Source organism: Canis lupus, chromosome 22, assembly GCF_048164855.1.
Source record: "Canis lupus baileyi chromosome 22, mCanLup2.hap1, whole genome shotgun sequence".
Lineage (NCBI taxonomy): Eukaryota > Metazoa > Chordata > Mammalia > Carnivora > Canidae > Canis > Canis lupus.
In genome coordinates, this window is record NC_132859.1 from 44328801 (window position 1) to 44565264 (window position 236464).

The 236464-nt window shown below is 45.7% G+C and overlaps 6 protein-coding genes, 5 long non-coding RNA genes and 1 pseudogene across 29 annotated transcripts; 5 read left to right on the forward strand and 7 right to left on the reverse strand.

The window, feature by feature from the left end:
• Positions 1-3644: 3644 nt before the first annotated feature.
• Positions 3645-11744, reverse strand: LOC140614249 (uncharacterized). The gene is made up of 2 exons (XR_012015155.1): positions 11511-11744; positions 3645-4216 (listed from the first exon to the last, which is right to left on the reverse strand). It is a non-coding gene; the product is annotated as an uncharacterized lncRNA (long non-coding RNA).
• LOC140613734 (small ribosomal subunit protein uS5 pseudogene) lies at positions 8952-9828 on the forward strand (annotated as a pseudogene).
• LOC140614248 (uncharacterized) lies at positions 11352-13740 on the forward strand. The gene is made up of 2 exons (XR_012015154.1): positions 11352-11575; positions 12138-13740. It is a non-coding gene; the product is annotated as an uncharacterized lncRNA (long non-coding RNA).
• A 3336-nt stretch (positions 13741-17076) lies between these two features.
• Positions 17077-45679, reverse strand: EXOG (exo/endonuclease G). 2 transcript variants are annotated; one of them, XM_072793314.1, is made up of 6 exons: positions 45412-45679; positions 43243-43392; positions 39797-39936; positions 37833-37909; positions 35054-35168; positions 17077-18967 (listed from the first exon to the last, which is right to left on the reverse strand). In XM_072793314.1, exons 1-6 carry the CDS (start codon positions 45662-45664, stop codon positions 18506-18508), a joined length of 1197 nt encoding a protein of 398 aa, XP_072649415.1. In that variant the 5' UTR covers positions 45665-45679; the 3' UTR covers positions 17077-18505. The 2 variants fall into 2 exon arrangements, with proteins under 2 accessions (XP_072649415.1, XP_072649416.1); XM_072793315.1 differs by lacking the exon at positions 43243-43392.
• LOC140614246 (uncharacterized) lies at positions 21701-28073 on the reverse strand. 2 transcript variants are annotated; one of them, XR_012015151.1, is made up of 4 exons: positions 27937-28073; positions 22665-22780; positions 21956-21993; positions 21701-21838 (listed from the first exon to the last, which is right to left on the reverse strand). It is a non-coding gene; the product is annotated as an uncharacterized lncRNA (long non-coding RNA). The 2 variants fall into 2 exon arrangements; XR_012015152.1 differs by having other exon boundaries at positions 27941-28068.
• LOC140614247 (uncharacterized) lies at positions 44934-56879 on the forward strand. Its single transcript, XR_012015153.1, has 2 exons — positions 44934-45916; positions 54545-56879. It is a non-coding gene; the product is annotated as an uncharacterized lncRNA (long non-coding RNA).
• Positions 56880-58202: 1323 nt separating this feature from the next.
• Positions 58203-89740, reverse strand: ACVR2B (activin A receptor type 2B). Of its 3 annotated transcripts, none has more exons than XM_072793312.1 (11): positions 89591-89740; positions 64977-65184; positions 64462-64571; positions 64151-64278; positions 63928-64071; positions 63271-63414; positions 62836-62984; positions 60954-61068; positions 60119-60257; positions 59896-60026; positions 58203-58500 (listed from the first exon to the last, which is right to left on the reverse strand). In XM_072793312.1, exons 1-11 carry the CDS (start codon positions 89640-89642, stop codon positions 58306-58308), a joined length of 1515 nt encoding a protein of 504 aa, XP_072649413.1. In that variant the 5' UTR covers positions 89643-89740; the 3' UTR covers positions 58203-58305. The 3 variants fall into 3 exon arrangements, with proteins under 3 accessions (XP_072649413.1, XP_072649412.1, XP_072649414.1); XM_072793311.1 differs by having other exon boundaries at positions 64151-64302; XM_072793313.1 differs by having other exon boundaries at positions 62828-62984; positions 64151-64302.
• Positions 89741-100672: 10932 nt separating this feature from the next.
• Positions 100673-153923, reverse strand: XYLB (xylulokinase). Of its 4 annotated transcripts, XM_072793316.1 has the most exons (19): positions 153819-153923; positions 152775-152857; positions 142601-142670; positions 140803-140883; positions 138247-138333; positions 137512-137640; positions 136680-136745; positions 135029-135101; positions 133445-133563; positions 129900-129981; positions 127059-127099; positions 126383-126498; positions 125503-125618; positions 124541-124614; positions 123083-123179; positions 115231-115289; positions 114032-114119; positions 111536-111630; positions 105255-106703 (listed from the first exon to the last, which is right to left on the reverse strand). In XM_072793316.1, exons 1-19 carry the CDS (start codon positions 153873-153875, stop codon positions 106626-106628), a joined length of 1611 nt encoding a protein of 536 aa, XP_072649417.1. In that variant the 5' UTR covers positions 153876-153923; the 3' UTR covers positions 105255-106625. The 4 variants fall into 4 exon arrangements, 3 of the variants coding, with proteins under 3 accessions (XP_072649417.1, XP_072649418.1, XP_072649419.1); XR_012015156.1 differs by lacking the exon at positions 114032-114119 and having other exon boundaries at positions 100673-106703; XM_072793317.1 differs by lacking the exon at positions 152775-152857 and having other exon boundaries at positions 153819-153887.
• A 15412-nt stretch (positions 153924-169335) lies between these two features.
• Positions 169336-171093, forward strand: LOC140614392 (uncharacterized). The gene is made up of 2 exons (XM_072793641.1): positions 169336-169564; positions 170500-171093. Exons 1-2 carry the CDS (start codon positions 169466-169468, stop codon positions 171091-171093), a joined length of 693 nt encoding a protein of 230 aa, XP_072649742.1. The 5' UTR covers positions 169336-169465.
• Positions 171094-171452: 359 nt separating this feature from the next.
• On the reverse strand, positions 171453-201516 carry SLC22A14 (solute carrier family 22 member 14). 10 transcript variants are annotated; one of them, XR_012015158.1, is made up of 13 exons: positions 201453-201513; positions 201248-201335; positions 185685-186200; positions 184877-184980; positions 184513-184667; positions 183371-183539; positions 178435-178555; positions 178059-178156; positions 177607-177821; positions 176576-176765; positions 175785-175875; positions 172477-172620; positions 171456-171888 (listed from the first exon to the last, which is right to left on the reverse strand). XR_012015158.1 is itself a non-coding variant. In XM_072793324.1 (12 exons), the coding sequence occupies exons 1-12, from the start codon at positions 201461-201463 to the stop codon at positions 172608-172610; spliced, it is 1884 nt and encodes a 627-aa protein (XP_072649425.1). In that variant the 5' UTR covers positions 201464-201513; the 3' UTR covers positions 171453-172607. The 10 variants fall into 10 exon arrangements, 8 of the variants coding, with proteins under 8 accessions (XP_072649425.1, XP_072649422.1, XP_072649423.1 ...); XR_012015157.1 differs by having other exon boundaries at positions 171458-171888; positions 175785-175988; XM_072793324.1 differs by having other exon boundaries at positions 171453-172620; positions 175785-175988.
• On the forward strand, positions 201425-216344 carry LOC140614254 (uncharacterized). Of its 2 annotated transcripts, none has more exons than XR_012015159.1 (3): positions 201425-201495; positions 205972-206263; positions 215404-216344. It is a non-coding gene; the product is annotated as an uncharacterized lncRNA (long non-coding RNA). The 2 variants fall into 2 exon arrangements; XR_012015160.1 differs by lacking the exon at positions 201425-201495 and adding an exon at positions 201542-202823.
• Positions 216171-227715, reverse strand: SLC22A13 (solute carrier family 22 member 13). 2 transcript variants are annotated; one of them, XM_072793328.1, is made up of 10 exons: positions 226892-227715; positions 220109-220212; positions 219706-219860; positions 219320-219488; positions 219010-219130; positions 218823-218917; positions 218428-218642; positions 218120-218228; positions 217347-217562; positions 216171-217145 (listed from the first exon to the last, which is right to left on the reverse strand). In XM_072793328.1, exons 1-10 carry the CDS (start codon positions 227267-227269, stop codon positions 217052-217054), a joined length of 1656 nt encoding a protein of 551 aa, XP_072649429.1. In that variant the 5' UTR covers positions 227270-227715; the 3' UTR covers positions 216171-217051. The 2 variants fall into 2 exon arrangements, with proteins under 2 accessions (XP_072649429.1, XP_072649430.1); XM_072793329.1 differs by lacking the exon at positions 216171-217145 and having other exon boundaries at positions 217406-217558.
• Between the last annotated feature and the right edge of the window lie 8749 nt (positions 227716-236464).

The window sequence follows — 236464 nt, forward strand, 5'->3', positions numbered from 1 at the left end:
TGGCCTATAACCCCTCCACGTCCCAGGCAATCAAGCCCCATCTTTCATCTGCCCACCTAAGCTTTCTCGGACCCCAGGAGGCCCATCCTCCATGTTTCCAATACGTCAGAGCCCACCAAGAAGGCCCTCTGGGGACCTGAGGAAGAAGTTGGTGCAGCCCACATAGCCCACTGCCTGCAGAAGGCCACAGGATCCTGGAAACAGCATGTGACAGTTCTTCCCAAAGAAACCCTCCCACAAAAAAAAAAAAAAAGAAACCCTCCCACAGCTCCCCTCAGTCCTCCACTCTCTGGACCCCTTTTTATATCCTTGATGTGACTGTGGGGTCCCAGTGTCCAGCACCATTTCCCTTGTAAGCCATCTGCTTATGAGAGACCTGGAGTTTGGTACCCCGAAACCTGGTGAGACCTGGTGTCGGTCCCTTGGTCCAAAATGGGCAGAAGCCACACCACCCTTCTATGACATCTGTTGAATTGTCTTTCCCCAACCAGACGGAGGTTTGCCAGAGGACAGGCCACATTCCAGTAGTGGGCCACTGCCAGCTGTTTTAAAAATAATGTCAGAATTGGGAACAGCTGCATACCCTGTGTGGCAGGATGCGTGTTTTCATGTGAAACCACTGTTTCAGATAGTTATATAGCTCGGATGGGTAGTGATAGAAACGTGTTTCCTACAAGAAATCCCAGTGAAAAGCATGACAGCAACCTGAGGACAGGGCTCGTGGCCAGTGTACCTCACCACGTGGCTGGGACCCAGCTCGGTAGCTGGCACAGTGGGAGCCCCGTAAGTGTTGGTGGAGGGAGAAAGGCTGGGGCCCCCGCCCTGAGCTGGGAAGGGTCAGCCTCCCGCCTGGCAAGCTGGGTCTGGGCCCACACAGTGGCTTCCCATCGTTCTCAAAGCCCAGGCTTGGCATGTGGGGTTCCTGGGCCCCTTGTGTGGGTGGAGTCTTCCCCAGCGGCCGAGGTGGGCCTTCGCCTGGCATGCCATAGGGCGGGCTCCCCTGGAGGGAGGCACGGGTCGGGCCCCAGCTGTCACCAGGCAGTTCTGGGGTGAGACTGGGGTCCAGGCAGCGGGTGGCTCCGAGGGACGGATGCCAGTTCCTGTGTCAGAGGGAAGGCACGCGGCCCAGAAAGCTCAGCCCTTGGCAGGGAGAGAGATGCTCCTGGATAGACGTCAGCGCTCACCCCGGGGCCACGGCTTTGGCAGCCACCCTGCCCCGTGCCAGCGGCTACCCCGCCCTCAGCCCTGCGGCCACGAGACTCGAGCCCGGAGGTTGGGAGAGCAGGAGGGACAGAGAAGGAGCCGGGACAGAACGGGCGCAGCCACCACGGTGTCCCTGCAGCGCCGGGCGGCGGGCCGGGCACCTCCACACCCCTGCAGCGCCCCTCACATGGGTGCCCGGAGCACGGCAGCTGGGAGGTCTGCTGAACTCGCTGGGCTCCTCCCCTCCACGGAGTCCTTTCTGTCTTCTGCGTCCCCTGCCCCTTGCTCACAGGCAGTCCCAGCTGCCGCTCTGCATTCCCCTGGCAGACGAGGCACAGGGCCATCTGACATCCTCACCTACACGGGCCGATCCACGCACAGGTGCACACTCAGAGCGCCGTGAGCTGGGCCTCCACTCTGGAGGCAGTGGTGTGATATCAAGAAGTGCCTGAGATACCAGGAGTGAAGCTCAGGTTTCCTGTCCCAAACCCTACCCCCACGCCCGTCCCCAGACAAGGGGCCTCAGGACATTCCCAGGACAGAGGCAGGCAGACAGGCCAGAGGGGGCGGCACAGGGACTCCGTTTAGATATTATGCTCAAAGGCTGGCACTGCTAGGTTCTGTCTGGGGGACCCCAGGGAGACCCTGAGGGCCCTGCTGGAGGCACCGCTCTCTCGCAGGTGTCCCAAGTCAGCCTGAACGTCAGGCGTGGGGGTTGGGCCAGTTGGAGCCCAGCACGTATAATGACCACCCTGACAAGCACTTCCTCCCATGCCAGCTCACGGGGCTGGCATCCCCGGGCAGCTGCCAGGCACCTGCTGCCGGAGAGAGAAGCCCCATCATCCCAGCCTTTGTGGAGAGACAGACTGGCTCGGATTCCAGAAAGGCGTGCAAGTGAAACCGAGCCCCCCTCCCCGGATGCGGGCTGACCAGCAGGCAGTATGTCCTGTCCTCCTACCCTGCTCCGTGCCCAGCCTCTGTGGGCAGAGCTTCGGGGAGCGGGCACTAGGATTTTAGGTGCCACCAGCCAGGGGGCTGAGCTTGCCTCCAGCATCTGTTCTTGGAGGAGCCATACCTCCTGGGTGACCATCTATCTGCTACCCTCTCAGGCTGCACCCCCTCTTCCTGGAAGGCCAGGCACCAGGCTGGCTCTGCATGCAAGGCTGTGGGAAGAGCTGCAGGACTGCTGAGGGCTGGGAGGCTTGACCAAGAAGAGTGGCTGGCTTCACAGAGATAATTGGGCCTCCTGTATCCTGTCTCAATCCATCACATTTACGGTCTTCTCTCCAGACAGAAGGCAATGAGGAAATGACAGAAGCCAATAAGGCTAATAAATAAAGAGTAATAGAATAACCAGCAAGTGCAACCCATCCTCTGAATCCCCAGGGCCAGGAGCAGGGCTGAGCCCCTCCCCTCTGTCTCAGTCTTGACTTCAGCCACAGGACCCAGGCGACAGTTAGAACAGTCCCCAGGGGGCAGAGGGTGGAGTGGGGGGACAGCTGGATTTCCAGCCGCTCAGGCCAAAGTCTTGGCGTCATCCCTACCTCCTGTCTCTCTTACACACACCCCACATCCAATCCAGTAGGAAATCCTGTTGGCTCTACCTTCAAAATATATCCCAATCCAACCACTTCTCAACACCTCTACTGCCACCATGCTGGTCTGAGCACCATTAGCTCTTGCCCGGATTCTTGCAAGGACATCCCAGCAGCTCCTTGCACAGACTGCTCCCAACACAGCAGCTGGTTGAGCCCCGTGAATGCTCAGCACAGAGGCCCCCAGGGCCCCCCACCCCAGGCACTCAGCAACAGCCTGAGCCCCATGCAGCCCTCCATAATGCGCCCCTGCTCCCCAGTGCCCATCTGAGCCATCCACAGCCAGGTCTCTTACTGGGCTTCAGCCACACTGCTCCCTCCGGTTCCTCCCAGGCCCAGCACACCTCACTGTCGTGGGACTTCAGCACTGGCTGTCCCCTGCCTGTCACCCTCTCCTCCCAGAGAGCAGCACAGCTTCCCGTTCCTTCAAGTTTCTTCTGTCACTTTTGCAACAAAGCAACCAAGATCATTCTATTCTCTACCCTCTGCAGTCCACTGCAGCTGTACTTAAATCAGGTTCACCGAGGTCTAATTTCCATGCAATAAAATTCACGCATCTAAATGCACAGTTTGATGAGTTTGACAAATGTATAAGCAGTGGAGGCAGCACCGAAATCAATATATCAAACATTTCCATCACGCCAGGGAGGTCCCCCACCCCAGCCTCTGGCAACCGCTGAGCTGTTTTCTGTGCCTATAGAACTACTTTTTCCGAAGAGTTCATATAAAAGGAATAATGCTGTAGCCTGTCCCGTCTGGGTGCAGTTGCTCAGCATAAGGCACCTGAGCCTCATCCCTATGAGTGTTAGCTGGATTTGTTAGTTCCTTTCCATTGAATGCATTTCATTACATGGATGTACCGCAGTTTATTTTCCATGCAATAGCTGATGGACGTTTGGGATGTCCTCAGCATTTTGTCATCATGAATGAGGCTGCTAAGAACATTTGCATACAGGTGTTCATGTGGACACGTTGTCTTTTATCTTTTGGGTAAATACCTAGAAATTGAATATCAGGGTCCTATGATTACCGTATGTTTAACTCTACAAGTTAGCCGATGTTTTCCAAAGTGACTGTTCATTTTTCATCCCCAGCAGCAGTGGGAGTTCCAGTGGCTCCGTCTCTATCCCATGCCAACATTTGGTACTGTCAATCTTTTTATTTTTTCTTTAATTTTGACCACTTGGGTGGGTGTATCCCATAATTTTAATTTGCATTTCCCTGATGACTGATGATGTTGCACATCTTCCCGTGTGCTTATCGGCCCCTGTATCTTCTTCAGTAGAATGTCTGCCACGTAGAGAAGGAGCTCTCAGCAAATGCTATGTTGATTGCCATCGTCATTCAAAGGAGCAAAGCACCCATGCAGCGTGACCACATTCCCATTGCTCTGCGTGGGCTTGCTGTTAGTCGGGAGTCTGTGAATGGGCGTAACGGGAATGTGAAGGATGGGGTAAATTAAGAGTTTACAGCAATCCCCAGTACATGGCAAGCACTTAATAAATGCCCAGTGTGGTGATGACGAGTATTATTACGAAGCCCTGGGTGACTTGCTCCTGTCAATCCCATTCTCCGCCTCAGCACCCTGGGTTTTCTCTGTGAGTGGTTGGCACCATTCCCAAGGCCCTTCTGTACTAACACCCCCTGATTCTCATGAGCTGTTCTCTGTTTCCTGACACACGTCTCTCAGGTCCCTTCCTCCACCCAGAGGAGCCCCTGACAGCCATGCAGCCCCAGGACCCTCATCACACATGCAACACCACATGATGGCCTAGGGCCAGGTCGTTGGTCACCAGTAAGAGGGACCATAAGAAACAGGAAGGAGTATGATGAATAGGTGGATGGTAGATGACACCAGACAGGACCAACAGACCCTGGGAGTCTGGGGAAAGTGGTGTGGCCTTCCAGGGACACTGCTCATGCCCCACAGTAGCTCAGCATGCTCTCCCCCCACTACCCCCTCCCTGTCCCAGCCCTCTCCCTAGCTCAGTACCATAGGTGGACTGCCAGGCCTCCATGAGCCCCACTCTCACCCCAAATGACCTCTGGAGGAGAACCACTCCTCCTGGGGAAGGGAGTGGGGACGGAATTGGAGTAGTGGGAAGGCACAGGTCTGGGGCTGGAACCAGGATGCCATGGGGAGTGAGGATGAGGTGGTGAGAGGACAGCCCAGCAGGCCCAGGGCCCGCATACCAGGGCCATGGCTGGGGAAGCTTCTAGGGCTTAGGGGCTGCAGCCTGGGGGTTCTGGAGGCCAGAGCAGGGAGGACAGGAGGCACTGAGGGGCAGGGGGTGTGGGAGGGGAAGCTCTACCACCCCCACACTCCCCCCCACCGCATCACCCTAGTCCTTCACTTCCACTAGGCAAGCTCTTCATGCTCACTGTCACCTCAGATGTGGGCAGCCCCACTCAGCCTCCCCAGCCACCCGCCTCCCCCAAGACTATGCTGGCACCCTGGCCGGCTCGTGCCCTCCTCTCCCCAGGGTGAGTCACCACCTCAGAGCTCTCTCACCACGTGCCTGCTATCAGACCCCAGCCACATGACCCTCCGAGCTAATTTCTCTGCTCCAAGTCCCAGCTGAAGACCACTCAACCCCAAGGATAGCCTCACCATGAAGCCCTGTGCCAGCTTTACCTGGGATGCAGCCAAGCCACCCTCTCCTTCTCCTGCGGAGACCACCCTGTTTGCAGGATAAATCAAAGCTGAGCAGTGGCCCAGGCCCAGCCAGCAGGGCCGATGCCAGTGATACATGCCAGGAGTGAGTGGCAGTAGGCCTCAGAGCCAAAGGGGTCCCCTTCCTCACTCGCTCCCACAGAATGATGTCAGCCTACACAGAGGACCAGCTGGGGAAACAGTGGCATCTGTCCATTCTTCCTTTAGCAAACATGTACTGTGTGCATCTGGCAGCTTTTGGAGTTCTAAAAATGAGCAAAAGTAGATAAGACCCCTGCCCTGGTGTAACTCAAAATCAAGCTGGCAAGACAGATGTTAACCTCAAAATCCACCAACAGGGACTGTTCATAGTCACAAAGCTGGGTGTTGGGGGTTGGCGGAGTACCAAATGCAATGAGCAGGAATGTCCAGGCGGTGGAGTCAGGGGAGACCCCATTTTTGTCTTCCTGAGATGGGTGCTTCCAGGCAGAGGAAAGAGCAAATCTAAAGGTCTTGACCTTGATGTAGACAGAGTGGGGCCCATTCCAGAAGGGAAGACGGCCCCCCTGGCTGGACCCAGAGAGTGAGAGGGAGTCCCTCCTAGGAAAGGATCAGATGTGAGCCAAGGGCACCACAGGGCTGTTGACGAGGTTTACCGCCTGTACTTTGTGTTTTGGGGGGAAGAGCATGATTGCTAAATAGGTTGTACTTTAGTAAGACTCTGCCTCCTGCTCTGAGGACAAAGTTTGTGGAGGGGCAAAAATGAATGGGGCAAATAGGTCAGGGGGCCTTTGTCAGGAGAGATGATGGGGACTTGACCCAGGAAGGGGACTGTGGAAAGTGAGAAACTTGATAGCTATTTAGGATGCAAAATTGGAAGACAAAGCACCCAAGAGTGGGTGAGGAGGCCTCTGGGTAGGACAGTAGGGAAGGTGCCACAAGGGACTTCCTCGGGTCCCCTCCTGGGCTGGCCCTCAGGCCTCCCCCATCTGCCACAATGAGCACTTGGCAAGTAGGATGGATGATTCTTTGGGGGCTTCTTGTATTTAAGAATTAAGTATAGGCCCTATCTTCCCTCCTCCTGTCCTATGTCTATCATAAGTAGCATGAGCTCAAAAAGACCTGCTGGAGGCAGGCACACATCGCCAGTGACGGGAACACTTCTGCATCTCTGGTCACTGTGAATGCACCTGTACGAACTGCGCCACCCCACCCCCACCCCGGTGCATGAACTGCCCCAGAGCACAGAGCACAAAGGTGGCCTCAGGCTGCTTCCAATTTTTTCTATTAACCAATTAAGAACTTACATGACATACTCCCTCTTGAGGGAACTTTGCCTTCAGCTTGAATTATTTGAAAAACAAGATAGGATTTGGGGTCCACTGCCACATCGCTGTTGAGGACACTCGGACATGAGGTCCACTGCCACATCACTGTTGAGGACACTCGGACACCTCACAGGGTCCAGGACAGGCTACCAAAGACAGTACCAATCCTCTAAGTCAAGGGGAGCCTGGTGGGAGCCCCTACTTGACTCCTCTTTAGGTGATGGTCCTGTGGATAAGTAACCACAGGCCTCAACCAAGAGCACAAAATCCCAGCAAGGCCGAGCGTCTAGAACTCCCGACAGCAGCTCCACGGCAGGCTGAAGTCAGCCCCCCCCCAGTAAACACAGGCAGGACCTTCCTGGAAACCTCAGCCACCGCCCCCGCCCCCAGACTCCTGTTTTCCTTGGGGTAATTTCATTTTCGAAGGCTGTGGTCCAAGGCCTTCATCGTGGGTCTCCCACTCCACCCCAACAGATCTCCTTCCCTTCCCATCTCAAGAAGGAGCAGCTGGATGTGGTCTTCTCTTCCTGAAGCCTGGGCCTCTCTGTAAATTGCTGCATTTCCTCCGGGGGCCAGCTTTGCATACTGGGGATCTCAGGAAGGGGAAGACCTGGATCTAGTCTGAAAACAGTTAACTAACTCTGTAAGTGTCGGAAGAGCCCCACTCACCCTACATTTGAATAGTGAGAAATCCAGTCAAGTGGCCTTCACTGGACTCTAGGCATTTTCCTTTAAACTCTACCTGTCCCTGCCACCTGTGGACACAGTAAGGGGGCCATCCTGGGCAGTTAATCTTCCCTGCAGGCCCCAGAACCTTGAGGAGGCTTATTTACAGAGCAGACCTCCAACACTGCCCCATCCCAACCTCAGCACATGCTGTGGTCTAAGTGCTTTTCATGCAGGGAAAAGAAAAGTTTCCAGGTGGAAATCTTCCAAATGTGTCTTCCCCAATCACCTTGTCACCAGACTGTTCTAAGCAAAAACTTTCTCATAAATTATCTTTGCCTTTGGCCGTTCACACACAAAGGTCACATAGCTGTCTGCCTCTGATATCACACACGTAGCTGGGGAAATGGTTTCAGAGGTTCCCACAGCTGGAATCTCCAGAGGAATTCTGACCAAGAAAGGGGAGATGAGGTCATGATGAAAAGGGAAAGAAGGAAAGAGAAAGCAGGCAAGACCCAGGGAGCTAGACAAGGAGAGGGAACTCTTTCTCTAGATCATCTAGAAACCTTCCCCCTTCCGTCTCTACCCTGCAGCTTCCTCAGCCCTGCCCCCCACCATCCCATCCACACAAACGAACAATAAAAACCGTTAACGATAATACACCAGTGTGAATGAGCACACGCGGCACCCAAATCTTGGTTTCTAAATACCATTCTCTGTTAAAAGAAAACAGGACTCCTTGGTGAAGTGGCTGATTCATTGCCAGAGCACAGAAAATACAAGGTGAGCCCGGAGCATGTAGTGCCAGAAGGTAAGAAAGTGCTCGAAGATGGGCAAGATGCCAAGAGACATGGAAGTTTGGAAGGAATGATGGAGTCTAGTGGATGGAAACTAGTGGGTACAAGTATCTCTCATGGTTCCTTTTTTAATTGCAAAGAGAAAACAGCAGTTGTACCCAGGGGGAGTTTGGTGCACATCACCTAAACCAAGTGACCAGAGACAGCATGTCTAACAAATGGGAAAAGGAACATTGGGAACCTCCCCATGTGATACTCTGAGGATGACACAGTGTCACCCTTTGTGGCGATCTTGCCAAAAATGCATAACCTGAAACTAATAATGAGGAAACAGCAGAACAGAATTTGAGCAATATCATTCCACAAAATAACTGGCCTGAACTCTTCAAATATGTCAAATTCAAAAAACACAAAGAAAGGCTGAGGAATTTACCCACATTAGCATGACAACTAAATGCAGTGGGTGACCCTGGAACAGGAGAAAAAAAAAACGACATAAAGGAGATGTGATTGAGGCAACTGATAAAATTTGAATATAGGCTATGGACTATATGTTGGCAAATAGAATTTAAATTTTAAAAATAAATAATTCCTTTAAAAGACTATGGACTAGTAACAGTATTATATCAATATTAAATTCTCCACTTTTGATAACTGTATTGTGGTTTTATAAAATAATATTCTTGCTTCTTCTCCGAGAGAACACCAAATGGTGGATGATGCCGGTGCTGCGGTGGGCCCCAGAATGGGAGGCCGCGGCGGCATCTGGGGCCGGAGCAGTGGCCGTGGTCGGGGCCCGGGCCGGGGCCAAGGCCGCGGAGCTCGCGGAGGCAAGGCGGAGGACAAGGAGTGGATCCCCGTCACCAAGCTGGGCCGCCTAGCCAAGGACATGAAGATCAAGTCCCTGGAGATCTATCTCTTTTCTCTGCCCATCAAGGAATCTGAGATCACTGACTTCTTGGGGGCATCCCTCAAGGATGAGGTTTTAAAAATCATGCCTGTGGAAAAGCACACCCGTGCTGGCCCGCAGACCAGGTTCAGGGCATTTGTTGCCATGGGAGATTACAACAGACACGTGGGTCTGGGCATCAAGGGCTCCAAGGAGGTAGCCACTGCCATCCGTGGGCCATCATCCTGGCCAAGCTTTCCGTGCAGCAAGGCTACTGGGGGAACAAGATCCTCAAGCCTCACACTGTCCTATGCAAGGTGACTGGCCCCACACTGTCCCATGCAAGGTGACTGGCCACTGTGGTTCTGTACTGGTGCATCTCATCCCTGCCCCCAAAGGCACTGGCATTGTCTCAGCCCCTGTGCCCAAGAAGCTACTGATGATGGCTGGTATTGACGACTGCTACACTTCGGCCAGGGGCTGCACTGGCACCCTGGGGAACTTTGCCAAGGCTACTTGTGGTGCGATCTCTAAGACCTACAGCTATCTCACCCCTGATCTCTGGAAAGAGACTGTGTTCACCAAGTCTCCCTATTAGGAATTCACTGACCATCTTGTAAAGACCCACACTAGAGTCTCCATGCAGAGGACCCAGGTCCAGCTGTGGCTACCACATAGTTTTATACAAGAAAAATAAAAGTGAATTAAAGCTTAAAAAAAAAAGAATATTCTTGTCTTTATCAATACACATTGAACTATTTAGGGATAAAAAGACATTGTGTCCTCAACTTACTCTTAATTGATTCGGGAAAAAATGTGCATGTGTATGTGTGTATATATGATGTATAGTATATATACATTATTGAATGTAGAATATATTATATGCACACAGATGCACAGAGAGAATTATAAAGTAGATGAGCAAAATGTAAATAATTGGTGAGTCTCCATAAAGGATGTATTGGAATTGCTTGCAACTTTTCTGTAAATTTGAAATTATACTACAATGAGATTTACCTAAATCACAATGGGCAGCAATCATGCCGCTTACGGTGTGCTGGGCACTGTTTAAATACTTTACATGTGTCAACTCGATACTTAAAATAGTCCTACAAGATATATGGTCATCTTCATCTTACAGATGAGGAAACAAGGCACAGAGCTGTTTTGCGACCTGCCTGAGCCCCCTACCTAGTAAGACGGCAGAGCGGGGACCCAGTGTTGGGCCCTTCCACTGGGCTCCATAGTCCATGCTTGGCCAGTGTGCTCTGTGGCCCATGGACAGGCATGCACATGGAGGACAAGCACGCTTTACACACACACACACACACACACACACACACACACAGATGGGCTGCCTGGTGCCAAAACGTCACAGCCTGAGGACCAAAATAATCTTCAGGTGTGAACTGGAAAGAACGCCTTTGAGAAAGTAGAAGGGAGTTTAGTGCCTTGGGTTTGGGGGCCTGCATGAAGACCCTCCTCCCCAGAAGCCCTATTGGCCTTCTCTTACCCTCTCCAAGCCCCAAGCCCTGCATCTCTTCTTCCCCCAGCCCCAATGCCCACAAATGTAGAAACTAGGTGTTTCTGGCCTTGGCCTTCTGGACACTGGCTGGGGCCTTGATGGAGAGACGGGGGCCCAGCTACAGCAGCAGACCCGAAGCCAAGGTTGAGGGAAGACAAGTGAAAGCTGATGGCCACAGGGACCGGGGGAGACGGGACGAGAAGAGGACCGGCCTTGAGGCACACCCTGCGAGAAGCAGGGGTTGCCGGGCCCCAGCACCACAGTCACGACAGGCGTGGGCTTGTCTGGGGGTGGCCGTCCTCCTTGGCACTTGGCCAGAAAGGACTGAGGGTGGTCTGTCCCCTGCCTCCTCCCAAGGAAGCAGGCCTCGTGGGCAGGGACAGAGTCGTAGGGCCCAAGCTGGGCCGAGTGTCAGGAGGAGGCCAGTCTGGCAGGGAAGTAGTGGTGGGGGAGGAAGATGCTGACGTCTGACTTCAGAAGTGGAGTGGACCCCCGCCCTGCCCTCCCTGCTGAAGGGCCTGTCACAAGGCGGCCATGGCTCACACCTGCTTATCGGGGCTGGGGTGTGGAGAGGGTGTCAGGGACGGGAGATAGGGCTGGGCCCAGGCTGTCCACACCAGCCCGCCCTGCCCCCCCCTTCACACCTCCTCAGAGGCCCCTCAGCCCACTTCTCCCCCGCAGCTTCCAGCCTCCCCGAGCCCGTCTCCAGCGAGCCAGCCCTGCAGGCCGCCTTTCTCGAAGGAGTCCGCGGCCCTGGGCAGTGAAAGGACAGCAGCCCGGGAGGGACCCGGGAGCCTGCGCAGCCCCTCCGTCACTCTGCCTAGGGAAGCCAGGGCCGAGGAGATGGCGCTCACCTAAGATCATGTTGCACGCACGTGCTGGAGTCAGAGCCGGGCTCTGGGCCGAGACCCAAGCACAGGTGTGAGCCTCATCCCGGGGACCAGGGAGGCAGGGGCCCAGAGCACAGTGACAGGGACTGAGAGGCACATCCGTCATGAGGAGCAAGCGCCATGCTCTTCCAGCTTTGGCCTCCTGTAGGGAGAGGGAGCGGGCACACGTGGCGCTGCCCCGGGCCCCACTGGCTGTCTGAACGGCAAGGGATGGGAGGGATGACAGGCTGCCTCTGAGGCGGTGGGCAGAGAGGGGCAGAGCACAGATGGGGCACCGAGCCCGTGAGGCGGGAGGCCAGCGGGGGAGGCAGGGGCCCCACATGGGTGGCAGTAGGAGAGGAAAATATCTGTTCTGCATAGTGCCTCAGACCAGCCAGGGAAGCTCAGGGACGCCAAAGCCACTGCCTGCCACCGTCCCCTCACTTGTCACCTTGGAGATCATCTGGGCCTGGTGTGACCAGAGGAATGGGAGCTAAGAGAGGGAAGGAGGGATTGGTGGTGATTCCAAGATCCTGGTTTGGGGGAGGGGAAAGGGCGGGATTCCACACCTGTACACAGCTGGAAGACCTAATTTTAGCTCTGCTTCCCCAGGACCAAGTACACAAAAGCCACTGCTGCAACTCTGACGGCCACCTCCTTGCTCCCGTCTTCCCAGCAGGCCCCGCTGCCTCAGACCGGACACCAGGCCCCGCAGAGCCTGCTAAGGATGCTGTGGGGAAGGCGCCCCGGGAACCCCAGTTCCGCCGGAAGCAGTGCTCAGCATGTGGGTGCTATCCTGACACAGGACCCTGCTCTGCTCTACTCACATCAGCCGGTCCACAAGCACAGAACCAGGCCCTGGTAGGAAACCAGTGCTCGCGCCTTCCTGCCTCTTCCGAGCCACCTTCCCACCTTCCCCATAGCTGTCTTAGGGTCCTCATCTGGTCTAACTGGTCCTGCTGGGGGGCTGACTGACCCGCAGCCACGTCCTAGTGTCCACCTTTCCCAGGTCCCTGACAGAGACAATGAGCAGTGGGACTTGAGCAGGATCAGCTCAATTTTTCTGACTTGTTGGTAACTCCAAAGCATTTTTTGAGCATGGGCTATCTCCAGAACCCCTCTGGAGGCCCCAGAAAGGAACCAACTCCATTATTTGTCTGTTTCTAGGAAGTTAGTGCAGACTCACAGGACTGAGTGAATGCATGAATGACTGAATTACAGAGCAAATTAAAATAGCTCCAACAGCCTTGGGGGCCTGAGGGGAAATGTTAGATGGAGAGCCAGAAAACTTTCCTAAGTCATACGTTCCTGGAGCTTGTTTCCTCGCTTGTGAAATGGGGTGAAGAGTAGCTATTTGAATGGTGGATTGCAAAGCAGTGACACATCCAAAGGTTGGCAGCAGCACATTTCGAAGTCTTAGAACTGGGGAGAGACAGAATCGCTTCCACCTGGTCCAGAGCCTAACACCGTAGTAGGATCAGGCCCCGTCCTTCACCTGCTCAGGATACGAGGGCCTTCATCAGGTACTGTCTTGGTCAGTTCAAGCTGCTATAACAAATACCACAGACTGGGTGGTATATAAACAACAGAAATGTATTTCTCACAGTTCTGGAGGCTGAGGAGTCCAAGATCAGGGTGCTGGCAGATGCAGTGCCCGATAAGAGCTCGCTCTCTGGCTGGGCCAACCATGCTGCAGTGTCCTCAGCTGACAGAGTGGCAAAGGAGCTCTCCAGGGTCTCTTTCAAGGGGCACAAATCCCATTCATGAGGGTGGAGCCATTTCCCTGCCAAAGGCTCCAACTCTTCACACCTTTGAGGGAAGGGATTAGATTTCAAGGTATGGGTTTTGGGGGGACATAAATGTTGTCTTTGCCAGTAACCGGAATCCATAGTAACTGGCTACCATCTATTGAGGGTTTGCCCAGGGACATGTGAGCTTACTTAATTCTCAAACGATCCTGCCAGTCCTCCTCAAACTGTTCCCAGATGAGGAGCCTGATTTTAGGAAGTTGAATAAGGTCAGTTGCAGGAGGCTGCCCGGTTGGTAGGTGAGAAGATGGGGATGGGGACCCAAGTGCACCTCCCTACATACAGCCGTGCTGTGTGCACCCAGAGGTACAGTAGGCACTCTTACTGTCCCGGAGTGACTCACAAGCAAATTGTGACAGAGACTTATTTTTGCATTGTGCAATCAATTCAGTGTTGTTTCCCTTTTTAAAAAGAACTAGAAAAGAATTGAACTTAGAAAGTATCAGAGCACATTATTATCACATGAATCTTGCTGGGTGAGTATATGGAGCAGGTTGCCATATAAAATGAATTTTTAACCAAAGGGATCTTCTGTGACTCTGTCTCATTCAATGTTTCCAACAGACAGGTTGAAGGCTTGTTTATCCAATCTTGCAATCTCAAAACTGGGAGGCAGAGCTAACAATGTCAGATAGCCAAATCAGGATCATTAAGAACGTGAACTCACTTAAGATGGATAGAAACTATAATAAAATGAAATCTTAACAGTAGGGTATACACAGAACTCCACATTTGTGTTCCAAAAATTGACTGTGTGAGTGCATGATGGGAAAGTGACTTGACAGTAGACCATGTGAAAACGACCTGGAGCAGTCAGCTGGACCAAGTTCCACATGGACCAGCAGCACAGTGAGAAAAGTGAAGTGTCCCTATTAAGGGAGCACTCAATTCAGCACCGCTATCACTGCATCTGATGTTTCCCCAGATGCGCTGCCACACCATAAGGCCACGTAACATCATGATGGCAGCAGGTCTGAAATCCATAAATGCCTGAGTGTTGAGATGCCCTGATGTCCTTACAAGCGTCCTATTTCTAAAGGACTATCAGGTGAAAGCAGATGCCAGCCAGCTGTGTAGCCTGGGATGGCCATTAGAGCCTGTCACTGATGAGTGAGTTAGAAGGAAAGTTTCAGCTTAATGTTACAAAGCCTAATAAGGGAAATCAGGTACCTGGTGGCCCAAAGTGATGGAAGAAGTTCTCTTTTGATATTCATGAGCTCAAAGCCCACCTTTCCAGGAGACTCCTGTCTAGGGAACGTGTGTATTGGCATAGAGTGGCAGCAAAGTGGGGCATGGTCCAGCTCACAACCCTGGAGGCTCATTAAACATGTTGCTTGTTTAAAAAATATAGATTCCAGTTGCATATCTGACCTACTGAGTCAAAATCTTCAAGGGTAGGGTTGAAGAATCTGTATTTTTTAGCCTACCAGGCAGTCTGTTCTAGATTAACAGACTAGACATAACAAGATACAAGCCACAAACCTTAGCTGAGACCTAGATATTAAAAAAAGGTGTAAGTTTTGGGGCGGGGGGGGGGATCCTAGGCAAATGTTAAGACTGAATTCTTGATAATTTTCTTAGATGTGATAACAGTATTCTGGAAATATAGGGGAATGTCTTTTATTTTTAGGTGATGATACAGGCCTAAGTATTAAAGAATGAAGTGTCATATCTACAGCTTTTTTAAAAAAAAACCAATGAATTACTTTTAAATGGTTCAAGAAAAGAGAAAGCAAATGGGACAAAATATTGAGGGGAGAGGGCATTTTTTACTCTTTCAACTTGTCAAAAGGATATTTTTCAAAATAAAATTAGAGGGGGAAATTAAGGTACCTAGGCCCCTGTGGTGAGCTGAACACGAGGCCCACTGGACAAGACAGCTTCTGCTGTTCCATCTGGCCTCAGAGCCGGAGCCTGACAGCACCCGTTGTGGCTTACACAGCAAGAGGTTTTGTGTTGGACAGTGTCAAAGCAGACTCTTGAGTCTTGTGGTGTGGCATTAGGCCACAGTGACCCCTAGAGGTGCTCTACACTCAGGGGCAGATAAGCCCCTAGACCGGAATGGCACGTTCAGAAACACTAAAAGACAAGTCCATCCACCACATCCCCACTGCACACCCCCAAAGGGTCCACATCAAGGTTTGGCTCATGCACATGGCCCTAGTGACCTGCAGGTGGGTCCTGGAAATGAGGCTGGACTGGAAAAGGCAGCACAGGGTCCCCTGATGGATAATCTCCATGAATGACATCCAGGAGGGCAGGCCAGATTGAGAGGCAGGGCGTGGAGGCAGGCAGGAGTAGGAGTTCCACACCAGATGTGAGAACCCCCTGACCAGTTCTGGCAGAATGAACTGAAGGATCAAGGAGGAAGATGGAGTGTGCTCAGAAGACCTAAGGGCACACAGGGTGCAGCTGTGAAGGGACTTGGCAGGGACAGTTTCAGGGACGGGCTACCGATGTGACAATAATGTCTTCACAGAGATGAGGCAGGGCCATTCCAAGAATGGGGCTGCTCCAGGCTGAGCCCAGCCCTGCAGGCTAGGGTGCTCCTTCAAGATCACACTATGTCTCCCCTCTGGGTGCTTCAGAGGCACAACGGAGCGGCAGAGGTTTTTAGTTATTTAAAGGTCAAGGTGCAAAGCAGCAATGCTAGCCTATAGTAAGGGGCTGGCACACAAGTCCTACTTTGCCGCATGTAACATTGGTCAAATATTCTCAATCCAGAGACCAAAGAGAGCCTGGATTCTCAAAGATGTCACTGGGGGTGAGATCAGGGAATGCCCCTCACCTACAGATAGAGCTTCTGGCAGCAGAGCCCATAAAGATGGCTGCAGACTTCTCAGTCAAGATCCTCCCTGAGCATCACCAGACAGGAGGGGGAGTCCTAGGCCTGGCCTGAGAATTTGGCTGACCCCAAGGAGGGACCATCTGGAGGCTGACTGGTTCAGGTGGGTAATGAGGAGCTTATTCAATCAGGGGACAGACCTGGTGCTGGGGAGTGGCCCGGGGTTCTCCTGCATCCGAGAGCAAATATCAGCAGCCCTACCGGGGTAGGCTGAAGTGATTTGATCCTGGGGAAAATTCTAAGCTCTGCTGAGTATTTACATTTCAGTTTGTTCTGGAGGGACTCTTAACGGAATCTTAACAGAAGTGTTCAGACAAGTCAAGCATCACTCCTTGTACACCAATACAACTCCTCCATGTGAAAATGAAGATTGGGAGACTGCGTTTTTTTGTTGTTGTTATTGCTGTTGTGTTTTTGTTTTATTACAAGCATGGATTTCTATTTTTCACAATGACCAAGTAGCACTTTTCATACTAAAAACCTAAAGCACTTCAATTTATTGACCTAAAAATCAAGATCCTCCACCATCTAGGCGGAGGGACAGGAGTGAGAGGAGCGTGGCAAGGCCAAGGCTGAAGGAAATTCAGGCCAGAACTGGGCACAGAGCTAGAAGTGGGGGAAGGAGTTGGGGGCTCACCTCTGGAGATACAGGACTTCTCCCACAGAGCTGCCCCCTCAGGCTCTGGGACAACACTACACCAGAAGGTCCCATCATCACCCCTCCCACAAGGAGAGAGCCCAACATATTTTTTGGTCACAGTGACATTTTGGCTCTTTATCCCTGAGAAGGACTGGCATAAGCTAATGGCGATCGGTGTGATAAAACAGACTGGTATTAATCAGGCTGTGTTCTCACCCCCCAACTTTTCTTTTTTTATCCAAATAAAGGAGAACAAGGTCAAACATTATCATCTTACCTTTATATTAAAGCCTTGGCATTTGTTACAAACACATGAAACACCATAAAAACTGTTCTTGTAATACCACTCGAAAAGACAGCAGAGCTAGGGTACATTTAGACAAGCTCCTGGGCCCTATTTTAAGGTATTTCACTGCCTATACTTATGGTAGGCCGGGGAAAGGATTCCATGTAAACCCAAATGCAGAGACATGGCTCAGAAAAAAAGTCGCTGCTTCCCCTAAAAATAGTGAGAATTGTCTTTGAGTATTTGGCTCAAAGCACTGCCTGCCCCATACTACCCAGGGAAGCAAATCATGAGCTCCTGGATCTGTGGGCACAGACTTTTAGGTCCCTTAATCTTTGGACAAATTGCTCACCTTAAAAAGCAAAGAATATATCAACTTGGCACCATCTGGTCACTAAAAGAGCTGCATTCCTGGAGGCAAGTAGGGGCTCTGATAAACCCCACAAAGCAAGGCCCTCTAACTTTCAAACACCTGTGATTGTTTCTTCCCAAAGAGCTGAGGGCTCAAGTCAGAGGACATTCAGGACCTTTTAGCTCGATGGCAGACAAGAAACCAGACCCCTCTTAGCAAACGGGTCCAGGATCACCGATTCCCACGTGAATACAGTTCTGAGTCAAAAGCCTCTGTGTCAGGATTATTTCAATCTATTTCATGTTGTCTTTCTTCTCAGCCCCACATGCCTCTTACTTCTGGGATTACTTCTTTGGAAAGGTGAACCCTGGACAAAATACATAAGGTCCCCAAGGCTTAATTTCTTTACACGTAAAATGAGGGCAGTGGTATTTATGTCGGAGAATCGCTGTAAAGCAATGAGCTTGGTATAGTGAACACACTACGTGTGCAGAAAGTGTAGCTGAAGGCTTCTATAGGACAGAAATGGAGGACCAGCAGCTCTATGAGAGAAGGAGCAAGAAACAAATATGTAACACTATCATAAATGTTGACAGGACAGTACACAGAGGGTATCCAAATGCCACCTCAAAGACCAACTCAGGTCCTAGAGAAAGAAAACATTCAACACTGGCCTCCAGGAAAGATGAGCAAATACATCAAAGACCGTGCATGATTCGGAGGCATGAAAATAAAATGCTTTCCCGCGCTAACATCCAGACAGACACAAAGACCAGGTCATCTTGTGTCCAGAGTCCTGTGTGAACCCGACACAAGATCAGCACCCAATCCGCAGGTCCTACGGTTCCCTTAATAATCCATTCTTGCATCAAATAAAAAACTGACAAAACTTTTAGATCTTTCATCTTTTTGGGGCGAAATTTAGTCTTAAATTTAGGATTTCATCATTTCTTTTAAGCAAGCAAAGCTACTAAAATGCACTAGCCTGAAGAGGACACACCTGCTTCATTACAGATGCTGTCACATATCTTCTGAGAAAAAAAAAAAAACTAAGATGAGTTTCTCTCCAGGATTCCTGCCTGCTCCTTAGCTTGGAGTTCTTCTAGCTTCTTCTTATAGCGGCTCATGAAGGAATCATCCGGTTCAATCCCTGCATTCTTCAAATGTTCCATGATCTTTTCCAGCCTGAGTACTGATCGGGCTCCCTCAATCTTCCTTGTGCTCAGGTACAGAGTGAACTCCTGGAAATCCAGGAGCTTACAGGTGTCCACAGAGCAGATATTCCTGATACCACTAGTTCTATCCAAATGAGGAAAAAACACCAGTCCTGACAACTTTTCCAGATCCTGAAGGCTCACTTGGAATTCATTTAACTGGGGTTGGAAGCCAATGGCTTCATTGGGCACCACGAAGGCCCCTAGTGCCAGCGGTTCAGCAGACGTCGGGCTTCTGCGAGCCAGGATCACTTTATAAAGGTGCGAGGGGACTGCCACATTGTCCTCACCAATCACCTAAAAACAAAGCAACCATGTTAGCAAAGCTAACTCATGCTAGCAGTGTCCAAATTTTTCCTGAAAATATTTTCAAAACATTTCTGAAAAGGCATTTATAAGCTACCCCACCAATGAATTTAAATTCAAATGCCAAAGGTAATGATAAACCAAAATACAGATTCACAGAAAAGATGAGCATCCAACAGGTAGATTCTGATCATATTTTTAAAAATAATGCCACATCCTCTGCTGTTTGTAGGACAAAGGGCAAAGGAATGTCCTGGGTTTTTAATAGGCAAGAAATGCTGTCATTTTCTCTTCATCACATAGTCAGAACTTCTGGTGCTCTAAACATTCAAAGGTCAAAACTGCCAGCTTGGTAACTCCCAGCTCTAGAAATAAAAATATGGCCTTAGTTTATCAAATTCACTAGGGAGCTAAACAAATAGCTCTCAGAAAAGCAGCCAGACATACTACATTGGTATTACTAGCTCTGGTTTCGCCTAGACTGTAGCTCATTTTTTAAATTAAATTAAGCAAATGTAAATGCTGCTTGCTCAGACTTTTGCACACTCTTGGGCCTATTATCAAACACAAGGTTTCTGAATGTGTCCTCAAACCAAACATTTTGCAAAGGTATCCATACAACAAAGAAGCCAGGGTCAGTCCTGCAAACAACTTGATTGCCTGTGTAGGTCAGCTCTAATAATAAAATAACATTATCAAGGAACCTTTTCAAATTTTCTTCCAATTGGCTTAAAAGCCATATCTGTTTTCTGAAAAAGGAAAACTGAACATCCATTTCCTTAATGGTCTCCAATAAAATGATACTATTCAACTACAATATGTATGTGACTACCCCTCCCGGACCCTTCCTTGGTCCAAGTAGGCATTTGCTCTGGTCAAACCTGCCTGCCACAGGAGGCCCTGCTGGGAGCCCAGATAAGGCAGACGGATGAGAGCTACAAGGATTCTTTCCTGCTTTTCTCAAGTTCCTACCTACATGGCACATAGCCTAAGAATGCCATGGCTATCTGCTGTCTGGCATGCATGGAGGTTCCATTGCCAAGACAAACTGCAGACGGGGAAGCCCCATCTACAGGGTTGATTTCTGTAACTAGTCTCTAAAGTCAGTGAAAGTGGCTGGTAAGTGTTCACTTTAAAGTTCACAAAAATACACAATCTACAAGCACAAAACCCAACACCCCTACAACAAGTCATTTATGCAGCTGGGAAAATGAATGCACTCTTCAAGGCAAAAAACACTGAAGGTGAACTCTATGGAGGTTCACAATAGCCCACAGATCACCAACAGATGTTAATTCAACAATGCAACTCATAGGGGCGATGGCTGGCACTGCTGGAAACACACAAAGGAGCACACTTTACAGTGAATGTCCTGGTGTCTGTTCTCAAGAAGCTTCTTACTGAGAGGAGTCAATCCCCACTGCTTTCATGGGAGGTAGAATATAGAGTACAGACAGCACTAAGGAAGTGAGGGACCGGAACTGAGGGCACAGCTGCAGCTGAGCCATAGTTCACCAAGAGGCAGAAGTGTAACTGGGGATCAAGGGTTAGCTGGGGAGCCAACAGTAAAGCAAATCCCTGATGCCACCTGGTGGACACCTCCACCACTGCAGTACAGTCTCGGACTCCCAGTATGAGGAGCCTTCTAGACCATTCACTTGATTGTTTTCTCTCCTCCTGAACTCTGTCTACAAATAACGAATTTCAAGAATAATTAATTTGTCATGCCCACCTGCTGCCAACCAGGGCTTCTAGTAGGAGTCATTAAACTCCAGCCAAAAGTAAAGGAATTTGACATTTTAAAAAATGACTTCTAACAAAAAATCTTAGGTCTTCAAAAACTCACACAAGAGCTAGAGGACATCCATTACTGCTTTTAAGAACCCTCACGGGACACAACAATGCCTACTAAGAACCACAGGGTATGATTATCTCACCCACAACCTTCACATAATATTCCAACAAGGAGGAGCAAAATACTATCCCTAAAAATAAATAGAAAAATGAAAACTTAGCCACTATCTTCTCTGATTCAGTCTCCTTTGTTCTTAGGAAGTAAACATCTGTAACCTGTTTAAAATAGGAACCAGCGGGGATTCCTGGGTGGCTCAGCAGTTTAGCGCCTGCCTTCAGCCCAGGGCATAACCCTGGAGTCCCAGGATCGAGTCCCACATTGGGCTTCCTGCATGGAGCCTGCTTCACCCTCTGCTGGTGTGTCTGCCTCTCTCTCTCTCTCTCTCTCTCTCTCTCTCCCTCTGTGTCTCTCATGAATAAATAAATAAAATCTTTTAATAAATAAATAAATAGGAACCAGCAACATTTGGAAATTAAGAAAATCCACTGTTTTTTCCTTGAATTTAAGATTTAAAAAAGAAAACCTAATTCTAAAGCTATCTTTTTTGTAAACAACTCAACCTACATAATAAAATTCTCCTAGTTCTGGGAAAACTAGAAGTCTTTCATAAAACATTTCTAAAAACTGATAGGAACTGGAACCTCAGAGACCTGATCAAGTCCTGGCCTTGACACTACAGAGGAAATCCTCGCTGCTGTTAAATTACCAAAAAGCATGGAACTCTTGCCAAGACTGTAACAAAAACTGGAAATCAACTGGGTATAACTGGAAAACACATATAGAACACCTATAAAGCTGGCACTCATTCACAACCTCAAGTCAGTTTTCGTACCTGCTGGCCTGAAGTTTCCTTCCGTCCAAGAGACAGAAATGACAATTTGCTCTTTTCCGCCCCAGCTCCACACACACAAAACTGGGCCTTCATGCTGACTCAGTGCCAGAAAAGCCTGGCAACAAACAATACTCAGGATAGGTCTGCCATTTGTCAGGTCATATACATACTGCAACTGTGCCATAAATAAAATTAAAAAATAAAATAAATAATAAATAAATAAATAAATAAATAAATAAATAAATAAATAAATAAAATAAGTAAAGCAGCAGCACAAGGAAAATATATGTACCTGCTAGAATCACATAGATATATTTGGTTTACATTCCCCTGGGAAGATAAAAAAGAAAATCCAAAAATAAAACTGCTGGACACATTGAGGCCAAACTCTTAAAAAGTCAATCCAATCAAGTGACAGAAAGAAACCATGACAGTGTAATAAATAGGGGCTCCATACCTGAGAGGAAAGAGGAATAAGGAAAGAAGGGAGTCAGGATGTGTGGCAAAGTCAAAAGGCAGGTGGCCAACCCTCATGCTGCATGCCAAGCCTCTAGAGGAACTTGTGCGACAGCAGAGACCTGGGGAGACTGTGCTGCTCACACTGGGCACCTGCTCTGGATAAGGAGGCTGGGGACTGCCAAGTCACAATACCAGAAGCACCACCTTCCCAGACTATCAATCCTACTTGGGAGACTTAGGGTGGGAGTAAGGAGATACTTAACCAGTAAAAATCATTTATTTTTCAATTAAAACAGATACAGAAATGAACAAAAGCTCTGCCTAAAGAGACAACAGGAGATTTCGGAAAAAAAAAAAAAAAATACTTCTGGATCACTTCAGGTGATGCCTCAAGATTCCTGGAGGCATGTTTTTAATTTCCTCCTCCTCTAGGAACTGGTTTGGAATTAGTTTGGAAAGTAATGCTATAGATGAAAATACAGACTGTTAAGTACTTCTAACATTACCACCACCACCACCAAGTTGAAAAATTTGAAGCTCACTTTCTTGTCAGGTCACTTAAAATGTTCGGGCCAGAATCTTCAGGTATGTTTCACTTGTCTGGAATCAATCTCTTCTTGCAACAGGCACATCAGAGAAAGCACATGGATGACCTCAGCTATAATAAAGGGGGTGATTCTGATTAGAGCTGTCAGATGACTCACTTCTGATAAAATCACTGCTACTAATCTTCCCCTGGGCTCACATTCACTCAAGTCCTATGACACTGTGATCCTTTCCTGTATATTCTAACAGACATTTCTGCCTGGCTATAAGGGATCCTCCTTTTGGCCCATTTTCTGTTCTTATTTTTTGCATGCTAGCAAAAATCACTTGCAACTGCTCTCCATCCTGACCATCTTTTACCTCCTAGCTTTAAGCTGCTATATGGGAAAAGTACAGCAACTCCTTTACTGCTTTTGAAGGCTTCGAAGAACAATGCTATAGAATAACTGGCAGCTCTCATACAAGTAGACAGATCCATATTTGGATCTCCCCTTTGACAACGACTAGCTATGTGACTTGGACTTGACTCCTTTAAGCCTCAATTTCTTTGCATATAAAAGAAGATGACCAATACTGCTTTGTAAGAACTGCTTGTGAGGACTGAATGAGACAACATGTCTAAGACTGCTTATATACCGGATGGTAGATTAACACCAGTTCATTTGCTTTACTCCCTCCACAGTATACGCATACATGTGTCATTGTCTAGAAAGAAAACGAAATAAACACTCTTGTTTTATTAGCTATATTCTCCTAAAATCAGATTCAGAATATAGTTGTAAACAAGCAATAAATATTAAATGGCTGGATCTGAGAAAAGAAAACACTTCCCAGGCATTCTAACAGACATACATAATTGCAAGACATTCCCCTGAAAACAGGAATTCACAATTCAAATATTTATTCATTGAGAGGAACAGACTGCTCTCTAGGGCTGGGCAATGCTATGTCCCCTATTTCAGCATCACTAAAGGATGTGGTCTGATTCACAACTGTTTTATTATGAATTGCTAGAGAGCAGCCTGAATGTTTTTGAGCTGGGCGTTTAGGTTTTGGTCACTGGGCCCCAACTTTTCCTTTTATTTCTGTCTCCTTCCCTGTATGAAGCTCTAACCCAACTGTCTGAGGAACTTACTGTTTTTCAGCACATATCCTACTTTCTCCTATCTCTTCCCCGCGGCTAGCTTTGCCTCCCATGTCTGTTTTCCTTAACCAAACTGTCCTAAGTTTACGTGTATGTATATATGTGTATGCATATGTAAAAAACTTTTGGCCGAACTGAATTCTTAAAATGGCAAGCTGAAACAATTTTTCCAATTTAATTTACCAAAGGATCATATTTTGCTTTCATGCTAATAGGTACACCACAGATTTTTAACTTTAAAATTCCACTTGAAATCATTTAATCTAAAAAAATAATGCCACATCTAACAAAAGCTCCATTACTACAAAAGAGTTAGTGAAAAAATATAAAAAAGTAAATCACTTTGATACGATTCTAAAAGAAAAAAGAAAAACAATATTCTTCTCCAGGGAGATACATTCCTATCAACATTCACCAATGCATATGCACACACAACACACACACACACACACACACACACACACACACACACACACAGGTAAGTGCTTTCTTTATGACCAGGGTCTATAAATCTCAAAAAAAACACCAAGGAACAATGAAGATGGGAAAAAAGGCCTTCCCGACAGTGAACCACTAGAGGCAATAGAATTTGTATACTATGTTCTTTGGGGCTCTCTCTCTACCCACTATAAAAGGCTAAAAATAAATGTGGTGAACACACATGACAAGCCAACAGCAGCCCAAGCACTCAAGAATCAACTTGTCATCCAGATCCTGGTTTCTAAATTACTAAACCCCATTAAAAGGAACCAGAGCTCCTTACAGAGATGGCTGATCCCAGAGTCTGGTCAAGATGAGCCTGGAATATCACATTATGCCAGAAAGTAGAAGTGCTAAGAACATGATGAAGATGTGTCAGAGCACACGGGAGACAGCCTGAAAGGGGTCCCACTGGCCAAATTGGAGACAATTTGAGCATCAAAATGTACACAGAAGACTGATTAAAATTCATTGAATAAAATAAGAATCCATCAGTTCATACTGATAATAAATAAGAAGGAAAAGCTCTTCCTACAGTAGAATGTCAATTACTAAAAACAAAAGAAATACTAATTAAAAAATCATTACTTGCCAACAATTATAGTAATAACTGATTCAGGCCAGAATATTCAGTGGCTGCTAAAACTAGCAGGTGACAGTTTGAAGAGGAAAAGAATACTTACACAGTCTCAAAGGACTTTTACAGACAGCTGATTAATTTCAAAGGGGAAATGATAACTTAGCAGTGAAGAAATCTAGAAGACACCACCTTTATCAAGTGATCCAAGTTAGTATCACCATAACAGGACAACCAGATAGTATATGCATGCTGTTGTGATGCACCAAGAGGCACACAAGCTCACCTCTGGGATGTTCTACCAGAAACATAACTGAATTTAATCAGAGGAAACAAGAGACAAACCCAATTTAAAGAACATACTACCAAACAACTGGCCTACATCCGTTAACAATGTCAACATTATTAAGGACAAAAATGCTGAGGAACTACCACTTGAGATTAAAGAAGACTAAAGATTAAAGAGACATGACAGCTAAATGCACGCAATCCATGATCCTGGACTTCATTCCAAATCTGGGGGGGAAAACTGTATGAAGAATATTATTGGAGCAAGTGGCAAAATGCGAATACAGACCATTCTCCAGATAATATTCTTATATGTCGAATTTCACAAATTTGATAATTATATGGTGGTTATGGGAGAGAATATTTAGGGGGAAAGGGACAAGATATCTGCAATGAACTCTTGAATGATTGAGATATTAATCAGTATAAGGTGTATGCATAGAGAAGAGGGTGCAAACACTGCAGAATGCTAACAACTAATGAATCTAGGTGAAACATGTAGGAGAGTTCTTTATTCTTACAACTTTTCTACAAATTTGAAATTATTTCAAAGTGAAATGTTTAAAAATATCAACTTGCTTTGCCAAGGATGTGCAAAAAACTAATGAATAAATATTAAAGGAGGTTTCTAGTTCAAGATGGCAACCTGGGCCCAGGCTTCTGCTCCTCTTCTTCCCTCAATCTAAAAAATATACATACACACCCAAAATGGCAGCAAGCAGGCCTGTCACAGAACCAATTCATGCAAGTACAGAGAATGACAGAGTAATGTGTTAGTGGACTAAGAAGTGCCATGAATTTCTGGAAGACAGAGATGCTGACATGTTAGATAAAACAAAGAGGAAGGAGTCAAAGCTTGGATATTCACAGCCCCTTATGTTGTGCTCCAGTAAGTAAAGGGTGTCAAAATCAAGGTGTGAGACAGACGAATCCACCTACAGAATTCTTGAGTGACCAAAAGCAGCAGGCCCTTGTCCTGCCTCCAGGATGAAGCTGGAAAAATATTTCCTAAAAGGATGATTCTCAAACTTTACAGTGTACATAAAACTGTCTGGAGAGCCTGTCACATAGCAAGAAAATTTACCATCCAACGACTCTTCCAGAAAGAATCTGAGGATGTACGCCAACAAAACAAAACAAGGAATCCAAGGAGGAGGAAGAGGGAGCACAAGATAAAAGGGACCTAAGCTAACAGCTATCTGTAAAGAAACAGAGAGATGTGCAGCTGACTTAAAACTACAACAGCTTACAGAGATTGTCCAATGATCAGTTCATCATTCCTTCAACATTTCACTCATCATTCCCTCCATGAAATGCTTTCTTCACTTGGCTTTGGGGACACCACTCTTCCCTGATTTTTCTTCTGCCTCAAAAATTGTTTCCTCTTGACTTCTGAATGTCTGAGCCCGCCAGGGTTAAGAACTCAGATCTGTTCTCTCCCATCTATATTCACTTACATGATTTCATCACAGCTTTAAATACCATCTGCTGTGCTGACCACTCCCAAGCAGATCACTTCAACCTCTCCTAAGAACCAAACTCATAGCCTGCTCTGGACATCAAATAATCTCCCATTCACACAGCCAAAACCACCCCTGATTTCCAGCCTCCAGACCTGCTTCTCTCTGATCTTCATGATCTCAGACTGAAAGCTAGTGTTACTACTCTTTACCTCTTTGTCTACAACTTAACCCATTAGGAAGTACCATCCGTTCTACTACAAGGCACATCCTAAATGAGACCATTTCTCACCATTTCTACCACCACTCCCCTAGTCAAGCCATTGTTACTTCTCATTTAGACTATTCCATCAGCCTTTTAGGTGGTCCAGCTATTCTTCTATTCCTCACATACAGCAGCCAGAGTGGGCTTTAAATTTCTAAACAAAGGTAATAAGTAAATAAAATAAAATAAAATAAAATAAAATAAAATAAAATAAAATAAAATAAAATAAAATAAATAAAATAAAATAAAATATAAAATAAAATAAAATAAAATAAAATAAAGTAAAATAAAATAAATAAAATAAAATTCTAACCAGATTATGCCACTATCCTGATCAAACAGCATCGCGCTCTGTGAATACAATCTGGATTTCTTCCCACTGCCTCCCTCTACCTTGCCCTCCTCCTCTTCGGTGCTCTCTGCTCTAGTCAGACTGGCATTCTGCAGCTCCTTAAATATGCCAAGCTAACCTCACCCTGGTGTCTTTTCACTTGCTGGAAAACTCCTCATATACGTTACTCCTCCTTCACTTCACTTAGGTTTCTGCTCAGCCTCACTTCCTCTTAGCAGCCTATTCTGTCTTTCTTTTCCAACCTTGTGTTTTCTTTTTCTAATATGGTATTTTGTTTATTGTGCATCTCCTCCACTATAACCTAAGCTCCATATAACATACAGCTTTGTTTGCTGCTATTATCAGAAATGCCTAGAATGGTGCCAGGTACACAGTAGGAGCTTAATATATATTTGCTGAATGAAAGGAAGAAAAGAAGGGAGGGTGGGAGAAAAGGGATGGAAGGGAGGAAACCAACGGTTCATATTAGAACAGAAGTCAGAGGATTCCAAGAATATCTTTAAGAAGAAACTGATTTGCCTTTTTAAAAAATAGGATGATAGAAAGGTTAAATGGTCTGCAATAGAAAGTAAAAGCATATTATTATATTTTTTAAAATAGCAATTATAATACCCTGTCTCCTTTACTTTCCACCTCCCAAATTTTTGTTGTTTGTGGTAATACTTATCTCTCCAGTGGCACAGACTTAATACAGGATCATACCTACTTCTTTACAAATGGAAACGTTCTACTTAAAGATTCACAGTACTGGGATCCCTGGGTGGCGCAGCGGTTTAGCGCCTGCCTTTGACCCAGGGCGCGATCCTGGAGACCCGGGATCGAATCCCACGTCGGGCTCCCGGTGCATGGAGCCTGCTTCTCTCTCTGCCTGTGTCTCTGCCTCTCTCTCTCTGTGTCTATCATGAATAAATGAATAAAAATTAAAAAAAAAAAAAAAAAAAAAGATTCACAGTACTATACATGCTGTTTTTACAGTTTTAATAGAGCCAGGATTATAAAACTCAAAGACCAACAAGGGCTGGGCAGGAAATATAATGGATGAAATGGGCCAGGTGAAGACTATGATGAATGGAGGAACATGGGCTCCATTGAAGGAGAAAGCTATTATTCTCATCTAGTGAGTGCACCTAAGGGAATATGTGCCAAGTGTCGGAGTCATCTGTTTTTAAGAGAACCTAATACCTGGATTTTTGTGTGAAATCTCTTCCCAATTATGAAAAATTACCAACTGATGAAAAAACAACATACTATCTGAACCAAATCAAATAAACTATGGGCTGGATATGACCCAGGAACACTCTGTCTTACATCTCTGCTATAGGCAGAGCTCAGACCAAATTAGAACTAGTAAATACAAGTGTAAATGCTATAAACCTCAACAATACATAAATAACAGATCAAGAAGTAAAGGTATATGTATACTATATAAAGGTTATGATGTAAAATTTACCAATAGAAGAACTAAAAATAACATGAATGACACATAATGTAACAGCTTGTGAAGTGAACTAAAGAAATTTCATATATTTCATAGTAAAAGCAGCAACAGAGACTGTTTAAAATGGGTAAATCGAAATTAAGAAATACAGTTTAGCACCCGTTATTCTCAGATAGAGAGATAACCAGAAGAACTAGGAAAATGGACAGTGGAACTGGGACCAGGAGCTGACTATTCCTCTCACTCATATCTTATACTATTTGAATTTCATTATGATATCATATACTTTAATGTTTAAGGTTTAACATTTTCATTACTATTCACATATAGTTCCATAACAACAAATTTTTATCTATGTATTTATTTTTTAACAACAAATTTTTAAAGTTTAAATTCAAGGCTCATTAAAAGATGGGCAATTACAGGGGCACCTGGATGGCTCAGCTTAGCATAGTCTGCTTATCCCTCTACTTCTGCTCCTTCCCCAGCTCATGCGCATGCTCTCTTTCTCAAATAAATAAATAAAATAAAATCTTAAAAAAAAAAGAGAGATTGGCAATTATGGTTTCAATGCCATAGCGGGGGGAGGGGGGCATCAAGATTAAACTATGTTTAATATAAGTATCTAGTTTCACAACTTTTTTAAAGATTTTATTTTTATTTATTCATGTCAGATGCAGAGAGAGAGAGGTAGACATAGGCAGAGGGTGAAGCAGGCTCCCCATGTGGGACTGTATCCCAGGACCCCGAGATCACAACCTGAGCCAAAGGCAGATGCTCAACTGCTGAGCCACCCAGGTGCCTCTAGCTTCACAACTTCTAACATAATACATAATTAATGAAAAATAGATTCAAAGGCTTTAAAATTAATAGAAAGGTATCTGCTAAGGTTCTATAGAAGAGAAAGGAAAAAAAAGAATCTAAGAAATTCTTCCTTACTAAAAACTTCCTTACTAATTCCAGTACTCTGCCCCACACTTTGATAAAAAAAAAAAAACACATACCAAATTAATAACCTTTTATAATTGGGACACCTGGTGGCTCAGTGGTTGAGCATCTGCCTTCGGCTCAGAGTGTGATCCTGGAGTCCCGGGATCGAGTCCCACATCGGCTCCCTGTCTCACATCGGCTCCCTCTGCCTATGTCTCTGCCTTTCTCTCTCTGTGTCTCTCATGAATAAATAAAATCTGTAAAAAAAATTTTTTTAATGACTTTTTATAACTTAGTCCAAATGTATTTTATCTTTCAGATATTATTTGACATTCTTGATATGACTATGGACATTTCCTGATTTCAGTACAAATGAAGTTTCCTTTTCTGTTCTTTTGGTACTACTCATTTCTGATGGTTTTGAGGATGAGAAAAACAAAAATATGTACTTTATCTGTCATGATTTCTGGACTCCAGACAGACTGGCCCCAACAGAAAGGGAGGCAGAGAAAGTCACCATAGGCCTCTATTACTATTACACTGCAGGTGTTCAGAGCTTCAGCAAAATCTGAGTAAAAGTTATTAAGAAAGAGAATTGATAACAGTTGCTGACTCAAAGAAATTGAGAGAGATAATTTGTGGACGTGAAATCCAGGAAAGAAAGGAGAAAGTAGTCAAGAGTATAGGTTAAGGCATGTCATTTATAATTCTGTATACATTCCTCCTCCCACATGACAGGTACTTGGAAGATTTGGTGGATTAAAGATTTACTAATGAGCATGAATAGGTCCTGTGAGTTAATATGGACATGGGAAACTAACAGTACAGGTTCAGAGCACAGAACTTGAAAATAAAGACCAAAGACCAGTAAGGCTTTCATGTAAAAACCAAAAACAAGATTATTACTCAAAGTCTACTCTTCAGGAAGCTGATCTTAACTGCTCTCACACATTTTATCACCATGGCACTAATTCAGGTGAGGAGAACTGACAAGTCTCTTTTAAAACTCTCTTTAAGACTTGAATAGCAGTTACTGATGAACTATTTAGGAGAAGCAAGGTTAGTCTTTAGTGGGTGGTTTTATATACTCTAGTGTAGTGCAGGATTGTTGTATAGAAAAGATACATCAAAATATATATACATATATGTATGTTTCATTCTCAATTAATTTCAAATATAGAATTTATAAGATTAGTACAAAGAACACCTGTGTGCCCTTCACAGCTTCACCAACTGTTACCACTTGGCCCAATACGCTTTATTACTCTCTTTTCCTCTATTTTTCTTTTCCATAAACCCTTCGAAAATAAGTCATAGACACATCCTCTAGGATGTATTTCCTAAGAGTAAAGACATTCACTTATATAATCACAGTATGATTATCAAAATCAATAAACTTAACAGACTGAAAACATACAGTGATCTAATCTACGTATCTCAAATGTTGCCAACTGTCCAATAATGTCCTCTTTCATCACGTTTCTATTCTGATCTAGGATCTGACCTCAGATCACACAATGAATTTTGTTTTCAGGACTCTTTAGTCTCCATTTATCCAAGGTAGTTTCTCAGCCTTTGTCTTTTATGATGCTAACATTTTGGAAGAGTACAAGGCAGCTGTTTCACAGAATGACCCTCAGTGGGGTTTGCCTGGTATTTCTGCATGGTGAGATTCAATGTTATGCTTTTTGGCAGAAATATCACAGAAGTGATCCTGTATTCTTCTCAGGGCATCCCACCAGGAAGTACAGCTTATCAGTAATGCCATTACTAACAGTATTAATCTTGATCACTTGGTTAACGACAGTTTCTCCACGTACAGTTACCATTTCTTGCTTTGTTATTAATAAGTAATCTGTGGGGGATCCCTGGGTGGCTCAGCGGTTTAGCGCCTGCCTTTGGCCCAGGGCACGATCCTGGTGTCTTGGGATCGAGTCCCGCATCAGGCTCCCAGCATGGAGCCTGCTTCTCCCTCCTCCTGTGTCTCTGCCTCTCTCTCTCTATGTCTATCATAAATAATAAATAAATAAATCTTTAAAAAAAATAAGTAATCTGTGGAGAGACTTTTAACTATATAAACTTCCTCTTTCCCATAAAACTTGCATCACTAGTTTTAGCATCCACTGATGATTCTTGCCTGAATCCCTTATTGCCATGATGATCGCAAAATGATTTTTTTAAGGTTTTATTTATTTATTCATGAGAGACACAGAGAGAGGCAGAGACAGGCAGAAAAGGAGAAGCAGGCTCCCCACAAGGAGCCTGATGTGGGACTTGATCCCAGGCCCTGGGATCATGCCCTGAGCCAAAGGCAGACGCTCAACCACTTAGCCACCCAGGTGTCCCAAAATGATTTTTTCTAACTCTTTCATTCTTATAAATTTATTAGTTGGCATTCTACACAGTAAGCCGAAGTTTTTCCTTACACTCATGTATTTATTTATGAATTAGAAGTAAGGATTCGCGGCAGCCCGGGTGGCTCAGCGGTTTGGCGCCGCCTTCAACCCAGGGCCTGATCCTGGAGACCTGGGATCGAGTCTCACATCAGGCTCCCTGCTGGGAGGGAGCCTGCTTCTCTCTCTGTCTCTCATGAATAAATAAATAAAATCTTAAAAAAAAAAAAAAAAAAGAAGAAGGATTCGTATTCAACTCAATAGGTCTATAGTCAATTATATTATACCAAATAGCTCCAGACACAGTAAGGTGGAACTCCTGCAAGTTGATGTCTATGTCCTTTTGACAAGTCCCCACCATTTGAGCACTTCTTGCTTTCTGGCACAAGATGTTCCATTTTGTACTTTCCCTGTACCACCCCTGGAATCAGGCACTTCCTCACATGCCCAGTTCTTCTAGTAGGAGTTGCTTTTTTTAGAAACAAGATCTGGTCTTAAGGTATTGCTCACTGCTAAACTGCATATCACTGCTTCTAGGCCCACTGAGCAGAAAGAACTGGCAGATACATAATATTTTGTGTAAGTTCTATTTTTAAAAATTATATCCAATTTAAGAAAAACAATATACTTTCTACTACACAGTAAGCTTTCAATTTTATGAAAGCAAAGCACACATAAAACAAACTTGATCAGGCAGCCCGGGTGGCTCAGCAGTTTAGTGTCTGCCTTCAGCCCAGGGCGTGATCCTGGAGTCCTGGGATCAAGTCCCATGTCGGGCTCCCCGCATGGAGCCTGATTCTCCCTCTGCCTGTGTTTCTGCCTCTCTTTTTCTCTGTTTCTCTCATGAATAAATAAATAAAATCTTTAAAAAAAAAAAAAACTTGATCACTTAATGTTTAAAGGTCAAAGTCAGGGGGGCACCCAGGTAGCTGGGTTTAGCATCTGCCTTTGGCTCAGGTGATGGTCCCAGAGTCCTGGGATTGAGTCCCGCATCGGGCTCCCTGCTTAGTGGGGAGTCTGCTTCTCCTTCTCCCTCTGCCCCTCTCCAGGCCTGCCCACATACATGCGCTCTCTCTCTCTCTCAAATAAATAAATAAAATCTTTAAAAAAAAAGAGTCAAAGTCAGAAGAATCTCTTTTCCAATGGTAAGAGTAAAGAGGATTTAACAAAGATCAAGAATAACTCATTTTTTAAAAATAAGAAACTATAGGAAGCTTTAAGCAATTTTTTTCTTCTAATGTAACAGAAAATACTAAAATTAAATTAGCAAATTGATCAGAGGAGAGAAATTAATCTGCTTCAAATTCTGACTCCTTTGCCATTCTTGCCCTCCCATAAGAACTTCTGGAATATTCTGAGGTTGTGAGAACCAATGTGAACACCCTGGATACTTACTCATCAAGTGGGACAGAACATACCCTAAAGTTTTGGGTTTTTTTTTTCCTAAATCTGTTTCTCAGGTCATTCAGTTTTATCACAGACTCTTAAGTAATCATATAACCTAATCAATATTTATTAAATATAGAGCTGAGCTAGGTGTTCCCTCCAAATACATCTCTTTGACCTACAGGAAGTCCTTCAATCCCTCTTTACTAACTGTATCACCTCTTCCTCCTCACTCCACTTGGTTCCCCACCCTGTACAGAACTCACAGCATCACTGTATCAATTCAGCTACCCTCTAGATGCAATTCTCAATTTTCCCAGGATCCTGAGATGATGACCTGAGCTAAAGGCAGATGCTTAACCAACTGAACCACCACCCAGGCACCCCAAAACCTTTGTTTAAAAAAAAACAAAAACTCAAGCGTGTAAAAGAAAAGCCATTCCTCCCACTTTTTCACTCACTGCCATCTAAATGTCCTCACCCAAAGAGTTAATTTGTGGTTATGCTTTCCTGTATTCCTTTATCATCCTCACTCCAGTTGCTTGAGTTTGGCCCTGTATCTGTTCTCATATGGACCACTGCAGTAATGTCCCATTCATTTCCTCATCTCTCACTTCTCTCTCACACCCCTTCCTTACCTACCTCTACCTCTCTACACGGTGCTGTCAGAATACTCTTTATAAAACCCAAAACAAATGTCTCCCATGCTTAAAAAAAAATGTATGACTTCTTACTATCTAAAAATTAAAATCCAAACCTTCATGGACTACAAAGCCCTTTACTATCTGGCCCCTGTCCTACCTATCATAGAAATCCTCATCTACTTTGAGGCATCCATACTTTTTTGTACTCTCAGCTCCAATCTTTATCAATGATACCTGAATTCCATTATGCTGTTAATCACAAACATCCTGTGCTTACACTGCTACATCTTTTGGAATTCCCATGCTCCCCTCCTGACTCAGTTTACTCTTTTTGCTCCTCATTTTCAAAAATTTTAATTCCAGTATAGTTGACAGTATTACATTAGATTCAAGTGTACGCTATGGTTGTTCTTTGATTCAGTTTAGTCTTGACTCATCTGTCAAGATCTAGCTCAAAAATAACTTCCTTGTTAAGTCTTCCCAACCCACACCAATAGAGTTGGTCAGTCCTCTTATGATACCCCTTCATCTATGTATTTATCTCTAGTACAGCATATCACACTTAAGAGTGATTAACTGATAATAAGTCTGTCTCCCTTTTTTATATTTTTTTTATTTTTTTAAGATTTTATTTATTTATTCATGAGAGACAGAGAGAGAGAGAAAGAGAGAGAGAAAGAGAGGCAGAGACACAGGCAGAGGGAGAAAAAGGCTTCATGCAGGGAGCCCAACATGGGACTCGATCCTGGGTGTCCAGGATCAGGCCCTGGGCCAAAGGCGGTGCTAAACCGCTGAGCCACCAGGGCTGCCCCCCGCCCTTTTTTTGTTTTTGTTTTGTTTTTTTTTTCTCCCTTTCTCAACTGTGAGCTCCTTTAAGTCAGTGTTTGCTTTTTAATGCATCAGTATATCCCCTCTGCCTATTATTCCAACAACAGGTGTTCAATAAATAAAATTAAAAAGTAGAATACAGAATGAAATTATAATCTCATACAAACAACATAAGCCTGAATGTTAAAACATGTCCCTACCTGGTAACTAACTGTTTTCTTTCCATCACTTCCAGTCTGAGGTAAGGTCAACGGTCCAGATACTATCCAGACATCTTCAAACCTCTCTGTCAGTTCTCGACAGTACATTTCTATTCTGAAAAACAAAGTAAAAAATGGTGTGATATTCTCACAAACATAAATGCAGAAAAGAAGCAAACCATATCAAATCCCTATGAAAGATACAGGGAATGCTGAATTTGACAAATGAATGTGAACAAGATAATATTGCACAAAACATTATAACCATATAAACAATTATTTTCCCAGTTCTTTGCTGCACAAGAAAACTTAAAAATTATACATACAACCAGCTACATTATCCCATGTGTGCATTCAATATACATTTTAGAACTGAAATTCTGTTTCATCTTCTCCCTTATCTTTCTATTCTGTAGTTCTCAAACTTTTCTCAAGAGTTACATACCACTTCAACAAGTTGATACATCTTATTTAACCATTTCTATTGTAAGGCAATTAGGTTTATACTAACATTTCCTATATGATGCAACACTCCTTAGGATAAATTTCAAGGGCCAGAATTACTTACTGATTATACTTTAATAACATTTGATTATACGCAAAAGCAATATTTTAAGGGTATTGCACCAATTTACTCTATAAACTCCAAAATACGACACCAGTTTCACAGCAATCTTTACAGTACCGGAATTTATCATTTAAAAATGGTTTTGCTGGGGGATCCCTGGGTGGCGCAGCGGTTTGGCGCCTGCCTTTGGCCCAGGGCGCGATCCTGGAGACCCGGGATCGAATCCCACATCGGGCCCCCAGTGCATGGAGCCTGCTTCTCCCTCTGCCTGTGTCTCTGCCTCTCTCTCTCTCTCTCTGTGACTATCATGAATAAATAAATAAAAATCTTTAAAAAAAAAATAAAATAAAAATGGTTTTGCTGGGACGCATGGGTGGCTCAGCGGCTGAGCATCTGCCTTTGGCTCAGGGCGTGATCCTGGGATCCAGGATCAAGTCCCGCATCGGGCTCCCTGCATGGAGCCTGCTTCTTCCTCTGCCTGTGTCTCTGCCTCTCTCTCTGTGTGTCTCTCATGAACGAATAAATAAAATCTTTAAAAAAAAATGGTTTTGCTAATTTACTAGATAAAAATGGCAAGTAGGTTTAACATGTACTTTCTTATACTGCAGATGGGAGAGATTTATGAGAGATAACAATGAATGTTATCATCCCTCAACTTCCTTATCTGAAAAGTAAAATCAACAGTACTGTAACTCACAGCATATATGCCTAATTATAAGGTAAATTACCCTCCCAAAAATATATTCCTTGGGAAAGGAAAATTTTGGTGTTTTTTTTTTTTTTTGAAGATTTATTTATTTATTCATGAGAGACAGACTTAAAAAGAGAGACAGAGACACAGGCAGAGAGAGAAGCAGGCTCCTCACAGGGAGCCCAATGCGGGACTCGATCCCAGATCCCGGGATCATGACCTGAGCCGAAGGCAGGCGCCCAACAGCTGAGCTACCCAGGTGTCCCAAGAAAGGAAAATGTTAAATGTTTCCACAGGTATGCGACCAGACAAAATAAAGAGGAAACTACATAAGACAAAAATCCCAGATCCTCAACAAATAATCTGCAAGGTTAAAAAAAAAACAGAAACAAAAACAAAAACTAAAACAAAACAGGAAGAGAAACTACCTACAGATTTTTTTTAAAGATTTTTTTATTTATTTATTCACTCATGAGAGACACAGAGAGAGAGGCAGAGACATAGGCAGAGGGAGAAGCAGGTTCCATGCAGGGGGGCTGACACAGGACTCGATCCCGGGACTCCAGGATCACACCCTGAGCCAAAGGCAGATGCTCAACCACTGAGCCACCCAGGCATCCTCACCTATAGATTTTTAAAAGTACTAAAAAAAACATATCTATGTGTGGTCCTTGTTCAAATTCTGATTCAAACCAATCAACCAGAAAAAAAAAAAAATTAAGGGCGATCAGAGAAATTGGAACACTAAGTTGTAAAATTGGCAATAAGGCATTACTGTTTAATTTTTTAGAGGCAATAATCATGCTTTGTTTCTATTTTTAAAAACTCTTCATCTTCTAAAAATATGTTAAAACATTTATAGATAAAATAACTTAGCTATCACCTGCTTAAAATAATGAGTGGGGGAAGAGAGGGTATGTAGACAAAACAAATGTGTAGCCATGACTGACAACTGTTCATCTTGAGTGTGGGTGCTTTCTTAATTATTTTAAACCACAAAGTAGTTTGAGGAAAATGTAATAGCCTAAAACAATCTCAATCAGTGCTAGTTTTAGATGCTTAAAGAGATCCCTGACAGAACTCGTTAGAAGTGTCAAGAAACTTGCAAAAAAGCCCACATGATTTTATAGTTATAGATTTTATCAAAAACTGGTTAACAGTTATGTTTAACTGTACCAAAACTTTTTTTTTTTTTTTTTTAAAGGCTCAGCAACTCTTGAAATACAAGTAGAAAAAAAGATGGTGTCCTCTGGACATACACAAAAATCTCTTCCTCAGTACAATATTTTGAGCAGTTTGACTTGACTTCTGGCCGGTGGCAAATAGGATCAATATGCCTGGCTGTTTTGAAGTCTGTACTCCCACAGACAACTGAACTCCCAACACACAGCAAAGTACTTACCTTCAGTAGTGCTAGCTTTTGATAAAAAAAGAGAAACAGTTAATGAGTACACTAGTACATTCTCCTGGCACATCATTCATCGCCCACAGAATCACATTTTAAAACTCTCACCACTCACCTGTTCCAATATCCAGCATTATTATCAAAATTCTGAGGTACAATATTAGAAAGATAAAAAGTTTCAGCCATGGCTTTCTGTGAAAAGAAATAAAAATAGTAACCTGCAAAGTAATGCCTTCCCCTTTGAGATTTTAGAGACATAGAAGGCCAGTTCCTTATATGTGAGCTCTAGGCAATTACAATGACTACTTGTTTAAATAAATGGAAGTCACAGCTATTCCAGGTCAGAAAGCTCAATAACGATTATTCAAAAAAGGGATATAAAAAAGTAGTTTGGTGTGCCAGCTTTCTTTGCACTTCTTAAAATTCAAACCTGTAATGCAGACTCTACGAAAAAGTTTCTATTATAAGGCTAAAGGATAAATTCTGGCTTTCAGCCTCTGGCAAAGAGTTTCTCCACAAAGGTCAACTTATAGAAAATTTATTTAAGGAATACAATACAAACATATTAGTTCAAAAGTGGCAGAGAAGAATCCTTTGTTCTTCTCAATCTCTGGCCACTGTGTTCATTCATTTCACACTCCTGACCCATAAATACCAGGCTGTCACTATCACTTCCTTCTACTGAACTGTATTAACTACCAATGCCATCAATTATCTTCTCTTCAAGCAGTGGTTCTCAACCTTGAATGCACACTGGAATAACCCAGGAAACTTTAAAATATTGGTGTCTAGGTTCCACTCCTTAGAGTTTCTGATTTAATTGCTCTAGGTCTGGGCATCAGGATTTTTTGAAACATCCCTGGGTGATTATAATGAGTATCTGAGGTTAAAAACCACTACCTTAATGACAATAATCACCAACGATTGATGCAATAAATATCCATGTCATAAAAGATATTTCTCTCCTTTTTATTGGCAGATAACTTACCCTAAGGTAAAGGAGATTAGAGAGACAGGACAACTTAGTATATAATTCATGACTGAATACTGAATCAAAAAAAAAGCTGTAAAGAACACAATTGTGACAATTTGGCAAACCTGAGTATGAACTGTATATCAAAGATTACTGTACAAATATTCAAAAATACATATACACACACTTCTTGGTATGATAGTCTTGTCATATATACCAATATTGTCATTCTTAGACGACACAATATTCTGAGTAATCTATTTAGGAATAAAGTGTTATGATGTTTACAACTTACTGTTGATGGTTAAAAAAGATTTTTCATATACATACATACATATGTACGTATATACAAAGAAAACATATCAAAATGGGTTTGCTGGGGCGTCTCGGTGGCTCAGTAGGTTAAGCATCCAATTCTTGACTCTGGCTCAGGTTGTGATCTCAGGGTCATGGGATTGAGGCCTGCATCAGGCTTCACACTAAGTGTAGAGTCTGCTTAGGATTCTCTCTCTCAGGACACCTGGGTGGCTCAGCGGTTAAGCATCTGCCTTTGGCTCAGGGTGTGATCCTGGAGTCCCGGGATTGAGTCCTATATCAGACTCCCTGCATGGAGCCTGCTTCTCCCTCTGCCTATGTCTCTGCCTCTCTCTGTGTCTCTCATGAATAAATAAACAAATAAATCTTTAAAAAAAAAAAAAAGATTCTCTCTTTCCCTGCTCCTTCCCCCTTCCTAAAAAAAAGTGTTTGCTGTACTATCTTTTCAATTTTTCTATAGACAAAAATGTTTTTTCTGTACTCTCAACCCTTCTACAGGGTTGAAATTTTTGAAATTTTTGAAATTTTTCAAAATAAAAATGAATATATAATTAGCTCCTCAGAGCTCTCCAGTTCTCTTTTACATATAGCATTTAGCTTTACTTTTTCAACTTGTTTAAGAATATCTCATTATCTGAGCAAAAAAAGGAATTACGTCAGAAAGGAAAATACAAAATAAGAGTAGTAATTCTCAAATTTTAAGGTTTGACTCCTATGCTTTTAATGCCCAAGTCCTATGGTATACAGACTATCAGCCCCACATTCCCATCCTTCCCAAAATATATACCTACAGATGAAAATTTGTTATTTCCTGCTGGAGCCATGTGTCCTCGTGACCACCCGCTCCCAATATAGTCTTCATTGAAGGCACTGAAGGTTGGTGGGATGTTGGGATCAGGCTTGAACTTACAATGTTTTCTGTTGGCATCACCTGAAGAAAAACACACAAAATGGTAAGTTATCAGTGGACAAATATCCCTCAAGATTTTCTAAGCAAGGCAAGCTGTTTGCTGCTGGCTAGTATCTCTCTGAGCAGCTAGTACTTAGTGATTGAATGCATGTCTCAAGTTCCTGGGATAGTTCAGATACCTCATCTGAATTTAGCAAGGACTAGTCTAGGAAAGAATGCTTTTCATACAGTGTAGCTATCTCATATACTTCTGTTTCTAGTCTTTCCAATTAAAGGCAAAAAAATCCTCTGGATAGTATTTAAGTAAAAACAATGACCAATTAAATAGCTGAACTATATAAAAAGCTTACCTACATAATAAATTCTTGCTTTTTAAAAAGACCCTCATGTATCATATTTTGTGCAAATACATTTGACAAGTTTTTATGTACTAAAATAATGGATATATATATAGTCATGAAACAATTTGTTCTGGGCAAGCAGAGCCTATGGAAGGGGGAGAGTGTCTGTGATATCTTGCTTGCTGCCTCCTAAGCCATGACAAAACATTTAGGTTATGAATTCAATTCAGAAATTCCTAAAACAAAATATCTGAGTAACATATGGGAAGGAAAAAAAATCTCAATTTTATTTATATTCTGACACCTCCAGAATAGTTTGCCACAGTGGACTTGAGAAAATCCCAATACTACATTTTCCACTGTCATTAGGCCACATCTTGTAAAATTACAGAAATGATAGGAATAAACAGAACACAGGCTGCTTCTCAAAAAGTTTTAAATGGAGACCAATGAAGTTACTGATTCCAATGTCATCTCATTCAGCCAGAAAAATTTCAAATGATCAGATCCCAAGACAGAATAAATGATCTGATACCTAGCTTTTTAGAACCACTTTGTAAAGAAAAAAAAATAAAAGAACTATTAGTGAACTTCTCTTACATATTATTATCACTGGAATCACTTCCTTATATGCCTGGTTATCTCTGCCTGGTGCTCACTGCCTTTGAAAATTCATCTGTGGGATAAAGATCTCTTCATTGAGGTAAATGTAAATTTGTTTCTATTAGGTTATCTGGAGGCACAGCCAGTGGAGGACCATGTTATACCAATTTCACGGCTTAAGGACTTGATCTATACAGGCTCCATGGCTTTGGGCTATAAGTCTACATGATAGCCAGTCTGTGGCCTCCACTTCTCTGGAACAAACTTTTTATTTTCCTTTCGACCCTTTCAGCTCAGTGCCAAGAAAACCTTCCACATGGTCTCCTATGGTAAGCAGGCAGGTTAGTTCTAGCCTCCCCTTCCTCCCCACAGGGTACAGCCCTTTGGAGTTCTAGGCTAATGTGGGGAGGGTCTCCTATAAGATAATCTACCGTAGAGGAGTCTTATGACTCATGTTCGGTCTCCCTCACCCTGCAAAGGTGCAGAATCAAAAGCAATGTGGTTTTGGTTTACCAAGACCACTCTTACCTCTCTGGATTCTGGCTTTCCCTTAGACATTGGCTTGGCAATTCACCACAATCATGCTGACTCTTTTTTTAAGTGATTTTTTTTCCTACATACTTCTTACATACTACTACTAACATTTCTTCTTGTTTTTAGCAGTTAGTCTGAGTAATCTAGTCTGTCATTACTGAAAACAAAGACTTTTTATACTAAAATAAAGTACGGACATCTAGGTGGTTCAGCAGTTGAGCATCTGCCTTTGGCTCAGGTCTGCCTTTGCCTGGGATCAGGTCCCGCACTGGGCCCCTACAGGGAGCCTGCTCCTCCCTCTGCCCATGTCTCTGCATCTGTGTGTCTCTCATGAATAAATAAGTAAAATCTTAAAAAAAAAAAAAAAAAAACTAAAATCAAGTAAATCTCAAATATACTGCTTCCTGTTTTCAAGGTACACAGCCCACAGGATTTACAATGTGAAATACAGTGTTTTCTTATATGCCTCTGAAAATGGTAATTTAATAGCAGAATAAAATTAGTAAAGCTGAAATTCCTTACATCTTGGAAAAAGTTTTGTATTTAAAGGCCTAATGAATTTCATTAGGCTTGAGACTAAATCGAGTTTCTCTTGATATAAGTTTATAATCAACTCTCAACTGCTATGATGAAGTTTCCAACTACATCAGTTTCCTTCTAGCAGCAAGCAAAATCCAGGCCTTACAGCAAACTGAAAGGCAAATAAAATATGAATAAAACACTATGAAAAAGGTAACACTTTATCTCATAAAATACCCCCACAAATCAATTCAAAAAACAATATCCCAATTGAAAATGGTAAAAATAACTCACAAAGAATAATTCACAAAATATTAACTTTCATTGGTAACCAATAAATGAAAATAAAATCGGCTATTAAATTGGTAATCCTTATTATGAGTGAAAGGCAAGACAAGTAGTTAACAGTTTAAGGAAAGTAGAATAACATACATAAAAATCAACTTAACATTAAACGTCAAAGTCTGATCACCTTAATTACAGGAATCCACCAAGACATAAAAACATATAAAAAATACAACCAGGAACAGATTTACATGCCTGCCGACCTCTCCAGTCTTATTTCACAGGTTCTCCCTTGCTCTGGCCACTCTGGCCTTCTTTTAGTTCCCTAAAGGAACCAAAACTCTTCACACTGGGGCCTTCAGAGATGCAGCTGTGCTTTTCTTTCTGTGTGGAATGCTCTTGTCCACAATCCAAGGACCACTCAACTCCTGTGCCCAGGTAACAGCCATCCACCCTCCAAGCCACTTTCTTGGAGAAGCCTTGCTAATCAAAATCAGGTTCTCCTACATCATCGCTCATCACATTCTTTACTGTTCCCTATTTATACTAACCCAACTTGCAATCACTTGTCCTTTAGAACAGTTATTACCAATAATAATTATACATTCATGATTATTTGTTTGATAGGTCAACCCACACCCCACATACCTCAAAGTGCCAAGACCATAGAGACTATCTGCTCTGGTCCCAACGCTCAACACAGTGCCAGACATGTGGCAGGCATTTTTAAATTATTTGTGGAGATTAATGAACAAATAGTGCTAGTTGTAGTAATATTTAGGACAGAGCCTCCAACTCATATGTCGAGATATTGATTGATCCTCTCAGCCCCTTAGAAAGCTGGGAAGTCTGGAGCTCCTTGGCTACCAAGTAGGTCCATTTATCTAAGTGAGCTAACATACATCATCATTTTCTTTTTCTTTTTTTTTTTTTTACATCATCATTTTCTAAAGGTGCTGTAATGTGAAAAAGGTTGAATCAATAATCCTTCTTGTTCTAAATTTGGAAATACCTTTCATCAATGCCTTTACTTCTAACCACCTACCCATTATCTTGCTTTTGGATATATGTTCAAGAACCCATCTGGGCACCCGCTTTGACTGATCATAAGACAAGGCATGATTAGTGTAATGCCTAGTCTCTGTTCCAGTTAAAGGGACTCCAAATTGTTCCAAGAGAGACTTTTCTGCAGAACCTAAAAATGAAAATGGGGAGAGGGAGACAAAAATAACAAATAATTAGTAACTCTTACTAGAAACAAAAAACTCAGTAAAGGGAGAGGGGTCAGACTTACAAAGGACTGGCTCAAAAGTCTAATCCATCAGATCTCATTTTGCAATTATTTCCAAGGCAGAGAAAAGAGATAGCAGGCTTTGCTTACAATCAGTCATGTAGTTTTAACAAAATAAACTGCAGCTATCCCATTAACTTTCTTTTTTTAAGATTTTATTTATTTATTTATTCATGAAAGCCACAGAGAAAGAGAGGCAGAGACACAGGCAGAGGGAGAAGCAGGCTCCATGCAGGGAGCCCGATGTGGGACTCGATCCCGGGACTTCAGGATCACGCCCTGGGCCAAAGGCAGGTGCTAAACCACTGAGCCACCCAGGGATTCCCCCCATTAACTTTTAAATAAGGACCTGATCTTACTGGTCTTTCACATCAAATGTCCAAATCTCTGCCCCACAAAGTACCATGTATTCAACAAAAGCAGCAAAAGAAAAACCCATCATTACTAGTCACTGATATGATTTAATGGGAGAAAGCCTACCTCCTCATTACATTTTAAGACAGTGTGGGGACAAAACACAGCCTTTTATAAACATTTTATTTTTTAAAGGTTTTATTTATTTATTCATGATAGACAGAGAGAGAGAGAGAGAGGGGCAGAGACACAGGCAGAGGGAGAAGCAGGCTCCATGCCAGGAGCACGACATGGGACTTGATCCCGGGATTCCAGGATCACACCCTGGGCCGAAGGCAGGCGCCAAACCGCTGAGCCACCCAGGGATCCCCTATAAATATTTTAAAAGACTATCATCCATCGTTCTGGAACTGAAGAAGAGATGTGCACTGCAGCAAAATAGTAAAACTGGTCTTACTTTTCCTAGTGGGAGAAACCAAGCACACATTTAACAAGGAATCGGCTTCAAAATAATCCTCTCTTGATCCCTTCTCCAGGTCTTCAACCTACCCCAGTAGTTCTCTTGCTAGATGCGAAGTATCAGAAGGAGCAAGAAAAATCTGCATGTCAGGGAAAGTTAAAAAATGAGCATGAGCTTATTTTCATTGTTAAATATAAGGTACCCCTGGTAGCGTGAGGATTTATATACTTTGGAGAAGGGCTAGTAGGTGTGAAAATGAATAGAGAAACCTCAGGAAAGTGGGCTCTGGAAGCTAGAAGGGGAGGCTAGGAGGGGGAAGCCACCCTACTCCAAGTCAATTACAGAAACACTGTGAATTACAGACCCGGACAGAAGAACTGTCAGGAGGAAAGAATCACAGACTAGAGGCCCCCAAGGATAGTACAAATCCTACAAGTTGACACCCCTGCCACTCAGCCAACGAGAAACTCATCACCCTGAACTGCTACTTTTCTCCCGCAGACTTTTCAAAACAACCTGCCCCAACTGCCTCCGCTTCTGCATAAAGCTCCTCTCCTTGGGTCGCTCGACCTGCCTCCGGTTTTGCCATAGCTCGCTTGTCCTCTGCTCTTCCCGAATAAGCCCCCCCTCCCTTTTTTTTTTTTTTTTTTTTTTGCTGATAAAATAACCTGATGGATTCATTTTTAGGGTTACCGCGGGTACTCTTCACTTGGGCGGAGACAAAATGAGGCCAATTAATCTGCTCACCCCAGGCGTTAACGTAGCCATTGACCCACGCGTACTGTCAGTTCGTGCCAGGTACCGGACTGTGTATACGGCGGAGGACAAACGCTCCGAGCCCTTGTGAACTAACGACCCCACGGACGTCACAGGCTTGGAAACACACAGGGGACAACCTCGGGGGCAGAAGACGAGAAAACGACGGCGGAGAGGGACGCGCAGGAGGCTGGCGAGGCCCCAAGCGGGGCGGGGAGGCCCGGCGGGAAGACCAGAGGGCCCCGGGCCCGCGGCCGCAGGTCGAGGCGGCGACTGGCGCCGGGGGTAGGACTCCAGCCCGAGACCGGGCCGGAGGAGGAGGAGGAGGAGGAGGCGCAGGCCCTCGGACTTACCGTCGGGCTCCCTCACTGCCGGCGCCGCCTCGGCGCTCTGCCTCTCGAGCCACTGCACGGCCGCGAACCCGCCTCCCGCGGCGCCCACCGCAGCTCCGGCCACGAAGACGCCCAGAGAGCGCCCGGAGCCTCCGAGGCGGGAAGCAAAACTTTTGGCAGCCATGCCCGGAGCACCTGCCTTCTGCGGCCGCGCGTGCGCACAGCAGCTCTGGCGCCTGCTAGCCAATCGCGACCGCGGGACCGAGGCACGCATGCGCACCCCGGCGTTGCCGGGTCTGGACCGGCCTGGAGACCCGGGATGCGCAGAGCGCAGGCGCACAGCCTCCCCGCTGAGGGCCTCGGGAGCCCCCTGCTGTCAAGGCTGGAGGCGCGAGTGAAGCCGCCCCCCACCCGCTCCACCCCTGGTTCGCTGGATCCGGCGACGAGTGGGAGGCGCGGCACTTGCGGGCGCAGTGGTGTGCACATGCAGTCCTGAGAAGAAAATACCTTTAGCCCCCCGTGACAGGTGAGTAAACACTGCACGTGGTTACAGGAGGGCCTCAGAGCCGCCAATCCAACTCAGGTCTGATTCCAAATCCTGTGCCACGCTGGATGTCCTCAGGACACCTGGCTTTGAGGTCACAGCCTACAAGTCCTGTTTTCCTATATGAAAATAGCTTTGCACCTCCCTAAGGAGTGTCTTGACAAGACACTACTCCAATCAGAGTGCAGGGGTTTGGACACCCACTCCACTACTTTCCTCTTTGGGTGTGTTACTTCACCTTTCAGGGGTTCTGTTTCCTCTTTTAGATAGGAATGCTAATAATATCATATATGAAAAATATACACTAAATATTATTTATACTTAAATAAGCAAAAGTAATTATGATGAAGATGATTAGACCTTAGGGCTCTTGTGAGGATTAAAGGTTACCATGTAATTTTTTTTTTTTAAGACTTTATTTATTTGAGAAAGAGCAAGCACATTCAAGCAGCCGGAGTGGCAGGCAGAGAGACACAGGCTCCCTGCTTACCAGGGAGCCAGATGCATGACTCAATCCCAGGACCCCGGAAACATGACCTGAGCTGAAGGCAGACACAACCATCTGAGCCACCCAGGCATCCACCACGTAAAGCATTTAGGGAAGAATCATGTCATTAAGTGCTCTGTAAACGTTGGCGATTTTTTATTAGTCCTATTTTATCTTGCTAGAATATAAAATCCAGACTGCTGAAGGCCTGCTGGTGGAGTAAGGGTATGTTTGGGGCACTTGTGCTCAAAATAAATGGGTTTTGTTCATTTTGCAGCACAATCTGCAGCACCCCACATGGACTTAAGCAGGAGGCCCTTTCTAACAACCAGCTAAAGAACTGTCTTGTTTTGACAGTTTCATGGGCCTACGTCCCTACCCAGGAAAACCTATTATAAAGTCATTCTGTGTAATCTCCTGCACCTCTGACCCTAATTGGTCAAGCTAGGTCAAGTAGAATCTTTCCAGGGATTGTGGATCCGGAGTCTCTTCAGGTGGCAGAGCTGTGACATATGAAACTCTGGTACCATCTGTAGCTTTGTTTCATGCTAAGTGGACAAAGGAGCAGATGCATCTGGTCTTGCACAGAGCAAGAGTGGAAGAAATGCTGAGGTGTAAGTGAAAGGCTGCAATGTGGTGACCCTGGCTGCCAAGACTCCTGAAGCCCGTAAGTGGCTTACCTTTACCCAACACTTGGCTGGCCCTTTGCCCCAGGATCCTTCCAGTGAAACCCCCTTTTTGTTTACGGTTTCTGTCATTTGCAACCAAGAGTCCCACCAAATACAATCAGACAACATGGGCATATCTGTAGGTTTCAAAGCCACCTCAGCAGCTTCTACTTGAATTTACTAAATAGATACATTCATTTAAGGGGTATTTCTCAAGGCCCTCCTAAGCGTCGTGGTTGGTTAAACACCAGAACGAGAGAGAAATGGTAGGTGACTTTTCCTCATCCAGACCCAGTGATTAAGGGAAGGAGTGGGAGGACAAGTTTAATGGTCCCTGAACCCTCTCCTACTTGCTCACTTGAGCAAGCCTGTTTTTAGAAATCAGCTTCTGTGTCCAGGTTCTTCTGGTGAAGGAATTCCCTTGCTGAAGAAGTGTGACCAGATGAACCCTCTGGTCCAACCAACCTTCCAGCATTTCTAGCTGTAAGGTCCTCTTTCAACAATGCTAGCCTTCCTCTCCTTCTCTGCACTTATTACGGCCACTCACTAATAAAAGGTGAACTATCTAAATCTGAGAGAGCAGAAATAGTCCAAAGCTGGACACCTGGTCCCTAAATAAAGGGTGCCTTCATAAAATTTCATTCTCTGAGAGTTCCAAACAGGTTAATTCTCATATTAAAGCATGAATAAAAAGCCATTGACCCTACCAGAAGGAGGATTCAAAGCTGGCGTAGCAAATATTAGTCAAAGGCAAAAAAAATCCTGTGTTACTATAGAAAGCAGCGAGGTAATTTCTGGGGTTTTCCAGTTTTCTTAGGCTGTAGAGATTCGTTATTTTGTTAACAGGGAACCATGTTTTCATCTTGTGAGGTAAGTCAGGAATTCTAAAACAGGAGACCTGGCTAGTTGATTCAGATCTCGGGTAGTGCCCCATGACTATATTTTTTATAAGTGACCTGGATACTCAGCCATGTTTAGAAATGACAGAGCCTCTATTCTGCAGTAGCCTTGAATAAGTGATTTTCTAGGCTTCTCTGCTCCACTTACAAAAATATTGCTCAGGGTTGTCCACAATGTATAGGACAGGGTAGGTGGGGAGGTACCAGAATCTTGGGAGATTTGGAAAAGATACCCCTCCCATACAGGAACTTACCCCGGGTCCCAGGACAGTCCATTTAGGAGAAACCCACAGTGTCTCCAACTAGGTCCTGAGCTTCTGAAGGGCAGAAATGAAGACCTATGCTGAGCTCCAGGACCATAGGACCATGACAGATTAGGCACTCAGCCATTAACAATTGCATGTGTACCCAACAGGAACTCACGGCCCTGTAGGTGGAGAACACCACTGTATATATTTCTAATTCCCATGAAAAGAAACTTCAATCCCCTGACATGTGATTAAGAAAGACAACAGGGTAGTTTTATTATTATTATTTTATTTTCATATACAAAAAGATAAAACTTGAAATAGCTCTAGATTTTTCCTCCTATTCTGTTGGGGTGTGGCTGCTTCTTCACACAGGGGGAAAAACTACATTCACATCGGTTTATTTGAGGACCCAGTGCAGAGTTCAAGCAGCAAAACCCCAACTTAGCAGATCTAATTTCAAACTTGACACTCATTTCTAAAATTACCACAGTAAAAAGGAACAAAGATCCACTGCAAATGAATGAACTATGATACAATGTTCTTTCCAAAATGTCTTCATTTTGCAACTGTAATTACATGGATGTCTGCTTTAGGCCATTTTAGATGTGTGCGTGTATATAATATATATGTATGTGTGTGATATATATATTTATATATATATCAGCACACTCTTCAAATCCAGACAGGGTAACAGCAACAAGATTAACTCTGTGTGTGTGTGTATGTGTGTGTATATATATATATTTTTTAACATGATACTTTAGTATAACTTTTGTTAATTCAGTAGTACAAGCTATTTCTGTTCTACAAAATTTTTATTTTATAGCTACAAGGGTGAAAAGTGACCTATTACATTTACATCTCACATATCCTGGTATACAAACAGTACTTACTGAATTTGAGCCAAAAACTAAAAGTCTTTATTTTTAGCACTTGAAGAGCTTCCTCACTTCTACAGCCTTAAAGTCATATACTAGTCACATTTCCAGAGTTTGTAATTACTCATTGTTTTAAACCGCAAGAAACAGGTGAATCCAGACTTTTAATTACAATTGTTATATACAAGTTAGATAACACAGCTCAGTAAGACTTCACTATCCATCCTAAACCCGACATACATATTCTCCACTAAGTTAGACGAGTCTTAGGGTTTTCCTTCTTTTCCTTACACATAATGTACAAATTTAGAAGTAGCTCGTAAAACTGATACATAAAGATGGCAAATGAGAGGTGACATTTTCTGTTGGTTCCAAAATTCATCCTGCAAAATTTGTATTCTGCTGTGTTCTTTAACTGTGTATCTGTTACATGCAGAAGCTCTTTTCACAAGAATTGACATCAAACTCAATGTAAGTTAAATTTACAGTACTGTAAAGTTACTCAGATTCAAGGACAAATGTGGAAAAATATTAACAGGTGAAAAATTCGGCCCTTTGACGCTACCACTAAGATCATGTCAAATTCATAAGCAGATTCTTTTGTACAGTTGAAAAATGGCATTGTGTGGATTTGTGGTATGGAACTGAAATCTAGAAGTATGCTTCTATTCTGCGGTAACCCTCACCCTCAATTCTTAAGTACCACCCAATTTTCTTTGCATTTTTACAGAATTCTAGAAAAAAAATGGGGGGAAAAAGCTGCTGGCATTTTAGCAATCCCTCCACTCACAGGAGGTCTTAACACTTCCAGATGAGGTCTCCTAAGAATATCTTTGTGATCACTGGCTCTCAGACGGCCTTTGACAGTGACCTGGACACTTTCCAAATCAAAACCCCGATGTTGCCTAATCTTTCCTACTCTCATCTCTGTCACTGCTGGTAACATTTGAATGAGCGCATTTTTCCCTTAATGGAGAAATTATTTGGCTAAACATACACTTAGCTTGTGGCAGTGCTCTGAGAAAACCCCACTTGGGCTAAAGCACTTGCAGGGACTGAAGTCAACAGTCCACTGATCAGGGCAGAGACCAAACACTCTGAGGGCTGATCAGAACCCACTGGGAACATACTGACCTTGGCATCCCATGGTCAGCAGGACAGCCCAGGCAGGCATCCCACGCTCTTATGGCTGAGTTACCACTTTTTATCTTGGTCTGCCATCTATGCCCCAGAGACAAAAATTCAGATGTGGTGACTGCTGGTTAATTAAACTTTTTGAACTGGTAAAAAAGGCTCTTTAAAAATATATATATATATATATATTTATTTAAAATACATCAAAATGACAAACAGCCGTATCCCGCAAGGCCTAATTTCACAGCAACATATGCTACAGACATCTTCCCAAAATGCACAGTGGTGGATGGTGGGTTTTTTAATCCTGCCATTTAAAGGAATGTTCTACACATTTGAGTTGTAGTGACTGGAAATGTGTTACAAAGAGCTCATCTTTGGAACTGATTTGTGTGCAAGACCAGCCAATTGAATCACTTTGCCTATTCAGACTCGAGAATACTGAAAATGGCAGAATTCAGAGAGGAACCCAGGAAGCACCGTTCAGATGACACTCTAGACCTATCCCACCACAGTGCAGTGAAGAGCTTGCCAGAAGCCCCCTTTTCAGTCCTTGGGAAGAGTTTAACTTTAAAACAAATAAGTGCCCGTACTTGGCAGGGTTCCTGCATGTGTATGTTACAAGCCTGCAGTATCGAGAGGACCCAGATGGTGACACTGTTCAACATGAGGTCTGAGGTAACTGGTTCTTCAAATACCTGGAGCATGTAACTGCATCCAGAAATTACAGCTGGGAAAAAGGAAAAAGGTAGGGTTTTGGGCTAGAAAAGACAAGTAGAAAAAAGCTTACAGCAGTTGCTTTTGGGGGAAGGCAGGTGACAAAAACAAAGGCACAACAAAATTACATTCCAAGACACGTGGCTGGAAAGCAGAGAAATGTTCTTTCACAGGGAGCAGGGAAAGGAATGACAGGCTAGTTCCTCGAGTGCTACTGGACCTGCTGAAACTATATTTATCCAAAGTACAAAAGGGGTCAAGTGTAAAACTTCACTCTGAACCAAACTGAAGAAAAACCACAGCTCGTTTAAAATGACACATCAGGGATTCTCCTGACAAAACTGTCCCAACCAGTATAGTTCTGAGTGCAGCAGCCCAGGGCCGGGGGACAGGCCTTCAGCTGGGCCTCAGGACTGGCAGTGACGATACAAAGAATCAGCTTCATCGTTCACCTTCCCTGTATCGCACCATCCAAAAGGCTCACCCAAATAGCCATCTACTCTCTACCCCAAAATAAAAAGGCTAATAACATGAAGACCACCTCCCATATCGTGGTAGTCATGCTGACCTTTTTAGGAAGAGCAGGAAGGGCTATGTGACAGCTGGAAGATGCCCTCTGGTATGGGGCTCTGAACTTCCTCAGAGCACTCCTGGTTGGATGCAATAGATGAAAGCAGGGAGCTGCCCCAAGCACTCGTGTGTCCAAGAGGCCCCAACCAGAAAAGACACAATGTGCCTGGCAGCTCACCATTTAAGTTGATTGCTGTGTCCACACACCACCCTCCTATTCTGAATAATTAGTCAACTGGAAATTCTGTCCTGAAAACTGGAAAATTTGGTCCTAGATAATTCAGTTTTGTGGATTCCTCAAATCACCAAACTCTCATTATAACTGTTTATAGCCTGAATCTTAATCATCCCAACCTGCTCCAATCTACACTCCCATATGATTTCTGTTCCTCAAAACACCCTCATATGACTACATCCTGTAATAGGAATTCACAAACTCATTTCTAACTTCAGAACGCTTTGTTCAGAAGAAATCTCAGGAGGAAGCACAAATGTAAAACACACCGCAGGCTCTTCTTGCCTCTCCTCAGCCCCTTGCCACCCAATCTGCAGGGAGCTGAGCAGAAGCATCACTGTCCCTCACAGCTTCAAGTGGAGTTTTGGCCAAACAAGACCCATAAATGGCCTCCCATCTGCCAGTGTATCGTGAGAATCCATATGAACACTAGGTAAAAGCTCCACACCACTCACACTCCAGTGTACATTTATCCTGAAAGGTAAAGCTCATTAGTCTGATTACAAAATCATTCCCATTCAAACTCACTAGACTTTATAAAAATAATCTGTGGTATAAAACAATCTCCACACTGTGCAGAAGAATCTGTCAGGTGATATAACTAAATATATATGTAGAGCTATAGATTTTTTTAAAGTAAAATTTCAAGTGTCATATCTCTATTATATAACCTATTCTTTTATTTACAATGCTACCTAACAACATTCCAATGCAAACGTGATTGGGAAAAACAGAATGATCCTGTGCCCAACCAATAGCAGAAATTCCCAGGACTCAAGACAGAACTCATCCATTTGTCAAAACAAAACAAAGCAAAATACAAAACACCCATCCTCACCTGCCTAAAAAGCATTAGCTAATAATGGGTCATACTTTTCATAACTGTGAGCTCAAAAATGTAAACTTTGCAAATAAATGTAACACTTTCCCACGGATGTCCAGAGAGCCTGCGTTTGAATAATCAACTGCATACACATGTGCCCAAGCGTATACTTCTCTGGGGTCCTGTGGTTGGTGTGCAGTGGCTCTCAGAATTGTGTAGGCCCCAGACAGTTCAAAGATACTCCCAGAGAGGAAGGGCAGCACAGGGCCCATCACCACATACTGGCATTTAGAGACTATGCATTTTAATTCATGAGGAAAAACCACTTGTATTATCTCTACAAGCTGCCATAGGAGCAAATAAAGTATCACTGGTTTTGGCACTACAGGGATACGTGGAGTACCACAATCAAAACATCCTCCTTCATTCACACCTGGAAGATATGGTCACAAAAATGTAAAAGCTTGGTACAATTTAAATAGTGGTAAATTATCTAAATTCAAAATCCTGTTCAAACCAAAGTTTACAATGGCCCCCAAATGAGTATAAAATAGAAATACTCAAAATATCCCTCTAGAGAATTTGGACTTTTATTTGATGAGTTCATGGGTCTCTTGGACCCACTGTTTTTAAAATGTAGCTGAGTCAGCTGAATTAATTTCCAAGGAGGCATTTTAAACTTCAATTTCTTTTTGCTACAAAACTAAGTCATTATCTTAAAAAACTTTTCCAAGCCTTCTAAAGGTTTGGGATACATTCATAGGTGGATTGCTGGTTACAAATCATCTACCAGGAATCTTACTTAAACAACTATGCATATAATCCTGAATTCATTAAATCTAGACTGAGAAGATAAACAGTTCATCAACTGAATTACTAGGCCTGTTTCTTTACCTAAAACATTACTGTTGATCAAGATTTAAACTCGTCATTACTAGGTTGAACACTTATTAGCTACTGACTATTTTATTAGTTCAGCTTTTATAAACAGCCCCTAACCAAGGAATTCATGGCACCCAAATGAAGAGAAAAGGCCACCTTGCCCTCTTTCCTTTCTGGCTGCTCACCCTGGATGGGGGGGTAGGGGGGAGTAGGGGGTAGGGTGGATAGAGGAGTAAATTCACTGTGCTTCTTGGAAAGGTGTGGTCTAGGGAGCCCCCAAAACGTGAACCAGGCCTGGCTATCTCTCCAAAGATGAACCATTAAGAACCCAAAAGGCTACTGAGATAGCTGGGACTAACAATCAAACTGAGTTAGCTATAGGAAATTATTTGCAATTCAGATACTGATCTAGTAAGCCAAGTTCTCAGGAATAACTCTTGGCCGTTCCACTTATAGTACCAATTCTAAAAACTTACATACGTATGCTTACTATATTGCTAAAAACCACCAAATCCTTGTATTACCAGTATGTGCTGAGAACTTTACACTGCATCCTATAAAAGGCAAAATTCCACTTTTAAGAGGGCCACCCAGTCTGCCTCTCTACCCTTATGGCTCAGAGCATAGGGGCCACATAACAGGCCTGAGCCCCACACAGCACACATACACACACAAAGGCAGCCAGGCTTGCCACCAAAGAAACACCACACACACAGTTCAAGTATTCCGTGCAGGGTGTCAGGGTAGCAGGGAGCTCAAGAACATGGCAGCTGGAGAAAAAGGTGACAGAGCGGGAAAGTGCTGATCACCTGCTTTGCTTTGCTTTTTAAAGCAAGGCATGCATGACCAGCCATGACAAGAAGACTGGAGAGATTCTTAACTGGGCTCAGAATATGGGAGTAGGGGGCTCAAGCCACTTGAAGATGTTCAAAGCTAAACAAAATCTCTCTTGTCCTGCACACATGCCCAAGTCCAGACGGGAAGAATTCTGGGTCAGAAGCAGCTGGCACACATGGGGAACTCCTCCCCAGGCATCACTAATCCCTTTGGGCACTTACACCTACAGAGCCATGTTGAACAACGAAGGACAAGCAGACCATGTTGAAGAGTGACAGCTGATGACAGGCCGATGATGCTCACCATTTCCCTTCACAGCCACATCTTCCTTCCTCCTAAGGATGCTCCACCTATAGCCCTCACCCTGAGTACCTCACTCAAAGGACTCCTGGGAGGGACCAGTGGTCCCAGGAGAAAACCTGGCTGATGCCAGCCCCTAAGGACTACGTCCAAGGCCTCCTCTGGACCGTCATCAAGAGTTCTTTGCAGGACACTGTTAAACCATGGCCTCTGTTCCCCACTTACCTCCTCCTTCTCTTGATCATTCCTGTATTTCTCTGGCTCAGTGTATCTTCCCAGTGATCACGGGTATTTCCAAACAGAACACATTCTCTCCCAAAGCCCACCCCACAGCCAGGAGCCTGTGTGGATAGAACACTAGAAACGAAGGAGCAAGGATCCTTGGCCACCTCTCTCCTCTGGCTTGACCACTCTCCCAACCTAGATGCCTAGATGGGGCAGCCTCTCCCAGTAACAGGCAAAATGATGTTCAACCTCTACCAGGCTGCTACAAGAGCTGGAGGGGGAGGGGGGAAGCTAGTTTTCTGAGCTCCCCAGAGGTGGACACAACATGAAATCTTTGTGGAAAAGAGCACAGACAGAGGCCCTACAACCCAATAAACACAAACCAGTTCTCTAAATGGTTTGCTGCTCCCCAAAGAATACATGACAGCACACAGACAAAAGGGTCTGGTGCAAAAGACCCATCCCAGGCTCCCAGGGGCATACCCTGGAAAAAGATCACCCACCTTCTTCTGCCATCAGCAGCAGGCAGGGATATTGCCCAATGGGTGCATTTTATACCACAGCACAAGGGAGAGGCAGCCTGAAGCCCAAAGGACTGGCGCTCCTCAGACTCCCCTCACTGGGCCAGCCCACACAGGAACCATCTCCAGACACTTCATTCTGGTGCCAAGACCCAAAAGCTACCAGAGCAGCTGAGCACAAGGTCGGCAAAGAGGGAGCCCATCCAGATAAAAGGCCTGTAGGCCAATAGGAAGGCCAGCCCCATCTGTACTGCATCTGGACAAGCAGGTCCCACACCAATGCCACAGCTCAACCCTCCACAGCCAGGCCAAAAACTTGTTCTCACAAGAATCAAGCCAGACAAAAAAATCATCCAGAGGAAATCTAAAACCAAATGGAGAGGCAGGGGTTTAGTGTTCCACGATGGGCAGGATGAGGGATCTGATCATTCCTGTGGTGAATCAGCTACATCTGTTAGTGGTTTATTTGTTGCCGAGGTTGAAAAGCAGATGCTAGAAAAGTAGAGATGCACTGCCTGAGGTGAAAGCTAAAGAAATTAGATATGGCACTTTTCAATAAATATTTTAAAGCTTTTTAAAGAAATAAGTGGAAAAGAAAAGCAACTGCTGTAAGGCCTGTTTTGCTGTTAAAAATTATTCCGAGGGAAGAAAAATACCACAGCACAAAATAATTTAAAAAAAAAAAAAAAAAAGGAAAAAAAAGACAACACAGCTTACCCAACAAAATCTTGTCCCTGTAACCACCTTGGCCAGCTCACAGCTTGACCTTTGAAACAAAAACTGAGCTCTGAGAGGGACACTACTCACCTCTCACAGTACCCTGTGCCCAGACATGCAGTAAAGGGACGCAGCCAAGGGGCAAGCCCCAGACGCACACAGTGTGCCCAGTGGGGAGCAGGCACCCTCATACTGTGATGCCAGGGTGCCGTGAGAACTCTCCACTCTCTCAAAGACTGCCCAGAGTCACAGTGTGGACTCATGGAGACACTACCGGCCTCCTCCGCCATCGCTGCTGCTTAAGGAAATTTACCTCCAGCACGTCTAAGGGCCACCATCTGGCCAAGTTACAGTGGGGTTACCTGTCATTCTGAACACTAACCAATCCAGTTGAGGGAAAGATCTAAACCTCCATGTAAGTCAAGAGGAGGCACTCCTGTCCCGTTCTCACCCAGGTCAACCTCTCCCCATCGCTCACTGCCTCACCTACCCTCAAGATGAAAGAGATCCAGTTTTTAAATAAAAGTCTCAAGAAACCCAGAGGGAAAAGCCTTCATAAACAAGAATGATGAATGCCCAGACGGCCCAGAAAGCCAATCTACAGTTGATGACAATTATTTACAAGGGGGCGTTATCAAACAAAAATGGTAGCACTCCCTAGAAGACTCAAACTTTTTTTTCTTTTTCTCTATTTCTTTTAAACTTTCTTGTCATAAAAGCCAACTTACATTAAAATATACTTACTACGAGACAACACAACTAATAAAATATATAATAAAACTTACACAAGTAGAAAATTGAGGTATTTCTGGTTTGAGGTGGTCTGTGGTCGTGAAGTTTTAATTCTTTTAACTTTTCAAAATTTAAACCTCGGAAGCCACATTGCAAAGCATGTGTGTCTATGTGGATGTATGTTTCGTTTTTTTAAAAAATTTGCATGTCTCATAAATTAAAAAAATTCAAATGTTGAAACAGCAGCATTAGGAACATTCACTGACTAGAGCAAGGTTATGGCATAATAGAGAAACGGTTTTTGAATATGCACCTCTTTGAGGGGTCTGGAGAAAGCCATGTGCACGAGCCACAGAAAGGGGCAGCAATGTCACCACACAAGGCAAAGCTTGCACTGCAGGACCCTCAGGTCTTCAGAGCAGCAGGCGTGGCAGCCCTGCCCAGGGAACCCTCTTAACCTGGCTGTGCAGGGCGCCCGTGGGCATTTCCCTGAACTGCTCTGGGAGGAAGCAGTGTGTTATAACTTCTTCCTCCACTACAGATAATTACAGCATTGTCTTATGAAGAATATGGTCACTAAGCCATGATGATTTCTACCCTTACCTAACCTTAAAATTAGGGCAGAGAAAATGTTTCGTCCAACGCCCAAGCCCAAGTCAATGGGAAAAAACTGGTCAGGGCCAACAGACGGGTCAGAGCCACACCTGCTTTCAGACTTTCTCCAAACCCCGCTCTTGCTGTTAATGCTCGGCCCCCCACACAGTCCTTCCCCACGATTCCTGGTTACCTGAGAAGTAGCATCTTAGCAAGGGATGTTGCTCCGAATATGCCCAAGTCCAGTGTAGCTCTGCTCCAAATCCCATCCCCAGCTCTGCCCTCCCCTTCCAACTCCGGTCCAAACCATCCTCCTTCTCATCCCCGTTTTTCCTCAGTCAGGACAACACCCGTTAATCCGTGAAAGACACATCTGCTGTTTCTGAAACTCACTGTCTAAAAAGGGAGAAAAACAATAAGGGGGAGTGGGGGGACAAGGGCTGGGGGGACTCCTCCTCTGAGGAAGGTGTGTTCTTATGTAACAGTCTTCAAAGGTTCCTCTAGGTAGAGTTTGCAGCATTAAGTTTCCTAAGACAGGAGATGGGTTTCTTTGTGTCACAGATTCTGAGACAACAAATAAAGAGAAAGCGGGAAAAATGAACCCCAAAGGACAGGAGGTGGCTGAGGCTCTTCAGCATGGCGCTGGTTCTGCATTCACAGCTCAGCACCTCAACGCCTGCTGACGTGTCCGCTGTTTGCGATACAGTAGAGCAATGTGCTGGTAAAAACTGATCCAATCCAAAAAATAATATTAATAATAATAATTATAATAATTATAATAATAATAAAAAGTCAAGGTAAAATAGCAGCTGCATTTTATGTGTTTGTTGGTGTTATGGGATTTCCAAAACAAAACACAACTTTTTTTTCTTTCCTCTTCAGATCCACTCGTGTCCTGGGCTTAGATGCTCGACTCCTTAGGGGGCAGGTCCACATTGGTGACGGAGGTCACCAGGGAGACAAGACAGTCCGAGGTAGTGCCGTTGACCGACCTCCTGATCAGGGCCACCCGCTCCTCCACGCAGCCTGCAGACAGACGAGCCTCGGCATCATGGTCCCAGCACTCCTCGATGGTCACGCAGAGCTGGGCCAGGCCCTGCACATCAGTGAGGATGGGAAAGGACAGCCTTATGAGTGCCCCACAGGGAAGATGAGCACAGGGGACAGGCCAACCTGAGGATGTCCCTGAGGACCAGACAGAGCCCGCTAGCCCCAACCCTGGGCAGAGACTGTGGGAATCAGTGGCCTTCCCTCGGGGAGGCCACCATCCCGAGCCCACTGGCCTCCCTCCACAGGCTTAACGGAGGGAGAGATGGAGTGGGGAAGCCTGCTCCTCCCAGGGCAGACACAGCTGCTTGCCTTGGGGCAGTGACATTTAAACAAACTCTCTCATGAATCCTAATCATGTCAGGGCTCACAGTACAGGTTCAGTTACAGTAGGGACCGGAGGAGGGCTTCCTCCCACTGTACTCCCCACAACCCCGGGGCCCCTCCTGAGAGTCCATATCACATGGTGTAACACCCTATGCTGGCACATACACAGAATGGGACCAGGAAAGACAAATGCCCTTTTCTCTGGCCTCTCAGTGCTAGGCCACACTGAGATCTCTCTGGACCTTGGGCTCCTCATCAGCGAACTGGCCCAGCCACCCCAGTATGTCTGCCCTGGGAGACTGAGAAGGTCTGAGGCAGAAGGTCCAGACTCTGGCCCAGTCTCTGTGTCCACAAGTCTGTCTTCCCCATCTGCAGCCCTCCAGCTGAACTTGGTCCCACCAGCTTGACCCCTGATGGTGTGCATGGTAGACTGCTAGCGTCCAGTGGCCTCAAGACTGTCCTGTGACTGAATGAACCCAGAGGTGACCAGGGGGAGCAGATCAACAGAGCTGAAGGCAAGTGTCCTTCCAAGATAGGGAACAGTTTATATGGCTGGGGTCTTTATACAATCTCCCCAGACTGGAGGAGCCAAGATGCCATGTGGCTTAGTCCCGGAAAAATAATGAAGGCAGAGAAGAGAGAATATTTAATCAGGGCTAATCCATACTAAACATTTATATGACAGGTATCCTGCCAAGCAATTTACAATGACCAGTTAAATTTAGTGTTACCCTGAGAAGACAAAGGCTCAAAGAAATAAAACAATCTGCTAGAAGCCACCCACCTACTAACTGGCAGATCCAGGATTCAAACATGTCAGGCCCAGACCCAATGGGTTCCCCTCCACATAGCGGCAACACGGGCCCTGATGAACTGTCACGCCCCATCAGTTCTGGGCCCAAACCCAGAGCCACCTCCCTGCCGAGACTGGAACCTCCCCAGACCCTTTCCTGGTAGAAGGGAGGCCTCTGAGCAGGGAGGAGATGAGGAGACTACCCTGCTGCCTGAGGCATCCTCTCTCTCTCTGTCCACACCCCCTTGATCGCCAGTCTTTGTCACACAGCAAGGGCCTCCCCTCTCTGCTCCCCAGCAGTCACCTGCCACCCAGGCCCCTCACCGGGTGCTTCAGCCAGTGATCCTTAATGGTAGGCCGCATCTTCTTGTGCACAACCACCTCTTGCAGCTCCTCCAGTGATGGGTGCTGGCCAATCTCTTCCTCAAACGGCAGCATGTACTCATCCACGGGTCCTGTGGGTGACAGCGAGCCCAGCAGGGTCACCACAAGGGCTCACTGTTCTTCAACCCACACCCTGGATGCTCGGGGCTCCCATCCCACTCACCATCTGCAGCCTTGCAGCGGGACACAAGCTCCCACAGCACCAGCCCCATGGCGTACATATCAATGCGCAGGAAGGCATCTCTCTGGAAGTTGATGGCTCCCTCAAGCACCTCAGGAGCCATGTACCGCCGTGTGCCCACCTATATGAGGACAGGGGAGGCATGCACAAATGTACTCACTGCTGGACACAAGAGCCACCTCCTGAGTGTACCAGAAAGGGCCAGGATGGCAGCATCAGAGGCCACGACCAGGGATGACAACCCCTTGATTCGCCATGTTCACGGGAGGTCACAAGAGGTCATGGTGTACATGTTATGCCTCAAGGATAATTTAAAAATATCACACACTTAAGACCACAGTCATCTAACCTGGAACTGCTGCCTGTTTGCTCCATCAGCACCACAAGGGGCTACCCAGATGGCATGTGTTTTACTAAGATGAAGATCAGAAACAGAGGGCCTGAAGAATACTTAAAAATATTTATAGCAATTGTCTTAGGACGGTTTCCTCAGGTTTAAGTTTCAGTTACGTTTTCTCGGGCTTGGGTTTCTTAGTATAGTTCCTTCTGTTTTACATTGTTTAACAACTCCACTAAAAGAAAAACATAGAGCCTACAAGGGCAAGCACCAACCCCAATAGGGAAGCTGTGCCTGTCTGACTGACTAGACTTTGAGGCTCCATGCCCTCCAGGCCCTGCGTGACCCATCGCGAAGACCAGTGTTATTCCTGGAGTTTTCAGACAGCTCCAAGCTCACAGTGACCTTTGCCAGCCGGCACCAAAAGGGCAGCATGCACCTCCATGCTGGCACCCCCCTGCACCCCTGGAGGCTCAGTACCTGCCCGTGAGTGTCCCCCGGAGGTTTCCCTGGCTCAAACCGAACAGCCAGACCAAAGTCAGCCAGCACGGCTGTGAGGTCACTCTTGAGCAATACATTCTTGCTTTTGAAGTCCCTGTGGAGACAAGTGGACCAAGAGGAAGGTGAACACCCTGGTCCTTGCTCCTGGCCTCCCACCCTGACCGCCAAGATCCTGGAGCCCAGGTCTCCCAGCCCCCAGAGACCCCAGACCAGGCCACCCAATCCTCTCTGGGGAGCAGGGTCTATCCCAGAGCAGATAGGCAGCTTTAGGACACCCTCCCACCACCCTTCACCCCTCTCGATGTGAGAATCTCTCACCGCACCTCTACCACTGCTGTTAAAGCCACACCTACCACAGTGGCTGGCCAGACCCCATTCCAATCCCTTCAGTATAAAAGGCCAGCCTCAAAAAAAAAAAAAAAAGAAAAAAGGCCAGCCTCTGCATTCTTGGAGGGGGCAAAGTCAGGCATACTGACCCAGGATTAAATCTTCTGGGAAAAATGTACACTACCCAGGACATGAGTGACAAGTTTAATGAACTTGCCCAGGTCTCCGTGCAGGCCCCTGCGGGGCTGGCGCCAGGGGAGAGCAGGGTACTGGCAGGTACGTTCAGCTCTGCCTCTCATAGCAGAGGTATGTTTGGTCCTCTATCTCCCCATTGTCTGTGTCAGTCTCCCTGTGAGGATTAAGCTCAGCGAGTAGTAAGCACACATGCTTGGGGCCATCCGGCACACGTCCTGTGCACTACTGTTAGGGTGAACCATACAGAAGAGTCAACATTCAACCATTTATGACCTACAAAAACTGCAACTTCATACCGTCAACCTTAAGTGTCACTGACGATATTACCACAGGGGCCCTCGAGCTTTGAATCCTGGAGTCCACAGCCCATTCCCCTCCCTTGTAGGCAAAAAAAACACACTAAACTCAGTATGATGACAAAATACTCAACTTCCGTACACTACTATTCCTCTATGCAACGAGGCCGGGAACACACCACCTGTCTCACAGACGACAAGTGTCTAAGACCTCTCTCTCAGGTGACAAGACTGACACAGCCTGGTGTTTCTACGCCTTCAGAGCAGTGCCTCTGTTTAGTGAGGACTACAATGACCAGTTAATACAGTGGTCTCAAGGTGTAGCCCCAGAACCCCAGAGTCCCTGACACTGTTTCAGGAGAACCGCAAGATCAAAATTACTTTCATTCATGATCCATTATTTGTCTTTTTGTAAATTCACTATCTCAGGAGAAGAGTTTTCCAGAGGCTACATACGTGTGACATCATCACTCTAACACTTAACAGCAAATATCAGTAGACGTAACCTATAAGCACGGAAGTTCTTTTTAAGAATGTAAAGAGATCCTGGGGCACCTGGGTGGCTCAGCTGGTTAAGCATCTGACTCTTGATTTCCACTCTGGTCATGCTCTCAGGGTCATGAGATCAAGCCCCAAGCTGGGCACATAGAGCCTACTTAAGATTCTCTCTCTCCTTCTCCCTCTGCCCCCCACCCCACTATGCACAGATGTGCACACTCTCTCTCTAAAAAAAAGGAAAAAAGAAAAATAAAAAGAACGTAAAGAGGTCCTAACCAAAATGTTTGAGAACAGCTGAACCAACCTTCCAGCCAAAGTAATGGAGTCAGCACTTCCTCATGCGGCCACTGGAGGGCATGAGGAAACCAGCTTTCAAGGCCATACCAGGCCCAGGACACAGGTGAAGGCAGGGGATGGGCCAGCTGGGCCCACTACAAGCTGCCAAGCATCTTTATGAAGCAGGGACCCCTCCCCAGCCCACCTCAAGCCCTGCTCTCACTCTCCAGCCCTCTCTGCAGCCCCACACCAAGTGCTAACCTAGGTACCTGTGGGCAATAGACGGCTTGTGGCCCTCACCACGGCACCACGGCACGTCCTCATGAAGGTATGAGAGGCCTCTTGACATTGTCTCTGCCACATGACACAGTTCATTCCACGTGATGATGTTCCCCTTGAGGTAATCCGTGAGGGAGCCCTGTAGGAGACAGCACAGAACTTGGGCACAGGATTCTGGGCTCAGTGGACCAACAGCAGGCCCCTCTCCTGGGAGACTGGTATTGATACAGAAGGTACGTGAGGCCAGGAAGGGCTGGGGGAGGGGGCATCAGAAGGTGTTTGTCATGAAGTCTCTGTGCTCATTCATAAGAATTCATCCCATAGTTCTCGTTGTGGACACTCTGAGTCTTCCACACTCAGGAAGGGTCCCCTTATGGTGGAAGGCCACCTTGTCTGAGGAGCCCCTGTCCACAAGCATGACTCACCTTGTCATGGAAGGCCGTGATGAGCCAGAGCTCCACCTCAAGGTTGGAGCCTCGCTTCTCAGCAGCAATGAACTGCAGCAGGTTCTCATGCTTCATGCCAGGCGTGCTGAAGATCTCCCGCTCACTCTGCCACGACTGCTTGTCCTAAGGCAGGGATGCGCTCAATGCCACTGCTGCCACCCACCCTGCAGCAAAACCGCCATCCCATGCCATCCGTACCACCCCTCCTCCCGACCTGCCCAGCCTCATCTCTGTAAGGGGGGCAAGCAGACAGCCAGGACTGAGCTGGCCCTGGAACACAGGCCAACGGCGATCCCAAATATCACTTAGGACTAGCACCTGATTTACAAACAAGGCCACTGAAGTCCAGGGAGGGAAGTGAGTGGCCCAGTGTCACCCACCAAATGAGACACAGAGCCAGCTCTGGCTCTGCCAAGTGTTCTGGGCAACTGCTGGAGTAGCCTGGTTTCTCAAGGCCTCTGCAGAACCGACATCAGAAACAAACCCCTGGAAACCAAAGCCCTACCCTAGCCCTACAAGAAAATTTCAGTGGGGCCTGCCTGCCTCTCATCCCACCTGCACAGGCCCAGACTGCCCTGGGGGGAGGACAGCTCAAGCTACAACAGAGGATGACCTGGAAGGCCCTCACACACTCACCTGGAGTGGGAAGATCTTGACAGCCACAAAGTCATTCATGAGCTGTGCCTTCCAGACACAGCCAAAGCGCCCCCGAGCCTTAATCTCCAGCAGTTGCAGAGGCTTCAGGCCCACCAGAGGGGACGGAGGAGGAGGTCCAGGGTCCTGGGGGACGTGGAGGACTTAAGAGGGTCTGGTCCGGCCACCCCACCTCTGCCCCTGCCCTGTGCCAGCCCTGTCTCACCTCGTGGATGTCCACATGGCCGTAGGGAGGCTTGCGATGCCGGTACATCCAGAAGGCCAGCAGGACGATGAGGGAGAGGCCCCCGATGGGCAGCAGCGAGTAGGCCAGCACCGTGAGCAGGGTGGGGGCTGTCGGGGGTGGCTCGTACGTGACTGGGGGACACACGGAGCCCTGTGTCATACAGTCCGCCCACCCACACACCTCAGGGGCCAGACCAGAGAGCCCTGCAGCCACTGCCCACCCAACTCAGGAGCAGTGATGAGCACTCCAGGGCCAAAGAGAGCCCCAGCCTGCCCTCCCACAGCCCTCACCTTCCGGGCCCCCAGCCTCCGGCAAGTGGGTGAAGCGCTCGTTGCAAAAGTTGCCTTCACAGCAGCAGAAGTACACCTGGGGGTTCTCCTCGGTGGCCACGCACTCCTGCCTGGAGGCACACAGTTTCCCACATACCCCTCAGCTGAGGGATGAGAGCCTCTCTGGGGCCTGCCCAGCGAACCCTCCCCATTGACAGAGAAGCTCATGGGAAACCATCAGGGGACAGTGTGAGCCCACCTCCCCTGAAGTGGGACCCAAAGTTGGGCAGGGACAGCCAAGGGTCCACACAAAGAGCCCTCCTTTGGACTGGGGCAGAGTACACACAGGGGCAGGAAAGCTAGGACCCTGGCACCATCCCTACTCGACCAGGATGTCTGGAGAGGCCCTTATCTCACCCTACCCTTAAATGCCAGGCTTGCTTTCACATCCTGAGGCCCAGAGGGCACTGCAGCAAGAGGCAGGCCTCCAGCCGGACTGGGGGGTGAGGAGGAGGGGAGGGCGGGCTCTAACACACCTGTCGTAGCAGTTGAAGTCGTCCAGCCAGCAGCCCTTCTTGACCAGCTCGATGGTGCCAGAGCTGTTGCGCCAGGAGGCGTAGCAGTGCAGCCGCTTGTCTTGCTCACCCTCGCAGCGTTCCAGGCCACTCTGGTTGGTGCGCTCCAGCTCCCAGTTGGCGTTGTAGTAAATGCACTCCCGAGTCTCGGCCTCCCCGCGCCCGGAACCTGAGCCCGGGAGGTGAGAGGACTGAGCATCCCACATACCTCTGCACCTATCTTGGGGCCCCTACCACCTTGAGGGAGGCTGGCTGGTGGGTGGGTGTCCGGCAGTCAGGCTGGTGGCCACACACACAGAAAGAGGCCCCACTGATGCCTGAGGGTCCTGAGTGGGGGCAGGGACTGTTTCCTCGCAGCAGCAGAAACAGAGGAGCCGTCAAAACCCCAGGGTACAGTAGAATCACTGTGTGTGGGGGCGGGGGGGTTTGCTAAAAACACATATTCTGGGTCCAGCCCATACTGGACAATTGAAATGGAGGCAGAAACTATATTTTTAACCACTATCACCCTCCACGTCCAGCCCTCTCCATCCCACAGAATCTCAGATGACTATGACTGCAGACCTCAGGGGACCATGTCTGGAGACACTCCAAGAGACAGTTTCCTGCTGCTGCTGTCTGCCTCACCCCAGGGAGAGGGAGACACATACTGCTGGTGTGTCCCCACCTCCCATCCAGACTGAATGGGATGTAAGGACCCTCCAGGCCAGTGTCCTTCCTGCACCCAGCAACACTACCTGGTACTCAGCAGGGCAGAAGAAGGTCCTAAGAATCAGGCCAGCATGATCAGGATAAGGCTCCCAGAGTCACCATGGGGGAATATGTGCCCCAAGCAGGAGGATGGCTGGCTAGTAATAAGCGGTGATAACAGATAATCCTCCCAGCTGGAGCTGGCCCCTTGAAGATACTCCCCACCATTCCTGTGCCTTCTTTCCAACCCCTGCATGAGTGCCATCCTAGTGGCCAAACACTTTGACCCCCGACTGCCCCTTCAAATACTTCTTTCCTTCAACCGTTCACCAAATCTACCTTTCTCACCAACCCCTCCCAGGCAACCTGTCCCAGCCCTCCCATCTGCCCCACTGCCCTTAATGAGGGCAACCCCCAAAGCCCTGTAATGAGAAGGAGGAAGGAGATGCCAAAGGAGGTTCCCAGGAAACAGGTACTCCTGCACCCTGACACCTGGACTGAAGAGCTCTCCAGAATGCCATTTGTGAGTGTCCTGCCATGGCCCCTTTACAGGCATACATGATCAACCTCGCTATCAAAAACCACACTGACACTCAAAAGGAAACTAGCACCAAGCCTCTCCACTCTTCTTGGGCCTACTGTGGACAAGTGACCTGATGCCACCCCCAGCTGGTATTCGTATCCCAGGAAGGAAGAAGGAAAGGATGGTCAGAGTCACCCCCATGGAAGGTCAGTCAGCCAGCCCACCAGCACATAGGAACCCTCTTCACTGTCAGCCTGAAAGGCTGGCTTGGAACAGCCAGGAGAGAAGACCCCACACCAACCCAGGGAAGAGCTAACTAAATGACCTGCATCCTAACAAACCAAAGCCTCCATCGTCCTTCACTCCACATCCGCAGTGGCCATCGCGAGTGAAGAACTTGATATGCCATGGTATGCTCAGGGAGAAGGATGAGGACTGGCTGTCAGGAAGGAAGGGCCCCCCATTGCAGATCATTCTTTAGTCATCCCACCCCTTCTGTACCTCCCTGCAGGGATAAGAGGCTCGCTCCTCTACAGGCCAGGGACAAGCAGCACATCTCAAAGCTCCAATGAGGAGGACTAAGGGTTCAGAATGTCATCCTATCAATGCCAGGGTCTAGCCATGGCTCTGCATCCAAGAATACTGGTAAGAAGAAAAAAGAGTGGCCTCCCAATGCCCCAGGCAGCTGGGACCCAGCCAGGTCCACAGCAAGGGCCCCAGGATCTACAAAAGGGGCTCATGCAAGGGTACACAATGGCTTCCCCCAGCCAGGCCCATTGTCAAGCATAAGGCTTACAGTTTAAGGGGAAAACCTGAAGGGATGGGGTGAGCTGCAGATATGGGTGCTGCCTACTCCTCAACCTTGCTTCCCCCACTGCCGTCACAGCACATTGCCAGGCCCTTGAATATGCTCCATTTCTGGGTTTGGCACAAGTTACTACCTCTGGTTGCATGATGCTCCCCGGGGACTTTCTCCTTGGAATGCCGGCTCTCCAGAGACTAGGCAAACATCTATTTCCACAGGTCCTTGTGTTTCATCCATCATCTAATTTACCACCTCGGGCAGCCCAGGTGGCTCAGTGGTTTAGCGCCACCTTCAGCTCCAAGCCTGATCCTGGAAACCTGGGATCAAGTCCCATGTCAGGCTCCCTGCTTCTCCCTCTGCCTGTGTCTCTGCCTCTTTCTCTTTCTCTCTCTCTCTCTCTCTCTCTGTGTGTGTGTGTGTGTGTGTGTCCCTCATGAATAAATAAATAAAATCTTAAAATTTAATTTAAAAAAATAATAATTTACCACCTCAAGCTGCTTAGTATTTTTAAAGGAATATTTCAGACATTCAAAAAGTGTAAAAATAATGTTAACCAAAAACAACCTCCAAGAAAAAATGTAGGGAATACTCCTATTGAGAAATAAAACATTATAAATGTACTCAATGATTACTTTTTTTTTTTTGATTACTTTTTAAATGTCAGCCTTCCCCCCATAAGCTGCAAAGCTAATAAAGGCAGAAGCCTTGACTATCTTGAGTGCTAGAACCAGTTCCAGACACACGACAGGTAGATGGACGGGAGGACCAATGGACAGGCAAGAGAACATGGTTATCACTTGGCTAGGGCAGGATTTGGAAGGAAGGGATGGCAGGAGGCATGGCCTCAAGGCATGGTCTTGCAGCCTAAGATGGAGGGTCCTCAAGGGAGGTCTTATTTCCATGCAGACAACAAGCAAAAAGCCCCCTGTGCAAGGTGAGGAGTCCCAACATCAACGGTGGCAAAAGGCTGGCCCAGCTCCTCTCCTCATGCCACTCACCAAGCAAAGGCCCTCTGGCCACTACCATGGGCAGGACCTAAGTGAACATGGCTAGGAACACCAAATTGCAAGGTTCTAAGGTAAGACCCAAGGGCTTGGGATGCAACTGGACCCCCTATCTAATCAAATCCTCCTACAGACAACCGAGAGTAAGGCAGCCTTGAGCTGGCCAGACTTGTTCAAATCCTGTCTCTAACACTCCCTGGTGGTGCAACCCTGGATAAATTACCAACCCACTCTGTGCCTGTTTCCTCGTGTGTGAAAAGGGGGTGGTAAGAGCACCTAATTCCTCAGGCTGTTCCAAAGCCAAATCAGTGAATGTGTTTTAAGAGTGGTTATGACCGTGCCTGGCACATTAGCTGTTACATCAGGAGCCATGCCCCTCCCTGCTCCCTATAACAGTCCTTCACCATACAAGCCCCCAGGAGGGCTCCCAGCCCACCAAGCAGGGATTGTGCATACCAATGCCTCCAAAAGCTCTGCACTCAGAGCTCATGGAGGACCTAGGGAGACTGGGAGACCATGCCTTTCCCATACCGCGCTCAGGCTCTGTTGCCAGCTGGAAACCCAGGGCCTCCCCCTTCCTCCCTCCTCCCTGGTGCTCTGCTTCTGCACACAGAGGCTATTTATAGCCTCTGGCAACACTCCAACCACAAGGCAGCCTCTGCCTTTTAATAGACACAGAATTCCTGCCCACGCATGCTCACAGGGCCAGGGCACCCAGGCGCAGGAGGCTCCCCTGACCCCCACCCACTCACCTATCCCAGCAGGAGAGGAAGATGTGCACCCCAGATGGGGTGCCTGCAGTCCCCCCTCCCCAATACTTGCTGCCTTAGGCCTAAGGGCAGCCTACCTCCCAGACACCTGGGCAAGTGGCTCACTCCATCCCTGAGCCACAGCCAACTCAACTGCTGGTCTCCAAAGGAACATGTATACAAGTGGCAGTGTCCAAAATGGCAGTCCCTAGGTTCCAAGAGGACTACCTACACCTTGTTGGAGAGAAGGTGCCAGTACTCTCCAAGCCCTCAGCCCAGGTGGGCAGAGAAACCGACTCCTAGACACACACCACCACTGAGAAAAGTAAAAATACATACTCCACTCTGAATCACCATTCTAGAGCTTGCCCTAAACAGACCAGTTTTGGTGCTTGAGGACAAGTGCTGGGAGGGATTTCCCAGTCCAGCTGGTCTTGGACCCAGCCCACTCTGTGCTGGGTAGAAACAGGGAAAGCCTACTGGGATCCTACCTGTGACGGACTGGGATCTTGCCTGTGATGGGCTAGAAGCACAATTGGGAGGATGCAAAAGTGAGGGCGATTAAGGCACAGCCTCAGCAGGAGGACATGGAGCTGGTGTGGCCATGCTTCCCCTGGGGTTCCCAGAGCTCTGGGCTTGGCGTGCATCTAGCCTAGCCAACATCTCCCAGAGGAGCTTTGAACCCCAGCAACCAGCAACTTGCTACACTCTACCCTCGGCTCCTGAAGCCCCTCAGCAGCCCCCCACCCTCCACAAGAAGCAGGTGCCCAGCCCCAACCACAAGGCATTGGAGGCCAGTGAGAAAGGAATGCCACCCACCTACCACATCTACCTCACCCCCCTGCTGTCAGCATGCCAAGGTGTACCCTCCTCCCAGAAGCCTCCGTGCCTAAGAAGTGGCCACCTGAGGCATGCGTAGTGTTCTCCCTTACTGCCCAGACTGCAGTCTGCCTAAAGAAGAGGCAGCTTTCCCCTAGCCAGTGGCCAGGCTCTGTTCCTTGGAGGCTCCTGCCTGAGGCTCCCCTAGCCCTGCCTTCCTCCAAGGGCTGACCTGCACTTAGCTGAGTACCTGCTGCCCAACAGCAGCCAAGAAGGGCCCAGAGACCCAAAGGTTATGGCTCCCAGTGACAGCATCTGGTATCGTGTTCATGACTCCACCTCCCCCACATGAGTAAGCAGGGTAAGGGAACCTAAAGCGGGAGAGGGGGGCAGATGGGGGAGGGTAGAGTGTGAGAAAGACAACCACAGACAGACACACACACACACACACACACCAGAGTGTGCACTCACTGTGGAGTAGCACAGATGGAGTAGGGCAGAAAAGAATCAGAATCCAAAATGTATATATACTTTCTCTTTTAACTTTTACATAAGAGAAGAACTCTTGAGTTATGTTTCTAGCAGCCAAACAATCTCTGACACATATGCTTTTTTTGCCTTGACCCTTTTTATTTGTGAGCCATCCAAATTGATACATATTTAACAAGCACATAGCAGGCACTAAACTAAGCATTTTACAAATAACTTAGTGGCGCTTGGGTAGCTCAGTCAGTAAAGCAACCAGCTCTTGATTTCGGCTCAGGTCATGACCTCAGGGTCCTGAGATAGAGCCCATGTAGGATTCCATGCTGGGCACCAAAGCCTGCTTAAGACTCTCTCTCCCTCGTAAAAAAAAAAAAAAAAAGACTCTCTCTCCCTCTGCCCCCACCTACTCCACTCCACTTAATAATAATAATTTTATTCTAAAATGAGACACAATGAGGAATGAGGGGATCCCTGGGTGGCTCAGCGGTTTGGCGCCTGCCTTCGGCCCACGGCACAATCCTGGGGTCCCAGGATCAAGTCCCACATCAGGCTCCTCCCTCTGCCTCTCATAAATAAACAAATAAAATCTTTTTAAAAAATTCTTTATATGTTCTTGGTAATGAAACTTTTTTTTTAAGATTTTACTTATTTATTCATGAGAGAGAGAGAGAGAGGTGGAGACAGGCAAAGGGAGAAGCAGGTTCCATGCAGGGCGCCCAACATGGGACTTGATCCCGGGTCTCCAGGATCAGACCTTGAGCTGAAGGTGGCGCTAAACCGCTGAGCCACCTGGGCTGCCCATAATAAAACTTTTCTAACTAGATAGTAACCCTCTTCATTTATTCATTTGCTCTTCACCAAAAAGGCCACCTGAGCTGATGCTAACATACATATACAACATTGCTTGTGGTATTTTCTGAATTTATCTTTTTCTTTTATTTTAAATCTTTCTGATCTTTTTTCCCCAGTTCAATCTAACACTTTGATCTAGAATTGAATCCTGTTTACATTCATGATTACTGCTGTTTACATTTGTTTTTTTCTCTATTGCTACCACCTTTGGATGATCTTTTGTAATTCTACATTTCAGCCATTCCAGTCTGGAAGGAGTGCGCTCTGTATCTATTCTATTACAAGCTAGCCTTTAAACTTTTATAAGTACTATTTATGCTAAAATCCTAAAGTTAATCAACATCTCTACCAACCCTCATAGGAACCTGTTTTAGCCCCAACTATCTCCTTCCAACCACACTTAATTAAATATTGGTGTTAAATACTTAATCTGCTATTGTTCTTTTTATCTGCCTCCCAAAGCAGATATGATCTGTGTTGCATATACCCCGTATTTTCTTATTTGTCCATACATTCATCAGTTTGCCTGCTTGGCCAACCCTACATCTCTGCAGTTTTTTCTAGGACCACTGTCCTTCCAAAAGAACATCCTCCTTCATTGAAGATCTTTTGGTAGAGAAGTTGTTTGATTTTCTGAAAATGTTATTTTGCCCTGTTTCCTAATTAATAGTTTATTTTTTAAAGATTTTATTTATTCACAAGAAAGAGAGAGAGAGAGAGAGCTCACAAGCAGGGGAGTGACAAGCAGAGGGAGAGGGAGAAGCAGCCTCCCAACGGAACAGGGAGCCAGATGCAGGGCTCAATCCCGTATGCTGGGATCAAAACCTGAGCTGAAGGCAGATGCCCAACCAACTGAGCCATCCAGGCACTCCCTAACTGATAATTTAAAAGAACATAAACTAAAAAAAAAAAAAAAAAAAAAAAAGAACATAAACTTGGGTCGCCTGTGTGTTTCTGGCATCCTAGGATCGAGTCCCGCATCAGGCTCCCTACATGAAGCCTGCTTTTCCGTCTGCTTATGTCTCTGCTTCTCTGTGTGTCTCTCGTGAATAAATAAAATCTTTAAAAATAAATACATAAAAAAGAACATAAGCTCTTAGGCTGAGTTATCTTCTCTTGTCATCTTAAAAATATTATTACACGGTCTTCTGATTTTTACTATTGTTGCTGAAGAGTCTGCTAATATTTGAACTGAAGATACTCTGTCTTTTCTCTCTAGCTATTTTCTTCAATTGTCTCTCTGCAGTTTCACTATGAGGAGCTGTGTGTCTAAGTATACGTTTAAGTTTATTTACACTGCTTGAAAAAATGATTTTGTCCAATGATTCACCTCTATTATCAATTCTGAAAAGTTCTTGGCTTTTTCAAATTTTTTTTTTTAATTTATTTATGATAGGCACACAGTGAGAGAGAGAGAGGCAGAGACACAGGCAGAGGGAGAAGCAGGCTCCATGCACCGGGAGCCCGACGTGGGATTCGATCCCGGGTCTCCAGGATCGCGCCCTGGGTCAAAGGCAGGCGCCAAACCGCTGCGCCACCCAGGGATCCCGGCTTTTTCAATTTGAGTATTGTTATCTCCCTATTCTATGATTCTGAAATTCCTATTAAAGTTTATTAGACCTTCTCATTCTATCCAGTATTTTAACCTTGCCTTTATATTTCCAATTCTGTGTCTAGGCACCATTATAGATAATTCCATATGGCCTAACTTCCAATTTATTAATTCTCTCTTTGGCTGTGTCTAATTTGCTGTTTAGCTCTTCTACTCAATTTATAAACTCAACCCATTTTTTTCATGTCTATAAGTTCTATTTTTTTAAAAAAACAACTTCTTGGTTGATTTTGATACTTCTGTTATTTGTCATACTCCAAACCCCCATTTTATAATTCCATAATGTAATTTCTTCAACATTTATTTCTGTCACTTGTTATTCTGATTATTTTCACTCATAGTATCTTATTTCCTGTGTGTTTAGAATTTAGGATTCTCAGAATTATGGGTTCTCTTTTTGAATACAGAGCTTATGTTCATCAGGCCTCTTCTCTGAGAATACTCTAAGGCCAAGTGTGGAGGTGGAGGAGAGACAACCTTCCAAAGATAATCTATATTTTTGCTTCTGCCCAACTTTCTAAGACACTATCAACTTGGAATCACTTTAATTTCTCAACTTCAAGTTTCCCAGGGAACACTTGTTGGCATAAACTTCAACTCCAAGCTTATGTAAGCACAAATCTATGGTTATACATTCTCAAGGGAAACCACCTGCCTCCCTATCAACCTAGGCAAAGACAATTTCATTATATACTCCCTTTGTCAGCAAAAGGATGTTTCTTCTAGTCCATACTTTCACTGAAGGTATAGCCCTATGTGAGTTTCATCATATGAGGACCTCAGTCTTAATTTTATACCTGATCTCTTATGTCTTACCTATTGCTACTAAACCACCCACATCTCTAAATTAAGGAGAGGCAAAGTCTCCCTGAGAGTCAATAACTTAAGCCTCCTCTTGCTTCTCCCTTACTTTCTTATATATGCAGCTATGCATATCCATTTAATTTTTAAGATTTTATTTATTCATTCATGAGAGCCACAGAGAGAGAGGCAGAGACACAGGCAGAGAGAGAAGCAGGCTCCATGCAGAAAGCCCGATGTGGGACTCAATCCCTGGTCTCCAGGATCACGCCCTGGGCCGAAGGCAGGTGCTCAACTGCTGAGCCATCCAGGCGTCCCTGCATATCCATTTTAAAAGGGTATTTATTATACCTTATCCATCACTTCTACTCCTCATGAAGACTTCATGTCTTCTATGAGGAGGTTTTTTGGCTATTTTACTTTCACTATTACTGCCAGAAATTTAAATGCAGTAACACTTTCCAAGGGTGACAAGAGCTCTATATGCCTTCACAAGCCCAGCCTAGGAACAAGGAATCAAGCCAGATCACCTCAATTCACTTCCAACTTCAACTCTGTAAACAAGTCCCTGGCACCATCCTCCCAAGAACAAAGTGTGAGTCCAGGGCCATCCTCCAGAATCCTTGCCTTTCTCCAGGCACCATCATATCTGTAGGATACTAGAGAAGAGCTTCCAGGTAAAGGTTAAGGATTATACACAAATATTACTTTTGCTCCTTCCTATAATCCCAAGAAAACCACAGCACAGAGAAGTTTTTAAAGCATAAACCCATAAAAACAAAGAGAACAGGAAAGAACCACAGAAATCAAATTCTGAAGCTGGAAAGCAGATTATACCAGTTGTCAATAACCACAAAGACTCCTGAGTCGGCTGTGGAGAAAGCTGAAAAGCAACATGATTTCCAACACAGGATCCTCCAGAACTCAGGAATTTGTGTCATGTCTCTCTCTGGAAGTGAGGTGAAGATGAATCCAAAGAAAAAAAGGCTGGCTAGATCCTCAGCGCTCACTACCACTCACCATGGCTGGGGCTGCCTTCCCCAATCCAATAGGTTATTTTCTAAAGAAGATAAAGAGTCTCTAGACAGGAAGGATTAGGAAAACTTGAGGGCACAGGTATCATACTAAAACAAGAAGAATACAGGACAAAATGTGGATTGCAGAAACTCCAGTTCTCCTCCAACCATGGCTCCCAGGATGTTGGTAGTCAGGCCTTACACCTACCCTCCCAGACAAGTCCCCAAAGAGAAAGCAGAAGACATTTCTCAGGAAAATCTGGCTAGCTTCAGAAATAACCCAAGCAGATCATCCTACCGTTGGCAGGTTCCACTCAGGAGCTCAGAGCTTTCAATCGGTATTCAGGTCCATCCTTAAATATGAACAGGTCAGGGCACCTGGGTGGCTCAGTGGTTGAGCATCTGCCTTCAGCTCAGGTTGTGGTCCCATTATATATATAATGAAATATGAATGTATATATATACATACACACATGTAATTATTATATATAATATAGTTATATATATAAATATATATGTGGACCCATTTTATATATATATACACATATATATATATATAATGGCAGAAATGAAAATCAACAGAAGGATTAAAAGATAATATTGACGTAATCTCACAAAGTCAAGTAAACACACAAAGATACAGAAAATAAGAGAGAAAAGAGAAAAGGAATCTAGAGGCTCAGTGCAGAAAGTTCAACACCTAAATAACAGGAGTTTCAGGAGGAAACAAAAGGGATGAAATCAAAGACCAGCACATGAAAACAGAATCCTTAGCAGGTCCCGTCACTATGAAATTTTACCACAGTGGAGACAAGAAAAGACCTCACAGCAGATGTCTATCAAATGAGAAATGTCACCTATAAAAAATTAGGAATCAGAATGGCTTTGAACTTCCTGCAGCCAATAATATTTAGAAGCTAGAATACAATGGGGCAGTGCTTCACAGTCTGGAGGGGAAATGATTTCCTATTTATAAGCCCATGCCCCATTAACTATCAATGAAATACGAAGGCAGAAGAGAGAAAATAAAGATCCAAAAACATACCTTCTGTTCATTCTTTCTCAAAAGGTATTAGATACTCTCCTCCAAAATGAGGAAGCCATCAAAAAAAGAAGATACAATAAGGATGCAAAAACCCAAAGATGCAACACAAAAGATAGTGATAAGTATCTTAAAGATGAAGAGCAAAGGAGTTACAGGGTGACAGCCAGACCAGGCTGGAAGCCAGAATCTACATGTGAACTCTGTTCAAACTGCTGGCTAACCTTTAACTACACAGGCACCATCACACTGCAAGCAACTAAGTAAACATAAAGGAACTAAAACAGACATTTCAGCAGCTACACACCACAGAAGAGTTTATGAATTCAGCCAATATAACTACCTGCTAACACAAAAAACAAAGAAAAACAAAACAAAACAAAACAAAACAAAAAAAAAAACATTAACTCAAAAAAAACACAATGCTTATAAGAGGAACATAACAATCCAGAGCCTCTATAATTATCACTCACAATATTTAGATATAATCCAAGATTATATGAAAAATAGGTAAATATGTCTCATATTCAAGAGAACAGATAATCAATGAAGACTGATTCTAAGATGATCAGATGTTGGAATCAGCAAAGATTTTAAAGTAACTATCAGAAGTATATGTTTAAGAAAGTAAAGGAAAATACATTCCAGTGAAGGCATTGATAGGATACACCAGCAGAAAATAAAACCTATAAAAAAAAAAAAAAGAACCAGATGGAAATTCTAAAACTGAATAATCTTAAACAAAAGATTCATAAAGTCAGGTTGTAAAGAAATGAATGGAAATAAATATACCATGTCAACATTAGATAGAATGATTTTAAGATGAAATTTTATAACACTAAGACATCAAAATGGATGATTTATTCCCCTGATGAAACGCCATCATCTAATACCACTTCCCAATATTGAAACAATTTCTCACACCTATGAAATATCACTTGAAAGTGGTATTTCTAATCCATTGTCTATTTACTATCTAGCACCGAAAGCTTCCCATTTTAATTACTATAGCTTTACAATGAATCCTGATCCAGAAGGCACAACTTATTCTTTTTAAGACAGCCTTAGGGGGGAAAAAAAAAAAAAAAGACAGCCTTGGCTCTTCTTAGTTCTTGCATTTCCAAATTGTTTTACTCTAAGGATTAAACCCTACAAGCTTTTTCTGCATCTACTGAATATACTAAAAAATCCTATGGGGTTTTTTGCTCAGTTAACATGGCAAATTAGATTTTCAATTGTTAGACCAAGTATGCATTTATTTCTGTGATTAAAACACTTAGTCATTAGATACATAGAGAGATACACACAGAGAGAGATCTTTTTTTTTTACATATTGCCAAATTCTATTTGTGAATATTTTAAAGGTATGCATCTTATATTCATTAGAGATATTAGTTCTATTTATCTCTCCACTCTGTCCTCTTATCTCACATTTATTGCTTTCTTTTCAATTTGTGAATTCTTTATTATTCTATGTTCTCTTTATTAGCTTCAAAGTTCTCATCTTTCTATCCTTTAGTGGTTACCCTAGAAATTTACAGCATACCTCCATGATTTATCAAATCCTAACATTAATAGGTAGTTTTATCCTGTTGGTGACCAATGTTAAGAACTGAATTAAAAAAAAAAAAGAAAAAGAAAAGAACCAGGATTGAGTCCCGCATCGGGCTCCCTGCATGGAGCCTGCTTCTCCCTCTCTGCCTGTGTCTCTGCCTCTCTCTGTGTCTCTCATGAATAAATAAAATCTTTAAAAAAAAAAAAAAAAAAAAAGAACTGAGGGATCCCTGGGTGGCGCAGCGGTTTGGCGCCTGCCTTTGGCCCAGGGCGCGATCCTGGAGACCCGGGATCAAATCCCACGTCGGGCTCCCGGTGCATGGAGCCTGCTTCTCCCTCTGCCTATGTCTCTGCCCCTCTCTCTCTCTCTCTCTCTGTAACTATCATAAATAAATTTTTTAAAAAATGTTTAAAAAAAAAAAAAAAAGAACTGAATTCCATTTTCACTCCACTTCCTATACAGCATTGTTTTCATGTGTTTTTATATGTGTTTCAAACTCAGTAATGCAATCCTATGTATCACTTTCAATGTCCATTCTTTTCTGCATCTCTGACCTCCCATCTAGATCATTTACCGTCTGTCTGAAGAACACCCTCTTTACTTGATACCTTCATTCTTTTTTTTTTTTTCCTAAGATTTATTTATTGGGCACCTCTCGTTAAACATCTGCCTTCAGCTCAGGTCATGATCCCAGGGTCCTGGGATCAAGTCCTATATCAGGCTCCCTGCTCAGCAGGAACCTGCTTCTCCCTCTCCCTCTGCCTGCCATTCCTCCTGCTTGTGTGTGGCTCTCTCTCTTGCTCTCTCTGTCAAATAAATAAATCTTTTTTGAAAATTTTTAAAAATAAAGATTCATTTTCTTATTTTTAAGAGAAAAAGAGAGAGACAGAGGGGAAGAGGGGCAGGAGAGACAGAATCTCAAGCAGACTCCCTGCTGAGCATGGAGTCTGACAACAGGGTCCATCTCAGAACCAAGATCATGACCTGAGCCAAAATCAAGAGTCAGACACTTAACTGACTGAGCCACCCAGGTGCCCTGATACCTTCATTCTTGAAAGATAGTTTCACTTGATTTGGAAGTTTAAAGAGACAATTTTTTCTTTTAGCATTTAAAGCTTTCATTCCATTATTTTCTGGCTTCCACTGTTTCTGAGAAGTTAGGTGTCAATATAACTACTACTCTTTTGATTGTAATGCCTTTTATCTCTGTCTGCTTTTTAAGATTCTCTCCTTGGTGTTCAGAAGTTTGGCTGGAGGGATCCCTGGGTGGCTCGGCGGTTTGGAGCCTGCCGTCGGCCTAGGGCATGATCCTGGGGTCCCAGGATCGAGTCCCACATCGGGCTCCCTGCATGGAGCCTGCTTGTGTCTCTGCCTCTCTCTCTCTCTCTCTCTCTGTCTCTAATGAATAAATAAAATATTAAAAAAAAAAAAGAAGTTTGGCTGGAATAAGAATAGGTGTGGAATTTTTATTTTTCTTGGTTCACAGGGCTTCTTGATTCTGTGGCTTAATGCCTTTCATTTATTTTGCAAAGTTCTCAGCTATTCTCTCTCCTGCTTCTATATTTTGTTTCTCTGGCCTTTATTTCTGTGGCTCTGATCACACGTATCTTGGACCTTCTCACTTCGTCCTGTCTTTCCCTCTCCTTTGTATTAATCTTTTTGCCTTTCCAGGGTTTAGTCTGCATAGTATCTTCTGATCTATCTTCCCATTCACTGATTCTAATTCTTTCTTCATTTTGACTTAATCTCCTGATAAAATCATTCATTGAGTTCTTAACCTCTGCTAGTGTATAATGCCCATCTATAATTTTTCATTTAGTTCTTATACATTTTTCCAGCTCTCTACTGAAACCCTCACTTTCACTTCCTTGATCATAGCAAGATTTTTCAGTATGTATATAACTCCAGTCTGGAGCTCACTCAGGTTTGCTTCAACTGTGATATTTTTTCTGGTTATTTATTTAAAGTGATGAACCAGTCGTGATACGTGCAAAATTGTCTGTAAAATAATTTGAGGGCTACAATGATGTTATATTCCTATAATGTTACATGTACTTCCGGCAGGCAGCTAAGGGTACCATTAATTCCAGAGCATCTAAATCCTGCTTTAGGGATGCCTGGATGGCTCAGAGGTTGAGCATCTGTCTTTGGCTCAGGGAGTGATCCTGGTCCCAGGATCAAGTCCCTCATCAGGCTCCCTGCGAGGAGCCTGCTTCTCCCTCTGTCTATGTCTCTGCCTCTCTCTGTGTGTCTCTCGTGAATAAATAAATAAAATCTTTAATTTTTTTTTAAATCCTGCTTTAGATCTGTCTTCTTTTGGTTCTCCCTGGCCTCCAAGTCTTTGGGTATCCAACTCAAAAGGAGAGGTTCACTATATCTGCCCTCTGTTGAAAACTCCAATCCCTGTCTTCCTAGCCCCACAAGGCTATCAAATGCAGATGCAACCCTCTCAGTTCCCTATATGGAAGGGCTAAAAAGAAATTCAAACATCAAGTCACCACCAGGGCCACTGTTCTCAAACAAATCCTGACCTGGTAAGTCTTCACTATCTTCTTAGCTGTACAATGCTTTCAGCCAGAGATGTTTCCTCAATGTGTCCATCTTTTCCAGATGCCTCCAGAAAGAGGGTTGGTCCTGGTCATCAAAAAAGAGGAAGCCTCCATATCTACTTCTTACCCAGCTTTTAGACTATTTTCAGGAACACATAATACCCAAAGGGAAGACTCTACACATACACAGAAACTGAAATCACCTGTGTAGATAAGCCGTTCACAGGAAGTGTTTAATTAGACCCTAGGGGCAGAGGCCGGGAAAAAAAAAAATAACTTTCATTCCAAAGTGTGACTCAAGAGGGAAACAAAATCCCCTTTCAATCAACTTTATTATTTCAGACCATTAAGGACTAAATTGTGTTCCCCCAAAATTCTTAACCCCCAATGTGACTAGACTGGGTGATTAGCCCATTAAAGAGGTAATTAAGGTCAAATTAGATTATAAGGGTGGGGCCCTAATCCAGTAGGGCTGGTGTCTTTAACACAAAGAGGAAAAGAGTGTCTGCACACAGTGTCTGCACACAGGAAAAGAGTGTCTGCACAAAAGACCATACAGTAAGTAGGCAGCTATCTGCAAGCCAAAGAGAAAGGCCTCACCAGAAACCAATCCTGCTGGTACCCTGAGGAGGACTTCCAGCCTCCAGAACTGTGAGAAAGTAAATTTCTGGTACTGAAGCCACCCAGTGTGTGTTATTTCAAAGCCATCCATCCGGTGGCAGCCCTATCAGCCCAATGCACAGAGAGCACACATCACCTGTACAATGTGGGAAAGCTAATGGGGACATCATTCATCCTAGAGACAGTATCATAAATATACTGTCACCTAAGTCCACAAGCAGAGCCTAACAAGTGGACTTATACAAGGAATCCCAGTGAAAGCACAGTGAAGCAGCAGGCAGCACACTGAAGGAGACTAGGAAAGTACAAGCTCTGGAGAACAATCATCTCAAACTATCCTACCTAGTTCTATGGCCAACTGTGGCAGAAAGTTATACAAGCGAACACCACACACACACACACACACACACACACACACACAGAGAGAGAGAGAGAGAGAGAGAAAGAAAGAGAGAAAGTGAAGCTCCCCAGAGCCCCTTCTGGTGAGAAGCTTCTCACCAGATTCTAGAATAATTCTCTGCAAGTGTCTCCTATCCCTCCTACCAGCATTATCACCACATACAAAATCAGGATCCTGCCATGTTACAATCTTGTCAAAGCACTGGATTCACCAGTGGTGCCCTGTTAACACACAGGTCCTCACAACCTTCAGCAAGTGCCTCAGTCTCCCTGGAGGGTAGAGGCAGCATAAAGCATGGCCAGTGAGCTTACACAGACATGTACATCCATCCCATACTCAGACCTGCTAGCACTTACTGGCAAGTCCACTGCTACCTCTCTTTTATCAACACAGTTACCAGGAGGCTCAGACACAGGAAGCAGTGGACCTAGTGGACACTAGACCTGTCTGGGCACCCTTCGTGACACGGGCTATTTCCAACCTATGCAATCTAGCGTTTTTGGAGGGGAAGGAGAGGCTCGTATATCGCTGCAGAGGGCCAGCTGCCATCTTACCCAGCTTCTGCCCCCACTGCCATCACCTGGATAGATTGGGGGGGTTGGGGGAGGGGACAGTACAGCCATGTCTCAGTACCTATTAAAGTTTTAAATATACATGTGCTGCGGCTGGGTCGGTCAGTAGAGCACACAACTCTTGACCTCAGGGCTTTGAGTTCAAGTTCCACATTCGGTGTCTTTATTAACGTTAATAAATCTTTAAAAAAATAAAATATAGGGATCCCTGGGTGGCGCAGCGGTTTGGCGCCTGCCTTTGGCCCAGGGCGCGATCCTGGAGACCTGGGATCGAATCCCACATCGGGCTCCCGGTACATGGAGCCTGCTTCTCCCTCTGCCTGTGTCTCTGCGCCTCTCTCTCTCTCTCTGTGACTATCATAAACAAATAAGAATTAAAAAAAAAATAATAAATAAAATAAAATAAAATAAAATAAAATAAAATAAAATAAAATAAAATAAAATAAAATAAAATATAGGGATGCCTGGGTGGCTCAGCAGTTGAGCACCTACCTTTAGCTCGGGTCATGATCCCAGGGTCCTGAGATCAAGTCCCACATCGGGCTACCCACAGGGAGCCTGCTTATCCCTCTGCCTATGTCTCTGCCTCTCTGTGTGTCCCTCAAGAATAAATAAATAAAATCTTTAAAAAAATAAAAAGTAAAAAAAAAAAAATTCCTCGTTATCAATCCTTGAGAATCAGTCTGCATAAAATGTATACAATCAGAAAAATCCATCAATAGACTATATAAAATGTAGTCTACATACAAACTGAAATTTCACACAGCTATTTAAAAAAATCAAGGTAGAAAAAAAAAAAATCAAGGTAGATCCACAGGTATGAGAAAGATTGCCAAAACATACTTCTGCATTTAAAAGCCATGACATCGAACAACACAGATGAGCACTCGATGGCCACAAACAATTCACTCTGGTAGATTTCACTCATCTAAAGCACAAAACCAGGCAAAACTAATGTGTGCCATGAGAAGTCAGGATAGTGAACAACCTTAGGGATGGATGTAGGAGTAGAGCCTGGAAGGGAGCAAGAAAGGGCTTAGTGGGGATAGGGGCTGGTAAATTTCTGATTCCCAGGCAGCCCGGGTGGCTCAGCAGTTAGCGCTGCCTTCAGACCAGGGCCTGATCCTGGAGACCCGGGATCGAGTCCCGCGTCAGACTCCCTGCATGGAGCCTGCTTCTCCCTCTGCCTGTGTCTCTGCCTCACTCTCTCTCTCTCTCTCTCTCTGTGTGTGTGTCATGAATAAATAAATAAAAATTTTTTTAACAATTTCTGATTCCCCATCTAGATGCTGATTATATGGGCACAGTCAGTTTGTGAAAATTCATCAAGCCATCATTTATGATAATACACAGTTCTACTTGTATTTTATACCCCAATTAAATGTTTGAAGAGAAGCAATACCATTTTAGGTTAAAAAATACTATTTCATCAATGCTTCCATAGACGCACAGATAAAAATGTATAGAAGGACTCAGATGGGGGCCAGGGGTGGTAAAGGGCCCTGGTTTTATCTGTAATGTCTAATTTTCTGCAGCTGAATGTATGCATATTATTTGTAAAACTAAGAATTAGTAAAATTTAAATAGGAAAGGAAGGGACCAAAGTGACCTCTCCTCTTGGAGCTACAACCAGGGTGCCTAACCAGGAGACCCCTGGGTAAAGGGAGGTGTGGGAGTGGGTTTTTCAGGGGAGGAGAGAGGTAGCCTGGTTCTCCTTCCCCTGAGCGGCCCTACAGGACCCACTCTCAGGTAAGGGGTTCACAGGAAGGGCCAACCAGGTAGGAAGGGAAGTCAGAATTCACTGTAACTTTTCTGCCCCTCTACTTCTAAGCCACAGAGCAGATGAACTCTGCTCCCCAGGTTCTCAGGGCACACAGAGGCTAGACCTCCTTATAAGGCATGAGCCACATAATCCACTTCCCAGACCCTGGTCTGCCTGGATACCAAGTACCTGAAGGGAATGTCAAAACTTGGGTAACAAGGAAATTCCCAAAAGTACAGAAAAGCGCATAGGTTTCTTAATCCAAGGCACTGAGAACTCACATGTTTCCTGAATCAATATGGGGGGGAGGGGTGCACTGTCAAAGACATTAGACATTAAAAGGCATTGCCCTCATACCTGAAAACACTGCACACCACTACACAAACCAGAAGAAAAAAACACCCTGACCCTGACATCAACACTCAAGAGACTCAGCTTCCGAGTCAGCCTCCCACTTCCATTGGTTCAAGTCTAAGAGGCAAGCAGGGGCCCCACCCTCTCCATGGATGGACAGACAACAGCTGGTCTGGTCACATCTTCTGAAATGCTTGACCACAAACTCCGGGAAGCAGCCTTCTCCATCCTCCAGCCAAGGGCTTGGGTTTCCAATCTGCCTTCCTTTTCCTTCCCCAGAACTAATTTTAGCCTCCTTGGTTGTCAGAGTGGAACTGAGATAGTCGGCAGAGGAACATTTGCAAACAAGAACATGAGCTCACCTCACAAAACACCTCTGCTCCAGCTCAGAAGCTGACCAGAGAAGAGAAAGTCCTGTTGTGCGGCAGGCCAGGCCCCTAGAGAAGGTCCCTTGGGAGAAGGGCTACACATCTGCCCAGTGAGGCAGGCTTCCTTTCCAACACCTGCTCCTAATAACCACAAGTCCAGGAATGAAAATACCCAGCTAGGGCTGCCAGCCCCTGAGTCTGAAAAAGGCACATGTATGTGTACAGCAAGACTGGAATAACCAGAGCAAAACATGGGGCTGGCCAAAGGCAGGAAGCCAGGATTGATCCTGGGCCAGAAAGAGTGACAGCTCACCCCCAGCCCGTGTCATCAGTTGGGTTTCCAGTGCCTTTGACATAGTCATCACCAACAAACAAACCAGGGACTTGGAAGAAGGAGTCCCATCTCCTCTCTCTTTCCCAACCCCACCCCCAACCTGGGCATCCAGGAGGGTCCCACCAAGTCCTCAAGAAACAGGCACCTCTCAGTCAGGTGGAGAAAGTTCAAAGAGGAAGCCCCGAAGTGGTGGGTGTCTATTCCGGAACAAGGAATTGGGTGACCGAACGGGAGAGAAGATGTAAGAAGTCAAGAAGATGGAACCAGAAGTCTCAATCCCAGTAAGAAGCCCTTTAAAATAAGCACGGGACACACCAGTGGCGGAGAACTTGGAAAGGCAAGCGCTGGGGACTGCATCCTCCCACCCTGTGAGCCCAGTCTGCAGTCAGGTCCCAGTGCAGCAAAGCGAGCTGAACTTGCTGAGCTCCAGATCAGAGGAGCCCCCAGAAAGCCTTCCCCAGCAGAGCTCGGGGCAGGTCAGGAGAGGAGTGAAGAAGAGATGCGGTGCTGCCCACCTGCCAAGCCCAGCACACGTGCCCAGAGACCAGGCCCCCGGGTGAGGGCTGCCCGCGCTGCCCACCCCAGCTCCCAGGGGCCTGCCCGCCGACTCCCAGTGGCCAGGTGGAGGCCTGAGCCCATACCTCGGGGGAGACGCTGCCCCCCTGCGCTGGCGTCCCCAGGTTCGGCGGGGTGCCAAGCAGCCGGCCTGCTCGAGGGCAGGGGCATGCCCGCGTCCTGCTGCAGCCCCGGCGCTGCTCGGGTCCACGGGCAGCCTCAGCTCCCAGCCGCGGCTCCCCGGCCAGCGGCCCCGAGGTTCCAGGCGGCGCGGCGGCCCGGGCAACACGCACTGCCTGACATTCTGCTCAAGTGGGAGGGCGAGGCCCCCCGCGCAAAGCTCAAGGCAGCAGGCAGAGGCAGTGGGCGGGTGTGTGTGGGTCCGGGGCGGGCAGGCTGCCGGGCCACCCACGGCCGCCACCTCCCTGAAGCCCTGAAACCCGAACCGCTGCTGGGAAAACTCAAGGACGCCAGGATCCTTCCCGCTAGCTGGCCGAGGTCCTCCCAAACCGCTCACTGCCAATCACTCTCATGGCCGAGCAGGCAGGGATCTCCCAGGCTTTGAGGAGACTCCAACCTCCCACCTTGAATTCGCAAAGGCTAGGTGCTGTGGGCATTAGCCATAACCCCACCTCCCACAACTGTCTCTTTAAAGCACAGGAACATTCTAGATCCAGGGTTCTCAACCTGAGGCGATTTACAACCCCTCTACCCAGGACATTTTTGTTGTCACAATACTAGCATTAAGTGGACAGAGACCAAGGATGGTGCTAAAGGTCTTACCACGCACAAGACAGGTGTCACCACCATCTCCAAACACACACAACAAAGAATCATAGGGTCTAGATTGTCCATAGTGTCGAGACTGAGAAACCCTGTCCTAGATTGAGGTCTACCTAGCCAGGACCCTGCCTGAGAGCTGTCCTCTAACCAGTGTCATTCTCAAAAGTATTCCCTGCACCAGCTCCTCCTCACAGCCCCCAAATCTTGGTCCACAGTAACAGGCCAGGATCCACAAGTGAATCTTAACTCTTAACTTGATGTCCTTTGATTCCGACTTGCACCACCCTGAGCTCTCAGGAAGGGACTGAATGCACAGGCACTCAAGGGAGAGCTGCCTGGAGGAGGAGAAAAAGGAACCAGAGCTGGAATGTAAACACTACAGGGGGATTACAAAGGACAGAAGTAAAGAAGTCCAGTGGAGGAAGCAATGTGGGAATGAGCCCAGTGCACCCCCCACCAAGGGCAACAAATTGCCCCTCAAAACTGGTACAATGGCTATGGGTAGGGCAGCCAGCACTTCACAGAGCCCATCCCAGGGGGCTACAAGTTTCTGGTATCAATGCAAAACAGCAAGTGTGCATGTACAATGCATGCATTGGCTCTCACACACATATGCTTTCTCTTTCTTTATTTGTATTTTCCTGGGGGAAGAGTCCACAGCTTTTATCGGATTCTCAGAGAGGTTCACAATACAAAGGTCCATGGCATAGAATGGGCAGTCTTCCCTGGGCTCCCTGCAAATTCCTTGAGTGAAGTGCTAGGGCTAGGGGAGGTCCAGGTGTTATCTAGGGATTCTTTTTTTTTTTTTTTAAGATTTTATTTATTCATGAGAGACACAGAGAGAGAGAGAGAGAGGCAGAAAAATAGAGGGAGAAGCAGGCTCCCTGCAAGGAGCCCAATGTGAGACACAATCCCGGACCCCGGAATCACACCCTGAGCAGAAGACAGACACTCAACCACTGAGCCACCCTGGCGTCCCAATCTGGGGATTCTTAATGCCCCTGCAGAGTAGTACACCAGAGGCCCACCCAAGCTGGGGGAGGCTATGGGGTTCCAGGACTTATTTATTCACACAGCTATAGAGCCTGGAAGGCTGGCTGAGTTTCTCGGAAGAGCCTCTAACAGTAAGGGTGTCCACTCCTCCCAAAGGGCGGCCCAGCCAGCCAGTACCTGGAGTACCCAGCAGATACAAGGAGAGGGAGCAAAGGACGCCTTTTCCTTGGGGAATGGCACCAACAACCTGTAGATCTGTGGTCTGCATCGTTAGCAGCCACCACTACAAAAAGCCTGCAGGTCACCTCACTCATAACACATATACACATTTCTCCCCTGAGGACATAAACACCTTTGGATCAGAGAGTATCCAGCCTATGAGGACAACTTCAGGCAGTCCAAGCTGGCAGTTCCTGATGGGACAGAGTTAGCTCCTCCTCTGCCAGTGGCTCCTGACATTCCACTCAGAAATTCTCCACCCCACCCCCACAGGCTCTGATCTGAACCCCAAATAGAGAGACAGATGTCAGAAATCCTAAAGAGAGAAATCTGTCTAGGATGTCCTACAAGGCAAGTGCCAAACTTATTTCACAAGGGTACTGAGCCAGGCACAGAACACGAAAAACCTGCAGAACTGAACAATGATCTTGTAACAAGCACCATGTGCCATTGTTATAGCATAAATTCCCCCCTTTCTTCTATGCACCATCCAGTATGGCAGCCACTACCCAAACGTGACTACTGAGCACCTGAAATGGGGAAAGTTCACGTTCTGTAGGTATAAAATACACACTGGATTTTGAGGATAGCACAAAAAAAAAAAAAAAAAAAGAACATAAAATGTCTCATTAATTGTTTTAATACTGATTACATGCAAAATCATGTAATCATTCAATACTGATTACTTGGTATATATCAGGTTAAATAACCATACCATTAAAGTTAATTTCACCTTGTTATAGACTAGTTTTTATTTATTTAAATTCAATTAATTAACATAGTATATTATTAGTTTCAGAGGTAGAGACTGAATGTTTATATGTGTCCCCTCAGAATTCGGATCTTGAAACCCTAATCCCCAAAAGGACGGTATTTGGAGCTAGAGCCTTTGGGGGGTAATCAGAGTTAGTCTGGTTCATGGTAGTGGGGCCCTCAATTTAGAATTAGTAGAAGAGGAAGAAGGAATGAGCTCTCTCTACCTGGCCCTCCAAACACAGAGGAAAGCCACATGAGGATGCAGTGAGAAGGCAGCCATCTGCCAGCCAGAAAGAGGGCCCTCACCACAACACTACCATGCTGGCACACTGGTCTTGGACTTCCAGACACTAGAACTGTGAGAAATAAATTCTGTTATTGAAGTCACCCAGTCATGGTATTTATTTACAGCAGCCCAAACAGACTAAGACACCTGTTTTTTCTTTTATTAACACGACTACTAGAAAATTCTAAGTTACATACATGGTTGATGCTATATTTCTGTTGGACAGCGCTGTTCCTGATCCTCCTACTGTGTGCTGCAGGCGATGGAGTAATCCTAAATGGCAAGCCAAGAGCTTGAAGCAAGGGCATCCATGAAGTAAAAGAACAGGAGCACCAGCTCTTCCCATAGCTCTTCACAGGTCAGCGCAGCAGCCACCAGAAAACTGGCTGCTGTGACCACAAGAAACACCCAGTGACCCCACCTTCGTCTCAGGGCAGGAACACGGGTCCTTGGATTCGGTCTAACTCCAGCACTGCCCAAGTCAGGCGGGGGAAGCCGAGGGAAGGAGGGAAAGGCAGACCATGGAGGAGCCCAATCCCACCTGTCCTGTCCCGCCTCACCAGGAAGGGAGAGGAGGCTGGTGCTGTCCTGTCACAGAAGGAGGTCCCCTCTGCAGGCTGGAGCTTGGAAGAGCCCAGAACCTTCCAGAGAGACCCAGAGACAGCCAGGTGGGCTGCTGCATGCCTAGTAAGTCAGCCTGACGGCCCTAGCCTCCGCAGAGCAATGCCTTCTTTTCTCCTCAGAAGCATCTCCAAGCAGCACTTAAAAGGCAGAGAGAGAACCAAGCTCAACACCGCCACTCTGCTTCCACCACAGGGGAAATGGCTCCAAGGGGGCCGTGATACCCCCTGTCACACTGCGCCCAAACACCAGTAAGGGGGTCTTCTTCGTCCCTGCGCTCTGGCTACGCCGCTCCAGACTGCACACAGACAACTCACTCGCGTCGGGCGCGGACAACCAAGTCCCGCTACATCAACAGGAGGGCGCAGAGCGGGGGTGGGCTGCGGCGGAGATCCCCCATCTCCACCCCCGCAGGGGCGCGGGGATCCCTGCCCCACCCCTGCACGCCCGGCCCCGCCCTTCCCGGGTTTCCCAGACTCCGCGCGGCTGCCACGGCGGGCGGCCGGGGACCCGCGCTGCATGTGTAATGGGGGCTGGGAACAAAGGCGCGCAGGACCCGGCGCCCCGGATTCCGCGCACCGGCCGCCCCGACCTCCCCAGGCTTCTCCCGGGAGCTTCAGCGCGCGGCTCCCCGCGTTTCCCGGGGCCGCCCGGAGCCGCCCGAACCCGAGGGCGGACCCCATCCCCGCACGCAGCCGGGGCTGGGCGCGCCCCAACGCCGCTAGAAGAGGAAAGTCACTGCTTCGGCTCTGGGGGAAAGCTCTTCCCCGCGGGACCCCGTGTACACCCGCACCCACACAGCGGCCGCCACCGGCACGCGAGCCGAACGCTGGCCCCGCCGACCACCCAGCCCTGCCACGTGCTTCCCGGAGGCACAAACGGGGACCGGTCAATTTTTCTTCGCACCCCACCTCCCGTCCCAGGAGCCCCGAACAAAGCGGCCCCGCGGGGTGACCGCACCTCGGGTCCCGGGGCCGCCGCGGGGGAGGCGGGCGTCGGCGGGAGCTGGCGCCGGCGGCCCGCCCCGCAGGAAGCACGACGCAGACGCCGGAGGGATGCGGCGCGGGGGACTCCTCCGGCCGCGCCCAGGGGCTCCGGGGGTCGCGCAGCCCTGCCCCGGCCCGCTCGGCGCTGCGATCCCGCCACCCCCGGCGCAGACCTGCCCACCACGCCCGCCGCCTGCCCCACGCCGCGGCGTCCCTCTCGCTGGCCCTGGGCTCCACGCGCCCGGGCTGCCCGACCCCCGAGCTGGCTGACGCCCCGGCCCCGGCCCCGGCCCCGGCCCTGGGGCCGCACCAACGAGATCGTCCCCCGCGAGGACGCCCGCAGTCCCCGCCCCGGGAGGCGCCAGCCGGGTGCAGGTGGCGCGGCGAGGAGGCCACGGGCCCGCCCTTTGTTGGTAAACACCGCGGCGCCTCCCGCGCCCCCCGCGCCGCGCCCGTCCTTACCCGCGCACAGCGATCCCCAGAGGAGGGCGAGGGCCGCCCAGGGCGCCGTCATGTTCCGCGGCGCCGCCCCGCGGACACCCGGAGCCCGTGGGCAGGGCCGCGCGGCGGTCCCGGGGCGCGCAGGGCCCGGCGGCGGCTGCGCTCTCCTTCCCGCTTCTTCCTTCGGCCTCGCTCCCCGCGCGCTTCCCGCGCCTGGGTCCCCGGGCGGCGTGCAGGCTCCAAGGCCGGGCGGCGGCGCCGGGCTCACGGCCGCTGCGGGCGGCGCAGGCTGCGGCCCGGGCTCCGGGGCGACGCGGGGGCCGGGGGGCGGCGGCGGGGCGCGGGCCGGGGGGCGCCCGACTCGGGCATAGCGCGGCGGGGCTGGGCCCGGGCCCCGGGCGCAGGGGCCGAGTCCGGAGGGGCCATGAACGGGGGGAGGGGTGGGGGGAGGGGAGCTGAACCGAGTCCAAAATGGCTCCTGAGCCGCGGCCGCGGAGCCGAGCCAGCGGGGAAACCCGGATGTTGGATACAAAGAGGCGGGCGGGCGAGCGGGGCGGGCGGGGAGGGGGAGGGGAGGGGGAGGGGAGGGGGCGGGCCCTCCGGCCGCGTGGCCCGCGCCCCCCTCAGGGGCGGCGCCGCCGAGAAACAACAACAAGGAGGCTCCGCCCCCGCCCGCGCCCTCCGCGCCCTCCGCGCCCCCCCGCCCGGGGTAGGCTGCTGGGGCCGCCTGCTGCGCGGCCGGGCGCGCTGGCCGAGGGGGGCGGTGGCCCCGGGACCGCGCGGCCGCCGCACCTGGGCCCTCGCTCCGCGCTGGAACCCACCGTCCCGGACGCGCGCTGCGCTGCGCTGCGACGCCGGAGCAGGTGGACGGCCCCGGGCTCGCCCGCGCTCCCGCCGCCGCCGCCCGCGCTCCCCGCCTCCGAAACCCGGGTCCCCGGGAACCGCGGGGGAGTCGTGCCTTTCGTGCCGAACGAATCGGCAGGACAGGCTATCTTCTCTCTGAAATGACGAGTAGCCCCCCCACTCTGCGACCCTAACACACACGTACGGGCACGGCTGGGATCCTGGAGCTGGACCCATCCCTGGGAGAGCGGGTGCCCGCCGAGCCTCTCCCCGCAGAGCAACAGCAGGTGGAAAAAGACCAGTGGCCGCTGCCTTCCCCAACACTGCACCCCGCATCAGTCGGCACCTTCAAAACTGGTCTCAACTGCCTCCCGTCCCTCGAGTTGAAGATCTTGTCTAGCAAATGGTCCTGCTGCCCTCTTCACTTGCCACATTCCTCCTTGGGTGCCCCTTTTCTTCACCTGAGATCCCACAACCAGAGCTTGGGAAGGTCACGATGGGGCTCCGAGCTAAAGAGGGAAAGCCCGTTAGAGCTCAGGTAGGAGGGGCAGGATCCTTCCATACAGAAATTATCCTCCGGCAATTGTGCTCCTGACTCGCCACAGCCTTTCTTGGAGCAGGGCAGGAGCAGGGCAAAAGCTGTCTGGAAGGAGGTGGTGCCTGGAAGTCGGAGTTATTTCGCCTTTCTGAGCCTCACTTTCCTTACACAGGTGAAGAGGTTAGATTCCTGTGCTTTGCATTTTCCAGAAAGCAGAAACCTTATTCAAACAAAATATTATGCATACAGAGCGAAATTGCCTTGATTGAAGTCGAAATGAGGGCCCAACGCCCCCAGTTTCCAAAGCATTAGGAGCATCCAGGACCACACTTTGGAGTCACTACCCAGGAAGATTTGAGTCTCTAAATCTTCCAGTTCTGGAAAATCCTGTGGAAAATGACAGCACCTCCTTGCCACAATCCCTGTAAAGGCCTTTTAACACAGGATTGAATACTACATTGTGCTAAGTAAGAAGCAGTGTCATATGGGGTAGCCTGGCTATGTATAAGGCATTTGGTAATCCTACAGGAGGCAATATCCACAGACACATGATGGCAGGGGAGGTTAATCCAAATTCAGAATTAAGTGTCTTTTCTAGGAAAGATAAATTGCTGCCTTTTCCCTCCTGTAAGGTATCACCTATAATCCATTGCACCAACAATTAGATTGGCTGGTTCCTCTCTTCTACTCCACACAGGTTAGATACTACAATAAGGGTTCCGGGGGGGGGGGCGGGTACAAGTTGCCAAGACATCTGTGTCTTCCACCTTGAATGTCTCTGGGGTCTCCAAATTTGTATATCTAACTGCCTACTTGACATCTCTATTTGGCAGCCTATCAGGCATCTCCAACCTGACCTAGCCAAAGTAGAATTCCCCATTCTTACCACAAATCTACTTCTCCTAGTTGTTCCTGTCAGAATCAATGGCATAACCAAATAACCAGTTGCTCAAGTCAGAACTATGAGCCACTCTTGATTTCCCCCATATTCAGTCCATCAGCAAGTTGGCTTCAAAAACATACCAACCGGGACTCCTGGGTGGCTCAGTGGTTGAGCGCCTGCCTTTGGCTCAGGGCGTGATCCTGGAGTCCCGGGATTGAGTCCCACATCGGGTTCCCTGCAGGGAGCCTGCTTCTGCTTCTATCTATGTCTCTGCTTCTCTCTGTGTCTCTCAGGAAAAAATAAATAAAATCTTAAAAAAAAAAAAATCAACCCTCAAGCCACTTTTTATACACGGTTGCCACCCAACCTCTCACATCCAGACCACTGCAATAGCAGTGAACTGGAAGGGATTGTAACTAGTCATCTGCTTCCATTCTTGCTTGGCTATATAATACATCTTCTATACAGCACCTGAAATGATCTTTTAAACATGAAACTCGTATCACGTTATTCCCTTCCTTAAAATCCTCCCATGGCTTCCTGTTATAACGCCTAACAAAGCTTAACATAATCCACCCTTCTTCCTCTCCAACTCACCATTGTCAGCCAGACACACTGGTGTGCTTTCTGCTCCTCAAACACATTAAGGTTGTTTCTACCTCAGAGCACCTGCAATCCCCACTGCCACTGCTGGAATACTCTCCTCCGACTCTCCTGGGGAGCTGAAATCCATGTTGTTGAGTTCATAAGATTAACCTGTATCTCTACTAACATTTTATTCATGAACCAATGCCAGGCTGATAGGGAAAGATGATGTGGATGTCTGAAAATCAAGGTTAATTGGGTTTTCTATTCTTTCGAACTACAAGAACACTAAAAATCGCATTTGATAGCAGACATGAGGTAACTGGAAGCTGAAAGGCAAAAAACCAACAAATGTCTACTACAGAATGTATGACGGAGTTCTGCCCTTCAGGGATTCTGTGTTTAGGACCACTTTCCCCCTACTGTCCCCGCCCCTGCTCAATGATCAAAGTCAGAAAACAAGGAATTGGGAAGAAACAATTGAGCATGGCATCCTTCAGTATCAAGCTAATGGAAGAAGATGGAAAATTATAGCATTAAAATATGACCTGGTATCTGAATCATTGACATTTTATTTCAAGGGTTAAATGCATTTATTTGTCAAGATAAACTTTTAAAATAACCACAACTTTTGTAATTTTACTCAGAGAACTCTTCATTAAAAAAAAAAAAAAATTAAGTGGCTCCAGCCTCTCTTAGCTTCTGAGAATCACTGGTTAGAGATATGCTATAGTGGGTAATTATGAAAGATATAGGGTAATATATATCAGAATATATTTTTCTGTAATTTAGTTACAGTAGTACCACATTAAATGATTTCAGAGGGTACTATTCACCCATTACAACAGGGCTAAGTGATGCTTTCTTTGGCAATACTATTCCCCCAAAACTTAGCAAGCTATTTATTTCTGACCTATTCTGTGTGTCATCAATATTAAAAGTTATTTCTTAGAAGATTCTCAAACTGTTTTAAGATTTTACATATTTATTCATGAGAGACACAGAGAGAGAGAGAGAGGCAGAGACACAGGCAGAGGGAGAAGCAGGCTCCATGCAGGGGAGCCCGACGTAGGACTCGATCCCGGGTTCCCAGGATCACGCCCTGGGCTGAAGGCGGCACTAAACCACTGAGCCACTCGGGCTGCCCTCAAACTATTTTATTTCTTTTCCTCCTGTCCTCATACTACTACTACTACTACTACTACTACTACTACTACTACTACTACTACGACAACGACAACTACTTCTTCTTCTCCTTCTTCTTCTTCTTCTTCTTCTTCTTCTTCTTCTTCTTCTTTTCTCTCTCTCTCTCTCTCTCTCTCTCTCTCTCTCTCTCTCCTTATGGTAGCCCACCTTGAAATCAACTAAATTAATTAGGTTGGATAGAAAGAGCTCTCAAAATAGATTAGATTATGCTGTGATAATGGGAAATCCCCAAATCTCAATGTCTTAAAACAACCATATTTATTTTTCAATTCAGTCAGCTACCTGTCCATTGTGAGTTACTGAGGGAGCTATACTCATTGTAATAACTCAGAGACACAAGCTAATGAAGGCTACATTTTGATACATGCTTCTACTATTGCAGAAAAATAGGGAAGGTAAGTTATATTCAGGCTCTTAAAACTTCTACCAGATGCCAGAAAAGTGGTGGCTAGTTTGGTGGCTGCATAGTTTTTGAATCTCCACAGAGCAACTACATGAAAACAAAAGAAAAAAAAAAACAGAAAATCCATATACATTTACAAGAAAACTAGGTGACAAGATTTCCCCCTAAACACCAAAAGCAAGCAAATGGAGATGAACTACAAACTACCAACACCAATAAAATCTACATGGACTAGCATCTGTGCAAGGGGAAGCTGAAGAACACAGCAGGGTGATAAGGTTCCTGAGAACAATCGAATCCCCAAATAGCTAGGAGATATTCACTGGAAAGCATGGCTCAATAATAATTGTAGGTGAAACTGGGAGGGGCTTCCCCAATCCAACCACAAGTCAATGCAAGGAGACTATAGTAAGAAGAGAAAGAGGTGGAACAGTTTGTCCCTGGGAACTTTCAAAACTGATTAGCCAGGCCTCCGCTGTAAATCAGATTCCTACAGAGGAGAAATTGCTGGAAGTGGAATCACAATTGAGCTGTGTAAAATTTTTCTTCCAGCCACCATGCAGTAACTGGAATGGTATTCGCCTTTCTACCATAACAAGAAAAATGGACAAGATATAGGAGGCGACTATTTTTGGACATTACACAGCTGTAGTCCCTCAGAGAAGAGAAAACAAAATGAAGGGAGCGTGATGATTGCCCCTGCTTTCTGACTGGAGACAAATTCCAGTCTACAATGCAGGAAGTGTATCCTAAGCAGAGCCTGGCAACCTTGCTGAGTTGAGAATAGAGAGTGAGGCTGCAGAGGGAGAAGGATACAGCGAATTTAAGAGCAAATTTTACTCTGGCAGAATACCAGAGAGTAGGGAATTACATAAAGAAAGCTGGACAGCTGCAGAGGAATCTCCCTGGGTCTTTTCCTGAATTCTGAGTTGTACATACATACAATGAAACTCCAGGGGGGTGAGAGAAAGAAAGACAGAAGAGCTATAAGCTGAAAAGCTCCAAGAACTCACACAGGAAAGGGAAGTTTTTATAGTTCTAACCATCCAGAGTGAAAGTCCTCATTATTTACCAGGACACTCAGACTGGAGACATAAAGAGTCACTGCCTAGTAGTGGAAGTAAACTAGCCAAGAATAAAGGCTCCCCCTGTAAGCCCACAATACCAAAACTTGAAATGATACATTAGTAACTTAAGTATTTAGGAGACAAAAGTTCAACACTTTTTAAAGGAATTCAACAAATTCTGACTCTCTGTAATAAAGGATTAACAATGCCCAACATATTATAAAAGTTTACTAAACAGGAGAAAAAAAAACAAACAGGAAAATGTGACCTATTAGCAGGGGAAAAATCAGTCAGTAGAAACAGAGAAAAGACAGAGATGATGGAATTATCAAAGATTTTTTAAAAGCTATTATAAATATACTGAAAAAGTTAAGGGAAATATGAATATAATGAAGGGAGAATAAAGATATTTCAAAAATGGACTTCTAGAGTAAAAGAAATGTATCTTTTTTAAAAAAGATTAACTGGATGAAATTGACAGCAGATTAGACACTATAGAAAAATAAGATCTATGAATTTGAAGATATAGCCAAATTAAGGATGGGGGGAAAAAAAGCTGGAAAAAATAAACAGAAATTCTATGACCTGTGGAACAATATCAAATTGTCTAACATGCCTAACTAAAATACCAGGGAATAGAGCAAAAATATTTGAAGAAACAATGGCTAAACTTTTTTCATTTTGATGAAAACTAGAATCCCACACATCCAAAAAGTTTAATAAACCCCAAAGAGGATGAACACACACACACACACACACACACACACACACACATCCCACATTCTACATCTAACATGCAGTTTATCATTTAATAAAAAAAAAAAAGAAGAAAGAAAACTATCTCTTAAGATCAGGAATAAGGCAAGGGTGATTGCTCTTCCCACCTCTATTCAACATTATACTGGATGTTCTAGCCATTGCAATAAGGCAAGAAAAAGAAGTAAATATTGGAAAAGAAGAAGGAAAGACATTCTTTTTTCCACAAATGACATGATATATATAGAAAATCCTACATATTCTTCTAGTGCAAAATGCTATCAGAGCTAATAAGAACTAATAAGTGAATTTAGTAAGGTGAGAAGATGCAAGATCAAACAAAAATCCACTTATATATGCTAGTAATGATACCACAGAGCATTTCTATAAGCTGGCAATAAACATTTGAAAAATGAAAAATCCTTACATCAGCATCAGAAAACATTAAGTATATTTGAATGGCCAATAAGCATATAAAAAGGTGCTGGGGATTCCTGGGTGGCTCCGTAGTTTGGCACCTGCCTTTGGCCCAGGGCGTGACCCCAGAGTCCCGGGATCAAGTCCCACATTGGGCTCCCTGCATGAAGCCTGCTTCTCTCTCTGCCTAAGTCTCTGCGCCTCTCTCTGTATCTCTCATGAATAAATAAATAAAATCTTAAAAAAAAAAAAAAAACCTTCTAGATAGTGGTAATGGTGGCACAACACTGTGAATGTATTTAATGCCTTAACTCATGACCCTGAGATCAAAACCTGAGTTGAGATGACAGTTGGATGTTCAACTGACTGAGCCACTCAGGCGCCTCGTTTGTGCCTACTCTTGATCCAAAGGTACATGAATCAAAAAATCAAATTATTTGTCTCTAATGTAGCCAACACAAATGGGTGAAAACAAGGACAAGATCATTGCAAAAGCACCATCATTTGGAAAGTGTAAGAATGAAAGCGTATAGCAATCACTTGCTTATAGCAGTTCTAAAATCCCACTGGGAATGTATGCACAGGTCTCCCTGCTCTAGAGATGGGAAATGGTTTGTGATTAAGGTCCAGTTTCTTCAGGATATGAATAATATATTGCCACATAACAATAAATAACTACCACTATCACCACAAACTTAGTGGGTTAGAATAACACCCATGTATCATCTCAGTTTCTGTAGGGTCAAGAATCTGGGTATGGTTTACCTGGCTCCTCAAGTCCTCTGCTTCAGAATCTCTCATAAGGGGCACCTGGGTGGCTCAGTTGTGGAGTGTCTGCCTTTGGCTTAGGTCATGATCCCAGGGGCTCTGGTATTGAGTCCCACATCAGGCTCCTAGCAGGGAACCTGCCTTCTCCTTCTGCCTGTGTCTCTGCCTCTCTGTGTGTGTCTCTTATGAATAAATAAATGAAATCTTTAGAATTTTTTTTAAAAGACCTCTGAACGAATCAAGGCCTATTCTAATAGGCTCTTCCAGTTGATTAAAATGACTTCCAGGACACATAAGATTCTTGTCCCATTGTAGCTTAATACCTAAAGTATCAGTGATTAAGCCCAGAGAGCAAGCAAGATCTCAAAATGATTGGGTATGGCTTTTGGTGTAGAATCGATTCAAATCAGACACAGAAGATCCATAGAGGGGATACCTGGGTGGCTCAGCAGTTTGGTGCCTGCCTTTGGCCCAGGGTGTGATCCTGGAATCCCAGGATCGAGTCCCACATCAGGCTTCCTGCATGGAGCCCGCTTCTTCTCTGTGTCTCTGCCTCTCTCTCTCTCTCTCTCTCTCTCTCTCTCTCTCATAAATAAATAAAATCTTAAAAAAAAAAAAGAAGATCCATAGAACTTTTTAGGGAGCTATGCTAACAAAAGGGACATCAACCTAGATTAAAAGAGCCTAAATGTAAAAAGACTCTGAGCCCACAAATTTCTTTGGACAGGAAGCAGGCCAACGAAGTCATTCAGAAGGCACATTTTCCAATGCCCTCCTCAGAAGTGTTCAAGGAGGGCAATGCAAAGTGAAAGATGTAGATGGTAAAGCCAAGAGCCATTGGAGAACAATGAACTGGATGCCATGTTTATCTGTGGCAGATAAACTCTGGGATGGCCTGCAATGATCCCTGCTTCCTGGTATTCGCACCTTTGTGTAACTCCCACCTCCTGAGTATGAGCAGGACCTGTAACTCACCTCTAATAGAAAATGGTCAAGGTGATTGTATGTCACTTCTGTACCTATGTTGCATATGATTATAACTGCTATCTTCCTAGCAGACTCTAATGACTCCCTTGCAGCCTTTGATGAAGTAAGCTGCCCCATGGGGAGACCCACATGCAGGGAAGTGAGGGGAGCTTCTGGCCAATAACCATCAAATAATTGAGACCCTCAATCCAGTAATTCACATGGAGCTGGATCCACATGACTTTGGAAGTGAATCCTTCTCTAGTCAAGCATCAGATGAGACCCCAGCTCTGGCCAACATCTTGATTATAGCCTTGTGAGAGGTTCTTTTCTTTCTTTCTTCTTTCTTTCTTTCTTTCTTTCCTTCTTTCTTTCTTTCTTTCTTTCTTTCTTTCTTTCTTTCTTTCTTTCTTTCTTTCTTTTTCTTTTTCTTTCAAGATTGTATTTATTTATTCATGAGAGACACACAGAGAGAGAGGCAGAGGGAGAAGCAGGCTCCTTGTGGAGGGCCTGATGTGGGATCCCAGAGACCCTGGGATCACAACCTGAGCCAAAGGCAGACGCCCAACCACTGAGCCACCCAGGCGCCCCTCCAAAGTGTCTTCAGTCCGTGATTTTGTTTTTACTTAAAGCTGTATTTTAAGCCTGAGGTCTTTCATTGGCTTAAAGGGATGGAGATGAAAAAGTTATTATTCTAACACCTTTATATCCCCCCCACAAATTCTACCTCAAATCTGGCCAGTTCCTGAGTAATAGGCAGCTGACATTTTCAATGTTTTGCCTAGAAATGTCTTTTCTCAAGCCCAAATGTTCAGGAGGTACATATTCTGCCCTTCCAGGTTACTGCAGGTGCTCAGTTTTTCCATTTTTCAGTCTCCTAAAATAATTTTCTTAACATTTTTCCAAGCTCCACCCACAGCCCAGCTCCAATGTCACATATATTAGTTTTTTGATTTGGCACCAATTTCTGTATCACTTATCTATTACTATAAATAAATCTCTTTAAATATCAACACCCGGGATCCCTGGGTGGCGCAGCGGTTTGGCGCCTGCCTTTGGCCCAGGGCGCGATCCTGGAGACCTGGGATCGAATCCCACATCGGGCTCCTGGTGCATGGAGCCTGCTTCTCCCTCTGCCTATGTCTCTGCCTCTCTCTCTCTCTCTCTCTCTGTGACTATCATAAATAAATAAAAATTTAAAAAAAAATAAATAAATATCAAAACCCTAAAATAATAAACACATATTTAGCTCACAAATCTGTAGGCTGGTGATTTAGGTTGAACTTGGCTGGGCAGTGCTTCTGGTCTCACCTGTACCCATTCACATGTTTAGGACAGTTACCTTGACTGACCAAGGATGGCTTTGGTCAGGTAAGATTAGGCCCCAAAATTTCATAATAAAGGAAGAGAGCAAAATGAGAGAAACCTCAATTGCATAAGGACTTTCAAAGCCCGTGCTTGCATCTTGTTTGTGAAAAACCCAGAGGGAGGGCACAACAAAACTCCATGGCCAAGTATGTGGATATAAGAGTAAGTGAAGAACTGGGGCTAGTTTTGCAACCTAATTGGGAATCAATGTTATATTTGCTTCACAAAAATCTGGACGTGTTTCTTCTTTCCCAAAGTTCTGGAATGCATTATGTAGCAAAGGGCTCAATTATGAAGGTTTGATAGAACCCTCCCATGAAGCCGACCAACCTAGAGCTTTTTATAGTATGGCTCTTTGATAATCTATTTCCTTTATGAAAATTAGTCTGCTTAAACTTTCTACTGGAGTCATTTTAGTACATTATGTTTTCTGGTCATTACCATTTCATTTAGGTTTCCAAATTATTTGCAGAGTTGTACAAAATAGTCCTTAAAATTAAAAATCATTATTTTAATGTTAATTTTCAATATTATTTTCATTTTTTATATTTCTTCCTCCCCCTTTACTTAAGTTAGCTAGTGGCTTGTCTATTTTGCTTTGCTTTTTAAAAATATGTTACTTATTTGACAGAGAGCGTGCGTAAGCAGGTGGATGGCATGAGGAACAGAGGGAGAGGTATAGGCAGAATCCACCCTGAGCTTGGAGTCCAACACAGGGCTCAATCTCCGATCTAAGATCATGACCTGAGCCAAAATCAAGAGTTGTTTTTCAAATAATCAAAATACTCTCCACTCATTTTTTCCCTGTATCTCTAATGTGTGATTTTATCATTACTTCTTACATCCCCTTCTTTTGTTCATTTTGGGTTTTTTTCTTTTTGCTTTTGAGTTGTTTTTATTCAAGTTTTATTCATCAGTTACAATATTTTAAATTTTTGAGTATAGCTGATTTGTTATAATATTTTAAAGCTGTGTTTCACCTATCAGTGCTTTAATTATATCTCACAGATTTCATTATCAATCTTTTCTTAAAAGCTTTGAAATTTTGGTTTATATTTCCCCTTTGTCCCAAGAGTAATTCTTTTTTTTTTTTTTTTTTTTAAGATTTTATTTGTTCATGACAGAGACACAGAGAGAGAGGCAGACATAGGCAGAGGGAGAAGCAGGCTCCCTGTGGGGGGCCTGATGTTGGATCCCAGGACCCTGGGATCACGACCTGAGCTGAAGGCAGACGTTCAACCACTGAGCCACCCAGGTGCCCACCCCAAGAGTAATTCATAGAAAGTCTTTCTCCAGATAAGACTTAAAAATATGTATATGTATTTTATTAATTTCTCATTTTATTGCATTGGGATTTAAGAAGATTGTATTATCTCTAGTTTATAGAAATTATAGATGTTCTTTGTGATATAATAAATGGCCAATTTCTGTGAATAGGTACATCCTCTATTATGTAGTATTATTCCTTATTATAAGACGCAAAATTCAATATATATTCAGAAGATATATATTCTGCTGGAATCTATTGCTGAAATCAAACAAAATCATTTAAAGTTGGCAAATGAAAGAGGTTCTAACATTTATAACTAGTATACCTTCATTGTGACTTTAGCATTAGTGTCCTTCTTTGTCTTTCTCCTGAATTCTACCTTTATCAGATATCAATATTGTAATCTTGCTTTTTATGATTTGTACTTGCCTGGTATATTTTTGCCCATCTAATTTTTAGCCTTAATGGATCAATTGTTTTAGATGTGTCTCTTGTAAATAACATAAAATGCTGGTTTGTGAGTCAATTTGAACTTTACTTTTTAAAGGATTTTTTAAAAAAGATTGTATTTATTTATTCATGAGAGACACACAGAGAGAGGCAGAGACACAGGCAGAGGGAGAAGCAGGCTTCATGCAGGGATCCCGACATGGAACTCGATCCCAGGTCTCCAGGATCAGGCCCCGGAACAAAGGCAGCGCTAAACCGCTGAGCCACGGGGGTTGCCCTGAACTTTTTTTTTTTTTAATTTTTATTTATTTATGATAGTCAGAGAGAGAGAGAGAGACAGAGACACAGGCAGAGGGAGAAGCAGGCTCCATGCACCGGGAGCCCGACGTGGGGATTTGATCCCGGGTCTCCAGGATCGCCCCCTGGGCCAAAGACAGGCACCAAACCGCTGCGCCACCCAGGGATCCCTGCCCTGAACTTTTTAAAAAAGTTCTTAAATTCCAGTTAGTGAACATACAGTGTAATATTAGTTTCAGGTGTACAATATAGTGATTCAACACTGCCAAACAACACCCTGTGCTCATCACAAGCACACTCCTGAATCCCTACCACCTTTTTTCACCCATCCTCCTTCCACCTCCCCTCTAGTAACCTCCAGTTTATTCTCTATAGTTAAGAGTGTTTCCAAGGGCACCTGGGTGGCTCAGTCAGTTAAGTAACTCTTATTCCCAGATCAGGTCTTGATCTCAAGGTGGTGAGTTCAAGCCTTACATTGGACTCCACACTGGACGTGGAGCCTACTTTCCAAAAAGAGAGTCTGTTTCCTAGTTTGCTTGTTTTTTCCCCCACTTTGCTCATTTTTGAAATCTTTTAAAAATAGATGAGTTGAACCTTTAATTTATTAATTTCACTCTGCTTCTTTACTGTGTATGTTACATTCACTGCATGTTTTTCACTATGCAACTTATTGCCTTTACTACCGTTTCTTTGGGCACTGAGGGAAATTTCTACCTTTTGTCCATTGATTATCTTTGTACTATTACCTATATATAATTCTTTTAGTCTCTCTTTTCTTTAAGCCCCAACTACTTGGTTTGTCAACTTTAAATGATACTCTTTGCCTTGTACATACTGCCTTTGCAAGACTTTGTACTGTCCTCTTTTTCATTTACCTTTACCTTATCAAAGCATATACCACTTGATTCTATTCTTCCACCCCATCTCCACTTTCATTTTTTTAAAAATTTTTAAAAAGACTTTATTCATGAGAGAGAGAGAGAGAGAGAGAGAGAGGCAGAGACACAGCCAGAGGGAAAAGCAGGCTCCATGCAGGGACTCGATCCTGGGTCTCCAGGATCAGGGCCTGGGCTGAAGGTGGCGCTAAACCACTGAGCCACCCGGGCTGCCCTCTCCACTTTCCTTTTGGTCTTAGATCTGAAACTGAAGATACTCAGTGCTCACCATTAGTCCTTTTGCTGAAGTTCCCCAATCATCTCCTAGTTGGTTGGAGCCTACCTTTTAGTAAGATCCTAAGGGGTTATGAGTACGATATTTCCTGAGCTCTCACGATTTAAACATACATATCCTTGATACTTAAAGGACAGCTTAGCTGGATATAAAATACTTATTCTTAGTTCCCATCTTTTTTAACTTCTTGAAAATGTTGCTCCACTCCTTTTTTGTTATTGTTGTTGCTCCACTCCTACTTACTTTTTGTGAAGTCTGATGCCAGTCTGACCTTTCCTTTGTTAAGAGACTAGCTCTATTGGGCTAAAGGGTTTTTTACTTCATCTTCAAAGTTTTAATAGTTTGCTAGGATAGGTCCAGTTGATCATTCTGGGTCAATTTTCTATGTAACAAAAGGGGCCCTTCAAGCGTCAAGTCTTCTTTTTAATTTTTCAGAAATTTCTCCTGGGGCAGTTTTAAGTATTAACCAATTACACTGTCTTTTTTGGTAGCTTCTGGGAGCTCCAATTTTATCTGTTACTTCTTCTTTACCTATCATTTTTGTTTTGGACCTTTTCAGCTCTTCCTGTGTATTTTTTGCTTAGCTTTTGTCATTCTCATATTCTCTTTTTTTTAAAAGGTTTTATTTATTTTAAAGATTTTATTTATTTATTCATAGAGACACAGAGAGAAAGAGAGAGGCAGAGACACAGGCAGAGGGAGAAACAGGCTCCATGCAGAGAGCCTGACGTGGGACTCAATCCAGGGTCTCCAGGATCACACCCTGGGCTGCAGGCGGCGCTAAACCGCTGTGCCACCAGGGCTGCCCAGGTTTTATTTATTTATTCATGAGAGACAGAGAGAGAGGCGCAGAGACACAGGCAGAGGGAGAAGCAGGCTCCATGCAGGAAGCCTGATGTGGGACTCGTTCCCGGGTCTCCAGGATCAGGCCCTGGGCTGAAGGCTGCGCTAAACCGCTGAGCCACCTGGGCTGCCCTGTCATTCCCATATTCTGTATGCTTTACTGCACTTGTAGTCATCTCTTTTATTTGAGTATGTTGTGGTTTCGTCTTTATATCTGATGATTTTAATTTTTTGTTCAAATTCTTTCCCAAGCTTGGTCATTTCTCTCTTCACATATGCCTGTGTTTTTTCATTTTTATTCGGAGTTTTGCATTTTCTGAACTGTGGTATTCATATTCATATTCAGTTTCAAAATTCTAGAGTTTATGTTGGAGGGTTGTTACAGTTTACTGTTTTGTTCTCTTTATTTTGGACTATTTCATCAGCTTGAAAAGTTATTATTCTTTGTTTTCTTCATATATTTGTATACAAAGTGAGTTCCTTTTTCTAGTTATATTGACATGCTTGTGATAACAGGCAACTCTATGGGGGCAAAGGTAAAATGGGAGATGGATTGACTGGTCCTTTCTGTTTCTTGATCCAAGAGAACTTTTTTCTGTTGATCAATGTTGTAAAACTTATTTAATAAGTAATGTCTAGGTAGTAGGGGTGGGGAAGTTATCCATCTTCTTCTGAATCTTTGACTTGCTATTGACAGGCTGTTATCTTTAGCTTTCTTTTTTCCTTTCAACCACCAAGCTTGCTAGGGGCACCACTTCCTTTCAAGATGACTCCATCTCTCTCAGAAGTGATGATGCTGGTCCCACCCACTTTCTAAACTTCTTCCTTTTGTCTTCCCCCTATACTCTCTGATCAACCAGGTCTCAGATCCAGTTTGCAGCATTTTTCCACTCTGGGTGGAAACCACAAATAGACTGATTTAATCGAAGTCCCAAAACAGGCAGGGGCCTGCAGCAGAGGTAAAATTTGGGGGATTCTGCAGGAAGCAGATCACACAGGACTTTCTATGTAGGCTTCTGTCATAATTTGAGCAATGAATAAAAGGATCTAAGATAAAACAGGAGGGATACAGAGAAAGGAACTGCTTTAGGAGTTACCAAAGGAATAACCAAACTCAATTGGTGACTTATCTGACAAAGAAAGGGGGAGGACAACTGCATTTGGGGTTTGGGTTCTTCAATGAATGGATGAACGAACAGCGGGCACCAGTTCATTGAAATAGGAACACAAAAGGAGGAAGTTTGGGGAAGGGCAAGGGAAGATAAGTGGAGTCTGAAGTACCCCTCTGAGAATTATGATAGACTCTAAGGAGAGTTCTGGATGGAAATAAAGATCTGGGTGTTCCTGGCTTATATATAGTGGTTGAAACCCAAGAAGAGATGAAATCATCCAATAAGAGAGGACAGAATGGGGGAGAAAGAGGGATAAGGACAGAGATTTGGGGCTGAGCAATAACTAAGAAGGAGTACACAGAGTGTTCGTATCAGTAAAAAAGAAAGGGCATCTGGGTGGCTCAGCGGTTTAGGGCTGCCTTCAGCCCAGGGTGTGGTCTTGGAGACCCAGGATCGAGTCCCACGTCAGGCTCCCTGCATGGAATGGAGCCTGCTTCTCCCTCTGCCTGTGTCTGTGCCTCTCTCTCTCTCTCATGAATAAATAAATTAAATCTTTTAAAAAAAGAAAGAAGGAATGAAATATCAGGGGACAGAATGGGAGAGAAGAGGGATGGGACAGAGATTTGGGGCCAAGCAATAATTAAGGAGTACACAAGGAGTGCTCATATCAGTAAAGAAGAAAGAAGGAATGAAATATCAGGAAAGCAGGAGAGAAGCTGGAAAGAATGACTATCAAAAAGAAGGCAAGGTAGAAATAATTACTGTAATAGATAAAAATACATAGAATATATTAAATGTATCGTATTGACACTGAAAATAAAAACCTACTTGCTGTTAGAGGATGCTTGGGAATCAACCCATTAAGAAAACCAGACATTAGGTGCCTTCTGAAAGAAGAATACACCACCATCTTATGAAGTTGTCTGACAATAAAAAGGGAAATAATCACATGTGCATCGGATCAAATTTCTAGGTCAGTGGTTATGAACCAGGGGCAATTTTGTCTTCCCATCCCCACCAGATGTGTGGCAATGCCTGAAGACATCCTGAATTGTCATGACTTGGGGAAGGGGTGCTACTGGCATATGGTGGATCGAGGCCAGTGACACTGCTGCCCCCTCACAACCAAAACCTATTCAGCCCCAAATGCTAATAGTATTGAGGTTGAGGAGCTCTGTATTAGTCCCAACCACCAATTTACAGGAAATACAGAAGACAGAGAGTATGTACGTGAATAGAATCAACAAAATCCAGAATTTGAGAAATTCTTCTGAAGGAAGGGATGGAGGGATGGAGGTGCTCCCCTGTATCACCTGAGAGAGGGCCCCTGAACGTGGTCTGGTGTGCCAGGGAGTCAGGCAGCCTGTGGGCAGAGCTGATGGGAGGAGACAAGAAGCCTGTTCAACAGGTCAAGCTTTTTGGGTGGGAAGAAGTTACAGCAGGTGGGCATGGGGAGGGAGGAGAGATTAGGGAGGATGAAGGGGCAGATGCTGGAGGGTGAGAAGACCAAAACTTGAAGGAGGGGTGAGCATGGAGAAGACAAGAAAGGAAGACCCTAGGAAGCCCTGAAATGAGGAAGGAGGAAGCAGCTGGGGGATGGGGTGGGGGGGTCAGGCTTTGCAGGGGTAGGGATGGACCACAGGAGTTACAGTATGGGGCAAGAGAAGGTGGCTGCAGGTTATTTTGGGGGAGGACTAGCCAAAAAGACCAAGTTGGGGAAGGGGTTGCTGGGGTCAGGGTATGGGGGACAGCTCTGTCTCCCTGTTCTCCTGATTGAGGTCCTATATTAGCTTTACTTCTGCCTTTAAAAGGCCAACAGTCACAGTTTTTACTGGACATATCCCAGTCTCACTGTTTTCTCTTGCCTCCCAGGTTAGACAGGAAAAGACAGATGCTTTCCTGTTCCGGGAAAAAGGGTCCATTTAAGTGTAGGAAGGTGTGCTAAGGTGGGTTTCAGGTGGTCCCAGGCAGGGCTGGAGCACTGCAGAGTCAGGTGGGCTGGTACTCCCTTAGGACAAGTAAGAGGATCCCTGCTGTCCAGGAGGAGCATGTCTCCAAATGGGATCAGTGGAGTCTGAACGCAGGGTTAACAGGGGTGCCTGGGCCCAAGGCATTCACTCTGGAGGCCCCCGGGTCTGGGCCAGGATTCTCTGCTCAAGCTTGGCGTACTGCGGGAGAAGGGCCTCGTAGACCTAGAGGGACAAAAAGAGCAGTTTAGAATGGGGAGGAAGAGGTGCCTCTTCGATCTCTTTGCAGCCTGCAGTTTTAAAATTTAGCATCCCATTTACTTGCAATTTAGGTGCTTGTGCTGGGCAAAAGAAAGGAAGTATCAATTCACAAAAGAGGAAAAGCTAGTAGTTCTCAAACCTACAGTTTAAGATTTTTTAAAAATGCAAATTAGGACAAAAATTTGTTATCAAATCTACAAGATTTTTAAAAATTCTGGTGAAGGTACCTGGCAATGCCATCTTGTCTCATGGCTGGTGAAGTTGGTGGTACCACTCTTCTGGGAATCACCTTGACTATATGTTGGTAGTAAAGGGCTTGAAAATGTCCATAGCCTTTGACTCAGTCATTCTACTTCTGCAAAGCTCCCCTAAGGAAACAATCCTAAATATGGGATGCCAGGCCTATGAAGGATCTTCTTAGACACTAACCATCCAGTTTCCTAAGACTACCATGGACAACACCTTGGCCCTCAAAAGGATAAACTAGAGAAACATACCTATTGGTACAGTGGTTGCAAGTGCTCCTCTTGAATGAAAGGCCACATAGTGGTCCTTATAGCAGTTTGCACAAGTGTCCAGGAAAGGGTCTCCCTGACCCGCCATGTTACAGCTCAGGTGCAAACGTGAAATCCACATGGTACAGGTGCAAAGAACCACCGTGGCTTTGGAACCTCATGCCCCACAGGAGTATCTCTTGTAACTACTCCATAGGCAAGACACATGCCCATGAGATGTCACTGGACTCAGGGAAGCCCTAAGTATAACTTCCCAAGTATATATGGTTTTCCCACTCCAGATACGATGCCCTAAGTAAAGGCCATTTGTACATAAGCAATGTTGCATAGTAATATTGTTGACATTCCATTTTTAAGTCTCAAAAGCAACAGAGCTAGAAATTGAACCATGGTTCAAATTCTCATGCAGAATAGGAAAAGGTTCTGTTCACCTTTTACCCATATAATTTCAATTATAAAAATTAAGAAACTAAAAGCAACTGCTCTAAGACATATAAAATGCACAATTATGATTCATTAGCCAGATTATTATGCAGTCATTAAAAATAATGTGTATGCTCATTTTTAAGAATGTAAATACTCATGTTGTACTGTAGTATTTTTTTTAAAAGTGGGCTACAAAATTATATATACAGTGTGCTATGTAATAAACCAAAATCAATAAGGGGAAGAGGTTTTCTTTTAAGATTTTATTTTTAAATAATCTCTATACCCAATGTGGGGCTTGAACTCACAACCCTAAGATCAAGAATCCAACCGAGCCAACCAGGAGCCGCCCATAACCCCACATGCTTAACCTCATTCCTTCATTCCCCGTCCCCTCCTTTATATAAATATATATATATTTATATATATATATATAAGATTTTATGTATTTATTCATGAGAGACAGAGAGAGAGAGAGGCAGAGACATAGGCAGAGGGAGAAGCAGGCTCCATGCAGGAAGCCTGATGTGGGACTCGATCCCGGGTCTCCAGGATCAGGCCCTGGGCTGAAGGCGGCACTAAACCGCTGAGCCACCTGGGCTGCCCTCCCCTCCTTTATTTAAAGCTGTTTTCTCCTGTGGCTCTATAAGCCTAGCCTGAGAAATGTGGGCACTTCAGGTGAGCACATGGTGTCTAATAGATCAGCAACACTTAAAGACCAAGGGACCTAGGTTTCCTTGAGTCTCACAAATGCCACTACTAGCTCATGCCAATCCCACTCCTTCATTTGGCTTAATTAGCTCCAAAGTCAAGTACTTTAAAAACTAATTACACAACCAAGGCGCACTCTTGGCACATCTGGGGCAGCTCTTTGAAGGTGACAGAGAAGAGAACTCAGGGGGCGCTTTGATCTTCTGTCAGGAGGAAATTGCAATTTCTCTGCTGAGCCGAGAGAAAGCACTGGTGCAGTTTTGAGTTTCCACTTGAGCACAACCACTGCTGTATGTGCCATAGAGAGAACACAGAGGATGCTCCCCTGCTCCCAAGGAGTTTACAAAGCAGTCCTCAAATAGGTCATTACACCAACAGTCACAGACTGTTGCTGCTTGGAGCCTGGTGTCACGAAGGATCCTGAGGTTACACATGTGGTTAATGGTACAGAGTCCCAGGAGCTTTTTAGTCACTTTGGTCATGGGCAAGCCAGGGAAGGTGTTGATACACACACAGAGTGTTTGCTACCTATAATGAGGCAGGTGAAGCTGTCTGCTGCCCTAATGCTTTCCCCAACTACCTTCTCCCTTGTAGGCCTCCTTCTAGAGGACAAAGGAGCCAGAACCTGCCCCATGGTTACAACCACAGGTGACCATACGACCGTGTGGCAGTCTGGTGGGGGAATTGAGAGGAACAGATTAGTATTCTCTTTCTGATGAGCAAAAAGTGTGTGAAGAGAGGCTGCCCAACACCATGCTCTCATTCCTACCTATGGATACAGTGGTGAGGGAGCGTGATGTTTGGAGCAGCTGCAGATAGCCTGTGATCATTTGGAGCACATCTAGAGCCATACTACCCAATACAGTAGCCATAAATCATATATGTCTGTGAGCACTTGAAACATGACTAGTGCTCCAAGTATAAGATGCACACCAAATTTCAAAAGCTTCATACAAAAAAGAGGAATGTTAAAATATCACATTAGTAATTTTTCTTATTGATTACCCATTGAAATGGCATTATTTTGGACATACTGGATTAGATAAAATATATCTTTAAAATTAGTCATTTATTTATTTTTACTTTTTTTTAAATGAGACTACTAGAAAATTATAAATGACATATGTGATTCTCATGTTCCCATCATGTTGCTGAGCTGTAGAACTGCAGGGAATATGACCCAGAGCCCTGACACCATTGAACCACTGAACCAACCCTGACGACTACCTTCACACTTCTTGTTACATAGCAAAGAGATTATAGTCAAAGATTCTTCTTAAGCCTCACAATTAGCAGGTTAAAAGTAGGCAGGACCAGATGGTGTCCCCACTTCACAGATGAAAAAAATGCTGCTCAAGGTCACGTGAAGGTCGTATGTTAAAGGAAAGGCAGGATAAGAATCTGAACCCGAAGGCCCTTTATATCAGTTTAGGGCCTTCCTACTGCATTGAGCTGACTCTTAAAGGTAAGGACATACAACTTAAGGACAAAGTAATAGGAACCTGGGTACACCTTTGTGTGGAGGGCATGTAGTCACCTGGAAACTGGGAGCTTCTGTTCTAAGATATGTTGAGAGGCAATTCTCCATGGAGTTTCACATGTCTGGTGACAGCTTTGTCGCAGTCTATCTTTTCAATGTTTATACAGCAAACAGCAATGGAAGATAGAGATAGAGTTGCCCTCTGGGATAGAGGGAAAATTTATTTGCTGAGTAGGCTAGTACAGAAATGTCTTTCTTAAGGACAAAGGTTGAGCAGATCTGCTTGCAACTCCTTTATAATTTGGGAGTTTCCTAAGCCTGGGGTCACTCAGCTGAGACACAGACACAGCATGTGCACAGTATCCTCCTGGGCCCATTTCGTATCATCCCACGGCATGTTAGGGCCAAGGAAATCTGGTGCAAGCATGAATTCAGCTCATGCTACTTGCTCAACTGGTAATGATGCCCTCCATCTGTGCAACCCTGCTCCTGGGCTGCCAGAACCTTCTGCAAATAGGAATAGAGGTATGGTGGATGCTGTGTTGTACCAGCCAGATTGTCCTTCAGGAATGAAGAACTTATTCTCCCAGCCCTCAGCTGATGGCCCCCTCTGGCGATTGCTTTGGCTACAGAAAGATGCTTTACCTCATCCTGGGGTGGCCTGAGGGCAGAGACTCCTTGACCTGAGATATAAAGGCCCGGCCCCCTCATCTCAACTGGGTTTAAGTCCAGAGAGCCTGCCCAGCTTCAGAACTTCCTCTAGGACTGGCTGAGGGCTCCACTGAGATTGCCCTGTGGCTCACCTCCTCCTTCTGCCCTGTCCTGCCTTGTTTCCTCCTACACAAATGTAGATACCAAGAGCACCTCCAGTAAATCTCCTAAACCTTAATCAGCATCTCAGTGTCTGCTTTCCAGAGAATCCAATCTGTAACCAGCAGGGTCTGCCTTCACAGGGATTTCCTGGCCTGGGGAACCACACCCCTGTCCTGGATCCAGACTTCACTCTGAGTCCTAGAAACGCAGCACATCTTGCATTTAAGTGACAGTCTTTCTGTGGCTTCTGAGCCAGTGAAATATAAGGGCCCATCCTGAGGCATATGGAGCACTGAAGATATACTCAGCAATCTATCTGACCCTTGGAGCTATAAAATCAGCAGTGTCTTGAATCTCAATTGAAAACTTGGCTTCTTCTGCTCTGTTCTCTTGACAATTAAAAACAAAAAAGTTGGATTTCCCCATAAGTTGAACACATCAACTTTATATTAAGTGACAGAGCAAAACTTATCTTTTGGAAAAAAGAACCTACAACTGAGCTTGAACATCATGGGTTTCAACTGTGCAGATCCACTTATAGGTGGATTTCTTTTGATAGAATAGATGGTAAATGTATTTTGCTTATTATTTTCTTGACATTTTCATTTCTCTAGTTTACTTGACTGTAATAATACAGTATATAACACACAATATATAAAATATGTGTTAATTGACTATGTTATCAGTAAGGCTTCTGGTGAACAACAGGCTAGTAATAGTTTCGGGGGAGTCAAAAGTTATATGTACATTTTCGTGTCAGCAAAGGGATTGACACCCTGTGTTGTTCAAGAGTTAGCTGTAGTTGATTTTCACAATACAAAGCCTATGACCAAATTCTGATGGTCTCTCACCTGAGAAGCTCCTGAGGATGGGGTAGCAGCTAATTGGGGATTTGGGGCTAACTTCACAACCTCTGAAAAGGGCAGGTCTGTTCCAGCAGCAAGGCCTAGAAGAGAAAGCTCATTTCACATTAGTGATGCAGCAAATGAAGATGTTAATTAGCATCTTATCTCTAGGGTGATAAAATATTCTAAAACTGGATTATGGTGATGGTTGCACAACTCAGCAAGTTTACTAAAAATCACCGAGTTGTACACTTAAAATTGGTTAACTTTTATGTCATGTAAATTGTGCCTCAGTAAAACTGTTAGAGAGAGAGAGAGAAGAGGAATTTCACATGCAGATTTCTCTCCAGCAGGGCCTAGTTTGTCTTGCTCACTGTGACAGCACCTGTCCCAGCAAGGCAGCTAACCCTTGTCACCTAACAGAAGAGGAAGGTCTGCCTGCCTCTTCCCGCTCACAGAGCTCCGTTCCCTATGGCTCAGTGCACTGAAGCCACCCAGGCTTCTTACAATTACTCCTACCTCAGAGCCTATTCACCGTGTCAAATATTCCTGTCTCCTTCTCTTCACTGACTTATGCTCTTCTTCTCAGATAAGCTGCAGCAAACAATGTCACTTGTCTGGAGGCTCCCTAACCCTCCACCCTGAAGTATCATCTACTGTCCTTGGGGACTTCTTATAATTTCTGGCTGCAGATGTAAGGTCCCTCCCTTGCCAAGCCCACGGCTCTGTGAAGCCAGGGACTGGGTCTTCAGAAAAGCCCTGGTGCCTAGCACACTGCCTGCATACCAGAGGCACTCCATAAATATGAGTGCAGGGCTGGAAAAGAGGGAACGCTGCCATAGGTGGACAGGAAAAGTAAGGAGTTTCTAGGCAATTAAGGCTGATGTAGTATCAGCTTGGCAGGGAAGCACAGGGACACCATGAGTGAGGGAGGTGAAGACACAAGGCCCAGTTTCCAACCCAATGCTGGGTTATCTCAGCTCAGAGCTGCATGAGAATGTTTGGGTGGTGGGGTCGCCAGCAGGGAGACCAATCAAAAGATACCAGTCCCTTCTCCACTCATTCAGAGACTGGCTACATGTGAGGTTCATCCTGGATGCAGCTGGGGGAGAACAGACATGAAGTGGCTAATATACCTCAGAGTGAGGACCGGTGTGCTAGGATTTAGCTTGGGGCTCGGTTTTGGAAGGCAGAGTGAGGCAGTACCCCAGCTAACCTCTGGCAATGAAACAGGCACAGGAAAGGAGAAATAAAAAAGAAACAGAGTGCCACATAGCAGTGGAGTCTGTAAAGGGCAATGCCTTTCCTGCTTTGGCAGAAGGAGTGAGAAGTGGGCCGCGGGCTTTTCGTGGGCAACACTAAGGGCCAGTAGATTATGGAATAGTGTTTTCAAGGTGCTGAGGAAAAGCATTTTGAACTTAAGAGTCCTTTGCATGAACAAGTTACCATTATTTTGGAGGGTGAAACAAAGCCCATGCTGGATATGTAAGGCCTCCAAAATTATCACCTACTGAATCCCCTCTTAAACTTATTTAGGTTGTAGAGTCCAACAAAACAATCACAGAAGAGAAAAAGGAGAAAGAAACTGCAAGGAATAGAGAGAGAGAGAGAGAGAGAAGAGAGATAAATAAATAAAGGGAAGTAAAAATAAAAGCCAATGTGAGGTCAAGTTTAATTAAAAACACAATTTGGAAATTGTGATCTTGACAAGGATCAAGGACAAGGAGGTGGTACAAACTGGGATAAGGTGGAAAGAGTGGAGATGGAGGGGAGTAAAAGAGTAAGAGGTTAATTATTCAGAGAAGGATCTAGTCCCTGATTGATTTTCAATGTTGATAGGAAAATATAAGTTTAAATAGGTGTGTTAAAAAAAGTTAAGAGTAAATGGATGAAGAATGGAACTGCCAGAGAGAAGAGGGCCCCTGAGATAAGTGGGCAGCTGGAGGAGCAGTCTGAGCAAGCAGAGAATGGGACAAATTGACTAACTGGGACCCTTGTGGGCATGGGCTGCTCCCAGAAGAACCTGCCTTGATGCGGGAGATCTGAGTTTCAGTGAGGCCTTCATCAGTGCAATGGGCCGCTGTGGAGCTGTCCAGGGTACTGGACTGTTTGGCCCTGAAGGCTTCAGCTTTGTTCCACTTCCTGCATTGGCTGAAACGATGGCCCTGGACTTCATCCACCTCTCCTGCCCACAGGTGTCCAGACCCATGCTCATGTGCCCTCAAGCATATCCTGCATCCTTTCCCAATGTCCCTGTGCTGAGCTTGGGGCCTCATTCACTTAGGGACCTACTTTTCTTTCCCCACTTTAAGTACAGAATAAAAGAACAGAAGGTTTGGTGGGTTGGTTCTTGCCTGCTAGGAGGGAGAAAAATGAAACTAAAGCCCAAGTTTTAGATGTCCCTAAAGACTGGGAACATCTCAATCTCCCCTTTCTATCCTCCTCATCCCAGCCAGTGCCCCAACTCTTCTAGAAGCCTCTGTTCCCCATTGCACGACCTACCATGGAAAGCTCGGTATGCGGAGCCCACACAGGCTGAGTTGGCAGTGTCTATGACATACACTGGGGCACCAAACACATCCGCAAGCACCTGGAAAGGGGGGAGGTTCTTACTGTGCTAAGTTGTTCCTCAGAGGGAACAGACACATTTGGTACACATTTTCCACACTCTCTTTCCTCACCCGTCTTCTGATGCCTTCCATTCCACCTCTACTGTCTTAAAGGAAGTACACTCAGCCATGCCACCCTGATAAGAAGAGTCAGGATGACCTGGGGGGAAGTCTCTGGTGGAGGGCCACAACTCTCCAGGAGGTCCCTGCACTATTTAACCATTTTATCAAAGACAAGGAGGAAGACTTAGGAAGTATACTTAGCAAACAGTCAAGGTGGAGATGGTTGGAGGTAGACACTAATGCCAACAAGCTCAAACAAACCCAAACTAAGTTGGCATATCTTATAGGGAGAAGGATAAATATTTCCATTTAGCTCCCCAAAATAAATTACATAATTTGAAAAATGGAGGATCTCTACTGAGATCCTCATGGGAAAGACTTGGGAGTCTTAGTTGACCAGAAATATTACAGTAGATGCCACTGATGCCCATCTGGATTCCATTCCTGGACTGGTGTGCTTCTCTCCTCCAGATGCTGTATTGGTGGCCAATGGCTCACTGTTGCCCCTCCTCAAAGGAATTGCTCTTGGCTGAACGGAGGATGCCTCTCAGAGGAGGTTTTTCTCACAAATCTCCAAGTTAGCCACTTGGCTCCCTTACCCAAAGGGGAACCAAGTCTGTGGTACAGTTCACGGTTCAGATCTTCCCTATGGGATGGAACCACAGCTAAAACCATATTCTTGCTTATCGTTTCCCCAACTCTACCTGCACCTCTCACTCTCTTTCTCCTGGGAGTACCTTCTCAACAACCCACTTATAGAAAAACTCCCATCTCAGGCTCTTCTTTTAGAGAATCTGACCAAGAAAGGTATATTAGAAGTCAATAGTTGATACAGCCTCAAGATACATGCTCAGACTACAACCCAAAATGTGCATGTCCCAGTAACACAGTGACAGCAACATGAATGTGATAGCCTGTCAGTCATCTGCAAGAATGGGAACAGAGGCAGTCCTTACTGGACAGTGTCTGGCTCTTAGAAAGAACAGACATGGAAGAGGCCCTACTGCTTGGCCTACTACCAGCACATACCTGTAAGATGTCTTTGTTGTGAGATGCTCCGCCAGTGGCCAAAATCTTTGTCTTGGGCACTGCAAGGAAAAGAAAAAAAATTGATGGCTGTAACTATCTCCCAAGACAAAAAAGACTTTTTCCAGAGTTCTTCAGCCACAACGGGCTTGTACTGGGCCAATGCCTCTTGCTCATACAGGACTCAAGGAGAGACCCAAAGCTGGTTCTGTCCATGCAGGCTTGTCACAAATAATTTGCTTGTGAGGCTGCTGACCTCTTAATTGTCTTCATTTTTTAAAAAAAAAATCAGGGATCCCTGGGTGGCGCAGCGGTTTGGCGCCTGCCTTTGGCCCAGGGCGCGATCCTGGAGACCCGGGATCGAATCCCACATCGGGCTCCCGGTGCATGGAGCCTGCTTCTCCCTCTGCCTATGTCTCTCTCTCTCTCTCTCTCTCTCTGTGACTATCATAAATAAAATAAAATAAAATAAATTTAAAAAAAATAAAAAATAAAAAATAAAAAAAAATCATTAAATAAACAATCTGTCAACAAACCAGGAATAGAAGGGAATTTACTAAATTAATAAAGGCTATATATCCAAAATTTAGAACAAATTCTTAACAGAAGCATTTAAAAGTATTTTATGACTGGTGTGCCTCCCAGACCTCAAAAAATGGCCTCCAAATGACCCTTGCCTCCAGATATTTAACTTCGTGTTGTTCCTTCTCACAATCAATGGGGCTGACTCACATGGCCAGTAGGATATTGTGTCAATAGTGGAGTGTGTGTTCCAAAACCAGGTCATAAAGGACATTGAGACTTCTATCTTGTTCTGTTGTAGATCACTCTCTTGGATTCCTCACTTTGGGACAGCTAACTGCCATGTCATGATGACACTCAAGCAGTCCTATGGAGACACCTACATGGTGAGGAACCCCAGTGTTCTGCTAACAGCTGTGTGAGCTGGCCACCTGGGAAGCAAATCCTACAGCCTGAGTCAAGCCTTCAGATGACCACAGGCCCAGATGACATACTGACCTCAACCTTAGAAGAGACCTCAGCCAGAACCCCCAAGTTATGTTAATCCCTAATTCTTGATTCACAGAAACCATATAAAATAATAAATGTTCATTGTTGTTTTAAGCTGCTAACTCTTGAGGTAATTTGTTACACAGCAATAGATAATTAATAGTAGGAACAAAACATAGACTCATACTATCTAATATACTGTCACATAGTACTAGTTATACTAGCTGTGCCTATAAAGCAAGAAAAATAAATAAATATATAAGAATTGAAAAAAAAAATAGGGACACCTGGGTGGCTCAGTGGTTGAGCATCTGCCTTTGGCTCAGGGCGTGATCCTGTGATCCTGGGATCCCGGATTGAGTCCCGCATCGGGCTCCCTGCAGGGAGCCTGTTTCTCCCTCTGCCTATGTCTCTGCCTCTTGCTCATACAGGACTCTCTCTGTCTCTCATGAATAAATAAATCTTTAAAAAAAAAAGAAAAAAGAAAAAAGAAAACTATCCTTGTTTACAGACAATAAACTATCTACTTGAAAAATTAAAAATAGGCAAACTAATAAGATTGCCAGACACAAAAATCAACTTGCAATAAGCAATGGCATTTCTAACAATAATCAATTAGCAAATGTGATAGAAAATAAATTACCCTTCACAATGGTAACCAGAAATGCAATGTAGACAGGAAATACCTTAGCAATGAATTCAAAAGTCTCTATAAAGAAAAAAAATCAAAACTGTTCTTAAAGTACAAAAAGGAATATCTAAGTAAATTAAAAGATATTCCATGGTCCTGGATGGGTTTGAGCTAACATTATAAAAGTGTCATGTTTTTACATTAATTTATAAATTCAACGCAACATAAATAAAAATTCCACTGGATTTTTTTCAAAGAACTGAATCAATTTAGCATAAAATATTTATGGATAAATACCCATAAATGGGTAAGACCACACTGAAAAGAGAAAAATGAGGGGGTGAATTGCTATATTAGATATTAAGACATGTTTTAGGCTGAACTGTATCCCCTTAAAATTCATATGTCGAAGTTCTAACTCCCAGTACCTCAGGATGTGACTGTATTTGGAGATAAAGACAGATATATCTTTAAAGAGGTAGTTAATAGAAATGAGGCCATTAAGTGGGCTCTAATCCAATATGGCTGCTTTCCTTATAAGAAGAGTTTATTAGGACACATAAAGGGAAAGCCATGTGAAGACATAGGCATCTACAAGTCAAGGAAAGAGAACTTGGGATAAACTAACTCTGCTGACATGTTGATCTCAGACTTTTAGCCTCCAAGATTGTGAGAACATAATTATCTGTTGTTTAATCCATCTAATCTGTGGTACTTTGTTATGCAGCCCTGGCCAACTAGTACATACTACCAAGCCATAATAATAGTTTGTTCTAAGAACAGACCGATAAACCAATGGAGGAGAAAAGGGAATGCAGAGAGAGACTCACATGTATATAAAAATTTGATAAATGATAAAGAGGGCATTACATATAATGGGGGAAGAAAGAACTGGGTCACCATGTGGAAAAAATATTAAACTGGATCCCAATTTATATCATTCACAAAGATGAACTCCAGAAGGATTAGAGTCTTAAATGTGGAAGTTACACGAACAGTACAAAATGTAAAAAAACATTTCTGCAGCACTGGAAGATGGGAAAATAAGGTTAACAGACAAATAACAGAAGATGCTTGTGACCCAAAAAGCTGATATGGATCTAATATTCAAAGTATATAATAAATTCCTGAAAATCATTAAGAAAAAGATGGGAAATTCAATATGGGGGAAATGGTAAAGGATATAAACAGTCGATTCATGGAGGAAAAAAATGTAAAGTTACAAAGAGCTGTTCAAAGAGCTGTGTTAATGGAAAAAAAAACACAAATTAAAGTAACACTGAGATACTAGTTTACATTCATCAGATTAGCAAAGGATTCAAAGGTGCTTCATATGTTGGTGGAGATGCCAGAACCCTCATGCGTTGACAGTAGACCAATGATTTCAGAAAAGCAGACTCTCAGCCTCTCTGTCACTACCCACTCCACTGAGCAGCAGCAGCATCTGGCCTCAAGTTAAAGAGCTCCCTCCAGCCAAAGTGAGCTGCTACCTGGGGAGGGTGCCACGAGGGCTTGATGGGAATCAGAACTTGAGGTAACACTGAGCTGCCAGGGTAGCTGTGGAAAGAGACAGACATGTACCCATTAGAAAAATAAGCTGTATTCATCTTCCAACCTGAATAAAATCCTGCTGATTTTGGCACATGGGAGAGCCTCTGTAGGGAGGACTCCAGCTTTCAAGCTTGTACAATGCTCACCAGTTTCCACTTAAATCTGCCTGTTGTCACCTGTCTACTTCTGCAGCCTAGAGAGGGCAGGTGGGGCAGGGGTGGTGGGTGCTGGGAGAAGGTTCCTTGCACCTGAACAGCAACCTAGGCTTGCTACACTGAGACCCCAGTTCCTCATTCAGTACCACAAACCCACAGCCAAGACAATTGAGAAAAACCAACAGCCCGAAACAGAAGGATCAATGTGGATGGACTACCTTACGAGGAAAAGAACCCATGCAACAAAAGGGCAAATCTGAAAAAATTCTGATATTTATTCTCTGGTTGGTTTATTTGAATGGGCATAGAATCCATAAAAGAAGAATAAACCATTATGAAGAAGAACTGAGACACGACAAAGAGTTCTAAAAATTAAAAAACTTATGAATACAAACACATTTAGGCAGAAAACCTGAACAGTAGGATAAACCTGACAATATCTAATATAACCTGAAAGATACAATCCAGGAAATTCCCTACAGTTTAAAGTGATAAGCAAAGAGACAAAAATAAAGTAATACGACACAGAATCATTTATCCTTTTAGAGTTGTTCGGTCTACAAATATTTAGGGAGAGCCCAGTTCCCACCTGGAAGTGGTTTAAGAAGTGGGAACGGGTGGTTTAACAAGACATGAAATTCTTCCTCTCAGAGAGCTCATATTCTAGTTGGGGAAGGACAGACAATAAACAGATAGATACATTAAAAATAGAGCATGATAATGACAAGTTCATCTTTTTTAAAGTTTGTTTAAAAAAAACAAATAAATAAAGTTTGTTTGTTTATGTATGTATGTCCTCTCTACACTCAATGTGGGGCACAAATTTACAACCTCAAGATGAAGAGTCACATGCTCTTTTAACTGAGCCAGGCAGTTGCCCCTATAGTGACAGGTTCCATAATGAAATAGAGCAAAGTGTAATTAGGGCCAGAGGGCCAACATCTGGGTTTCTCAACCTTGGAACAGCTGACATTTAGACTGAATAATTATTTGCTGTGGGGAGCTGTTGCACACACTACAGAATGTGCAGCACTATCCCTGGCCTCTGCTGTTGAGATGCCAGTAGCACTCTCTATTTGTGACACCCAAAATGTCTCCAGATATCGTCAAATATCCTTTAGGAAAGCAAAATCACCTCTGTTGGAAACCACCAGTCTAATATGAGTAATAGTAAAAAGAACAGAGGAAATAAAAGGAAAGAAATCATCGGAGAACTACTGTAATTAATTTTCCCAAGCTAGAAAAAGTCAGATATATTCAGGCGAAAGGTATACGTAGGTGTACCTTATAATCTCTAGGTATGAGGCCTATACCTAGACTTTAGTTGACAAATTTCAAAATGCTAAGAAAGAAAAGATTCTAGGGAGCACCTGAGTGGCTCAGTGGTTGAGCCTCTGCCTTTGGCTCAGTCCTGATCCTGGGGTCCTTGCATTGAGTCCCACATCGGGCTCCCCACAGGGAACCTGCTTCTCCCTCTGCCTATGTCTCTGCCTCTCTCATGAATAAATAAATAATCTTTTAAAAAAAGAAAGAAAGAGGGATCCCTGGGTGGCGCAGCAGTTTAGTGCCTGCCTTTGGCCCAGGGCGCGATCCTGGAGACCCGGGATCGAATCCCACGTCGGGCTCCCGGTGCATGGAGCCTGCTTCTCCCTCTGCCTATGTCTCTGCCTCTCTCTCTCTCTCTGTGTGTGTGACTATCATAAATAAATAAAAATTTAAAAAGAAAGAAAGAAAGAAAGAAAGAAAGAAAGAAAGAAAGAAAGAAAGAAAAGATTCTAGAAGATTCTGTAGAGGAAAAAAATACCATTCAGATGGGCTTCTCACTAGCAACACTAAAAGTTGGAAGACAATAGAATGTTATTTTCAAAGTTTTAAAATAATATGATTTTTGACTCAGAATTCCACATACTGTAACAGTGGCATTTAACTGGAAAGGAAATATTAAACATATAGTCAGAGACCATCCCTCATACCACATGAAAGAATTAGTCAAGGACATCCTGAAGCCAAGATGAAACCCAAATACAAAACCACTTAGATGTACAATATAATAAACAGTGGTAATCAACGAAAGCTGCCATGTATATAACTTAAATAATTATTGCTGCATACCATACACTGAACAGTAACATTCGGAACTGGAATACTGGATGTAAAGAAAAGATGGATGAGAGGACATAGAATGTCTTCCAGTGGAGAATATAATTACTGAAGAGAATGTAAATTCTAAGTGTTGATCAAAAGCAATGTGTTTATATATATGTTGAAAAAAATTTTTTTTAAGATTTTGTTTATTTATTTATAGAGACACAGAGAGAGAATGAGAGGCAGAGACACAGGCAGAGGGAGAAGCAGGCTCCATGCAGAGAGCCTGACGCGGGACTCGATCCAGGGTCTCCAGGATCACGCCCCAGGCTGCAGGCGGCGCCAAACCACTGCGCCACCGGGGCTGCCCGAAAAAATTTTTTTTAAGATTTATTTATTTATTTATTAATTTATTGAGACACACACAGAGAGAGAGAGAGGCAAAGACACAGGCAGAGGGAGAAGTAGGCTCCGTGCAGGAAGCCTGACGTGGGACTCGATCCCAGGTCTCCAGGATCATGCCCTGGGCTGCAGGCGGCGCTAAACCGCTGCGCCACCGGGGCTGCCCTATATGTTGAAATTTTAAAAGTAATTACTAGGGACACCTGGGTGGCTCAGTGGTTGCGTGTTTGCCTTTGGCTCAGGTCATGATCCCAAGGTCCTGCATGCAATCAAGTCCCACATTGGGCTTCCTTTAGAGAGCCTGTTTCTCCCTCCCTATTTCTGTGTGTCTCTCATGAAAAACAAAAAAAATCTTGAAAAGAAAAGAAAAGAAAAAAAGTAATTACTAGAAAAAGAAGTAAAGCCTCAAGACTCAGATGCCAACAATGGAAATGCCTGCGGGGCCATAAGGGAGTAACCAAGTGGATTAGGCTAGTATATGACAGCACCTGTGCTGATGTGGCACCTGAGTGAGCAGGCCCAACCTAAAGGTATTTCATTAAAGAATTAATGATGCTAGCCAAACATGACAAGTTCTGGAAACAAAAGCCCATACTCAGGTTGTCAGTTTACTACCAATATCTGTTAAATCGAAGAGATGAAGTCAAGAAAAATCGGCCAAGGACTCATACATGATTGTTCATGGCAGCACAGTTCCTAATACTGAACTGGAAAGAGCAAATGAACATCACAGAACAATGGATGAATCGATCACGGTATAATCACGTGATGCGCTACCCCAATGGTGCAAGAGCTGACAACTGGTAGCTACACTAATTCACATGGATGGATTCATGAACAGAACGTTGAGTTATAGAAGCAGGTCACCTAAGAACACACACACAGCAGCTGGGAGAAGGATGCCTCATGTCTGCGCAGCCGTTTTTTGGTTCCAAGCATGATCATTTATGTAATCTTATTTGGAACCCAGCAGAGCTGGCAAGACAGGTTTGCTATTGCCTTTAAGCTTGCTAAGAGGATAAGTAATTTTATGCGTTTTTGCATAAAACTGCTTTAAAGGCTGGGAAGGGTGGCATAATCCCATCACCCCTCCAGGGTCCAGGAGGACTTCCTTGCTCTTCCTGCCTCTTCCGGCACACCGTTGGAGCCAGCCCCCTAACAAAGTGTCCCCTCCTCCTGGCCGGAGGACCCTTCATGCCAGGCACAGGGCGCCGACCTCAGCACCATACCTGCCCTGCTCACTGATTTCACTTTTCAGGGGATTCTGAAATCTTTGGAGACTTTTGGGGAATCTCTTTTTACACTCTGAGTGATGGAATGGAGAAAAATGAAGAAGCTTAAGAGGTTTTCTACCCTCTCTAGTGATAACAGCTGCTGCCCAGAAGGACAAATACCTCTTAGAGACCAGGACTCCACCCTCCAGCAGAGGCCCCCACCCCAGACCATTCCAGTGCCATCAGGAAGGGGAACTCACTGCCCATTCCATAGCTCAAGTTCTTAGAAAATCCCTTTCCTCTGTGAGTGCCCCTCTCCCCCAACTTGCCCGGCTCTGCCTTCCCTCTCCAGACCTCTAAGTTTTGTCAGTAGTTCCACATCCCCACTCTTCCACATCCAAGCTGAAATGCCCAGAATGTGCCCCACAGGCAGATGGTCCCAGCCTAGACCCTGCCCACTCGCACTGCCCACATTCTCCAGGTCTAGAGCTTGGGATGTTTCATCTGCAGGTTGGTGGTCCAAGCTACAGAAAGGTCTCTAAGGGCTACAGCTACTCACCAGGAGGTCAGGCAACTGGGGACAGAGCAGAGAAGCAGGAACAATCCTCCTCCTACTCCCCAAGGACCTATTGACTCACCTTCTCCCCAGCCACCAGAGGCCAGACTCCATCTCCGTCCTGCCCCCATAATGAAGCCTCAACAGACACTGGTGTGTGAAGGCTGACCTGAAGGTTGGGAAGGGTCTCAAGTACCTCAGGGCAGGAGGGTCCTGGCCCCAGAACACAGCCCACCAGCAGCTCACTTACTGACTCGGTAGCCCAAGCCCTCGGCATGAATCCTCTTGGCCATGAACTGCCCTTCGATCAGTGCCCGGACCTCCACATCCCCAGGGAATGCTGAGACCTGTCCCCAAGAGAAAGTAGGTATAGAATGAAAACCCCCTGTGGTCCCTTCATCATGTGTGCGTGTGTGTGTGTGTGTGTGTTGTCTGTTTACACACCAGCCCAGACCTGGCATGTCACAGGCCTCCAGGGCAGCACACACATAGCTGGCCTCTTATCGACTACGCACCTGTCACACACGCTCACACAAACACATCACACATACGTGCTCCCAGCCTCACTCATGCTCACTTTGGGGAAGCAGAACATCAGAGAGCTCAGTCTCAGGCTGCCAAGGGTTCAGCTCTGCGCCTTCAGCTCCATGGCCTTGGATAAGTTACATAAAACTTGCTGGACCTCATTTTCTTTCTTAACAAAATGGAGGTTAATAGTGGTACCTGTGTTTCAGGGTGGTTATAATGATCAAATTAGACAACAGTGCCTGGTCTAGGTGTTTGATACTGAGAACCCGGCTGACTCTGAGAATCCACAGCTGTGGCGTGTCCCTCAGGCTAATGCTGACAGGCCTCAGCCCGAGCATTGCCCTGCCTTAGCCCCTGAGACCAGTGACAGACCCTAGGTCTCCCTGACAGACCATGATGGGTTTATGAAAAAAGGAACAAGCTTATCTTCTCTGTATGAACAACAGAAACCAAAGAGACCCTTCATCAGAAGACTGAGATAACCCATATACTTTGTGTAACATTTTCCACCTACAACCCAATATGTAATGACTTCATCAACCGCAAATCTGATGTCAACTCTAACGGCAACAGTTAGTAGACCGTGAGTTACTGAATCCCACGTAGGAAAGGCCACACGGTGTAGCCTCCTGTAAAACAGGAGCTTCAGTGCCAGAGATGGCTGGGTTTGGAAGCTTCCTCCACCACTCAGGCCCTGGTGACTGGGGCACATGATTTAGCATCTTTGGACTTCAGGATACCAGGATACTCTGAGCAGTAAATGAGAGACACAGGAAACCCCCAGCACAGTGCTTCGAGCTAAACAGCAGTCAATAAATTTTTAGTGTCTCCCATCCTAGAGGCTTTTAATCAGGAAGAAATTCCTGATCTGGAGACAGTGTGCATCCTTAGAGCACACTTAGCCTGTCAAGGCAACAAGCTCTGAGACTCTCAGTGGCAATCAGGGGACACTGCCCTAGGTGTTCTGGACTCCTCTTTGTGAGAGAGAATGGCGTCTGCTTTATATCCTGCAGATTCCCCAGCACTGAAATGCACTCTGGCACGCCAAAATGTTTGCTCTAGCAATCGCGGAGTAAATGAACAAAGAAAGTCCCTAGACTAGCAGAACTTGAGAAGCGACTGTTCAATTTAATACCCCAACACGGAGCCAATTTCTCTCCAGTAACACCCCCACACGTACCTTGAGGTTTTCTGCACTAAATCGGTGGCGCCCAATAATTTCAGGGGTGATCTCCATTATGTCAAAATAAAAACCTGAAACGAGACCAGGAAGGGAGCACCTGGGTGGCTCAGTTGGTTGAGCATCTGACTGTTGAGTTCGGCTCAGGTCACGATCTCAGGGTTGTGAGATCGAGCTCCACATCGGGCTCTATGCTGGGTATGGAGTCTGCTTAGAATTCTCTCTCTCCCTCAGCCCCTCCCCCTGCTCATGCTCTCTCTCTAATAAATAAATAAAATAAATAAATAAAAAATAAAAGATTAAAAAAAAAAAGACCAGGAAGAGATTTGCTGTTAGTAATCAAAGATAAAAGATAAGCTTCTCGAAGACTTAGGTAAGAATAGGGTGAAATGACCCCACATCTCTGTCCCCCAGAAGACAGGAGAATACCCCTCGGTCTCTGCTCTGCAGCAGGAAGGCTGGGAACTGGAAGGGCCTGGCTAGATGCTCAGAGACAGTTTTGCCCACTCTTACCAGACGGCCGAGGCCAGAGCCGGCTGCCCAGCCGTGCTGGAGATACCGGCACAGGTTTGATGGAGGATGGCACACCCCCTCCCTGCTAAGATGGCCTGGCCCAATGCTGGGTACTTTTCCTAATGAAAGCCTGCATCTGGGGCAGAAAGCTACATAGAGAGGCATGCCAGGGCAGAGCTGGAGCTGTGGCTGCCATCTCTGATGCTGTCACCAGGGGCTCTGAGGGGGACAGAAATGCAGCTCTGGCCTGACCTTCCACTCGAAGCATGAAGAACAGATCATAGGGTCTCACACTAGTTTGGAAGGCCCACAGAGCAGGATAGACAGATAGGGCTTCCCTTGGCTTGCGCCATGGCCCTCCTCTATGCTTTCCCCCGGGGCCCCAGGCCCTATCCCCACTGCCAGCAGCTGCTGCCCTTCACAGGTCTGGGCATCACCGCACAGCCTACCCAGATTCCCACCGTTCCCCATCTCCGTGGACCGCAGTGCCTTAGAGAAATCACTCCAGGAACAGGAAGCCGACTCATCACGGATCTTCTCTCTCATGAGGGAGCCGTTTTTAAAGCTGCAGAAGAGCACACAATCCTGAGGGGGGACCCAGTGCTTGTTCAATGGACCCATGTTTTAGTGAACAATCCCAGGTAGAAGGGCTGCCGGGCAGACCCCCAGTGAATGGCAGAGATCTGAGGTTCTCCCTCTGGTATCGGGCCCAGCAAACATCCCTGGGAATCACTGGGAAATGCACTTGTCCCAGGTTCTGTTTACAGAGGTTGCCACAAAGGCACCCCAGGGAGACACGGGTGGGGTGGGGGGGGAGCTATGGTTTCTACACATTATAGCACCCGGAAAATGGAACTAGACCTACATATTCTCCAATGGCTCCTGGGATCTAGAGGGTTAGAAACTCCTGAGTAGACTCTAGTGGGTTTTCAAAGCTCTGTGATCAGAGTACAAAGCACACCTCTTCCATGATGACTGTCGGGGGCAGGATGTCCTTCCTACTATTTGTTGAAGGTCTACCACATGCTAGGCATCTCATAACACTATAAAGCAAACCTTTCATTCTTCCCATTTTATGTGCAAAGCACAGCTCAGAAATGCCAGGGGGTCTGCCCCAGGTGACACAGGATATAGGTGTTGAGGATGGCATTGGAACCTGGATTTGGGGAGGCCTCTAGATCCTGGGTTCTTCCCCCCCAAGTTCTGCTGTCAGAAAAACCCAATCAGTCCTGGGGTCTCAGCTGCCATAAGAGCCTGCTGAGCAGAATAACTTGAGGGCTCCAGACTGAGCCAGAGCTGCCTATACTCCCTCCTGCCCACCAAGCCTACCACAGGAGCGCCATGTAGTGCTGGGGATCAACCGGATTGCAAAAGATGTGCCCTTCCAGTGCAGGTATGGGCTCCTGGAGCCAGAGAAATAGGGTGTCGCTGGTGCCCAGGCTGACCTGGGAAGAAATGGGCAGAGATGAGGCATGTCTCTGCCTAGGTCCACCGGCCCTGACCCCCATCATTTCACTCCTCATGCTGCAGACCTCAGATTAAATGCCACTTCCTCAGAAAAACCTCCTCTGACCCTCCCACACCATATGGGTCCAAAGTTAGCAACCAGATTTAGGCTCTCATGGAAACTGTGGGCCAATTTTCTAGAACCTAACCACAACTGCATCTAAAGTTTGGGTGACAATTGGTTTCCAAGTGACTTTCCTACTACACCCAGAAGGGCACAAGTTATGTGTTCTTTATTCATCTGGGGAGGTCACAGTCCTCTGGCCCAATGTCTGACCCTCTACCACTGTACCCACCAAGACTGGCCACTGTCAAGGGGACCTGCCTGCCCAGCAAAGGCCATGACTTTCTAAGAAAGAAGATATGAGCAGGCCGTGGGGCCTGGGTCTTCCTATCCCCTCCCCTCAGCTGCCTTTTGGACCCTCTAATAGCAGCAAAGATGCTGTCCCTCATGGCAGAAAGTTCTGGCTTTGCCTGTGTATATGAGAAGTCGCCTTACCGCAATGTCACCTTCCTCCAGCCTCATGCCTGCCAGCGATGCTGAGAATGGAAGGGGAGCCTCTGGTTAGCTGGAGGTCAGAGAGAGCCACAAAGCAAACCACAGTCACCCCCAGGTGGGAGCCAGCCCCCACCTCCCACAACAATCCACATGCTAGGGTAGAAGCAGGAGCAGGATGACCTGAGGGCTCAGGATGGCCCAAGGGAAGATCTCAGGGGTCAAAGGGGATAGTCCCTGGGGTCAGGGCCTCTAATCTAAGCTCACTAAATGTCAAGTGATTGAGTGAAAGGAGAAAGGTGGGAGGGATGGGTGTCCTCCATTGCTGCTGCCATGGGGCGAGGGGGCGGGGGGCGGGGGGGAGGCAGAGCCTTGGATCCAGGAGCCCCACCTCTGAGAACTTGTCCTGTGGGGATAAGGGACAAGACAGGATGTGCAGGTTGACACTATCTGTGCTGCCCAAGCACCGGAAACCCCAGCAACTGCCACCGTAAGGGATGGGAAATAAAGGTAGGACAACAGGAGGGCCCTGGACGACCATTAGAATGATGCTGCACAAAAACATTGCCTGGGTTAGTTAAAATAACACGTTTGCTCATGAGCACAGAAAGGAAGGCAGAAGGACAACTATCAAAATTTTAGCTGTGGTTATCGCTGGGTTAAGACATAATGGATGATTTTTACATCCTTCCTTTGGTCATTCAGATCCTTTCTGCAGGGAAGAGGTATCCCTTTGTGAGTTAAGAAAAAGAACGTTGAGCCTTGGTTAGTCTGTTTGCTTGTTATTGTGGTTGTTTTAATGAAGGAGCAACTAATGCATTATTTAAAACAGCAGCAAACTAAAGGTCAGACTTAGGGAGGGACCAATTGATGGCTACCTGCCTGGTTAAAACTCCACCATTCAGCCTGAAACCGAGGTCCAAGAGAAAGGATTGGAAAGCTGCTTCTCTGTCATTCCTGCTCAAACATGCCCAGAAGCTCACTTCAGTGGTTTAAAAGGCCCATTCTTCCCCCTGACATTCTTCTAGTTGATAGAGGAGGTACAAGGATATGCCTAATGAGACTCAAAGAAGTTATTTTCATTCTGAAAGGAAAGAAGAGATGTAGGCCACAAAAGGGCAGAACTTCCCTAAATTGGTGGTCATATACCAAGTCTTCTTCTCTGAGGGAAGCTAGGCCTCCCAACTTTTAGGGTGAATGGGAACTGGGTCCTGAGTGTCCCCTGGGAGCTTCTTGTCATACACCACAGGCTGGAGTTTCCCCTCAACCCAAGCGACAGAGCATGGAGCTTCCACCTTGCCACTGTGGAAATTGGGCCATTGTCCCCCAGCCTCTGCCTCTCCTTCACCTTTGGACCAGGAACACTGGGATCCCTTCTCCAAACCTTCCTCTGTTAGGTTCTGTACTTTGTGTGTGATAGTCTACAGAAACCGCTCAGGGATGGGAGGGGCCTTTGTCTGGCTCCTGTGGTTACAGGAGAGCCAAGGCTGTCCCTGGAGGGAAAGTCCTAGCCAGGACACCAAGGTGGCCACAAGTGTGGTGGGCATGTGCTAGCTGTGCCCTCAGCTCCAGAGCAGACAGGCTGGAAGCAGACTGAGGAACACCATGAGCATTATTAGTGGTGTTGCCTGTAGTAATAGTAGCAACTTCAGTTGATAGAGGAGGTACAAGGATTTGTATCAGGTTTTTCCCTGATCCCCAAAATACATGCAGGCACTGCAGAAAATATGGATTATAATAATAGTACTAATAATGTAACTGTCGTTATTAAGAATGAATCTTAACAAGGACCATTTGCTCTATTTCAAGGCATAAACTCCACTCCTAGAGGTATGTGTATCTCTATTTATTTTTGATGCCCACATCCTGCTAGTGGGTGTTGAAATTGGGAAGAGGGCTGAAGGCAGAAAACAACTGAAAAGAAATGTGTTTAAAAGGAGAGCAAAAAAAAAAAAAAGGAGAGCAAAATACAATGCAGAGCCACGCTCCCTCACCATGGAGAGAAGCAGGAGAGGCTCTAAGAAGGAAGTCAGCCTTCCTTAGGACAGCAGATGTTTACTCCACCTGCTCAACAGCCCCTGTCCTCTGCCACTTCCTTAGAGCAGGAACTTAGGATGGTGATTTGGGGTGGAGTTGCCAGAAAAAATGGAGGACACTCAGTTAAACTGAATTTGAGAGAAACATCCTTCGGGGCATCCCAAATATGCCCAGTATAAAAAAATCATTTGTTATTACGTAGAATTCAAATATTGCATGGGATGCACTTATACTAATTATTCATAGTTCCTCTGAAATTCAAGTCGCACTGGGTATCCTGTACCTGTGTTTGCCTGGCAACCCTAATTTCGTGGCTCGTTAGGAATGGGCTGCCGGGGTGGGGCTGAAAAGCCGCAGTCTGGCGGTACAGTGCAGCTACCTGGCCTTTCTTCAGAGACCGGATGACCCCTCCAGGAGCAGCTAGAAGAGGGACAAAGTGTTTGCATGAGGAATAATTCATACCTACATATCAAATGAAGAGGAGGAAACCCATCAGGGAGGAAGGGCTGGAGGAAGTAAGGCATTTAGTTTGGAACAGAAAAGGTAGTTAGGGAGGGGTGGGCATGACCTCCTTCCTTAATCGCTGATCATTGCCACTTGTGGGGCAACCCTCAGCAGCTCCAGAGAGGGCAGAGTCAGAGCCAAGGTTGGGCATGTACAAGGACTCAGATTTCAGGTCAGCAGAGTGGCAGGCGGCCAGAGAGGAAGGGCCACAGAAGGATTTCCAGAGGCTGGACTGGTCTTCTCAAATGTCCAGCATGGACCAAGTCAGGCTACTTGGAGAGTGAAATCCTCCAAAATACTCACCAGGGTTGTCCCCAGTGAAGGCCACCACTTTGCATCCTGGAGGAAATCCATAGCGCTGGACATAGTAGGAAGAAATGGCCCCCTGAGGAGGAAAAGCAAGCATGCCTCATTGAGGCAAATCCCACCTGCTCAGCACAGCCCTCCAAACTTCAGGTCACAATAACGCTATGTGCTCCAGATCACTGGGCATGCACTCACATCAATCCCTGTCGCAAACCAAAGATGTCCCTACCGTTCACAAAAAGCTGGAGGAGCCCAGCACCGACCTAGAACCAAAAGTATTAGGTCATCCCACTGCCTTGAACACCACTGGATTTTGAGAGGCAGGTAGAACAAACCAATCGCCAACTTGTACTAGTTTTGTAAGCTCCCAATTCTGAAATAGCATTAATGGTAAATAAATAATAAGGGGGCACAGTAAGCAAATTCATGGAAGAAGATACGCCTCACACCCTCACTCTATCAGCCCAGCAATCTGATTAAGAATAACCAAACACGCGAGTGCACGGGTCAACTTCCTAAAGAAAATAAACCAAAAACAGCAGTGTGGAGGAGGGAACGCCTCTGGGGAGCATGGCCCTCAGAGCTCCTCTAAAGGCAGCTTTTCCCTCTCCCTCTGCCTGCTGCTCCTCCGGCTTGGGCGTTATCTCTCTCTCTGTGTCAAATAAATAAATGAAATCTAAAAAATAAAAAAAGAAAAGAAAAACACTTTTTTCCCTTTTCCTGACTTTATCTCAGTTCCCAAAGTTTAAAACAAATGGTGCATTGTCCTGGTATCTGGAAAGAAAATTTTGCTCCATCCGGAAAAATTTGGATTTACATCAGAATAAGCCATCTCCTGGGAGAGAAATGTCTTAGCCCTGGTTGCCTCAGAAAACAGGCTGAGTCAGGGTTCACATGCAGGTGGCTTATTTGGGGAAGCGATCCCAGGAAATGAGACAGGAATGGAGCCCAACCAAAGTACATGTCGGTCAAGCTGGTCATCACTGTGGGCAATGTCTGAGGAGCGGTGTGTGAAGGATCTGAGGGCTGTCCACCAGGGGACGCGACAGGGAGCACAGGTCCCTACTGGTGAAGGCTGCTCCATGGGGTGTTAACTCCCTGGACCTCCAGGTTTGCAGAGCACCAATGTGGAGTGACAGAGGCCCAGGCAGAAAGTGAGATACAGTTTGGGCTGGGTACTGCCTGGTGATAAAGCCGCTGCTGGCAGGGATCCCTGGGTGGCTCAGCGGTTTAATGCCTGCCTTTGGCCCAGGGTGCGATCCTGGAGACCTGGGATCGAGTCCCACATCGGGCTCCCGGCATGGAGCCTGCTTCTCCCTCTGCCTGTGTCTCTGCCTCTCTCTCTCTCTATGTCTATCATGAATAAATAAATAAATAAATCTTAAAAAAAAAAAAAAAGCCGCTGCTGGCAAGACAGATGGGTGAGAAGGCTGCGAGGCAGGGCTGGAAAAGCATCCCATCTCATACATCCCAAGTATTTTCCTGCAGAAAACGAGAAAGCTATCTGGGCACTACCCGCATTAGAAGGGATGATGGGAGGGATGCCTGGTGGCTCAGCGGCTGAGCGTCTGCCTTCGGCTCAGGGCGTGACCCCAGGATCCTGGGATAGAGACCTACATTGGGCTCCCTGCATGAAGCCTGCTTCTCCTCTTCCTGTGTCTCTGCCTCTCTCTGTGTCTCTCGTGGATAAACAAAATCTTTTTTTTTTTTTTAAGATTTTATTTATTTATTCATGAGAGACACAGAGAGAGAGGCAGAGACACAGGCAGAGGGAGAAGCAGGCTCCATGCAGGGAGCCCGATGTGGGACTCGATCCTGGGTCTCCAGGATCAGGCCCTGGGCTGAAGGTGGCACTAAACCGCCGAGCCACTTGGGCTGCCCAAATAAAATATTTTTTAAAAAAGAAGGGATGATGGGAAACATGGATTCTGCTTGTTCTCCCCCATCACGTGGGTACATCTGTTACAAAGGAAAATACACTTTTCAGAATCAGTTCTTTCCCATTCCTTAGGCTGCTAGACTGTGCATGGGCTCCCTCTGGGAGGGATGTGTTCCTGGCACAGGGCCAATAAAGCCTGCTGCCACAGACCGAACACTGCTCTCCATCTCACACAAAACCAAAAGCCACACATAGAGTACCAATCCCAGAGGCTTGGCCATTTCCTGTTTGCCCTTCCTTACTCTTTCCACTGGCCTTCAGCAGGCCTGGGCCCTGAACTGTCCCCTTCCAGGGCAGAGGATGCCCCTCCCTAAGCTCTGTGCATCGGTGTCCATCTCAGGAAAGTGCTTTTGTGGCTGGAACTCAGAATGGGTAGCACGAGAGGTAGCCTGGTCCTTCTCATGACCCACCCTCCTTCAACCTCTCCCAGCCACAGGGACCTTCTCCTTCCTACCAACATTCAGAACCACCCAGAATTCTCGTTCTTCTAAGTGTGTGGCAGGTGCTCCTACAAAAGGGTTCTGGAGGGGCCCTCTACTCCATCCTCCCCATGGAACAGCCAAAAACATAGTTAACTAGGGGATACCACGGTGTTCACAACCAGTGTCCACTCTGAATGGGCGTGCCATGCTAATGGTTACATGTTCTCAATCACAGTATTTTGCCTTTTTGCTATGTATTTTGGATACTAACTCCTTGTCAGATATATGGTTTTTAAATATTTTCTCCCATTCTACAGGTTGCCTTTTTGTTTTATGTGCAGGAGCTTTTAAGTTTGCTGTAGTTCTGCTTGTTGATTTTTGCTTTTCTTGCCTTTACTTGGGGTGTCAAATCCAAAAAATCATCACCAACACCTGCTTTCTTGTAGAAGCTTTATGGTTTCAGGTCTTATACTCAAGTCTTTAAACCAATTTTACTTAATTTTTGTGTATGGTATAAGGTAGGGGTCGAGCTTCATTCTTTTGCATGGGGCTGCCCTAAATGTTTTTAATAGGCCAGGCACTATCTTAAACACTTTTTAAAAAATTTTTAAAGGATTTTATTTTTAAGTAATCTCTACACCCTACATGGGAGTCAAACTCACAACCCCCAGATCAAGAGAAGCATGCTCTACTGACTGAGCCAGCCAGTTGCCCCTATGTTAAGCACTTTAAATGCATCAACTTGTTTATTCTAAACAACAACGGCCTAAAGACATAGAAAGTATCATTGTTCTCACTGTTTTAGGAACAATGGAAATGATGAGGAAACTGAGGCATAGATTAAAGTCACAGAGCCAGGGGGCACCTGGGTGGTTCAGTCAGTTGAGCATCTGCTTTTGGCTCAGGTCATGATTGCAGGCTTCTGGGATGGAGCCCTACATCAGGCTCCATGCTCAGTGGAAAGTCTGCTCCTCCCTTTCCCTCACCTGAGTACCTGCTAAATGCAAGGCACTGATCCAGATATTTGACTTCCGTCAGATACTTCTCCTATACTAGACTGAAAATTGTGTCTGCCTGTGTGTAAAGAAATGAATGACTGTGACTCTGTGTATGTGTGTCTATGTTCCATTTTGCTTCCCACAGAAGCTGCCAGCTTTTAAATGAGCTGGAGGGAGACCTACCACAACAGAGCATGATGGTACCGGTGAGCCAAGCTTCTCCTCTAAATGAGGCGCACAGGCACTAAGGCAAGCCTGCGACCAGACTTTGTCCTGGATCTGCAACAAATTCATTCCAGAACCTAAGGAATGAAAGAAACAAGAAACAGGAACAGCTTTTGAAAGGACCTGTTGTGGGGCGCCTGGGTGGCTCACTCGGTTAAGCATCTGCCTTTAGCTCAGGTCGTGATCCTAAGGTCCTAGTATCGAGCCCCATATTGGGCTCCCTGCTCAGTGGGGTGTCTGTTTCTCCCTCTTCTGCTCTCCCTGCTTGTGCTCTCTGTGTGTCAAATACATAAAATCTTAAAAAAAAAAAAAAAAAAAAAAGGACCTGTTGTGAAAATGTACAAATCTGGCAGAAAGCCAATCGTTCTTTTGCAGCAAACTTGTACCCGGAGCTCTTTCCCAATGGAACATATACAGTGTGCCTGGGTCATTATGGAACCAGAGAACCAGAGGTCAGCAGGACCCTTACAAACACATGGCCCTACCATGTCCTCCAAACATTCCTCACAGGCTCAAGTTGGAAATAGCCTGGAAATCTGCAGTCTTGAGACCTGACAACATACCGACTAGGAACTGTTCCTTGTATTCCCTGGGGCACAGGGTCTGCTCAGAGGCAGCCCTGTGCTGATGTGGGTCAGCCCTCAGGATTCCCTGATCACATCTAACTTTTCAAGGAGATCACGGAGATCAGGTCGGTAACTCTTTGTGAAGATAATCTGCATCTCCCAAGGCTTTCCTGAGGATGGCAAAGGGGAGAGAAGCCACAGCACACGAGAAGAGCTCTCCTCTTCCTCCTCCACCAGGCCTAGTTAGAGGCAGACAGCTGTTGGCTGGGACGCTGATGCAGTCAGGCACCCAAGTGAGGAGGTAGACCACTAGTAAATTAGGGGGTGACTTCTCAGGTGAAGGAGGAGAGCCCAGTGGAGGGCCCAGCTGAGGCTGTAGAACATGAACTTTGGATGGCCTATGGGAGCAGAGACATGACTCTTCCCAGCAGCACTTAACGGTCCCAGGGTGGGTGTGGTGAATAGGATTCTGCTGGCCCAGCTCCTATGGTGCTACCTGTGGGAAACCTTTACTTCTCCAGATTGTGATTGAACCTTGGGGACCACCGCTTAGTCACCTTACTTTCTCTCCCTGTATGCTAGAATAATATGTGGCACAAGGTAGCACTCAAATAATTCCGGATGGGGTCCCAGGAGGCTCTGTGCTTTCTGAGACTCTTCTGAAGCCTCACTCATGGGTCTGGGCTCTCGCTCCGCACTCTGCTCCCCTCTGCTGTTCACAGGCCTTGTAGCTAAGCTGCTCCCAGATTATGGACTTGCAGAAATTCTGTGAGATAATAAACACCTGTGGTCTTCAGCTGCTAAGCCCTGGGGTCATTCATTACACAGCAGAAGATAACTAATACACTCCCTTCTCAGCAAAAGATGACAGGGCTAAGACTTGCACCCCCCCAGGTGGATGAGGCTTATACTGCCCACAAGCCCACATGCATACTGAACAGGCACCCCATCTCCCCCCGGGACTCTGAAGGCTTACCATCACTGTAGTCGATAGGGGAGTAAGACCCAAGGAATAAGGAAGCAGCAAAACTACTGACCAAAGAAATTCTCTGTGAAAGAAAGAAACACAGTGAGATAGGACTCATTTCCATAAGCGACTGAATACTGTGATATGCACAACACGAGAAGAGTTTTGAAGAGTTCCTCGGGGAGGAAACATTGAGCAAGATGCCTTAGCAATGGCAGTGACTGAGTATCCTGGATACCAGAGTGTCTGAGTATCTGGAATGCTAAGAAATGCCATCCTGGGAGAGCACCTCACTCTGTGGTTTCTGACAGACATATATGGGCATAAAACTATCAAGTCCGACAAAGAGAAAAAACAAGCCTTGTGAAAAAGCCATGCTTAGGGAAGTGGCTTTTCCACCCAGAATCCAGGGACTGTGGTGCCTGTTTTCCATCCTCCGTTTCTGTGGTCTTTCTATCTAGCCACAAGGGAAGTAGGATGTGTAGCCACAGGATTCAGAACCAAGAGAGACTCTCTCGGGGGTTCAGAACAAATGTAAGTGAGAGTTGGCCCCTCAGAAGCCACACGCTCCCAGGCATGAGCTGGAGGAATTGATAATGGATTTCAAATGTCCCCCTGAGAGTCTGTGCTTCCTTGTGCCAGGGCCCCTGGACCACTGCAGAGAATGCCAACACTTCCTGTCCCCGCTCAGGCCACCTTTGTTCCACACGCAGAATCTGGAGGGGGTTTTTCATCTCTGCCCTTCCCTCCACCTCTGGAATCTACATGGTTAATGATGCAAAGTAATCTGGAACTCTGAGTTGTCACATAATAAATTGGATATTGTTATTCCCAAGATTAAAAAGACACTTTGGGGGGCACCGGAGTGATTCAGTCAGTTAAGTGTTTGCCTTCAGCTCAGGTCATGATCCCAGGGTCCTGGGATGGAGCCTCGCATTGGGCTCTCTGTTCAGTGGGGAGCCTGCTTCTCCCTCTCCCTCTGCCTGCCACTCCCCCTGCTTGTGCTTTCTTTCTCTGTCAAATACATACATACATACATACATACATAAATAAATAAATAAATAAATCTTAAAAAAAAAGGCACTTTGGTTTAACATAAGCTGATCATTTTCTAATTATTCAGAGATGAAAATCACTAGCCACGGTGTGGAGCTGCCTCTCACATGGCATTAAGTGTTGATTTTCAGCAAATGTGGATGAAGAACAAGTCTGAGCTACTGGAACACAGGCTCTGCCTGAAGGGTCATAGCTGGTGACACATGGGTTCAGCTTTCCACATTTCCAGAGAAAACATCGAGCCCACACCAATCAAGTGCCTGATAGCCATCCTGCACTTAACCAGGCAGGAAACTGAACAGACAGAGACTTAAAGGCACCCTGATCTCCTACTCTGGTGGCATTGGTCCCCACTGCTCCCACCCTGCCCCTGACCTCTGCCCCACCTGGTCAGAAGAGGCCCTGACTGACTTCTCTTTCCCATGATTTCATTCTTTCCCTTCTTTGGAAATGGCCTGACAGTGAGAAATAAGCAAACTGAATACATACCTTTTTTAACATCTGCTAATCAATGTTTGTGGCCAACGCACATGAGCTGTATTTATGCTAACGGAAAGTAGTATAAAGAAATTAACTGTGACTTAAACAGGAACATTTAACCAACCTCTGTATGTGAGTAGGCCTCAGGATTCTGCTGGTAAATCTTTGCAATTTGGTTTCCTGTAAAACGCTGGAAAAAGAGTACAAAATCTTAAAAATCCTACGTGCAACGATCATCTCCAGAAAGTGAGGCTCACAGAGCATGTGCTCTGGATATTAGTTAACACCATGAAAGCTTTATAAAGGCCTCAAATCTAGAAATGTTTGCTGAACACCCTTAGAGGATCAGCCTTGCTCCTCATCCCGCACAGTGACTTTGTGAACCAAAGGCACCTGTGCAGGAGACACAAGAATGTTCCCCACCCCTATTCTTTTTATGTCAGGTGGCCCAAGGAGGGGCCAAGGGCAGCTAGCCCTGAAATGGTGACTGAAGCCAGCAGGAAAAGGCATTCTTTTCATTCATGTATTTATTTATATTTTTCCAGGAACTGCCTAAGTGCTTTACGTACATTGACTCCTTTCAGCTTCAAAACTGCCTAAAGTGTAAGTGCTATTTTTACCCCCAGGTGAGAGGCTGAAGTGAAGATGCCACCATCACCCACACAGGGCACAGTCACATTCATGCCTCGGCTCCCTACTGGGCAGCAGGAGGCCCGCCCTTGCTCATGGGCAGCAGAGGGAGGCAGGAAAGCCCTTAGCAGAACCAGGGACCAGAGGGCCCAGACCTGGCTCGGTAGGGGCGATGACACCCACAGGGCATCATGTGATCCCCACTGGGGCAAGTCACGGGCTGTGTGCTCCCAGACACCTGGAGAGAAGAGACCAGAGCCAGCAACTGAACCAGATCTTCCTCTGGGGCCAACCCTAGTCCCCAGCCCCTGGCAGGCACTACACACCTCATAAGCACGGGAGCCGGTGAGGCTGCTGAGAGCCTGGGCCCCGCCCACGGCGGCCTCCAGCTGGCGGCACTGAGCTGTGGTGCTGGAGTCCATCCACACAGGGCTGTCCTTGATGGAGAAACAAGCCTGGAAAGGGAGAAGAAAGGCACAGGCTTGAACTCTGCCTGCTGACTCTGGGAGCTGCCCTGGCACTGGTGGTCACGCTGCCAATCGCAGCAGGTGTGGGCACCTCCTCCCTGGATGCGACCTTGGAAGACCAGCCAGCAAGCCCTACCTGCCTAAACCTCCCCCTGGCCTGGTGGAGTCTCTCCCCAGAAAGCTCAGGGTGGAAGGTTCTGATGAGGACACCTGAGCACCATGGCCAACACTGGAGGTGAGCAGGGCAGCGGGGCAGCCAGGGTGGCTAGAGCTGCAGCCAAGTGCAGTTTCACAGGGGCATTTGAAGCCAGGGAACATGAAGACAGAGCCTGCTTCCCAGCATCATTAGGAGGCACCGTGCCCCAAGGGGAGATCCCTGAGGGAAAAACTGGGATGTGCCAGACAGGAAGGGACCCCGGATGACGGCTATCAGCACCTGACCCTCTGTCCAGGCACCAGGTATATCCCTCGGGAGGCTGGGCGGACCATGTTCACAGCACTACCGCCCGAGCCAAGTTCCTATACCCTTGACAACGCACAAAAGCCCCAGATTTCAGGGCCCACAGGGGCTTGGGCCCTTCTCCCCATGGTTACCTGCAGCTGCTTATGTAGCAAGAGGTCTGGTGACAGGTTTGTTAGCACCTGGCTGGCCCCAGTCTTCCAGTAGACACTTCCATGTTGCTGTCAAGGGAAAATCCAAGCACATGTTCACACAGCCACACACGATATCACCTCCTGAAGACACAGAAAGACTCTGGACCACACACCAAACAACTGGGCTCCAAGCCAGGCCCAACACCTTCTTAGTCACAGAATTCCTCACCTTTTATGAGTCTTGGTTTTCCTTTCTAGAAGATGATAACTCTGCCCTGTCCACCCCAAAACTTATAGGAAAGGCCCAAGAAAGAATTATTGGTCTGAATTTTGGTACCTCTGTAAAACTGTATTTATTTATTTATTTATTTTTTAAATATTTTTTTCTTTATTTATTTATGATAATCACACACACAGAGAGAGAGAGGCAGAGACACAGGCAGAGGGAGAAGCAGGCTCCATGCACCGGGAGCCCGATGTGGGACTCGATCCCGTGTTTCCAGGATCGCACCCTGGGCCAAAGGCAGGCGCCAAACCACTGCGCCACCCAGGGATCCCCAAAACTGTATTTAAATATCTTGCTCATAATCTTATCTGAAATTCACTCCTTCATTCGCTTTCCCATTCATTCATTCAACATTTATTGGGAACCTAGATCATGCCAGGCAATGGGATGGATGAATAGGATAGTGTGGTCCCGATTCTCTACAATATTGTAATCGAATCAGAGAAAAAGACACAAACACACAATTACAAAACCCTGTGGATGTGCAGTGGCAGGACGGTGGGGACACAGAGGAGGGGCATCCAACAAGCTGGTAGAAGTGGACAGGATTAGCAGGAAAGGTACCTGGCGATGAGTGTGGGGGTGCTCCATGCAGAGAGCAACCACAGGTGAGACAGGCTGGCAGGTGTGGGGAATGGAGAGTTTCAGGCGGGAGGGAGGTATGGGAGCTACAGGGAGAGGTGGCAGCCTGGAGGGCCTGAAGGTCCGTGCTCAGGAGGTTGGAGCTTATCTTTGAGGCGTGGGAACTCTGGATTGGCATGGGAGTGACAATGCCAGGGCTGAATGGAGGAAAGGGTTTGGGGGAGTCATGGAGCAGGTATGCGAGAGGCAGGGAGGCCCAAGCAGAAGCGCAGAGAAAAATCACAAATATTTGGCCTGGCGCAAGAGATGCAGGATTAGAGAAGAGGTGGTAGATTCAGGAGTCATGTAACAAATCAACAGGACATAGGGACCCCTTTGACGTGGGGTCAGGGATGATAGGTGGATTGTGACCCTGGAGGAGGCTGGAGCATTCACAGAGCATATGAGAAGTTGGAGGTGTTCTTAGGACACCCAGCCATGGGGTTGGGGGACTCTCAGGAGAGAGAGGGTGTCCCAGCCTGGGGTTCAGGTAAGAGAAGTGGATGAGATCCCCCAGGGAATCTGTTTAACAAGGACTGGGAGCATTAAATTCCTGTTCAGTGGGGGACAGGAGAAGAGGTGGCTTCGGAAAAATTAGTGATTCCTCTAACGAGGATGTGAAAGCAGGCTAACCCAGCATGGAACAAAGTTGATTCAGAGAACAAGACTCAACTTGGGTCCTGACTCCTGCTCCCAGCAGCTGTGTGACCTTGGGTAAGTGACATCACCCCTCTGTGCCTCAGTGTCCCTATGTAAATGGCAACGGTGTAGCTAAAACTTAAAAGAGGTTTTTATGCACTATTCTATGTATTTAACACTATTCACATCGACCCTATGGCAGATGAGGGCACGGAGTCACCAGAAAGCTAGATGACGTGCCTGGGTCACTGCTTGTAAATGGTGGGCCTGGGGACACAGTCAGGGAACAGAGCTCCCATGCTCACTGTGCCCCAACAACACTTCATAAAATTACTGTAACGATTAGGTTAAATAGTATACAATGAAGGGTGCCTGGGTGGCACGGATGGTTAAGTAGCAGACTTGGTTTTGGCTCAGGTCATGATCTCAGGGTCATGAGCCCCATGTCACGCTGGTGCCAGGTCTGCTTGAGATCCTCTCTCCCTCTCCCTCTGCCCTTCCCCCAGTTCATGCAAGTGCCTGCTTTCTCTCTAAAAAGATTTAAAAAAGAATATATGTAAAACGCTTGACACTGCACCTAGCATCCACTAAGTGCTCAGTCAGCATTTGTTATTATTTTTACTAATACTTCTACTACTAAAACTGCCATTATCAGGAGTATAATTTCTGACTTTGCTTCTACTTCCAGGAAACAGAAAAACAATTTTGGTGCTCCCAAGCAGGCATCGTAAATGCACGTCAAACACTTCCTCCACCCCATTAGAGGACCTCTAACCGGTTCCTCCTCACCCAGCGTCCCATTCTGTATAATGCTTCACAGTACCAGCTGCTTCGGGTCCTTCAGCAAGGAGGCAAGCTACACACCCTCCACAGCAGAAGTGCCATAGGGGTCTTTACCAACAACAGAATGTGTGCAGTGGCTCTCAAGAACAAGCACTCCCTCTGGGGGAGCCCTGCACCCCCACCCCATAGCCACCCCACAAGGCGCAAAGAGGCTGCTACAGACAAACCTGGCCTGCCCCAGACAGGGCGAGGACTTGAGAGAAGTCGAAGCCCAACGCCTTCATCCTCTCCAATATGGTATCCAAAGCCTGAGAAGACAAACGGAGCCCACGGTGACTATCCTAACCATGGAGTCACACAAAGCCCACGGTGACTATCCTAACCACGGAGTCACACAAACCCACAAGCCTCAGCACTGAAACCTAAGTGCTGGCTATTACCCCAGGGATGAAAAAGCACTGGTGGCAGGGATGTATAAGCATTAGAATAATTCATTACAGTAGGCACCAATCAAATAAGAAGGTGAACTATGGTAAAAACAGTTTGGGTAATGGAATCGGAAACCACTGGCCCTCAAATTCTGCTTCTCTACTTTGTGACTCCCAAGCACTCAGGAAGAGCAAAACCAAGGTGGATCAAATTGTGTTTTTTTTCTATTTGCATTTCAACCCACTGGACTAGTGGCATGCCTTCACTGCAACAGAGAAGTGAAGAGCAAACTAGACGGCCCCCATCAGAGAGGGACCAGGAGTTGGCTCCCCGTGTCCAGGAGCACCAGGCTGGAAGGGGTAGGTAGAGATGGTGGCCATTTGTCCCAATTCCCATTCCACCCTCCACCATCTGGGTGCGTTCTTCTTTCTTGCAAGACCCCAGGTGTGGGATAAATGGTACTGCCCAACAGAGCCTGACCCTCCCCAAAGATTTCAGGGCAGGAATTAGGGATTCATTCCAGGCTGCATTTCCCTTGAGGGCAGAGCAGCTACTGGAGCTCTGACCCGACTCCGCCATTCCCACCCTATGCTGGGAGGGCTCCTTTCACAGTCCTGGCTATGGCTGCCAACTTGGCCCTCCTGGTCAAACCTCGAGCAGGGAGTGGGGCACAGCTAGAAGAGGTCCAATGCTGGGAGGCTGCTCACAATTAGAAATCATGTGGCTCCACTCCCAAGCCTGGCTCTCTATCCATTGCTCATCACCCCGAGTGAAGGTCCCAACCTATCAGAAACCCCTGACATTATCACTGGGATCTCTAGACACTGGCTCTTGCCTGTCACCCCCACCACACCCCTTGGTATGGCTCAACCCTATGAAGTACATCCCAGCTAGTCTGTCTGGTGGAAATCTGTCCTTTACCCCCATCCTCCTGTATGAGTCAGGATCAAGTTGTTAAAAAAAAATTATTTTAAAAATTATTCTAGTTATCTTAACCGAAAGAATTTAGTAGAGGAATTGCTTAAACAGGTATTGGAGGACTGAACCGGTTTTGGCAGACACTCTGAACACTGCCTTTGCTGGCTTCCAGGTTCAGGGTCTCGGGACCCCCAGGGTAGACCCAGGCCCATCATGATGGTCTATACTGGTCACACATCTGGTCCCGTGGCTCCATGGGTCACCCATAATTGGCAGCAGGGTTCTTCCTTTCCTGTCAGTCCTGAGCAGGCAGGCCTGCCTTGGGGTCCTTCTGAGCCTGAACACTAGGACACCAGTGCTGTGTCTGGATCTCAGGATACAAGGGTAGCCACAGGGCCTCCTGCAGTGTTTGGCAAAGGTTTGGGAAAGGCGCTATTCTGAAGATGGTTACTTACTGGCAGGGCTTGCAAGTGCTCTAGCACCAGACCTGAAGCCTTTCATGTGTCCTCTCGGCTCAAGAGTACTGACACCAGCTGAAGCTCAGTCCAGCCCTAGAAACCGTGCAGACTCCATTTCTCAGTGAGGACCTGGTCTCAACAGAGGGCTTTCCAGTAAATCAGCAAGTCCGCCCATGAGATAGGCAGGGGACAAGAGAGGGTCAGGGATCTCTGTGTTTACCTGGACCCACATCAGGACTGGAGATGTCACTGTCAGCCCATCCTCGTGAACATGAACCCCGCCTTGAGTCCTATAAGAAGAACAAGAGAGAGTGTTGGACAGAACCTTGGGCAGGGTCCCAAAGGGGACAGACCCTAGATCCCTCCAGTGGAGGGAGAAATGTCCCTTCCCCAAGCTCGGTGGAATTCTAAACTCAGCGAGACTGAACAATACTGGCAAGATGGAAAGAGAAGTTCTAGAAATTGCTCAGGGGTGACAATTCTCAGAAAGCATCAGCAAAAACAAAAATATAAGGGTATCGCCCTGGAAGGCAGGCATGGCATCACTTAACCATGAGGAAACCAGGAGTGCAGGGTTGGATTAAAACCCTCCCAAGCCCACTGGGTTTGGAGAGGTAGAAGTGGTGTGCTACACAGAGGTGCTGCATCTGCAGGAAAAGTTCTTGGCTATCAGACCAGGAAGTCCTTGGATTGCAAGCCTGGAAAGTTGCCTGAACCCTTCTCCCCACTCTCGTCCTCCCTATAAGACCCTCATGCAAATAACTCACTTGACAAAACCCAACCTTTTCAATGATGAAGTAAAAACAAAACAAAAAAAGCAGACTCAGAATCCATAGCAAGATACTATTAGATAACCATGTGACCCAGACATTCTATTCCTAATTATCCTGTCAAAAGAAATGAAAGTGTAAGTTCATAGGCAGGTTTGTATACAAGTTTCCATAAAAGCCTTATTTGTGACAACAGAAACCTAGAATGAATGGATAAATTGTGGTGTGTGTGTGTGTTGGAATATTACAGAATAACAAAAAAGTGAACCACTAATACACATACCAACAGAGATGACACTCCAATGATCACACTGAGTGAAGGAAGCTAGACACAAGAGTGCACGCTACATGATGCCATGTATATAACATGCTAGAAAGTGCAAATCCACCTATTGTGAAAAAGCAGGTCAGTGGTTTCCCAAGTCCAGTAGGGAGGAAAGGATGGGATACAAAGGGGCACAAAGAATCTTTCGGGAGGGGGACCTGGGTGGCTCAGTGGGTGAGCATCTGCCTTTGGCTCAGGTCACGATCCCAGGGTCCCAGGATCAAGTCCCATATAGGGCTCCCCTCATGGAGCCTGCTTCTCCCTCTGCCTGTGTCTCTGTCGCCCCCCCTCGTTAATTAAAAAAAAAAAAAAGTATCTTTTGGGAGTGACGTAGATGGTCTGTATCTTCATTTTGGTGGTACTTTCTCAGCTATAGGTCTTCCTCTATCAAAGCGCACTGAACTGTACATTTTAACAGATGTCCTTTCTTTGGTACACAAATTATATTCAATAATACCAGTATTTTTACAAGATACTACTGGGAAAAAAGAAAAAGAGCAGCACACTTTCCCATGAATAATAAAAACTATCAGAAAAAAATGTTGCTTCTACAAAACACGTGATAATTGCAACCAAACAGTCCACCGTGTATTTAACAACTTAAAATTGGCAATTCCTGCTAGGAAGAAGTCTAAAGCTCTCCCATACCTGCCAAAGCACCAGGTCCAAATGGTTTCACAGAAGATTACTCTCAAATCTTTAAAGAACAAGTATTTCTAATATTATTCAAATTGTTCCTGGGCAGCTTGGAATTTTCCAATTCTTTTTATGAAATATAAAATCAACACCAAAACCTAAAATACTGTACTGAAAGTACAAGAAACAAAAGAAACAGATTAAACAGACAATCAAAATTTAAAACTTGTTTCAAAGGCCCATCAAGAAAGTGCAAAGATAACCCACAGAAATGGGAAAAAAGTTTTGAAATCCTATGTCTGATAAGAGACTTGTATCCAGACTATCTAAAGATAGTCGTACAACTCAGTAACAAAAAGACAAATAAAGCAGTTGAAAAATGGACAAAGAATCCAAGTAGACATTTCTCTAAAGAAGATACACAAATGGCCAAACATACTCAACATCACTAGTCATTAGAAAGATGAAAATCAAAAATCAAAACTAAAAACATAAAAATAAAAAAAAGAAAGATGCAAATCAAAACCACAAGGAGCTGCTGCTTCATACCCATTAACATAGATATAATCTATAATCAGAAAAATAGTAAAAAACTAATGTTGGAAAAGACATGGAGAAATTGCAACCCTCCTACAGCACTAGTGAGAATATAAAATGGTATGGCTGCTTTGGAAAAGTCTGTCTGGGGGCACCTGGGTGGCTCAGTGGTTGAGTATCTGCCTTTGGCTCAGGTCATGATCCCAGGGTCCTAGGATGAAGCCCTGCATTGGGTTCCCCACAGGGAGCCCGCTTCTCCCTCTGCCTGTGTCTCTGCCTCTCTTTCTGTCTCTCATGGATAAATAAAATCTTTAAAAAAAGAAAAAAAAGGAAAAGTTCCTCCAAGTGTTGAACATAGAGTGACCACAGGACCCATTCATTCCACTCCCAGGTATATACCCAGTGGAAATGAGAACACGTCCTTATAGAACTCGTACGCTGTATTAGTCAGCTTGGGCTGCAGTAACGAATGCCAGAGATGGAGCAGTTTAAAAAACAGGCATTTATCTCATCACAATTCTGGGAGCAAGAAGCCTATGATCAAGATGCTGGCAAATATGGGTTTTGGTGAAAGCACTCTTCCTATTTGCAGATGGCCACCGTCTCACCGTGTCCCCCCGTGGCCTTTCCTCTGAGCACACTCAGGAAGGGGGTAGAGTGGGGGGCAGAGAGAGATCTTCCTCATATAAGGACACCAGTTCTATTGGATTAGAGCCTCACCTTTACGATCTCACTTAACCTTAATTAGTTCCCTAAAGGTCATATCTCCAAATACAGCTACATTGGAAGTTAGGACTTCAATGTGATTTTTCAGGGGGCAGGAGGGGAGGGGGACACAAGTTAGTCTATAACACACATGAGGGGATCCCTGGGTGGCTCAGGGGTTTAGCGCCTGCCTTTGGCTCAGGGCCTGATCCTGGAGCCCCGGGATCAAGTCCCGCATAGGGCTCCCCTGCATGGAGCCTGCTTCTCCCTCTGCCTGTGTCTCTGCCTCTCTGTGTCTCTCATGAATTAATAAATAAAAAATCTTAAAAAAAATAACACACACAAATGTTCATAGCAGGATTATTCATAATAGCCAAAGAGAGGAATATCTGGCAGCTGATGTATGGATAAACAAAATGTGGTATCATCCATACAAAGGAACATTACTGAGTATAATATAGAAAGAAATGAAGTCCTGATGTTTTACAATATAAACTTTAGAAACGTTGTAAGTAAAAGAAACTTGTCAAAATTTATCACATATTACATAAATTCATTTATAAGAAATGTTCAGAATAGGCAAATCCACCGACATTGTGGTTGCCAGGACTGGAGGAGGGGACATAGGGAGTGACTGCTAGTGAATATGGGGCTTCTTTTTGAGGTGATGAAAATGTTCTAAAATTAAATAGTGGAGATCATGACACAGTTCTGTGAATATATTAAAAACCACTGAACTGTATACATTTTAAAAGAGTGAATTTTTTGAAATGTGAATTCAATATCAATAAGGGCTTTTTTTTTTTTAAAGGATACAATGGCGGGGGGGGGGAACACCCTGTATTAGTTAATTTCCATGGCTTGACACAGCTGAAGGTTTTTTTCTCACTCACATAAAGCATCATCAGTGGCATGCTGGGGACCAGGAATGCAGAGTCAGGTGAGGAGTGGGTTCTGTTTCCTGCAGTTATCAGGGACCCAGGGGGACAGTGGCTGTTCTCATCTTCCAAATGGTTTCTTTTTTTATTTTTTAAAAGATTTTATTTATTCATGAGACACACACACACACACACACACAGAGGCAGAGACACAGGCAGAGGGAGAAGCAGGCTCCATGCAGGGAGCCTGATGCGAGACTCAATCCCGGGACTCCAGGACCACGCCCTGGGCCGAAGGCAGGTGCCAAACTGCATAGCCACCCAGGGATCCCTTCCAAGTGGTTTCTAAGGCTGCCCTGGACACTACATCCAGCCACAGGGCCAAGGAAGACACAGGGCAGAGGATCACAGTGGGTAGGGGTTGTATGGTCTCATAGAGAGGCCTGTTCACCTTCTCCTATGTTCTGCTGGTAATCAGACTCAAGTCACATGGCTGAACAAAACTACAAGGAAGGCAGGAGTATGCCCAGGGGGAGAAGGAAATAAGTCTGACAGATCACTGGTCAATCACCACGAAAGTCACTATTTACATAAGAAGATACAATAGTTAGAAATAAGTTTAAAATAAATTATAGGTACTAGGTGGTTTTGCCTTGTTATAAACCACTTCACAGCTAAGTGACTTGAAACTATTAAGCTCATTTAGCTCGCAAATCTGTTGGTCACTAGGCTGGGCTCAGCTGGGTGCCTCATGCATCCATGGTTGGCTAACAGTAGCTAGAGGGTCCTGCTTCTGGGGCCGGCGCTGCTTGTCTTGCTTAGCTGGGGGTATGGGAGTAAATGCCTCTCATTCTCCAGCAAGCCATCCTGAACTTGGCCATGTGGTGGCTGGGCAGGGTTCCAAGAATGAGAGCAGAAGTCAGCAAGGCCTTCTGGAGGCTTAGATTTAGAACTGGCTTGATGTTACTTTCCTCCCGTTCTACTGGTTAAAATCAACAGGTAAGGAAATGACTCCCCTCTCTTGACTGAGGGAGCTTCCAAGCCCCACTGCAAAGGGTCTGGGTATAGGAAGGGCTGGGGAATTATGGTTATTTCTGTGCACAATCCACATGTCAAACATATCAAAACACATGTGAAGTATTCAAAATAAGCCTTGAACAAATGCAAAGACAAAACAGGTGCTTTGATAAGAAGACTCAATCTAAAAAAAAATAATAAAAAAAATAAAAAAAAGAAGACTCAATCTCATAAAGTTGCCAATTCTCTGCAAGTTAATTTAGAAATGTAACACAATCTCAATAAAAATATTAACAATTTTTCTTTCTGGAACCTGAAAAGCTGATTCTAAAGTACATAAAAAAAAAAAAAAAAAAAAAGCCATGGAAATTGAATGTAGAACCGTCAGAGGGAACCAACAATTTTAGATATTAAATCTTATTATAAAGCTGGAATAACTAAAATAACACATTACTGGCTCATGAACAGACCCCAACTAATGTAACAAAAGAAAATGCCCAGAAATCCACCTAACCACACACAGAAATTAGCATATAAAGTTGGTGTCTCAAATCAGTGAGGTAAAGACAGGATTCTAGGAAAATGGCATTAAAACAATTGGAAGGGTGCCTGGGTGGTTCAGTCGGTTTGCTTTCAGCTCAGGTTGTGACCCCAGGTTTCCAGGATCAAGTCCCTATTAGGGCTCCCTGCTCTGCAGAGAACCTGCTTCTCCCTCTCCCTCTGCCTGCCGTTCCCTCTTGTGCTTGCTCTCTCTCTCTCCCTCTATCAAATAAATAATTAAGATCTTAAAAAAAATTAGAGTCATTGATAAAAAACTGAAGCTGGATCTAAACGTTATGCCATGCACCTAGATAATCTCCAAATATTTTTACATAAGAAAACTGAAGTCTTAAAGGAACTAGAAGAAAACACAGGTGAATCCCTTCACAATCTCAGAATGAGGAAGGCCTTTTAAACTGTGACTCAAAATCTGGAAGCAACAGGAAAGGCTGAGAAGTCAGGAGGCAGGAAACAAAATACGGGTATGGCCACCACCCATATGCAAATCAAAAACAAACAAAAATCTGAGAAACATATTTGCAATTCATTTAACAACAAAGAGATCATTCTTCTAATATATGAAGAGCACCTAGAAATAATCAATCCAAGAGAAAAATGGGCAAAGGTCATGAAAAACAACTTCACAGGAAAAAAGTTCAACCCTTCTAACAACCACACTGCATTGCAGTGCTGTGGGAAAAAGGCACTCACATGCATTGCTGGTGGGGTGTAAATCAATACAATCCCTATGGGAGCCAATCTGGCCATACCTTCCAAACTTACAAATCTATTTATTCTTTGATCCAGCAATCCTTTTTCCAAACTTTTTAAAAAATATTTATTTGAGAGAGCACACACGCATACACATTCGAGTGGGGGTGGGGCAGAAGGAAAGAATCTTCAAGCATATTTCCTGCTGAGCGTGGAGCCTGCATTGGGGCCTGACCCCATGACCCATGAGATCACAACCTAAGCCAAAACCAAGAGTTGGACACCCAACAGACTGAGCCACACAGGCACCCCCCCATTTCCAAACTTCTATCTCACAAATAAATTGGCACATGTCTGTAATGCCATAAGTTAGGTAACTCACATCGTTTTTCACTGCAAACAACCCAGCATCCATCAATTCCAACTACACAATGGAATTCTATGCATCCTATAAAAATAACACAGGGGGTGCACCTGGGTGGCTCAGTCCATTAGGCAACTCACTCTTGGTTTCAGCTCAGGTCATAATCTCAGGATCCTGAGATCCAGCCTGGCATAGGGCTCTGTGCTCAGCAGGGAGCCTGCTTAAGATTCTCTCTCTCCCCCTCTCCTCCACCCTTCCCCCTACTTGAGCTCATGCATGCACATGCTCTCTCCCTCTAAAAAAACAAACACAGAAGCTCTATGTACTGATGTGGAAACACAGCCCAATTATTGTGAAATGAATAAAGCAAAGTACACAATGATGTGTACAATGAACTTTTTGAGTGTAAATAAGGGAGAAAATAAAGATACATCTGCTTATGTTTTGATATAAAACACTGGAAGGATACACAAAAAACTAATGAAAGTTAGGAGGGCAGGAGGGAAGACATGAGATCAGAGAGATTAAGACTTCACAATATGCCTTTTGTTCCTCTCAAATTATGTACCAAGTAGATGCAATGCTTAATATCAGGTGTTAAAATAACCACTTCAGAAAAGAATATGGCAGTTTTTAAAAAACCTACCATACAACTTAACCATTCCTAAGTATTTCATTTCCAACACAAATGAAAGTTTATGTTGACACCAAGACTTGTATGTAAGTTTCACAGTTTCTTTATAATAATGAAAAAATGGAATCCATCCAAATATCCCTCATCAGATGATGGATAAACTAATTGTGGTCCATTCACACAATGGAATACTACTGAGCAATAAAATAGAACAAATTACTGATACATATAACAACATAGGTGAATCTCAAAATGATTATACTAAGTTTTAAAAGTCAGATAAAAAAGAATATATAATTATTATTTCCTTTATATAAAATTCTAGAAAGCATAAACTAATCCATAATGATAGAAAATGTATCAGTGATTGCTGGGGGCTCATCTGAGGAAGAGGAATACACTCAAAGGGGCATGAGAAAACTTTTGGGGTATAGAAATGTTTATTATCTTGATTCTGGGCATGGATTCATAAAGGAATATCTATGTCAAAACTTACAAAGCTGTACACATTACATGTGTGCAGTTCACGGTGTATCAATTATATCTCAATAAAACTCTAAAAAGAACAGTGGGGGAGGAATAAACTAGATCTGAATACAGTTGAAAGATCTTAAAAATGTAACTGGGTAAAAAAGCAATACTAAACACTACTGTATTTTGGGTATGGATATCTTTTTTTTTTCCTAATGGAGAGGATTGATGGACTCATTGAGTCAAAAGAGAGAGTGAGGCAGAATTTAAAAATTTAAAAGAACAGAAATTATATGAAATGTGTTTTCATACTATAATGTGAAATTAAAGTAAAAATCCAGAACAGAAAGGTAACTGGAAGATGTGAAGATTAAGCAATATCTTTCTTTTTTTTTTTTTTTTAAGATTTTATTTATTTATTCATGAGAGACACACAGAGAGAGAGAGAGGCAGAGACACAGGCAGAGGAAGGAGAAGCAGGCTCCATGCAGGGAGCCTGATGTGGGACTTGATCCCGGACCTCTGGGATCACACCCTGAGCCAAAGGCCGACCCTCAACCACTGAGCCACCCAGGTGTCCCAAGCAATACCTTTCTAAATAACACATGAGTCAAAGAAGTCTCAAGAGAAACAAAAAGGGGCGCCTGGGTGGTTTAGTCGGTTAAGCATCTGCTTTTGACTCCAGGATCAAGCCCTGTGTCAGGCTCCCCGCTTAGGGACCCTAATCCTGTATCACTGGTGTCCTTGTAAAAGTAGGTTAGAAAACAAATAACATGATGGAGACACCAGGGATGCAACGGGCAGAGGATGACCATGTGACTGGCAGCAAGGCAGCCATCTGCAAACCAAGGAAAGATGTTTCGGAGGAACCTGACCCTGTCGGCATCTCCAGAATTGTAGGAAAATAAATTTCTGTTGTTTAAGACACGTAATCTGTAGTATTTTTTTCTGGCAGCACTCCCAAACTAATACAAAATATACAACAGCTAAATTTATGATCTTTCTTCCCAAAACCAAGTCTCTTCCACAATCTACCATCCATCCACAAGGCCAGCCAGAAACCTTACCTTCACACCTCACATTCAATTCTGCCCCAGGCCCTGGCAATTTTATCACCCACCTCTCCAAGATACTATCATTTCCCATCCAGATGATCTTGAAAAACCTCCATGGTCTCCCAACATGCACTCTGACCAACCCCCAAATGCTCTCTCGCTGTACCCAGACAGAGCTTTTCAAAACACAAATACAACTGTGTCAACCATGTCACTCACACCTTACCCCTATCCCCATGGCCCTTCAGTGGCTGTTCATAGACTTTAGGCAAACTGTGTACCAAAGCCTATGTGGTCTAGCCCAGCCTCCACCACCCTCTCTGTTCCCCAGCCAAACTGGTCTTCAATTCCCTGAATAAGCAGTGCTCTTTCATCCTACAGGGCCTTTGCACACTCTGCTCCTTCTGCCTGGAATGCTCTCTCCCTTCCATCACCTGGTGAATCCCACTCACTCAGATCTTGGCTTAAGCACTACTTCCTTAGGGACCCTTCCTGACCAGCCTCCAAGGCTGGGTCACCTTCCTTTATAATCAACATTTGGAGAAGTGAGTTCCTTTTCTTTAATGGCCTTCTCTGAGTCTATAATCAAATATTCTTTTGTGAAATGCCTTGATTGATATCAGTCTCCCCTATTCAACGGAAAGCTCTGGGAGAGTAAGGACCCATGTCTCTGTTCCACTCACCATCAAATCTCAGTACCCAGCATGGTGCCTGACCCAAAGCAAGTTTCAATTGATACCTATTGCATGTATGGATGCATGAGTACATGGAATTGGGAAAGAATTGGAGAACACATTCCAGAAGAAAAGGGTGCTTGAGAGGTCTACCAAGACCATGAGTCCTGTAGTTTGATGAAGCCAGATCTACAGACAGTAACTCCTAGGTTCTTGGACGCAATTCAAATGTGGTGGGGGATAGGAGAGGATGGTGGTTCTGCTACACATACCACCAAGCAATTCTGGGCCATCAGCAAATGGTCTGACACTATCTACCCAGAGACAGCATCAAGTTCCACTGGTTATGGGTCCAGACCTTCAAGGCTGCCCTTCCCTACCCACTTCAGATGCCGGGTGCAAGCTGTTACCTGTGCTTCTGACTAACCAGCTACAAATTGTTGGTTCCAATGGTCTTAGGTTCTTTTGATTCGCTTGAGCAGTTCACAGAACTCAGGGAAAACACATACTTAGGTTTACCAGTTTATTAAAAGACAGGATAAAGGACAGGAATCGACAGCCAGACGAAGAGATATATAGGGCAAGGTATGGGGAAAAGGCAAGGAGCTTCCATCTCCTTTCCAGGCACGCCACTCTGCCCAATCTCCATGTGTTCACCAACCCAGCTCTCTGAACCCAGTCTTTTTGGGTTCTTATGAAGACTTTGTTACATAGTCACGATTGACTAAGCCACTGGCCATTGGCCTTGCAACCTCCAGCTGAAAATTCCAAGTCTCTAATCACATGGTTGGTCTTGGCAACCAGCCCCTACCCTCGGGTAGAGTCTAAAAGTCATTTCCATTAACATAACAAAAGACACCTTTAGGACTCTCAACACTTAGGAAATTCCAAGAGTTTGGGGGGCTGTGAGTCAGGAACTGTGAAGACCAAACCAAATATATTCTGGCCATCTGAATGACTGAATATGTATTTCTTATAAATAAAAATAGCACACCAGAATAGTGCAGTTTATGAATGTAAACGGTTGAGGGAGGACCCCAAAACCAACCCCACCACACATACACACTAGGTACATACCCAAATTCTAGAAGGTCTCTGTCAAAATGCACACTGTCCTCATAGAACACATTCAGCTCTGCATCAACAGCAACAACTTTCACCTGGAAGGCATTTTTAAAAATGGTGTATTTTCCTCAGCTTCTACGCTGGTCCAGGGGTAGGAACATCACCAGGTGAGTGAGGCCCATCACCTGAGTGGGTGGCTCAGCCTTGCTTGGGGTGCATCACTGTAACCATGGCTACAGAGGCCTCATCTGGGAACATACCCAAAGAGTGGGTAACATGAAAAGGCTGAGGCAAAGTAGAAACACCCATACAGCTCAAGAAATCTTTCCGTGCCCCCTAAACAACCAAAGCCAAGACCCTCTAGGAGCAGACGCTCGAAGACGAGCTGATTCTTGAACCCGGCAAGGAGGCCGGCGTAAGTCCTCCAGGGGATGGAATGACAGACAAGCAGCATTTGGAGATGTGTCTGGGGGCCCGGTCTGCAGGGACCTGAGAGACCAGACAGGGCCCCTGGGCTGTTCCCGGGCCATGATCAAGTCCAGAGACGTACAGGTCCGGACGGAGCCGACCTCCAAACTCAGGGGTGCAGCTCCTGTCTCAGACACGGGCGCGGAGACCCAGCAAGGCAACTGGGCTTGTGCAGTCCCACCAGACTTTCTGCCTGCCTCCCTGGCCCGTGGGGCAGAGGGGTTGGATGCACCTGCGCTGATTTCCCAGGGTGAGGAAAGGGAGCCCTTGGCAGCCCCCCACCCAGTCTGAAGGCACGTCTGGACTCTGCTGCCCGCCTGCGAACCCCGGGAGCCGCTCAGCGCGGCGGGGAACGAAGTCCAGGCGTCCATCGCGCCCCTTCCGCCGAGGTCTCGGGCCGCGGCTCGGGTCGCGGTGCCGGCTGCGCTCCCCGGGCCCGGGCGGCCGACGCTCAGCGCCCCCCTCCCCCGCGAGCCCTGGCCCCGCCGGCCGCGCTGCCCGCTCCGCGCCCCGGGGGCGGTTCCGGTCGCGGCCGCCCGGGGGGGGGGCTCTCGCGGCTCGGCCCGGGGCTCCCCGCCGCGCTCCCACCTGCTGCGTGCTGAAGTCCCAGCCCAGGCAGCAGCGCCGGCCGCCGCGCTCCGCCATGGCCGCGACGGTCCGCCCGCCCCGCGCAGACCGTGTCGCCGCGCCCCAGCGCCCGCGGACGCCGGGCCCGCCCCGCCCCGCCCCGAGTCCCCGCCCGAGTCCCCGAGTCCCCGCCCCGAGTCCCCGCCCGAGTCCCCGAGTCCCCGCCCCGCCCCGCCCCGCCCCGAGTCCCCGAGTCCCCGCCCCGAGTCCCCGCCCGAGTCCCCGAGTCCCCGCCCCGAGTCCCCGAGTCCCCGCCCCCAGTCCCCGCCGGCCCGGCTCTGGCGCCGCCTGCCGGGGGGACGCGGCGGCGACGCGCCCCGCGCCGAGCGACCGCACGGGCCCCCCTGCCGCCCCTCCCGACCCCGCGGCCCTCCTCCCGTCCGCAAGGCTCTCTGCACCGGACGGCTGGGCCAGATAGTCCACCTCTCAGGGGGCTTGTCCCTGCCCGTCTCTCCGGCCGCCCTGACTCTGGTAGCGAGGCCGCGGTCCGCTCGCGGGGGTGCCACGGAGGTCACAGACAGCTGTACCTGGGCTGCAGGTACTGGGCTCCAAAGGGCCCTGTCCTGTCCCAGCAAATCTGAATGATCACCCAGCTCCGACACGTGTCGCATCTCACCTCTGTATTTAAAATCAGGAGAGTTCTGGGCAGCCGCGGTTTAAGCGCCGCCTTCAGCCCAGGGCGCGATCCTGGAGGCCCGGGATCGAGTCCCACGAGTCCCACGTCGGGCTCCCTGCGTGGGGCCTGCTTCTCCCTCTGCCTGTGTCTCTGCCTCTCTCTCTCTCTCTCTCTCTCTCTGTGTCTCTCATGAATAAATAAATAAAATCTTAAAAAAAAAAAGTCAGGAGATTCTCTGCTCTGGACAGAAAGGCGCACTCAGCACTTGGCCAGCTAGTCTGGGTAGTGCACTGTGTGCCAGACATGGCGAAGGGGGCATGAGAAACACAATCAGACGCACTTCCCTTCCCCCTGGAGCCCAGGACACCTTCTCTCCCCCACATTCCACCTGGGTGTGTCATGCTCAGCCCTAGGACTGACTTCTTCCCAGAAGCTCTCCCGGGTGAGATGCTCCTCCCAGGGCCTTCCAAGCAGAAGAGCCCCTCTCGTGCCCCTCTCGTTCTTTTTCAGAGCCCCTCTCATGCTTTTGGCAGTGGTCTGATTACCCGGCTGGCTCTCTTACTGAACTGGAGCTGCTTGGAGCCCAGATGCTCCTCGTGGCCACAGGTCCCTAGATCAGTGGCAGAGCTGGGCCCAAGGCCAGTAAGTCTGACTCCAGAATCTGCATGTTGAACACTAAACAAGACAATTTTCTGGACAGTCTTGTGAGAAGGCCCGAGGCAAATCACAAATGTCTCATGAAGGCCAAGGCGGCTGGCTCTTTCTCAAGTTGTCTCACAGAGAGGTCTTGTCTTGTTCAGGGGTACCTTTCTCTATGGCCTGTGGCACCTACCCCATTCCGGTGACTCATCCTTCCTTCCTTTCTTCTTTCTTTCTTTCTTTCTTTCTTTCTTTCTTTCTTTCTTTCTTTCTTTCTTTCCTTTTTTTTTTTTTTTTAAAGATTTTATTTATTTATTAGAAACAGAGAGAGAGAGAGAGGCAGAGACACAAGCAGGCTCCATGCAGGGAACCAGATGTGGGACTTGATCCTGGGTCTCCAGGATCTCGCCCTAGGCTGAAGGCGGTGCTAAACCGCTAAGCCACCAGGGCTGCCCTCATCCTTTCTTTTGATGTAACAGCCCTTCCACTGTGGCCGGAGAAGGCTAGAAGTCTGCCTACATAAGGAAGCTACACCCCCATGACTTAACCCATTAGCAAGGAATGAAGACAGAAATTGTAATTGCAAGTTGCCAATGTCTCTCAGGTTGTCCTCTCTGTTGATACCCTGAAAAAGCACACCCAGCAGTAGAGATGGTTATGGGGAACCCTCAAGGAAGTGCTGCCACAGCCTGAGTGAGGCTAGTCTTTTGCTTATTTTGCTCCGTGCTTGAACTTGGCTCCTTGCACAGAACCAACTAAAGAGCCCCTACCCTAACTTGAGAATGAAGCAGGAACTGCCTGGAAGGTGTCTTTTCCCAGTGACCAGGCTACCCACAGTCCTCAGCAAGGCTCCTTCGGTCATCCAAGCCTTAAATGATACCCCAGCCTGAGCGCAAAGCCAACCCCCTGAAAAGAAGTCACGTGATCAGATTTGCATAATAGGAGGATGCTGTCTGAAGAATAGAGGCCAAAGGCAGGAAGGGAAAATGGGTTAAAATGGGATTGCAGGGGACACCTGGGTGACTCCGGAGGTTAGGTGTCTCTGCCTTTAGCTCAGGTCATGATTCTAGGGTCCTGGGATCAAGCCCTGCATCAGGATCCCTGCTCCACTGGGAGCATGCTGCTCCCCCTGCTTGTATTGGCTCTCTCTTTTCTGTGAAAAGAATAAAATCTTTTTTAAAATGGGGTTGTAGGAGGCCCGAGGTAGAGCAGAGCTACTGAGGATGGAGACTAGTAAATGAAGTCCTAAGATATTTGGGAAGCTCTGGGCATCATGTGGGCCTAGGGGGGAGGAATCAAAGGCAATGTCCAGGTTTCTGGTTTAGGTAATGTGGTTGGTTAACTGTTAGAACTGTTATTCTAAGCCTTCCAACTTGGTGGCTTATAACAGTAATCTTGCAGTGTCCCTCACTTGTCAGCAGGGCAGCAGTGGGGAGGGAAGGGGGTGTCAGCTGATCTAAGTTAGGTTCCAGTGGAATGGCTCTGCTCTTCCCTTCATGGGACCAGCAGAGTACCCCAGGCATGCTTTGCTCTTCTCATGGAAGCAATGACAAACCTGGACAGGTAGGGTAGGACAATGGCAAACATGTGAGGCCTCCGAAGGCCTAGTTCAGAACTGGCATACTGCACTTCCTCCTCTGTGCCACCAGTCAAAGTCTCAGGGACAGCCAAAGTCAAATGGTGGGGATGAGGCCAGGGCAAAGGTGTGGATGCAGGGAGGGTAAGGAACGGAGGCCACTGATGCAATCTGCCACAGGCCACCACCAGATGGAGAGTGGTTCCATTCTCTGAGTTGGGAAACACGAGGGGAGAAGCAGCTGGGGGAGTGGGGAAGATGGGGAGCTTAGTCAGGACATAGTAGGTCTCAGGTACCTGAGGGATGTCTGAGTGGAGACATTGAACAGACAGTTAGATACGTGACCCCCCCACTCAAGAAAGAGCTCTGGACCAAAGACAATGATTTGTGAGTTATCAGCTCCCAATAGGAGTGGGCTACCTGGTGCAGAAAGGGCTCAGAGGGGGACAAATGGAGGCTACCAAAGGGCACTGGAAGGGACAAGTCAAAGATGAGGAAGAGATCATGAGAGAAGGGATTAGTGGAAGCTGATGGAAGACCCCTTCTGAGAGGCTCAACAGGATTAAATGCTACATGGGAACCTGTCCCCTGGGTCAGCAGTAGGAGGCAGGTCATTGAAATCTCAGCAAGAACAGACTCAGTGGAGCCTCTTGGGCCTTAGTTTTCCAGTACTTTCTAAAATTTGGCACTGTTTTTATGGTTCATTCATATTGCCATAGGTATACCTAATTCTGTGGTTCCCAGAGGGTGCCATGTGAACTGCTAATTTGAGGTAGTCCACAGCTCCAGCATTAGCTTGTGCTACATTCTTTTTTATAATATAATGTCATCTATCTTTGCAGAGCTGTGGCATCAGCAGTTGTAGCGAGAAGCAAGTACTGCAGGGAAATCAGGGTGAAATAGAAGATAAAGACAGCATTATCCAATCCTATGCCAACATTTGAGAAGTTGGGCAGTGCTCAACAGGCACACACATCCTCTTAGTAGTTATTCTGGTTATTTAAGAATGAAGTGAAATATTATTTTCTCCTCCAACTTATGTGCATTATTTTCTTCAGATATTATTTTCTAAGTTGTTAGAACATACATATATATTAAGCTGTTTGGACCTAATTACCTAATACACAGACTTGTTAGCCATTACTTATGGCCTACAAGTTCCATGAAAAAATTATTGAGATTCTAAGTGTGCCGTGTAGTGAGAACATTTGGGAACTCCTGATCTAGTTGTTTGCTTCTCACTGCTTCATCATACTCAGTAGTATGCCAACCCCACATTTTACAATCCAGGCTCCCAGTGAGTGACACTTGGGTGGAGTCGAGTTCCCTATTAATGCAAACGACACTGCACAAAACGTCCTCATCCATGGCCCTTTGGATGAGGATTTGGGGGATTCTATATGGAGAGAATTATGTGGGCTTATGTATCCAAGAGTAGGATTTCTACTATGTGTGCATAACTAGTTTGATTGGAGTGCTGGGTTCCTCCTAATGTTGGCTATGCCAATCTATGCCCCCAGCTAGAATGCTCAAAGGTATCTCTAGCCCCTTATATAAAGTCCTTGGCATTTCCTCTGTGAAAACTGATCAAAGGAAACTCATTTAGAATAAAGTGCAGAGGCCAGCAGGGGGAGCGCTCACACCCTACCCCTTGTCATTTGCAGACTCCCTAGATAGAGGAAGACCTTACCCTTGGCTACTACTTTAGCTACTGCTTTACTATGCCAGCAGGAGGAGGAAGCCCTCTTCAGCAGCACCCCCCAAGAGCCCAGCCAATGAGAGACAGCCACAACTCAGCCAATCAAAAGCCACTGTCCTTCAAACTCCCAGTTTCTTCCACTGGCTTTTTTTTTTTTTTTTTTTAATTTTTATTTATTTATGATAGTCACAGAGAGAGAGAGAGAGAGGCAGAGACATAGGCAGAGGGAGAAGCAGGCTCATGCCCCGGGAGCCCGACGTGGGATTCGATCCCAGGTCTCCAGGATCGCGCCCTGGGCCAAAGGCAGGCGCCAAACCGCTGCACCACCCAGGGATCCCATCCACTGGCTTTTTGGTGTGTAACATCCTCTCCAACACCCCCGTTTCCTCTTTAAGAGTGGTTCTCTCCTGTGTTTTGCAGACTTGCTTATGGGTTTTGTGGCAGCATAGTTGTTTCTGATTACAATTCTCTGCTATTCCCAAGTAAGCCCATTTTTCCTGATGAAATAACTGGCACTTTTATTTTTTTAAGGTTACACCATCCTTCTGATGTTTGCCAGTCTAATAAGTGAGGAGTGATTTGTTATTTTAATTTGCATTTCCCTCTTTACTGATGATTTTGAGCATCTCTTCAAATATATACTGAGTATATATATACTGAGCATATATATATATATATATATACTCAGTAGACATTTGGGATTTACTATTCAGTGACTTCCTGCTTGTGTCCTTTGTCCATTTTTCAGTTGAGCAAAGAACAGAAGGAGATTTTTTACTTTTTCTTGTGGATTTGCAGGAGTTTCTGACATTTCAAGGTATAAATCCCTTGTCTGTCTTAGATGTTGCAAATCTTTTCCTCAATATGTCATATATCTTCTGCCTTTGTCCATCTTCCCTTTGTTGACTGGAAATATTTAATTTAAATATAATAAAATCCATTGATTTTTTTTCGCCTTAGTGTCAAAGCTATTTTATCTTGTCAAAGCAGTATTACCCCACTTGCAGGCCACAGAACTAATATCTGACATTTTCTACAAAGATATCAGCCCACATTTTCTTCTCTAAGTACAGTCTTGGATTTTTGAATCGTGAGTTTTCTTTGATCTAGGTGTTTGTCAGCTGAATAAATTACATCATAACACAGAAATCGGCGAAAACTCATCAGTTTGAGAGGTAAGCACTAGAGACAAGTGTTTCAGGGAAAGAAAAACTTTTGATTTAGTACATATAATAATGAAATTCATTGTAACATAGGAAAATAGAGACAAGCCTAAATTCAAATCTGGTCTCCAATGAAACAGCACCAGAATATCTGTTCATTCTTTAAAGTTGGCAGCCACAACACAGATTTTTCTCCAAGTAAACATGGGATTTTTCTCAGAAATAAGCCTTTTTCTTTGCAAAAGTCCTGAAGAAAATATGCTTTCTTTCTAAAGATGCATTGTGTATAAATTCCAATATTTTATTTTTTTTCATATAAAACTAGCAAACTAGTTTTTTATCCCACCCAGCCTAAATCTATGTTCATTAGTACTGAACTATTGAAATCATCCAGGCCTATGTATATTTTTCTAAATGAGTAGTTTTGAGAGACACCTGGGTGGCTCAGCGGTTGAGCGTCTGCCTTCAGCTCAGGGTGTGATCCCCGGGGTCCTGGGATCGAGTCCCATATAAGGCTCCCTGCAGGAAGCCTGCTTCTCTCTCTGCCTAGGTCTCTGCCTCTCTCTTTCTGTGTCTCTCATGAATAAATAAATAAAATCTTTTCTAAAAAATCAGAAATTAGGGAATGAAAAAGACATTATAATTCAGGCTAATTTATTTTATCTGTCTGAAATTTTTTAGATTCATCTTGGGATATGTTACCAGTTAAATAATTCTTCTGATTATATCAAAGGTAGTACAAATTCTTTGTAAGATGAGTGGAAAGCTGTAAGGAGGGAAAAGAAATATTTTGAACTATAGTCCCTAGCCGGGTAGATATCACAGAAATTTGTTTGTCAAAATTTGAAAGTAAGGAGTGATCCAGCCTCCAGTTTAATAAGTAACTGATTTAGCTGAGGTTAAGATTTTTTAAAGGCTGATTTTTGTGTTTATATCTGAAGAAAAGTTTGATGGACTTTGATTTTTAAGCAAATAGATTCTCAAGAGCCCTGAGGAGAAAAGTGCTTATTTTCACCAGAGTATGGATATGCCTGCTGTTGATGTGTTTGTACTCACCTCAGAAACAAACTTGGGGGATGCCCGGCTGGCTCAGCAATTGAGTGTCTGCCTTCAGCTCAGGGCATGATCCTGGAGTCCTGGGATCGAGTCCCACGTCAGGCTCCCTGCATGAAGCCTGCTTCTCCCTCCGCCTGTGTCTCTGCCTCTCTGTCTCATGAATAAATAAATAAAATCTTAAAAAAAAAAAAAGCAAACTTGGCTTAGGAAAATTTTTTTTGTATATATTTTTATTGGAGTTCGATTTGCCAACATATAGTATAACACCCAGTGCTCGTCCCATCAAGTGCCCCCCTCAGTGCCTATCACCCAGTCACCCCTTCCCCCCACCCACCTCCCCTCCTACTACCGGTTTAGGAAAATTAAATGTAGGTGTGGATATCTTCCTTTTTTCTGATTTTTCTGCATTTGTGCCTTGGTATCTGCCCTTCCCCACTCTGTGGGCATTTGAGGAAGATGTGTATATGTGAAAGAAAGGTCTGGAAAGATTAACTCAAGTAATCAACAATTATCTGTGAGAATGGGATTTAAAAAAAAAAAAAAGATTTATTTATTTATTTATTTAAGAGAGAGGGAGAGAGAGAGAACTTGAGCAAGGGGGAGAGGGAGAAGCAGGCTCCCCACTGAGCAGGGAGGGCCCGACTTGAGGCTCCATCCCAGAGCCCCAGGATCATGACCTGAGCCAAAGTCAGATGCTCAGGCAGCTCAAGCGACTGAGCCACCCAGATGCCCTGTGAATGGGATTTAGAAACTGGTGTTTGGCAGGTCACCTTTGTATTTTAATTACCTCTGTATTGTTGGGGATTTTTGGTGGGGGGTGTAGTTGATAAATTATCGAACTTTCAACCTTTGGGCTGAAAGAATTTTAAAAAGAAAACAAAACAGCAATAATGGTACCCCATTAGTACCTAAGTACAAGGTACTTAGGACTTTTAACTAATTCTCTTAAATAATTATTGGTCAAAAAGGAAATAAAATCTTTTTTTAAATATGTGTAAGTTCCTTTTTTTAAAAAAGATTTTATTTATTTATTCATAGACACAGAGAGAGAGAGGCAGAGACACAGGCAGAGGGAGAGGGAGAAGCAGGCTCCATGCAGGGAGCCCGATATGGGACTCGATCCCCGGTCTCCAGGATCACACCCCAGGCTGCAGGTGGCACCAAACTGCTGTGCCACCAGGGCTGCCCAGGAAATAAAAATCTAACGCACCATCTAGAAAGCAAGAAAATAGAAACATCTTCAGCAGAATCTTTGGGATTGACTCACAAGTGAATGCATATTCTTGAATGTTTTCATTAAAGAGTGAAAAGAAATTGACTCTGTGTAGTGAGTACAATTGTGTGCCCCCCAAAATACAGGTAAAATTCTAACTCATAGTACCTGTGAGTGTAACCTTATTTGGAAATAAGATATTTGCAGATGTAATCAAGTTAAGATGACATCATACTAGATTAGGGCAAGTCCAAATCCAATGACCGGTGTTTTTATAAGAGGAGGGGAAGTTAGAACAGACACACAGAGGGGAGGAAGCCACATGAAGTCAGGCACAGATTGGAGAGTAGCATCTACAAGTCAAGAAGCCCCAAAGATTGCCGGCAAGCACCAGAGGGTTAGTTTGCAAAAAATATACATGTTTTCCTAAGACATGCTTAGTCTTACTCAAACCACTTTCTCTTTTTTATATCATTAAAATTGTAAAGGCTTTTTAATGGAGACCTTTGAAAATCCATGAAAGTAGATAGAATGATATAATGAACCCCTATGGACCCATCACACAGCCCACAAATCATCTACCCATGGCCCATCCTGCCCATGCACACTCCCCTGCTCATCATTTCCCCTACTTTATTATTATCTTGAAGCAATCCCAGATGTTACATCATTTCATCAGTATGTATTTATTTCTTTTAAGAACCAACTTTTTTACTTTTTAGGTTTTTATTTATTTTGAGAGAGAGAGAGTGGAGGGGGACAGAGGGAGAGGGACAAGCAGACTCCATGCTGAGTGTGGAGTCTGACACGGGGCTCAGTCCCACAACCCTGAGATCATGACTTGACCCGAAACCAAGAGTTGGACACTCAACCAACCAAGCCACCCAGGCACCTTTCAGAAAACAGCCTTTTTGAAAAATAGCCACAATCCCATTATGAAACCTAAATTTAAAGTGATTTCCTATTATTTTCAATATTCAAATTTCCATTTGTTTGCAAATGCCATAAATATTTGTTTGAACCGGGACCCCAAAATGTGCACACTCTGTGATCAGCTGATCCACCTTTTAGGGCTCCCTCTCTCTGCAGGCTCTCCTTCCATCTTTTTTTTTTCCCCTTGCAAGTGATTCAATGCAGAAGATGGGTTGTTTGTTCCATGGGGTTTCTTATGATGTATATTTTAGTGAATGCACCCCTGGGGTGTCATTTAACATGTTTGCCTGTTCACTGTCTTTCCTGTAAGTTGATAATTTTATTCCTAGAAACTTGATCACATGGAGGTGGGAACAAGAATGGAAGAACAGATCAGAACCCAGTGATATTTTGGGGGGAAGAGTCCACAGGTCTTGGAGACTTAAGTGGAAATACAAGGGTGATGAAGATGCTAAAGTGAGCTTCACTCACAGCCCTCAGCCCCACTTAGTGTCAGTGTGTAAGGATGTCCTGTGCTTTGGAGACGCTCCATCAGAGATCTTTCTTGTCTTTTCAAAAGCTTTATGTAATGTTGAGCTTTTAACATCTCTTAATGAAGTTTTGTATCCCTTCCTAAGGTCACTATCTTTGTGAATTTTGAATTTTGAAGCCTTCTTCTCAGGGCTGTGCTCTTCCAGAAGTCCCCTAATAAAGACATTGTTTGGTGTTGTCCTCTGGTGACTGGCCAGCTCCTCTGTCTGGGTATCACTCTGGGCCTGGACTTGGACAGGAGGCTTGCTCCTTGGCTAATTTGCTCCCAAGAACTTCACAGGTGGTGTGTAGATGTGGACTGAAAACCTGCCTGGAAACCAGCTAGCTGTATCTTTCATTTCCTTTATTCATAGAGTTTTAAACTTTTCCTACAAGGACTTGTCTGCAACTATAATGAAGACATTTTAACATGCTTATCCCATTACTTGTCTCACTAGACTGGCTTGGGTGTCTAGCAGCTGTAGAATAGAAGTAGTGAGAGCTACTTTTCTTTTCTCAAAGAAAAACACTTTCAACATTTTAACACCAAGTACAATCTCTACTGCACAATCTTATATAGATACTGTATTGTTCAGGGTTCTCCAGAGAAACAAAACTAATGGGATGTATAGAGATATAGACAAGAGGAGATTTATTTTTTATTTATTTATTAGAGACACACAGAGAGGGAGAGAGAGAGGCAGAGACACAGGCAGAGGAAGAAGCAGGCTCCATGCAGGGAGCCTGACATGGGACTCAATCCTGGGTCTCCAGGATCTGGCCCCGGGCTGAAGGCGGCGCTAAACCGCTGAGCCACCCAAGCTGCCCAGAGGAGATTTAATATAGGAATGGACTCCTAGGGCAGCCCCGGTGGTGCAGTGGTTTAGCGCCGCCTGCAGCCCGGGGTGTGATCATGGAGACCTGGGATGAGTCCCGCCTCGGGATCCCTGCATGGAGCCTGCTTCTCTCTCTACCTGTCTCTCTCTCTCTCTCTCTCTCTCTCTCTCTCTGAATACATAAAATTTTTAAAAAATCTTAAAAAAAAAAAAAAAAGGAATGGACTCCTATGGTTATGTAGGTCAAGAAGCCCCACTGTCAGCCACCTGCAAGCTGGAGGAGAACTAGGAAAGCTGGTGGTATAGTTCAGTCAAGTCTGAAGGCTGGAGGGTTGAAGAACTGTAATGTAAATCCCAATGTGGGTCTGAAGGCCAGAGAACCCAGAGTACCAATGTCAGAGAGCAGGAGAAGGTGGATGTCTCAGCTTAAGGAGAGAGAGAGTGAATTTGCCCTTCCTCCACCTTTTTGTTCTATTCAAGCACTCATTGGATTCAATGGTACCCACCCACAGTGGGGAGAGCCCTCTCTGCTTTACTAATTCACATGCTAAACTCATCTGGAAACACCTTCACAAACACACCTAGAAATAATGCTTTCAGGGGCGCCTGGCTGGCTCAGCGGTTGAGCATCTGCCTTTGGCTCAGGTCGTGATCCTGGGGTCCTGGGATCGAGTCCCACATGGGGCTTACTGCAGAGAGCCTGCTTCTCCCTCTGTCTATGTCCCTGCCTTTCTCTCTGCGTCTCTCATGAATAAATAAAATACTAAAAAAAAAAAAAAAAAAAAAGAAATAATGTTTTCAACAGCTCTCTGGGGATCCCTTACCACAGTCAAGTTGACACATTTTCCCAGATGCCCTCTCTCTCACATTCTTGAGTTTATACTAAGAGGTTTTTTTTGAAATTAATGCATATTAAATCTATAAATGATTGTTTTTAATTCTATTAATGTGCTCAAATATATTAATATATTTTTTGAATATTTTATTTATTTATTCATGAGACACACACAGAGGCAGAGACACAGGCAGAGGGAGAAGGAGGCTGCCCAAGAGGAGCTCCATTTAGGACTCGATCCCGGACCCCAGGATCACAACCTGAGCCAAAGGCAGATGCTCAACCACTGAGCCACCCAGGTGCCCTATTAATCTATTTTTTAAAAAGATTTATTTGATGTAGGGGGGCATGAGTAGTGGGAAAGGGAGAGAAGCAGACTCCCTGCTGAGGGCAGAGTCTGATGCAGGCTCAATATGGGGCTTAATCCCAGGACCCTGAGATCATGACCTAAGCTGAAATCAAGGGTCAGCTGCTTATCCAACTGAGCCACCCAGGCACCCCACATATATTAGTCTACTTTATAAGGAGGGTAAGCCAATCTTGAGTTTCAGGAATAAATTCAACCTGGTCAAAATGTATTTTCATTTTTTCTATATTTTGCTAGATTTGGTTTGTAATCTATTGCTAAAATTTTTACATCTATGTTCATGAATGAGATTGAGATGCAGTTTTCCTTTTCTAAATAGTCCTAAGTGGGGCAGCCTGGGTGGCTCAGTGGTTCAGCACTGCCTTCAGCCCAGGGCGTGATCCTGGAGACCTGGGATCAAGTCCCACGTCGGGCTTCCTGCATGGAGCCTGCTTCTCCCTCTGCCTTTGTCTCTGCCTCTCTCTCTGTGTGTCTGTCATGAATAAATAAATAAAATCTTTAAAATAAATAAATAGTCCTAAGCTGTGTCCATGTTCTTATCAAGAATTTGCAAGCCTTGTGAATGAGTTCACAACTATTTTCTCTTTCACTGTCTTCCAGAAAATTTTATGTAACATTTACATTCCTTGATGAGTGGAGCTTGCCCTTTTGTCCTCTTTCATTTAAAAAAAATTTTTAATGTTTCTCCTCCTTGAGAATACCTTGCTGTTTTATAAGCATCATGCATATATATATTTTATATTTCCAACATTATAGAAAAAGATAAATAAAATTTTTAAAAATATTTCCTTAAGAACTTCTTTTAAAAATAAAGATTTTTTAAAAAGATTTTATTTATTTGAGAGAGAGAGAAAGAACACAAGCAGGGGGAGAGGAAGAAGTAGGGAAACCGTCTCAAGACTCCATCCTAGGACTCCAGGATCACCACCTGAGCTGAAGGCAGATACCCAACCTACTGAGCCACCCAGGCACCCTCTTTAAAACCTTCTATCCAGTGGAAATCACTCCACATTTTGATGAACATCCCTAAATGTATGAATACATGTCTAAATTTTATATAACTGGATGTACAACATGTGATTCTGTAAACTGCTTACTTCCCACAACATTATGCCACTGACACTGTCCACGTCAGGAAATACAGAACTTTATTATAAATTGTATCAGTTACTTAGTTTGAACTGTAATGTCTCCTAGTGATGACTTAAAGATTGTTTTTAAAAAGTGTGTTTTTAACGTAACAAAGCTGCAGTGAATATCCTTGTGTCCATGCATGTTCATGTTGGAGTAATGATCCCCTTGGAGTAAATCCTAGAAGAGGGATTACAAGTCCAAGGGTACACACATTTTAAATGTTTGCACATATTGCCAAATTGCCCTCCAGAAACGTTACACAATTTGTTCCTGTCCAGGAGAGCACCTTATTCTCTGCTTATTCTCTGCTTCTTCACCACTCTGACTTCTGCTAAACTTTCTTTTAAAAAACTAACCCTCCCTCTTGATATGTAAGTCATATGCCACACAATTAACCTATTTAGAGTATGCAGTTCCATGGATTTTAGTGTCTTCGTGGAATTGTGCAATTAGTTTAGTTTTTACTTAAATTCCAGTTAGTTTACATACAATGTAATACTGGTTTCAGGTGTAGAATTTAGTGATTCAACACTTTCATACAACACTGAGTGCTCATCATAAGCACTTTCCTTAATCCCCATTGCCACAACCAATCCTGGAACATTTTCATCACCTGCCCAAAGAAATCCCATTCTTTATCCTTTCCCTTTCCCCCCAGCCCCTACCCTAGGAGACCACTAGTCTACTTTCTGACTGAGGATTTGCCTATTTCAGCCATTTAAAATAAATGGAATCATACAACATGTGGCCTTTTATGATGGATTTATTTCACTTAGCATACTGTTTTCTAAATTTTTTTTAAGATTTTATTTATTTATTCATGAGACACACAGAGAGAGAGAGAGAGAGGCAGAGACACAGGCAGAGAGAGGAGAAGCGGGCTCCCTGCATGGAGCCCAATGTGGGACTCGATCCCAGGACTCCAGGATCACACCCTGAGCCAAAGGCAGACGCTCAACCACTGAGCCACCCAGGCGTCCCAATTAAAAAAAAAAAAATTTTTTTTAAAGATTTTATTTTATTTATAGCATACTGTTTTCAAAATGCATCCATGTTGTAGCAGGGTGAGTACTTTTTTTTTTTAAGCCAAAAAAAATTTTTATCACATGTATTTACCACATTTTATTTATCCAGCTAATGGACATTTGAGTTGTTTCTACTTTCAGGCTCTTATTTGTAATGCTGCTGTGGATATTCCCACAGATTTTTGTGTGGGTGGATGCTTCATTTCTCTTGGGTATACACCCAGGAGGGGGATTGTAGGGCCACATGGTCTATCCAAACATCAGTCCATGTCTGATCTTTTGAGGAGCTTCTTTCCCTTTTAATTCTTTTTTAAACTTTTTTTTAAGATTGTATTTATTTGTTTGAGTGAGAGCATGAATGGAGGAGTGGAGGGAGAAACAGACTCTCTGATGACAGGGAACCCACAGGGCTTGATCCCAGGACCCTGGAATCATGACCTGAGCCAAAGGCAGACAGTTAACCGAGTCATACAGGCACCCCTTCTTTCCCTTCTAATTCTTAATACTGTTTATTTGTGCCCTCTCTCTCTCTCTCTCTCTCTGTCTCTCTAAAGAATTCTTATAGGTAAAGATTTTTCCATTTGTCGCTGTAATTAATACTCTCATATAACAAATTATCAGGCTTCTTTGCTTTTGTATTTCATTCATCTCTGCTCTTTATCATTTCATTCTTTATATATTTGATGGACTTGTTTAATTATCCAATTTCTAACTTCTTACATTGAAATACCTAACTCATTAATTTTCAACGTTTCCTGTTTCTTTTTTTAAATAGATTTTATTTATTTATTCATGAGAGACACACACAGAGAGGCAGAGATACAGGCAGAGGGAGCAGCAGGCTCCCTGTGGGGAGCCTGATGTGGGACTTGATCCCAGGACCCCGGGGTCATGACCTGAAGGCAGATGTTGAACCACTGAGCCACCCAGGTGCCCCACCCTTTCCTGTTTCTTTTTTTTTTTTTTTTTTTTAAAGATTTTTTATTTATTTATTCATGATAGTCACAGAGAGAGAGAGAGAGAGAGAGGCAGAGACACAGGCAGAGAGAGAAGCGGGCTCCATGCAGGGAGCCCGATGTGGGATTCGATCCCGGGTCTCCAGGATCGCGCCCTGGGCCAAAGGCAGGCGCCAAACCGCTGCGCCACCCAGGGATCCCCCCTTTCCTGTTTCTTAAAAAGAAAAGTGTTAAGACTCTAGCCACATGTGGCTAGTGGCTACTGTGTGAACAGCACACATATAGAACATTGCCCAGAAGCTTCCACTAAACTGGTCTAGTTGAAAGGGTCTAGGAGCACAGCCTTAAATCTTTCAGAGTCTTAATAAAGAGTCTTAGAGTTGGTTGCATTTTTTACTTACTCTTGATCCTGTGGCCCACAAATTTGTATTTTAACAGGTATATTAGATAAATTCCTTGAGTGAGGTTCACTGACCTGTGTGGAAGTCACACATCCAAGCCCCATCTAAGCCCCAAGTTATACCTCAGGCCCTTGACTCTTGTGCCCCCTTGCCGCCTCCCCACAGCAGGCAGAGTGACCTCCGTGGAAGGCAAAGCTGACCTGGATGTGTCCCCACCCCGGTGCTTACAACCCATTAGAGCGGCTCCTCTTTGTTCTCAGGTTAAAGACACAGGCAGGACCTGACTGACAGGTCAGGTTTGCATGTGGTCCTCCCCAAGGTCCTTGGCTCCTGAGGCCCCATCCCCAGGACTAGTAGGTGCAGGGCACAGAGCACGGCCAGTGTCTATGGACCGAATGCCCCAGGCAGGGGCACCAGGAGGAGGCAGGCGCACTGCTGGGCTGGTCGTGTCAGGGGCCAAGCTGGGGCCTTGCCGGGCAGCTGGGGGCCGTGGAGGGGAGGAGGACGGAGCTTGGGGTGAGGGGTGGGGGGCGGGGGTGCCTGTCTGCAGCAGCCGGAGCTGACAGCCCTGTTTGCGCCTGCTCAGGTGAACGTGTCCTTCTCACTGTCCCTGGAGCTGCTCTCCTACCAGAAGCTCCCGGCTGACCAGATGCTGCCCGGGGTGGACATTCGGCAGCATGCCAGCGGGGAGAAAGAGATGGTGTTTACTCAGAGCCTGCTCCTGGAGTACGCCAACCACACCACTCAGGTGAGTCCCGGGCCCGCCCCACACCGAGGAGGGTGCAGCCGGGCCAGACTGTTCTCGGGGGTCAGAGGACAGACCCCGATGAGGTCTTCAGAAACAAGAGGAGCCCCGGCCCATGTCCTGAGGGCCCCATCTGCCCTGGAAGAGGACCTTCCATGAGGACACACACATGGAGAAAGGAGGATCATCTCTCCTTACCTACCTCAGCTCAGAACCAGGTGAGGTACTGTAGGGTGGGAAACAGGGAAGGCTTCCCGGAGCAGGTGGCATGTGAAGTGTCCCAGCTGGAAGGTACAGGTGAGGAACAAAAAGGACTAGCCTCAGGGATGGATTCCAGGGAAGCCAGAAGGAAGAATCCATTTGTGACCAGGCAGGCCCTCCAGCTTGGTCCTTGGGTGGCTGCTGGGGCCCAGAGGTGGGGTAGGCTGAGGCAGGGCCTGAGGGTGATGTGGGGGGACCGCCAGGAGCTAGGACCACTCAGCGCACAGGTGGGGCCTGAGGCTAAGAGAAGAGGTGAGATGGGCCCCAGCAGGAGCAGGGGGCTGGGCCTTGGGGCCCCCACAGGATGGGGGAAGAGGAGGAGGAGAGAGGCCTGAGCAGGGAGCAGAAACCAGGGCTTGAACAGGGCAGGGGGTTGGGGGGATCACTGGCCTCTTGATGGTCAAAGGCCTCATTGATCTCAAAGATGGCCACGTCCTTCACCATCAGGGGGTGGCAGGGAAAGCAGAGGACATCTTCTGGGCCCTTGATCTGCAGACCCCCACCAGCCTTGGTTTCAGCTGCTGGCGCCCAGCCCCCTTCTGCTCACCGAGGCGCTGCCCATGGGCTCCCCAGAAGCTGCAGTACCTGGGGTCAGAGGGCCCCGTGTCCCTGAGACCCTGGCCTGGAGCCCAGCAGGAGTGGGCAGGGGCCCCACACCACAGGCTCTGTCCCCCTAGGTGGTGCCCCTGAGAGCCACCGTGGCCATGCCCGAGCTGCAGCTCTCCACCAGCTGGGTGGACTTCGGGACCTGCTTTGTGAACCAGGAACGGGTCCGGGAGGTCTACCTCATGAACCTGAGCGGCTGTCGGAGCTACTGGGCTGTGCTGATGGGTAGGCTGGGCCTGCCCCCCACTTCCCGTGCAGGCTGGCACCTCGTGGGAGGCCCTGCAGAGAAGGCTGGTTCCCAAATCCCAAGTGATCCCAGGGTGGCCTTGCCCCGTGGCCCTGGGCCAGACCCGAGGTGCACCCCTGGGATCCAGGGAGGGGCAGGGGGCTCTCTGGGCTCTCTGGTGCCCCAGCTCCTGCGTGCTCCCTTCCCTCAGTGCAGGCCAGCAGGACCTGGACAAGGATCCTGCGGCCTTCATAATATCTCCAAACAGTGGGCTGCTGGAGGCACAACTGGTCAATGCACCCCCAACACCATCACCCTCTGGGCCCAGGTCCCCTCCCAAACCTCAGCCCCCACTCCCCATAGGAGCAATGAGCTATATGAGTCCCTCCTGGTGGTGGGACGTATGCTTGGTGAGAAGGCCTGTGCCCTATGGCTGTAGGGCCAAGCCTCCACCAGCTCGGAGACTCTGCTTCACACCCCAGTCCTAAGTTCCCAGAGCTAAGAAGCAGGTCTGCTGGGCAAGTGGCTGGACCAGACCACAAACTGAGGAACAGATGAGCTGGCACCTTAGACCTCCACTTACTCTGAACAGCTCTTGGGATGGAGGGACCCCTTTCCAAAAGGGCAATATTTGATAAAATTTAAGATCCAGAGAAGAAAAAAAAAAATCCCAACTCCTAGAAAAAGAAAAATAGTAAGGCACTTCCTTAATCTGATTAAGGCTATCTACAATAAATTGATAACAAGCATCAGGCTTTTTTTTTTTTTAAAGATTTTATTTATTTATTCATGACAGACACACAGAGAGAGGCAGAGACACAGGCAGAGGGAGAAGCACGCTCCATGCAGGGAGCCTAATGTGGGACTTGATCCCGGGTTTCCAGGATCACACTCTGAGCCGAAGGCAGCGCTAAACCGCTGGGCCACCTGGGGCTTCCCGACTTTTTTTTATTAAATATTTTATTCATTTATTTGAGAGAGAGAGAGCGCACAATCGGGGTAAGGGGTAGAGGGAGAAGTAGACTCCCCACTGAGCAGGATTCTGATGCGGGACTTGATCCCAGGACCCTGGGATCATGACCTAAGCTGAAGGCAGACACTTAACCGACTGATGCACCCATGTGGCTCACAGAAATCATACTTGTTGAATGCCTTCTCTAACATCATGAGTAAGACAAGGATGCCTGCTCACACCACTTCTGTTCCATTTTATACTGGAAGAACTAGTTAAGATCTAATAAGACAAGAAAAAGAAATATAAGACATAAACATTGGAAAGGAAGAGACTATTTAATAATGCTGTGGATATAAATCTAATATACAAAAGTCAATGGCATTTCCATCTACTAGAAACTGATGGAAAATGAAATTAAAAGCAAACACCAAAAGTAGTATTTATGATAGCTTAAAAAAATCAAGTACCCAAGGAAGAATAAAAACCATATGGGGCCCAAGAAAGAAAACTATAAAACTTTGCTGATGGGTTTTAAAGAAGGCCTAAATAAATGGAGAGATGATCTAGTATGTTCTTGGATTGGAAGACTCTGTATTGTAAATTGTTCTATAGATTCCTCCTACTCCCAGTCAGAACCCCAACATATGCTTTTCATTTTTGTTGTGAAACTTAATGAACTGGCTCTAGGGTCTACATGGAAGTGCAGAGGGCTGGGAGAAGCCTAGAAAAAAATTAGGCATCCATATTTTTTTTTAATAAAAGTAACTGTAAAAAATTTTTGAGTGAAATGACAGACCAAAGAGAGAGAAGATATTTGCAACACATATAACTGACAACAGACTCATTAAGAACACATAACAGAGACACCTGGGTGGCTCAGCGGTTGAGCATCTGCCTTTGGCTCGGCATGTGATCCTGAAGTCCCGGGATCGAGTCCCACATTGGGCTTCCTGCATGGAGTCTGCTTCTTCCTCTGCCTCTCTCTCTCTATCTCTCTCTCATGAATAAATTCTTAAAAAAAAAAAAAAAAAAGAACACATAACATCCTCCTATACAAAGAACAGATAGCCTAATACAAAAATGGGCAAAAGACTTGACCAGGTATTTCAGAAAATAGGAAATCCAAGTGGCCAATAAATTTATCAAGAGATACTCAACCTCCTTAGGAATGAGAGAAACGTAAGCTTAAATAGAAGAGATAGCATTATGCAACAAAAGATTGGGTAAGATTTCAAGTCTGAAAATGTAAAGCATTATCAAAGATGTGACAAAGAAAACGTCTTTTACCTTGCCTTTGTTTTTGTTTTTTTTTTTAAGATTTTGTTTATTTGTTCATGAGAGACACACGAGAGAGGCAGAAACATAGGCAGAGGGAGAAGCAGGCTCCCTGTGGGGAGTCCAATGCAGGGACTCAATCCCGGGACCCCAGGATCATGCCCTGAGCCAAAGGCAGTTGCTCAACCACTGAACCACCAGGCATCCCTCTTAACTTACCTTTAAAAAGTGTGAATTGAAGCAACTACTTTGGATGATGCATGGCCTGACATGTCAGGGTTTTTTTTTTTTTTTTTTTTTTTTTTTTTTTTTTTTAACATGTCAGGGTTGAAGTGATATATACCCTATGACCCAGCAATCTCATTCTCAAGTAGAGCCTCGAGAAACGTGTTTCTGTGCTCCAGAACATAGTTACCAGAAAGCTCACAGAAGCTGTGTTAGTCCATTTGGACTCCTATAACAACATGCCATAGATCAGGTGGTTTATGAAAAGCAGAAATTTATTTCTCACAGCTCTGGAGGCTGGGAAGTCCAAGGTGGCTGGGCGGCACCAACAGATTTGCTATCTGGAGAGGGGCTCTCCCCAGGTTGCCAAGGGCTGTCTTCTCAACTGTGCCCCCATGTGATGGAAGGAAGAAGCCAGCCCTTTTAGAAGGGCATGAATCTCATTCATTTGTGCTTCACTCTCATGACACAATTACTTCCCAGAGGCCCCACCTCCTAATAACATCACCTTGGGCATTAAGTTTTCAACATGCTATTCTTGGGGGATATAAACATTGAGACCATAGCATAGAAGTAGAATTATTCATGGCAGCACATCTCTCCCTTTTGGAGACAACCAAAATGTTTGTCACAACGAGAGTGGCTGAATACATTGTGGTCCGTTCATAATAATGGAATTCTCTACAGGATGAATCTCAGAGTTGGAAGAAGCCAGATACAAGAATTTGAACGGTGACTCCTCCTACCTGTTCAAAACCCCACAGAAGTAACCTATGTGGTCAGAAGGTGACTAGTTTCCTTGGAAGAAGGGAAGGTGGTGAGTGGGAGAGTCAGGAGGAACCCCTGAGATGCTTGCTATTAATCTTATCCATGTGGGTGATGGATTCCATGTGCTTTGTGATAATTCATAAAATGGAACATTAACTGATTTATGCATTTCTCTGCATGTTATTCAGTGAAGTTTCTAAGATTCTTCACTGGGTCCCAGGGCCTGACCCAAAGGTTTCTGGGTCTGGCTAATGGTTGAGGAGCCCTGGGCCCTATTTGGGGAAGCTCCCACACTAGCTGGGAAGGGGAGACTCACCCTAAGCGTAGTTGGGACTGTGAGCTGGATGTGCGGGCCTATTATCCTCAGGGCACTAGAGCTCAGAGGTCAGCCAGGCTGGAGCCATCGGGGAAGGAACCCCCAAAGAGAAGTCTGAGATAAGTAATCCCCAAAGCCATGCTTATTTGTGAGTGGCAAAGAGAAAACTGAACGAGAAAGCTCTGTGCAATGATACAATTGGGAAAAATGATCAATATTCCTTTACATTCCATCCTTGACAGGTGCATATGATGGGGCTGAAGTCTTTGTCAGCCTGCACATGAGCTGGAAGCCCACCACAGTAGCGGACGCCTGGGCAGAGGACATGGGTGGTGTGGGCCCAGTCCTGCCCTTGCCCTCTCCCAGCCCTTACAGACACAACCACCGCCCCCCCCTTCTATCCAGAGAGCTCCTCACCATGCCCAAGGTCAGCTAAGGATAGGAAGGACTCTAGGGAGCTGTTCGACCCACCCTCCTCCAGGCCTGGGTTTCTGGGCTCTCCAGACGCAGTGAATTTTGACCTAGCCATCTCAAGTCCAACATGGCACCTTTATTGGAATGAATCACACACTAGGTCACCCAGGAGGGGCCATTTTTGGATCTCAACGGCTGGCTTTGGAGCAGGGCTGACCTGCCCCTCAGCTGGACTGGGCCTGGAATTCGTGGCCTGGAGTCCACAGCCCCACACCCAGCCACTCAGCTCCAACTCAGATCGTCTGGGGGCCAGGCCCTCAGTTATTTAGTGGGTCTGTTTCCTCTCCTCTGCCCTGCAAAGACGCATCCTGCAAAGACACGTTGGAGAGGATGTCCATGTCCGATTTCTGGATCATGGAATTGAGAATGGTGTTCTTTGTCACTTCGTCAGTCCCATCATCAACTACTACTTCCTTGGTGAACAGTTCCTCAGCCACGTTCCTGAAGAAGCCATTTGAGAACAAGTCATGAGCTGCATCTTTAGGAGCTAACGAAAGCAGTAACTGCATTCCAGACAGTGAGGCTTTTCCTTGCCTGACAGTCCCCAGCCAAGCTTTGTCATGCACTCATGAAGGACCCTCACCTCCAGGACTGGGCCTGTTCTAAATTCCCAACTGCACCCAGACCCTTCATGCTTCTGCATCTTTGGGGGTTATTCTTTCACATTTGCTGAGCACTTTTCATGTGCCAGACTTTGCACCAAGCTCTTTCTGTGGGCTTAATCCCGTCAAAAGCTCCACAACAGAGTCATGAGTCCAGTCGGAGTCCTCCTTGAGAAGCTGAGAGTTCAGGTAGGACAGGACAGGTACTCAGAGAGCTGTTCCCAGCCAGGCCGTGTGCTCTGGGCAGGAGAGCCCAGGGTATCTCCAGGGGCAGAACCCAGTCCAGACAGGCGGCCAGAGGGGGTTAAAGGAGAAAACCCAGCCCAGACTGGTCAGGACAGCCAAGAGGACAGAAGCTGGCAGAGGGCAGGCTGCACATAGGAGATGTGTGGCAACATCCAAGAGAGCCGGAGAGACAGCTGTAGGCAGCCCTCGTGTCACAGGCCCATCTGGCAAATGGGCAGGGATGGACAGTGCTTGACCTACTCTCAGTGGCAAGGGCCTCACAAACCTACCTCATCTGCAGGGAGTAGTGCTCCAGGGTATCAGAGAGAGGCTGATCTTGCGTTTCTGGCAGCAGGGAGCAGAGAAACAAGGCCAGAAAGGCTGAGATGCAGCAGAGAAAGATGGGTAGGAAGGTGAGTTTCTGTTGGATGACCACCAGGGATGAGATGGCTCCAGCTGCCCAGGCCAGAGATACCAGCCCCAGACCTGTTGCCCTGGAAGGGGAGGTGAGAGTTCATCTAGGAGGCCTCCTGGGCCCAGAGGCTGGAGGAGGTAGGGTGGAAGCAGCAGCTCCCCAAACCTCACATGCTCCAGTCTCCAGCCTGTCCCGACTCACCAAGCGCTGGTGGAGCATTTGGCTCTCCCCTGATTCAGGGCAGGCAGTCATTTCTTCAGGGGCCTACTTCATGGATCAGGAGCAGGGGAAGCGGGAGCCACCCTGGCCAGCGCTCCTCCCGCCACCCCCCACCCCCAACCCCAGCCCCTCCCGAAGCTGCAGCTGGAGCCTCAGAGCAGCACAGACACACTCAGGCCCGCAGTGCAAGGCAGAGCCTGCGATGAGACCTCTGGGTCCTGCCGTGTGCTGTCTGGCCTCCACTTGACTCTGCTGTCAGAGATAGGGCTAATGACAGCATTTGGGGGCACTTTTGTGAGGGTTAATGGGCTGATCCAGGGAAACCACTCGCACGTGCCCATCACCAGGTGCATGGCCACTCTGAGTGCTGTGTGCATCTGGTTCCCAGGCTGCGCCCCCACCGCACCCCCACCCCGCCCCCACACCCCTGCCTGCCAGCCCGCCTACCTGAGGACGGTGGGCAGGAGCTCTGCGGTGTAGATGAAGAACACTGAGGCCGAGGCGGCCAGGCTGAACTCTCCAAGCACAATCATCAAGACCATCATGGATTTCAGCTCTATGGCCAGATAATGCTCAGCCCACCTGAGTCTGGGGTGGGGGACAAGGGACCCACCCATCTGCTCTCCCTCCATCTCTCCTGGAAGGCATCAGAACCATCCTCCCTCACCACCTGGTTGGCTGGTCGGCAGACTCAGGCCCAGCCAGGCCAGAAGTTAGTACATCTGCATTAGGAGAGTTGCTAACTCCATGGCCCCTCAGCCCCCTTGCCTCTGCCTCCAGGCTCATTCCTATCTTCCCCTACCCCATGGTCTGCTCACAGCCCTGCCACTGTCCCTCTTATCCTCTGCAAGGGGGACAGAAGCAGGGAAGTAAGTGTGCATAGGGGGCCGGAGGGTCCCAAGAGCCAGGATTCCCAACATTGGGCAGCCAGACACGCACATTGAGGGAAGAAAAGATCCAGGAAAGCCCATTCCTCAGACTTGGTGAAGCCCGGAGCAGGAACCCCCTGCTCCCTGACTCAGAGCTGGAAGCTTGTAGCTGTTCCCTGATGAGCCTCTGCTGGCCCCTGCCCCTGCCCCACTCTGGCCCCAGCTTTTCTTGGCTCTGGGATGAAACCCCAGATCTAGCTGTACTTATTGGGGGTTCTATTCTTAGTTTTTCCCACACTTTTGAGAGACTATCTGTGGGCATCTGCTCACATTCAACTATCAGATCTGACGTGGGCTGGAAGAAGGCCACCCAAGGATTAATCCTTCTGGATAGCACGCCCTTCTCTTCCAGGTTTCTGAGAGCTTCCAGAGCCCAGTCTTGGGATTCCGCCTTGGGCAGGGCAGTGCTCCAGTGTCTGACACCAGCTCGGGAGGGCAGTAGGGCTGGGGGTGCAGGAGGCAGACTCCTAGGGCGTATGTTGGTAGGACAGGGCAGGAGGAAGGGGTCTAAGGAAGCAGGAAGGCTGGGGAGGGGAGGGTGAGCCGTACCTGGGGGGAGGATGAGGATAAGCAAGCACATAAGGGAGCCTTGGAAGAGAGTCAAGATCAAGCTCCATTTCCTCCCCATCAGCTCAAGGAGAAAGATGCAACACAGCCGGGCGGGCACCTCCATGAGGCCAGGAACCACTTGTGTGAGGTTGATGTTCACACCAAAATCCTTCAACTTGAGGCTCATTGTAAAATAGCTGTAACCGACAGTAAACCTGAAATGGAGCAGGAGACAGACACTCAGAGAGAGAGAGAGAGAGAGAGAGAGATCAGACAGGCCAGGAATAAAGACAGAAGCAGAGACAAGAGGAGCAGTGTGGGAACAGGAGACGGAAATAAGCCCAGAGCTCTGGGCCTGTAGTCCAGCCAGTGTCCTCGGGCCTTGCCGGTCCCCTCAGCAGAGCTCTCCATGCTCTGCTTGCAGTCCCGGCCGGCCACTCCCAGGTACTTACCACACACAGCCCATCACCAAGGTCACCTTGCGGAGGTGCCTGTTGTTATAGAAGTCCAGGACAGAGGCCTTAGTCACCTTCTTTCCGGGCAGCTGCAGCTACAGGACGAGCAGGACCAGCCAGAGGCAAGACTACAACTCCAGCTTGCTCGCTGCCCCCACAGGACCTCAAGGCCTGCCCGCCCCTCCCCCACTCCCCACCCCACCCCCGCAGTGCCAGCCTGGCCCCTGGCAGGGTCAGGTTTTGCTGTCACCATTCTCCTCAAGCAGTGGCCTGGGGACACCCTCTGGGCAGAGGTCCCACCAGAAAGGACGAGCGAGGAAGAGGCTCCTCCTCACCCCTGCCCTGGCTCCAGTGCAGGACCGAGGCCTCTTACCTTGTCCAGCAGACTTAAGGGAATGGTCTTCTCGTTCACACTGGCCGCATAGCACAGCACCCGCTTGGCCGCCCCCAGCTTGCCTTTCAGCATCAGCCACCGCGGGGACTCGGGCAGCATCCTGCACGACCCACCCGCTCTTACTCATCCTCCTAAGATGCCCCGGAGGTCTCCAGCACGACCAGACGGGGAGGTGGGAGGCCTTGACAGTGACCGGTACCTGCAAGGCGCCCCTGCCCCTGCCTGGCAGCAGCCACTCCGGGCCGCCCAGGGTGTCCGCCGGCCTAGCTGCCCCTGGCCTGCAGCTGCTCCCCGCTCCCTCTTGGCGCTCTCTGCCTTGCCATCTCAGGGCACTCGGAGGGCACCACCCCCCATATCCACACGCTCCCTAAGAGCCCCATTCTCAGGGTTGGCACTGCTCCTGTTTCCTCTCTGTGTCCTAAAAGCCTGGAGACCAGCAGGACCGCAGGGCCAACCCCAGGGCTGACCCCCTGCCCGGTGGACAGCAGTCCTCTCTGTCCCCCTCCGCCCCAGCCACATTGCCACTGGCTTTGACCTTGGAGTAACTCTGGTCCCTCAGTTCTTCTCGATTCTTCCTGGCTGTCAGAATCCACACAGGTGAACACTTAAAGAGCTTATTACAGCCAGGGATTGTGCCTGGTGCCCTTACTTATGAATCATCAGGTTTAATCCCTGCCCAACCCTGGACCTAGTATGATTATCCCCATTTTATTCCCAGACTCAGGGGGTCAGGGCTTGCCCAAGGTCACAGAGGCAGAGCTGGTACGGACCCCAGTGCCCTGATCAGGCACTCTATAAACTATGCCATTGTCCCCTGCTGACTTCTTGCACACCCACCCCCTGCCCAATCCAGGCCCGGCCTAAAGTCCATGGCCAGCCTTGTAAACATGTGCCTCTGACATGAGAGGCAACTTCATTTTCTCTGCCTGTCTCTGCTCCTGCCCTTCGCGGCAGGGGGATGGGGGGATGCGGGGGGGAAGCAGACTCCCTGCCATCCTTCTCCATGGTAAGGCTGGGGAACTCTCCTAAAGAAAGCCACCCAACTGGGGCTTTTTCAAAAAGATAAGATATTGAGCACGTGCCCACTAAACTAGAGGAAAGAGAAAGGAGATCAAAAAAGAGAGCAGTGGAAGAAAGATTTAACAAAAATACACACAGCCCAGCAGAAGATGGAGGCAGGCTGGTGGCCACACGGCAAGGCACGGCATGTAACACCCCAGTCCTCAGATACGGGACTCCAGTTCCCTCTGTAGTTTGCTCCCAGAGCCTAGGGGAGGTCGAGGACAAACCAGGGGAGCCAAGTGGAAGTCCCCATGATGATGACAAGAGGCCCCCCTCCCAGCCCCACTTAGGAACAAAACAACCTGAGCCAGGCAGCTCCCTGACTTGAGGATCCCTCAAAGAAAAGGCTACCGGCCATCTGGTCACCTGATAGTAGTGGTTCGCAAAGTGGTCATCGGATCAGCAGCATCAGCATCACCTGGGAGCTTGTAGGAAATACAGATTCTGCTCTACTCCCAGTCCTGCTGATTGAGAATCTCTGAGCGCAGGGCCTAGTCATTGATGTTTTCACCAGCCCCCATGTGACTGATTCTGCTGCTCAAAGAAATCTGAGATTCATTGCCCTACAGGATTACCAGGCAGTCAGCTTCTGTTCAGTTTCCCACTAGTGTCTTAGTGACTTAGGGATGGAGAGATGCTCTTAGAGATGAAGGATGACCAAAAAAAAAACGCCCAATAGTGGAAAACAAAATAAAGCAAGCAAACAAACCAAAACCTCCTAGTGAAAAAGGGGCCAAAGTAATCAAGCAGGAAAAAAAAAATTACCCCAGAGGACACAAGTAATGTAGGGAACAAGAGGGGAAAAAAAAACAAAACAAAACTCTAACTTGTAGCCAAAATATTTGTGAATGTTTTTTTGCAATTTTATTGAACTTCTATACAAGAATTTCAAATGCTATTGAGAAAATAATAAAATCAGAGAATGAGGAAAAGCAGTGTAAGTGAACAGGACACGGAAATTTTGTCTTGGAATTTCAGCTGATGTCCCAAGGCTAGTAGCAATGACTGGTAACCTCACATTCTAAAGAGGGTTGTTATCACATTCAGGATAGGACCCACTAAAAACCAAAAGCCAAACAAAACAAAACAAAACAGGGATCCCTGGGTGGCGCAGCGGTTTGGCGCCTGCCTTTGGCCCAGGGCATGATCCTGGAGACCCGGGATCGAATCCCACGTTGGGCTCCCGGTGCATGGAGCCTGCTTCTCCCTCTGCCTATGTCTCTGCCTCTCTCTCTCTCTCTCTGTGACTATCATAAATAAATAAAAAATTAAAAAAAAAAAAAAAAAAAAAAAAACATCCCAGCGGCCACCTCCTGCAACCATCCAGAGAGGCTAGAAATTTCCATTTTGTGGTAGTGAGACTGTCTTCTCCCCAGGTTGCTCTCATCTATTCAAACCTGATTAAGGAGAGGGTCTTTGAGACAGAGAGTCTGCCCTCCCATTCTGCCTGGAGCTTACTGATTCAGAAACAAGGGGGTTGTCCTGTACTCCAGACAGTCATCTACGGGGAGAGTTAACTCAAATCCCCTCAAGTTGGAGCACCTATGCAAACCCAGAGATGGGGGGACCTCTCTCCCCTGCGTATGACCAGGCAGTAAGTTGGTGGGAGCCACCACAATGGCAGCCTGGGGGATGGGGTGATGAGAGTCTTTTTGGCCAAGTGGACCCTACTATCTTGAAGTCACCCCACATGCTAGGGCAAGGAGACCTCTGCAGAGAGAGTCTATGGGGTGAACTGCTGAAGACAGCCTGGAGCATTAGAAAACGCCAAGTGGACCCCTGAAGACCCACACATGGGCCCCAGAGGATCCTACAGAAGACACCGACCACCCATGACAGCGCCTGTTGCACACTTGTCTCTTTTCTCTGATGCCCTACCTCCTGCCTAGGACCTGGAAGATCAGAGCAGGTAGACAGAGGAGGAAGGGCAAAGATCAGAACACTAGCCCGACTCAGCCACCAGGGAGAAGCTGTGAACTGGATGTAAGATCAAGTTTAAAATTGGACTGGATTGGATTTTTTAATCCCTGAAAGTGAGTCCGAATTACAAAAATGAGACTTCGCTTTCAATTAAGAATGGCTATAAAGAAGGGTGCCTGGGTGGCTCAGTCAGTTAAACATCTGACTCTTGATTTCAGCTCAGGTCATGATCTTGGGGTCCTGGGATCAAACCCCGCATCGAGCTTAGCACACAGTCTGCTTGAGATTCTCTCTCTCCCCCTCCTCCCACTTGTTTGCTCTCTCTTTCTCTCTCTTTCAAATAAAGAAATAAATACAATCTTTTGGGGGGAAAAAAAGAATGACTGTAAAGAGATGGAACCTGCCCAAGATATTGACAAGTGTCAAGGAAGGAACATCTGACAGGACACGTCTCCAGAAAAATGTGCCCCAATGAGCCGTCTACTCACAGAATGTAGAACTATGTAGGCATCTACCAGAAGAAAGAGCTAAGAGTCCACAGAGTGATGGCTTTTAGGGAAGGAACTGGGGGCTGAGGGGAGCTGAAATTGTTGACTTATTTTTCACCACAGACCTTTTGCTATTCCTTACTTTAACCACATGCATCTATTGCTTTTAAAAACTTTTTTTTTAAATTTATGATAGTCACATCAGAGAGAGAGAGAGAGAGAGAGAGAGAGGCAGAGACACAGGCAGAGGGAGAAGCAGGCCCCATGCACCAGGAGCCCAACGTGGGATTCGATCCCGGGTCTCCAGGATCGTGCCCTGGGCCAAAGGCAGGTGCTAAACCGCTGCGCCACCCAGGGATCCCCGCTTTTAAAAACTTTTTAAGGTTAAGCCATGAAATGCCATTTCCTAGCTACATGGCAGAGTCATGCCACCTGGCATCAGGGAGCCCCCGGTACACACTTGGGAATGTCGACGACCTTCAAGATGGTCCCCAGCTTTGGAATTTGGAAGGTCTCCAAGCCACCTATGTGCCCTCACTTCTTCTTCTTTTTTTTTTTTTTTTGTGCCCTCACTTCTTAAAGGGTAACCCCACCTCTTACAATCCATGTTGTGTATGGCGGCGCAGTGGGGAAAATTCAGAGGCTCTGGAGCCACAGAGGCTGAGCCAAATCCCAGGTCTGCCACTCTGTAGCTGTGTGGCCTTGGGCAAGTTATTTTGGTCTTCTGAAGCTTCAGTTCTCCCCTCATCCTCACCCCTTCAGCCCCCATGACATGAGAATCACATCCTTCTCTCAGGGTTGTAAAGCTTAAATGTGATGTCAAGGTGAAACCTGATCCCTTCTCCACACAGAACTGCCTGCCCCTTAACGGGGTGATTTCTGTCTCTTCTTCTCTCTACCTTCTCTTCCCTCTCTCCCATCACCTGTCTTTTCCTAGCTTTGGGGTCTCAGGTTCCTGTCTGTGACCCTCCCCCCCAATTCAGAACACCACACAGCTTTCCCTGACTGCCTTTGCTGCCCAATCACGTTATTACTTCCCCTTGCCCACCTCAGCTCAGCATGGTGAAAGAGTCATCTTCTAGAAGGCTCCATTTTCAGCCTCTCCTCTTTCCTCACTCCCCTGCCGCTCCACTGCAGCCACCTCAAGGTCAACAAGGCCAGTTGACTCTTCCCCAGGATCACCTTTCTTGCCTTCAGCCCTGACTCTACCTTTCAACACCTTGCCTTCTGACTTTTCTGACTACTTCTTTGACATCTCTTCAAGTGTCTCCTCTGATGGGGATTAATGCTATGGTTCCAGAGGCTCTGCTCTGGGCTCTTTCTCATTTCATCCACATGCACTTTCTCCAAGCGAAAATTCCACCCACTCCACCCCTTCCAGGACCCTCCAGACTCCTCAGCATCAGCCCATCAGACTCATCACTGCACACACCCTGTTTGCTCACCAGATGTAGGAGATGAGGGGGAACACAGGTGCCCCACCCACCAGAAACAGTAGCCGCCAGTGGGGAAGGATGTAGGCAAGTCCCGTCAGGAACATGACTCCCATAGAGAAAAAGCAGTGTTCCAGGATGATGGCGTGGGCCCGGTGCTGACCTACGAGCCACTCGGTGGCTGTGCAGAGGCCAAGAGGACAAAATCATGGTCAGCTTAGGATCCCCGGGGCTACCCTGCCACCCAGCCTTCTGAGATGCCCCACCCCAGCTTAGGACAGTTCAGCCTGGGTGAAGGTGCTTTTGCCCTAGGTTGACTTCTAAGCCAAGCAGAGTGCCTCTGGAACCCCAAGATATGCCTGAGACCCATTGCCCGAACTCCCAATCATATGTATAGCCTCCAGTCCCTTCTCCACATGTCTGCTCCCTCTCAACACCTCCCGCCTGACCATGGGTCTCTCTTGCAGAGATGGCCCATTTTTGGGCACAACTCCTCACATGTGCCCTAACACATGGGGAGGCAGGGAGTCTGGGCCCCCATCTGTGTTTTCGGTGCCTCGGTGCTTTGGCTACCTAGGCCTAGGGCTCCATTGGAGAAGCCAGTTCCCTCCGACAAGCTCCAACAAGAAGTCTCTTGCCAGGGAACTCTAAGCTCACCAGGCCGCAGAGGCTGAAAGCTGAATGAGTGCGTGGGCACTTAGGGCTTTCGCATCCCACAGGCCTGGGATGAAATCCCAGCTCTTCCCTGTAACTGTTGTGTGGTCCCGAGCAAAGTGGTTAAACTTCGTGAGGCTCAAGTATCCTTCTCTGCTAAAGGGACAATAGAAGAGTACCTCCCGAAGACAGTGCTGTCACCAGGAAATGAGACAGTGTGTGTGTATATATATAGGTTTAAGAGCAGCCAGGCCTTCTGAAGGGCTCAATGCATATAAGCCATGTGGGGGACCGGGGGTGGGGGGGTGGTCCTCAAGAGGAGAATGTGTAGAGTACAAGGGGGCTAGGATGGAAGACGAGGGGAGAAGGGCAGTCTGAGCAGATTCTCCAGCATCTCCAGGGCCCTGGGGGCGGAGGCTCCTCCCTCCGCGGCGGCCTCAGAGGGGCTGCAGCTCTGCTAGTCCAGGGGGCTCCGCGTGGGCCCGCGCCCGCGGCCTCACCCAAGCACACGCTGCTGATGGCGTAGCACACCAAAGCCTGGGACACCACGAAGCGGAAGAACAGGTACTGGTGAAAGGTGTTGACAAAGGCTGCGCCGAAGCCGAAGATGATCAGCCCCAGCAGCGACATCAGGATGGTGGGGTAGCGGCCCAGCCTGTGGGGTCCAAGTGAGGCTGCGCCAAGGGCGCCCACCGACCGCAGTGGCTGCCCAGCCCAGTCCTGGGGCGGTCCTGGGCCGTCTGGAGGCCTCCATGGTGCCGCTGCCCCCCTCCGCCCCACCTCCCACTTGAGACCCTAGCTCTGAAGGCGCGCGAGGAGGAGCCAGGGGCTTCCAGGGACTAGAGGGAACTCCGGGACACTTACTTGTCACTTACGAACCCAAAGATGAGAGACCCTATAAGGAGGCCCGCCAGGAACATGGTCTGCACGCCTTCCATGTTCGACTCCTTGCCACACACCAAGTCAAACTGGGGGTTTTACGCGGGATTGGCTACAGGCCTCCACCCAGGGTCAGCCTCTGGGTCCAGAGACTGAGCCTACACCCCTGCCCCACCCCCTCAGGGTGGGCCTTTAGGCAGAAGGGGCCTGGGGCAGGGACAGGAAGCTAACTGTGGTGCAAAATGCCTCAGCTGTGACCTCTGCAACCCATCCTGCATCTGGCAGACCCTGGGAATGAGGCCTGGAGAGAAGGGACCAGAGGCACAGGCCAAAATAGGGAATAGGTGGAGATGTAACTGAGCACAGGCTGGAATCACTGAAGACCCTTTCCCAAATACAGATGTTGGGCCCCAGCCTAGAGATTCAAATTGGGCAGGTCTGTGCTGTGAAGGGCCCAGGTTACAGTTCTAGTTGAGAAACCCTGTGAGAGGTACCTGATCCAAGCCGCTTCTTTCCCTATTTTCTATCTTGTGAGAGTTCAGAGGGCAAAGCCACAACTACAGAGCAATTCCCTGGACAGATGGTAGAGCCTTTGCCTCTACACCCAAATCTATTCTAGCTTCCTGGCTAAGACAGGGGAGGCCAGGCCTAGACAGTTTCTGCCCTCGCTCTGCCTCTGCAAGGTCACCTTGAACAATTGTTCCCCTTCCGGAGCCTCAGTATTGCCACCTGTTCGGTGAGGGCACATCTCTGGGCTGTGGGGTAGCTATAAACAACTCAGGAGAATGCACACCTCATTGACAAGTGATCGCTTCTTGGTCTCAGGATAGATCCACCCATCTTGGCATGACACTGTGTAGTTGAGGCCAAATTGGATAATAGAATCCAGATCCCAGGCCACGGGCAAGTACATGAGACATGTCTGGAAACTGCCATTGGGTTCTCGGGGCAGGGTCAGATTCAACTGCTCAGCCTCTGACAGATTGGGGTCGATTGCCAGTATCCAGCTGGTATTGCAATAAGGCTTCTGGGCTGTGAACATGAAGATGTCAGCAAACATGAAGAAGGCCAGCAGGATGTTGGGGATGAAGGTGAGGGCCACCAGCCTACGCTGGAATGTGCCAAACTTCCCCACCACATCCAGGATACTGGCAAACTTGTCATCCTGCTGAGCTTCCATTGCCCTCAGTCTGCGTAACAGCATCTCCAGAGATGGGGAATGGATGTGTTCTGGTACCTCAAGCTGGTTCAAGGTCTCGGAAGGATGGTGGTATCTTTGCTTTACCTTGCAGTTGTTTTCTGTCGCCAACTATTGAAAGAAACGACACAGCTCAGACTCTGCTGACACCACTTCCCAGACGTCAGAGATGGGCATGGCAGCCACTAGTCAGAAGTTTGGATTCCTGCCTTGATGTTCTCTGTGGTTCTCTCCTTCGTTTATGAAGTTTCTTAGTTAACATAATCTGTTCCCCATGGGCCCCACCCATCCCTAATTTTCAGTGCACTTAAGATTTTTTAAATGTTTTAGAAAATGCTATGTTTCCATTGTCATGAATAAATTCTGAGGAGCTTTGTCTCCCACAGCTTCCCCACAACTGAAAATCTGGTTACACAGACAAGCAGGCACTGCCAGTCTTGCAAAAGGTAAGAGAGAATCTCCAGGGAAAATTTCTCCAAGAAAACAAACACCCCACCACCACCACCACCACCAAATATCTGGATCAGGAGTAGCCAGAAAACTGAGGCCAAGATGGGTGGGTGACCACAGAAGTGGGGAACCAGGCCTGGAGCACCAAAATGGTAGAGGGGTGTAGAGCAACACAGAGCCTAACTGGAAAGGCAGGTAAGGGGGAGGAGGGGAGGAAGAAAGCAATACTGGCTGTAAGGATATGAAGCAGGTCAAGCAAAGAGTTTAAAATGAAAGGTTCTGAAAGTCCTAAGAAGGCAATCCATTCTGAGTCAATAGAAACAAAGACAGCTCCTGACTGCAGATGTTGGAACTGTCAGATACAGAGTATAGAACCACTATCATATAAACTTCTCAAAGACATCAAAGTTGTAATTACAAGATGAACTCACAACAAGAATAGGCAAAAAAGACATTTTTAGAGGGAAGACACTGAACTTCTAGAAGAAATGGAAACACTGGGGAACCTAGGTGGCTCATTCAGTTGACTGACTGACTCTTGGTTTTCGCTCAGGTCATGATCTCAGGTTATGAGATTGAGCCTTGTGCCGGGCTCTGTGCTTAGTGTGGAGTCTGCTTGGAACTCTCTCTCCCCCTCGCCCCTGTTCTCTCCCTCTTTGTAAAATAAACAAATACATATTTTAAAAAATGGAAACACTAAAAGGAAAAAAATATTAATCAGATTTGACACAGAGAATTACCAAACTGGAACACATAGCAGGAATGTGAAAGAGGCAGAGACTCTGGAGATACAAGGTTTACCATGCATCCTCCAACTGGAAGAGAAATGAGAAATGGAGAAGCAAGATTTAAAGGGATAAAAACAAAGCATTTTCTAAAACTTGGAAAACATGAATCCACAGACTCAGGAAGCAGCATATCCCAAGCAGTATCAATAATAAAGAAACCCATGGCTACACACATTGTAATAAAGCTGCAGCACATCAGGGACAAAGATCTTCAAAAACATCTAGAAGACAGATCACTGACAAACAAGTGGTGTTCACAGTCTTCTGTAAAGAAACAGAAGTTGAGAAGCAACAAGGAAATCAGAAAGAGTGAAAGTCTTTAGAAAAAAGACAATAATAGCCAATCTAGAATTGTTGACTCAGCAAAATTGTCGAGAACTAGGATAAAATAAAGACAGTTATAGCTAGTCAAAAATTAGGGAGCATTCATGTAAGAGATCTGATTAAATGGAGTTTCTAAAGAATAAGAAGGAGGAAAAGTATCTCAGGAGGACAGCCTCAGATGCAATAATGAGCAATCAAAAATGGTAAACATGTAAGTAAACTCAACTATTAATTGTATTAAATAATAAAAATCCTGTCCATTTGTGGAAAATAATAAAGATAAAATGATGGGCAACAATAATATCTGTCAGGAGGGGGACAATCTAAGCCAAAGTGTTGCTCAGAAACCCTTCTATTGGGGCATCTGGGTGGCGCAGTCAGTAAAGTGTCTGCCTAGAGCTCAGATTGAGATCCCAGGGTCCTGGGATTGAGACCCACATCAGGCACTCTGACCAGCAGGGAGCCTGCTTCCCCCTCTCCCTCTGCCTGCTGCTCCCCCTGCTTGTGCTCTCTCTTTCTCTGTTAAGTAAATAAATAAAGTCTTAAAAAAAGAACCCTTTCTTTCTATTATTTGGGGTGTATGACAGAGAAGGTACACTTGCATGATAACATTTTAAGGACAACCATTCCAGTTGTCCAGTTCCATTCTCTACTACTAGAGAATAGTAGTGGGAAAACATAGACTGAAGGTAAAAACAAATACAAACCCTCAATCCAAAAGAAGCTAAGAGAAAAAATGAGAAGAAACAAAAAAGCAGATGACAATAATTGAGATTGGAGAAATGAGACACAGTATATTGATTATCACTAGTAAAAAGAGATGGTTGGATTGAGCCTTTTAGTTTTTTTAATTTATTTTTTAAATTTTATTTATTTATGATAGTCACACAGAGAGAGAGAGAGAGGGAGGCAGAGACATAGGCAGAGGGAGAAGCAGGCTCCATGCACCGGGAGCCCAACGAGGGATTCGATCCCGGGTCTCTAGGATCGCGCCCTGGGCCAAAGGCAGGCACCAAACCGCTGCGCCACCCAGGGATCCCTGGATTGAGCCTTTTAATGATTGATTGATTTAGAGAGCAGGAGGAGGGGCAGACGTAGAGGGAGAATCTCAAGCATGCTCCCCACTGAGTGCAGAGCATGATGTGGGGCTCCATCTCATAATCCTGAGATTATGATTTGAGCTGAAACCATGAGTTGGACACTTAACCAACTAAGCCACCCAGGTGCCCCACGTATTTAGCCTTTTAAAAGTTAAATTCATATACAGGGGCACCTGGGTGGCTCAGTCGGTTAAGCGGCTGCCCTTGGCTCAGGTCATGATCCCAGGGTCCTGGGATCCAGTTCCACATCGGGCTACTTGCTCCGAAGGGAGTCTGCTTAACCCTTTCTCCCTCTGCCCCTCCCCCTGCTCATGCTCTCTCTCTCTCTCAATTGAATAAATAAAATCTTAAAAAAAAGTTCTATTAGGCAAACACTCATCAAAGGAAAGCTGATTTTAGCCATATTACTACTAGGCAAAATAAAAAGATAAAGTATCATTCAGAATAAAGAGATTCATTATTTAAAGATAAAAGTTCAAGCACCTGGGTGGCTCAGTCAGTTAAGCATCTGCCTTCACCTCAGGTCATGGTCCCAAGGTCCTGGGATGGAGGTCCCCATTGGGCTCCCTGCTTAGCAAGAAGTCTGCTTCTCCCTCTGTCCCTCACCTCACTTGTTCTCTCCCTTTCTTGCTTTCTCTCTCTCAATAAATAAATAAATAAATAAATAAATAAATAAATAAAATCTTTATTAAAAAAAAGATAAAAATTCAGACACTAAAAATGTTAATTTTAAATATATATGAAGCTAAAACAAATGTATTCAAATATATAAAACAATAATGGGTACAACTAATAGGAGAAATTGACAGCTCCAATTTAATAATGAGAAATTTTAGTGTATCTTTTTCAAGAGGTCAAATATACAAAAACTTAGCAAGATAAAATTATTTGAATAACACAACTAACAAGCTTTTTCTAATTAGCCTTTGTAAAATTCTGCATCCAACACTAGAGAATACACCTTTTTCTCATGCCTAGTTAGAGCACTGGTAAAACTTCATCACATACCAGGCAATAATGCAAGCCTCAACAAATTTCAAAGAATAGTCAGAAATTACCTTCTGACTCCCATGCAATTAAATTAGAAGTCACTAACAGACAGCTTGATTTGTAATTCTTGTGAATTTTTCATGTATTTGTAATACAGTTATAGTTATTTGTCACAGTCTGCCTTCTGTCCTGAGATCTCTTGGTCTCCTAAATGATTTTTAAAAATGTTTGTATGTTAAAGTTTACTCTTTGCTTTGTAAAGTCCTAAGGGTTTTGACAAATGCATAGGGTTGTGTATCCACTAGGACACCAGAGAATATCATACAAGAATTTCACTGCCCTAAAAAAGTTTCCTGTGTTCCACTTATTAAATCCTTCTCCCTTCTCTCACACCCCTGGCAACCCCTGGTCTTTTTACTATATATCTTACCTTTTCTAGAATGTTATATAGCTGGAATTATACAGTGTATAGCTTTTCAGACTGGCTCCTTTCACTTAACAATATGCTAGGGTATTCCATAATTTTTCTTGGCTTGGTAGCTCTTCAATCACTGAATAATATTCTACTGTATTCACTTTCCACAGGTTCCCCATTCACCTATTGGAGAACCTCTTGGTCTTTTCCAGTGTTTGGCAATTATGAATAAAGCTGCTAAACATTTGCATGCAGGTTTTTTGTGTAAACATAGTTTTTGAATCCTTTGGGTAAATACCTAGGAACAAAGGTGCTAGATCACATGGTAAAACTATGTTTAGCTTTGTAAGGAACTGTCAAACTATCTTCCAAAGTGGCTAGCTGAACCATTTTCCAGTCCCATCAGCAATGAGTGAAAAGGCTTGTTTGCCTGCATCTTTACCAGCATTGGTGTCACTTTATTGGATTTTAGTCATTTTTTAAAAAAGATAAATTTATTTATTTATTTATTTATTTATTTATTTATTTATTTTAGAGCAAGAATGAGTGAGAGAATGCATAAGCAGTGGAGAGGGGTAGAGGGACAGGGAGAAGCAACCTCCCTGCTGAACAGGGAGCCCAATGTGTGATCGATCCCAGGACCCCAGGATCATGCCCTGAGTTGAAAGCAGATGCTCAACCACTTAGCTACTCAGGCATCCCTCTTGCTGTATTTTTTATTGAGATTTGTATTGAACCTATAGGTTCAGGAGCAATTGACATCTTAATAATAATATTGGGTCTTCCAATCCATGAATCCATGAATGTGGAATATATATATATATATATATATATATATATATATATATATATATATTTATATCTTTAAGTCTTATAAATATATATACTATTTAAGATTAAAAAAAAACTTGTGAATACCCCAGAAGTCAAAAAAGATCATAACAGAAATTTTAATATATTTATAAATGAGTCATAATGAGTGAGAACATATTAAAACTTGTGGGTGGTATAAAAAGGTGGTACTCTGTGGGGAATTTATAGCTTTAAGTACTTTGTAATAGAAAAATAAACAAGATGCCTATAATAAAAAGTGGAAAAAAAAGAACAGTAGAATAAACCCAAATAAATAAAGGAAGAGATAATAAAGTTAAGGAAAATAAATAGAAATTTAAAAATATAATAAGAGAATCAACAAAGCCCAAAATTGTTCTTTAAGTAGATAAGTTAGACACACCCTGGTGAAATTAAACAAAAAATTTTAAAGCAGGAGTACAATTAAGTCTTTTATATATGCAAAAAGAAATATAAATACATAGGAAGATTAAAAATATTAACTAAATGCTTACATCAACTTTATGTCAATGAATTTGAAAGATGAATTAAATTCTTATAACAAAATGAACCCAATAGACTCAAGAATAAATAGAAAGCCTTAAAAGTTCTACAATGATGAACAAAAGGAAAGCGGGAGCTCCTGGGTGGTTCAGTCGGTTAAGCATCCCACTCTTGATTTCAGCTCAGGTCATAATCTCAGGGTCTTGGGATCGAGCCCCGCATTAGGCTCTGTGCTCAATGGGGAGTCTGCTTGAGATTCTCTCTCTTCCTTTCCCTCTGCACCCCTCCCCATCTCTCTCTAAAAAAATAAAATGAAAATAAATTATAAGAAAAAGAAAGAAAGAAATGAAAGCAGAGGTTAAGAACCTTTTCACAGGGAAAACACCAGACCCAAAATGTCCTATAGGAGGTCTACCAAACTTTTATGTAACAGATCATTCCAGTGTATACAAGTGTTTTTCAGGGAATAAGAAGAGAGAGAAACTTCCCAATCATTCTAACTTCAATAACAAAACTAGAGAACTATAGTACAACAATGGAAATTATAGATCCAGTTCATTCCTAAAAATAGATATAAAACCTCTAAGTAACAAAGTTAAAAAAATTTGATTGTGTGTAAAGAGGAAAAATATACCACAATCAAGTCAGTTTTAAACTAGGAATGCAAATAAACAAACAAACAAACAAGCTAGGAAGGTAAAGATGGTTTGCTATTAGAAAATACATAAATACTTATATCTAATAGATTAAAAGAGAAAAGCCATATGATCATGTTTAGAGATGCAGAAAATTCATTAAATAAAATTCAACACTGATTCATGATTTTTAAAATATCCTAGTAAAAATTGGAAATTCTTTGACCCAATAAAGAGAATATACCTCCCTCCAAATATCCTAAAATGGGGAAACATTAGAATTATCCCCTTTAAAAATAAGAGAGAAGACAAAAGGGTCCATGGTCACCTGTTCAATATTGTACTACCACCCTGAGCCAGTGCAATGAGATAAAGAAAAATTAAAAGCATAAAGATTGGAAAGAAGAAAATAAAACCCCAAAGAATCTACAAATAATTAGAAACAATAGGAGAAATGAGCCAACTAACTGAGTGTAATGTGAATATATAAAAGTCAACTACATACCTGTAAACCTAAAACCCTTTAATTTATTTTTTAAAGATTTTTTAATTCATTTGAGAGAGAGGGAGAGCACAAGCAAGAGGAGGGTCAGAAGAAGGGAGAGAAGCAGATTCCCTGCTGAGTAGGGAGCCTGATATGGGGCTCTATCCCAGGACCCTGGGATCACGACCCCAGCTGAAGGCAGATGCTTAACCAACTGAGCCACCCAGGTGCCACATCAGTTTGTAAAAATAAACCTTTTTATTGGGAAAATGTTTGAGTTCACTTGAAATTAGAGAAATGCAAATTACAATACTAAGGTAACATTTTTTACCTATCAGATTGGCAAAAATTAAAAATTATGACAACACATTTTGTTGGTGAGACCATGAGGAAGCAAATTCCCATTGTTGATAGGAATGCAAACTGGTGCAAACCTTCTGAAGGACAATTTGGCAATACCTAACATGCAGGAGAGTTAACCCAGCTGCCCTGAGTTGCATAAATCTTGCACATTCTCATAGGACCTGCATGTGTGACTGGTCCTTGGCTGGCTTCTGGGAATTGAGCCCTGTGCTGCAAAGTGATAAGAGAATTTTGCATGCTTGGAACTTTGAACCACACAGTACTGGCCTATCTATGTGGCTTATGCCTCATGGGGAACATCTTCCTTCCTAAGGTCTGAAATTGAGTAATGAAGTTCCAGTAACTGCAATTAATCAACAAGGTACTGGTTGCCTATGTGAACAACCCCCACCTTCCCACCTCCCCCCAGTAAAAACCCTCAACTCTCAGGCTCATGGAAGTTTCCCTGGCAAAAGACTTGATATATGTTGCTACTGTTCATTGCTGGGGGAGTAAGGGTATCCTGTGTAATTCTCATGAAAGAGTACTATTGGAAGCTGGTGCCTGGTTCCCCCAGAGTCCACCCAATGCACCTTTCCCCTCTATTGACCTTGATTTGTATTCTTTAGCTGTAATACATTTTAACTGTGATATAACAATTTCTGAGGCCTGTGAGTGCTTCTAGTGAATCTCAGAACCGGGGATGGTCTTGAAGAACTATATATGACAGAACTATATATGAACTTACTTTTTTTTGTTGTTGTTGTTGTTGTTTTGTTTTTTTTTGTGTTTTTTTTTTTAACTTACTTTTTGACTCAGCAATCCCACTTCTAGGAATTTACCCTGATGATACACTTTTGACTATAAGAAATACATAGGCACAAGATTATTCACTGCAGCATTGATGGTATTGCAAAATATTAGGCACAACCTAAATGTCCATATATAGGAGAGTGGTTGAATAAAAGATGGTACATCTGTCCAATGGAATATTATGCAGCTACAAAAAGGAGAAGGAAAATTTCTATGAACTGTTATGGAATGATTTCCAGGCCATACTGGTTAGTGAGAAAAGCAATATGCTCAATAATATGTATACTATGCTACTTTCCATATAATAAAGGGAGATTTAAGGTATATGCTCATTTGTGGAAAAAAATACAGGACAGGCAAGTCACAAGCTAATGAGACTGGTTATCTATGAGAGTAAGTGGGTGGAAAAGGGTAAATGGGGATAAAAGGATGAGGGGAAGCAATGCTTCTCTAAGTACAGCTTTTTGTATTCTGACCCTTAGAACCATACCATGTTTCACATACACTCCCCTCCTCAAATAAATAATGAAAATTAATCGGAACAAGGCAAAAATCCAAATGGCAAACCTAAGTGTTCTATAAATAAATGTCATAACCACACTGAAGGGGATGAGGAAGAAAAGAACTAGCTGAAGTAACTTTGAAAAATAATATGTTGAAGATATACTATAAAGCTGAAGGTAAGAATTGTACAAAAGAAGGGGGCACCTGGATGGTGCAGCAGTTGAGCATCACTGCAGCTCAGGTAGTGATCCTGGGGTACTGGGATCACCACATTGGGCTCCCTGCAGGGAGCCTGCTTCTTCCTCTGCCTATGTCTTCTGCCTCTCTCTGTGTCTTTCATGAATAAATAAATAAAATATTTTTTAAAAAGAATTGTATAAAAATGTATTCTAGTTAGTGCCACTATGTGTCACGGGGATATGAATTTGTAATTCTGAAGCTACTTTATATATATACTGGAGTTAGTTAAGCAAATAACTATATTGTAGATAATAAGAGCTAGGTATCTATTAGAGAAAAGAGTTACAGCCAAGGACAGGGGAAGACTAGAATGAAGATCATGGCATTGGATTGGAATCAAAGGTATCAGTGTGAACTCATGACTTCAGATACATATGGAGAGATAGAGATAGGCTGGATATATATTTTCTAGCCCTGCCCACTGAGATGGCCTACAAGCAGTGATATCTCATAGCAGTGATCACATCTAGTACTCAGATCTTGGTTTCTAAGTAAAAGAATGAAGGTTCTTTGAAGAAATGGTTGGTCCCAGGGCTGGAGCAGGAAAAAAGCAAGATGCAGGGGGGGAGAGATGTTTTGTGCTGCCAGAAAGTAAGGAAGTGCCCCCAAAGTGACAGGGGCATGTCAGGAAGACACAAAAGCCAACCAGAAGAAGTCCCCAACACCCAAACCTGGGACAACTTTAGCACAAAAATAGTGATAGTAATAAATTATAACACATAGATTAAATACACTGGAGTCTGTGCTGATGTAATAGTTGGAGAAAAGGGACATCTCTTCCTTACTGTACAATACTACATTAATAATATAGAAGGAGGGTGCCCAGGTGGCTCAGTCTGTTAGATGTCTGCCTTCAGCTCAGGTCATGATCCCAAGGTTGTGGGATTGAGACCTGCATCAAGCTTCCTGCTCAGTGAAGAGTCTGATTCTCCCTCTCTCCTCACCCCTGCTAGTTCTCTCTCTCTCAATAAATAAAATATTTTAAAAAATAATAATAATAATACAGAAGGAATGATGGAAATAGAAAAATCACCATTTGGCAAGCACCATAATCATAATTGTTGCAGGCAAGAATCACTGATGGATATATAAAACCAGAAGATGAACATATGGAAGAAGGATATTTGCAGAGCTTCAGAGTATCTCCCTACAAGACTCTTATCGATTTCAAAGGGGAAAACAACTTTATAATGAAGAAACTTGGCAGACACCCCTTCAAACAATTGATCAATGTTAAAATCACCGGTAATGGGTCATGTTGACATCAGGTATCCCTTGATATCATACACTGAGAAGGGTGCACCATCACTTCTTGCCCAAAATGCATAATGTTGATATAATCATGAGAAAATACCAAACAAATTTAGGGACATTCTACAAAATAACTAGTTAGAACTTTCCAAAAATGTCAAAACATGGAAGATGAAGCCTGAATTTTTCCAGATTGGAAGAGACAAGGAAGACAACTGAAGGTATTGTGGGACCAGTTCTGACTCCAGGGAAGGAGTCAGGAGCAGCCCAGTCACTTGTAACCTGCCAGCAAGCAGCTCCCCTGCCCAGAGATTAGGGGGTGTTGGGTGCCAATGGCTCTAGTTATTATGGCCTTCATAAGGTCTAGAATGAAGTCACAAACTTCTATTAGGTTGGGATCCTTGTCAGCTTTGGGCTCTTCATATGTACCAAGAGGAATAAAAGGAAAATTATGAGAGTATTCAGTGTGTGTCACCTACAGCAGAAACTTCATCAGAGCCCAACTTTTATGACATAATAAGCAAAATGCTTTTAAGATAGTACTTGGAAAAGTATCCCATACAGCCATAAAATCAAGCTAACAATATGCAGCTCTTCCTTGGAATGAAATCTCAGAAAATGAACAATGTAAGTAATTATTAAACAACATGGTAGCAAATTCCTAAGTCTACTGAATCATGAATAGCATTTTTTTAAAAGATTTTATTTATTTATTTATGACAGACACAGAGAAAAGAAAGAGAGGCAGAGACACAGGCAGAGGGAGAAGCAGGCTCCATGCAGGGAGCCTGACATGGGACTCGATCCCGGGTCTCCAGGATCACACCCCAGGTTGAAGGTGGTGCCAAACCGCTGGGCCATCAGGGCTGCCCGTGAATAGCATTTTTAAAAAAACTTCTGTCTCTATAAAATCATCTGTGACTTTCCCTTGATTTTTGTGTGTGTTTCGTTTTGCTTTTTAAAATTGCAATGTCAGGGGTGCCTGGCCGGCTCAGTCGGTAGAGCATGCAATTCTCGATCTTGGGGTTGTGAGTTCAAGCCCCACATTGGGTGTAGAGCTTACTTTTTTAAAAATAATAAAAACAAATAAATAAAATTGTATCTCCAACTCATTTGTTATACAAATTTCTTAAATGGCTCACAAAGCAGGAACATAAAGAGTCTGCATATACCTGGGAAGATAGACTATAACAAGGGATGGGGATTTTCCCTTTGATTTCTTCAGGGTACAGTCCATCAGGAATAAAAACACATCTTTGGAAGAGAGAATCTGGAGCTTAGACCACTTTGATATGAACATTTTTGCAAAACTAAAACACAAGCATCATCGGAATAACTTCCTCTTTGATTGTATTCTGTGATAAATGTACCAAGGATAACAGATTAATTATGTTCTTATTGCTGTTTCATTGAAATAACTATCTCTGCTTCTTTAGAACCTACCCAGCAGACTGTCTTTTCTGTAGCATGAAGCCTATACACCTGCTAATTATGGAAGCTTTCTGTGGCTGGACTTTTCTCCCCTTAATTGTGTTCCAAAGAGCATGCTTTTTTTTTTTTTTTTTTTTTTTTTAAATCCCACAGTTTCACTTCCACCAGAAGAGTCTTCATAGGCTAATGTACTGGGGCCATGCTGCTGAATAAATGGACACCTGTATATTGATTGGTGTTAGGAGCTTGCTTTTTGGTCATATGACTATCAGTGTTTACTATAACTGTCGGATTACTTATGCTTTTTTAGTATAATATGCAGTCCTGAAGACTCTCTTGTCCTGTACCATTTTGTACTGTACTTTAAAATGTCTTAACCTGGGATCCCTGGGTGGCGCAGCGGTTTGGCGCCTGCCTTTGGCCCAGGGCGCGATCCTGGAGACCCGGGATCGAATCCCACGTCGGGCTCCCGGTGCATGGAGCCTGCTTCTCCCTCTGCCTGTGTCTCTGCCTCTCTCTCTCTCTCTCTCTCTCTGTGAGACTATCATAATAAATAAATAAAAAAAAATTAAATGTCTTAACCTAATTTTTCATATTTATTGTAACAAAAGCTGGTTGGAGATGGCGGCAGGGAAGGTTGTCCATGTAATTGTCCAAGAATTAGTTTTTAAACCCAAACTATTCTTTATTTAAAGAGTTAGAGTTAATATTTCAAGCATTATTTCCTTTTCCTTTTAGAATTGTGATGTAAAGAATATAAATTTTATTTTTTTAAGCTTTTTTTTTTTTTTTTTTAATTCACTCATGAGAGACACACACACAGAGAGGCAGAGACACAGGCAGAGGGAGAAGCAGGCTCCATGCAGGGAGTCTGACGTGGGACTTGATCCTGGGACTCCAGGATCACACCCTGGGCTGAAGGCGGCACTAAACCGCTGAGCCACCCAAGGATCCCCAGAATATAAATTTTAAATGAAGTTTGGGACCAAATAAAATCATTCAGGGAAATTGCATTTACTTTCAAAATTTAATTTTATGGCTCAAAAATATATCTGTGGTACAAGGTAAATTACGAAGTGATGGATGTGTTAATTGACTAGATGGGGAATCATTTCACAATGTATGTGTATATCAAAGCACCATGATATGTAAATGAGATATTTACATAATGAGTCATTTGCTTAACAAGACAGTTTAAACATCTCATAATTTTATGTCAATTATATCTCAAAAAAGCTAAAAATAAAAAATGGTTAAAAGGATTTTTATATTTCGTATATTTTACTAGAATAAAAAATGGTTCAAAAATATGTGCAAAGCCTGGTTGGAAAATAATTATAAAACTTACAAAACTAAGGGGAGCTTGGGTGGCTCAGTCAGTAAGACTCCAACTCTTGATTTCAGCTCAGGTTGTGATTTCAGGGTTATGATATCAAGTCCCACCTGGGGCTTTGTGCTGGTTGTAGAGCCTGCTTAAGATTCTCTCTCCTGGGATCCCTGGGTGGCTCAGCGGTTTAGCGCCTGCCTTTGGCCCAGGGCGTGATTCTGGAGTCTCGGAATCGAGTCCCACGTCGGGTTCCCGGCATGGAGCCTGCTTCTGCCTCCTCCTGTGTCTCTGCCTCTCTCTCTCTCTATGTCTATCATAAATAAATAAGTAAATCTTAAAAAAAAAAAAAAAGATTCTCTCTCCTTCTGCCCCACCCTCCCCCTTAAAAAATAAAAACAAGTGGGTAGCTTCGGTAGCCTCAGTGGCTCAGGGGTTTAGCACCGCCTTCAGCCCGGAGTGTGATCCTGGAGACCCGGGATCGAGTCGCACGTCAGGCTCCCTGCATGGAGCCTGCTTCTCCCTCTGCCTGTGTCTCTGCCTCTCTCTCTCTCTCTCTCTCTCTCTCTCTGTCTCTCATGAATAAATTAATAAAATCTTTTAAAAAAAACTTATGAAAATATGTTGAGAAAGCAAAATACATGGAAAGAAAGCTAATGGTCACAGATGAAAGTTGTCAACTCTTCCCCATATTGATCTTTAGATTCAGTAGAATTCCAGTCAAAATCCAAAAGACACTTTTTGTGAAGTTTCTCAAGATGATTCCAAAATATGGAAGACTAGAAGGCATGAATACCTAAGAAAATTCTGAAGAATGATAGGGAGGAATGATTTGTCCTGCCAGATATTGAAATTTATTATAAAGTGACATTCATTAAAGGCACAGTGGTAACAGTTCAGGAATAGCTAAATAGAAAGCCCAGAAATAGATCTATGCAAACAAAAGTTTGGAAGGAAAGAGAGAGTAGCATGATGGATCAGAAATGGAAGAAATTGGGATCCCTGGGTGGCGCAGCGGTTTGGTGCCTGCCTTTGGCCCAGGGCGCGATCCTGGAGACCCGGGATCGAGTCCCACATCGGGCTCCCGGTGCATGGAGCCTGCTTCTCCCTCTGCCTGTGTCTCTGCCTCTCTCTCTCTCTCTCTCTCTCTGTGACTATCATAAATAAATAAAAATTTAAAAAAAAAAAAAAAAAAAAAAAAAAAAAAAAAAAAAAAAAAAAAAAAAAAAAAAAAAAAAAAAGAAATGGAAGAAATTAACACTAGAGTCCTGCCTTAGACCATAAACAAAAATTCCAACCTTCTTAAGGACTTAAATTTCACTTTGAATAGAAAATATAAGGTATATATGTTTTACTTTTGGGTGAGGATTTTTTAACCACGACACAAAAGCTGTGCTGTTTTATGCTGACCATGAAGTTGTTAAATGATAAATCTGAATACTTAAAGATGAAAATTATAGAGTAAAAAAAAAACAAAAAACAAAAAACCGAGCCACAGCTGGGAGAGTATGTTTGCAAATGCATATTATTGAGGGGGAATATGAGAATCAAGAATAGATAATGAGTCTTACAAATCAATAATAAAAAGACAATAGAAAACTAGATAAAAGACACGTATTTCAGGAACAGAAAATTCCTATGGCCCACAAACATATGGACAAATGTTCAACCTCTTTAATAATCAGGAAAATGCAAATTAGGGCCATAATGAGATATTTACATAATGAGTCATTTGCTTAACAAGACTTAGGAAGTCTGACAATACCGTGTTTTATTTATTTATTTTTTATTTTATTTTTTTTTAATTTTTTTTAATACCGTGTTTTAGAGAAGGTCATCATTTCTGGCAGGATTATTCACAATTCTACTTTGAAAACCAATCTCGCATTATCTTACACAGTTTAATATCCAGCAATTCTACTTCCAGGTATATACTCTGGGGAAACATGTTTATATAGGATGCAGGAATAGATACCAAAATGTTCATGATAACATACATCAAGTATGAAAAAAAAAAAAAGAGTATCAATGCCCATCAACAGAAGAATGGATAAAGTGTCGTATATTTACACAATGGAATATAATATACTAATGAAAAATTAATAAATCTTAGCTACATCCATTAGGATTTGACCATTGCTGCTTTAAAGGTGGAGGGGATCAGGAGTCAAGCAATATGGGCAGCCTGTAGAAAAGCTGGGAAAGATAAGAAAATGAATTCTCCCCTAGAGCCTCCAGAAAGGAACGCAGCCCAATTGACAGCTTGACTTCAGCCCAGTAAGAATCATTTTGGACTTCTGACCTCCAGAACTATAAGGTAACAAATTTGTGTTAAGCCACTATATTGGTGGTAACTTGTTACAGCGGCTATCAGAAACCAATACAGCATGTATGTCTGGAAGGTCGGAGGGGGTAGAGGGGGATAGAGACCTCCCGGTAGGGAGAGTTGCTCTCCCACAGGGATTTGGCTTTAAGGCCTGGAACCAGCTACACTAGCCCTCTCTTGCAGGGTCTCCTTCCATGTGCCCTTCACGGGGCCCTGCCAATCTACAAGGCTCTGGAGCACTTTCTTCCTCTACTAATCCCAAAGATCACCTGCCAGGAGGAGAGCCCCCAGACAGTTGGTTCACAATGTACCAAAAAAAAAAAAAAAAGGAGACTGAGGCCCAAAAAAGGAAAGGAAAGCGGGAGCAGCACTTTGTCTGAGGGCGGCAAATGGCCAAGGGCCGTACCTGAGAACTCACACTTCCTGTGAGGGCAGCCCGATCCTTCCCCAGACTTCTCATAGCTGAACAGGCCCCAGCAAGCTCCCGTCCACATCTGTGCTGAAAACGCAGCCCCACAATTGCCAGGTGTCATCATAATTGCCACCTTCCATACCCCCGCCCCAGTCCCTCCTCCTTGGAGATAGGACCACAAGCCAGAGCCAGGGCCCACCTGACCACCATCCAGCCCCAGCCAGACCCTGGGAAGCAGAACAGTTGGGTTCTATTGGTGACTGGGGATTAGTGTCACAATGGGACGGGGAGGTCCTTGGGGTGAGGAGGAATGGTGAGGAGCAGCATTCTATTCCAGGGGCATGTCCAGCCTCATACCCTAGAGACAGAATGGGGCCAGGTGGTTTGGGAAGATCTCCACAAGCGCCAGCCCTAGGCCTCTGGGCAGATGGTTCTGGCACCTGGAGCACCTGCCGTCCCCATACCTTGGGGGAGGCTGTCTCACTTGCCCATTCCTGCGTCCCATGCCCAAAGGCAGGGGATGGGGAGGAGAGTCAGGGGAGCCCAGCTGCCCTCAGACCTGAGAACAGAGGCAGAAGCAGAGTGGAGGCCTGAGAGTAGAGGTCTCAGATTCAGTGGTGGGAAGTTTGGGGAGCCCCCCTAGGATGATTTCTCCTTTCCCTGAAAGGAGGTAGGAGAAAGGGAGCTATGCAGAGCAAAGGGTAGGAAGAGCCTTGGTGGAGGTTGGCAAATCAGCTCACTAAAAAAAGCTGGCAGGAAGGCTGGGCACCGTAAAGCCCAGTAGGAGACTGGTGGCCAGGAATTCACGGAAGAAGCCGGCCGGGGGTGTGACCCTGGCAGTGACCAGCAGTCTGGGGTGCAGGGAGCAGGAAAGCAGACAGTCAGGCTCATTGGCTGCCGTGGTTTTGCTAGCTGGGCGCAACTAGAGTGGCAGGGTTAGGGAGTAGGCTTTGGCAAGAGGGAGAGATAGTGTCTGGGTCTCAGTAGACATGGAAACGATGGCTTACATACTCTAATCGGAGCAGAGAGGCCGGAGGTGGAGAGAGAGTCCCAAAGTCAGCAGCCCAGGTGCCTCATTTAGATTGAGGATGGTGCTATGGTGTGAACGTGTATCCCCCAAATTTATATATTGATATCCTAGCCCTCAACGTGATGGTATTTGGAGATGGGTCTTTGGGAGGTGATTCAGTTTAGAACGGGGTGCGTGAATTAGAGTGCTTCATTTCTTGACTTACAAGCCAGGGATTGTTGAGATTTTGGAGGTGGGCATGTATTTTCCCAAGATGACAGCAGGAGCTGGGGTGGAAGGGGCAGCCCTTCCCTGGAAGGGAAGCAGGTAGTTTCAGGTGAATGAGGCAGTGTGAGCTGGAAGTCAGGAAAAGGAGGTTTCTGCCAGAGGGAGGGGCCCCAGTGGCAGAGCAGCAGCAGCAGCCAGGAGCAGGAGGCACTCAGGCTGTATGGGAAGAGCCCAGGGGCCCAGAGGAAGAGGCGGGAGACGGGCACCCTTCTGTTAAGGGCTGAAGACATGGGGGCTTCTTCTGGTTTTGTGGCGGTAGTTCGAGATGCAGAGGTGAGAGCATGGTACAGAGCCAGGTCAGGGAGAGAAGAGCAGGGCTCCCTAGGATTTGGACATTCACATGGGGACACAGGCCACAGTGCAGTGTCTTGGTCTCTGAGATCTCTCTGCGGAGGGCAGGCACAGAGCTGTGCCCCACCCCGGGGTGTAGTTCGGGGGTGGGATACCGATCAGGTAGGTGTTCCTCTTATTCCCTCCAGTCCATGGCCATCTCTCCATTGAATCATCTGATAAGACGAGGTGGTCAGCGTGTGCAGTTGAGCTCATGGTCATGATGCCCTGCCTTGTTTCTCTGCTCTTGCTTTTGCCCTCTTCCAACACATTCTACAGAAATAGGCTGACTTTCATAATACAGATCTTATCAGGGCCACTCCCTTGCTTAAAAAAAAAAAAAAAAAGACAATCTACTCTTCTAATTGCTCTGAGAACGAAGTTCAAAATTTTTTTTTTAAGGTATTTATTTATTTATTTATGATAGTCACAGAGAGAGAGAGAGGCAGAGACACAGGCAGAGGGAGAAGCAGGCTCCATGCACCAGGAGCCCGATGTGGGATTCGATCCCGGGTCTCCAGGATCGCGCCCTGGGCCAAAGGCAGGCGCCAAACCGCTGCGCCATCCAGGGATCCCTGAAGTTCAAAATTAAACATGTGTGGCCTGAGTGTGCCTTCTCAAGCTCCCAGAGCTCCGACTGGCTACGGCACATGCCTGTTACTGGTCTTCTCCCCAGTGCACTTGTGCATCCCCTGCCTGCCTGCTCTTCATCTGGCCTGGACCTCCTTCTCCCTCCAGATACCTGTCCTTGGTGGGGGGCCTTCCAGGCCAGGGAGGGGTGATTTAATAGCTGCAGATGAATTGTGTGTCTCTGGGTCCAGTATGCTCCCCAAGGTGGGGCAGTGGGTGAGTGGGACGGCCAGTGAGGCAAGCCCAGAGTGTGTAAGTCAGGGTCATGCTCCAGGACTCAGCCCCGAGATATGGGGGTGTGGGGTGGGGGTACGGGTTGACACTCCTTTCCTATCTTCTTGGACCTTGGGAGCAGACCAATACAGCCCTTTGCCTTTCACATTTGAGATTAGAATCCTTGAGAATTTGTATAGAGGGACCTATGAAATCATCCACTCTAAAATGGAAAGCCATGTAGCAGGCTCCTGTCGCTAAGGCCCGAGAGGTGAGCCCTGCGCTAGCCTCCATACAGCTAACCGTAATGATTCCACTGCTAGTGTGTCTCCCAGATCGGGGCTTTTCTCTGATCAACAGTCTATGGAGAATTGCCATGGTCCAGGCTCACTGGAAATGTCCTGGTCATGTCAGACCCCCTTTGTCACGCTCCTCAGGGTAGGGTTAAAATCAGGCTTGCGGGATCCCTGGGTGGCGCAGCGGTTTAGCGCCTGCCTTTGGCCCAGGGCGCGATCCTGGAGACCCGGGATCGAATCCCATGTCGGGCTCCTGGTGCATGGAGCCTGCTTCTCCCTCTGCCTGTGACTCTGCCTCTCTCCTTCTCTCTCTCTGTGTGTGACTATCATAAATAAATAAAAATTAAAAAAAATAAAAAATAAAAAAAATAAAATAAAATCAGGCTTGCATATCTTCCCCACTTTGAGGTCTCAGGGTCTCAGCTGCTGCCTCCTGTCAGCAACTGCTAAAAGACATTTCCCATTTAAACAAAACAAACCACAGGGCACTGAACACAAAGAAAAATCTTTCCCCCAACAGACCACAATCCCTAAAAAAAAAAAAAAAAAAAAAAAAAAAAAATTCCCAAAGACCTGCCCAAAGGCAATAAGTGAACCTTTGTATTTATGCTTGTGTCCTAACAGATGTGTTCAAGTCTCCTTATAGGAAAGGGAATCATTTTGCTTCAAAAGGATATGAGTGTCCACATTTAGAGAAAATGGCCTCTGGCTTTGAACTGGCTACTTTCCACGCAGGATGTTTTCAAAAACAGGCTTAAGTTTAACCTGAGTGCCACACCATGCCACAAAAGACATTCTAGTGTCCCCAGTTGGGGACTTTAGCTTGGCATTCCATGATTGGGTACAAAGTAGGAAGCCAAATAGAACTTTTCCCCATCACTTCAAAGCTGAGTGTGTGAGTAATAAATACCCATGTATTTGGAAGAGGTGCTGGACACTTTCATGCCATATTCACAAAGACAGTGAAACTAGCCCGTCACCTACCGCCCCCTCCAGCCTCTAGAGGAGAAGGTGAGTGGGAGAGAGGGTGGGAAGGTAAGACAAACTATGCGGAATGCAGTGCTGGGAGCAGGAGATGAAGAGGGGCCTGAGAGGTCAGTTGGGAGTATGTTGCTCAGATGCGGGAACGACCAGGGGTCCTGGGAGCACCAAAATGAGAGATCCACCGGAATGTCCCCATGGGAGAGCTAACTATTAGAAGCCTGCCAGGGTGCGCTCACTGATGATTAGCCAGTACAAGCCGCCAGCAGCAGCTACGTAAAAAAAAAAGGCTGTTCCCCTCCCCCCTCCCCCGTAAGAGCCCTGCAGGAGCCAGAAGCCGAAGAGGAGGGGGAGAGGGAGGAGGGAGGCAAGGAGAGGCACACCCAACCTCCCAACCTTCTTTCTTTGCCTGCTGCTGGTCCCTGGGCCACACATTAGGTGTGAGCTGAGCACGGGGCAGGGGATGGAGGATCTTTGAAGAGAATGCAAGACTGAAGCTTTGATTTGGAGGAGAGGGTGTCTTCTCTCAGCAGGATCAAATGTCTTGTGGGACCCCTGATGTGATTTGGAGTTTGGGGCCAGAGAGTGAATGGCCAAGAAAGAATTCTTGACATGTTTTTGGTGCAAAAAAATGGTGATTTTATTAAAGCACAGTGATAGGACCCATGGGCAGAAAGGGCTGCATTCTAAGTGTGGGGAGTGACTGATTATATAGGGTTTTTGTATCCTGTGGAGGGGAGAGGTGATGTTAGGGCTCCAGGAAATTGAGTCTATAGGTGTCTAGAGGTCTGTTTATTCTCAAGGTTGTGTTTTTCTTTTTCTTTTTTTAAATCAATTTATTTATTTTAGAGAGAGAGAGAGAGAGTCTCAAGCAGACTCCGTACTGAGCACAGAGCCTGATGTGGGGCTGATCTCACGATCCTGAGATCATGACTTTTTTTTTTAAAGATTTATTTACTTATTTATGACAGACATAGAGAGAGAGAGGCAGAGACACAGGCAGAAGGAGAAGCAGGCTCCATGCAGGGATCCCGACGTGGGACTCGATCCGGGGTCTCCAGGATCAGGCCCTGGACTGAAGGCAGCAATAAACCGCTGAGCCACCCAGGGATCCCCTGAGATCATGACTTGAGCAGAAATCAAGAGTCAGACGTCTAGCTGATGGCACCACCAGGACACCCCAAGATTGTGTTCTTGTAAATCATTAAGACAGTTAACAAACTGATGGAATTTGATGTCCTTCATGACTGTGATCTTTATCAGGTAACCATTTGTTTTTTTCCTTCCTTTGTTCTTGGGCATTCCTGAGTGCTTGAGAAATGTCACATATATCTTACCTCCATCTTGCAGGGGAGAGTGGTGTGCCTTGCCTTTTGTTATCATTTCCTTCCCCTGAACAATTTTGACACCTAAATCTTTAATGCTATTGAAGGCGCAAGGTCTCATCTTCTGTAGCTTCTTCCTGCTAAATAGGGATGTGGAGATGTTCCTACATATGAGTCAACACTGATCAGCTAGGAAACGTATAGGGGAGTTTGGAAGGCAGAGACAGGGATGCCTGGGTGGCTCAGTGGTTGAGCATCTGCCTTTGGCTCAGGGCTTGATCCCAAGGCCCTGGGATTGAGTCCCACATTGGGCTCCCTGCAGGGAGCCTGCTTCTCCCTCTGCCTACGTCTCTGCCTCTCTCACTATGTCTCTCATGAATAAATAAATTTTTTGTATATATTTTTTTATTGGAGTTTGATTTGCCAACATATAGCATAACACCCAGTGCTCATCCTGTCAAGTGCCCCCCTCAGTGCCCGTCACCCAGTCACCCCATCCCCCCACCAACTTTCCTTTCCCCTACCCTTTGTTCGTTTCCCAGAGTTAGGTGTCTCTCATGTTCTGTGACCCTCACTGATATTTCCCACTCATTTTCTCTCCTTTCCCCTTTACTCCCTTTCACTATTTTTTATATTCCCCAAATGAATGAGACCATATAATGTTTGTCCTTCTCCGATTGACTTACTTCACTCAGCATAATACCCTCCAGGTCCATCCACGTTGAAGCAAATGGTGGGTATTTGTCATTTCTAATGGCTGAGGAATATTCCATTGTATACATAGACCACATCTTCTTTATCCATTCATCTTTCGATGGACACCGAGGCTCCCTCCACAGTTTGGCTACTGTGGACATTGCTGCTAGAAACATCGGGGTGCAGGTGTCCCGGCGTTTCACTGCATCTGTATCTTTGGGGTAAATCCCCAGCAGCGCAGATCTATTTTTAACTCTCTGAGGAACCTCCACACAGTTTTCCAGAGTGGCTGCACCAGTTCACATTCCTACCAACAGTGCAGGAGGGTTCCCCTTTCTCCACATCCTCTCCAACATTTGTGGTTTCCTGCCTTGTTAATTTACCCCATTCTCACTGGTGTGAGGTGGTATCTCATTGTGGTTTTGATTTGTATTTCCCTGATGGCAAGTGATGCGGAGCATTTTCTCATGTGCTTGTTGGCCGTGTCTATGTCTTCCTCTGTGAGATTTCTGTTCCTGTTCTTAGGGGAAAGGCTCCCAGTGCTTCCCCATTGAGAATGGTATTTGCTGTGGGCTTTTCGTAGATGGCTTTTAAGATGCTGAGGAATGTTCCCTCTATCCCTACACTCTGAAGAGTTTTGATCAGAAATGGATGCTGTATTTTGTCAAATGCTTTCTCTGCATCTATTGAGAGGATCATATGGTTCTTTTTTTTTCTCTTGTTGATATGATCTATCACGCTGATTGCTTTAGAGTGGTGAACCAGCCTTGCATCCCGGGGATAAATCCCACTTGGTCATGGTGAATAATCTTCCTAATGTGCTGTTGGATCCTATTGGCTAGTATCTTGTTGAGAATTTTTGCATCTGTGTTCATCAGGGATATTGGTCTATAATTGTCCTTTTTGGTGGGGTCTTTGTCTGGTTTTGGAATTAAGGTGATGCTGGCCTCATAGAACAAGTTTGGGAATATTCCATCCTTTTCTATCTTTCAGAACAGCTTTAGTGGAATAGCTATTGTTTCTTCTACAAACATTTGATAGAATTCCCCTGGGAAGCCATCTGGCCCTGGAGTTTTGTGTCTTGGGAGGTTTTTGATGATGGCTTCAATTTCCTCCCTGGCTATTTGCCTGTTCAGGTTTTCTATTTCTTCTTGTTCCAGTTTTGGTAGTTTGTGGTTTTCCAGAAATGTGTCCATTTCTTCTAGATTGCCTAATCTATTGGCATATAGCTGCTCATAATATGTTTTTAGAATTGTTTGTATTTCCTTGGTATTTTTGGTGATCTCTCCTTTTTCGTTCGTGATTTTATAGAGTATTTCTTTTTTTTGGTAGTCCTGTGACATTTTTATGATAATCTGGGATGTGTATACACAGCATTCTCTTTTAATAATGGCACATGTACCTCCTTGTGCTGCTGTTAAGACATTCACAAAAGTACAAAGGCACATTAGTTTGTTCACTGTTGTCCTGTGAAGGAGGTACAGGTTTTATTCTAGATATACGAGTCCAGCAGAAGTGCCCCACTAGCTGTCCTGCAGTGAGAATACATAATATGATCTGAAATGGACCTTTCCATTTTGGATTTAAGTCCCCTGCTCTATCTATCTGACTTCCAGATAAATAAATCATGTCTCCTGGACTTACATGGGGTGACCTTGCAGTTATAGTTAAATCAGGTTTTGGGCCTGATACATGTGATCAGTATATTTATTAAGTAACTTATAATATAATATATAATAACTCAAAAGGGCTGAGTCCTAGAGATGGTTTTGAAGCACTCCTCATCCTGAGAAGTCCTGTTGGTAAGAGTGTAATCCAGTTTTCCTGGGCCTCTAGACTAAGTTTAGAAAGCTGTTGCTTTGGAGTGCCTGAATGGCTCAGTGCTTGAGTATCTGCTTTTGGCTCAGGTCATGATCCTGGAGTCCTAGGATCAAGCCCCTACATTGGGGCTCCCTGCTTAGTGGGGAGTCTACTTCTCCCTCTCTCTGCATCAAATAAATAAATAAAACCTTAAAAAAAAAAAGAAGAAGGGGATCCCTGGGTGGCGCAGCGGTTTGGCGCCTGCCTTTGGCCCAGGGCGCGATCCTGGAGACCCGGGATCGAATCCCACGTCGGGCTCCCGGTGCATGGAGCCTGCTTCTCCCTCTGCCTATGTCTCTGCCTCTCTCTCTCTCTCTCTGTGTGACTATCATAAATAAATAAAAATTAAAAAAAAAAAGAAGAAGAAGAAGAAAGAAAGCTGTTGTATTAAAGTATGGTTAGCTTTCTCTACCTTTCCAGAGGATTGTGGAGCCAGGTTGAATGTACAAAATATTTAATTTTTAAAGCTTGTGCTATTAGTTGAGTTATTTGCACAGTAAAACAAGGACTGTTGGGGCACCTGGGTGGCTCAGTTAGTTAAGTGTCTGCCTTTGGCTCAAGTTGTGATCCCAGGGCCTGGGATCGAGTCCCATTTCTAGTTCTCTGCTCAGCAGGGAATCTGCTTCTCCCTTGGCACCCACCCCACCCCCCTCATGCTCTCTCTCTCAAATAAATAAATCTTAAAGAAAAACAAAACAAAACAAAACAAAAAAACCCAAGGACCATTGTTATTTTGAATGGATCGTGGAAGACCAAATCTAGGAATAATTTCTTGCAGCAAAACTTTGGTCACTTCTGTGGTTCTTTCAGTTTTACAAGAAAGGGCCTCTATCCATCCAGTGAAAGTATCAACAAACACTAGTAGGAATTCATAGCCTTTGCAAGGAGGCATTTGTGTGAAATCAAGCTGTTAGTCCTCTCCTGGATAAATTCCATGCCTTCAGACCGGTTTCAAAAGGGGAGGACAGGGCTGACTGTGTCATTTGGATTTACTTGTACATGAGCAATACAGGATTGGCAGACATTTTATTGTAGTTGTTAAATTTACTCCATTAAATATATTTTTAATTAAATGTTCTAAAGCACTTTGGCTCAAATGAGTAGCCTGGTGTAAACCCTGTACTACCTTACATTGGTTATTTTTGGGTCTAAAAATAATAATAAGCCAGTCCTGTGTATTTTTTTTAATATCCTGATTCCTGGGCTAAGTGAATTTCTTGGTCTGAATAGACCAGAGTTATGTACTTTATTGGAGTTAAGACTGTAAGACTTAACATTTGTTTATTTTGTGCTGCCTGCTTGGCTACACAGTCTGTCGAATTGTTTCCTTTAGAGTCTTTTTTTTTTTTTTTTTAAGATTTTATTTATTTATTCATGAGAGACACACAGAGAGGCAGAGATGTAGGCAGAGGGAGAAGCAGGCTCCCTGCAGGGAGCCCAATGTGGGACTCAATCCCAGGGTCTTGGGATCATGCCCTGAGCCAAAGGCAGATGCTCAACCGCTGAGCCACCCAAGCTTCCCTGTTGCCTTTAGATTCTAAGGTCATATTCTTTTGAGGTCCTTGGAGGCGGATCATAACTACCTCCTTAGCTAAGTGTACACCTCAAGAAGAGTAAGAATTTCAGGCCCATATTTGATTGGGGAGTTATGGCTTGATAATAATCCTCTTTCCTTCCAAATTGTCTCATGGGCATGTTGCACCAGAAAAGTATAATCAATAATTTTGAGGCCTTTTGCCAATTGAAGAGCACAGGTAGGTATTATTAATTCAGGCTTTTGAGTAAAAGTATTCATTGGAGGCGTTTTTGCCTCAATGATTTTAGTTTAACTATAGCATATCTGACTTTTCTCTCTCCTTATCCATGAAGCTACTGCCATCAGTAAACCAACAGTCGTCTATATTTTCAATAGGGGAATCTTTTATTTATTTATTTTTGAAGATTTTATTTATTTATTCATGAGAGACACAGAGAGCGAGGCAGAGACACAGGCAGAAGGAGAAGCAGGCTCCCAGCGGGGAGCCTGTTGTGGGACTCCATCCCAGGGCCCTGGAATCATGACCTGAGCCAAAATCAGACTCTCAACCACTGAGCCACCCAGGCATCCCAACAGGGGAATCTTTTAAATTTGGTCTGCTAGAATAAATAAAATTGATAATCCCTGAGCAGTCATGTTCTAGCATAGAAGGATGATGGTCAGATGCAGGCATAAGTGTAGCCAGGTTTAGGGACACCTGGGTAGCTCAGCAGTTGAGCGTCTGCCTTCGGCTCAGGGCATGATCCTGGAGTCAGGGGATCGAGTCCCATATTGGGCTCCCTGTGGGGAGCCTGCTTTTCCCTCTGCCTATGTCTCTGCCTCTATGTGTCTCTCATGAATAAATAAAATCTTTAAAAGAAAGAAGTATAGCTAGCTTCAAAGTTTGACAGGTTTAAGTACTATTTCAGGTCTGCCTAAAAGCATAGCCTGGTATTTAGTGAGTTAGCCTCCTGTCATCCATTGGTACCTTTGGTCTCCAGAACACTTTGGACCTGATGTAGAGTCATTACTGTCAAAGATTTTCCCATAGCAAGTTCAGAAGCTTCTTCCACCAGGAGGGTTATTGCAGCCACTGTTCAAAGACAAGCCAGCAACCCCTGTGCTATGTTATTGAGTTACTTTGAAAAATAGCCCATCAGTCGTGTTTCATTTCCTAATTTCAGGGCAAGAACTCCCGAAGCTCGTCCCTGTTTTTCTGCTATGTATAAAGTGAAAGGTTTTTCTAAATTTGGTAAAGCCAAAGCTGGGGCTAACAAAAGCTTTGCTTTTAATGTTTGAAAGGCTGTCTCCTGGGCTTTAGTCCAGAGTAAAGGTACTTCATCAAGGCCTTTAATTGAGTCATACAATGGTCTGGCTAAGAGCTCAAATCCAGGAATCCACAGGCAGCAAAAACCTGTCCCACCTAGGAATATACAAGGGGTCTAGGATCTAATATAGCCTTTTTCCTGTCAGTAGACAGGGTACAGTGACCTGGTGTTAGCTCATATCCCAAATATTGTACTTTCAGTTTAGATATTTGCACCTTTTTAGGGGAGACATGGTACCCTCTGTCTGCCAGGAAACTAATTTATAGAACTGCCATTAATTTATAGAACTTGTTTTATGGAGCTAAGATTAGAATATCAACCACATTTTTTTAAAGGATTTTATTTATTTGACACAGAGAGAGAGCACAAGTAGGCAGAGTGGCAGGCAGAGGGAGAGGGAGAAGCAGGCTCCCCACCGAGCAGGGAGCCTTGATGTGGACTTGATTCCAGGACCCTGAGATCATGACCTGAGCTGACGGCAGATACTTAATCAACTGAGCCACCCAGTTGATAAGGCACCTTATCAACTACATATTAAACTGTAGTCCCTTGAGGCAGGGAAATATCGTGGAGGTCTTTGCTAAGCACAGCTGAACAAGTGAGGTTTGCCTCTAACTCCCTTCAGTAAGACTGTCCAAGTTCATGGAGTAGCATGTGGGAGAGGCCCATTCAAAGGCAAATAGTGGCTCCCTTTACTTACTTGGAGGGATGCAAAAGAAGGTGTCTTTTTTTTTTTTTAAGAATTTATTTATTTATTCATGAGAGACACAGAGAGAGAGGCAGAGACATAGGCAGAGGGAGAAGCAGAGGGAGAAGCAGGCTCCTTGCAGGGAGCCCCATGCAGGACTTGATCCCAGGACTCCAGGATCACGCCCTTAGCCGAAGGCAGATGTTCAACCACTGAACCACCCAGGTGCCCCAAGAAGGCATCTTTTAAGTCAAGTACTGTAAATCAGTTGCCATTACCAGGGGACCTGGGTGAGAATAGTATATGGATTTGTCACTATGGGATGAATAGGTACAACGGCTTCATTTATAGCTCTTAGTTCTTGTACCATTCAGTATTTCCCATTTGGCTTTTTTACCAGTAGAATTGGAGTGCTGTAAAGAGATTGACAAGGCTTTAAAATACCCTGTTTAGGAAACTTAGCAGTATGCAGTTGTAACCCAGCCTTTGCCTCAGGTTTTGAAGGGTACTATTTTTTATGAGGTATAGTAGCTGGGTCCTTTAAGGTCACTTTAACTGGTTGTGCTTTAAGAGCCCTTCCTGGGACATCATAATCCTAGACCTATGGGATTGACTTTCTTCCAGATATTAGAAGGGATGTCAGGCTAAGGCTTTACTTCTCCAGGTGTTAAAGAGACCAAGCCACCCCCTCCCTTTAAGAACAGACCTGCTTCCTAGTTTACACATGAAGTCTCGTCCAAATAATGAAGTGGGACAAAACTGAAGGACTACAAAAACATGAGTGATCAATTGACTTCTATAGCTACAGGGTAGAATCATTGTCTGGTGGCACATGTTAGTTTCTCTTCTCTGCCAACGATCGATCTTATGGCTGGAAAGACAATTAAGGCCAGAATGCTGAATGAGAACAGAGCAACTGGCTCCTGTAGCAATAAGGAAATTGATAAACTCACCTTTTACATTCAGGTTAACCTGGGGCTCAGGCAGCTTGATGTCAAAGCGAGTCCGACTAGCCTCAGGGCCCTGTCACACCAGATCCTCCGGTTCCTGCTCTTGGGTGGGGAATTGGGTTCCTTTCTTCCCCTCTCTCTGGAGTTGAGGACAGTTTCTCTTCCAATGTCCTTTTTTCTGACAGACAGGACATGGCCCTGGTGGAGAGCCTTTATTTGGACAGCCTTCACTCCAATGTCCAATTTGGCCACACCTGTAGTGCGGTGTCTCACCTGGTCCTGAGTATGATACGGACTTTTTCTTCATGGTCCTAATTTAGGACCATGAAGTACCTGGTTGGTCCGGTGTTGTGGGGAATCTGCAATAGCACCAACCAATAGTTGAGTCTGTATTTCAGCTCACTGGTCCTTTTCCTGCTGTAAGGCCATATCTCTATTATTAAAGACTCCAGTAGTGGGGCACCTGGGTGGCTCAGTCGGTTAAACGTCTGCCTTAGCTTAGGTCATGATCCCAGGGTCCTGGGATGGAGCCCTGCATCAGGCTCCCTGCTCAGCAGGGAGTCTGCTTCTCCCTCTACCCCTTCCCCCTGCTTGTGCACTGTCTCTCTCTCTCTCACTTGCTCACACACTCTCTCAAATAAAAAAAAAAAAAAATTAAAGACTGCAGTAGCTGCCTCTAATACTCACTAGGTGGGGGTTTGAGGTCCTAAAGCCATTTTAGTCAGTTTTGGCATATGTGAGGCACCAACTGACTTATAAAGTGTATGTTAGTATAGTTGTTCCCTCGGGTAAGATTGGGTTCAGATTTGTATATTTATGGATGGCTTCCATTAAACAACCCTGAAATAGAGCTGGATTCTCATTGGCTCCTTGAGTAATTTCCTGATTTTTATCAAAATGTATTGGTTTAGACAATACTTTCTTTTTTCCTTCTATTAAACAGGCAATCATATGGTCTCACTTTTCCCTTTCCTGTCTATCTGCTTGGTAATTCCAGTGAGGTTCAGGATTGGAAATAGCAATGCCTCCTACCAGATAACGATCTCTATCTCTGGCTGCTAGTTCATCGGCAAACTCTCAAGTTCCTGCCCAGATATAGTTCTTTTCCTCAGGGGTGCAACAATGAGATAATATGAAGGATATATCTTTCCAGGTCAAATCAAACATAATAGATAATTGTTAGAAGCCCCCAATAAATTTAGAAGGGTTTTCAGAATATTGTCCTATTGTTTTATCTGAGCCAGGTCTGCCATGGAGAATGGAACGTGGACTTTGTGCCCGTTTCTCCATTGGCAACCTCTCCAAAAGGATGCAATCCAGATTTAGGTGGAAGTCCTAGAAGATAGGGAGTTCTGCTCCTGGTAAGTCCAGCTGGGCTAGGAGGAGAGGCATGTTGAGGTTTATAAGGAGGAGGGATAATAATAGAGCTGGTGTTCCCTTTGTTTGGATTGGTCAGTGATTCCTCCAGTAGCCCAGATTTTTTAGGAGGAATGGGCCTACTTAGACAATCATCATCAAATATGTCCTGAGGGGAGGTTATTAAATTGATTGGTGGTTAGACACATTCTGCAAGAGGTCCTCAGGTTCAGATCCTAATTCAGGACCATGAAGGCCTGGCATAGGGTATCTCAATCCATATGCCCTGTTTTCTGCAGAAGAGATCTAATGGATAGATTGTATTGAAGTATAATGGGCCAGTTTTCCTCAATTCCTAAGGAGTACTGAGGCTATGCAATGTTACAGAAGATCAGTTTTCTCTTTCATAAATCTTGTAATCCAAATTGATTCCAGTGGATTATAAGGCATCCCAAAGAATAATCCTTGGGGACTGAAGAAGATCCCATGTTCTTAGAAAAGTAGAAAAGTCCATTATCAAAAATTACCCCCTCCCATCTCCCAGGTAGTGTCCCACACGGGACATGTCAGAGGTTCCTGATATCAGAGTGACCAGAGGTGTCCCTCTACAAAGTTGCTATGAACAGCACCTTGCCTTGTAGGAGAGATACTGGCATTTCTTCCTGCTTCCCCATTGCATCCTAGGCTACGAATGGGTGCTGGTGAATGGACCAAAATGCCATGCCATGAAGAACCCACCATTTTTAATCCACGGAAAACACTAAGAAAAGTTTTACAAGGGGGAAATGACCCAATTTTGTAATTTAAGTAGTTAGTAGGGGACACTGACAGAATAAAGATAGAAATTCACCATGATCTAAGTGACATTCCAACAGGCGTGCTTCCCTAGGAAATGGTCCCCAGTTGTGTTTTAATCAAATTGGGTACTGGTTTCAGCCAGCTCTGAGCAGAGTTCTCGCAACCAAAAGCAGCTACACCAGAAATGTCTAGAGAATCACATTAGACCAATGAAGAGGAAACCTCACATGGCAGTCTTTCAACTGGCAGCCATCCTAGAGACTTCAGTGGCTGTCCTGTGCTGAAGAAAGATCACGTTGTATAAGGACAGAAACAAAGAGAAGGCATCAAGTTTTTGGGTCTTATTACCATTCTGACCAATGTACTAACTTCTAGCCAAAAGGCAATCTTTCTCCTCCCCATAGAGTAGCCACAGGCTAGAGGATTGCAGCCTCAGTAATGAATGTGAAAGTGTTCCAATAAGACAATACTCCTTGAAAAGCCCCTGAAATGAAAGTAAAGGGAGAGCAAGAAGAGGTATTCACTGGGTTTGCACAAGGCTCAGAGTCCAGATGAGAAGCCTCAAGCTGCACACTGGGCACCAAAATGATATAATTTGGAGTTTGGGTCCAAGAGCAAGTGGCCAAGAAAGAATTCTTGAGACGTTTTCAGTGCAAACAAAGGTGATTTTATTAAAGCACAGCAAGAGGACCTGTGGGCAGAAAAGGCTGAGGTCTAAGCATGAGGAATGGCTGATTACATAGAGTTTCTTATCCAATGGAAGAATATGTGACATTACGGCTCCAGGAAATTGAGTCTATAGGTTTATATATAAACTATATAACTATAGTTACATGACTATTCTCCAGATTGTGCTTTTCTTGTAAAAACTGTGATCTATTATCAGGTGACCATTTGCCTTTTCCTTCCTTCATTCTTGGTCAGTCCTGAGGGCCTGAGCAATGTCACAAATATCCCACTTTCATCTTTGGGGGAGGGGAGATGTGGAGTGTCAGTTTATCTTTTGCCCTCTGCTTGCCTTTTATTGTCTCATTAGCCCCACCCAAGCCTGGCCCAGCCACTAGAAGGAACTACAACCTTCTCCTCATCCACAGCCTTATCTCTCACTGGATAGATGTACACCGCAGCTTCAATTTTCTCTCCTTCTACTGCCACATCCTTGGAAAGGCTGTAAAGCATCTGCTCTGTTCTGAGCTTATCTGTTTTGAGAGCAGGGGGAGCCCAGATTGAGAAGAGCAGAGGAGCCATACTCTCACAAGACTGTCAGAGAACAAGTAAAGCCCAAGATATACCTAAGATCCTACCCCAGAACAGGGCTTGGGAGTATGCTGGGGTGGGGAAGTTGATGAGAAGCAACGAGAAGAGAGAAGCCCACCCGGATGCCTAGGGACTAAGCAGCCAGTGGCTGGCATGGGGACCAGGCCAGGGTGTGCTGCCTCTATCTGTGAGGTGGGGCTTGTGGGCAGGCCCCAGGCTTTTCCAGGGGGTGTTCAGGTAGCTCGCTACTGCTGCTACTCCAGCTCCAGAGACACAATCAGAAGTACGTACTGCTCACAAAAGTCACCCCTGGGCTGGAAGTGCTTTCTGAGGCCTCTGTTCCCTTTTCTGAAGGTGCTGACCCTGGAGGCCTAGAGGGAACAGGAGGCCATCACTGCCTGATCAGGAATTGAGCCCATGGCAGTATCCCTCACCACCCCTCCCCAGAGGATGGGGATCTGGCCCCAAGCTTGTCAGATGTCTGTGGCTCCTCAGGGCCCCATATTGGCTTCCAGGCAACAATAGACACCGTGAGGTAGAGGCCTGGGCTTCAGAAAAAGCAAGTAGCTCACCGTGGGTGGGGACCCTGGTCCAAGTCGCTGATGGTGTCCTTCAGGGGCTGGCCACGTGTCTCTGGCAGCAGAGCACAGAGTAAGCCTGCCCCAATGGGGAGGCTGCCATAGATGACCATAGGGAGGGCCGCCTGGTACTCGCCCAGCAGGATCACAAGAGGGGTAAGGATCCCTCCAATCCTTGAGAAGATGCCCATCAGCCCCATGCCCGTCTGCCTGGAGGAAGGTCAGTACAAGCTGAGCAGATCCAGCCAAGACTCTAGGCCACAGCTCCACCCCAGCTCTACCTTGGGAGAGCCCAGGCTCTCATTATGTCCCCACAGGCTCCCCAGGCTCACCCAGCCCAGTCAGCCTCTGTTCTCTGCTTCTGCACACTAACTGCTCATAGTCCAGCTGGGTGCCATGCTTCTTCCACCTCTAGGCTTTTCTGTTTGCTGCCTTCCTGCTCACCCACCAAGTCTCAAGCAAAAGTCTGTACCTCCCGACTATCCCCTCAGCTCCCCACCTGAGTGGTCCTCTTCTCAACCATTCATTCTTAGACTTCCTCCATATTTCAGTCTTGACAAAGCCAGGGCATGACCTACTCCTATATCTGTCCTCCACTGCCTAGGATGACATGGGGATTACATCGCTAGCTGCCCTGGACCCCACAAGCACTGCTGCCCCTGAGCCAGCCTCATAAGCTATCTATGGGATAGCAGTGAGGGCAGAGGAGGGATGGCCAAAATCAGGGTGTTGGGGCAGAGGAGCAGGAGCTGCCCAGCAGCCCTTACCGGATGATGGTGGGGAAGAGCTCAGCAGAGTATACGTAGGAGATGGTAAATCCAGAGGCCGTGGCAAATTTGCCCACCACGGCCAGCACGGTGACCACCACAGGCAGATCTAGTGGAGGATGCTGGTCAGCCAAGTGCAGGTAGACAGCCCCCTACCCTGGGTCCCACCCCTGCCCTGCCCTCCCAAACCCCCTGCTGCACCCGGACCCCAGGGCAGCCCTCACTCCTGGAAGGAATGCTTTGGGCTTCTGGTAGCTTGCAGGGAGGTGGTTTGAGGGGTAAGGGTGTGGGAGAGCCAGGCCTGGTACCTGCTGGGACAAAGATGATGGCAATACACATGAGGCCACCCAGAACAAGACTGAGCATCTGACTCCACTTGCGGCCCAACCATTGCATCATGAAGATGCTGGAGTAGCGGGCGGGCACTTCAACTGCTCCGAAGATTAGCTGCGTCAGGTAGATATCCAGGCCAAAGTCACCAACTTGGAGGCTCAAGCCATAGTATCCCAGGCTGTCCACAAACCTACAAAGGGTCCAGGAATCCCTGTCACTGCTGGGTGATGAGATACCATTGCTCTCAGGGAGAGCCTGCCAGAGAGGGAGTCACACAGCCCATCCCTGACAGTCACCATGCCCCAGCTCCTGACACACCAGAGACACATGCAGGAGCCTCAGGGAGGGGCATGGACCCTGGTGTACTCACCAGACATAGCAGAGGATCAGGGTCATCTTCCAGAGCTGGGGGTGTCTGAACAGATCCAAGGCATTCCCCGAGGGGCCTGTCTTCTCTGCAACCAGCTGGCGGGGAAGATGCACAGTGAGGGGCCAGGCAAAGAGTTCTGTACAGGCCAGATTCAGGGGCAGGGCTGAGTTCGGCCTGTAAGAAGTACCTGGCTCAGGAGCTCTGGAGAGAGTTTCCGCTTGTTGACAGAGGCCACCTTCTGGATCACTTGTCTCGCCTCCTCTACCCTCCCCTGGGTCAGAAGCCACCGTGCTGATTCTGGCAGAGCCCTGCATGTTGGAATGGCTGTGACGTTGGAGCCCCTTACTCCCCCAGAGGTGGTCCCAGCTGTTTCAGGGCACACTGAACCCCATACCCCTTGTGCTTTGGAGTGTGCTGTGAGGTGAACGTTAGTGTTGCACTCCAACCTCAGCACAGCTAGCCGGGGAGTGGCTTGCTCCTGGGAACTACCTCCTTACCAGAAGTAGAAGAAGAGCAGCAAGACAGGTGCAGTGCCAGCCATTTGGAAATGCCTCCAGTTTCGGATGCCATAGGCGAGTCCTGCCAGTGCCATCTCACCCACGGAGAAGGCGCACTGGGCCAGGACCACGGCTCGAGTCCTCCACAAGGGCCCCACCCACTCTGTAACTGTGTGAACAGATAGGCTGAGATTGGGCCAGCCCCTGCCCACCCCCTCCCTGTCACACCCTAGATCCCCCCTGGCAGCATGGGCCTCAGTCTCACTTGTGCATGGCCAGGTATGGGGGGGCAGGTACCTAACAAGCCTCCCCAAACATGGCCAGCTCAGACCCCAAGGCTTTGCCTCATGCCTCATGGCTCAAGGCTTCAGGAGCTAGACACTCACGTAGGGTCACGTTGCTGAAGGTATACCCAGCGACAGCAGTGGCCACAGCAAAACGCAGGACCATGTAGAGCTCGAAGCTGGGCACAAAGGCTGTGCTCAGACCGAAGATGGCAAAGAGGAACAGCTGCACCAGGATAGTGGCCCTGCGGCCAATCCTAGAGTAACAAGGCAGGTTCATGAGGGAATTTCTTTGAGGAGAAGGAAGTAGGGGAGACCCAGCCCCACCCTGGGCTCTCTGTCTGACAGAGGACATATGGCCCTGCCCTGGGAGCTCTGTTTGAGGTAGAGGGGAACAGGGGCTCGTCCTGGACACCAGGGAGGATCATGGGGGGTGGGAGTGGGGGAACCATGCCAGGAACCTAGGAGCATGCTAGGTCAGGGCTGAGCTGGTCAATGTTCTTACCAGTCACAGAGAGGCCCAAAGATTAGAGACCCAGCGAGGAGCCCGGCCATGTACACGGACTGTGAGGTCTCCTTCAGGTGCTTCCGATCACAAACCAGGTTGAACTGAGGCAGACACAGGCAGATATGAACCAGGGGCCGCTGACGGCAAGTCCTACTTACAAGCCTCTCAGGGAAGATGCTTGTGGTTCCCAAACTGTGTGCGAAGTCACCCCCAGGACACCAGAATAAATTCATGGGGCACAGAACAACACTTAACATTTTAAAGGGAAATATAGCAATACTCAACATCTGTCTGATATTACAAGAGCTACCAACTAAGGACAGTTCTGTTTCAACATGAGATCATGCTACATTCCTTTCAGCAATGTCATATCTATGTGAAGCTGTATTTTTGGCAGTTGTATTGACAAAAGAACAAGCACCATGTGGAGTGAAAAATGTTCAAGGATGGAGAAGTTATGTAGCTCCCAATAGGTACATATATCCTATTAGTAGGAGATGTATTTATTTAAAAATAAAAATACTCTCTTTCAGTTTATGTGTATTATTTTTTAAAACAGCTAGTAAGTTTTTAGAACATAATTAAGTTTTTTGGATCTAATTAGTTCATACATAAAACTGTTAGGTTTGTCTTTTGGGCTGAAGATGCCATGGTGAGTTACTGACACAGGATACAAAGTTTGGAACTTCTGACATACCACTAATTGCTACTGCCTGACAAATGGGGCCTCTTCCCGACAGCCAGGACACCCCTTGGACCTGCTTGGGCCTCTTCAAATTTTCTCATCTGGCTGCAAAATCTCCATGAAACTCTCATCATTCACAGGTGGGTGAGAATCCCAAGGAGCCCTCACACACTACTGGCAGAAGGAGATGGGGACAGAGGAACACACACATGGGTACAAGTGCGTGAGGGCCCTCACTCTCATGCACACTCAGAAGTGGGGCAACCCACCTGGAGACTCACAGAGAGAACCTGACCCGTGGCCTGAGAAACTGAGTGGAGCAAATACGCATGTCGGTATAACTCTGTACACACATAACTATTGCAGGTGCACACATAGGAAGCACATGTGACTGACCCCCACCTCCGCTGATCTGCAGGCCCCTGGGGGAGTTCTGGGCCCTCTGCACACAGCTCAGCTCCATGCTTCAATGTCTGTGGGGGGAACAGACACATGAGTTCTCCTCCACAGCTCATGGAGATAGCTTCACGATGACTAATGTCTTTTGAGGGCTCACTCTGTGTTGGGTAGTCTGCTAAATGCTTCACATGTGTTATCTAATTCTGACAACGATCCTTGATTTATTAGTACACCCTCCTGAGGGAGGAGAGGTTATGCACATTATCATAGGTCTCACTGCTGGATGGCATTCCTTTTGTTCCAGAGAAACAGAGTGAAAGCTAAGAGAATGGGGTGCCTGAGTGGCTCAGTTGGTTAAGCATCTGCCTTTGGCTCAGGTCATGATCTCATGGTCCTGGGATTGAGTTCCACATCAGGCTCCCTGCTCAGTGGGGAGACTGCTTCTCCCTCTACCCTTTTCCCCTCCTTGTGCTCTCTCTCTCTCAAATAAATAAATAAAATCTAAAAAAATAATAATAATAAAAAGAAAGCTAAGAGGGCAGCCCGGGGTGTGATCCTGGAGACCTGGGATCGAATCCCACATCGGGCTCCCGCATGGAGACTGCTTCTCCCTCTGCCTGTGTCTCTGCTCTCTCTCTCTCTCTCTCTCTCTCTGTCTCTCATGAATAAATAAATAAGATCTTAAAAAAAAAGAAAGCTAAGAGAATATTTGCTGAATGAATCAGTAAATGAACTAATACAACTAGCCAACCATCATCAGTCAAAATAACTTTTAGCAAGAAATTAATGAGTCTAGGAGACATCATTGTGCTCATACTTCTGTTTCAAGAACAACTGTTAATTTTCAATAAGTGTCAAATGATTAACTGCTTGGCCCTGGAAATGAAGTGAGGCAAGACAGGGGATTTGAACTTATTCCACCCACTTCTAGTCTGTTTGGTTTTTGTGTAGTAACCACAGATTGCTTTTGGAGTTAGACACCCTTTAAAATAAATAATAAATAAAAGCCTGCTACTATCAGTCTCTGGAACCTGAACCAAGCAACTTTGTGTGACTCTGAGCCTGTTAATCCATCTGTTGGTGTCTTGGTTTCCCATGTACAAAATGGGGATAAAATATACTACCTAGTGTTCCCCAATAGGATTAAAGGAATTAACACATGTAACATGCTTATTAGCACAGTGGCTGTCACACAGGAAGCCCTCGGTAAATGTTAGCTGAGCAGAGGGTGCACTGGCTCCATGCTTAAGAAACTCAAGCTGGTGGCAGACATCTCAGACACACTGGGCTGTAGTGCTCTGAAGGCCTGGGTGCCAATCCAAGGGAATCCCCCAAGGCTGGTGCCCCTATTCACTGGCCACCACTCACTACCTCCTTATAGTTTCTATACCCCTTATTTCAATAAATCCTCATTCTAACCCCATAAAAGCTCCTTATGCCCACTGTGCAGTCACAGAGAGCATGGCTTGGTGATGTGCCAAGATGTGGTGATCGTGTTGCAGTTGGAACAGAGACAAGAGGCCTCCGCCCTTGGGATGCTAGCCATTAACCTCCCCAGCTGCAACACCCACAGTGGATGGTTCTACCTGGGGCCTGCCACAGAGACATACAGAATCTCACCCCCATTCTTGGTACACACCCATCACATCTTCCTGTTACAAAAGCTTTGGTGGCTCCCTTTGGTCTCTAGGAGAGAGCCCCAATTCCTCTGCTCTGTATCTAAGATGGTTTAAAAGTCAGCTCTTGTCAGTTTCCCAACCTCTTTGTATGCTGACATTCCTTGAACATGCCAAGCACTTTCATGCATCTAGTCCTAGAGATGGCTATTCTCTCTACTTACCCTTCCTTCCCATCCTTGCCCCTTCTCTGGTCCCAGGACAGATCACAGTATTGTTATTCACTTCAAGTCTATTTCCCTCCCTATACGTGGACAAGGCTGGGAGTCGTATTTTCTTTTACCAATGATGGGCACCCAGGAAATGCTGGGAGGTAGACTGAGAAGGAGAAATATACTCTGTTCTTTAAGAGCACACAGCCTATATGGCAATGTGCTTTTTCTTATCAAATTAGACCCAATTGAAGTTCAGTTTATGAAGCTGCTGGTTATAATAAGGAAAGTTGGGATGTCAGCTCAAAGAGAGTCCCGTGGATTCGTGTTGCAGAGCCCCTCCTCATAGATGGGAAACATGTAGATCTCACAACAGGATGCCTGGGTGGCTCAGTAGTTGAGTGTCTGCCTTTGGCTCAGGGTGTGATCCCGGGGTCCTAGGATCGAGTCCCATATCGGGTTCCCCACAGGGAGCCTGCTTCTCCCTCTGCCTATGTCTCTGTCTCTCTCTCTGTGTCTTGAACGAATGAATGAATGAATGAATGAATGAAAAAGAAAGAAAGAAAGAAAGAAGAAAAGAAAAGAAAGGAAAAGAAAGGAAAGAAAAGAAAAGAAAAGAAAAGAAGAAAAGAAAAGAAAAAAGAAAAGAAAGGAAAGGAAAGGAAAAGATCCCACACCAAAGTAGCCCTGGATGTGAAGTTGGAGTTATCATGTGATGCAGGACATAAAGTACCAAAGGATGTACATTCTCTTGGGAACTGAGGTCCTTGGGAGGATTAGAGCAGGAGAAGCATGGTAGGGAAGGGCAAGAGATCAACCACCTAACCCCAGTGCCAGCACACTCTAGGTTGATGATTAGAGACAAAGAGGGGAGGCCCAAATCCTCAGATAAGAATAAGGTGCCTCCCTCCTCTGACTGCTCCCTGTACAGTTAACACTCAGGGAGCTTTGGCTGAATAAAATGCACAACAGTACTGCACAGGGTGTGAATAGGGCTAGAGCTGGCTTCGTGCAGTCTGGAAATTTGCCTGGGCTTTAAGGATGATTATTTGGCCAGGTTGGCAGAGTTTGAGCACATGTGGAATTAGCACCCATAGCATCTGAGGACCAGTGGAGGCTGATCCTACCATGAGGGTGATGCTGGGGACATGGAGAGGCCAATGAGGACCAGACTGGGCTCTGTTTGGAGAGCTCCTAGGCTGCCTACACCACTGTGGGGCAGAATGAGGTGGAGGGTTAGGAGGAAGACAGACAGGACATATCTTCAGGCTGCAACAGTTCTGGGGTCACATTTTAAAAAGTGAATGCCTGGGGCACTTGTTTGGCTCAGTCAGTAGGGTGCGCAACTCTTGATCTTAAGGTTGTGAGTTTGAGCCCCACATTGGGTACAGGGATTACTTAAAAGTAAAAATATCTTTTAATAAATGTGAATGCCTCAAAACTGCATGGGATACCACTTCACACCAGTCAGAATGGCTAAAATTAACAAGTCAGGAAACGACAGATATTGGCAAGGATGTGGAGAAAGGGGAACCTTCTTACGCTGTTGGTAGGAATGCAAGCTGGTGCAGCCCCTCTGGAAAACAGTATGGAGGTTCCTCAAAAAGTTGAAGATAGAGCTATCCTATGACCCAGCAAATGAACTACTGGGCATTTACCCTAAAGATACAAATGTAGTGAAACGAAGGGACACCTGTACCCCAATGTTTTTTTTTTTTAATTTTAATTTATTTATGATAGTCACAGAGAGAGAGAGAGAGAGAGGCAGAGACACAGGCAGAGGGAGAAGCAGGCTCCATGCACCGGGAGCCCGATGTGGGATTCAATCCCGGGTCTCCAGGATCGCACCCTGGGCCAAAGGCAGGCGCCAAACCGCTGCGCCACCCAGGGATCCCTACCCCAATGTTTATAGCAGCAATGACCACAACAGCCAAATTATGGAAAGAGCCCAGATGTCCATCAACAGATAAATGGATAAAAAAGATGTGGTATATATATATATATCAATGGAGTATTACTCAGCTATCAAAAAGAATGAAATCTTGCCATTTGCAGTGATGTGGATAGAACTAGAGGGTATTATATTAAGTGAAATAAGTCAGTCAAAGACAATTATCATATGATCTCACTCATATGTGGAATTTAAGAAACAAAATAAAGGATCATAGGGGAAGAGAGGAAAAAATAAAACAAGATGAAATCAGAGAGGGAGACAAACCATAAGAGACTCTTGATCATAGGAAACAAACTAAGTGTTGCTGGAGGGGAGAGGGTAGGGAGATGGGGTAACCAGGTGATAGACAGTGGGGTATGTGATGTGGCATGTGATGTGATGAGCACTGGGTGTTATATAAGACTGATGAATCACTGAACTCTATCTCTGAAACCAATAATATATGTTCACTAATAGAATTTAAATAATTTTTTAATTCAAAAATAATTTTTTAAAATAATAATAATTAGGGATGCCTGAGTGGCTCAGCAGTTGAGCGTCTGCCTTCAGCTTAAAGCATGATCCCAGGATCCGGGATCGAGTCCCATATCAGGCTCCTTGTGGGGAGCCTGCTTCTCCCTCTGCCTGTATCTCTGCCTCTCTCTCTCTCTCTCTGTCTCTCATGAATAAATAAATAAAATCTTTAAAATAATAGTAATAATAATTAAAACATGCAAACACATTTGGTTAAAACACTGTCCTCTGAAAGCCTCTAAAAAGTAAATACTGGGATCCCTGGGTGGCGCAGCAGTTTGGCGCCTGCCTTTGGCCCAGGGCGTGATCCTGGAGACCCAGGATCGAATCCCACGTCGGGCTCCCGGTGCATGGAGCCTGCTTCTCCCTCTGCCTGTGTCTCTGCCTCTCTCTCTCTCTCTCTCTGTGACTATCATAAATTTAAAAAAATAAATAAATAAAAAGTAAATACTTTTTTACTCACAGGGGAAAAAAAAATGAATGTTTAATCTCTGGACTCGATTCTCCTTTCCACAAAGGCTCAGTATTTGCCACCATCAAGGTGAGTTGTCCAGATCCTCCAGCAATGCCCGCATCTCAGGATTCTGTACCATCTTTCTGTGCTCTTTCCTGCTCCTCTAGGGACCTGAAGGGGAGCCCAACTTCCACAATCAGCTCATTAGGTGGCCCTGACCAAATCATCTCCCTACTTTGTGTCTCAGCCTCAGCTTCTGGGAAGCAGCAGGGTGGCCAGGATGCTTCCAGAGAGCCTTACTTGCTCAGTTGGCTGGAATGGGAATCTGTTTATTTGCCTAGATCCTTCCTAAGAAAATGAGTTTAGCAGAGCAAATGCTATTATCTGCAGGACAAGTCCTAGATTCGGGGGCATCCTTAGGCGCCTTAGAGGGCAGGCAGGCATAGCCCTAGAGAGAGCAGCTGGTAGGCAGGAAACCCACATCAGACAAGCCAGAGGGCAGACAAGTGAATGGGCATACAGGAGGATAGGTAAGCAGGCAGACTGGGGCAGACTGAAAGACAAAAAGGCTAATGGAGAGACAGATGGGAACAATGGAAAGAGAGAAAGGCATAAAGACAGGAAAGCAGGAGGGGACAGGAAGAAAGGTAGGTAACCGGGCAGGCAGGCAGAGGGGAACGGACAAAAGGATGGATAAAGATGAACAGACAAATGGACAGACAGACCAGACAGAGAATATGGATAGATGGACCAACAGCCAGAGGACAAAGACAAAAGCAGGATGATTGGCAAAAAGAAAAAAAAAAGGCACACCAATGGTCAGTCATTCAGGCCTGGGTGCTTAAGGGGAGAACACAGAAGGGGCAACACAAGCAGCTGAGGGCAGAGGGTCAGACAGCGTTGCTGACCAACCTCAAACAGGCAGACAGGCAGAAGGGCAGCCCTACCTCATTCTGTAGGGACAGGGGCCCATGTTCAGGATACTCCCAGCCTGCCTCGCAGGGCTGCGTCTCATTGAAGCGGTGGCTGAGAATGTCCTCCAGGCTGGCATTGTCAGGAGGAGGCCGGAACATGAGGCAGGGCTCAGGACTGCCTGCAGCATCCAGGGGCACACTCAGTGTCAGCTGCTCGGCAGCACTCAGGTTCAAAGTATGGTTCTTGACCCAGGCCACTGAGCAGTAGTGGGCCTCATCCTGGATCATAAAGACTTGGGCAAACATGTAGAAAGCAGACAGGAAGTTGGGGATACTCAGCAGTATCAGCAGCCGTACTTGGAAGCGATTGAAGTCACCTATTTCGTCCAGGACCTGGACAAACTGAGCCATGTCTACCGGTCAGCCTGGGGCCACCAAACAGCTCTGCAGCTTGGCTTTGGGGCACTTGCTCCTGTGAGCAGTAATGACAACTGTGTTAATATTTAATCCAGCCTTGCCTGGCCCAACCTGTCACACTTCAACTTCCTGGCTGTAGCCTGGGAAGGATGAAAAACTAGTCCACTCTGGTTTACAGAATCCAAGGATGCTTTATTGCTAGTATGATGGACAGAAACATTATAAGAAGTACCTTCTCAGGCCCAGCACAGGAATGAGCTTTAGCCAAATGTTAAATAGTGCATGAGCAGACCCCTCCAATAACAACATCCTAAACAAGTCACTCCTGGCTCAAGTCCCTCCCATTACAATAGACTCCAAATTCTGAGAGTAGTTCCAACACTCAGAGGGACACAAAAGTCCCTTCTAGGGACCAGCCCAAATTAGACAATGGGGGTAAGTCAGGAGAAGAGCAAGGACACAGCCTACATACTAACTTGGTCAGTAGCCCAATCTGGCCTCTTGATGCTGCTGATCTTATCTTTCTCCTAGGGGTCTCTGGGATGTGGTAAGGCAGCATGAAGGCCAAGAGACCTATCAAGGGCATAAATGCCTTTCCTTCTCAGTACCAAAGACAATCCAAGAGCACCCAACAATTACCAAAGAGCCAAGAGTTGCATTTTGAGCCCTACTCTAATCAAGGAAGAAACCATTAACACATTCTCATGATAAGGAACACGAAAGTTGCTGAAAGGTAGCTTCAATCACAATAGATAATTCAGTGATAACAGAGAAACACAGGACAAAGTCTCCCTCCACCACAACCTCACCTGTGGAAGCTGGAGTCAAAGTTGGGATGGGACGCCTGGTGGCTGGTAGGTCAGGATTCTTACAGGACTGGAGAATTATAGGACCTCCGAGAGGAGGAATCTCCCAAAGATTAAAAAGCCCCCATCCTTTTTACCCTGGAAGAGGTCTACTGGAGGTAGACCAAGGGCTTGGAAAGCATCTAGTTCAGTCATGGGAGATGGGGAATGATAGGATTAAAGATGGCATTCGGGAAAAACACACATATATGTGTGCATGCACACACACACACATATTTGCCTGTGTGTACATGGGGAAGCCTTCTCATCTTTGAATTTTGAACCATTTTAAGAGAGGCTGAGCAGTACAGGTGAAGGGAATGCAAGGAATCAAGGCTGTACAGAGCAGTTCTGGATATGGCATGGCTATATCTGGCCCCTGGTCATCACAGCTGCTGGCTCCTTATTAGTCAGCCAGGATGCAGAGCAGGTCAAGGCAGGGCAGACTGTGAAGGGCAGAGGCAAGGCACCATGACCCTGCAAAAGAAGAGCACCTCCCTCTCTGCCCCATCCCAAGTTCCCTACCAGTCTCATCACTGTCCCCAGCTCTATCTTTTCTTCCTTACCTAGTTTTCTTGCATGTGTTTGTCCTCAGCATCAACCTCAATTGAACTAGTAAGAAAACAGATGCTGCTAGTGCCACTGCCCAATATGGTGTTCCCCTATGGGGAAAGAACAGAGATGGAAACATAAGCCTGTCCTCAGTCCGAATCATCTTCTTACTCCAGTCAAGGAGAAGATTTTTGTTTCTTTGGCTCCAAGGTAGCCAAGGGAGCTGGAGCTAGCAGGCAGGAAGCTTGGGTTCTGCTACTGATTCACTGTGATCCTGAGTCTGTCCCTTGTTAAAAGAAAGAAAAAAAAAAAGAAAATCAACTGAGTAGATTGAAAGATCTAATTGGCTTTACTCAATGATTCATGAATTGGGTAGTATCCCATCTAGCAAGTAGAAAGGAGCTCCAAGGAGCTGTACAAAGCAGAATTTTATAGGCAGAAAGGGCAGAAAACAGAAAATTTCTAGCAAAGAATGTATTGTTTCCAGTAAAGTTGCCTTCCTTTGGGGGAAGGTAGGAATCTATTAGGCAGATTACCTCACTAGTGCTGACCAGGTAATCCCAGATTGACTGGTTAAAGATCACATTCCTGGGAGAGACTGAAATTACAATGAAATCAGGTATTAAATCTCAGTTTGCTGACGTGGGACTTAGCACAAGTGACTCCATTTTGAGCCTATTGTTTCTTTTCTTTCTTTCTTTTTTTTTTTCTTTTTTAACAATTCCTCCTTTTAATCAGACTCTAAACTTAACCAAGAGATGTGATTAAAAATGTAAGGCATTAAATGCCACTCTCAGCTACCATGCTATAGTTCTCACAGCTTTAACTTATCTTCTTTGTGACAGTCACTGGTCATGATATTTTTTGCTGAATCTCTGTAGTGTTCACAGATCATAACTTCAGGTTCACATTTTTTTAGTTCATCTTTCTCTTTGGTCCTTTTTGACAGTCCAGTCTTAGGGAGATCATTTGTTTGGTGGTTAGTGGCTGCTAACATGCATTTACTTTTGAGAGAACACAGCATGCCAAGGAGACTACTATGATTATTGTAAGCACAATAATTCCCAATGTATGGAGTGCACTTCAGAGCCATGGTCCCCAAAACCCAAACCAATCAAAATCAAATAAGTAAAAAAAAGATCCTGTAGAAGGAGTCACCTTTTTAAGGCAAGTTGTTTGCTCAGTGATGTCGTATAACTGAGTTTTAACTTCCTCGGAAGTGCTAGTCTAGGTATAGCCTATGGTGTTGGCCACAGCACAGTCACCTCATTGCTCAGCTAAAAGATAAAGGCTATCCTATTAGCAAGAACAACTTTGGCCATCAAGTCTAATGATCTTTGTTGGTAGCTATTGCTATGGAAGCAGATTCTATAATACTCTCCAGAGGTAAGGAGAGTTTCCTGATCATAGCCTCAGCTGAACCTATTCCTAACTAGGGGAAACAGGGACCTCCAAAGGAAGCATATCCTGAACAATGAAAGCCTCCAGGTAGGTCCTCACTAACTTGACAATGTAAATTCAGGGGAGTCAACCAGCGAGGTGTGTATTTGTGAACAGCTAGAGGCACTGCCTGGCTACACGCCAGCAATCTGGGCATCCCTAGGCCCATGGAGGATGATCACCACCACAGACAAAGATAAGTCCTGTTGGGCACAAACCACTCCTGCTAAGGCAGCACCACTTCTAGTATCATGGAGAGGTCAGAGCTTTTGATGACAAATCCAATAGTCTGCAAGGTTACCCCCCTTTCCAATGGCCAAGGAGATACAGATGATGGTGTTATTTTTCCAGGCCAATGCTAGAGTAAGAGAAAGAAAAGAAGAAAGTGTTTTGCGTTTAGTTAAACTAGGAAGTATTGATCTGGTGTCTTGGGTGGAAGCAGTCTACATTGATGTCAGCTACTTCTCTTCTTCGTCGGTTTGATTTTGAGCACTTAGGTGGCCTGCAGTCCCTGGACCCTGAAAGAGCCCTTTATAATTGAGAGATGTGGACCATGAGGTTCAATCCCTGAAGTCTGGCTGCTGTCTGGGTGGTCAGGAGGACCTGTATCTATCCTCCCTCCCAAGGAGGTTCAAGTGCAGACTTTGCTCCCAGTAACTCCAAATCAGAAGGGTGGGAGAAACTGAAATGTTGGTTTGGAGAGCTGTAGCCAGATACCTGAGGAAATTAGAATTTAGTCTAGTTCACGTGTGTCTAACTAATCCTAAAGACAATTAACAGGACTAGAATCTAATATCTATATGGTGCACATATAATTTTTCTCTCTGCAATTACCTCCATTTTTTTTTACTAAAGATAATTGCAGTAAAACTAATATGCATTAAACTCAGCCTGATTATTTATATAAGTGCAGTAAGAATAATGATTGGCCATATAAGCTCCTTTTACAAATTAATTAATTAATTGACTGACATCCAAGGACCCCTATAAGCTCCTTTTAAAGACTACTTTGCTTAAACTATTTATAAGGAATTTCTATTGAACTCTTAAAAGCTTCTGAGGCAGGGCACCTGGGTGGCTCAGTTGGTTAAGCATTTGCCTTTGACTCAGTTCATGATCCTTGGGTCCTGGGATGGAGCCCCACATCAGTGTCCTCACTCAGTGGGGAGTCTGCTTCTCCCTCTCCCTCTCTTGTGCCCCACTGTTTGCACCCCCGTGCTCTCTCTCCCTCAGATAAATAAATAAAATCTTAAAAAACAAAAAAACTTCTGAGGCCAGAAAGCCAAGTCAAGGGCTCATGATTAGATTTTAGCTGCAATACCTATAGTTTGGGTGAATTCCTCCTTTCTTGAGGTCCCCAAAATATTTTGAGAATTCCAGGCTTTTTAAGAGATAACCTTCCTTACTCACCTGGTAAGACTGCCAGCAACCCTGTAAGTAGAGTACCCGGCTGATTTTTTCAAGGGGCTTCATTGGCTTCATAAAATCAACTTCATTTCCTTAAAGCTGTGGTCATTTCTGAGTCTATACATATCTCTCTCAAATATAACATTCCAGTCAAAGCTTTGGTAATATAGTCAATGTTTCAAATTATGTCCTGTTACAAGGAGACCAGATTCCTACTGAACTTATGCAAATAAAGAATTATATTAGTATGTTAAGAATACTCAAAAATTTCCGAATTCTGGAGGGATCAAAGAGGAAGAAAAAGTAAATGTTTCATCTTTGTTTACACAGGTGTTCTTTACCAAGTAAGTCTTAGGTCGCTTAAAAGAAAACGTTTCCTTAAATCTGGAAAAACAGAACACTAAGGACCAGCAATGTTTCAAACAAAGAGTCATAAAAAATTATAATCATCCTCCTCCATTCATTCAGACTCATGTAATTAATATCATTTTGCTTGAATCTAGTTTTTCCATTAGTTCTGAAATTTTTAACCCAGTTCTGTTTTATGATCTTAAAGTTATCAGCAACTTGTGCTTTACAACATCCTTTCCCTGAATCTCCTTGAAGATAAAGCACTTTTTCTCACTTTTTCTTCTTTTTCCTTTTTTTAGAGAGAGAGTGCATACATGCACATGGGAATATGGCAAGGGGAGAGAGAGAATCTCAAGCAGGCTTCAGGCTCAGTGTAGAACACAACACATGGTCTGATCTCATGACCCGAGATCATGACCTGAGCCAAAGGCAAGAGTCAATACTTAACCAGCTGAACCACCCAGGTGCCCCAAATGATGAAGCACTTTCACGAGAACACTTTGGCAAAAGCATTTGGGTGAAATGAAATAACTCTCTGTAAATGATAAAGACTTACAATGGCCATAAAGATCTGATGAGAGCTTATTATAATGGATCGACAAGGAAATTTGGTTATTTCTATGACATACATTTTAAGATAGTAACTATAATTACAACTGGTAACATTATACCAGGACATATCAGATTTCCAGGAATTTCACACAATTTCTGGAACACTTATATATAACTATACAAACACAACATAAAGAGGGCTTACTATTATTTCTTATTTGAAAATACTTCTCCTGTAATTTAACATAAAATAAACCTAATTTGTTTAACAACTCTCTTTTTATAAGTAGAGAGAGAAAAATCCATCTTTTTCTTTCTTCCTCCTTTCCTCTGTCCCTCCTTCCCTCTATCTCTATCCCTCTCTATTTCTTTTTCTTTCTTGCAAGTAACTGCACCAATGAGTGGCTTGAACCCATGATTCTGAAATGAATAATCACATGCTCCACTGACTGAGCCAGCCAAGGGCTCCAAGAACAAACCTTTTAAGATGTTCCAGAGGCCCTCTGAAATACCCCACAGTAAGTTAGAGGTTAAAAAAGATTTTGCATTTGATTTTTGGGAAGTTTGTCAAAAATATCAAAAGGTAGGCTCCGTGGTTGAGCAGATGTCTGCTTTTGGCTCAGGGTGTGATCCCAGGGTCCTGGGATCTAGTCCCGCATCAGGCTCTGTCTCTCATGAATAAATAAATAAAATCTTAAAAAAAATAATAAAAGATTATAAAAACAGTTGGTCAAATAGGATCATAGTTCAGGGTGAAAGAATATTTAGTTATCTATTTAACCATAGTGATAATTAAAAACTTCACAGGCAAATACAGAAAGTTAAATAATTGTAAAACAAACTTTAGCTCCTTTAATAAAGAAGTCTCAGTTTTCTCACATCTGAGAAGACTCAGTAATCAAAGATCTGATATGAAACACAAGAAATTATATTGACAAGACAAAATCTTTGTTTTCTAGGAAGATTACTTAAAAGTTAAAAAAAAATTTATAATCACTTAAAGAGCAAAGAGTGTAGGAAAACTTTGTCCTTCTAAATTTTTTTTTAAGATTTTATTTATTTCTTCATCCAAGACACAGAGGCAGAGAACAGGCAGAGAGAGAAGCAGTTTCCCTGTGGGGAGCCCAGTGAGGGACTTGATCCCAGCACCCTGGGATCATACCTTGAGCCAAAGGCAGATGCCCAACTACTGAGCCACCCAGGTGCCCCTGTCCTTTTTTTTTTTTTCTTTCTTTCTTTCTTTTTTTTTTTTTTTTTTTAAGATTTTATTTCAGAGAGAGAGAGAGCATGAGCAGGGGGAGAAGCAGAGGGAGAGGGACAAGCAGACTCCCTGCTGATCCGGGAGCCTGAGGCAGGGCTCCATCCCAGGACTCTGGGATCATGACCTGAGCCAATGACAGACGCTCAACCAACTAAGCCACCTAGGCAGCCCAAAACTTTGTCCTTTTAACAGAGATGAAACCAATTCTAACTTTATACCAATGTACTTTTAGATCCATCCCAATATTAGCCAGTTGACCACACATAAAATTATTTTCCAAGATTTCTTTTCTATAAGCCTTCTGCCATTTTTCATTCTTTTTTTTTTTTTTTTTCTTCTTCACATTTTGTCCTGTTTTTTTCTTTCCCATTCTGGGTGAGGAGGGGAGCTTAAATTTCAGGACAAAATTATTTTCTTTTCCCTCAACAAAAATTCATTTCCATTTCTCATAATTTCTTTTAGCAAAAACATACATCCTGCTTTCCTTGGATGCAGAAATTGTATAGGCCACTTTCAGGCAGCAGGTCAGGGAGAAGGGCCCACAGTGATCCCAACCCTCCAGCTAAATGCAAACAGGCCCAATAGGTGACTTGCCTCAAAATAGCCATAAGCCCTAGCTGACCAATGGGCTACTTACACTCAGACACAGGTACCAAGAAAGGGATATTCCATACATTCCCACTTTCTCACCTTCCCCCTTAACTATAGGCCCCCACTACTACTGCCTCCAGGTAGACTCTGCTTTGCTCCTGTCCACTCCTCCTTTGTGAATCATTCAATAAACTACCTCCACTCTTCTGCCCCTGGTGAATTCTCTCACCATCTGCACCACCCAGCTTCCACAGGATCAGGTCGCCCCACAGAGATGTTTCCCTTATTATTTCTAGTAGTTTTAAACAATTGTGAATGGTCTGTTACTGGCAAATTTATAAATAGTTTTTATAATTTCTGGAAACACATGCTTTCTCATAGTTTATTTTTCAGTGTGACACAAAACATGTTTATCAATAGATCCAAATCTTTAATTCCTCTGTAAAAAGGAGCCAAAAGTGGATAAACCTATTTTCAGTAATGTTTTAGTATTTGATTTTATTTAGAGAGAATCTGGATATTCAAAAATGAATTTGGCTTAACTCATTTAACTTGGCAAACCTTTATTAACTTATTTATTTATTTATTTATTTATTTATTTATTTATTTATTTATTTAGATTTCATTCATTTATCTGAGAGAGAAACAGAGAGTACAAGCATGGGGAGCAGCAGAGAGAAAGGGAGAACCAGGCTCCCTCAGCAGGAAACCTGACTCAGGGCTTGATCCCTAGACCCTGAGATCATGACCTGAGCTGAAGGCAGGTACTTAATCAACTGACCTATCTGGGTGCCCCCAAATAGCAAAACTTTAAAGTTTTGAGAAACCAAAATATTTTGGAAACTATTTGCTGAAAAGTTCCCCTAACAATTATGTTTAGATTACCTACAAAAACTGGACAGTAGACAAAGTCAGTCATCATACTAAGTGATTTTTCTGGCTGACAAATTTTGTAAGAAATAAATGAACTTATTTGATTAGCAAATTCAGATAGAACAAAAGTATTATATTTAATGCTGATAACTGTAGAGATATGCCTGTTTTAATTAAACTAACAATCTTAAACCAGCTTTTATTTACTAAAGATTGATCCTAGATCACAGAACATGAAAAATATTTGGGTTAAGTTTTTATATTTCTAAGAGTTTTAGAAATCCTTATTTCATGTAAGTGCTTGATCTTCTTCAAGCCAATTAAATATGGCCTTTTGCAAATTAATTGTGGCAATGACATCTAGAGGTAGAAAATACCACATATCTACATAAACATATTAGACAGACACAGAGCTCTTAAAATATTCATCTTAAAAATTTAGCCATGAGTGTATGTGAACTAACTGGAATTAAAATAAAAACTTCAAAACGTTTTTTTAGCCATGAGATGGGTATAATAATGCAAAACTCACTAGCTTTTAAAAGAAGAGTTGGAATAATTAGCTGCTTAGATGGTCAAAGCTCTTTCTGTTAATATTTGTGGAAAAGACACTTAAGATTTGCTTTTGTCCTTGACAAAGTGATCTCATGGAAGCTGTGGACTGTATTGGGCAAGAGTGCTTCTATAGCAGTTTGTATTTTTAAAGCCTCTCCCCTTTTAAAGTTTTTCTTCTGTTAAGAATTTCCTCCCTTAAGTTTGCATTTCAAGAAGATGGCCTAGATAAGAAGGATTCCTGGAGAAGACTTGGTAGAAATTTTACATCTCAAAGGTGGAAAGAATGCAAATTCCTCCAAGGACTTTTGCTCTGGGAGGCCAGAATTTTACAATACCTAGATATTTTTGGAGATGAATAGGCGAGGTTAATTGTTAAAAAGGACAAGTGGACCTTGAATTATTTCTAGAGCTACATTTCTGTTCTTGCAAAGATTTGTAGGTAAGTATACTTGCTTCTAATTCCTCAAATAATTGGGTTGTTGTCTGAATTATATTGAAAGACTGACACATCCACACACCTATGTTGGAATGTTCTTCTTTCTCTCTGGGTACATTTAGCTTAGAGAAGGCTTTAGAAAAATCCTACCAAGCCTAGAATATTAGCTACCAGTTTGGTCAAATTTTTAATCATAGAGTTATTAAATCTTTTCAAATATTTTAAGATTCAATTGAGATTTCTGGCAGTATTAAACAAGCCCATGGACCCAAGAGATGCACACAAAGAAGGAGATACAAAAGATATTATCTTCACAAGATCTAGAG

Excerpts from the sequence above, each read along its gene's own strand:
- SLC22A13 (XM_072793328.1), bottom strand. The coding sequence starts at position 227,269 with ATGGCTCAGTTTGTCCAGGTCCTGGACGAAATAGGTGACTTCAATCGC. Across the intron at positions 218,643-218,822 it reads CTGATCCTCTGCTATGTCTG|GTTTGTGGACAGCCTGGGAT; the intron begins GTGAGTACACCA and ends GACCCTTTGTAG. Across the intron at positions 217,146-217,346 it reads GACCAGGGTCCCCACCCACG|GCCTCCAGGGTCAGCACCTT; the intron begins GTGAGCTACTTG and ends TGTTCCCTCTAG.
- XYLB (XM_072793316.1), bottom strand. The coding sequence starts at position 153,875 with ATGGCGGAGCGCGGCGGCCGGCGCTGCTGCCTGGGCTGGGACTTCAGC. Across the intron at positions 152,858-153,818 it reads GGGACTTCAGCACGCAGCAG|GTGAAAGTTGTTGCTGTTGA; the intron begins GTGGGAGCGCGG and ends AATGCCTTCCAG. Across the intron at positions 115,290-123,082 it reads GGGCTTGGGCTACCGAGTCA|TGCCCAAGACAAAGATTTTG; the intron begins GTAAGTGAGCTG and ends TTTTCCTTGCAG.
- LOC140614392 (XM_072793641.1), top strand. The coding sequence starts at position 169,466 with ATGCTGCCCGGGGTGGACATTCGGCAGCATGCCAGCGGGGAGAAAGAG. Across the intron at positions 169,565-170,499 it reads ACGCCAACCACACCACTCAG|GTGGTGCCCCTGAGAGCCAC; the intron begins GTGAGTCCCGGG and ends CTGTCCCCCTAG.
- SLC22A14 (XM_072793319.1), bottom strand. Across the intron at positions 184,668-184,876 it reads TTTGGGTTCGTAAGTGACAA|GCTGGGCCGCTACCCCACCA; the intron begins GTAAGTGTCCCG and ends TGGACCCCACAG. Across the intron at positions 175,109-175,784 it reads CACTACTCCCTGCAGATGAG|GAACGTGGCTGAGGAACTGT; the intron begins GTAGGTTTGTGA and ends TGGCTTCTTCAG.
- EXOG (XM_072793314.1), bottom strand. The coding sequence starts at position 45,664 with ATGCGTGCCTCGGTCCCGCGGTCGCGATTGGCTAGCAGGCGCCAGAGC. Across the intron at positions 39,937-43,242 it reads ATCCAAAAGCAAGATAATGG|GTGATGCCAACAGAAAACAT; the intron begins GTAGGTGGTTAG and ends GTTTTTCTTCAG. Across the intron at positions 37,910-39,796 it reads GAAATAACAAATTTTCATCT|AAAGCCATGGCTGAAACTTT; the intron begins GTAGGTATATAT and ends TTCTTTTCACAG.
- ACVR2B (XM_072793311.1), bottom strand. The coding sequence starts at position 89,642 with ATGACGGCGCCCTGGGCGGCCCTCGCCCTCCTCTGGGGATCGCTGTGC. Across the intron at positions 62,985-63,270 it reads TCACGGCCTTCCATGACAAG|GGCTCCCTCACGGATTACCT; the intron begins GTGAGTCATGCT and ends TGTCTCCTACAG. Across the intron at positions 60,027-60,118 it reads CCGCTGCAAGGCTGCAGATG|GACCCGTGGATGAGTACATG; the intron begins GTGAGTGGGATG and ends TGTCACCCACAG.